Source organism: Manacus candei, unplaced genomic scaffold (assembly GCF_025592945.1).
Source record: "Manacus candei isolate 608988 ecotype Guabito, Panama unplaced genomic scaffold, ASM2559294v1 h1tg000008l, whole genome shotgun sequence".
Lineage (NCBI taxonomy): Eukaryota > Metazoa > Chordata > Aves > Passeriformes > Pipridae > Manacus > Manacus candei.
Genome location: NW_026138056.1, coordinates 15,975,976 through 16,227,364, shown reverse-complemented (window position 1 = coordinate 16,227,364; position 251,389 = coordinate 15,975,976). Strand labels below are relative to the sequence as shown.

Sequence of the window (251,389 nt, the reverse complement as noted above, 5' to 3'; positions counted from 1 at the left end):
CAACTTGAATCAGCAGAATATAATGAAAAAGGTCTGTTCAAGGGAAGACAGGAAGCTCTGTCATCATTGAACCTGCTCATTGCTTCCTCTCTTCAGTCTGAGAAGTTCAGACAGCCTGGATGAGTCACGTAGAACTTAAAGATGACTTCTGTGGTATTCAGCCAAATAAATCCCAAATTTCAAGCCTAACCATCTGTATGAGCATCTCTTCAATGAGCCTGTTCCTCTAACTTCAGAATGAATGTTCCAAGGCTCCTTCATATGTATGGACAGCCTAATCTGCAGGATCAAGTGTTTTGGAATTCCCATTTGACTTCAGAAAGTCTGGCGAGTTCTAACATATGTGAAAAGCACCCTTTTCCCAAACCAAACATTTCCAAGTCTATGGTATATTTTTTGCACAGGTATTCTCACTCATAGCCTATTGTCACCCTGAAAGCAACACACATGTCCATGCTGGCAGAAAATAATTATCAGAGATCTCAGCTCATCTGCCATTACAGTTGCTTGCAGTGTTGTTCTGGAGATCCTCTTTTTGTAGTTTTATGGTTCTCAGACATAACCTTGGACAGCATAATGCATCCTGTCAAAACTAATATCACTAAGTCTCTTAGAGATGGGACACTAATGGATAGGAGATGCATAGAAGAACTGAGTGGATCCATAGTGATCCAATGAACTCAATGCTCCTGCCTAATCTACTTGAGCTCTGCAGGAGGATAACATCCAGCACACTCTTGCAGGTTATTTAAAGGCCTACTAAGAGAATGAAAACATATAGCTGAGAAGGATTCAGTCAAAAAAACGGGAAAGTCAAGGAAAGATAAAAGTGTTCAGAACCTCTTGCATCTAGGACATTGGTTAAGACATGGGATAATCCAAGTTATTCCCATCTGACAGCTGTTCGGTAGCCTACACAAAACGATGCAGTGGTTTCAGTCAGTTGGCAGACAGATGTTTACAGTGTAGCTGGAAAGCTCAGCAGAGAAGCCAAGCAGTTTTGCTAGGTTAACACACCAGCGATAATGGAAGAAAGCATCCAAGTCTGATACTGCTCACCCCGACTTGCCGTTCACGAGGTCAGTCCAGGTCGCAGCCAAGAAGCTGTGCAGGAAGTGCTTATGCTTCTGCTATCTGCTCTGATTGCAAATACAGGAGTCCAGACAATACAGCATTCCACACAGATGCTAAATTAGCAATCGTAAGCAATTTTTAAGTAATACAAGCCTCTCATAAAAGAAGCTCCAACAACTACACGTGACAGTTGTTTATATTCCTTTAGGCCCTAAACAATTTTGTCTTGCAAACTGACTCTGAAACATGAATAATCCCAAAAATCTCAGTGGTCTTGGCCTCCTTGAGAGCCAGTCTTGAAGTGTGGACTAGCTGCCCTCAAATTTTTCCCCAATGAATGCACACAGTCAGCTGGCTGACACGGCACAGGGCTGTGTTCCTCAAACTGTTTTTCTCCCCAAAATCATGCATGTAGTCAATGCATCCATTCTTTTGAGGAGAATGCTCAGGGAGGGAAAACTGAAACACACAGGGTTCAAAAGGGCAACACAGGCAATTGCTACTGAAATTCAACATTCAAATTACTTTCCTATTCCATTCAAGGGCAGCTTGTTTTTGCTTTGTCTTTAAGAAATATCATTTGAAAATGCCTGTAATGAACAGAGCGCTCGGTTTCAGTCACTGGCACCTATCCTTCTGTCACCACAAGATGACCCTTGTGCTGGTCGCTCTGCATTCCCTGAAGAAGACTGATGAATCCCAGCCAGTGCCAGGGCCCTGAGTGCTCGAATTTAGTGGCCTCACCCAGCCTCACCAGAGGCCACCCCTGACCCTGCCCATGGCCCAGGAGGCCCATTTCACCCAAACCCACTCCCCCATCATCACAAAGATGATGAGGGGTCTGGAGCATCTCTTATGAGGAGAGACTGCAAGAGCTGGGCCTGTTCTGTGTACAGAGCAGAAGACTAAGAGGGAATCTCACCAGTGCCTATAAATATATCAAAGGCCTAGAGGATGGTGCCAGACTCTTTTCAGTGGTGCCCAGTGACAGGAGAAGGAGCAATGGACATAAACTAAAACATAAGAAGTTTCATCTCAACATAAGGAACAACTTCTTTCCATTGAGGGTTGCAGAACACTGGAAGCGGCTGCCCAGGGAGGTCATGGAGCCTCCCTCGCTGGAGACATTCAAAGCCCACCTGGACGCGTTCCTGTGTAACCTGCTCGAGGAGATCCTGCCTTGGCAGGGGGGTTGGACTGGATGATCTCCAGGGGTGCCTTCCAACTTACAGTTCTGTGAGCGGAGCCGGAAGGCGGCTCGGCCCCAGCCGGGGGCAGAGGCGGCGGGGAGGCCGCTCCGCCGAGCGCGGCGGCCCCGCCAAGGCGTTGGGCAGGGCGGCATCTGGCGGCCGCTGCCGGCGCTGCCGCTCCGGTCGGGCCCCGCCGCGTCCAAATTCGCCACGAAGCGTAACCTCGTCCTGTCCATTAACAGCGGAGAATTAAGAGGTGGGAGCGCGGCGCGCGTTCCGGCTCAGGTGCCTTTTCCAAGCTGTGATCTGACCGGCGGGCTCGGGTTTGCTGCTGCCTGCCTGCCCAGTCAACAGAACCACAGAATCGGTCAGGCTGAAAGGGACCACAGAGGGTCATCTGGACCAACCTCCCTGCTCAGGCAGGGTCATCCTGGAGCACATTGCACAGGATTGCATCCAGATGGTTCTTGAATATCTCCAGTGAGGGAGACTCCACAGTCTATTCCAGTGCTCGGTCACTCACACAATAAAGTTCTTCCTCATATTCAGGTGGAACTTCCTGTGCACCAGTTTCTGCCCATTGCCTCTTGACCTGTTACTTGGCACCACAGAGGAAAGCCTGGGTCCATCTTCTTGGAGCATGCCCTTTAGATACTTATATTCATTGATGAGTTAAGTCGCCCCACATACCCTCATGGTGAGTCCCCCTGCAATCACCAAATACTACCATTGGCCCCCTAACAGATAGCTCTTCTGCTCCTGGTGAGCTGATCAAGTGTTAGAGAGAATAATTTGCTTGTTATGGGAAATTACAGCTGTTTAGCAGCCACACAAGACACCTCTGGGTCACCAGCCATGCAGCGGCTTCAACAAGAAACGAGGCAGGTGCATAACAGTGCTCACAGGATGGAGAGCCGGGTCAGGAGGGAGGCATGGAGGATCCGCCACTGCGGAGAGGGACAGCTACAGAGCACCGGCAGCCACCCACACTAGGGATCAGAGTAGATGCAGGATCTGAAATCCATGCTCTCAAGGAGTAACAGCACGTAATGTTTAACAACATCAAATGGTCACGACACAAGTTTGAAACCTCTTCTGAAGGAACAACATCTCTACTAATCCAATTCCCATTCTGAACACACCAGGGCAGTAGTTCAAGGATGACTCGGAGGGAAGGCTGCCATTTCCTGACTCACCATTCCCATTTCCTGTAGCCCGGCCTTTCAAGTCTCCATCCCATCACCAGCTCCTGAAGTAAACCCTCTTATCATGTGAAGTGCAATGAAGTCACAGGCCCCCCCAGACTCTGTCTATCCATACTCTCCCTCCTCCATATTTTTGTCTGGAAATTTGTTGCTCATACTGTTAACAAGAACATTTTTCTTACTAAGATCCAAGTAAAATTATTCATAAAAGGAATCAGGCTTGCCAGTAACTGCATGGATTGTGAGAGTTGATTAAATTATTTTGGACCTATGGATGGTCTCATGCTGTGAAAAGGCTTCCTATTAAGCTTTATTCATAAAAAAAAAGTTGATAAGTCACCTGATAGCACTCCTCCTGTCAAAAATGCAAGTAGAATGAACACAGAGGTATTCAGTAAAGAAAACTCCCATTAACAACAGCAGATTTGAGGTAGGGATGATACTCCCAAAAGTATTCCTCACTATCTCAGTGATACAGTGCATGCTTTATCTGCCTCCTCCAAAAAAGAATGGAAGAACAGACCTGAACAAGAACATACACCAAGACATTTCACAGTGATAACGGTCACAGTCTCATAGTTATAATCTTAACCAATTAGCTGTGTCTGTTTTGGTCTGTTCAGGCAAACCTAATTAACAACTTCAAACAGCATTTTGCAAAATACCAGCTCTAATCTTAAACTATATAAATCACCAGGGAAAACTGCACTTTGCCTCTGATCTGCTATGTTTATTTCTGCAGAGACCTTTTACACTGAACTTCATTCAAGTGTACAAAAGTCTAATAAAATAGATGAAATTCACTTAGGTACATCTCACCCCCAGGAGGCTGTGAGCTTGCCTTGGGTGGGCTTAAGGAGACGTATTCTAAGTCCACTTTGGCTGGATCTGTGTAGTAATTACAAGTAGAATACACAGGGGAGGCAACTATTCTGACTACACACCTGCAGTGCCAGGCAATGGAAATTCAGGTCCCTCTGTTCTAAAAGGAAAAACAGAAGCACTCAAAGCTTTGCAGAAGTCTGGAAAAATTACTTTGTAACAAGGAAAAACAAGAAGAGATCAAAAGTGATTCATTTTCTATGCTAATATCCTGGCTCTGAAAGTAAAGTAAGCAGAATTTCCTGAGTTTCTGCAAACAAAACAATTGTCAAGCAAAACAGTCAGTAGCAAGGGTGAAGAAATAATGCCCAACAGGGGAGGGCAGGGGAGGAGAGGGGAGAGGAGAAGATGGGAGGGGAGGGGACAGCAATACAACCGCTTTGCAGCTAATGCACGACTAATAGGAACTAAAAAGGTGCTGCATGAGAGAGAAACAGCAAATGCTTACAATACCAAAGAGAGAGCCACAAAGGAGCTATGAGTTGATGAGATAATAAGGCATCTGGCCTACAGTACCTAAGAATAGTTTTAGCAACCTTCTCTATGCACCTATCTGAAAATATCTCAACTCCATGAGATGGTATGTGAGCACCAACCCTACACAATCATTTGGACTCAGGAAGAAAAGGCAGACAGAGAGGCCAAAATGGCCCTGCAGAGCTCTTTGACCTGACCTTCATCTATGCTAGTATCTTGCTTTTCAGAGAAAGGGCTTTACGGTATTCAGATGGAGCCATAGGTCTTCTTCCTCTTGAGGTGCTCTCTAAACTCTTCTTCTGGTTTGCAAAGCTGTGGTCACCCCACTGGAGATCTCCCAAAGGGTGCTTGCAACCTTATTTTCCATCCCACACACTGGATGGACCCCATTTTCAACATTCATTGTGGATCTCTTCTTTATTTTCTTTGGTCTTCCATCTCTGTTGCCACTAACATGCAAACAATTTAAGAAGAATTCTTTCTGGCTGAGGGAAGCAACATAACAAAGCAGGGAATAATAGATACAAAATGAGCTTCTCCGGCTGAGAAGGGTTCCGTGTTGGGCAGACATAAAAACAGCAGCAAACAATTACAGAATCAATTAACCCGTACCAGAAAAATTACCAGGGAGTAAATGAGAAACAAGATTCAGAGGTACAAAGCTCAGTTTGTCCTAAGAAAGCCAGTGAGGCTGTTGACAAGTAAGTTTATCATTCTGTGTCCCGCCAACCTCCTATTACAGCATCCAGCAACCATCAGCCCACCCAAGTCCTACTGTCAAAAGAGCTGTATGTTCTCACTGACAAATGTAAAGAGTTCTGGAAAAACATGTCCAAACCCCAAAGCCTCACACACAGCACCTTACAGTTTTTAACTGTTATAAAACCACCCTGAGTAATTTCCAAAATCACGGCCAGACCCTAATGAATTACTTTTCATAACAATGTTGTGGATGTTTCTGTTAACATGTTGAGCATATAAATTTTAATTTCTTCATTTGGAGTTACTCTGTGCATAGACTTTATGTTCTTTTCAGGAGACAGCAGACAACAATGCGGCTGCACTCAGTCAGGGGGCATCTTCTGGATGGAGAAGGAAATTGTGCTTTTCCAAGAGCAGTTGAGCAACTTTTCAGGGAAAAGGTTTCTGGAGTGCAGAACAAGTCTGACAGAGTGGTGAAATGCACAAGAAGTAGAAGAGCAGAAAGATGTAGAAAAAAGAGCTCTTAGAGAGGCAGAGGAGACACACAACCAAGAGCCCAAGCTGATATAAATACCCCTCTCAGGATGCTGAGAGGGGGTTGTGAAGACTTCCTTACAGTGCAGGAAGCCACTGAAAATTGTGGGCTGAGAAAAAGACCAGAACATAAGGACACATCGCTTAATAGCAGGAAAGGCAGAAATGGGTTAAAAGTCTTAAATTTCCACTGTTTCCAAATATCTTCCTTTAAAAAAGTTAATGGTTCTGGCTTATCCTCTAATGAAATCATGTTCTTGTTGGTAGCATAATGCTAAAATTTGAATGATACAGAGAAGATCAGCGTGACTCTGCACAAGGTGGTTTGGGGATAGCAAGAAGGCTCCACAGTACAGTAAAAATATTGACATACTGGAGCAAGTCCAGCAAAAGGCCACCAGACTGGTCAGGGGGCTGGAGCACAGGCATGTGAGGAGGTGCTGAGAGAGAGAAGTTCATTCAGCTTGGAGAAGAGGAGGCTCAGAAGAGACCGGACTGCTGAAACTACCTATCCTTAGGCTACAGATAAGACAGAGCCAGATTACTCTTGTGTGTGCCCAATAATGGGCAGTGGATGTAAGGTGGAGCATGGGAAGTTCTAATTAGGTATAATAAAAATGTTTTACCATAAAGGTGGTCAAATACTGGAGCAGGGGATGTGGACTTTCATCTTTGAAGGTGTACAGGGTTTGACTGGGCATGGCCCTGAGCAATGTGTTTAGCTAGACCTCCTCTGAGGAGGGGGCTGGACTAGATGACCTCCAGAGGACCCATCTAATGTAAATTCTTCTGTGATTCTGTGAAACTTGGCTTTCTAGGTTCAAAGACCTGTTGGTTTTAGTTGTTCTTCACCTTAAAGACAAAGTGCAAGAAAGTTCACTGTCAGACATACAACCCACCCAGGCTGATTAAAAAATGTCATGTAACTTCTGTGAACAATGTTTATATTTTATACTCTTGTTGGCATATCAGATAAATAATACTTCTTATTTGTATGTTCTACAAGACTCTGCTATCTTGGGCACTTGATTCTATCTGTTTTACCTCTGCGCCTTGCTCTCAACCCCTACCTTGCATCAACACTAATCCCTATCCTATTGCTTACCACCTAAGGATTAAAAGGTTTCTATAGGTAGTAGTCTGTATGACTATAGGGTAATGAAGCTCAAGATAGACATAGTTTGATTCCTCCCCCTTTTTATTTTCCTAAGAGGAAATGTGTGTCCTCATCCAGTGCTTAGCCTGTCTTTTAAATTGCAAGTGATAGTTAAAAAAGGATTAGGTTCCTTACCTATATATACACACATACACACGTCCACGTCTATACATACACACCCATACCAGAGATACCAAGTCTTGTTTATTTATTTTTTTACATCTCATGCTTTCAGAGAGCCATACCTTCTGCATGTGCAGTACAGTGACTGAGCAGTGGTCCTATCCTTTGCTGTGCTGACCAGCTGTACCCAGTCTATCTCAGGGAGGCTTCCAGGTTGCATTCTCATTGAGAGAGAGCACTTACACAGTGCCTCCTCCACAGGTGCAGTCTTCACAGTCCTTCCTGTAGCATGGGTGGCTTTACTCTGTATTCCACGGACAGCCCTATCACACTAGAAAAACTTCTCTCCTGTATAGCAAAGCTGATAAAATGCAGGAGGACACAACTTGCCATGCCTTCCCTTACTGCTAGCTTTTGAGTTTACTTTACAAGAGATTAATATTGAGAAGAAAAGAAGTCAAGAGTCTGAAGTTCTTTTAGATCAGCCATTTAGATCACTTAGATCACTTTCCAGTCCTCAGTAGGCTACTCCATATCCACATCTTGGCTCCACCATAGATACGAAGGGCAACACCATAGCAGAAGCTGTGGGACTTCACATCTACAGAGCTCTTTGCAAATATAAACTGCACAAAAATATAAATTCTTTTCTGTAACCGCTTCAAAAGAAAATATGCAGAAGCTGGTAATTCCTTACAGTTTCTCTGCTGGCATGGAGTAAGGAGTAGCATCAGTGGCAGAATGTTGAGTCTTTACATAGAATCTATGATCTCAGGCAAGCAAAATTTGTCAGTTTAATGAGATACTGCAAGTTAGTCAACCGTTTCATTGCTTTGGCCCCTCAGAAGTGTGTTAGGCATTGATTACAATCACATAGTGTAAATTATTCTAGTTTGTTCAGTACCTCAAGTAAGCAGCAGTAACTCCTCATATGTTTGAACTCTGATGCTGGCATTCCCATGCCATACCTTGTTAGACATTCAGACAACTGTGCTGATCACATATTTCCTCTTACTTTAATAGGCCTTTCAGGAATGAACAAGCAATCCCTTGTATAATACTATGGTTCCCATCACTTGATGGTCACACTTAATTAAGCACTAGTTTAGTAGAGAGCTGGTTACACTTCATTTCATTTAGTGATTTCATGATCACCAGAGGTACACTGACAGCTCTGTTAGCTGAAGCTATGTGAAAAGGGGCAGCAGAGACAACAGTAACATTTTGCAGCACTTCCTCACCAGTGATTTTCCAGGCACTACTCTTGCAGAGCACATCAAGTTACATTTCCATTAGCATTTAGCTTTTTGGCTCAAAGCTATCTCAGACTTGAGGTATGATAGCCCGTATCATATTACTGCTACCTTTAGCAATGTTGGTCACCAAATCCTTAAAGTCATCATTTTTATATAAAGTAGATACTAAGAATTTCTTTATCTCTCTTCCCTCCTTTAGGTATTTCCGTTCATGATCAGCAAATAAATGTGATTAAAGGACAACATCTCATTTTAAAAATGTAAGCAAGAATCAATTGTGAAACAAGAAAATGTTGAAAGGTTCTCCAGTATGATAAACCAGGCAGTTTAAAAACACTGGGCAATTAACTCTAAAGTATATAAGTATCACATGACAGGAAAAACACAAGCAATGTTACATAATGGACATTGCAGGATATATGTAAAACCACATATTAAAGCTGTATGCAACAAAAAACTTCTCACAACAGTTTATGTTCATTCATAGGGATATGTAATGCACAGATGCTTTAATGTTTCTAATGTGAAAGCATTTTTCCTAATTGAACAAGGGGGGATTTTGCATGACTGTACTTCAAACCTAGATCTAAAGTTCAATCTGCCCGTGTTTTAAGACATATTTCTGTTTAAGAGGGAAAGAAGTATTAGGAAAACACCATCATAAGGGAGAACGAGATGAAAGAGGTACAGATGCATAGCAAAAACCAAAAAAAACGCCAAATACTTGATTTTTGTTGTGAAGCCCTTTGTCACAGAGATTTGCATTCAAAAACTGTGAAAATTGATAAAGGTTATCTCAATAAAAATAGCATCTTTGTTCTATCTGGCCTTTAGTTCAAATTATGTGAAGACATAGCAGAACATTTATGATACACTATAAGCAGACGAAGAAAAATAATAATACTTTGTGCTGAAGAACCAAATGATATGACTACTTGTTACTGTCATTCCTGATCTATATGAGCCATGAGACTGACATACTAATGAAAAGCTTCCTACATATTTCATCTGTTTTCACTTTCCTATACGAATTACGCTATTATCGTTTGTGATGAGATGGGTTTGTCACGGGAGTCCAGAATATAAGGGAGTCACTTCATTCCTAGGTGGAATTCTGTTTTGTGTGTCTTCACAAACACACATACATCACATAAAAACAAATTAAAAACCAAACAAAAAAACCCCTCATCTAGCAATTAAACCACATAACGATGTATGGAAAAATGCACCATGCCATCCCCCACAGTTTACAACACAGTTATGAGAGGTTTCATGTAAATTGTGTGAACTTTTGCTTAGAAATTACACTTATACTAACATGGGGGAAAAAAAACCCCAAACCTGCACTGATTTTTATGACTGGACTGCACAAACTATTGTTCTAAATAGTATATATTCTTATAACATCTTTCACACATGTAGACTTCACAGTAACTATATCCTTGTTCCAAATTTCAAGGCAGAGTAAATGATATGCCAAGCATTTTAGTGACCTGTTTGAAGTTGTTTAATGAGTTAGAGTTATCCTGGCTGTCTCAAGCTCTCATACTACGTAAAGCACACCCCAACTACAGTTTGTACTGAGTCATTTAGCCACAGATACTGTAAGCAAAAAGAACTTACATTACTTAAGTCTTAGAAAGGTGATATTTTGTACACTCAATAAATCAAGGAAAAGGAAATCAGCAATGGGCTTTGAACCAAAAATGCAAATTCATGGCAAGGTTACTCAGATTTGGTTATCAAGAAAAGATATTCTCACTGTTTTAAGAGGAAATCTCTAGATTAGATCTCTAGATTAGATCTCTTCTGCTAGATCAGATCTCTTCTGCTAGCATACAAAACCTAATTCCTTCAAGAAAAACTTTGCATTTTTCAGGTAGGTGAAGCATAGCTCAGTAATAACAATGACTTTACTAATGTACTAGTGAACAAAAGATTACTAACTGTAACATAATCTAAATAAACACCCACCTCCATATCTCTTGAATGGATGACTTGCAGAGCATTTCTCACCCTGCACATCACATATTTTAACCCTACCATTTAACGAGCCTGTCTCATGTACCTTCATATGTTACTTGGCTGCCAGTTATATGCATTGACTGGACACCTCAGTTTTAAAGTGCTGTGCATTCTCTGTGGTACTACAAAAGCAACATTATTGATAACAAAGACAAGTTCCAAAAGGGAAAACAGAAGAACATCCAACAATAAATCTTTGATTTATAGGAGACTCAAAGCTGCATGATTCAAATACCAGAAATTCACTTTCAGGAATTTTGGCAAGTTCGTATAACCAATAAATTGTTACTAGTTTTCCTTGGTATTTGTTATAACATTAATAGTAGTGGATTTCTTCATACATGTTTGATTTTAATATCCAGATCTGTGTGAATCCCTCTGCTATTTAACAGAACAAAATTAAACATCAATTATGAAGTCATGGAAGGAAATCTAAAACATTTTCCTTTTTATTAGGCAGATGCTCAGAGGTTGAAGATTTAGTCTTCACTGAAAGGCTTTGCCAGCATAACTGCCGTTAATGGTTATGACATTTTTTCTTTGAGTGGCATAGGCAGAGCACGACAAAAGCATTCTTGACATCCATCTTTCACATCTGATTTTATGTATATCTTCCACAAACTTGATATCTTGTCTCGCAAGCATTTAAATTAATGAATTTTGTAATCACCGAGTAGCTGAAGATACACAAACCTGGGCTACAATGCCACATGTTTAGATACTACAGCTTTTAAGCGCCTCTTCTTCAGAAAGGATCTGGAGAAGCAAAAGCTCTGATTATTTTTTTCCTGAATATGAGCATGGGCTCAAAAAGAAGTGACAAAGCCTAAGAATACATGCGTGGCCTTGAATCTGGGGGCAGTTCATCAGCATCGGGGCTCTGTGGCACCAGCTGGAGCCTCAGCCTCTCCTCCAGTGGGAAAGACATCAGGTCCTTCCTGGTGATCACCCTAGCCACTCGGTTCTGCAGGTCAACAGTGAGGTGGCACAGCCCCAGGGTGTGAAAGATGACATAGCTGCACTGCAGCGAGAAATGAGCTCGGACTGACATTGAATATTTGTTTATGTGTGACTTCTGTAAGGCAAAGAGAGAAGACAAAAGTACAAGCACTCCCACTGCCACAAGGGTGAGAAGGAGAGGCGGAGGAAGGAGGCCAGGAAGACAGGTAGCAGGTTTGAGGGACAGGAGCCAATAAGAACATGGATTCTTCTCTACCCGCTCCCCATCCCAAATTATGCCTAAAACATCAGGAAATACCATAGTAAAAAAGCACTTTCTTTTTTTGGTAAACCACCAGGTTCACTCTAAATAAACTATTACATCTGGAATGTACCCAAATTTCACAGCCTAGAAAAGTTGAGGTCCATTGATATGGTCTGAGTTTTTACTTGGAAACAGTCAGTGACCCCAAGGTTTATTAAGTCTCAAGATTTTTTTTATAGCTGCTATCCCATTACACAGCCATTTATGATATCCTATAATATTTCGCAGTGAATGCTTATAAAAAATCAATTCACATAGAAACAGGCTGCAAGGAAGAGGGCAAAGAGAACAATCACATGGCTCTGAGAAGAAGAGGTACTAAACTCTGGTCACTGAAAACCATGAGGGCTATAATGGTTTCTTGATAGGAACAAAGCTAAAGACCATTTTATTGTTAGCTAAGCTGGTCTGTATAGAGTATATAGTGGTTCAGTAAGTTTTTACTTTTTCCATAATTCCACAGTATCCTTCTTATGACTTGACCAGTTCTATCAAAGAAGGTGTATTATGCTTCCCAAGTGTATGCTTCCCTAGACAGAGTAAAACTGAAACAAAGACTTGACAAAATAATATAAATAAATGCAGAGAGTAGAAGGACACATCTCTTCTCCGTCTTTCATTTACAGGACAGACAAGACATTCAAAGACATAAGAAGGAAAACAAAAGTAAAAAGATTTTCTCTTTCCATACTGCATATAATTTTGCTGTGGAACTTACTGACACAGGAAATCATTACATCCAAGAACTTCACAATGGACATTTATGTGGATATCAGAAACAGAGCTTTCATGAGTGATATTAACAAGCTGTTGAAAGGGACACTTAACTTTGTGCTTCAGGAATCACATCAGATACTAGAAAGTTAGGTATCAATATGAAACCTCACTGGGTTCCATAAGTTTCTCATAATAAAAAGTTGTGTGGCCCAATGGCACAAGCACTGGACTGGGCCTCAGCTGAGCTGGCATCTACTCCCATGTATGACCTCCTCCTGAACTTCGGAAAATCATGTGTCCTCTCTCCACCTCAGTTTTCCCATCTATTAAAAGGAAACTCTTAATCCAAACTAGATAATGGATATTAGGAGGATTATTGGGTTTTGTAACTTTTCTCTCCTTCTAGCTATTCTCAAAGCAAGAGATTTAGACCAGATGGATCTTGAACTCAGTCCTATCTTATTTACACATAAGTAAACAGGAGCAGATTTTATATCTTTTTAAATAAAACCCATCTGAATTAGGCTTCCTGGCCTGGATTTCTCAGTGTCCCCCCACCTCAGCTTCAGTGACTGGAAATTCACTGAGGCAGAAACTACATTTATTTTGTTTATAACATATTTATTTTAGGCCTTATTTAGTATACTAAAATATTATTGCTTTTGGACCCAGTATTTTAGTAGTGTATTTAGGAAATAAATGTGGCAATGTCATAGCAGGGATTTAAAAAAAAAAAAAAAGAAAAAGGAAAGGGGAAAGAAATTTAGTTTTATTTATAATTTGATGTATAGGCACTGCACTGTAATGGAGTCTAAATCTCAAAAGTGTTGCTTTATATTTGCTTTATAGGACTATAAGAGCCAAATAATGACATTTAAATGATCTATTCCATTAACATTGTATCATTTTGTCAATCTGGAATGTATTTTAATCAAAAGCCCCCTTGAAATGGTCTCCTTTGTTGTATTTTCTTTTTGGCTCATTTTATCAACATCTGTTATGTTTATACAATATGAATTAAAACTTTGGAATGCTGTTTGTACTCAGCTACTTTTGCTGAGAATGTAACGTCGGAGGATTGGCAGTGTTTATGTAAATCAGTGTAGCTGACACAGCCATCATAAACAAATGAGAAAATATAACAAACACATTGTTCATGGAGGAAATGTTTGTTTTTAGAGTTGGCTTCGGTCTTACCAGATTGATGAAGAGTTGCTGATACCGGGGATCTGTAGTGAAGCGATTCAGCAGCATGGTTAGGCACGACAGATTGGGCAGCTTCTCCACTGTTATCTGGAACAGGCAAGAACTCATTTCTCTTTCCTTCTGTGCAGCATATTAGAACCCAGGGTTCAAAAGCTTCCCAGTTTGAGTCCTAACAAAAAGATTTCTAGCAGAGCTACACTGGCAGAGCTTGTCCAAACTTTATAAATTCTTTTGCCAATAAGGCTTAAATTAGCAATTTAAATTATAACACTCTTTAGTTACAAAAATATTTTTTCCCTTACTGTAATTGTATCTCTATTAAGACATTGTAAGCTGTATTGGCTTAGGGGTGAGGTTTTTCATGCTGTTAAAATTCACACACCAAGTGGTAATTATATGATAGCATAGGACAGGAAAATGCAGCAAAACTCGTATCAGCCATCAGCTGAGCTTCAACCATTTTCCATAGGAATACCTATTAGTGTCCTGGCACCTCATCGTACATAATTGCCATGCTCCTTCTTAACATTAATATGCCAGCCACATTCCCATGTGCAGACCAAGTTTCAGTAATACATGATGACTTTCCAGTCTGTATAAATTGCTCAAAACTACATTGCTAGTCTTGCCTTAGTAACACATGATTTTCTTCCACCACGCTTAATGTTTACTATTCCTAAAAGTCCTTTGGTCATGTATCAAAGAGAAGAATGCTACATGCTTTTCAAGTTTGAAAGCTTTTATAAACACTCATCATTCAGAGAGGTGCTATCCCATAGTGAATTAAATATTATAACAATTCTGCTATCTGTAGAGAAGTTGTGAAAGAGAAGATTGGAACAGCCTATCTGAGCAAGGTAATTCTTTGCCAGCAGTCTTGCACAACTTCCAGTCTCTGAGTGGCATTACAGTTTATGAGAGCTGTCCCTGAAAGGTCTCTGGTCATCCTTAAATTTAAATTGTACCCATAAATTTAAATTTAAATGTAAATTTAAATTTAAATTGTAAATTTAAATTGATCACTTCTTTATCTCAACCACATATATTACATAATTTCTTCATTCATGGAGTACTCATCCTAAATTATCCAAACATGCATGCTTATTAGACAAGGAAAAAACAGAAAGAAAACAGATTACCTTCTCATTGGAGAGAGGATGAGAGGAGGAGAAGGACTCTCACCTTCTAAGATGTGCTCATTCTCCAGCAGCATGCACAGCTCTAACCTAAGGTTAGAGAAGATGACCATGTTCATTATAATGGATGAATTTTAAAAAGAAAGTCCACAATGCTTTAGCATCAGAGATATGATGGTACCACAAGTACTGTGTGTGATTTGGGGCTCCTGATATTAGAAGGACATCAAACTATTAGTGTGTGTCCAGGGGAGTGCAACCAATGTAGTAAAAGGACAAGATATAGGAGGAGTGGCTGAGGCCGCTTGGTTAGTTCAGCTTGGAAAAGAGACAGCTGAGGGGTGACCCCATCACAGTTTACAACTTCCCCAAGGTGTGTAGCAGAGAGGGAGGTGCTGATCTCCTCTGATGACCAGTGATAGGACATGAGGAAAAGGAATGAAGCTGCATCAGAAGTTCAGGTTGGACATTAGGAAAAGGTTCTTCACTGAGAGGATGGTTGGCCACTGGAACAGGCTTCCAAGGGAAGTCATGATGGCTCTTAGCCATATGGTTTAGTTTTAGGTAGTCCTGTGAGGTACAAGGAGTTGGACCTGATAATCCTTATGGGTCCCTTACAACTTGACATATTCTCTTATTCTAAAGTATTAGTGGGATGACCACATATTTGACTTCCCTAAACTTCTATCAGCAAGAGCAGCCTCACACAGATGTTTTCGGATTTAGGTTCGGCTAATTAGATTAAAACACATCACCTATCCTACATGTTCTTCCTGACCTTGATCAACCTGCTTGGCAGGACCAGCTCATACACTCTCTAGTTTGCACCCAACGAGACAATACCAGTAGTAAGCAAACACAATTATCTGGATAAAGGTAGATAGACTGTTGTTCCTTCCCTCATCCTTCTTCAGGAAAATCTACATTAAAACAAGACTGCAAAAAAATAATGTCGTATTTTAAATTATCCGTGAAACTTTCTCTCACAATACTGCACTCTACAGTTCACTATGACATTTAATGTTATTACTGTCATGTGAAAATTGATATCTTTATCAATTATTATATCATTTCAAACCTTTCTTTAAAGTTCCAGCCTTCTGCATTGCACATATAAAGACCTGACAAACAATATACTTTAAATTACCATTTATATCTTAGTGTTTCCTTGCTACACTCACACACATACCCACACACTCCATCCTTATGATCCACTTCCAGACTCTCAACTTATATTTTGATAACAAACACCTTGGGGATCACCACAAATCTTTTTGGTTTGTAACATACTTAACATCATGTTAGCCCTATTCTGTTATTACAACTAGGACCTCCTACAGTAGTACAGAGCTGTGCAACGCACTGAGGAATGATATGCCTGAGGAACCCAGAGGAGAGCAGATACATAATCTTTTTAGGGCATCAGAAAAATATAACTGACATAAAAAGTGGGTTTTGTGACTGGAACAGCAAGTATAACCTGCGAATTTTTCAAAAAAATATTTCTGTATCCAAAAATATTGATTTGTTTAAACCAAAACTTGTTATAGGAATTTACTAGTTTTAACATAAATGTCCCCTAGGAAAGGTTAGTCTGCTTCAGGATGCTATTAGCACTCCACAGCAGAGGACTTCCACTAAGGTCTTTTCCAACTTTAATGATTCTATGATTCTAAGACAACATGTCTGCCTGATCCAAAAGATCAAGGACAGGATACAGAAGAGCTAGGTTCAAGTCCCTTATTATGAAATGCCATTGAGCTCTCACACATGAAGAGGTAACATTAAACTAGTTTCCAATTACATTACTGCATTATTACCTTAAACTGCAGTTTCATGTTTTGTGTCTGTTATATAGTCCACCTTTTCTCCAGCTTAAAAACAAGATATTCTACGAGAATCTTCCTCTGCATTTTAGTACAGATCTGGAACACACATATCTGAAGGGAACTATCCTATCACTTCTACCTCCTGTGATTTAGCATTGTAGACAGTCCTCTTTCTCCTGAAATAGTCCGCTGTTGCACTATGTAGTCTCAAAATCTGCATTTTGTCAATGCAAACTTGGCTTTGGTCTGTCATCTAAGGTTTTCATTGGGATTTTTATAAATAAGTATGCCTGTGGCTGGGATATAGGTATCATCATTTTACAAGTGAAGACCTGAGTGTGAGCATAACTTGTGGAAAAACATCAGTTCTTAAGGAAATTAGTGGCACAGTCAGAAATACTAGGAGTCTGTCACCTGCTCCTACCTTTAAAGCACATCCCGTTCATGGGACAAAGAAGGAATTCAGTATCTTTCCTAAATATTGAAGCTTTATTTGTCTCAATTTAATATCTGACTGGCTTTGGTTTTCACTAAATCTCTTTCAGATTACTAATGTGAGTGCAACACTGTAGCAGAGCTACCTGCTGAGAAAACTCCACTGAGGAAATACTTTGCCCTCGGCTCACATCTCCCCTCCAGGGAAAGTCACCGACTTGCCCTGAGCCTCTTGCCATGTGCATGCCAACACATGGGCATGTTGCTAAACAATTAATGGACTTGAGTTTGAGGACAATGATGAGAATAAACTAAAAGGAATAGTTATAGGCATGCTACAACAGGCAAGATCTATTCCCTTCAGGATATATTTGGAAGAGGAAAGGGAAGAAAACACAATATACTCATAATATATTCACTACAGCAGAGGATATAGAGAAGAAATTAATCCAGTCATGCCTTATGAATTATCTTTTGTGCATTACACACTTTGTTCTGCAGGACTCTCTAAAGGTTCACATTTTATGGTCTTTCACAAAAAGGCCTGTAATCATTCTAAGTGAGATACAAATACACAGATGTAAATTCTGCCCCCAGATCACCATGCACAGCTCCAAGAAGTCTATTTCAAGAATGATCGCTGGGCCAGGAATACTCTCAAGACTTTAATCCTAACATGAATAAATAGACGGCAAGTGTGAAAGTTATGATCCACCCTGACCCTCAGACAGACTCTATTCTCAAGTCCAAAACACTGTTCAGGTCTGTCTGTTGTCCAGACTTCACCATTTTCCACTTGAATATGATATTGGAATTATGAAAACAGTAACATTCACCATGAGCTGAAAGAGCTCATCACCAGTGGTTTGTTGGCTGGTTTTGGCAGCTTGCAATTTGCTTGGCACTGCTCTTAACTTAACCCAGCAGGGAGTCACTTAACAGGACTTGGGGAAGTGTGAGAGAAATTTGGCTAGTCAAAGGACACGCAAACACAATGAAGGAAATCATTGGAACATTTCTGATAAGAATCCAAGCCTATTAAAAACTGCCATATTCGGGAGAAAAATGAACATACATTATTTCACTTGGACTTCCAGAAGTCATGCTTCAGAGGTATAACAATATCATTCTTTGATGTTACATACAACATCCTTCCTATCACATCATCAAGCCTTAGAAAGCAGACCAAACATGTTTCTTGCACTATTTTGTGAGGTTTAACAGGAAGTGCTAGGATTCAGACTTGGACTCTGCAATTGTTCGTTTACTCTTTATTTATTTAAGAAGGAAGAAAACTCTTAAGTAGGGAATCTCATTTCAAAGATACCCTGGCAAGGCATTGCAGTAGTTTCATAGGCTCTATCTGTTAGAAAGCATGTATCACGAAGATACACCTAATTAAGATAACACATTATTATCCCAATATCCACATGTCAGTTTTGGCATGGAAGTCAGGAATGAAAAGTATCTGACAGCTGATTGTGTCACTCTTCTTGTCAAGATGGCCAGCTATCTGAGGAAACTATAAATTCCAAATATTGGGTGAGTGACATAAAAGGAACTGCAACTCCAAAGTAGCTGCAAATGAACAGAAGGGAGATTAAAAGGTGGTGTGACTGGCAAAAGCATTCGGGGCAGGACTGTCCTAAATTGAATGGACAAAATAACTACACAATAGGACAAGGGATGGAGGGAGGATTAAAGAACCTGAAGCATCATTTTTAGCTTACTTTAGAAAGCTGTAGGCTTATTTCTCCTGTATTAATCCACCAAAGGTACTCGCATTGTTTTTATTTTTGAGCTGATTATGTCTGATATTTTGGCCAATATCCAACTTAGTTATTTCCCTGGCCTCAAATAGTATCATGCCTTTTTTTAACTTGTAAAAAAGAGTATTCTGCATATGGCGAGCTAGAGAGTAGATAAGGACTAGATCATCACATATCAGGAACTGTTTTAAATCAACCAAGTCTTCATCTTATACAATAAAATGTCAGGGTTACAGGGTTGTTTCAGGTTAGGCATCCTAAATCATTACTGTTTACTTAATATTTTGTTCCTCAGATGAAGAGGGAGCATTACATGAATTTTTGGCGTTTTACCTAGAGGATGATATAAAGGTCATTATCAAGTACTAGACTGAGGTTTTCCAGAGCAAAGATCAAACCCCGTCCATGCCACAGTCTTTCAAAGGATGCTGAATAAACACTTAATCTCTGTACCTCAGTTTTCAAATCTACAAAACAGGGATTTCTTTCACCTCACAGCTATGTTTTGAGGTTACTATTCATTACTTAAGTTGCCAGCTGTCTGGTTTTATGGGCAATATCATTAGTGTGAGTGAGCAGACAGTAAGTCCGCAGCCTTAACATGAAAATGCAAAGGCAGCTGTTAATAAATTGCAAATGCAAACTTAGTTTTCAAATCTACAGAAAGGCTAGACTTTAGAAAAGAATGAAGACTTAAAATCAGATTTGTATTTCCCTATAATCTGACTTGCAACTAGGCAGACTTTCAATTTCAGAGGAGCCTACCGCACATTTAAGCGACAGGACAAGTATGTGATCAGTCTTTCCATTCACACACCAGTTTTCCCCATGACTATATTTGATTTCGACATTTAACAACACTCTGCACTTGCCTAAAAGCCACCCACATGCTGCAGCATGGCTGCATACGTTTTTAATTTGGCTTTTTGTGTTAGCACACAGCCTCTGCAGCACTCCAGTTTTCCCTCCAAAGGGCTCCATCACGAAGTCCTACAGCACCTGCACAATTATTTGTAAGGCCAAACAGGTCTACTTATTTTAAAAGTATCATATAATGTTGTTTTTTGGAATAAACTTTTCGCACTTCAGATATGAAATAAAACCACTGCCACAGACTCTATAAACCTTCCTCCATCTGTGTTATTCATGAACTGCAGTGCCTCAGGATCCTGACAATACATGGGAGGATCATAACGTCAAGGGTTTTTGTTGAAAGTGCTGGATTCCATTTATTTTAATAGGCAAGATTACTGTACAGTGTATCATTGAAATTAACTAGATCAGCTTTTCAAAAGCAGGAGTCCAGACAGTAAAAGCAAACAATGTGCTGACAGGCTCTACCCTTTAATATGAAAATCAAGTAATCACAAAGGCACTTCGATATTGTCATCAGATATTGCCGTCAGCTCCCTAGTCTGCACACCTAAAAACAGTTTTCAAGTCCCCAGCATGCTTCCCCTCCCCTTTTTTCTCCTTTGCTGGCTGAGTTCAGATGAAGCCATCAAACCACTGCCAAAGGTATTTCTAGCTTTGATCAGACCTGGTTGAATCACCATTGCCCAGAACTTACAACAAAGGCACGGGGAGGAGGAAGGGGGAAAGCTGACCATGATCCTCTAGTAAGAAACAAAAGCTCGTTTTTATCTCCATTTATTGCATGAACTTTGCAGACTTCTGTGTTTGATTGAGTAACTTTGCATTCCTGTGATCTAAACTTAGCAATCTCTCCACGACAGTGCCAGAAGGAAAAGGCTCTCCAAAAATCTTTCAAATTCGTATCAGTTATTTTGAGAGTGCCAACAGCGAGGTTGTCACAATATTAAGGTAGATATCACTAAGCTCAGTAATTAATTTATGAATTAAATGTTTCAGGTCTCCATTCATCTTTAGCTTTCCTTTCCCTAAGCTGTTGCACTGTATCACTACTGAAGGCAAGTACCTCTCCTCTTGCTAAGGAAAATAAAAGTATTACCTTATTAAAGCAGTGTGTGAGAACTCTCTGCACACATGTGCACACACACGCCTTGAGAGTAGTGTTTCATTAGTCCCAACTGGGAGTGCAGATTAAAGAAAAATGCCAGAAACCATACCTACAGTCTGACATATCTATGATATGTTGCAATGCTTGATATGTGCTGTGGGAAAGGAGATCTATATGCTATGCTCGGTTTCACTGAAGTGCTTGGCAGAAAGCACTCTTCACTGGACTGACCAGAGGCGAGTCATACCTAATAAACTGCCATAAAATACACATACACACACCACTTTGAATCATTGATTTTGCTGCTAAAGGATGTTACTGTGTATTACAGCTTTAAGTTTTCAACTTTGTCATATTTTCTAAACTCTGATCTCTTCAATTTACTTTCAGTTATGTGACATTCCCCCTTAGTAGAGTGAAAGCATGCATTAGCTAAACAATGTGGTTTGGATTTAGCGTTCCCATGCATCATTGTGAAAATGTTTGTCTCAGCAATAGTGTCATTATTGTTACTGGGAACAGCTGCTCTACCATGTCTTCTGAAAGCAGAGTATCTCCCTTCCCATACCAATTTACAAGCAGGGAAATTAAAGCAGGACCATCGAGTAGAAAGAAGGTTCATGAGCACACTCTGTTCTGTACCTGGCTTCCTCCTACCACAAAGGAAACAGAAAGTGCAGCAGCGCAGCAAGAACAGCAGCAAAATAAATATTGCAAACAGAAATGTAGTTTGGCTCCCTCCTCTGGCAGTTCTTCTGGATCCAGACCAGAGACTAACCTGAGGCAGAAATTCTCCTCTCTCAGGTGCAGCTCTCTGGCAGTTCGGCTCCATTAGACATGACATCCTTGGAGCAAGAATTGGATCAGGGAGTTAGCTGCTGATCAAGCGGATGTTTAATATCTCCCTTGAGTTTCTGAAGTGGAAAGATGTAACCCTCAGCGTTCTTGCCAGTGCTCCCAGCCTAACTGAAGTCAGTTTCCACATCCAGCTCTACGTGAGCAATGGGGTCCCACTGGGGTAGCTGGGAGCATCCCAGCAGCAATGCTGTGCTCTGCGGGCCCGTGCAGCTTGGCTCAGGCCAGCTGGACATTTTTAATGAAAACTGACAAAACACATTTGTGTGATTACACAGAGGAGCAGTCTTTAACTTACCTTTCAGAACAAGATCTTCAGAAGTAATTAGGTTTTATTTTAAGATGGATAAAATCTGTTTTCCAGGGTATTAAACCTTTTGAAATGTCTTTGGATGGGAAGCCATGTTTTCAGTCAGTAGGCGTTTTTGCAAGTCCAACCTTTAGGAACATTTTAGCTACATGAAGACCACAGCTTTTGGATATATTCTGTTTCTTGAAAGGATCTTATATTCCCAACTATGTTCTGAAAATGCAAATTAAGCACTGTGAACACTTCATTTGTATCAAACATACTTAATTTGAGTAAGGCAATTACATAGTCAATACAGTCTCACGTAGCATATCAGTAATCTGCAATCATAGAATCATAGAATGGTACGGACATCTTCCATAGACCAAATTGCTCAAAGCCCCATCCAGCCTGGCCTTGAACGCTTCCAGGGATGGGGCATCCACAGCTTTTTTGGACAACCTGTTCCAAGCCTAGTAAAACAGTTCAAACAAACATGGTAAACTACAAGGATTTTTGACAACTTTACCTACAATATTTTTATTAAAATTTCTTTTTGGCCCCAAAGTAACAATTTTGATCAACCCCAAATGCTGAAGTTTCAGTAAACTTGATGGGTGGGAAGAGATGGGGTTTCCTAGGTGACAAAATACACACAAAAATGCAGGCACAATGCCAAAAATGTCACATCCCATACACAACTAGCATAAAACCAAGTTTTACCCATTTCTGCTTAGACAGCTATAGTGTCTACAGTCTGCTTACCATCAGAGATATTGCGGTTTCTGCATAATTACTTTATCCCAATCAAATTAAATCAAGAAAAAAAAATTCCTTCAGCTAAAAGATAGACAAACAGAATGCAGAGTAATGGCTAACAGCTGTGTAGGTAAGAGCGCAGAGGCAAACACAGGGAACCCAGCCCTCAGCCTTACAACAGGAGAGCTAAGTAGGGTACAGATCTGAGAACTCCAGGTGTGAACAAAATGGCTTATTTCTTATGGTAAAATTCCCAAACAGGCTACTCAGTTGTATTTGTCAACCTAGTAGTTTCTCCGGGAAAATTGTCTCACAGCTGTGTTCAAGGCAGAAATTAAGGTTTCTGTGCAGCACTCCAGCTTCTGACTCTCTGCACTATTTCTCCTCAAAGGACACGGAGGGGACAGATCCTAGTCTAACAAGACATCAACATCCACCTGCTTTTGTTCAATGAATACCAGGAGGATTTAACCACAATACAGAAAAGCTGCTCTTTAATTTTCCTTGACAAAACGGAAGTAAAGGCAAAAAAAGCGACCAACACCAGTAGAGTCCCTGGGAAGGACATGGTATTCGTCAGTCACAAATATGCAGGAAACCTACATAAAATAAGGGACAAAGAGCATCTCAGAAAAAAAGCACTTATGTAGAGAGCATGATGTCATCCATTATACACACATGTGGAGGGAAGGGATCATGGATGGGAGGATGCACATCATGGCAGCAAAGGCATTGCTGCTGACCATGGAGTACCATGGTTCCGTTATATCCCAAACATGTCCACAGCCAGGGAAAAGAAATTCATTACCTACAGACTCTCTCCTCAAATCCTCCATGTCTTCTGGTTTTATTGTGGTTTACATTATAAAGTAACCTCTGGCAAAGAAGTTGGAGCAGCAAAACACAAGAGATGTCTAATCTCTTCATCAGGTCAAAGAACCACTTCATTGCCCCACAATGGCCCTATACCAACACATTTTAACATATGTGGAAATGAAAATAAAAATAGTTCTTTTTTCGATTTTGGTCTCACAGAAATTAGGCAGAAGCATAGCTCTATCTTTTCCCTCTGGAGGAGGATCTGGAGTTGCAGACTAGGGCAGTCAAGACAGAAGAGAGCCAAGGGACCTCCCAACAACTCCTCAATACACATTTACAGTCTCATGCAGTTTCTCTGGCAGAAAAATACTGGGAAGGAAGGCAGTGGTCCTATCCTCAGGTCACTCTGAAGAATGAATTCCACCTAGCCAGGAGGGCATGCCATTTAGGGCATGACATTTATAGCTCTCAGTGGGTTCCAGGCTAACACATTCATAAAAGCCCTGCTCCCTTCCTGCCGTCACTGGGGGGCAACAGGGGAGGCATTTCAGCTGCAGTGAAAAAGAATAGCCTGGTTTATTCTGATGTGCAAGTATCATCACTACTGTGGGAGAAATGAAGGGGGTCAGCCAGTCCCTCAACCCTCTGTGCTGCACACAGTAAAGTCAATCATCCCCATCAATGCCAAGCATCAAGTTCACCAGCCACACGTTCCTCATATTGAGGTCTGTGAGGGTTTCTCAGACATGCACAGAACTCTGCCTATGGCAAAGTGTCAAATGTATTACTCTAAGGAGATTTTTGTTTTGGAAACTTGTTTCTCAACTACAGTTTGCTTCCTCTTTAACAGTTTTAAAGCCAAGGAGTTTTCTTTCGTAGTTGCTTTTGTTTTTAGTTTCTACTGCTTGCTCAGCTGAGGAAGATAACAGCTTCAGATTTAGGTCACCCATAGAAAAACATGTCTGGTGATCTCATCTTGATCCCCAGTGGGTAGCCATCCAGATCACAAAGAGCAGGAGAAAAATTTGGCCCCACTAAGCAGATCTGGAAGATTGGGGCGGGGGGGCAGGTGTTTGTGTTTTCTTTAATAAAGTTGGAATATCTGGGTGTTTGCTACAGGCCAACACTAAGGTGCATTTGTAGGCTTGTGCAAGTTCCAGCCAACATTGCTTGGCCACAGTCCTTGCTTTTGTAAGAACTGACATTGACCTTTTCTCTTCAAAGGGTCAGAATCATTCATTCGTATGTGTTACAAAACATAACAGCACTTTGTCCTTGTACAGCAACTCTCATCACTACAGTTTCCAAGTGTGGGCAGGTACTGAATAACTTTTACATTTGGACCAAATTTACAGTGTTTCATCCATGCTTATTTCATGACAAAAAAATGGTATAGGAAAACACATAAATGAGAAACAGTATCAAAAAATTATGAGCTGCTGCTGCCTTCATGCAAGCTTGGCAGATTGTTTGCTTCTTTCCCTTCATTAGCTGGTTGCCCCATTCTTTCTAACCTAATAACAACATTTTTGCAGTAGAGGAAAAAGAAGGGGAAAAAAAGGAAAAAAAAACCAAACGAAACCAAACAAAAAAACCCACACAAAACAAAACAAAACAAAACAAAACAAAAACACACACACACTTGAGAATCAATAATTACGTCCAAGGCAACTCTCAAGAAAAAATCATGGCAATTATTTTTTGCATCTTCCCCAAGCTACCTTTTTAAAATACACCAGTCAAGCCACATATCCTTCACTTTAACATTATTGATGTACAAGATGGAAAAATAACTTATCGTTGTTCTACCTGCAGTCATGTCACCTCCATATCGGATTTCATTGGATCCCATAGGGTAAGAGGTTGAACAGCACCCTTCTCCTTTAAGGACTTCACAGCATTTGTCATCTTGGTCTTAAGAGTTACATGCTGCAAGATCTGCAATTTTATGAGTAAGACAAAAAACCCAAACCCTAACTGCTTATGGTTATGAATACATTAATTCCATGACACATTACATTTCGGGAGGTTTGTTTCACAAGACAGCTACAGAACATTCCCTTCCTAGTGTTGGTGAGAACAGCAGAACAGCAAAGTCACCTGTGGTCCCCTGCCAGGGAGAAGGCACTCAGAACTCATCATGCAAGTACTCAAGCCACTGAGCACACACTGGGGCAAGAAGAGGCATTGTCAGAGCACCCAGAGCACAATGCTTGCTCCCAGACAACTGTTCTGTATGGGTTTCACTGGAGTCAGCAACCGACCAGCCAAAAAAGCCATTTGCTGTTTCTTTGTAAACCATTTAAAATATTATCTTGGTTTTATTCAAAGCAATCTAACAACAACTCATTTATGCTGAAAGTGTTAGGGAAACAAACTCCTTCCTTCATCTCTTTTAAAAGGCTCTAACAGAATGTATCATAAAAGACCTCTGAGGATTAAGCAAACTACAAGCCTGTCAGAATTGTCAGGGAGCATCAACTTTTCTCTGAAGGCACCTCTCTTTTGGATGTCCTAGTGATCAGCCTTCTGTTTCCCCTTTTTGCTTCCTTCCACAACAGTTTGCTCTGCATTACAAAGCACAGCAGCATTTTACATGAGCTCAGCACGCTCAGCAGCAGCCTGGGACACTCACTGCAAGGGGATTTGGTGAATTAATAAGGCAATTATGAGACTGTAAATGGAATTTAAAAGAAACTTTGGCTGTATCAGTTGTTAGTGTGCTTTCTAGTTTTATTGCCATGGACGGCTGAGAACTAAAAAAGCACACTAGTTTATGTTCTATAATATCTTCAGATTGGTACACACTGCAGACTATCGCTCAGAAATTTGGGGTTGAGTGCCTTAGCACATTTTGTATTAATTATGTTTATGATAGCATTACTGTGTAAGGGAATAAGTATACAATACTGCACTTATTGATGTCATTACCCCTGCAGGCCACTGCAACCCAAAAAATTCCCACTGTACAATTCTCATTTGTCTTCCTAAAAGGTTTATACAAACTGCTTCACTTGTCACTGAAGCAAGTGCACTATTTTTATTAAATATTCACTCTTATTCACTATCTTCCCATCTCCACGGTCCAAAAGAGCAGCTGACCACATTGTTAACAGGTAAGTTAGTGTGAACCAGTTGCCAGTAGTTCATGCTTGGAAATTTTTTATAAAGTAGGCAAGCAGACAAGTCCTAACCAAATTTGCACTGATGATGCACAGATAGTTTTTTACACCACCCAGATCAATAGAAGAAAATACTTTTATCCTTGTTTGCTCGCAGGTAGGTCCCAAATGACATGTAGTTAAGACATTAAAACAGAAGTGGATAAAAAACAAATTGTGTACAAGAAAAGGTGTAAAGTACCAGCCATTCAGGATAAAAAACACTATGAAAATTATGGAAAATTATTATATTACAAAACAAAACCAGCCATGTGTTTTTATTACACATGGCCAGTTTTATTGTTATTGGAAGCATAATTCATTGGGCTTTTGCTGTGTGAACTGCAATGCAGTAGGAGTTACATATGCATCTTCTCCTTTCCTCCAGGATGCTCAAGGTGGAAATGAAGTCACTGCCTCTCCCACTCATGACCCTCCACTCAAAAGAACAGTCTTAATATACCTTCCTGAAAGGACGAATTCACTCTTGTAGTCGTATGAAATACAGTACCATAAATACTTCATTTATCAGGAGATTTTATATGCCTTTTGAGAGTGCCCCATATGGCAAAAATTCCTTTAGTCTAATTCTTGTTTACCCTAGCATGTTACTTCCAGTGACTTTGTTGCTTATCTTGTCTGTGATATGATTTATGTTAACTCATTTCCTGTAAAAGCATACACTAATAAAATGAAAAAAAGTGAAGAAAGAGCAGGCCAGCTTTGAATTGGCATGGGAAATTGTCATAAGTAACTGCATTCAAATCCTTTTAAATTACTGTTTCAGTGAACCTTTAAGGCTCTAAAGGGCATTTTTCCCTTTTTGTACAGTTCCCAGAAGATCATTTCATTGGTGCTGTTTCAATAAACCCCTGATGCACTAGGCAACCTTGTACTAGAAAGGACCTTGGTCCTTTCTTTAAAGGACACCTGCTGTTCATGCTAAAGAAGGTAGGAACAAGTTTCATATACCTCCCAAATAATCTTCACAAATAGATGCTTAAAGAAAAAAACTCTGCCAGAAACATCATGTGACATCAATTTGATAAAGTTTTTGCCTTTTAATAGTACCTTGGAACACCTCTGCGTGTTCTGGCCTGGGACTGCAAACCTCTGGGGATCCGCCATGGCTTGTACTTGCATGAAGTCAAGCCAAGAAGGCAATGTTCTCCTTCAGGTGAAGGACTCTGACACCAGTCTCCATGACATCCCTGGCGGAGAACAATTCCAGGTTCAACCTGAAAGACACAAAGCAGACAGCCAGAAGATTATTTAGTAAACAGGAAATGAGGCGTACCATACCATGTTAGTGTTTGATGAGTTTATAATGTGTTGGTAAATTACTTCAAGATGGAAATCAATCTGCTTTATTTCCAAATGTAAAAAAAAAAAAATGTAATTACCCAATAAAACTGCTTATCAAGCATTGCCTTGCTTTGTGTGAGATATGTGATAAACTCTTATCCTGTGCATGACTTGGTCATCCTAGACAGGATATCATAAGACTCATTTATCAATTTACATGACTTTTCACATTAAAAAAAGATTTTTAATCTGAGCTGAAATCCTCTGGAATTCTGGATGATATCAAATAGTTTAAAGTTAAGTACTTTGGAGAAATTCAGGCTTATGCATATCATTGCAATAGGGGGTTTTTTTGCAGCATTAGCAGCTAGAAAGACAGCCTTTTCAAAGATAGTTCACAAATCACATACGGATTTTTCCAGTATTTTCTAACACTTTTCAGGTTCTAGGCAAAGTTTCAGGAAATGTATATGTATAAAATTGAAAAACATGTACCCACTATTTCTGACACTGGGTGAAATGAAAAATAAAGATACTTTCTGCAAAATTCAAGAATAATTTTATGGAACTCCAGTAGGCCAGAATCTTACAATTGAAATCAATGGACTGCTGTAGTTACAAGCTTGTTTTATAGTTTCTATTTTCAAAAAAACCCCCGAACATTAATTATTCTGACTATGACCTGGACACACCATAAGCCAGAGTCTCCTGGTCAGACACAGGCTTACACAAACCACAGAGACAACTGGAGCATACATTTGCCCACATCCTGTTTTACCAATGTACCTTTCATCTCTGTGGTAAAAGTAACTCTTTCCATATGTTGTTAATTTTTGTCCTCCCTCCTGACATACAAAAGATTGTTTTTTCAAGCGAGTTACTCTGCTGGTTTTGTGATGTGACCACCTGACTAAGCGTAACTGAGCTGAGAAGACAGTGCACTTCATACATGGCACCTACACTGCTGTGAGACAAGTTTCTTCTTCTAAACTGGGATGGATTTAAATGAATCCCTAAAAAGAATAGTCATATGTGCACCAAAACACATCATACCCATCCCCAGTTATATGAAACAGACTACAGGCAATGAAAATTTGGAACACCATCTTATTACAGATCCACATTTCAGGGGACCAGAACACCAATTTATAGAAAAATTAGCCTCTCTGAACCGCTCTTTCCTTCTGAGTTGAAATGAGCAGTAATTTATCTTACAAATCAAAGTGGCTGAGTGCAGAATTTAGTATCGACTAGTGAAAAAAAAACCTAAAAATCCCAGAGAGATGGATTTTTTCATTCTTAATCTCACTGAGTGCTACCACTTAATGAAGTACAAGCAATGGAACTCAGAGGGAACCACAGATCCTGCTTAGGACAAGCTGCTGTCAGAACTGTGCTGTTTGTTACGTAAAACACTCCACCAGAGGAATTTTATTCTTTCTAAATGAGTAGATTCCTTTTCATCTCTGCCTCTTTTCCATCTTCATACACCAGATAAAAATCTGTATTTGCCTGCTTTAAGCTTTGTCTAGAAATACTACACACTGCACTACTATGAAAAATACTGTACCTAGCAGAGTGGACCCAATGTGAAATTCATTTCACATGAATAATGATAATAGCTACTTCCTGAATTACATTAAATATGTGCAGACACCAAATAATTTTTGAATAAGGGCAATGTGAATACTGTTGCATTCCGACAGATCCTCGAGTATATATAGCAGTACATAGGTTTTCAGTTTTTACAACTTCACAGTTTTGCTCTGTTGCATAGAAAGCAAATGTTCTACATTATTGTAGAAGCCTATGAAGTATCCTTATGTTGTGTCAAATCAGCCATTTGTAAAAATGCAAGGCATAGCTCATTATATGCTTCTGTGATCTTGGTTTTGTCTGGGATAATTAAGTGTGTGCATTGTCTACATCCACTATATACCTTACATTATTATCAGTGACCTTCTTCACATGTAAGAACACACTAAAGGCTGCCCTGATTCCCTGCTCATCATCAGTGACATTTCTTTCAATGAGTCTTTTGTCTGTTGCTGTAAAGAATAACCTTGCTTTTGGGAGGTGGAGGAGACAGGCAAAAAAGTTGTTTTATGAAAGACTGTTACAAGGCCAAGGCATCTTTAAATAGAATTGGCTAAAGAAAGCCTTTATCAACATATTGCTTCTCAGGAAAACACCAAAACTCCAGCCAAACTGGAGTTGTATCTATGAGATCATAAGAATCGAGGATTGTTCAAGTCAGAAGGGATCTCAGCAGTTGTCTGGACCAGCCTCCTGCCGTGAGCTCAAACCACATGCTTGGGCATATCTCGAGTCAAGTCTTAAAAACCTCCAGGAATCAAGGCTGTGCAAACCCTCTGGACAGCCTGTGCCACTATCCCATTCTCCTCATGGTGAAAAGGTATTTCCTCATATTCAGTACGAATTCCCTTGTTTCAGCCTGTGCCAGTTGTTTCTTGTCCACCATGCACAGTTGTGAAGACCATGGCTCCATCTTCTCAGTGATCTCCAGTAGTTATGGGGGGCAGGGAGGAAGGGGCACACTGTTAGGTGCCTCCAAAGTCATCTCATCTCCAGGATAAACAAGTCCCAGTTGTGCAGCCTCAAGCATGAGTGGTGATCATTCCAGTTTGTCAACATCTGCAATTCTGTTGAAAGTACATCCCATTGTGTCCTCCTGTCATTTATGGAAATGTTAAACAGGCTAGTTCTAGGGATACACCCTGCAGTGCTCTCCTTTTTAAGCCTCCACCCTCCAAGGCCAACCACCCAAAGAGTTATTTTACCATCTTTTGTTCAGCCTCTAAACTGTACCATCTTATTTTAGATACAAGAACAAGATGAAAGACAGTGTCAAAAGCCTTGCTAGAGTCAAGGAAAATAGCATCCACTGCTCCCTCCTTAACCACAAACCCACGCATTTCTGCATAGAAGGCAATCAGATCAGTCAGGCACAGTTTACCTCCAGTAAATATGTTGCATAGAAATATAACCACTTTTTCCTTCATGTGCCCAGAAATCTGTTCCAAGAGGACTCACTTCATGATTTTCCCAGTAACTGAAGTGAGGCTGATTGACCTGCAGCTCTATAAACTAAACTTTTGGTTTATCTTGAACATAGCTAAAATACTGGTAATTCTGACATCATGCGGGCATCATCCCCAAATCTTCACAGCCTTTCAAAGATGAAAGACAGCAGCCTTGCAAAGACATTGGCCAGCTCTCTCAGCATTCTGAGACGCAGCCTATCTGGTTTCATAGACTTCTATGGCTCAAGTTTTCAGAAGTAATCCCTCACTCAGTCCTTGGCTATTGCTGGTGGTTCCCCTTGAATCTTTACACTAAATTTGGAGATCTAGGAGTCCTTGTTTGTAGACAGTGAAGCAAACAAAGCATTTAATGTCTTACCTATGGCTGCTGTCACCAAATCTTGTGTCCTCCTCCACCTGCCTTCAGACCCCTAAACCTATTCTGCAGTTGCAGACCTGAGAGTGGAGGAGGAGAAATTGTTTTCTTACTGCCAGGACTCACAGGTCCCCAGCCTTCCCCATCACAGTCCCCTAGCACCCCTCCTCCTGTGTAGCTGGGGGCTCAAGCTGTTGTTAAAGGCATGTTTAACATAACTTTGTCAGGATCAGCCTTCCCAGAAGCATCCAAGATCCAAAGTTGGCACAGGAAACCTGCAGAAGAGCCAGAAGGAGAGTGCAAATGGTGAACAGGAGCCTGTAAACCATCCCAGGCACCTACATGTGCACTAGCCCACCAGCAGCCCTGCCAGCTGCCCAAGCAGTGCTCACAGCTCTCCAGGTTGTAGTGTTGCCCTTGGGGCAATTAGACAGCAAATGTACACCATGCCCAGGCACCAGCCCCTGCAGGCACATCCCCAACATTGGTGGGTCCTCCACTCCTGCACAACCATGAGCCTCCCCAAATGCCTCACAAAGACACTTTGTTCAGCTGGTGACTGCGACTGCTGCTGAATACTTGCGTTTGTGCAACAAAGCCCTCGGTTTCAAAATGCAATTTCAAGCAAGGACATTCATTTACCATCTTGAAAATGCCTTTTAGTATGGAATAACACAGGTTGCTTACATTTGGATTTTATCAAGTAGATCTTTCTTACACTAATAGATTTACCTCAAGGAGAGACACAGAGCTGTAGCCACACTACAGAAATAGATCTAGTATAAATTTTTCTTTTATAGGGCATGTGAGAACATTTTCTCCCAAAACATAATTCATTATAGTAACATAATATGTTAAAATATTAAGGCTGTTTCACCAAAGTTATGATATCCAAGTTTCAGGTTCCTTTCAAGACCACATCCATGAGACTAGATATAACATGGAACAAATACAATCTGCCTTATGATCTAAATAAGACAGTCATTTGGTAAAAAGCCAATATCCCTGAATGGTAATCTGTCTTGAAATGATTCATGGAAATGTAGTTCAGGCCTTGTTGCTATTAAATCCAGTGGAAGTTTTCCCACTGAAATAAATTGTTAAGGATCTAACCATAACAGATCTAATCATAACGCAGAGGTTTTCATAGACAACACAGTACAAGAGAGCTTTTCTTCAAATAGTTTTACTCTGTATTTTATGTAAGTTTCAAATGATTGAAAGGACTTAAAGGCGGGTAGGAGAGAAGCATAGTCCTAATTCAAACACGCATGAGGGACCAAGGTGCATGAAAACACAGACAATGTTGCTTGCTTGGATTTATTCACAGATTTGCCCTCTTCTGGTTTAGGTTGTTGCTCCCATCTTTCCCTCTGTGCACTGAGAATGTTTACCCATCGACTCGCCACAGGCCATCTTGCTTGGGACAGCCCTAGGTTTTATTTGGGCTTCTTGTAAACCACTGTTTTACTACCCTGACTGACCACTGCATCTTGTATAAATAGTTCTCAGGAGGATGTTTTGGGGGTTGCTTAATGCTTGTGGTGTGTTTTTGTCTGAGCATAGTCAGGACTGAACAACTGGGAGGACAGGCTGGTTCGTTCACTGAGGGGAACATTAGAACATTGGAGGTCATTAAAATTACTTACCTGTGTTATAAACATTGGCAAGTATTAGAGCTATTCAGTTCTAGTCTCTACTATTTATTCATTTACTGAGACTAAAGCATTCTTTTTTTTTCTGTACATTTCATTTAGCCAGAAAAATTGAACATATTTATTTTATAATATCCATTCTATTCCCAAATGAGCTGCACTGCTATGAAGAAATGTAGATGTTACTACATTATAAATACAGTTGATTTATATTAGCTTTTTTACTCTCTATCATTGTTAAAGTTACCTCATCGTGATCAAACTCACAACATTGCAGGAAAGTGTTTACATTTAAATACAAATTTTTTTTTTTTTGGTCTTAGAAAGTCAAAAAAGATTTCTGCATACTTGTCATGGGCCCACCAATTTTCTTTTCAACAAGACATTTGGTAAAAAAAAACATGAAAAAGCGTATCCACAAGTTACATGCCAATATTGATCCCACTATAGAACAGTACATATGTACTGCAGAAATGTTAATCATGTGCAGATGACTGAATTCAGTAGTTTTGCAAGTGAATTTTGAAGGGAAAAAAGTGTGTCTTTTAGTATATTCATAGAATACCACTGAGATCAATAAAGGGAAACAGGAAGGTCTATAAGACCTTCTTACACCGGAAAAGGACACCACTTAAATGAAATTAATTTTAAAATTGATTTGTTCCACTCAATACTAACTCCTGAAATAGACACATTTAAACTGATTTAAAGTTAAATTAAACCTATAAAATCACTGTGAATTTGATGTAAGTGCATCCATGCTAGTGGTGTGCTTTTGTTCAATTAGCTCTATTGAAAATCACTCTTCAGTGGAACTTTGCATGGCAGACCAGGCCTATGACTCCTTGCTGTCTCTATTAGTTGTACACTAAACTGAGTAAGAAACCCTTATGGTTAAATCAGGAGCCAAAATTTTGCAGGGTTCAGACTCCCTTCAGTATATCTACAAATATTTACATTGACCGTAAGACAACAAGCTTCCCAGCATTCCCTGGTCCTGGCTCCCTCAATATCCTTAAATGAGAGGACATTTAGCTATTCAGTCTAAAGGCCTTTTGATAGTACAGAACTTACTGGGAAATACGTTGCTTGGGTTAGTTGAATGTTAGCTCTGTTGCTTATTTCCCAGAGAGGATTTGAAAGTTATATATGTTTAGCAACTACTGTACACAAAAGAAAAATGGATTTCCATGAGGTCTCATAATCTGCTGGGAAACTGTCTCTAATGCTTGAAAAATTGCAGAACAAAAAAGAAACAAAGAAAACAGATAAGAAAACCTTTGTGTTTTGGAAAAGAGATGGATTGGGGCAAGGAGGGCAAGGAGAAACAGGGAACATGTGGAATGTTTGGAGGGTTTCTGCCAAGAGTTCACTTCTCCGTTCCTTCACCTTTCTGTTCCTTCATTCTTATTAAGTTTTTCCCACCATCATCATCAGTATAAAATACTATTAAGTTAGAAAAACAGCAGCTTCTACCCAGTTTATATAGATGCAGTTGTTTATTCAAGGGCATTTAGCTACAAATAAATGAATTAGGTTGTGCATGAGACCTTGGGGTAAACAGGTAAAGGATTGTGGAAGTGGATCTACATGCTTGAATTATACAAACAGTAATATAAACACCACACAGCCTCAACTCACCACATGCAAAACCTGCTCTCAGCCCTTACACATATATCAACAGCACTTCAAGTCCAACACGAGGTGCTGCACCTTGAAGATTGGTATCCGGAGGACATGACCTCTGAAAGACTACATATGGTGGAAACATGAAAGATCCAAAATGGCTTCCCACCTCAGTCACGGGGATTCTGAACCTTCATCTAGGATCTTTAGCATCCCCTCCCTTTAGCATCCAGGGGGCCAGGAGCAAACGCCCTCCTGCCGAGGCTGTTCAGTTGAATGGTCAGGAGAGGAGGACCCCTGCAAGCAATGCCTAGCCAGCTCTAGAGAGAACATATATGAATGTGTATAAATGTACACAGAGAGAAAGAGCCAACAACAGATTAGCTCTCTTGGTATCTAACAGGCTAACCCTGGAACATACTACTAATTATTACTGTATTAAGAATGGCAATGATTCAGCTATCCTTGTATTTTCCAAATTATTATCTAAGCCTGTATTAATCTTTTGCAAAAACAAGCGTGTTACATCTGCCCTGGCATTATAACAAACCAGAGGCAAAGAAGTAATTTCTCAAAATTACACCAGCACAAGCTATCTAAATTCAAGGAAACGTTTCAAACAAACTTCCACAGGACTGGAGAAAAGAGAAGTGAGAAAAGGAAGTAAATTGAGCACTAAAATAAATGTCTTGTGATCTTGCTTATAACCAAGCAGGAAAATGCATCTTCTCTGGATAGAGCATTGCAGAGCAATTTCCAAGGTAAATTCACAAACTCTTGCCATTTGAATGCAATGACATAATGAGTTTCTCCTAAATCGATGCCAAAAAATTTAATCCAAACTGGAAAAAAAAAAGGAGAGGAAACCTCCTATGAGACAGCTTTTATAAAAGCTTCATTCAGGGCTCCACCCTTATGTACTGTACCAGCCACCTTAGCTTTTCCACTCTCTCTGGTCCAAGAAAGCACTGACTAGTACATTAAAAATGTTTGGGAATGGACAGTGACAGCAGTATACGTTTTAATAATCAGGTACGGATTATCAGATGACCTTTAAGTCAAAATGGGGTACAGAAATTTAGGTCTAATAGATTGCAAACCAAGTAAACTAAAGTAATACAGATGGAAAAAAAATATGAAAAATATTTCAGATTTCTCAGTCCCTCCAAGAAGCAGGCACTTTCTAATGGAAAAGTGTAGTTGGGTTATTAAAACATGACATTAGTTACTTGGAGATAGATATTATAACCTGTTCCCAGTCCAGTAAATAGAAGCATTTGACACTTTTAACCAGGATTTCAAGCAGAAGCACTTCTCCTTCCAGCTGTACAATCAACTTCATTTGGAAAGGCATTTAATCCCTCAAACTTCAGTATTCCCCTTTCTATAACAAATCTATCCCTCTTCTTACAGGCCCAGGAATATCTTCTCACAGGCACATTTGGAACCATAATTAATTTTTCATAAAAATAATGTAAGCTACAAATTTCTACAAACATTCATAATTTTAAAAAAAAATTCTTTAACTAAGCCCCTTGCTTTCTACATACCATTCATGTGCAGCACATGTTTTTTCCTCAGTTATGACTTATGGCAAGGACCCTCCACTACAAGTGCAGCATGTGTTAAAAATGAGACCATGAATGCTGGTATTACTTTCTGCTCTTCCAGGCAATAAGTTGCTGTCTCTCTGCACCTGACGGTGTATTTATAGTGAAATGCAGTCAATATATACACCCACAGCTCGGAATGAATTTTAGGGGGGGTGTGACTTGCTCTTTCTTTCTCCTTTCTTCTTTCTCCCCAACACCAGGACTCAGCTTCCTCTGTTTTTTTGTGTCTAATGTCACTTTCATCTCCCATTCACCTACTGTCACAACTCCACATATTGAGTGGCACCAGCTAATAAAACTATGCTTGTTGCTTTATGGCTTTTTGGGTAACTACTCCACTGTAGCCTTTTTCTTTTTTTTTTGCCTTACTTCCACTGTGGCTCTGCATACACAGTGTACTGAAGAAAAAAATCTCCCTTGTGATTGTGTGAAATAACATTTAACAGCTTCTGTTAAATGATACTATTCTGTTAAAACTGATACTATTTCTAAAAAGGGATTTTCATTTCTCAAACATGCTGAAATTCATTGAAGTATTTGGTGCCATCTGTTTCTTCCTTTAAATAAATGTTTCCATCATGGCAACCACTATGACAAGCTACCAATATTTATGAGGATGTAGCAACACTCACAGGAACAGAAAAAGTGACAGATATGTGAACAGCAAAGAGAATCCACTTCAGATTAAGGTGAACTTGGAAGGAATACCTAGTGCCAGAATGAGGATGATATCCTTACATGTAACTCAGGAACACTGAGGTATAACTATTACATCAATGGATGTCTGTATTCCCACATCCAGCAAAGACTGAAATCAGGGGATTTCAGCCTGCTTAGAGTCAGACCCACCATTTCTTGAATGAGTTCAAACAGTTGTTCAATGACATCTTCATGAGATCAGCCGCACAGCTGGCTTTCTGGTGAGGTTGGCTGGCTTTAAGTGGAAACTGTCAGTATCTGCCAAATGGTGGCCAGACACCAGAACAGACTTTCTAATTAGTGGAATACCCCATCTGATGGCTGGATGTGATTTGTCTGTGTATGTATGTGCATGCTCCACCTGTGTGCTACCACATCTGAGGGCTGCGGTGATACCCATACAGGCAGCTTGTCGTCCCAGGTGAACGAGAAGGGAGTCAGTCAGTCTCCTTCTCATTGGGCCAGCAGAAGCCATTTCAAGTTTCTCACAGCTGAAAATCACTGTGTGCAGGTTTTACGTAAGGGCCTGTTGGAGCCGGAGCGGCTCGTTTGCTGCCCACCAGTGAGCTGTGAAACACAGGTTATTAGTTCCAGATGCTGCTTCGGTGCCTTTCCTTCTGCAGAAAGTGTGCAGAAGTCACTTCTTTTGGTTTCACAGGACACCCCAGAAATGGAAAACACCACCAAAAGTCACTGCGGATTTATTATTCCTCCCTCAACATCAGGCAGAAAGTCTTGTCCGTGAGCTGAAGGGATCTCTGTTACACTCACTATGGACCTTACAGTTGATTCATGATGGACCTCACAGCAAGAACCAGAACCACATATTAAGTACCAATCCATTGTCACTGCACGTCCAATACATGTAACAGGTGTGCCAATCCCATGACAGTCCCATTCACATTCTAACAGGGACCTTGCTTTGGACAGGAAAGAGAAGTGCCTTGTGACAGAAACCAGAGGAACACAACAGCTGCTTCAAAACTCACTATATTTGATCTACCTGTTCATGTCTCCAAACTTTCACCCTAAGGTTTTGACCAACTGCACCAAACCTTTCAAACTTCTCATAAGTTTTTTTTCTCTTAAAAATATCACTACAGGAAAGTAACTTTTCTTGCCGCTTCTGAATTATAATAAAAGCAAATCCTGTAGCTGCATCTATCTGACATTTATGGTACAATACTCACTTGTAAATTCAAACCATTTTCTTCTTACCACACTGCAATTACAATCAGTACATAATCTTGGTAGAACTCACCATTTTCATTTTGCATATTTGGGGGCAGGGACAATCCAGCTTTAATTGTTCATGAAACAAATGGGGCAACAGAGAAGCTGAGACTGCAGTTTTCAGACATATCAGAAAATATAATTTCCTAGAGCCTGAACATTCCAGTGTAAAACGTTTTGAGCTCATGGAAAGGTAATTGTGAAAATATACAGGCCCTGTGTAAACATAAAGTATTTACGAGGTCCTTCAAGGATTTCTATCCGACAGATTTTTGGCTTGTCTTCACTATCCTAGTATTCATCCTTCTATTGTATATACTGGTAATGAGGACTGCAGTAACTACCAATACACTTCCAAGTGCAGTAGGTCAGCAGCGAGCTATTACTCAGCCTCCAGCCTTTTCTATCAAAGGAGAGTGGTGCTGGCCAGGTCTCCATGATCCCTCATCTTGGCCAGCTCCACACTTGCTCCTCATCCTGCAACTCCAAACCTGGAGAGCACAGCACCAGCTCCAGTTGTCATCCTGGATATTTTAGGAAAGGGACTGGCTAAGTTCGGGAAAGGTTTATTTTAGGTTAGAGGAAAGGTTATATCTGGTGGTATTTACTGTAGCATGGGAAAAGCAATTTATTTGTTCAGAATCTGATCTAAAAATAAACAGTAATGCAACCAGAATCTTGGTCTTCTTTGTATGGTTTCACCAATCTAAATAAGTAAAGTCATTTTGATTCATGTAGTACCTTTAAGTAGTAGCTTCATTAAATAGGTAAAATTAGAGCAGGTAAAAAATTGTCTTCTAGGCTTCTCAAAAAATTTTGCATTTATATAAGGCATTTTGTTTAAGACATTGACAAGAAAGAGAAAGAGACTGAAAGCCACTTGAAGTATATAGGCACTTTTTTCTCTCCTGTAACTGAGAAGATTGAAAAATGAATTGGTCTGGCCAAAGCAACACAAGGAAATGGGGCAGATCTAAAAACAGAACTCCTCCTGCTTCCCTCCATATAGTCTTCCTCTTCCTGTCTCATCTGAATATTCATAATAATAAAGATTTGCATATGATTTTTTTCCTAAGAGAAATTATTCAGATTTGGACACTGAAATCACTTCATACTAAATTTGAAATTTTGGATTGAAATTTAACAGTAGAAAAGTCTGAGAAAATAGTGTCTCTGATCTCTGAGGATTAAGGCTGAAAAGGTCCATTAGTTCATCTTTGTAGATCATTCAGTGTCACTGAGTCTTGCTTTTCCCCAAAATCATATAAAGAGAGAGAATCAGGTCTCCTGAAAACTACAAAGCAAGTTGGCATCAGCCTCCTGCTAGGTTGAGATCGTGAAGGGAGACAGGCTGGACTGTCCCAGAGAGAGTTGTGGGAGCTGCTGCAGGGACAGGAGGGAGCAACGAGTCTTTTCACCCATCCCGCACAGGCACCACCAACACCACATTGAAAACAAGGCAAGGCTGTGCCACTGGTCTTCCATGTACATAAAGTGGCACCTGGCTCTGCCGTAGTATTTTTGTCAGTGATCGTTTCCACTGTTTATGGTTCCCACAGTTGCTTCTCAGCTAAAACTCAAAATCCAGCACAGGAGAATAGGCAAAAAAAAGGGACTAAAAATGGTTCTTTGCCATGTTTTCTTAAACCTGACATAGAGACAACTTAAAGCCCAAACGTGATTTTAATAAATCTAACGCACATCTCAACACCTTCCCTCCATCTTTTCTGTGGTAGCCAGGGTTTTCCCCATACAAAGCATGGCCTTGTTACAGCCCCTTTTTCCTTTGTGCAGGCAGAACAGGATCCAGCTTCCACCACAAGCACTCTACAAAAGATGGGCTGGATGCCCTCTGATGCAAGCATATTGCCAAGTCCACCCTCTAATGATGTCTCTCGGGATGAAAGCGCCAAGCAGCCATGAAACACACTGGCTTCTCAACGAGGCAAGACAGGATGTACCACATGGTGAGTTGTCTTTGAATGATCACTTGTGTCAGCAAGATGAGAAAGGAATCTTTTAGCATAGTAGTTGCTAGCCTAGGCCCAAACCAAAAGTACCATCCCCAAAGTCTGGTGATTTTCAAAATCCAAAGCCTCATCTAAAAAAAAATCACTAATTACCCCCAAATTTAATTACAGGCCAAACCAGGACCTTGGAACCCAAATAACCCTCAAACTTGGGTTGGCTCAAATTCTGGATCCAATATCTGCGGTGTGAGCTAAGGCAAAGCTAAAAGGGAGAAAGAAAAAAAAATTAGCCATGCTCCATGGATCTTTAATACAGGGCCACCTCTGATGCACTTTAGAAAAATATAATGAGACCACTATAATATATATTCCAGCCAAAATTCTTGGCTCCCAAAACCAGCTTTATATGGTATGCAATAGAGAAACACCCAGGAGACACTATAAGAACTTTGACAAGGCTAATATTAAGCTAGAACAAAACAGAACTACTGGCACCAACTCCACTCAGCTCTTAAGTAAACTTGTCCCATTAAAAAGTAGCCTCTAAGATATTTTCTCTCTGAAGTGTATAGTAGCTTATAAAAAGCAGGAAGGGTTGCCAAGTCATAGATGTGTTCAAGTACTCCTTACCCTCATTAAAGAACATTCCCTGGCAGCCAGCAGCTTTGAGTGTTCCAGAGAACCAGATTTTATAAGGGGGGTGTTTACAGTGGTGTGCAGTGTAGCTGGAAATCACAGTCCACTGTAGCAGCCCTGTACTAGATACAGCTGTGTTTGGAGCCTTATCACCCAGAGCACAGAATAAAACAGGCAGGGTGATCAATGAGGTTCCAAAAACATAATGAGTATTAAGAAAATAAATCTCAAGCCTTCCTGCTCCATAGGAAGCAGAGCATCCAGAGATGCCAGTGCTTATATATAAATTAGGCAGTGAAATACCACTGAGGACCCAGGTCTCACTTCCACCAATTTCGTATATAACACTATTTACAGAGATGGTTTCAGAGTCAGCATGTACATAATGTAGCTTCTTAATGTACCCATTGACTTCTACAGCAGTTAGGAGTTAAATTCCTTTGTGGAGCTGGTCCTTAATGCTGCCCCCACCTTGTTCATCTAACATCTATTTTCACTTCTCCATTCAGTGTCTAACACATCTTATGCCTGGGGATGTTATCCAGTCATTTAACAGGAATCAACAAAATTATATACAGAAGGTCTTTCTATTCTTAACATCAATGAAGAACTGGGAAAGGGAAGATCCACACTTTCTCTCTAACAGTATAAGTGCTGAGGACATAAAAATATGTGTTCTCTTAAGTCTCTCCTTTTTCCTCTCTCATTTTTCCTCTCTGCACTGTTTTCCAAAGACTTCTCAGTTTCAGTTGAAGAAGGATCCCAATTTATGTGGCATTTCTATGGCATTTAAGCAAGCTGTTTGTTATCTGAATCTTTCATTCTGCATACACAAATAAAATTTATCACCTGTTTATAAATATATGCTAGCTACCAGTTCCCACACAGCTGACCCCTGTCCCTGTTATGATTTGGGGAATCCAGCAATGCACAGTTTATACATTTTGTGATCTTTCAGAATAATACTGAACAAAGGGGATGAAAAACCCAGCACAAAGATAACTGTGTCACCTAATGCTTTCCCAGAGCAAACTCTCAACCAAGTTGACACAACAGAAAGAGGACAGTCTCTGCAAAATGATGTCTGGGTATAGGCATTTGAAGATAAAAATACTCCCAAAGTGTAGCAAATAAGCGTAACATAAAAACAGCAGAGCCTTATATACACTCTGAGATAAAAGAAAGACTAAAGAAGCAAACAGGTAGGCTCCCATAGCATCTTATTAGCTGCAGGATCAGAGAGGAAAAAAAAAAAAGAAATCTTGGTTTGCAGGAAAAACACATGGAAAGAAAAGTCATTGCCAGGCACCTTTCTGTAGAATTTCTGCTGAAGAACTTCTGTTCAAGTTTCGAGGATGCTCAGAAAAGTGATGAGGAAACAAAGGTAAGGAAACATGTAAAGAGACTAATTTTTTTTAACTGCCTTGTTTAATCTGTGTATTTCTCATGCTAGGTAAAGCAATAAGATCTTGGTTTGGGAATTCTTATAAAGACTGCATGTTAGGCTTCATAATTAATTTCAATTATGACAGTTTTTACTTTAAGAGGCAGACTATAAATCCAGAGTTCCCATGAGTCAATATTCAGGGTTTGGGATGCCCAATCTATAAGAGATCAAGGGATCAGTCCAAATCCCAGAAGTCTAAGATGGCTGAATGGTGACGCTTCATTTGTTTAACAAATGAAGGATTAACAAGGTAACAGAGTATCCAAGAAGTGTGTTGAAGAGACCAGTGTCATAGAATCATAGAATCACAGAAGTTTTGGGCCGGAAGGAACCTTAAAGATCATCTAGTTTCAACCCTTCTGCCATGGGCAGGGACACCTTTCACAAGACCAGGTTGCTCAAAGCCCCATCTGACCTGGCTCGGTTATGTCCAACCTAACCTATCATCTTTTAGTTTAAAACTGTTCCCGGTTATCATATCACTACAGGTTCTGATATAAAGTCTTTCTCCATCTTTCCCATAAGCCCCTTTAAGTGTTGAAAAGCTGTAATAAGGTCTCCCTAGAGTCTTTTTTTCCAGGTTGAACAACAACAACTCTTTCAGCATTTCTTCACAGGAGAGGTGTTCCAGCCATCTGATCATTTTTTTAGACCTCCTCTGACCCGCTCCAATAGATCCATGTCTTTCTTGTACTGAGGACCCCAGAGCTGGATACGGTGTGCCAGGTGGGGTCTCTCAGGGGCAGAGTAAAGGGAGAGAACCACTTTCCTCAACCTGTTGGTCACACTTTTTTTCATGCAGCCCTGGATACACTTGGTTTTCTGGGCTGCAATTATATGTTGCCAGCTCATATCTAATTTTTTTTGTCTACCAATATCCCCAGTTCTGGAGGGCTGCTCTTAGTCCATTCATTACCTTGTCTCTAGAGATCCCGGTGACTGCCCCAGCGCAGGGACAGGACCTTGTGGAGTTTCATGAGGTTCAAAATGGCCCACCCCTCCAGCCTGTCAAGGTCCCTGTGGATGGCCTCCTTTCCCTCAAGCATGTCAATGGCACTACTCAGCTTTGTGCCATCCGCAAACTTGCTGAGGGTACAATCTCACTGTCTATGTCATTAATAAGGATATGGAACAGTCCCAGTCCCAGTATGGACTCCTGAGAGTTACCACTTGTTACTAATCTCCATTTGGACATTGGGCCGTTGTCTGCAACTCTTTGGATGCAGTCAAACAGCTAATTCCTTATCCATCAAACATTCCATCCAACAAATCCCTACCTCTCCAAATTGGTTAAAAGTCCCTTCAATACAGGATTGTATTGAAGACCTTGCAGAAGTCAGTGGATGATACCCATAGCTCTTCCCTTGTCCAGTAATGCAGTCACTCTATCGTAGAAGGCCACTAGATGAGTCAGGTATAATTTGCCCTTTGTGAAGCCATATTGGGTGTCTCAAATCACTTCCCTATCTTCCAAATGCCTTGACACAGCTTCCAACAGGACCTGTTCCATGATCTTACTGGGCACAAAGGTGAGGTTGGGTGGTTGGTAGTTGCTGGGGTCTGCCATTTTATCCTTTTTAAAAAATGGGTGTAAAGTTTCCCTTTTTCCAGTCACTGAAGACTTCACCTGACTGTCATGACTTTTTAAATATAATGAAGAGCAGCTTAGCAACTACATCTGCTACTTCATATAAGTATCAGCCTATTCAGACTATGTCTAAGCGGATTTAGACTAAACCTTGGCAGTCTGTAAAGTATCTTTACCAAGTTGTGATACTACATTTTGCTTTAGAGTATTGGTATAGTCTGACCAAGTTATCCAGAAACTTTCTTTAATGCGTTTGGAGAGAAAAAATAAAGGAGTGGGAGGAAAACAAAATTATATATATATATATATATATATATATATATATATATATATGCCATATATATATATATATATATATATTTGTAACAAACGTGGGTAGAGCCCTTCCCAAATCTTCGTTTGCGAAGCCTAGCCATGATGATAGATAGATAGATAGATATGTCATTCAAGTGAATAGGACCTCACTCTGAACTAGGAAAGCAGTTATAATTCTTTCCATGGGCTTGTCATCTAATTGGAATTCCATGGGAAACTTTATGGTTTCTTCCCCTCTGTTTTATCTGCCATGGTACATATAGAAATCACCCATAATGTCACAGATTGTTCTTATTTCCTCCTACCACATCCTGGCAATTTTTCCTCTCATTATAAATACAGTTAGATTATACCTACCATTCAATGGGCCTGTTAAAAGCTTTCAGATACGGCTACATTTAGAAGAAAGTGTGGACAGTCACCAATATTTTGTTCTTCTAAAGGGTCATTTGAATCTAAGAGATTGTCAGTAGACCTCAATACTGGGAGAAAAGACAGCTGAAGTGTTCTGCTTTGGCTGTGGATATATACTATTCAAATATAAATTTGAAGAGAAAGGGAGTCTCTTTTGTTCTACTTTTACAGCATATCACACCATGAGGAAGTTGTTCAGGATCCTTTTAGTCCTTTTCCCTCTAAGCTCCAGGTTTCAGAGAGCCCATACAGCCTCTGTGAAGAATAGGAGAGAGAAAATTTGAGGATCAACAACATGAGAGACCTCACCATTTGACTCTGTAATGAGCAAAAGATACCACATCCAAGTAGGGAATGCATTTCAGCTTCAGGAGGGAACTGTACAGGGATATGTTGAACAAGTCACTAACCACCTTGGCCACCGTGACAGCCAGCATTTTCAGTAGCAAGGACTGGACATCATTTGTGATCTCTACCTAAGGAGAAAACAGAACAAAGGACTTTCCCTTTTTATTCTCACACCTGCAGATGAAGGCAACGGTTGCGCAGGATTGTATTCTTTCACAAGGGAATGGGAAGCAATTCAGTCCACTAAAAGGGGAAGAGTATTCTCCCTCCATCCTAGGGATAGGTAATCAGTCAACACTTCCACTAGAGAGTCTTGGCTGACGCAGTAACAGCTCCCCCTCCCACCCCTATCATCTTGAAGTGCAACATTTACATTAAAACTCACATCTGATTCCCATATTTCAGGTGGCTTGTGATAATTTTGATGTATCAGAGAAGGGTAAGTAGAGATGGAGTAGCCAGATTGCTTAAAATAGCTTGGCATTGTGACAAACACTAAAAAATGCAAACAAATCCAAATACTTTTTCTTTTTTGCTGAGGTCAGGAGATATAATATTGTTTTCCCATACTTCTGCTTCCTGACAGAACAAGCTCCTTGTACAAACACTGTCTTGAAGGATGCCAGAAAAGGGATGAAGCAGCTTTCAACAGAAGTCCAGCTCAGGAGATAAAGCAGCAGGAACATCAGTTACCATGCAGGGCAATGTTTGGCAGTACAAGGCATGGTGCAGGCATCCCTGTCCCTATGATCACAAATCCATGAACTGGCACTGGAGCACTAGTTGTGGAAAATAATAGGCACAAATGATGGTATCTCACCTAAAACATCTTTCCTGAGTATACTTGTCCTTTCTCCCTGTGTAGTGAGGGTATAGTCAGATGAGTGGAAAAGTATGTAGCATGTTTTAGTACTTTATTCTCCTTGAGCTAATTGTTTTACCTCTGTGGTTGGCTACAACCACCATAACTAAGCGTAAAGGTAGACCAAGTTCACCTGACCTACTACTGCAAATATCTAACAGGTGTGGTAGCAGTGACTTAACAAAGTACACCAGTACAATTGCCTTTGAATAAAGGATTCAGAGTGGATTCTCCTACAAAAAACTGCAATGTGAATGCAGTTAATGTTGTTTATGCCCAACTCTCAATAAAGTCAAACATTTTTCAGGGTGAAAATGACTGCACAAAAATATTCCCTTTACGATACCTTACTAAGACTTTTTAGTAAAAACTGATGTCTCTTTTCACATCCCACTATTTCCTCTATCGTTGCATCCTATTAAAAAGCTACATTCTTTAGCAATTACCCTGGGACTAAATGAAAATTTTCCTCATAAGACTAAGAGGTTTTTGAATAGAATTTTTTCTCCAATTCAGACAAAGTGAATCACAGCACATGGCCATTTAATAGACCTCATTAGTTTGAGATTGTTAAGTACTCCAAGTATCTACATTCAAAGAATGCCAATAAACACATTTCTTCATGATAAGCTGCAGTAAATGTATCCAGACTTACATTTTAACCCTCGTTCTGTCTCTGTTCTGGGTTGGGAAAGATAACATTCAGGATGATTTACAGCATATCCCAACAAGGGACTCATGGCATAGCTAGCCATGTACGACAGGGTCATGCAACTGTCCTTTCTGCTTAGACATAGCCAGGGATTTCTAATAACACGACAGCATTCTTTGAATGTCTCTTTAAACCTAGCATTCAACTGTTTTATTTAAAACAGGAACATGTCAGTTAAAAGAAAAACAGCAACTGTGGGATTTTAAGAATTACTTCATCATATCTGCTGCAACTCATTCACACAGATGGATACTCCTTTATTATGGATTCCTTCTAAGGTTTTTTAAAGTATCTTGCTACAGGGAACTCTTCCACAATAAAACCAATATTAGAAGTTAATATAAAAACACTCTAAAAAGCTATAAAAGCACTCTGAAACTTTAAATATAAAAAATTTTGAAACTTAAAAAACATTCTCTAAAACACACTCTGTCTAAAAAACACTCTCAAGTGATTGTTTTAACTATACAGAATATCTTCAGAACAGCAAAAACCAGCAAGAACCAGTCTTGCTTTCCAGTCACCTCTTCTTGGTTTTCATCCTATTTTATCCCTTCCTCCTACCCTCCTATCCTCTAGGAGGAACAGTAAAGCTGACCTGGCCCAGATCGTCATTATTGTTGGAAACATTCAGCAGCATTTTACACCTGCAACTGAGAAACCTTCAGGCTTGTGCTGATTTTCCTCAGCCCTGCAGCCTTCCTGAGTGCTGGCATCTGGGGGCAGGATGGCTCCTCTTTACAACAGCTCACTGAATGCTCAGAGCAAGCGCCTCTGGGTTCAGCACTGGACTTCACTTCCTCCAAGAGTTAATGCCTGTTGAGCAGAAATGCTGTTTATCTTTGGCAGGCTAGTATGGCTGAGGTCATTTTTAAAAAGACAGGTTAAAAGCATTTTGAGCAATATCTTTTGTGTGTAAGTAAATTTAAACTTGGGCCAAAATAGAGCTGGTGGAGCTGGGCTGAACTCTCACTACAGATGGAAACTGGAGAGGCAACTTCTGTGAAATAGGAACTTCTATTGGAAATAGGCAATACTGGAGTGAAAACATAAAGCAAATCTGCAGATGACGTAGAAATCAATGAAAAAGAGATAAAATCATTTATAAAATTCCAAGAAAACTTTCCATGAAAATTTAACCCATTATGTGATCTTAAAGTGAAGTTGTACACTAATTATAGATCAAGTTATTTATGAAGCCAAGCCTAACGAAAAAGTCTTATTTAAAAATTAACTTGATTTCACATCTAGGTACTTAGAGAGCTAGAGAAAATCTTATTTCCTTCTTACTGGGGGTTCTCAAGTTGTGAGGGAACATTTATTAGGCATAAAAGCATATCAAAAACTAGAATTAACTCGAGAGATCAAATAAGAAATGCTGGGGAAGGGAATTGCAACAAAGAAAGATTCAGACACAAAAGATGCCGTCACTCATATATTGAAAAGAAAAAGTATGCTGCTCTTAGTGCTGAAGAAGAAGAAAGAATTCATCAAAACCTGCAGCTAAAACCTCAGTCTATTAATGACAAGGATGGTGGCAATTCAGCAGCAAAGTTCTCCTTAGGGTATCTTGACAAAAATCAAGAAAGAACAATTTAATGCAAGAACTGTGATCGATTCAAGTCATCTTATATAAACATATGGACAGGCATGAACCTACACACACATATATGTGCTCTTCAGAGGGCTTTATTAGTATTCCATGGTTAGAGAAGGGCCATCTGCTCCCTGCTGGGAGAGACAAAGTGCAGAGCCTCGGGGACTCGGCTGCATGAGGAAGTTCATGCTTCATGAGCTTGGGTGTGAATTTACTGCATATTAGCTACTCTGCACTAACTGCCCATTTGGGTACCCTTGGTGCCTGGAAAGTGAAAAACAGCATACTTCACCTTCAAAAAGGAGCCCACCTAACTCACACAAAAGTACTCTTAAAGCTAACCTGCACAAAAGCACTCTTAGTAAGTACTAGAATCATTCACCCAGGGAATTAATGCCAAGTAACTAGCAGGCTGTAAATTTACACTGAAGCTCCCTGCATGCTAATTCTCCCAGCAGACAGGTCCTTGTGAGCCCAGAACAGCAGCCAAGCAAGCTCAGCCACAGTCCAGCACCATCAGGAGCCCATGTGGTCCAGGGCTGCAAGCTTATGCAGCCTCTCCTTTAAAAATACCTATGTGTTCAAACCAGTTCCTAAAGAATCTCAGAAAGGAACAAGCTATACAGAGTATTACAGAGGGAAAGACAAAATATGGGTGGCAAAAGCAGAGAAAGAAGAGGGGGAAGTTAGGGGCAGCCATCAAATGCCTACAACTCTTCAGCCATTAAACGTGATGTTTCATTTATCGATACTCGTTCCAAGACTGAATTGTAGGGGCTGCTCTTTAGAATGCAGTTTACTCTCTGTGCATATTGCCAGATTTTTTTTCAGTTTCTTTTGGTCCTGTGGGTGAGGCAGGTTGTGCCAAAAATGTCTTTGCCCAGGGCACCTGCCTATGCAAAGCCAGCAGCACTAACAGGCACTGCAAGCACTCAGCACTGACACTTCATACATCAGCAGCCTAGTAACTGTACCTATTTTTTTCAATATTCTCTCTATATACAAAATCTAGAAAAATGTCATTTACATACAGAGAGACTACAATTTATTTATCAGCACAGTTATTCAAACCTCTTTAAACATCTTCTTTGTCACCAGAGGCACTTTTCAACAACCCCCATGGTCCTTAGTTTCTCAGGCCTCCACATCATTATAATCTATTAGGCACCTTCATGTTAGCTCTGTTTTATTATATAACACATAATTATGCATTTCATTAACAGCATCACCAGGCACAGAACATCAAAGGGAGAAAGGCAGCTGCCCAGGAAATTTAAAAAGATGTAGTTTACCCAAAGCTCACTGTTAAAAAACCTCCCCCACTTTCAGTTAAATTTCAACACATTCCAAAGATTTTACTCCAGCTCAGAGAACAGTGTCCAAACAACCTCATTAGATACAAGGCTGCCAATACAGTGAATATTCCGTGAACCCTTGATATTTCCAATAATGTAAAAGAAAAAATCATCAATCAGCTACATAGTGCAAAACAATTTTTTTTCTTCTACTGCAGCCTACAGTGACAAATGCAGAAGTGTTTATCAAAAATAGAAAAAAATACATTTATTTTGTAATGTAATTAATTTCTCAAGATTTGTTCAAATAGAAGAGCTGTCTGAACAAAGAAAAAACCAAAATCTTCTTCCATCACATGGTATAAAACCCATCACCCTTGGAAGAAGCGAACTCCCCAGAAGAATTAATTTTGTCATTCTTCACAAGGTTATGCACACTAAACTGAAAGGCCTGGAATTAGGAAAAAAATTGGGAAAAAAATGAAGTAGCTGCTGGACAAAGGTACAAGGCAGTACGTTTGAGAGTGAGTTTAAAAAGGAGGTGGATGGGGAGTGAAATCTTGGTATTAACAGTCAGATCAAATAGTTTTGGAGTTGAGGCTGCAGCTGTCACAATACACCAGCTCTGAGTACAGTTTCTCAGTCTCCACGCCACCAGATTTTGTGGAAGAGTACACATGGCCCCAGGAACGCACCTTGCATTTCTCTCACATGCAACTAGAACTTCCCTCAGTTGAAATTTTTGCTACTATTGATTAAAGACACCAAGAAAAGATTGTTCACAGTCAACAGAACATTTCCAAAGAGTGGAGGGCAGAAAACTTTTCATCATTCTTTTCCTGGAGCAAATGTGCACAGGGTTGCAAGCTAATTACTTCATGTAAAGAATGGAAGGAGACAACAATTCCCTACTCACAGAAGTAAAAGAACTGTTCATGCAGCTTTCTTGAAAACAGGAGTTTATGAAAGTAATGTCTCCCAGAATTAAGTTACATATATTGTCACAGCCATTTCATAACAATGCAGATCTGCATTTCAATGTCTTTAATCTCTGGATTGTCATCTGCTAGCCCTCAGTGACTTAAGTCACTTTAATTGCCACTTAATAATGTCCTGACAAACTATGAATTGAAATGCCTTTATCATGGTCCACTATTTCCATCTGGAATTATGCCAAAAGAGGCACCTTCTTCACATATCGATCCAGCTGAATACTCCCTTCCTGAACTTGCATTAATCTCTCCCTTTAAAACTAAGTGAAAAATACTCTTTTCCTGTGCACTTCACCTTTAAACAAATTCTTTATAGTCCCAGAACTACATTCATTAACTCAACTCACTTTACTGTGTCTCCTTATCACTCACCACCATCACCGCTGGAAATTTTTGGAAAAGTGGGATGCTGCAATACATGAAACATAAATCTCCTAAAAAGGCACGATTGTCATGCTAGCCCCAAAAAGTTATGCACTCAAGTTCCCTCACCCTGCTGAAAATGATTATTTCTTTCAGCCTGAGGCACATGAAGCTGTGCATCACACTCTACAAAGGGCGGCACACCCAGCATAGGTTCACTGTGAGGACATGCGTCCTGCCAAACCCCAGTACCAGGAGAGTTGCACAATTAGTGGGATTCTTCCTCTTCCAGAGCTCTACCCCGTTAACTATTCCATGCCTTCACAAGGAGTAGGCAGCCTCTAGTACCCTAGAGCTTAATTGCTGCCAAGACAGAGCATGAAAAAATCTTAGCACACGGCACATACTCTTTAAGCAAAGTAGCTCCAATTAATCTCACTGGTGCACTACTTCTTAATTTACCTTAATTCCTCATATTAAGTGAGCTTTTGTCACGGTTTTCTCTGATGTGAATTTAAATATTTTTCTGAATTTTTCTGAAGCCAACCTGTGAGTTTTTCTGAAGCATTATGTTGATGATTTCCTTGGTGGAAGAGAGAAGATTTTTTTCTAGTTCCAAGACCTACTACAGCAGGACATTGATTACTATAGAGAACATAGAAATACCCAGCACAGCCAAGTAATCCCTGGAAACGTATCAAATTCCTTTGAGCCTCAGTCCTTGGGAACTTGATGGAAAATGCTATGTAAGTGTTTGATCTCTTGTTTTAGTCCCCCAAGGCCTATAAATACACCTGTTTTGACAGATCGCTGCAATGGATGAAAGTGATATCGGAAACAGTATTGGTGATACCAGTGACTCTTGCCAAGATCCCCTGGAAAGATATCTATCAGTGACTTTTTCTGTAATCTGGTTCTTCATCTTACATATACAGCAGACATGAAACCCTGAAAGGAGGTTTCAAAGCTGTCTAAATCAGTGTCGGGAAGGTAACACTGGTGCATGTTGTGTCAAGTGAACCTTCTATTAACAAAAAAAGCAGCATTGGGTATGTGTGTTGCTGAATATGCCCAAACATTCAGCAGGCTCACATATTACATCTTTTCAAAACAAGCACTGTACTGTATAATAACCCAGCCAAGCAACCTTGTACTTTTTTAACGCACAGTATTGCAGAATGCTTTAAATTATGATTCATGACCATTTTTTAAAAGTAAGATAGACAACGGCAGTGAATCTGTCATATTAAGTAATGCTAAAACCAACACCTCCAGAGTGACACAATTCTCGTGGTCCCAGCTCCTGAGGTCTATAAAAGGCTGGAGAAGAAAGAGCCACTTGAATACAGACAGTTGCAGACTGAAGCTATTTGATAAACACTATGCCACAAGCTGAGAACTTCATTTCAGGTCTAACTTCAGTAGGAGATTATACCTTGAATAACAGAACAGAAACCTTACAAAATCTTGCTGTTATCGAAACGAACATAGGTATTCATTCACTGAGCCACCAGTTTCTTAAAGAAGTGCATTACAAAATCTGAGGTTCTGAAACTGTTCCCTATCCCCTTCTCCATGAGAATAGTTTCCCTTATTTCATTTTCCAGACAAGCTACTGCCAAAAAACACACAGTGCTCTTCCCCTAGTTGGAGTAAATTCAACAGAAAATAGTAGGATCTAATGTATTTAACGGTTTGCTGATTATGCATTTTTACTCCAATTATTTTGGGATTAATTTGAATATAACTAGAATTAGTACAACACTACTCTGTATCTCTGCTTATTTGTAAAAAGGTTGCAATCAGGTTCTGAAATAATGTTAAACGTACAATTTGAACACATTAGCTCCTTCTGACAGGCAGTGGAAGCAGAGCGAACACTTACCCTGTTAAGTTAGCTTGAAGATTTTGAAAAACTGTTTTGACTAGGGTTTAAACGCTTCATTAGAAAAAAAAATGAGGCAGCTTAGTAACAGAAAGTTAGGCCCTGTCAAAACAACTTCTGTGAACCATCTCAGGTGTAATAAAAAACGGTAAGTGAGTCCTAAACTATTTAAGTGTGACGGGCTGATGCATTAAACAGCCTAGCACTGGGAAGAACCTGCCAAATTAATTTCCAAATAATTATGCACTTCCTCTGCCTGCTTTGAAGGAAACATGCTGCGAAAAATCTTGAATACTATACATTTTCCCCAGCTTCTGCAAAAGATTTTCCTTTCCCCACCAAAATCAGATAGAAAAGCAGCCATGTGGCATTCTCTCCTGGGGAGTTAAAATGAAAACTGTGGCCATGGGGAGAATCCAAAGGGTAAATTCAGTATTGAGTAATCCTGCTGGAATAACAGTACTTAAAGCATCTAATTTTAAACTATTTTTAAGCATCTAAGGAGAGAAGAATTTGAACTTGGCTGTTGGGTGGGCACATATGCCTTCCCTGCCCTTTTGGTAAGGACTCCATAACACATGCCTTAATTACCATCAGAGCAAAAAAAACGCTCCCTGATCCAGACCATGTACATGTGTACTCATTCTAAAGCAAGGGTCAAAATCTTCTCTCATCTATGCCAACGTATCACAAGAGATGCTGACATGATCTATCGTGCATTTTCTGTACTGCATTTTCACACAGCAGTGGTTCTCTTGGCAGAGAGAATGCTGCTTATCATTTTCTCTCCATGTTTGCCCCAGGAACCCAATGTCCCTTTCACGCCCTTCCATCTTGAGCAAGTCAGAGGAAGGCACAATCAGTAATCTCTCAAGGTCTGCATTGCCAAAGTGTGCTGTGAGGATGTATTCATTTTTTACAGCCAGTTCTCTCCCTTGTCTTCGTCTGTTCCCTCCCAAGTATTGCATACACTCTGCTAAACAAGTGGGAGAAAGGGAAAAGTATGACTCAAGTCTTCCAAATAAATTCTCTTTACTTTGACAAAGGGTCAGGCTGAGGAACAGGGTGAAATGGGAGCAGTATAACCAGAGTAATCTGAGGTCAACCTTCATGCTCGTATGATCTGAAGTGCCAGACAACTCCACTCCAACTATTTGCACAGTCTATGCAATTTCATCCTTTCTAAAGTCAGACACTGCTGTTTCACAAGTTGCACCAGCAACTGCAGAAATCACATGCTGCTGCATAACTCACCAACGAACAACAGCCTGGGTGGCCACTGCCAGTTTGGGGTGTTGGTGGGGTACTCCTTTAGAGATGCAAGAAAGCAGCTCAGGTCTGACTCTGCAAGCTTGCCTGAGGCGCAGCCAATAAGGCACTGAAGAGTTTTTCTGTCATCACTCTCTCACATTTCAAAATGAGAGAAGAGCCATCATTATGACAGGTTCCACTGGGTACCATTTTTGCTCCACTTTTCTGCAATGCTTCTACTTCTTCATGTGCTTTCATTGCTTCCCCTTGGTGCCTTCCTCTGTTCAGTCTTGTTCATGAGAGCAGCACACCTTTCACCAGTGTTCACCGTCACCACCATGTATGTTCTGGATCCAGTCTTATTCCTCTTCCAAAAAAAAACCAGAGGACATGTTGAAACTGAAGCAACAAAACATGTCATTCTACCCATGTTAAGCAGAGGGCGGGCCATGGTCTTCCTTCGGGATTGACCTCTCTCAGGAGAGAGGTAAACCTACAGTAGGAGCCTCCTTCCCACCAACAGACCATGTCCAGCCCAGCAGCTGCTGGGTTGTGTAACCACTTGCTCCTGTTTCAGCAGGGTCCAATAATTAAATGGGGATCTCTGGCCCCAAGCCCCCATTCATTAGAACATCCGGTTACATGGGGTTTTAATTCAAAATGATTATAAAACCCTCAGACTGGGGGAGAAAAAAAAAAATAGAGAGATAGGCTTATTGTGGTAGCTTTCATCCCAGAGATAAATCATTTTCTCAAAATTTGGAAAAAAACCACTATTGGCAGCATTAGGAAGGTTTTAAAGTTAAAAATATAACAAGAATTAATGGTTTTCATGACAATGTAACTGAAAAATGTCTTTAATTTAGAAACAAATTAAATTTGGCAAAGAATTAGTACATAAGACAGCCCTATTGCATTTTGTACTTTAAAAAATTGAAAACAGATAAGATACTGTGAATTAAAAATAACTTCTGCAAATTAAATTCCCATGAACTTTCACTAAGGTTTGTGTTACATGTCCCAAATGTACAGTTGTATGTTGGAATACACTAGATCCCTTTATTTATAAAATACCTTTAAAGCTACTGAAAGCTAGAGCCAGAAAAATGACTATATAAAAATGCTATCTTCTCAGATTACAACTTAATTTCCAATGTGTGTATTTAAAACAGAGATGCAGTCTCAGTTTCAATATTTCAGATGCATAACTGAACTTTCTAAAAGTTCAATGCCAATTGAATCCATGTTGAATTCAGTCGTGTCCGTTTATTTTACTGATAAAACCTGCTACCAAAGCTGACACAGCTATATTACAGATAGAGCTGGATTCTCTTCTAATTTAGGAATTACCTACAGGCTAACCAACCATCCCACAGTTGTAGTTCTTCTTTAGAGATGATGAATACAGGAATCAGAGGGGACTTGTTCTGACTTTCTTGGGTTGGGTTCACAAGGCTACTATCCAGAAAGAAAAAAAGGGGTTTCTTTGGCTTTTCCCTACAAGCATACATTTCTTACGGAATGTTCCATTGACCTGACAAATTGCTTATCATCCCTACAGAGCAGTATCTTTTAGGTTAGAACCCAAGAAGCTTTCATTTGGAATGCTATATTGTCATCTCTTGCAAATTTTAAATTTGGATTTGCCTTGGCCTCTCAGATTAAACTACACCTCCCACGATGCACCTCCCCCTCCTTCCTTGAACATACCAAGAAAGTTTCTTTACTGTTTCATGGGAAACATTTCATTCCTTAAAGGAAAATGATAACATGAAACAACCAAGTTTTATAGCAAGACATTTTAAATATTTTTTCTTTATTTCTGTTTTTCAGATGTTCAGTTTTTTGATGAAATGTTCAAGGTTTTTGTAAAAACAAATCTGAAGGCCTCATTTTCAGACAAAAATAGAGGAGAAGTAAACTTTTTGAAATCATTCTAGCCAGGGTGGTGGTGAGAAAACGAGCTCTTGCAGACTACCATGTTTATAGTCACTCCAACTACAAAGGTATTTTATTGTATTTGACCATAGAATCATATTAATCTTATTTGACCATAAGATCTTTCCTAAGAACAAGAAATTCATGTATTTCAAATCGGCCTGTTCGGCCTGTTCTATGCCAAAAGCATACTCAGCACTCAGAGAAATATTCTCCTTACGCCACAGCAAACCATGATCCTTATCAAGGAAAGGATCGCACTTTGGATGGCACTATGAGTTTGGAAGGAAACTCCCTTCTCTTCAAGTAGCCAGATCTAACACCATGTTTTATGGCCCGAAAACAAGACTGGTTTCTTTTAAGGCCAGAAGGACCAATTAAATAATTTAATTTGACATCTTGCAAAATATCCTGCTTCCTGTAATCACTCATGCCATAAGACCTGCCCTGAAAAGCTGTCACGGACCAAGATCCAATAGTCTCCATATTCTGAAGCTCACAGTACAACTATGCAGCAGCTTGAGCCCTGTCACTTTGGGGTCAGCTTCTACTCTATTTGGAGAGAACATCAGGTACACAAGCCCAGCTTTGCGCTAGCACTCACTTTTTTCACTTAATAATTTACCCAAAAAAAGTATGACAAACTAGGTGGAAACTATGAATTACAGAAAGACACCTACAGTCTAGTTGGTGTTTTAAAGTCAGATATTTAAGGGGTATTTTTATTGCTTCCTTTATGGAATCACAGAATGGTTTCTGTTGGAAGGGACCTTAAAGATCACCTAGTTCCAACCCCCCCACCGTGGGCAGGAAGACCTTCCACTAGACAGGATTGCTCAAATCCCCATCCAGCCTGGCCTTGGCCCTTCTCTTACCAGAGCAAGATCTAAGAAGACAGCAAGCACATGAATAAGTGTCACGTAAGGCATAGTTTGCACTGAAAACCTTTTGCACCTCTAAGTCCTGCCAGCTCTGCCAGGGCACCTCCTGGAGTAACATCCAGCTCCCTTTGCAGGCTCTCTTCATTGCCTACATAACAATCACAGGCATTTATATACCAGAGGGGGACAAACCATTTCATACTGTGAGCTGCTTTAATCCTTAGTTTCCATCTCAAGGAGAAGAGGGAAAAGCAGAAGGTCGAGGCAGCAGAAACAGCCACCACCCAAATGGTAGTGGAGGCTGCTTGAGGCAAAAGGGCACTATGTGTCACATAGTGAGGAATAATGAGGTCTACCTTCTCAGGGAGACCTTCCCCTGCTAGCAGCCAAGTATAACAGCGAGAGGTAATGGGGGCAGCAGGCAGCTGGAACCGAGAACTGAAGACACATCATTCCTGTTCTGACAGAAATGCAAAATATCACAGGAAAAGCAGTTCACTGGGCAACCCAGCATTTCTACTAAAACAGTCTCTATTTCTAAAACAACCAAGACTCAAACATAGCAGCTGCCAATCCAGTCCATGGCTCTCCACCACTACAGAAGAGGAACCTGAAGTGAAAAACAACACTACACTCAGCATGCTGAAAGGCACAGCTACACAGACTTCTGCTGGCATCCCACTAGTCAAGAAGAAATCATAGAATTTACACCCATTAACATTTACATTTAATCCAAGAGTGATACATATCACAATTTTGTTGCCCAGTTAATGTACAAGTTATCCATCTTCACCTGCAGATTAGAGTTATCATCAATTAGATCAGGTCTCACTGAAAAGAAATTTGATTTAAATCAATGAGAATTCCTGCACGCCTTGCTCTTTAGCAGGAACAGAGAAAAGCAATGCCATGAGCAGCCAGGATTGTTTTCACTGTTAGGTCTTCAATCACCAAGGAAAATTCAGAATTCATATTTGTGTCAGCATTTTCAAAAACATCCTTTGTGCTTGCATCATCCTTTCTGCAAATGGTTTCAAATGCAGCATCTTGCATCCTACAACCACTGAGGAACACAGCTCTCTTGTGAAAAACCTGTGCTGGTACCAGGCAGATTTGACATCTATTTAAGAAGTCTTGTGCTATTTTTCTAACATCTTGTATCACCATTCTGCTTTTCTTATAACTTCTCTCTAGTTATCTGGATTGGGTGGTTGTCTATGCTGTATTCTCACATCACATCTGTAAAACAACGTGTGTCTGTCACATCTACAGTCCCCATCTAAGGGCCCACAGCCAATGCTCTACTGAAATTTCCTGTGAAAGGACTTAAGCTTCTTGAGAGTCAGTTTCTCAGAGAAAATGAGAAGGGTAACCCCAGAATTTGCAACAATACATCCTGCCTATAATTTCAGGTAAGTACATTTCACCTAAAATAGAAGTACTGAAGGAATACACAGACAGAGAAGAGGTTAGGATTTAGTTGTTACTACCTGCTGATACAGCTATTTTATTGCACTTATTCAAGATGACCTGTAATACTGCTGTGAAGCATGTTAGAAGTATACATTACAAAATATTTGCAGATGACACTAAGCTGGGGGGAGTGTCGATCACCTGGAAGGCAGGAGGGCTCTGCAGAGGGACCTGGACAGGCTGGAGAGTTGGGCTGATTCCAACAGGATGAGGTTCAACCAGGCCAAGTGCCAGGTCCTGCACTTAGGCCACAACAACCCCCTGCAGTGCTACAGGCTGGGCACAGAGTGGCTGGAGAGCAGCCAGACAGAAAGGGACCTGGGAGTTTGGACTGACAGGAAGCTGAACATGAGCCAGCAGTGTGCCCAGGTGGCCAAGAAGGCCAATGGCATCCTGGCCTGTATCAGGAACAGTGTGGCCAGCAGGACCAGGGAAGTGATTCTCCCCCTGTACTCAGTGCTGGTGAGGCCACACCTGGAGTGCTGTGTCCAGTTCTGGGCCCCTCAGTTCAGGAAGGATATTGAGGTGCTGGAGCAGGTCCAGAGAAGAGCAACAAGGCTGGTGAAGGGACTCAAGGACAAGTCCTATGAGGAGAAGCTGAGGGAGCTGGGGCTGTTCAGCCTGGAGAAGAGGAGGCTCAAGGGAGACATCATCACTCTCTACAACTCCCTGAAAGAAGGTTGTAGCCAGGTGGGGGTTGGTCTCTTTTCCCAGGCAACTATCAGCAAGACAAGAGGGCATGGTCTCAAGCTGTGCCAGGGGAGGTTTAGGTTAGATATTAGAAATAATTTCTTTACAGAGAGGGTGGTCAGACATTGGAATGGGCTGCCCAGGGAAGTAGTTCTCCGTCCCTGGAGATTTTTAAAAAGAGACTGGATGTGGCACTTAGTGCCATGGCCTAGTAACCACAGTGGTAGTGGATCAAGGGTTGGATTTGATGATCTCGGAGGTCCCTTCCAACCCACCTGATTCTATGATTCTATGATTCTAAATGAGGTATTCAAATTATGGAAAAAAAAATGTTCATTTTTGTTTCTTTATGGAATGTGTATAACAAATACACTAGATTTCCTAACTATAGGACAGTGGTCACTTACAGCAGTGTAGTTTATTATATACAATGCTCTGCCAGCATACCTGTCTTGACATAGGCATTAAAGAACAGAAAGCACAAACAAACCTCATGTCTGAGTCTTCAATGCCATCTTAAGAACCAGACAATTTTCCATACAGCTTGTTATTTCTGCCATATTGCAGACTCAGAAAGACATCAACAAGCAACTTTTCATTATGTTCTGAACCCCCATCAGATGGTCATATTAATTCAGGACCAACATCATGCCCATTAGCACAACCCATTCATTCACAGCAGCCACACCCACCATTAGCAAGAGACTCTGGGACAGACCTTGGGTGATTCAATCCCCTAAGATGATTTCCCTTTGGTTTATGTAATGACATTGCATTTCCCTTTCCAAATCCTAAGGAAAACTCTATTTTCTCCTTCAGTCTACATCTGTCAAAAGGCTGGTATTACAGTGTTTCACACTCAAAGGAGTGTGGTGAGTTTAAACCTTTTCAGAATTAATTGCATTCCTCATGTCCGTCAGAAGAGATTTCTTGAAGAAATAATTTAGGCCAATAAACTGATATTCTGCTTTAATTCTGTTTGAACAGAACGGGCAAGAAAGGAGGTGAGAGTCAGGGTTATTTTCTGTCATGTGTAATAGAAAGAAAGACAATTATGGGACAAAGGATCCAAATTGGTGCAAATCAAGCTTCTTTCAACTTGCACACAAGGGCATCAACAGTACTGTACAAGAACACTAATATATATATATTATATATATATATTTTTATATAGAACACTAATATTGAGCCAGCTTTCCTCTTTAACACTTGTGAGGCACTGTTATTGAGAATCAAAAATAAAAGAATGATAAAAATACAGAATTACCCAGAGAGCAAACACACTGTAGGAAAATGCTATTCCTCTTCCACATCTAGAGCACCCCTAGCCCTGCAAGCTCAGGATACATGACACTTAAAAGACGTGGGAGACAGAAAGCTGTGGGAAGGCAAGTCATAAGGCTATTCCTTGTACTTGCCAAAGAAAATGTCACCACATCTACTGTTTGCCACAAAGAGCTGAGGATGAGGGTCAAATGTCAGCATGGGGGGTAGAAACTGGCAGCCAAGAAAGAAGAGGTGGGCAGATGCCTGTGGGGTCTGCCATGAGAAAAAAAAAAGCATCTTACAAACCTGTTCACTACAAGTCCCACATTCATAACTGTTTCCAAATGGAAGGCTGTGAAAAGCCAAAGCAAACATTCTCAATTCTTTTTGAACCCATCACACAATATAGGAAAAATATGTGCATTTTATGGTTTGAGGGCACAACCTTTTAATTATGTGTTTGCATTGTCATGTCCAAGACCTTTTTTCTCCCCAAAAATTAATATTTCCTCAAGCAATGCAGCTATTTATCTTGGATGAACATGAATTGAAACAGAATCTGCCTCTGCAGAGAGAGGGACAGAAGAGTTAGAACGTGACACCTAGGGGAATTCAGAACACACTGCAACACAATCCTCATAATTTTTCCAGTGCCTTTTCAACTCAATTTCCTCCAGTTCTCTTAAGAATTTCCAGCTATTGTTTTGCTTATGCTGTATGTGCACGACCACAGAGGCACTTTGAAAACAGAGTATAAGTGCAGGTAATGGGGCAGGTAGGGAGAAACTGAAGCAAATAAAATGCAGGAATTTTCTCTGTACTAGAGCTGAATGAAAATCAGTTCTGTCATCCAAGACCAGCAAGTGTTCTGGCACATAACCACCTCTCACTTCTCTGTGATAAAGCTCAGCCTCACGATCTAAGGAAGATGTCAATCAACTGCTTTTGCCACTAACAACTTATAGGTGCAGAAAGACCGCAAAGTAATGGTTTACAAATGATATTTAAATTAAAATATATTGAGCCATTGCAAGAAAATTCAGGCCTACTTTGGAAAAGACACTACATTTAGTCATAATTGAGGCTCTCAAAAAACTTACATCTAGTGTTCAAGCATCAACTTTTCCCCCCTTCAAGTCTTAAAGACTTGAAGGCCAACAATTGGCCAACAATTCATACAGTAACTTCCAAAAGATGCATAACACCAAGGACAGAAGCAGAAATACCAGAGTCCATTTTTTCTTATGGATAAGTAAGTGCTAAAGCACCAAGAAGATACTGAAGGAGGACTGTTTCCATAACCAATCTAATTATTATTTCACAATAGAGAAGTTTTTATGAACATACAACACCTTTCAAGATAGAATGTAAAATAAAAAAAGAACCACACAACCAAAAAAACCAAACCACCACCAACAACAACAACAAACAAAACCAAAAAACAACTTCCTAAGCAATTTACACAACCTACCACTAACATGGACCCAACTTGGCGTGAGTGCCAATAAACAGCTACTTAATCAAACACTGTGCAACAGTGTACTAGGAGGGAAAATCCAGGCTTAGTCACTCTGTGTGAATTCTGACATCTGCAAAGATTTTAATGAGATTCTTTTGGGCAAAGCCAGGTGGGTAGCCAAGTCTGGGTTTAGTCATGGGTGAAATTTCCACACACACTAATACTCACAGGCCTTGAATGTCCTGCCGTGGAAGAATGAAAACTTCCCCCTTGTGACCTCAACTTCACTTCTCTGTTGACTAAGCTGAATTGCAGCTGTGCCTTACAACTCACCATCCCCAGGTGTTGCAATCAAGGAGAGCAAAGAACATCCTCTCTAAGTATAAGAGTATCATGTGCAAATACTTTAGCTTCCAGAAGTTTGCCTGGAAAGTATTGTAGTGCAGACTCAAGATGCTCTGTTACAAGAGGAGGGGACCAGGAAACAGAAATATTAAATGTGTTCCAAATGAATTTCAAAATTTTGAAATCTATGAGGCATAACTTGACCAGAGAGACCTGTGAGGCTTTCCATTAGATCACTTGCATATACTACTGTAAGTCCTTCACTTACTCCATCCAGAAACCCATATTCAACCCCAGCATTAATAGGTACATTGTACAAGGCCCTCATACCTCATGGAAGTCAATTCACAAGGCAAGCAGAGTGATCTACTATTGTTTTCTAATCCAGAAGAAACATCCTTTTTCTTGTTTGTAAACCACTGATGGCATTATCATTTCTGTAACCTCAAAAAAATGAAAAATAGAAGAAAGAATTTCTCAGTCAAAGTGTTATTTTCAAACTTACATTTCACAGGTAAAAGTTCCAAAAAAACCCCAAAACAAAACAAAAAAACTTTTTCAGGCAAGCTTGAAACAGACAGGCCAATAATTTATTTCTCTCTGGTTCAATGTGCATGGGACAGTGGTGGTTTATTTAGCTGCAGCAGCAAATGCTCAACTCAACCTTGGCTACAAAAATACCTGAAAACTCAACATACTTACCATTATCACAGTGATGGAGATGGTAAGTCTTGACACTCCACTGAAAAAGGAGGCAGCTCCAATGGCAGTAAAGAAACCTGGATCAATCCACACTCCATGTTCATTGGTTTGAACACCAAAAATGGAAACAAGGATCAATCCCATTATCCTGCCATACAAAGCTCCTGTATACCTGTACACATGAAGAAGAGCAATCCTCTTGGCAGTTTCCTAGAAATGCTTCTAATATTCTGCTGATCCCAGATTAATTTTGTCAACTTCTGTAGAGACTCCGTCCCCACAACCTTCCTTAGTATGGGCATTTACTTAGCACCAATCAGCTATCACAAAGCTGCCAGATTTACCATACCTTGAAGGAAAAAAGACTAACGGTATGTCTGTCTTAATGTCCTTCAAAGCCAAATGAGGATTGACCTTATAGCAATAGTCAAAACTATAGGTCACTGATATACACACTGGGCTATTTCAGTTTATAAGGCCACACTTCTAGAGCTCCAGCCTCATATAATTTCTTAAAATTAAGTCTATCTGCACTCCATAAACCTGGTAAGTAAAATATTACAGCCATGTAACAAATGGGCAAAAAGAAGTAATAGGTATTAATGATCTGCCCAAAACTAACCAGGAATGAAGCTGTGAAGAGAACTCAGGAGTCCTCAAACCAACCAACACCGCAGAGCTAAACCAAAATGTAGCACAGTTGAGCAGGTAATTGCTGATGTAATACATAAAATTTCATTCCATATGCAAGGAATTAAATATACATATTCAAGTGTCAGACAAGAAACCAGACTTGTACATTCACTTTCCAGAAATGGTGAATTACTATTATTTATACAATAGCCATATACATGATATATATTATCTGATTATTTTTTTTTTGATTGTGCATGGGGGAATTACCTCAAATGGTAGAGTGCTCGCTTAGCATGCAAAAGGTAGCGGGATCTACGCCCGCATTCTCCAGTGTCATGTTTTGATGTATGTACTGGGGAATGAGAGGCTGGAAAGCAGTGCCATGGAAAGGGACCTGGGGATCCTGGTTAATGGCAAGTTGAATATGAGTCAGCAGCCAGGAGGGCCAACCATGTCTGGGGGGCATCAGGCAAAGCGTCGCCAGCCGGTCGAGGGAGGGGATTGTCCTGCTCTGCTCTGCACTGGTGAGGCCTCACCTTGAATATTGTGTGCAGTTTGGGGCACCACAAGATAAGAAGGATATTAAGCCATTATAGTGTATCTGAAGGAGCGCAACAAAGATGATGAAGGGCCTTGAGGGGAAGCTGTATGAGGAGCAGCTTAGGTCACTTGGTCTGTTCAGCCTGGAGAAGAGGAGACTGAGGGGAGACCTCACTGCAGTTACAACTTCCTTGTGAGGGGAAGAGGAGGGGAAGGCACTGATCTTTTCTCTGTGGTGACCAGTTACAGGACCTGAGGGAATGGCCTGAAGCTGTGTCAGGGGAATTTTAGGTCAGATAGTAGAAAAGGGCTTTCAGCCAGCAGGTGGTTGGACCCTGGAACAGGCTCACTAGGAAAGTGGTCATGGCACCAAACTTGTCAGAGTTCAAGAAGCATCTGGACAATGCTCTCAGGCACATGGTGTGATTGTTGGTGTGATGCAGGGCCAGGAGGTGGACTTTGATGATCTTAGTGGATCCCTTTCAGTTCAGGATATTCTGTGACTCTATGATTTGAGGAGGATCATCTTGCACCATTACACAACTTTTTCCAATTTATTCATACAATGGACCTATTTGATTGATTGATGCAGTTCTGGAATTGTTTTTAAAACTATATACAGTTCTACAATGGTTACAAAAATTAGGTTATCAGTTAAGAAACATGGGTGCTGGTAGATAGACTTGACCATATCTATTCAGCCAAGAATCCCATGTTTCAACAAACACTACATATTAAAAATTGACTTGGACAACATTTTGGGGAGGGCAGGAAGTGAATACACAGGTATAGGGCAATGGCAGAAAGCTGTGCACACAACTAATTCTTTTTAGACTTTTTTTCAGTATTTGAATTGCATTATGCACTCTTCAGCCATGACTCCTTGCTTGCTGAACATTAAGCCTCTCAGCATTACTGTAAGAACCTTGCTCTACTCTACAACAGCTTTCTAAAAACTACAACAAAAGACCCAGTTGTAGTTTTCTCCAAAGTCTAGGGTGTTGATTTTCAAGATTAAGGTTCAGGCTATTACGTGCATAAGAAACAGATGAAGAGTCTGGATCTGAACCCGTATTTTTACAGTTACAGAGATGGAGCCAGAAACTGAGGCTCCTTCTGGGTCCCCAAAGGATTCAAATGCTCTATACTTGGAAAGTCCACAGTTCTGGCTATGGTCCTTGCACAGCTATTGTCAGACTATATTTCTTCATTCTTTTGCACAATTTTAGCATCTCTTTCCAAGCAAACCATCCCATTCTACCTATACAGCCTCCTCCAAGCACTCATAGCTTTGCTATTGCCAAGCTTTCAACCTCCAATTCAGATTGTTACTAGTCAACACAGGCCTTTTGTAGAGGAAGTGCAAACCAGGATGGGTGGAGCTTACAGCACAGAATAATCAGGCCACTGGCAACTGCAGAACCTGCCATTCAACAGCTAAGGATGAAATAAAATGCCAAAGCAGTGCACAGGGATATGTATCCAAATTTTTCACGAGTCCCATGTTCAAAAAGATATGGGATCCCTTACTTCCCATTTTCAACTGGAAGTGCAGCAGCTGCAACACAGACGAAGACATGTGCAGAGATAGAAAATATTAAAAGGTTCCTTTACAAAATTGCAGTTTGTAGTAGTTCTCATTTGCCTAAACTTTATTAAAAAAGTAGACTTTTCATGACAGCTTCAGCATCTGGGGCACTTCCAGGAAAATAAGGAATATACGTTCTCTCCAGTCTGGTTCTCTGTGATGTTAATCTTGATCTAAATAAAGAGAAACTACAGCCATTTAAGCCAAAGAAAAGCAACAGTACTACTTCAGCAGGGCTCTTTCCCCATTCCTTTCAGAGGCAGTAACTCAGCATCTTCCCAGCACATTTGGCTCAAATATGGAACTTAGTTCTGATATGTCAGAAGGGAGCACTGCATTACTTTAAAGAAAACCTGTGTTATGAGCAAATATACCTTGATATCGCCTCAAGTTATTTCACTTTCTTCCCAGGTATCAATCACTTAGCTCCCCTTACCTTGACTGAAGGTTTGATTAGAATATCTGACTTCATCTGGACCAATCCATGTGCTTGAGGAACAGCTATATTCTGAACTTTCCCTCTTGAGCTGATTTATGCTTAAATATTAAAAACAAACAAAAGAATTATTATGGATGAATATAACTTACCTTACTGCCTGTCCAGAATGTAGCTACTAGAAATACATCTTACACAAGAAGCCACCTTTCCCTTATATTTCCCAATTAAGTTGTTTTGTTAACTAATAAATCTAGTTTACTAGATCAGTTTATTAATTATTCTACTAATCTATCTGGTTTATTACATAAACTTCCTCATGCCAAAACTCAAAATTCCCCAAACAAGGAATCACTTTACGCTGCCTAAACCCAGAAAACAAGGGAAAAAAATTATTAAAATGCACAACCTGGCCTTGATCTCTTTGTCCACACAACATTGTAACTCTATAAAACAGGATTATCCGACCAAAAATGAAGCATTGCTGACAGCAAACACTTTGGTGGGTAAGCTCAGCATCCCAAGCTGATAGAAGCATTTGCAGTTAGAAAGCTTTGCACTGGAGAGCGCCATGGAGAGCTGGAAGGACTTAGAGGTCTCCTCTTCCACAGCAGCACAGGCTATACTCAAACCACACCTAAAAGATGTTTGTCCAACATGTTCTTAAAGCTCTCCTCTGGTAAATACTGGCACCAGTTATTTCAACATTTTGCAACATAGACTGCCGGTTATCATGCTGACCACAACCAGCATTTCTGCACAGCACTACTATTCCTGGACACTTTCTCAATCTCTGTCATCTGGAACAATTGAACTCTCCAAGCAGGTATGACTTCCTTCTTCCAGTTTGGAAAGCCTCCAGCATGTTTCGGACATCACCACAACCTAAACAGTAAAAATATAAACTCTGTTCCTGGAACAAAGAGCAGGAGATCTCTGTTATTTGACCCACCTGATCCCCACTCAGAACTACAAGGAAAACTTAAAATGCAGCCAACATCTAGTGCTTAAAAATTTCTTCCAGACCCAAGATTGGCAACAAAAGGGACATAAGATACTTCCCAATCCTGTATTAGCTTTTTACATTATTCCAACCACTCAAACAAGAATATATTCCAAATTCATAATAGTCAATAAAAAACCAAAAACCTGATTACTCTGTCCTGCTTTAGAAGTCATATGACTGTGTAACTCACTTATATCAAAGACTCAAGTTCTATACATGTCTTTGCTACCAGTAAAGGATTGCATACACAAAAAACAGCACAACTGAGAAGCAATTTGAAGCTTGCAGCAATGCCAAAATAACAGAGAGAGAAACAACAGAAGAAAGGTTGTTTTACAATTAAAGTACAAATGGTTGAGCAAGAAGAACAAAGCACAGACAACGGAGGTGTAGGACTTTAGTTTACACATGGGGTTTTGTACCACTAACTCTTTCTGTTCGAAATCAGTATATTTAGTAGAGACAGATTTCTCCCTGGTGGAGGACTGCACTGCCACACTGCAGGAATACATGTGCAGTACTGAGACTTGCTGATGGAAGAAGCCCACTGCTTCTCTACCTCCTTCTCTTGCCTTCCCATGACCTCTTAGTCCTCCTTCTCCAAGGAATCCAAGTGCTTCTCCAAGTCCTACAAAACACTACTGAAAGAACTGTTCAGTATAAATGTATGAGGATAAGCTATGATAGAAGTGCTGTCATATTGGCATAGCCAAATACAGACCCATCTGGAGCTGCAGGTCTTTTACTATCACAGTTTAAGAGCAAAACCGTACACTTGACTGAGTTGGATCACTACAAAAGACAAAATTCAGTATCTTACAATTATTTTTTTTGTTATATAATTCTTATTGGATCTCTTAAAGTAGCAAGGGTGCTTATTACTAATCTGCTGGATCCAAAGAGGGTAATGATATTTATCTGCTTCTGGAGCACTGACTATCTCACATCATGCTGAGATGAGCCAAATCTAAATGATCCTAACCAAACTCTTACAACTGCAATCATAATTCCCTTTTTCAATTCCTAAGAACAGGAGAATAGTGAACAAGCTTCTTTTCCACATTTAGTCTTACTACAAACTTATTAGAGACATTGTCACTACTTTCAGCATTTGCATGGTCTTACAAAACCCAGAACAATTTGGTGCTTAATTCCTTTTCAGATCTATCCATTTTCAACAGGATATACTCCTTATAACTTGTAGTCACACCAAATAATAAATTGGCACTGAGACCATTCAGCCTCTAGGCTGCATCAGCATGACTATTTTTGATTCAGAAACAGAAAAAAAAAAAAAGCCATGAAATTATCGTGGTTTCAGATGTTTTTCCTTCAGAGCAAAAATAGTTTTGTTTTGAAAAATAACATTTTGCTAGCATTTAGTCCTTAAAATAAAAAAGGATGTCAGGGTGAGGAAAAAGGTTCTTCCCACAACAATCCAAATAGGCATAGACACCAAGTCCTGGTACCAAGTGACAAAGTTTGCTTTTATAAAGAATATGCAAATACATAATCTAGCAAACAATACTGAATCAGGTATTGCAAGTCAAATAACAGGCTAGAATTGGTGGCAAGCATGGAAAAGCATGTCTGCTTTCTATAAACTTAAATAAGCTGTTAAGAGTCCAATCACCAATGGCAAGTTATTCAGTATTTAAAGTTTGTTTTAAGCAACATAGAAATGATGCTGTCCCCTTGGAAGGAGGAGTTCATAAATTTTCCAGATTTATGAATTTGTAAAACTACAAGTTGGTAGTGACAACTGTGAAATCAAGCTGTCATTTAACCTCAATCTGAGCAATTCTTTTTCTACTTCCTCTGGATTCCTCACACATATTTTTCAAGAAAGATATTTGTACTGCAAAACCTGTATCAGATTCAAGGATCTCTTCAACAACATAACCTACAAAATCCTTAGCCATTCAGTCATATATTCCCTACCTGTTTATTAACACAGTATTTGCCATTTTAAGTCCCGGGATTACAGTTTCTGCTGTAGCCCCTGATGGGTTGCCTATTCATGTTCCTACAGAGAGGACTGATCACTTATGTCCCTCAGCCAATAGCAGTCAACAGGAGCTCAGAATAACAAAGGTTTTTCACCAGCTTCCAGTTCCAGTTTTCCAGTTCAAGCACAGCCTGTCTCCTATAGGCTAATATACCTATCTAAAAGGCCTAAAAACCTTTAAAAGCAAAATCAGGATTCTAAATTGAAAAAGTGCTCATGTGATACATACAGCCATTTTTCAGGCTCTTTTCATTTTTTTAGCTCCCTTTTGTTTGTTTCTTTCTTTCTCTTTTTTTTTTTCTTTAATTTGACATGATAGCAAATGCCTCTCACTGGAGAAGTTTAAGTGTGATTAAATTTCAATGATTAAAAGATAAGTATGACTTTTGTCTTTACGTGAATTCATTTTAAACACTCAGCTATGACACACCTTTGGCTATTTTCCATCCCAAATCCTTGTAACAGCTAATTGGAAGAAACAGTTATTAACTGTATTCACATATATATGCTCATAGTGAGCCCCCCTACTTACATTTCTGAGTTGTTTCTCACCTGGTAGCTTCTCACAACAGGAATGAAAGAAAAGAAATATAGTAAATACACTGCAACAGTTGTCATACATACCTGCAGGCATTGTGAGATGTAACTATTCTGAGATGTAAAAACGGACAAAAAAAAAAAGTGAATTGTCTAAACTGACTAATGCCAGCAGTTACCACAAGGACTCTGTCCTTTTGTCTTGCCCATGTATCCGAAAAGATCACCATTTGCTCATAAGCAATGAGTAAGATTCATTCAGTCTAACTTCAGGGACTCAGTTGTTGCAACTGGATAATCGGTCTCCGACTCTGTGGCCATCAGAGACCACCGCTACCTCCAGAAGGACTTGAAGCATGTGGAATCCTCTACAAATGGACAGCCTCCCCACCATGCCCCACAGCAGGCAGTGGAAACACAGCCAGACAGAGTTCCTTGCAGGCTGCTGGCCCCTGACTGCAACTTGAGCACAGCAAGGGCTCAGGATCTGTGTCTTTCATTAAGGACCTGTTTTTCTGGTTGGTGCTTAAAATTATGCTGTGTGTCAGAAACGGTCCACTGTTTCAATTTAAATTCCTCCCTACTTATGCAGATTTGAAGTCCCTGGTCAGTATGAACAGCTAAATACTTGTTTCTTACTTGCCAACTTATTACTTCCCTTCTCTCATAGGGAAGATGTTATGAAAGGACTAATATTTAGTTAATCAATGGAAATAAGTTCCTAGACATCATAGCAATACTAGACAGCTATAAAGCCTAATGTTGATTAGATGCTACACAGTAGAGACACAGACATTGCAATCCAAATGGATGAAGACACTTTATCAGGTCCTTCTAGTTTTCCACATATCCATTTTGAAGGAAGCATGAATGAAACCAAAAACATTTGAAATAGAGCACAGTAGAAGGTGTTTTCAATGGCCACTTTGCATTCACCAAAAGCAAAGGGAATTTTTTCATGAGATGACTACATTTCAGTGATGCTTATTTTTCAGTGCAACATAGTTCAATATAACACAGTTATATTTCATTAAAAACTCATGTTCATTTTTTTATCTTAATTGAGGTTAATTTACATTTCTGTATAAATGAAGATATGCCCAAAGTTAAAAAAAAAAATAAATTAGAATATATTTAAGAAGACATCTGGAGAAAAAGTACTGGAACACACAACCGTAGTAGTAATATATTTTCCAAGCACAAAGTTTCATGCACTCTGTGGATCACTATAAAACAGTTCAGATAGCACATTTATAGAAACCTTCAAGCTGAGATTCAGCTCTGTGCAGCTGTGATGAATTGTCAGACAATTCTACCTCAAGTCTTTGTTTTCCTGTATCTCAAAGATTATAAGCTTATGGGCAGAACACATCTACATCAGAGAGATGTAACTGGGAGTAGTTCAGCCTTCACAAAGCTCAGGTCAGGTTTTATTTCTGAAAACTTGACTCTGGGACAGTTCAAACCCAGGTCAATTTTTTGCCAAAGCTTCGAAGTCCAAAGGGAGCTAGGAGGACAGATAGCCTGGAGCCAGTGGTTACATATTTAAAGCAGTAGCCTATCTTCACAGCTTGGTAGAAAAGAAAATAATCCTCTCAAGTATCCTTTTAAAGTTTTGACAGCTTATATATTAAGTATATATGCATATATTCTTAAATTGTCCACCCTGCCCATGGAAACACTGAGCTTTTGGAACAGAAGCATTAGTCAACGTGAATAAAAAAAATAGAGAAGAAAGATAGCTCTGCCAGATTCTTGGCAAAACATTATCTACATCGTGATTTCCTCACAGAGAGAAAGGTGATGAACTGAGGAGAAGCAAATAAAGGCCAAGGAGCAGAAGGGCACTTAGGAAGACAGCTTTGTCTAATCTATGGGCTGAAGATTAGATATTCAATTCCAGTCAAAGGAATGGTACTCCGGGTTATGTTGTGGGTGTGGAAGATACCATGATGGGTTCTTTCCAAGTTTAAATGCAAACTGGTTTAAACAAGATTATTTTTGGTTAAAGTCACTGTGACATAGTTTCTTTCAGTTGCTTGATTATGTGAGTTTATTTTTTTAAAAAAAAGTATGGTTCTCTCAGATCAAACAGTTTCTTTCCTGCCTTTTTCTGCCAAGTTATAATAAAATAAGGACTGTGACCTGAGTAGGATCTTCTAGAGCTAAGAAAAAAGGAAAAACAGTCTGAATAAGAGTTCATGCTACAAAGTTAAGGTAAAAAAACAGTATTAAAAAAAATACAGGATTAAGGTAAAAATATATAAACAGAAGAGCTCTTGTAAGCACTACAACCCTACAAAACACATGCTGTTCTCCCAGTTTCAGGTATGATCTGGCAAGGTGCTAATGGCCCCATGAACTTTTGGAGTCAGTAAGACACCACTCTTAAACAACATAAAATAACTCTTAGGAGGTGCTTTCTTTATATGTGACACTAAATCTTTGCTAGCTGATCTTACATTTAATCCTATAGTGTCTTCTAACATACTGGCTCTTACTGGCTTCTGTTGATGCATGTTTTGGTTTTCATTCCAAAGAGTAATGAGTGTTTTTTACATGCTTAACCAGTTTAGCAACGTCTTTGTAATGTATGATGAGAAAGCCAAAGCTTTCCCAATAGTAGGGGAAACAGCTGTCAAACACAGCACTCCGGCTCCAAACTGTTAAAATAAAAATTGTTACAAAGCTGACCTCTTGCAAATAGAGGTACTTTGGAAACTATGGCTTTTCTACAGGACTAATGGGAGTCACACGTGGGACTCTGCTCCTCGTCCTGCTGGTTTGAAAACTGGATTTGGGTTAGGATGTCTCTTTGCAGTGCTCAACAGCACAAAGCCACAAACTCTTTGCAAGACCTGAGATTAAAGCTGTAGCACAATGCGAGAAGGCTGGTCAGGGGAAAGGTTCTCCCTGGAGCCGAGAAATCCAATTTTTCCTACAGTCCTTACTCACTCTTTCAAACATGGAAACAAAAAGCTTGAAGTTAGCTTCCTTGGGCTGTCTTGCCTCAGGAGATGCTGAGCCAACACAGCTGCCAACATCCTGCCGCTAAGAGGAGCTGAAATTCAGCTGTCATCGCCAGCACAGGCATGCTCCAGCACAGTCCTCTCACCAGGATCCCTCTTTCCTCTTTTCTTCCTACCTGAGGTCCGATTTCACCTCTGATGTGCCAACAGAGAACCCAACAAGTAAGGTTGCTGTTCTGAGCAAGGAGCAGGACTAGGCAGAGGAGGAGGCAGACTGCCAGAGCACATACAGAACTCTTCCGACCTTATGTATGGAGAGGCAAACCAATGGGAAACAGTCTGTGGAGAGCTTACAGAGACTTAGCCATGCACCTCGACCTATGGTTATTTACGCTTTTAGCTCCAACAGTTTCCACTCCCATATTTAAAATACTAATTGTTTTCTTCCCAGTATCATCCATGTTGTTAATGCAAGTCAAGATGATTGCCTTTCCCTGAAACTTACATCTTTTTGCTGGCTTGGAGTAGAAGCTGCTGAAGGAATGCCTGGGGCTGACAAGAGGAGAGCATCTACATGGCCAACTCACTGGTTTACAATCAAGCAGCCCTCTCTCCAGGAGAGAGGGAAGAGAAAGTACACAACAGTATTTACAGAAAACATATGTGAATACATAATACACACTGGCAAGTCTGCCTAAAAGAGGGCAGAAGAAAGGGGCTTCAGTGTGCATCAGTTTCGCTAAAGATATGTCATCTCAACACTTCAAAGGAACAGAAAACTCCTCAGAAGCACTTCATCGAAAATACTGGAAATAAAGGAAACTTATGACAACCAGGTATTCATTGGAAAAACTTGCAGAGAAGCTCAAATTCACACAGTTTACTAAAAGTGCAGTACAAAAGTTCTGAAGGTTTCCTTCCTTCAAATTTAATCAGGATAGTTTGCACTGAAAGGGACCTTCAAGGTCATCTAATTCCAATACCTCTGCCATGGGCAGGGACATCTTCCACTAAACAAGGTTGTTCAAAGCCCCATCCAACTTGGCCTTGAACACTTCCAGGGATGGGGAGTCCACAATTTCTCTGGGCAACCTGGCCCTACAACCTTCACAGTAAAGAATTTCTTCTCAATATCTAATCTAAACCTACTCTCTTTCAGTTTGAAGCCACTGTCACTTGTTCTATTACTAAATGCTCTTGTAAAAGTCCCTCTCCAGGCTTCCTGCAGGTCCTCTTTAGGTACTGGAAAGTTACAAGTTCTCCTCAGAGCCTTCTCGTTCTCCAGGCTCAACATTCCCAACTCTCTCAGCCTGTCTTTAAAGGACTATTAAGTTCATAATGTTCTTCATAACAAAATACTTAAGTTATAACCAAAGCATAAAATTGAAAAGTATGAAAATGATAAAAATATGGGAACCTTCTGTGTAAGATAAAACATAGGCAGGTATTCTTCCCAAGAATGCCAAGGCAGTGGAAGGATTAAAAAAAAGGTTTATTTCAGATGCGAGGACCATTTCTCAAGGATGCTATGCAGCTGGCCTCCAGAGAAAAAAGGCAATACTCTGCCTTCTCCAAGCCTTTTGTATCTTCTTTCTCTCCTCCCCCCACCCTCTCTGGCCCAAGGAGGCCTTAAACATGTCTGCAAACATGTTATCTCTGTGCATACCCAGGAGAGAGAGAGCTTGCTCACAGCTTCTCCCTGGGACTTTCTCTGAAATGCAGAAGGAAGGAAAAAAAAAAAATCTAACCCATCTGAGAACGCATTTTGCAGTCTTCCTAAGTGAAACCAGTTCTAGGTTTGCGTTAGAAATTCTTCCTAAATTCCACCTTTCCCTTATATTTTGCCTATACCCTTCTTCTTCCAACGGCATGACCCTCCCCAAAGCCATACAACACTAAACAGAAACTCCAAAGCCTAGATGTAAAGTGGCCCCATCATGTTTTATCAGGACATTTGAGCCTTCCATAGACTGCAAATAAATGGAAAAGCACACCAACACAACTGCTGCATATCACTAAGCTGATGTAGTATCATCAGAGTGAAACAGCAGTGAGGTAAAATAATTCAAGCATGAAAACCAAACTAAAACAAACAAACAAAAAATATCTTCTCCATTCTCATATAACCACCAACATTAAATACACATATGTATTTTGGAAATCTATATGTTTGCTGTACTTTGTTGCAATTATCAAGTACCAGCAGGTGAGATTCATTTTTCAAACCAGCAATTAATGACCTACATTAGCCACTGTAAATATTGTAGAATCAAGAGAAACATATTATTTACTTACTAGGATAAGCACAGCCTCCAACAGCTTGCTTGTTTTTCTAGGGGATAATTTTGGAATTGAATTAAAGAACTGCATACGTAGTTTATTAACCTTTATATTTAGGGAAACAAAGAAAGCTCCTAGAAGACCTCCAAACACACCAAGGAGGATGGTCAGAATGAAGGCCAAGATGTTCATGTCCAGTAAGTTCTTAACCTGAGTCAAAGAAAGGAGAAAAATGTCCTGAGCATCCTGCCAGTGACATGAACTATTGCACCCTCTCTCACAAAACCCGATACTTCAAAGTAATTTCTGTACAGGAAATAAATCTCTCCTTGTGGTTTAGGTAATTCAGCTAATTAATTTGAAGCTGATCTCTTCTTGCACACCTCCCAGGAGTGGAAACAAGCAGGTGTGCACTGGTGCTGGCAGACATAGCAGAAACCTCTGTGATGTACTTCACTTACCACTAGCACTCAGCACTCAAGTTACATCCAAATAACATGACATGATGGCCTTAATGAGCACTTCAAAAGACTGATGAACCCGAGCTTTGCTGAATGTTCACTTATTAAGTGTCAACTTGCATCCATGTGCATTGAGATAATTTATAAGTAAATTTATATAAGTAAAACTGTGGAAATTGATGCCGAGCTAGAACAACTTGCAGAACAACAAATCACAAGCACAGAACATAATCTGGCAGCTGTAATAGTAATTGAATTTTCTGCTTGACTCCTCAACAAGCAGCAAGGATGAAAGCAATATCATGTTTTAATTTTATCTTCCAGTCAACAAAAAGGGGTCAACAGGTTGGTGGCAATCTATTAAAAGCTGTGATGATATTATTTCCCTAGCCCAAGCTTAGGGTTACACAGCTTTTTGTTATGATTGGGATCTGGACAAAGTAAGAGATCACAAAATGCATAAAAATCTACACGGCAAGAAGCAGGAAGGGCACATGTCAAGGGTTGCCTGCAATAAAACCCCCTAAACTGGTATAATCTTGGGGGTAGGGGACAGGAGAAACTGTCAGGTGTCAGTCTGCCTTGAATTGCTTCACCTTGAGCTCCTCTTACTGTTCAAACTCTTTTTTCTTCTTCCTTCTCTTCTTCTTGAACTTTAATCTTATTCTTGGTCTTGCTACAGCTAGCCTAGAGTTTAACAAATTCACCAGGTGTCTGTACTAAACACGGGTGGTATTTCCTGAGAGGAGAAATGCCAGGGTCAAAACCCACCCAGGCTTCAAGGGGTGGTTCACAGGGTGCTGCAGAAACTGGGTCTGGAAGAGAATGCCTAGTCATTCCTAGGCACCAGAAGATCGACACCCGCAAGCCTACACTTGCAGGGACTACAACAGGACTACAACAATCATATATGTAGGTACTCTGTGTACTAAGAAAAACATTAATAATGCTATTTTTAACAATAGCTGTAACAATATCCATGTTTTTCCAAAGAATTTAAAGGGATCTAATGTTTAAGGCATTGAAATTCCAAGAGAAGTAGCCTAATTTGAAGTAGAAAAACATCTGTTTTATTTACTGCAGGATCGAAATATCTTGCATTATATTCTTTCTAATTCCAATCCTTCACTAAAACTAAAAATAGACAGCGTGATTTTATTATTTTTTCTCCCTACCTCCATTTTTCCAAAGGAAAAGATATACTGAGGTATTTGCTTTAAGGTAATATATGCACATTTCACTGCATGTGTGTGGCAATAAAAGTAAAGTCAAGACAGCCAGCATGTTCTACATGCTGGGAATGAAAGGTGGCACAGTATACTGTTTGTTTTTGTTGTAATATCAACCATGAGCTTTGGCCAGTCATCAAGAAAAAAATGGTATCTACAGAGCAAATTTCACCTTTAGAATTAATCCAATGGTCTAAGTAAAAATAAAGTGAAGTTTCCTGAAAATCTCATGCTCTGGAGTACAATAAAATCCCCTTGTAACATTATCCTAGGTAGAATGAAACTAAAAAAAAATAATAAAACAAAATCATCATTTTCTTGAGAAACATAACCCACAAGCTTTAAACTCAGAGTTTATCTACTGTAAACTGTGTTTGCTTAATGCCACAAAATATACAAGAAGCAAAATTTCCCCTGAGCCCCATGCCCAAATATTTCTGGTTATCTGTACCACATTGAGAGCCAAAAACTACTGAACCCTGCCAGAAGTTATGTTGTTAATAATTTTAGCTAACTTTTCCCTCTAAGATAGAAGGAAAGAAAATCCACTGCTCTTTCCAGAAAACATCCTGAACTGAGTGTTAAAAGAGCAATGCTTATTGTAAAATAGCAACTGAAGTGAATCCACTTTCCCCTGGGTGTGCAGCTGTTAATTACAAAACACTTTGGCTTCAGCAATGAATCTGGCTTCAGAATGCCTGACCTCTTTCCTGCTCACATAGTCTCACCTTTCTGCCACAAACTTTTATCTTCTTGGTGTGTAACTGCAGCTATTTGGGGGCTACACTATGAGTTGGTCCACAAAAAGGATTTGGGCCGAAAACCCATGTCTTCTCTATTTTCCCCTGCAAAACTAGTGGTAAAGCAAATATTTCAGGGAGCATGCACACAAAAAATATTGCCCATTTTCCCAACCAAGGTATAGCTACAGTGAGAAATGCCATAATCTTTTTAGTGTCTGCATTGCTAGAGATATACAAGCCAGAAGAAATTCAGAGATAATTGAAAGTGCTCAGGCAATTGCCATAAGAAAAATTTATATAGTAGCAAAAAATGAATTAGGATTCAGAATACCAGAGTTTATTTCTAGCTCTCTAATTGATCTCCAAGTCAAATACAAAGAAGAATATTTAGGCAACAAGAAGGGAAGATCATGATACTTGCACATCACTATTGAATATTGCTATCTTGCAATAAAAATGAGTGAAAGACATGATAATAAAAGCAACTACTTTCAGGTGGACATAAGGTAAAATCCAAAGATAAGGTTGTGTCATGCTGGAAGGAATAAAGCAAAGGTAGGTGAGGCTGAAGGTCACCTCTGTTTTGCAACCAGGAACAAACAGTGATTACAGTTTTTCAAATGTTTAATCTGGAAGCACCAAGGAACAGGGGCACAGTACAGCACTGTCTGCAGCAACAGCTGAGAGCTTGATCCAGCCACAGGAGAGGACAGCCTATTTAAGAGCTTCTCTGCCTTTTCCTTTACTTCGAAATATCCCTCCTCTATCCAGCACCAACACAGAAAGTTATCTTAATAACCAATATGATTGGTTAATAAGCAAACAGTAGATGCTTTGTCTACTTGCTCGCTATAATTTAGAACAAAACAAATCTCTCTTGTATTTAAGTGGTCGCCAGATGTAAAGTGTAAAGACATCCATATCCACTGATCTGATAATTGTACATATCCCAGCCTTTCCCCTTCTCAGTCCCCCTTTCCTGCTTCTCCCCCAACAATAATGCTGAAGGAGACAAGTCTAAACTCCTGCATCTATTTTCCCCCACATCCACACAATATGTACCCAAAATAGAATTCTTTTCTCTGCCTCAAAAAATTCAAAATGGCCCCTGTAAACAAACCCATAGAGTTAAGAGGACACTACACCCGTGGTGAAGGTGGCCATCAAGCAGCAGAATAAGCCTTGCCAGACCAGCCTTATGTCCCCGAACGAAGCCATCCTTCTCAAGCAAACAAGAGCCCACCAATGGGGGCATGAAATACCAAAGTTATGCCTGTTTCTGCAGCAGCCATAGTGAAACTGCATCTGCAACAGGTAGAAGAGTCAAAATTTGGGTAACAGAGGTAAAAAAGAGAAAAAAAAAATAACCATTATTTCCTGTCAAAGCTGGGTTTACGTGGCTGAATTTAAACACACGATGGTTTATTATAGGGTCATTAAAGTGCCTTGCATCTCTACAACATGAGTTCAGACGTGTCTTGACCTCTGACTGACAAAATCTCAACCCTGTAACATCATTTGGAGACCACTGTGCCATGACAGTGAGCTGCTGAACTAGCACCAACCATACTAAGGCCAGGAAGATGTTCCACTTCAAATCCTGCAACAGTGCAGTCACAGGAGTGAAACACTGCAGTGAAAAGAAAGGTAAGAAAGCTTACAATTCACTAGAGAATAAGAGTACATCCCTGGAGCCTGCAGGCTCAACATGCTGCCTCAATTTATAAATGTCTGATAAATCCACAGGGAACACTATACCTTGTCTCCCTCCCCGCAAAGATATGGAGCCCACATATGTCCCAACTTCTGTTGCTGTAAGCAGCACAAGGAGTTCAAATGCTGGAGATCTGCACTATGAGCCACTGCCAGTAAAGAAAAAAAGGAGGAAAAAGAAGGAGGAAAAAGAAGGAGAAAAAAGAGGGGGATAATAATTACACTATAAAAAGGCACAAGAACAATCTTCCTTTATATATCTATATTATATATTTTCCCATACACAACATAATTTGCTTTCCAAAATACCTATTTCATTCTATTAAAACAACATCCTGAATCAGACAAATGTTACATTTTTAATGGAGGACACAGTGTACAAAACAGAGAGAGGGATTTAGAAAGAGGAAATAAAATTATGCTTGAATTCTGTCTTAGAAAAATAGAATCAAGACCAGCCATTGCAGGAGTTACTGCAGTAATGCTGATACATCTAATGCACTAATCAATAGTGCTCACAAGCTTATAAAACTTGTATCCTCTGGATGTGCTACCTGAGACCTCAGGGGTAATTTACAGACATGCTGAGCACTCAGTACTAACTGAAGTCAACAAGTGTACAGAACACTTGAACCTACTTTAACACCAAAAGACACTAGGGGAGTGGGAGTATGTCATCCTGGTCTTTGTGAAGAAGTGAGGTCTCAGACTGAAATTTGTCTCTGCTGCTCACCAACAACCCTCTCCATGAAGGGGACATCCATACAACCTGTCTCTCCCAGGATGGTTCCTGACTGTAAGCTAATGCTTCTTTCTAATTATACTGTAACTGGATTCTGCACAGAAAAACAAACATTTTTTATACTTTTCTGACTGCAATTGCTGATTTCTTCCATGAGTAACATTTTGTTTAATCATCACATCGCAGATTTATTTAAATGACTGATCTTAAAAGCCTAAAGGCAACGGAGATCCCACATCATCCCTTTGGTGCTTTTTGATTTACTTTTAAGCTACAGATAGTTCACAAGTGACTGTTTATTTGAAATCTTTCTATTTCTTTAGAAAATTAATACTCAGGAGTCTTTATCTTTACTTTAAAAAAATAAACAACATTGTCTAGAGTTTTATATGTCAACATGACAAAAATACCATCCAGATGACATAAACTGGTTGCAGTTTCTTTTTCTGGAAACTAATCTCATTAATTTCAGTAGAATTGTTCACATGAGAGAGTTTACCAGCATTATCTCACAGACATGCATGAGCAGAGAAGAGCCAGACTAAAAAAGTGTCACAAAAAATTTACTTTTTCAAAACTTGAAAAATAAAGCAAGGCCCACCCATGCACATTGTGCAATTCCCATCATCTCTTTTTTCCTGGGACAGCATCATTAATTTAAGGGTAGAGTCCATGTGTAAAAATCTTTCATTTTTCTCCCTCCTTATATAACCCAGAAGGCAATGGGAAAAAAAGTCTTCTGTATTAATGTATTAAGCAACCTGTGAACTTTGTTTTAATTAAAGAACTCTTGTTTAATTAATCAACTTTCTTTTGATTAGAGTGGGTGGCTTTTTCCCTATTCCAAAATGACAAAGAGCAGAAAGATTTAAAGATTGCAAGTGCAGCATCTCTGTTTCCCTTCCAGATGCAATGGGCTCACTGATGACTCACCAGACACTCTGGGGCACTGAAGACATGTGGCAGGGCAGCCCTTGCAAACCAGGAGAGCACTAAAAGTGATGTCATACAATTGAAGGCACTCTTTGGTAAATCAGATGCAGCTAAAGGCAGAGGAGGACAGAGCCTTAGCCTTCGTGCAGCAGCAGAGCTAGATTGGTTTCAACAGATTTAAACATGGAATATGCTGAGTATGTCCTTTAAATATGCAAAGTACTGTTGACATAAAGGAGGAAGCTACTAAAGACTTTCAGATTCCTGACTCAGAGACTTAAATGTCTCTTCTGCAAGGGGTATTATGATGATAGTCCCTGAAATGCCTTTGAATGTTAATGTCTGCCCAAGTGTGGTGACATATCGAACTACAGCTTATCACTTCAATCATCTGTTCCCAGGTTAATGACCATAGCAGCCAGAACAGCCCTACTGCTAACAAAAGATGTGTAATGATTTAAATATTACAGTGTGTTCCCAGGCAGCACTTCAAACTGCATTTAAATGGGGTAAAAAAAATCCAAACCCTTAGTGAAATGAAAAATCTATTCATTGTATAATCTTGGAAGACTTTTCTACAAGACTTAAATTTGGAGCCTTTACAAATCTCTCAGAGGCTTTTAGCAACTTATGTGTGTTTATGTTTAATAAAAATGGTGGAGGGTTCCAACTAAATTAAATTAAACTAGCTCTTAATTCCTATGTTTTGAAAAGGCATCACGTTGATACTGTGATGACTTTATTCACGGAAAAATGATTCAGCTCTTTGGCTCATGCATCATTGTTACCAACCCAGCACAAAGGAAAAAAAGAAATCACAGCTGCAGTCTCTGAGCTCCCGGAGACAAATGTCTGAAAGCAAAGAAAACAAAAGAAACCAAAAGGGAGAGATAAACCTTGTTAAGCATTGTCTAGAAGGTTTGTGGCCACTGCTGACTAACCATGCACTCCTATTTTTGAACATCTGAGTCATCCTCTACAGCGCTACACCTCTGTGCAAATAAATAAATAAATAAATATAAACCCACTGAGCAACAGAAAATGTGAATGGATGGTCAGGAGAATAGCTTTGGTCAGGGTGGTGAAGAGGGAGAGAACAAACCTCAAGGATGAATACTTTCCAAAACCAAAACGGATCAGAAATAAAACAGTAAAACAGCCAACAAACAGTCTACATCCTATTAGCAGAGATCAATTTTACCATCTCTACTCAAGATATGGTTCCAAATAGGTAATAAAGTAGAGCAGGATTCTCCTCTAAATGATGAATAAAGGAAATTACGTCACTTTCCAAAACAAAAAGCCCAAAATCTGGCTTGCAGTTTCCAAGTTTGGTTATACTGCAACATAGTAAACTTTAAGATCTGCTCTGACCTAAAGAGCTGGAATGGGCAACCCTCCTCTGCCCCCTCACAAGGCTCAGACCACAACAGGGTGATGGGATTCTCTTCCTTTGTACATAAAAAGGCATAAAAACATGATCCTTCAAAAAGGCTATGAAGTCTACTTTTCCCCATGTAGAAACCTAGTATTACATTACTGCATGAACAACAAGCAGCTTCAACCCAACTTGCAATCTGCCACCTGCAGAGCAGCGTCTGGTTCCTGTGGTTGCCCTCAGCTGGCATTGGTGTCTGCTGTGTTTGCAAGCTGGAAATACAGACCCCAGAGGCCTGGCTGTCCATCACTGCATGCCTTGCACAGCCACTTACAGCACTTCTGCAGGTGTATGCAAAACTATTGCTGCTGTTGTGTGCAGCCACTTGAGACTGGCTACAAACTTTGCACAGTTAAAAGCAGTCACACGAGATGTAAAGCAACCAGCAGGCCATAGCTGTGGGACAGATGGCTTTTCAGAAACAAAACTGACTGCAGGTGTCCAGATAACTGCTTGCTGAGCATCACGGGGAACTGTGCTTAAAAAGATTGTGTTAAACAGATGTTGAATAGAAGTGCCATTCAAACACCAATAATTTCTGACAAGCCAGATGATGAACATGCGGAGCAAAAGGACTGCAAAGGAAAAAAAAAAAATAAAAAAAAGAAGACAGAAATAGAATCAACAATTATTAGATGTTGATGTGTTAGATGCATCTACGGACAGTTTTGCAGTCTGGCCCTCACCTTGCTCTGTTCACAAAAAAACTTCCCAGAATTAACAGAAAACATAGGTACACATATAACTTCTGGCTATGCACAAAAATTCAAGCTCCCCAGTGTTGCTACACACATATTGAGGGTAATGAGAGAGGAAAACAACTGACAAGGGCCTCTCTCCCAGACCCAGAACCCTGCCAGCCCTCCATGATGCCTGAAGCCAACTAGACTCTTATCTTGGCACAAACTAAGAGGCAGGGTGTACATGTGAACTTGTGTGATCTGTTCAGTCAGTTCAGACTTTGGAAAGCTTAAACCTGGTTAGTTATTGTATGTAAACCAGCAAACTCTGTTTTCCTGTTGCTGAATTTCAGGGTAAGTCCAGTAAAACATTCACTTTTTCTCTCACTATGCTGTTAATTGCCTGTCTATAATTAAATTGAACACAGTAGGATAGTAAATGACAGAACAGCTCAATGTTTTAGCCTTGCTGCCTCATAAAAGTACTAAACTGAGCTACATGCAATATCCACATAGTACAGCTAAATGAACAATCTAAAACCAACAGGAACTTTTATATGGACTGATGGTCTTTGGCTTAGGCCCCTTCCAAACACTTGAGTTTTCATGAGTTACACCAGCTGCCACTTATATTTATTTTATAAACACCACATGCTAAGTGTAAATTGCATCGCCACCACCGCTGATTTCACCCCAGACACCTTTATACAAGTTACGGGTGGTGGAATCCAGCTTTAGGCTGAAGTCCAAGAAAGACCTTTCCAATGGGGTTGTATAACTGACGGGGGAGGGAGTGGAGGGGTGTGTTAAATAAAATACTGAATCAACCAGTATATGGAAGAGCAGAAGATTCAGTTTATCACCGTGTTATTGATTTGTTGCATAGGAGATCTAACGCTCACCAGCACTGAGCCTGAAGAGAGAACCACCAAGGCCAGCCCTGACCAAAGCACACACAGCCAGGTCATGTGGGTGGACAAATAGATTACTACATCAGCACTCACAGACCAGGTCCTGCTTTTCAATCATCTTTTGTTCCACAAATTTCTGCGGGAAGAAGGTGTATGATAGGGAAAAAATCAAAACAAGCAGCACAGGCTCTTTAGAAGGATGGGAGTGAGTAAGGGTGAGGTGAATGATGACTTTCAGAGTCAAGTAATTTTTTTTTTCCAGGATTTCTTGCCCATCTCTAAAACATTATAAAGGATACGTTGTTACTCATCCAGACCTTTTTCAGGTCAAAAGCAGAGTTCAAGGACTTTAAGAACACACACAAGAAAACAGAACGAATTTTGCCTGAATAGAGGCTTCAAAGTCTTACATCAGTAATAATCTTCATGAATTTGCAGCTATATTCTGTAGACAGAATATACCTGAGCAAGCTCTTTCCTGCTTTATTTTAGCCAAAAGGATATCTCTCATACTGGGCATTCCAACTTTCAAAAAACATGTCCTGGTCATCCTGGGTTTTCGGTTGTTTTGTTTGTTTGTGTTTGGGCTGACCGCAGCAGTGCTGTCTCCAGAACTCCTCAACTCCCACGTACTTCACTGTGATACATTGCGGGTGCAGTTCAAGCACACCCCTTGCATTTCTGAGGTCACCGTGTCATACCCAGACAGTGCAGCCTTCCCAGCAGCATCTGCCATCAGGTGTTTTGTAAATGCATTGTGCAGCACAGCCAAACAGCAAAGTAAAGTGCACGAAAAAGAGGTTTGCTCATCCGCAGCTGAAGGCAGTATTTAGATGGGAATATGTTCCAGAGCAGGAATTACATTTTGTAGTTACGTCAGAGCTCAGCTCCTGTCCCTCTGTATTAGCATAATACAATAGGACAAATTTTATAATACAATAGGACCAATGGTGTGTGTGTAACAGTGGTTCTGATGCCCTGGAGTCAAACTGTGGCTTCTTTCTATATATTCTTTATTTATACTTTGGTGGGTATATATACATACATACATGTATATACATACAAATGCATATATACACATTTGCATGTGTATTTATTCCACTGTTTATATATTTTATAAACATACACATAGTTTGTATAGAAAAAAAATCAGGGAAATAATATTCCAAAAGCATTATATATGCTTTCCCCATGTAAAACCCAAACTTGTTCATTTCTCTAATATTCCTGCTGATATATTCAGCTTCCATCTGCTGCACAGAATAACCCTTCCCTTGCATTTCTGTGAAGTGATTGAGATCTGTCCTTCAGCAGTTACCAGCAGTATTCCATTTTCTTGATTCCACAGAATACTGGAGGACACATCCACATATCCACTGCACTGGAGAGCCCAAAACCGGACCCAGTACTTCAGATGTGACCTCACCGGTGCTGAAGAGAGGGGAAGAATCACTTCCCTCAACCTGCTGGCAATACTCCTAATGCAGCCCAGGATGCTGTTGGTACCACAGCCTTGTGGTCTATCAAGCACTGCTTCCTTCCAGTTTTGCTTTTGCCCACAAGTTTGCTGAGGGTGCACCACAACATTGTCCCATCATCCAGGTCATTAGTGAAAATATCCAACAGTATTTGGCCCCAGTACTGACCTCTGGGGCACATCCATGATGACCAGCCTCCAGATGGACTTTGTGCCACTGATCATAATGCTTTGAGCCTAGGAGTTCTGCCAGCTAAATCCATCTCACTGTCCACTTATCTAACCCTTACACCATTAGTTTGTCTATGACAGTATTATGGGAGACACTGATGAAAGCCTTGCTAAAGCTGAAATGAAAACATCCACTGTTCCAGTCATCACATTGTAGAAGGTTGCTTTCCACTGTAAATCCATGCCAACTACTTCTTGTCCTTCATACAACTCCCGCTCCTAACTATGGTATGTTCTCCCTAAAGACCCTCTATCCAGCTACTGCAGTGCTACAGAAGTGTCAGCTATCCCACCACATCTGTGCAGACAAGGAGCTCATCTGCCATGCTCCAGACTCAGTGAGAGACCCCAAGCACTGCCCAGAGCCACAGATCTGCAGACCTACACTCTCTCTCAGCAGCTTGCTCTGGGCTGTAGCCTTTGCTGAGTCAGGGGCAATTTCTCTGCTGGCTGCTGGGGACCCCCAGCAGCTCCCTGCCACTGCTGCTGAGCAGAAAAGCACTGTCAGCCCAGACTCTGGCCTCCTTCTGCACAAATTGCTGGCTGCATTCTGTGCTTGATGGTTATACAGGGCTCCCCCAGCACCCACTGATGGGATTCCTGACCCTCCCTGGTTAGGATTCAGCTGGAAAAAAAGCTCAAAGCCCCTTTCTCATAAGAAGCATTTTGGTATTTATACCATCTACCATAGATATCACAAGCTAAGTGAAAATTTTACCACCTGCTTCTCTCTACAGGTGAGAAAAGCAAGCAGTCAGAGTCAGTGATGCCTTAACATGTACATCTGGTTTACCCATTCAGTGATTTTTTACTATCACCATTCTAATTATCACAGAGACAATGGTATCCATCAAGGACAAATTAATAATTCCACAATATTCTATTACTGAAAATACAGCTTCCCCAGACACAGAAAGAAATAACATATCTGATACCAGGTCCACAGTCACTAAGTACCTTTATGAATCTTAATCCATTCCCTTGGATATCAACCATACCTAAAGCAGCACGTGCCTCTTGCGTACAAGCAGAAAGAGGAAGGCCACAGTATTTTAAAGTCTACTTTTATCAATCTCATAACAGGAACACCATCAGACATTACACTGTACTGGAGGCCAAGTTGTAGCAAAGGACACCAACGTGTGTGTACACAAAGGACTGCAGGGTATCTGATCTCCGCAGTCACCTAGATTGGCAGCACCTTTGTGTAGTTGCAACTTTACACTGTTGATTTTCTAATAAACAAACACAGAAAACGCCTCTCTGACTTTTTCTTGCTCACCTGCAGGTAATTTTCCACCAGGTTCCATTTCGATTTGATGAGTAAGTCAATTACCTGATGAATCAAAAACCCCGGCACCCCCACTGCTGTTCCAATTAGCCCCATCAGCAGCCATCGATCCCACTCTGTTCTAGAAACAGGAAAACACAGTTATCTCTCAGATCATAGCACAGGACTATTTGCAATGCTACCTCTCACAAACACACAAGCTCCATTTTTAGAGCACTTTGATTATTAACTGTGACTGCCTGATCAAGAGGCTGTTCATGCCAATCTCTCTTTTAAAAGTGTACACTCAACAAAGTTCTACCTTCAGGTGAAAGCCATTTTCATTTGGGTAAGGAACATTGTTCGATTTCTTGGGTTTGGATTTGGTTTTTTTAATATACATGTAGCAGTGCAATCTGCTTTCAGATGCTGTTTGATGTCATGTCAAAATCTTTACATGACTCAGTAATTAAGCATTCTGTAGAGCACTCCGAATACGTTTCAAAGTAATCCCTGTTTTCAACTGCAAGTAATACACTGAGCACCTATCATGTAAATGTGCAAACCTTTACTTCCAGTTTCTATCTTTCCTAAACTTCCACTTCTAATAAAAATCATGCACCAATAATGACTGATTTATTTCTAGTATCATCTAGAACTAGAGCAGGCCTACTGAGATTCAAACACTATGGTTCTTCCGATTATACTAAATTTTTTTTTTTACAAACTCCATTAAAATTAAAATAATAATTACTTTTTAATTTTAGTTTAAAAATGAATTGTATTTTTACCATTAATTGCAATTAACTTCAAGAAAAGTCTCAGTAAGAAAACGTTCTCGCAAAGCTCTGCAAAGTCTCTTCCTCTTAAGCTGTATACATTGAGAAGTTAATGATTTAATTTTTTTTTTTGCATATTCAATAATCTGTGAAGAGCAAAGACATAAGCACTTACAAAAATGCTTTAAATTTCTTGGGCCCCTTCTACATTCAAAATATTTTCTTGTGTACAGAAACAATAAATAACATTTTCTTAATTCCTTCTGCTATTAGGCATCTCCCTGGAATGTCCAAATTACACATAACTTTAGAGGCAACTTAACAGTACTTAAGTTTACCTGTATTTTTTTTTGTTGTAACCACTTTTTATTAAGTTTACTGTGTGAAGGCAAATAATCCAAACTCCCGTGGGCTATCAGGTGTTCTCTCTTGTCCTCCTTGCAGTGATAATATGCTAACCTGCTTCTGCTGATGCTGCATTGACTCCTAAAATCCTGAGAATTAATCAAATCAGGCCCATGACCTTTCGCTATTAACACCTCCTCGCCACCACTTCCCATGTGTGCCCTATGGGAAAAAAGTGATGATATTACGGTGGCCTCCAAGAATCTTTGGGATGCCAACAAGAATTATGTGAGCCCAAGATCAGTCTCCTTGAGACTGAGAGAGGGAGGAACAGGAAATCACATGAAGATGGAGTAGTTGTGGTGCAGTGATTGGCTGCTTTGTGTTTGGCGTTGCCTTGCTGTGGCTGTGCATGAACACAGCACTGTCAAAGCAATGAAAACCTGCCCGAGCCGGTGCTCTCTGGTGAAGAAGTCATTCTAAGTACAGACCAACCACTGCAGCAACATTATTGCACCAGCTTCTTGCTGACTGTTCAAAGGACAGGGACATTTAAGCCATAGGGGCTTTGTCTGTTTCAAAGAGATGGTTACTTGCTGTGCTTTGGGCTGTCCACAGCTTTTGATCCACTAATCTAATCACACAATTAAATAAAACAAAATCTAGACTGCAGTGACATTCAGTTAAACCCTGGATTTTCAGTTTGTTGCATAGGCAATCTAGAAAAGTTTATTCTCTAACACAGTTACCTTTGAATTTACATGTCAAATTTCTTTTTAGATAGACAAACCCAATCTGCTAGACTACCAAATGTACTACAGCTTGGATACTTTACTCCGGTACTTTGTAAATTGGCAGTTCAATCAGAGCAGAAAAAGACTTGATGAATGTCAAGTATTTACTGCAAAGAAAAATCAGTAACATGCTGTGTGTTTGCCACCTCCAAGGCGTGGCTTTCGTTACCAAAGACAGAATAAAAAGGATTTCTGCTGCTCTCCACTAACTGGCATTTGGACCAATTTGAAAAGGTCTCATCTCAAATAATCATAGAATCGCAGGACCATAGAATGGTTTTGGTTGGAAGGGATCTTAAAGATCATCTAGTCCTACCCCCTGTGCCATGGGCAGGGACACCTTCCACTAGACCAGGTTGCTCAGAGCTCCATTCAACCTGGCCTTGAATACTGCTATGAACAGGGCATCCACAACTTCTCCGGGCAACCTGTTCCAGTGCCTCACCACCCTCACAGGGAAGAATTTTTTCCTAATATCTGATCTAACCCCACTCTCTTTCAGTTTGAAGCCATTTCCCCTTGTCCTGTCACTCCAGGCCCTTGTAAATAGTCTCTCTCCATCCTTCTTGTAGGCTCCCTTCAGGTACTGGAAGGCCACAATTAGGTCTCCCCAAAGCCATCTCTTCTTCAGGCAATGAGGGAACATAAGTAACTCCTGATTGTCATTTCTGTGAGTACTAAATGAAAAGAGGGAAGAAAAATCTTTACAGAAGCCACATGCAAATTACCCAAAACCAAGTCTTTTGGACCTATGGTTTTGCAATGCTGAAAATTTCCTTGTGGCCCACTACTCACACTTCTCAAATGTAAGAAAACACGCCATGAAGGCAACACTGCCCAGGGCAGGGAAGCACCTCCATGTCAGGATATAGCAATGGCCTAAATCCAATTTCTTATACCATGACTGGTGGATTTTTGCCAGCTCAATCAGGCATTTCATTCTAGAGATTTCAAAAATACTATGCAAACTGCAGACCTGGTAAAAATCAGTTTCAGAAAAAAGAGAAAGAGTTAAGAAAAAAAATTGGTCTAGGTGGAAACCAAAGACTTCAGAAAAAAATTGTTGCTGGAAACTGTGTGAATGGCTATGAGCGACAGTAAATGCCTTAGAAAAGTTAATGTTACTTTCCTCAGATATAGGGAAATAAATGTATCTTTGCGACCTGTACACCATAGTGACCTTATCTGACAACAAATACACATTGTGTCATCAGTTAAATCCCTCCAGTCAAAGGTGAATTGAGGAGTACTAGCAGGATTCTGACCGATTATGTACATTTGTTATGCAAAAAGTGATAACTGCTTCACAAACTGCTTCACATAGAAGCTCAAGTTTTGGGTTATACAAAAGCTGGGTTTAACTAGTCCTATTCCAAGTTTAAAATGGAGCAAAAAAAAGCAGAGCCCAAACAAGAAAAGCAGGCAACTGAGCAGAGCTCCTGGCTGGCACCCCACCACTGCTTCATTCAGGGATGCCCAGACTGGCTACCCTCAGGTCTCCATTTAGCCCACTTCTTTATTTCTGGAACATGAGATTTGTATGATGTTATTTTCTAGTTGTGTTAGATCAAACTGTTATATGTGAATAGATCTGGGTATTACAAAAATTGCAGCATAAACAGAAATACAAAATCCACTGAACAATACAGATGGAGGTAGGGGAGAAACCTTGAAACTAAAGCTACATTTCTAGGGGAAACAGATGAGGCCAAGTCACACTGCTCACAGACAACACTCATTCCATGTCATGGTGATCTCTTATGTAAGCAGGATGGCTGTTTTCCCTCAAACACGAATACCATTCCCATCCATAACAACATAAATGAGCATTTGCCTTTGCTGTCCCTCACTGCCAGAAAACCGAAGCTAACTCCTCTTCCACCAGACAGGAATCCAACTCAGTCTCTGCAGCAGCAGCTCAGCTGTACTGCAAATTCTCACAATCACCCACTCATGCATTGAAATTTTAAAAACAAAAATGGAGTAAGAATGTGTTTTCAAAGTTTGACCCCTGATTTTTTCCCCATGGACTCCTCTATAGTTCACTTAAACCCACCAGTACAGTCACTTATCTGAAATATATTTCACAAACCTCTGAGAAGCAGTGCACAAATGGTCAGGCTCCAAAAGCTAGATGGTAAAAAACAAGGAAAGATTTGAGATGCAGGTTGAGACAACTCTACAGAGGACAGACAAGGCCTTAGAAATTACATATACAAACAGGGCTTCGTTCATTATCTTACAATGAAACCTGAAGACATTATCAGAATACTTAGATGAAGAAGGCAAATGCAGACTGGGGTTGTAAAAGAATTCTGTACCACAAATTCTTCTGCTTAATTGTCCTGTCAGAATATAACCCAAAACCTATGCATTTTGGCTGTCACTGTTAAATACACTCCTCCAAAGACACGCACCAGCACCTCCCAGTGCAGAACATGAGTTTTCATCTTTCTTTTGTACAGTATTTTCAGTGGTGTATTATCACTTCTGTAAAGTCTGCATAAGGATTGTCCTGAATTCTGAAATGTTTTTATCTTCAAACATCACACAAAGATCTTTCTGCTTATTCAAGAGCTTCTGCAACTCAAGTTTTGCCACAGATAAAGACAATCAGAGGCAATGATGAAAAAATATCTTCAGTACTGAAAGATAAAATGCCCCCACCGATACAAGGAGAGCAGAGTCCAGACTATGACCAGTTCCCAGGTTTTCCATTAACTTCTGACTTCTGCAAGGCTTACTACCTTACTTGAGTGTTCTTACCTCACCACAGCCTATCTGGGCACAGCTGCCTTGGGGACAAGGAGGGAAAGGAGTAATATGCGTTCATCACCACAAAAAGCTAGTAGTACACACTTCTTTGTGTTAAATGCTTAAAGGAGTCAGGTTATAAATTGAATTTTACTTAGCTGAGAGTTATGAAATACTAATATGGGGGGAAAAATCATGCTTTCAAGCTGCAAGACCCCATTTGGGAAGCCACAGAGCGCCTTGCTCAACTCCCAAGCAGCTGCCATGCAGACCATGGAACTCCTCGCAGAACGGCAAGGGCAGAATAAGGAGGGTGGCCAGATACCAGCACAGCTCTCTCCTCCTCGGTAAGCCTAAGCAGGCTGAGCTAGACTGCCTCCAGTTAGGACCTGGAAAGCAGCTCCCTTGAAACTAGAAAGATCAAGGATTGGATCACTGTTACTTGCTGACCTGGATTACAGGCAAGGTGTGTTGTACAGCAGAAATGCAGCTACCACATGATTATCTGTAGCTGGCCATTCCAACATAAAGCTTTGGGCCAGCCCAACTAACTCACAAATAACCAGGAAGAAGGAACAAAACAATTTTATTTGCCTAAATGCTTTGTAAGGGTATGTGCATGCATGCACACACGTGTTCTTTATCCCTCAGAAGACCAGGGTGGAATAACCCCTACCAATACTACGAAAATATAAAATAAGAGTTGCTAAGTTACAAGCCAGAGCAAGTAAGAACTACCTACCAAACAGCAGTAGAGGTACAGCATGAATTTAATACCAAAACATTTGCCACTTTTCTTGAAATAGTACAGACATCAGATTTCAGCTATTACACATAAAAGCACCTACAACAGAACTCTAATTCTTGCTATGGTTGCACTACCTGAGCACAAATTACTGGTCACCCCTGTATCTAGCTAGCTACATAATGTAATTTCAGCTGTTTAGTGGCAAGCATGTAAAAACAGGCAAATACTTAGCTGGCATCTCAGTTTTAAGTAGACAGAAAACGATGTATTTTTTGAATGGTGTCAGCAGTTGTACATACTTAAATTACATTAATTCCTTCCCTCTCCACTGCCCTCCTGTCTTCAGCTACAGGCTTGTTAGTGCAGCACATGTGATCGGTCCATCTGTCAAGTAAAACAATGCACCGTTTTTGTTGGCTTCTGTTTTAATACTCGAATTAGACAGATATTACAGGATCATACAATCACAAAAATACAATAAAGCATTAGAGACTGAGAATTAATGTTGTTAACACTGCATGAATAACACATCGATTCCATACAAATCTGAAGGTCAACGTGAAGAGTATTTGAAATGCCAGAAGAAACAGTTTCTACTCTAAGGAACATGAGCAGTTCAGAATATATTATTCAACAGACTGAGAACAGGGTGGTAAAATGAAGAGCTTCCAAAGCAGTACTCTGTTCACAGCACCCCACTCTGAAGATCAAAACCATTTCACTACTAACTGAGGTGGCACTCAAAGAGTTCAAATAATGAGTGTTTAATGCATAATCTGAATGACAACTCAAGGAAGCAAATAATTATCATAGTCATTGAACAAAGATATAAAGATATCACTAACTAGAAATGTCATGGCTATAAACTTTCATATTAGTTCAGTATTTCAAAGTTACAGCATTTAAGCAGTGAAAGTATAGTACTAACTTAGTGTGAGAATTTTGCTACAAATGCACTGACTCATACATGTGATGCTGACTGTTTTCTGATAAGGCTGTAACAAATCTAATATATTGACAGGTTGGTAATATCATACAATACAGTAGATGTATTCTGCAAATCTTCAGAGAGAAAAAAAATGTACACATAAGAGGAAATGGTTTCAGAAAACACAAACCAAGATGACTATGACCATCTCCGTGAATCCTCAAACTGTGATGTCGTGGCAAGGAGTTATTTTAGATTTCTCAGAATCAGATGGTCCCAGAGCTCGAAACGCAACACATCACTCAGAGATGAGAAATAATGTTCTCTCACAAAACTGCAATTGAGCAAACAACAAACACTGGAGGAATCTGTCAGCCAGAAAAGGCAGGGGTCAGGGTTGCTGGCAATTCGCCTGATACTGTTACAAAAGCAGAGCTTTCAGTATAGACTTTTCTCATTAATAGTATTGACTCTATTAACTACACACATACATGTAAATCCAAAACTGCTGATCACCAAACACTTAGATTAATGTGGGAACTAAAGAGCCAGCCATCAGCATCACACACTTCCACGCTTTTGGTTTACACAGCTCCTCATGGGGGCAAGTTTTGCCAAAACCTAAGAGAAACAAAGTCATCTCAACCTGCTGTACTTCACCACAATGTTTAACAATTGTAAACGCAGGAATATTCCACCTTAAAAAAGTGAGAGACAAACAGAATTGGGTTATGTCCTGTCAGGCTGACTTAAAAGAGTTTCAAATGCTACATCATTTCCCAAAGTCATTCTGTGAAGCTCAACTCTCTCTCCCATATTAAACCAATTTTCACAACGCTGGAAAGATCTGCTAGAAACAGTCTCTTCTGTATCTTCATGACAACTTCACAGCTCTACTATTTAAGCTGCTCTCACCCTAATTGAAACAGCTTTTATTTCTGTGACAATTGGAAAAATACAGCACTTTTTTCACGATCTATTCTCAAGTCAGTGAGACGTGTTTACCAAGTTTCTTCTCTTGATAATTTTTTATCAGTAGAAACCTCAGAGGGAAATCAAACCCCTCCCCCCCTTCCCATTCCTGCATGCTTAAAAATATTAATAGGATATAATAATAGTAATTAAAACAGCCAATGTGTTAAATCAGCATAACTACACATCTATAACAATCAACAGGGAGCAGAATAGGAACAAGCACAAATCAGCTTAAAAAAACCTTCTTTGTAGTATGTCTGCACAGCCATTTGTTCAGTACTTCTGATTTAACAAATACAGAGTTTGGGGTTTTTTTAACCCAGACTCTATAGTTTATACATTATAAAACCATGTTTACATTTTAGCCATACTGTAGATATTAAAAGCAGAAGGTTGGGATGCTGCTGTTAAGAAATGGTGAAAAGTCATAAATTAGTACAGAAAACATGAATTATATCAAGAGATCCAAAGCATTCTTCCATTAAGTTATCCATTTATACAGTTTGGCACTAGTATAAATAATAAGAGGTTTTTTTATATTTATCACTATTTTAAAATGGTAAAGACTGAAAAACTTCATGGAACTGTTTGAATATGGAAGTGCTACTTGAGAGTCCGCATATGATGTGTATTTTATACAATGGAATTCACTGTACATTCACTTAACAACTTTTCACAAATTGAGCTGAAGGTATACATTCATTTAGTAAAAAAAAGCCAACAACAAAGTTACAAACCACAATAACTCTAAGGTAATGTAAAAACTTGGTATTTTAGCCACTGAATGGAGAAATCATACCTATGGAAGTTGAGAACAGCTAGTGAAAGTTCTTTTGTGTTTTTTTCTTTGAAAGCAGCATGTTATTTTCATATTGCCAGCATTACAGGCAATATACCCTTCATACTTTAACCCACAATCAGTTGGGTCTGCAACAGAAAAGGTATAGCACATTGTTTCAGGGAATAAGGCCATCACCAGAACAGGGAACAGAGAAAGCCATCTACCACACTTGTTTTAATAGAGAAAGTTAACACAGATGGATTAACAAGTTTTAAAGCTTTCTTTTTAATTTATTATTAAATAAAAACTACAGACATTCATCATGTTCCTCCAATACCTCCCCATCTCAGAAATCTTTCAAGGCTTCACAAAAGAGTTCTGAACATATTATTTAAAACATTTATGAAAAATGTGCTTTGTCTCACTGCTTCAGATCTATCTGGAATTTTACTCACATAAAAGACCAACAGTAGTTTTAAGTCACCTTTTTCTGCTACAGTAACACATATTCAGACTTGCTTAGTACCAATTTACTCCTCCTCTAGCAGTAGAGACTAGCCACACCGGGGCAATCTGGCTGAGTTTTCAAAAACAAGAGGTCAGTATAAAAACAAGTAGTAGTCAGACATCCTGCCTCTGTCTACTGAATGAGCCCTCTGCATCAAAAGACAGCATAAGAGAAGTGTAATCAATATTTTTAGGCCTTGAATTATTGTCCCAAAAGCTAATAAATAGGAAATATATCTCCACAAACTCACCATATAAGTAACCACGTAAAACACAAATACTTGTCCAAATTATACAGTTGTTATTATTATAGTTGATCAACTGCCATAAGATGCACTAAAATTTTCCTTTAGGTAATGCCCTATACAATAAAAAACATTTAGGAGGAATGTGCATTATGCATTTATTTCATAATAGCTGAGGGATTCATTCCTGGCTCTGTCTTGCTGGGTGACAAGTATTCTCAGCTTGCTTTCAGGAAGAGGAGCGTAATCAAGGCTGTTGGTACATTCACACCTTGCAACATTTTCTGTACTTTATTATCCATGAGTAAGGCACATTATTTGTAATGTGGCTATTTCCATAAGCTTGCTCATTGTATCTTAATGTTTAACAAAGCATGAATCATACCGTCTTTGGTTTTTTTCTTTGCTTCATAGCAAACATATCCCTCCCTCAAACAACCAAAACATAAGAACTTTGGCAATGCTCCAGAGCACAAAGCTAGCTTAAATCTCAGTCAGTGACCACCAACATGAAAAGAATTATATATTTAGAGCTTTTGCATTTTGTCCTTCACACAACTGTATTCAAATGGTGCTCTGCTTTGCAAGTTATACAATTATGGGTTTGAGAAGAAAAAAAAAAAATATACATTTAGTAACAATAGTAAATTCAAATCTTTTCAAAAGAATGTAACATAATTTAAATAGTCATGAGAGGAAAACTAAAATTCTGACATCTCAGTGGGTTACCTAAGAGAAACCACAAGAACATGAGAAAGCAAATTACTAAGTAAAGGTTGATCAGACATGGATACCTGCAAAACAATGTAACCTGTCTGAAGGAGAGTAAGCAGCAGTGCTTCAAAATCATCTTCAGGTAGTGTAAGAGTTTCGAGGATGCTCTCAACTTTATGCAGTAGTTGAAGACATTTTAAAATTTCATAATTAATTACACTTAGACTTGTTCCAAGTGTGAGCAAAATGGAAAACCAACACACCTAAAATCACTGCAGGAATATTTTTATAGTAATCCTTGTATTACATACTCCAGTGTCAGACATCAGGTCAACTCCATCCACGACTGGTTTTTCTTTCTGCAAAATGTATCTGCTTGCAGCTGGATATGCAGATTTTCACCAATACAAATGGTTAGACTGTTACAGGATCAATTTGCACCACACACAACCAAGCCAACAACGAGCCCTTTTTGACGTTCTGCGAATAGGTCAGTCTCTTTAATTATGTTACCAACCATATAATAACCTATGAGTATTTCTCATTCTCTCAGTAGTTTATGTTCCCAAAAATTCACATCTCAGAACTGTACTGTTCCATTATTTTAATTGATTAAATATAGATTAGCAGTGTTAGTGTAAGCAAAAAGATTTAATGGCATCAATATCATTCAAATTAAATCAAGAAAGAAAATGTTGCAATGTATGTCAGCCAAATGGTCACAACTGATATGTTATATAAATACAGACATGAGGTAGCTGGCAGGTCTAAATCCACCAATCCTGGAAATGCCCAATTTGTCTAAAAAGCATAAACAAATATTAAATAAACCTTTCAAAATAAAAAGGACCACCTAGTTTATTGCTTTTAAAGGTTCACTGTTTACATCAGAAATAGGCAAAGGCTTATCAAAGAAAGTTAGCTGGCTGTTGATGGCTTTTGATTATATCAATTTTTTCAAAAGAACCACAAAATAAAACTGCAAACTGATGCAAACTGATGACTCACTCCCAATGATACATATTCTCATCAAAATGAACAAAGGCTTGCATTCTCCAAGTTGGGGGGACAGAGAAAGAAGGCATAATATCCAAAAGAACAGCATTAACTACTTGCTTATGAGAAATCAGTAACAGAACTAAAACCAGTGCTCCCACCAGACAGAATACATTGAAAACAACTGCAGGAGAGGCAGAAAGCATTCTAGCTGTGAAAACAGTGGCATCACGGCATATGAATCATGGAATGCACATGAAAATATGATGATCTGTACCACAGGTGTAGTTTTTTTTTAGTAAAGCTTCCTGAAGTTTCTTTCTTGTGTGTTTCAGAAAAGGCAAAAGTGGAACAGACAAGAATAAAAGGCAAGAAACATAAAAGAGGAAAAGATGCAAGAAAGCAAGACAAAGGACCTAGAACAGACTTCAGCAATGTGGTCTGAAAACTGCTTAGAGGTTAAGGAAGCAGAGTGAAAGTTATGCTCATTTCTCAAAAGAATATGGAGGGGAACTAAAGGGGACGTGCGTAGGCAAGGGGTTTTTCCTTGTTTTTATTTTTAGTTTGGTTTGGGTGGTTTTTTTTGAAATAACATATATACACACACACACATAGAGTGCAAGTTTGTCTAAAGAAGTGCTACTACAGATGACAGAACTTACTCCCCTGCAGCAAATGGAATTTCTTGACCTCTCAAGCAAACTAAACATACAAAAGTGATAAGGACAAAAGGTGCATGTAACACCAGCAGCAATATGTTTGGCTTTCTACTACTTCTGCAAGTTACTGTACATATATTACATCACTATTATAGAAATGGCACAGCCTCAGACACTTTCCACATTTTATTTACATTTTAAGACTAACTTTAATCTCAATCACATATCCATACATTTCCTTTGTTTCACTAAAACTTAAATGCATGGTTTATTAGAACAAAGACTGTAAACAAATATTTGTCATGTCCGATACATGTAACACAGGAGCTGCTTAACAGAAATTAATCCCCCCACTTTATAAATACAGGTATCAAAACAATCCTGAACATACTTTGTGACACTACTAGTAGTCGGCACCCACACCCTTGCAAAATTAAAACAAGATGAGCAACGGTATTCACTGTACCTGCTACCTTAAAACAAATTTAATTGCAGCTCTTTTACTAAGCAAGATGGATAAAGCATGCCATTTATATTTTGCCTTCTCCAGAGATTATTTTCAGTAACATATATTATTCCACAGCAATCTGACACTTTCTGTCATGCTTTCATCTTGTAAAACCTGAATTCCAATTTTAGGCTATTTCAGGCTTATGCTTAAATGACAGTGCCTCGATAAGAGAAAAAAAATAATTGTGCTGCCTTTTTCTCCCATAGTGCCTGAAAACATATTGGGCATACATATATTATATATTCTTACAAATGTCCAGGTCATGTATACCAGCTGAAATTCATTAATGTGTGGGTGTTTGCATTGTGAGATTTAATCAAGACATTAACATGAGTAGAAGGTTGTTGTTTTAAGACAGAAGTTTGAGAATCAGCTAAAATTAATTATTGTAAGTTTGTCCCTCTGGAGGTTGTGGAAGCTTCATATTTTCTTTGGACATCATTAGACGTCTTAGCTCTTGAAGTACAACTTTAATGCTATATGAATTTTGCCATTTTGCTAACACTGGTATGCTCCGCGCATCCACCTGGGAAAAGAAGAAAGAAATCTAAGTTATGATGGAACATAAAATCTCTACATAAATAACTGTTGTTGACCTAATTGCTCTAAGAAACCTTCTAAGCATTCCCTGACACTTTCTCTGTGGCATAAAGTCCCTGTGTTCATACAATATTTTAAGGAAAACAATCACGTACTTACACACAAATACAGATTCTGTAATGAAATCCATGCAGGTGGACCCTTCCATCTGTGCTGCTACTAATATTAGTGAGAAGGAAAGTAGGGAGGGAGGAGGGCATCAGCAACCGGTTCACTGCAAAACTGGAGTTGCTATTTAGTATAAGTTATAGGGTTTTTTTTCGAATTACCCCCAAAAAAGAAACAAGTAATCACCTTCACTATGCTAATACAAGCACCTGGGTATTCCTCAGTTCTTTAAAAGAACCTGCCACGCAAGAGTCCGTAGAATACTTTTGTAAAGGTACGTTTCCCTTGGTTTTTCCTCGCTACAAGTATTGTTAGTGATTTATTTCACATCGCTATTACATGGTGCTTCTGACACATCTAGAGTCACTACACATACTAAGAAATGTCTTGAAATGCTGAAATAACTGATCCATAACGTTTGGACATTCCTTAGTTCTTTGCATCCTTCTTACAGTAAGTCATCTTACGGAGCCGTGAAGATTACTGTACATCACTTACCAATTTGAATATGAACTGAAAGGAAAGGACATGGGACTTCTCCTATGCGTTTATAAAACCTGTGAGACAATTTACACAATTATATTATAACAGGGAGGTTTCCATAGGAAAGTCAGCAATTGAAAGTCATCCTGGGAATTGTTTTGGCAGCACGTTAAGTCCCAGCCTCTGCACAGAGGAACTTAACAACACAGAGGGGTCTACAGTGGTGCAATTGCAAAGCAGGCCCATGGGCAGGAATAGGGCTACTGAATTCCACTGGCAGAGTAGAATGGGCAGCCCACATGGCTATAAAAGTAAGGGAAACCACTGTTTTGTGATTTAGACAGCATAAAACATCAAGAAGTTTCTTATTCCATCTTAAGTGCAAGCTGAAAGAAAAAACACTTGTAATCAGAAATAAGAATGTTAATACAGATGTCTTATTTCTAGATTATTCGAAGTGAGGTTATTTTCAGAACACCGGATGAGACTAAACCTTTTTGTAGGAAGAAGCTGGGTCCAAGGTTTAACAATGTTCTGGCCTGGGCAGCAATACTAACCCAAGAAACTTCTGCTCCCTCTCACTAGTCACTTTTCATTTAACTGTGCTACTTCCTATCAGCTCAGGTGAACCATTCAATGTACAAGGAGCTACTTTCTGAACTGAACTGATGGAACCAATCCAGCTTAAAAAAACCACCTTGGAAAGAAGTCCCTAAGTAGGATCCTTGATCTTGTTCACAGCTCAGTACTAAAAAGCATTTATTTTCACACAAATAATGTTCTGCTCAGAATCTGGAACCCCTTACAGTCAGTAGAGTTGCCTAAGACAGCATATCATCAAACTAGAGTATGAAAGGCAGACAGATTACCTAATAATTATTGCAAACATTTAATAAATTAGGAAGAAAAACAGCATCAAAAGAAAAGCACTATTTTGGAGAAGCATCATGCCATTTTAAAATACACAGGTGTATGAGCTAATACAGAAAGGTTTTGAAAGTTAACACTAGTGAAACCATCACTGTAATTCCTGTACTATTACTACTTTTTTTAAGGAGTATTTTGTTTAGTGTAGTAGATAAGAGTCAAAATGGCTGGAAAGGTAGTTGTTCTGGGACTACAGAAATGAACATCAATCTTCAATCTGGTCATTCTGTTTTAACACCATCTACCTTCTCCTTGCTTCTCTTCAACTTTGCCTTTGTAGGCTCCCTCAAATCTGTATATCTGCCTCAATTACTGCACATAGCAGTCAGTCACTACTGCTATTCAATCAATACAATACTACATAGACTGGAACATGAGAGCTGACCACTTATAAATTCCTCCTGCTTTTCTTTCTTGACTGGGAATTTGTAACAACAAACTCACAGACTGCAAATTCTGCTTTAACTTTGTGATGGTTGTTTTCTGACTAAAGACTGCTGCAACATGACATTTTCGTTGCTATTTATCTCAAGTCTCTTTTCTGCAAGTCACCAACTTCTCTTATAACATCTTGCAGCAGTGAAGATTTTGGCTCAGGTTCTGTTTTCTCTGTTGCGGAATTGATTTCCAAGCTGATTCACAATAAACTCACTTTATGAAGAACAATGATAAGACATTTAAAAGAGTGACACAAACTGTGTTCAAATCGCACAAAAGCATTAGGTAATATTCAAATACATGCCCTGGGACACAGTGGGAGACATTTCAAAGTTACATAAAAGCTGATAAAGCTGCAAACTGCAATCTGAAGACTACTTTATTCTGGGGGTAGACCACTGTGAAACCTTAAACAATAGCAGGAGAAGCAATATGTATAATGCATCATTCTTTTCTAAACAGTTGAAAATAAAACAAACTATTTTACAAAATGATGCAAAGTATTCAGTGTTTATAATGTTCCAAATAACTTCAACAAGTAGCAAATGGTAACAAATGTCTACAATAAACATACTCAAAGCAGTAACTGGACAGCAGCTTACAGAGTTGTAGCTGACAGTGTCCCAAGTGATTTTAAAGGAAACAAGTATTTCCAGCTGTAAATGGTATCTAAATGAACAGAAGTGATTGCAAGTCCTGCAAGACAGACTGCTGAAGAGCGCTCTCAAAGATGGAAAAATCAGGCAACCTCAAAAGACAATGGAAAATAAACAGCACATCAGAATGCAATCTGTGTTTTATCAGTATGGGACACGTAAGTCTTCAAGAGAAAAGACCCTACAGCATTACGAATGATAACTTAGTTTTACAACAGTAATGCCATTTATACATAAAGGCATTTTGTCCAGCTCTACACAAGTACTTGGATTAGCTTTTCTGACCTTAGTAATATAATTCTGAACACAAATGCAGCAGCTCCATAAGCAAACTGAAAAGAAAACCACAAAAAACTTGCAGATAAAAAAGATAATTTAACAGGGTGCCTTAGAACACCTAAGTTAAGTCTTTTGAGATAAAATACTCCTGAACTAGTCCTCTCCTTTCCTGCACTAAATTTATCAAACAGCGATCGCTGAAGATATGCTGCTGACAGAAAAGTTACTTACAAGCAAAACTCCTCTCTCAGAGAATAATCAATCAAAAAGTCAATAAAGTTGGACCTGTCAGTATTAATAAATTCATTACACACACATACTTTTCATGCAAAGTGTAAAAGGGATTTGTGAGTCAAGAAGGTTGAGAACCACTGCCAACAAGGCAGTATGAGACTACTTTCCTTAGAGCCCCAGTGACTAGCATTTATCCACCTTTCCCCTCCACCACTCACACTCTAACTCAACAGAAATTATCACCCTCTAAACTCACAGGGGGGGCCCTACTTTTCCTCAGGTGTTAATTGGTACACATCTGTAAAGCCTACCTTAACAACATTACAAATGTTTTGAGCATGATCTGCTAAGACACACAATTACAGCTGCCATTTCTCTCAGGTCTCTTTTCTGCAAGTCACCAACTTCTTAGTGACATCTATAAGCAATGTGACCAAAAGCTGGCCACATGTCAAAAACCAGGGTGCATGCAGAAGCACGGATAGTAGAACATGTCTGAAGATGAAAGCCTGCCATTCATTCAAAGAATGCAGCAAACGACTTGTGATCTAATAAATGAAAGATGACCAGAAAGTGGGAGAACAGTTTGAAAGAAACAAGAAGAAACTATCAGGAAGCAGCAACATGAACTGTTCCTGGATGCTGAACCCCGTTTACCTCACAGTTTCTCTAATGAGCACAAAGGCAAAATAAGATAAAATGCAAGACACTGGGACAATTGGCACATTAAGGATTAGGTAATATATGTGTTTTAGATTCATTACTTATGAAAACTTTTCATTAAAAATATTATTTAGTCCTATTTAAATTCATTTTTTAAAAAAAGTTATGCATTTGCATAGCAAATCCTTCATATGATACACAAGTTTATAGAACTGTTGAGGGGAAAAAAATGAATGAAGGTCTTGTATAAGGTTTGAACTTATTAAAATCAAATCTTCCTGTAGCGATGACTCAATTTTTACAGTGCTTTCACAATGACCAGGCGGATCTCCTGTCACAGTATTCACCCTCAGCAAGCTGAGCAGTGTAGACTTCTCCAAACAAAAGCTCAAGTCAACTGGCTCGGTAAACATGGGCCTTCAGGCTCTAAAAGTCTGAGATCCTGCTTCCAAAAACCAACACCTACACTCTGAGGCAGGCAGAGATGAAGAGAGAAGGGCATGTTTCTCTACCAATTCAGAGTAATCCATCTTACTAGGAAGAGGTACAAAACCCACATATTCTAAACACACCAAAAGCTCTGCTGCATTCCAAATCGGCAGTTTCTGCTAATGACAGCGCAATAAATACATAAACTTAGGTAACAAGCCACAGCTGTGATGAAAGGTATCCATTGACAGATAGCAATTTTGATAAGATCTTCAGGTAGAGTAACATTGCTGGCTACATAAAAGTATTTTCAAAGTAATTTCAGATTATTTCTGAAGTGTTAGTGCACTGGCTTTGGATGACCAACCAGAACACTACCATAGCTCAAAAGAACCCTTGAGAACCTCTCCCTCCACTACAGTCATTTAGAAACTTAAAGTTTCACATTTCAGTACTATTAATTACAGCAATCAAAGTCTACCTTTCTTTTAGATTTTGCAAATTATTTAAAATCCAAAGATGGTCTTTGACTCATCTCTAATGTAACCTTAACCCAGTTACTTTGCATCCACTAAAGACAAATGTACACACAGACAAGTGTGATATATTATTGCGTTTCCTGCTGATATATGTATATACCACTGTAAAGGCAAGACAGCTCACACCTCCTTTCATTGAGGAATGGGGTACCTCAGGCTTACTCACAGGATTAAAGTACTTAGTGAATAGCTGAGTAACAAACTTATTTGAGCTGTTGCCATTGTTCATGTACATGAACTCCTCCCATCCTAAGTGCAGGATCAGTGTAACTAACTTATTGCAAACTGATCTTTAAAATGGAAGTGATTACCATCTATACCAAAAGATCTTAAGACTGAAGCTCAGAATCACCTTGGATCTGAATTAAGTCAGTATAAAGAAAACAAGTATATAAATACACCAGTTCATTAAAGGTGAGTTAATACATCGGGATTGAGTCTCATCAGAAACAACTTCCATTTTTAATTAATGGAAAAATCTGAAAAAGTTTGTAATATTCCTGTTATAAATCCCCTTTTGTAAGAGTATTACAAGGGAAACATCTACACATAGCTTAAACACTAATTGTTTTCCCATTCAACAGTAAAACTTTCATCTTCATTTAAAAGAAAAAACTGTCTCAGTACTATAAATAATGCTTGTCTCATTGATAAGCCACTAAGAGCCACAAAGACTTGAAGTAGTAGGCCACAAAAATTCAATTTAAAACAGTACTTATATTATAAAAATTAAATATGAAAACTCTGTCCAACATGCATATTCCTCACCTGAGTTTTTCAAAGAAATACTTTATAATATAAATTAAGAACATGGTTGATCTTACCATTTCAACTTACCATTCCATTGGAATTATTTATTCCATTCATATTAATTTTAGTTACAAATCTAACTGTAGGAGGTGCTTCTGGATATTTAGGTCCACACTCTACTTTCAGACTGTATATTCTGTTTTCATAGTTTGTCTAGAAGGCAAAAAAACAGACTAATGCACTTTACTGAACGCTAAATATTACTGATTTTTTAAAAAGCAGAGTAAAGGCGAGAAGAATAAAGCTCAAGAAATATGAAATAAATATAAATTTGTTAATACTGTGTACAAACTGAAGGTCTTGGATTACTGACTGATACTCCACTGTTTTGGTTATATTGATTACTTCAGGATTATGTGTAAATTATACTACCTATTGACTATTCCATACACAAGTTTTAACACAATACAATTCTTTCTTTAAATCACATTTGCTCTCATCCTTTCTACCCACCTGCATTCTCAAAACAACATTGGAATAGCACAGGGCTGAGAGAAATCAATAATCTTTAGGAAAACTACCACTTTCTCCTGTAATGAAATATCTAACACTGCAAAAAAACTGGAGATGGAGAAAGATGGATAACTCAAGTTAAGATATAACCAAGAACAAGATAAAAAAAGGATCTGCAAAAGAAACATATTCTGCAAGTAATTAACACTATGGAAAATATATAAGATGCTTGGTTTACTGGAGGATTTATGAACTTTGGACAATAAAGTGTCTGCTAGCTTGCAGATGTCATTCCCAAGTGACTAGAGAGCAGATAATTCTAAATGCAAGTATATTTTGAGAAAGTCACATTAAAATTAGGTATGGTTCTATCTTTTTTAATCTTTTCAAGTAGACCATGCCAAGGATCAGTGGCTTTGCTGGTCACTGATGTACACACCTCTGTGCTCTAAAAGGAAGATAAAGCCACTTTCTACACCTGTCTTTCTATTGGCACAACAGATACAGCCAACATGAACCAAAAGCAGTAACATGCCTCTGAACTTCCCAAAAGCAGCATCTTTCAGCTGTTCTGCATCAGCCAGCTGTCACTCCAAGTAGAAGTATCAACCACGAAGCCAAGTTACCAAACGACAGTCCACTCTGTGGTCAATTAAAAGGCAGAATGGAAACAGGACTACTAAAGCACCCTAACTAAAGCACCCTAACTGTGTACCATAATTTTGAGAAGGCATAGAAACTGAGCAGCAAGTGAGTCAGAAAGAAACAAGGCAATACAAAAGGTTTTCTATGATTCTTTCCCATTACTGGGAGGGTGGTGAGACACTGGAACAGGTTACCCAGGGAGGCTGTGGATGTCTCAACCCTGGCAGTGTTCAAGGCCAGGCTGGATAAGGCCTTGGCAGGACTGGGGGGGCAGAGGGGGCGCTGGGACTAGATGATTTTTAAGGTTCCTTCCAACCCTTAACATTCTCATTTTATGATTAAAAGCTAAAGGTCCAATACAAGTCATCTTGTCCTGCTACAGGTAACATAGCTGGTAGTACAGCAAGAAAATATTAACAAAAATTCTCATTATTCACTCAGCTAAAACAATTTACTTTCCCATAGAGGAATAGTGGAAACAGGCCAAAATGTATATATACTGCTCAAAACTCTGAAAAATTCCAAGAACAGCACTCATTCTCATTCCCTTATTCATATCCAGGTGGCTTCTCAATTTTGCTGAGTTTATCAAGTCATTGTTTTACTGCGAGCCAAGCATCCCTTGCCAGCTTCCCAAAAAGCCTAAAGCCCCATTTTCTGGGGGTCAGAAAAATGTTTCCTTCAATCCAAAACAAATCTTACCCTCCTCCATCCATGCCGGTCACCTTTCAAACGAAGGAAGAAAAAAACCCTGATAAGCAATTTTTGCACAGCTCTAGAGAAGCCACCTATGAGAAGTTCATGCTGTGGACAGTATTAATAACTTTCTCTGTGTTTTACCTTACTGCACCATCTATATAACTCAGCCAATTCAAAAACCCACCTATCTTTTACAAACACTGAAAGCAGATATGCAATTCCTCTCAAGATGCCACCACTGGCTTGGGAACTGGTGGCTTCCACTTTCTACAATCACTGTGTACTGCCAGTCATTCTATCAGCAAGTTTGCAAGTCCCTGATATGGCACAAGATATTATCTGCATGCATTCTTTCTCATAAAAAAATAAAATGACAGAAATACAAACTGACCAGAATTAACAGCGCATACCAGGTTCGGTTGAGTTCATTATTTTTTTAAAACAAATGGGATGCTCTATAATAATCACTCCCTTCAAAGATATGGAGTAGTCTACCTTAGGTCGAATAAGAAACCAGTCACAGGCAGTTCTGGAGGCTTTTTGGAGAGGAGAAACTACTTCAGCTAGCTCAAATTTTAGAGTTCTTATCCAAATCCATAACACTACAAAGTTTCTTCAAAATGTACTCAAACACTGATTCCACAGAAGTTAGCATCCAAAGCATACAATCATTATGCTTATATTTTAAATTTGTCCTCTCCCAAATGCACTCAAATCTTAGGAGCTCACAACAATTATTCAAGTGTTCATTACAGTCTGCTGCAAGTTGGAACTGACTTCCAAAAGGAGCTTGAATTACACTGAATCTAACTCTGGAACTCTGTTACTCTGCAAGACACTGTCTTCACTGAGGCCAAGTTCTGATCCCGGTTCTTGTCCTGGACAGTTGTTTCAACAAGCATCCACAGATAGTAACGTTGTGCTAGCAGTGAAAAGACATATGCTACTTAGTCATTTAAAAGTCTCATTTACACATTGAACTTTTGTGTCATATTGTAACTCATGAGAAAGTGCGCACATAAGTAAAGGTGTCTCCACTTGCATCTCATGAGGCAGATACTCAGATACAAGAGATGATTACTTCTCTTGCAGGTTTTATCAATCTAAATGACATTCTACAGAACTCCAAAGGTCAGAAGGATTTGAGCTTTGTGTATATACTTTAACTATCAGAGGTAATTAAAAGCCGCTTAGTCTTTAGGCATGATTCAACTGAAACACTGACACTGCTACACTGAAAGACTATTTGATAAAACTTGTAAAGTTGAAAATATATTGCCAGTTTAGTATAAAATTGAAACTACCAGGCACATATGACAAACTATGGAAAGACAGCTATCTGTTTATTGTATTATTGCTGTACACTTCTGTGCAGTAATAGTAGAAATACAGAATGAATATATTCCTAACAGTAAAATAAGTCTCAAATCACAAGTGGCTTTTACAGCCAGCTGCAGAAACAGGGAAGGCTAGACTGAAAACACTAACATGCCTGAAAGTGAAGAATTCTAACAGGAATATATAGCATTTCTACAATTTCATACATTGAATTTCAACTAATTCCTTTATGGTGTAGAAAAGTAACATTTTTTTGCAGTTTGTATTGCCTACAAACTTATTAATTCATCACACTTACCCTTGGTGGCCCAATAATCATTCCTGTCCATCTGGTGAGTGTCATATCTTCATCATCTTCAAGGCCCCAGCTTACTGTACCATCACCCACTCCCTTCTGCCCTTCTTCAAGTTCTTCCAACAAGCGAAAATTACGAGGTACTTTAACTGGAGAAAAGGGGAAAACGTAATTCTCCTCACATTAAGGAAAAAGGAAACAATTTCATTGCTTTTATATATTACACACTGGCAACTGCTGAATACACTTTCAAAGTCAAACAAATACTGCCTGCATGAGTTCATTTAGCACTCAGATTGCTTTGAAGCAACTAACTGCTTCACTGGAAGGTAGTTACTACCAATATAAGCCATAAAAGAGAAAATAAGAGAGCTTTCTTTAGTTTGAGATGGCTTAATTCAGATCTTCTTTCCCAAGCACAGTACCATTTAGAAACAGTACATTTCAAAATCAATTCACTGTCTGTCAAGTTCTAATCAACTAGAATCCACATAAAATTGATATGGCAATTCTACTCAAAAAATAATTACAGAATGCAACATTTAACACAGATTATCTTAATAAATGTAAACTGTAAGAGAAAGATTGAAACATTTTCACTGGAGCTATTTTTTAAAAACCCAACAAAACACTCTAATATCTGCAAACAAACTGAAAATCAAGCCTTTTTTAATCTAGTGATTAATATTGTCACTTACCAGAGGAAAAAAAATAAGCACAGAAACACTGATTAAGTTGTTAGAGAGAGATAATGACACATTCACAAAAGAATATGAAGATGTACTGCCTTAAAAGAGAGAAAACTAATATACTCACCAAACTATAGTTACTGGATTTTTATTATTATACATGAAAACAGGCAGATACTAATCGGTGTTAAACAACTGGATGCTTAATTGCTTTACATCACAGAAGCTAAAATGGTACTTCAGCACTGATGTAGGGAAAAAAGCTAATTAACATTTGTGCATGCAATCATGGAATGCTTTCACTTTCAAATAAAATACGCACAATGAGGTAGTAGCCATATTATAATACCATAAGACTTCCATTTTCTCATAGTTGCTTATAGCTCTGTAATCTTTCTTACAGCTACTTACAGCTGAAGTTCTTTCCATGGTTTTTACTAGAGATCTTTTCTAGTACTGGAAGAATCCAGGTGCTCTATAAAACTAAAACTTAAGCCTGGGTACACGCAATGTTGTTAGCAAGTTTGAAAAAGATGGAGGTCAAAGAAGACTGTTTTTCATATCCATTATTCAATCACTGGGATTTCAGGTTCTACATTACCTAGTTTGTATTCCAAGCAGTCTCTATGAAAAAAAAACTAAGAGCAAGAGTATACATTATTTAGTCAATATGCAGCATATGGACCAGGACAGATACACATACCTTTCAGCAACTATTCAGATAGCTTATCTTGCTTAACTACGATTTCTCTTCTATTATGTTTAAAACTTTTTTTTTCTTTTAGTAACACAGACTAGGGAGATGCTCCTAAAAATTTCTGAAACTATTGTGTCCAAGTTCTCCAAATTCCCATCAGAAAGCATTAAGAGTATATTGTCAGGACAGTGCAAGGAAATTAAGTCATTCATGTATGGCCTCACCTTCCTGCTTTGGTATTGCCACTCATTTGAGCCCATAATGAGCTACTTCTGCTTGCTAACTGAGCAGAAAATTATACATTGTGGTTAGTTTTCTAACAGCTTAACAAATCAGCCCTGCTCACGGAGAGATCTGTCAAGTACTGGCATTAAAGTGCAGTCATGGTAGCAAAAACTCAGACAACCTCAATGTAAAAATACATAGAAGCTTATTTTTACAGATAACAGCTCACGTTCTACTACCTGTACATCAAGGAGCAGATCACTTCTCAATACTTTGACACAGATTCTTTTAAAAAGCTTCATTTAAATTCATTTGCCCATTCCTCTGGTCCCATCCTGACTTCTGATTAACATTATGTCTGTACACTTACGTATCTAATTCAGATCAGAGATGAGAACTGAGAATCATGCTTCTATCACACTATAAAGCACAAAGTTTTTACTTCTGCTCCAGATTCATACATTCTCTAGAGTTGAGTCTGCCAGCATGATAAAATTCTACTAAACTTCTTGTTTTGCATCACATGACTGAACAGCTCCTGATTGGTATGTGGAGCCTCAAAAAACACCCACAACAACCCCTGCCCCCAAACCCCATGTACTTTAGCATCCAATCATTACCTTAAACTTCTCCAGTGGCTGCTCAGAATGCAGAACCTCTGATTTACAGTTTAGCTCTTTAAAAACCACATAAAAGATGGTACCAAACGATTTCTTTCTGATCACCTGTTATCACCTTTCAGTACAGCTGAGAGGACCCAACTGCTCATTGCCTGGAGGTTCCATGCCTTCTCTCAGAACTCTGTTGTTCTTGCACTAACCAGACTCCTCTATTAGCCAAATTGTCACACTAATTTAGCAAAAAGCTGTTTTTCCTTCAGGCAAAAATCAAATCCAGCCAGTTAATCAATGGAATTGACTCAGGAAGAAAGATCAACAAATACCAGAGCTGACTGCTGTGCCCCCTCAGTGCCATCCTTTGCAACACCATGGGTGTGGGGATGAAGAAGCTTTTTGTGACAAAAAGCCACTCGACTGAGTCAGTTGTTCCATAAAATTGTACTCAACATACCAAACTGTAGGAGATGACACTTACAAGAAAATAAGAACCCCTTATGGCTAACTGACCTGTGTTAATCACATTTTTTCCACTACACTATCTGTGCTCACTAGTTCCCCTAATTGCCCAAGGGGAGAAGGGAAGGACTTCGGAAATCTCCAGAGCATCTCCAGAAAATAATTTAGATCTAACTGAAAAGAGACAAACATCTTAGAGCAAGTGCCAGGCTCCTCACACTAACATTCTTATCAGTGCTTAAACTAGGTAGTAAAACACTGTTCTGAAGTTAAAAATAAGAGTAAAACCACCTAGTGTTAAAAAAATACACCAAAAAAAGCCCCATCAACAATAACAAAACATATCACCCTAATGAGATTCCAACTCACTAAAAAACTCCCAGAAAAAAGAATCTTAGTTCTCAACTATAACTGGACCAAAGATATGTTCAAAAAGGTTCTCTTTCAGAAAGTTACACATTTGAGCAACTACTACATTTGAGTCAACGGTGCATACACAATTTGCAGTTTTGTCTCTAATCCAGCACTGCTTCCAGCACAGCTATTTGCAATGACAGACTAAAGCTCTCCATTTGAAAATACAGATGGGCTCATCCAGATGCGGAAACAAAAAAAAAGCAACACACCTCTAGCCTTCCTTCCCTTTATCTGCAAAGTTCACCTCACTGTGGATTTTACTGACAAATAACCTCCTGACTCACCTGCCCTCAAATTGTCTCAGGAACTGTCAAACAACTTTTACCAAATTTTCATAAACAGTTGAAGTAAACATATTTCACTTACACAAACAAAACAAACAATATTCACTCACGCTTACCTATACCAATGGTTTTTAATTTAAACATTTAATCATGAAACTGGACTATAGAAACTGGTACCCATTAGAACTCCATGAAATTATCAGTTAATTTAATATTTTGGAGCAGTAAGAAGATAATAAAAGCAATAAAGGTAAATAAAGACCTTAATTTAAGTATGAGGGCCTATTTTCATACATATGGAGCTACTTCAGATATTACATTGTAAACTACCAAATTAATAGAAGCAGGAAATACATTATCACAAAGCACAAGTCAGAACAGAAGTTAGAGCTCTGCTTTTATCCAGAATCTGTATAACCGGGGAAAAAAAAAATCAGGACAAAAAAAAAAGGAATCTTTAGTATCCATTAGCAGGACCAAGAACTTTCACTGGAGCAATAAAGGTGAATTGCCTGAATGGACCTGATCTTGCTAGTATGCCAGGCCACAGTTCCACAGTTGGTAATGTCACATCACCCATTAGTACAGAGACTTAATCAGCATCAACACAGAACACACAATCGCACTTATGTCAAATCTGACAGAACACATCAGATATACTAATCACATTTTTAAACAATTTTCACATGGACACACTCCTTCAAACACAGTTGAGAGTCCGAGCTCCCCACACATCAAATGATTCCTTGCTGTGTAACAGGCAGGAGTGGGATAAACTACACTCTTCTCCCAGCAGCTTATAAGAGGGAACAATAACCCTCATTATTCATAGACTGGGTCACAGCCTAAAGTGCGAGGTCTTCTGTTACAACCAAATCTATTTTTTTAGAAAAACTGTCTATTACAATATCCATACCAACATTCAGTTTATCTTAAAATCTCCCTTAGCTCTTGTCTTCAATCACTCCTGAAAATTACATCAGTACCAGGACGCTTTTACCATAGTTAAATCAGCATACTCCATACTACCAACACTCCCCAAGACAGCTATAAAAACAAACCCTAATACAGATGCAAGAGCAAGCTATATCAGGAAATTATATGTTAACACAGCTAGGATACTGTCAGGGATGCTATTCTTCCTGATTGAGATAGCTATGTCAGGAAAAGTCTGTAGTGTGAACAGTTTTGAATATGAGTTAGCTCTTGCCCACTGTCTTCCAGCTAACAGAAACTGAAAATGTATATCTAGCTTGGTAACAAAGAGAAAAACTCTCAAACCCCATTTATCAGCTTCAGGCTGGCAAGAAGTATTTCTTAAGGGTAGGGAAACGGGGGAAGGATGTCAGCATTGCAAATCCTAAGCCATAATATTTTATCTCCTGGGGCAGGGGGAGGAAGAAAAAAATCACAAAGAGAAACAGAGAGAATAACAGGTTCCTTTCAGCCTCTGAACAATTCATCTTGCTCTGGACAAAATAAAGCAAGAAAATGAAATATTGTACTAACAACAGCACCACACCACACACCCACAAAAAGAACATAAAATCAAAGCCTTAAACAGGTCCTGAAATGAGCAATACACAAAGAGAGGAAAGAGGGCCCGGGCATGTAACATACTAACATATTCTATTATGGTTGCAAAAGATATTTCTGTGAAAATAAATTTTTGAAAGACATCCTTCTCTAGGAAAAAAAAAAAACAACCTTTATAAAAAACTTGATCTATATTTTTATTTCATCAGTTACATCACATACTCTTTTGCCTATACACTAAAAAAAGCTTCTTACTATCAGGAATGTCCTATCAAGAAGTAGTACCAGGTGTAGTGTAATGACATTGCAATTTATCTGAGGTTGATCACAGTAATCAGACTCCAAAACCCTGAAATATTTCTAGTAACTTGCCTATTAACCAAGCTGCACATGGGAGTTTAGTCTTCAAAAGAACTCCACTGCTGGCATTAGTAGCAGAATGCAGCAATTCAATAGTGAACTTTGTTGTTGTCACTGCTGTAGTTTTAAATCAAGTATGTTACTACACACATAGTAAAGCACTGTTTCCAATAACCAAGACAACAACATGATTCTTGTTCAAGGTAAATATACATTTCCAATTAAAAGCAATACATTTTTTCCATTAACTACAAAAACATCCATTCAAAACATTGCTGCTGCACCTGGAATCAACCCAACCATGCACTACCAAATATACAGTGAACTTGCACTGAAAAAGCTGTCGTCATTATATGAGTTTGATACATCTTGATATTTCTGATAATTGAAACTTCTGCTTTCTCAGAATTACAGGCACAACCCTCTTCCTTGAACTGCTTTCCAAGAAAGTTTCAATATATTTCAGTAAAATTCAAAGTCATAATCCTGTATATCGGTCTTATTCATAAAGCTGCGTTTACTGTACGCTATTTTTCTCTACTTTCCTTCAGCAAATGTGTCCCAAAGCAATGAAATTCAAGCAACAGAATATTCTGCATTAACAGTTTTGAGTTTAAATTGGGGAAATCCTATACTATGTTATCTTAAATATCTTTGGTAAAATGAAGGTATTTAGCAGCAACACGTGGTCCACGCACATCAATCAGGATCGTGAATAAGATACTAATCAATTCTAGCATGTATGGATGAAATATCCCTATAATGCAAGTATAATTTTTTCCAAAGAACATTCAGATATCATTGATTTTGACACATAAAACCAAATAGATGCATTTCTACCAACGAAAACAGAAGGACTTGAAGCCACTCTGTACTGACAGATGATATAAAAAGAAAAGAGATTACAGAGACCCCTTTGTGCTACCAAAACTGATCCTGGGCAATCCTTCAAAACCAACAATGATCTTGGATGCTTTCTTCTCCATTTTGCTAGTGTCTGAAGTATGCACTATATCAGATCAATTGAACAGTGTCATTACTGTCTGCAACTGGCAAAGCTGTAAGCAACACCAGTTCAGATCTGCAGAATCATGAAGACCAACCTAACTATGCTTACTTGTGGAAGTCTCCTAGGAATAGAAGCTCAAGAAGAAAAACAACTCTGACATAATCAGATAAAAATTCGTTTCCATGTAAAAAGAAATTATTCATCCTAAGAAGAAGGAACAAACGAGACAGCTAATGTGAAGAATTAATAGGAGATGAGTAGCAGGTAAGTTTTCACAGCTCAAGTAAACAGATGTACATCAGTGAACACCATAGAGCACACAGGCATTTATTCAATGAGTTCAATGTTCATTGTAATTTAGAGCCAGTTTTGCTGCAACACTGAACATAAGAAAACTGCCACCTTGCAAGAATTAAAGAAATCACCTGTACTCAACAGGACTGGTAAGAACTGAATGGGCTATTGCACTTCTTTGCAGGACTAAAACATATACATACATATATAAAAAACATGACTATGTAGCAGCCCTGTAACTGGTTAACTTCTTTTTCCTTTTATAATATTTGAAATTAAATAAACTGAAAGCACCCAGGCCGAAAGAACTTCAAGGAAGATGTGAGAATCTAGGAACTACCTTGAATTTTAAGTATGCATTTCATCAGTTTTTGGGTTCTGTTTTTTTCATACGAAGATATGTTACTTCCTAAGAAACATTTCCCAGCATGAGCCAAGAAAGAGCCAGAGCAGTGTGAAGGCCTTCATCTTAAAACCTAATTTTTGGTTAAAGCTAGCCAAAGTATTAATCATTTTTAGAATCACACTGGTGATAATTTCTCTTTATTTCACTTAAGTGAAATCTTACATTTGTTAGTATCTTTCTTAACAGACACAGTCCAGAAATAGTTAGGCAGCATGAAAATAACTTTCATAGGAATTTCCTTTATATTTGAGTCTAGCCACAGCCAGAAACATTCTTATGCCTTATATTAAGAAGGCAGCTAATGAGAAACTATGTTAATACAGCAGAAGTCTCAGTCATTTACTGCAAACCTGCATTCATGTTTTGGTGGAGGGGAAAAGGGCTGAAGGGATATAGGGATATTTATTTCTTTAGGGTAAGGCAAAAACACTAGTGTTAAAAAAAACAAACAAAGAGTAAAGACAAAACAGATTTACAGAATCAGATTTTTTTCACCTTGCTTTCCATTTCAAATGCACATTCATAATACTGAGACACTATTACTTATCCACTAGCAATAATAATTGAAAATTATAAATTCTAAACAGAATATTTGCATGTTTCAGTAGTAGTTTTAGTGGCACTGTGTTAAAATTTGCACTTAATGCAACCTAAGATGCTCCACCTCACACTTTGAGCTGAGCTGCCAAATATAGAACAGGTCTTCAAAGAAAAACAGAACTTACTTTATACTTGCACGGTTAGGGGAAGGCAGAATATCAACTCTGAATGAAAAGTCTGTAAGCACACATATGGTCCACTACCTGTCAGCTCCCACTTTCATGACTGAGCTCACCTCAAAAGCAACTTGTGGTATTGATATGGTTTGAAGCTGGCTCCCTGCCAAGTCTCCAAACCTTACCACAAGAAGTCGTGTGTCCCCCCCAAACCTCAGGGAGAAGAGGGAGAAAAATAAGGAAGAAAACCAAAAATGAGAGAGAGAGAGCTAAAGCAATATATATATAAATATATTTACACTTATGTTACAGTTATATACAATTGAAATATATATACAATTTCACAAGGGAAATGGAAGGGGGAAGGGAAAAGGAACAAAACCAAAATAAAATATATATATATATATCCCGATTAGTAGCCCAATATCTAGCAACTAAAAGAATTGGCAAAAAACTATCTTACTACTCTCCTTGGGACAACAGAAAGTCACACTGGAACGATCACTGGCAACCTCCGTCTCCCAAGGTCAACAAGGCCTAACCGGGCCTCGTTCCCCAACACGGCAGACTCAACAGCAGGGAACCTGCACCTCCAAAGCCGCTGGAAGGAAAGAGAGCGAAGGCCTCTCCTCCTTTCTTCTTATGGTCTGGCTTACGTAAAAATCGTAGGGAATACTGGGTAAATCTGGGCACTTCCTTGGTTACAAACTGGTCACCAAGGAAGGCCTAGACCAAACTACCACAGTATCCAGTTATCTCATTTACCTTTCACATACATCTTATCAGCTGCACTCACAAAATAAAAAACATAGTATAAAATGATGGAGGACCTTACAAGAATGGAGAGATGGTAACAGTAATTTGCTTTACAAATTTAATTCTTAATTAAAAATTACATTTTTAATTTAATGCTTACATTTAATTAAAAAGAAAAGAAGTGTATTTAGGCAACAGAAAATCATAATAAAGCTTTCAATATATGATCAGCATTAAAATTTATTTAGTCTGGGGGGTGGGAAGGGAAGAAATTAATTTCTACAGATCTAGCCATTAGTAGCTGGGTTGTCATAAACATGAACCCAATTTACAAACACACGTTAAAATGGCTTAAACCACAAATCTTGATGCTGGGGTAAGACATCTCAGCACATCAAAACCATAAAAGCAACATCAGTTTATTCAGTGTGTTTCGGTTGCTGTTGGTTTCGCACTAAGATTGACGAGACCTCAAACTACACTTCTCCAGCAGAGTGAGCGTTCCAAATGTGCAACATTTTAGGAAAAATTTTGTGCAGGTTTAGGTTTTATTAATTATGTTTTTAAGTGTGAGAAACTATTAGCAAAACAAATAGCTCCATTATCAAGGCATCTTCACCTAACTCCTCTCGTCTTTTATCTTGCCTGAGTAACTAGAAGGAAGTGAGCAAAGTTCTCCTAGTAACTTTGAGTTCTACCAATTCTGTCCCATAATTCATCAGATTATTTACTGACAGCAGCCTTGTAACAGCATTCTTCCTGAGATGGTCACTATGCCCCAGGAAAACACATCGTATCTGTTTATTTTTCATTCACTTCAAACCATGCTCCTGGCCACTCCTCTCTCCCCTCCTTCCCCGCTCCCCCACTATCACCCCTTTTCCCTTACCTTTCTGAAAAAAGCAGCAGATGGAGAAGCAGCTGCCATTAACTACCTGATCAGAGCTGCACCACTTTCTGGCCAGCAACCATGGAGGAGCCAATCTCCCAAAAACTCCAGCAAGATCATCCCATTCCCATTTTCCCATCTCTCCTTACCAAGACTTGTATCTCACTGAAAACCTCTAATCCCCAACTTCTGCAGTCCAACTTTCACATGCCTTCTTCACCCTCCTGGCTTTTTTATGTAACAATACCCTACACATCCTAAAGTTGCACAAGGTACATCAGCAAATAAGCATAAGAGTCATCATTTGTACACCAGTGAGCAGATGCACAGAGCACTTAAGGCTGGATATGTGCACACACAGAATATAGTCCAGATCTGAGAGAAACCCTGACTGAACTCAGCTTTGTTAGCAAGGATGCAACAACTGCTGCTGGCATGGAACGACTAACGGAGCTCATAAAAATTACACTAATGAAGAAGCTCGCTCCACTACAGATACGGATGTTGTAAGACTACAAAAGAGAAGGCATGAGCAAACTCTTAGCAAAAAAAAAGAGGGGAAAAAAAACCAAAACCAAACAACCTTCGGAAGTTCCCACACAATGTGTTCTAAGTAATTAAAATACATCATCCAAAAAAACTATTAAAAAAAGGTACCACACCAACAGAAAACTATAGTATAAAACCCACTAAACGGGATTGTAGTCCCCAAAGATAATTGGTATAAATTGCTTAAAAGTAATTTTAAATAACTGCACTAATATTAGTGGCATTCATTCTATGTGGCATCAGTCTATATTACATCTAAGTGCAAGTTTATTGCTATAAATAAGACTATTGTTATAAATAAGACCACTCACACACTGCATTCCAGTGGTGTCTAACTATAAGAAAAACCACACAGGTATTAAACAGTTAAAGTCACTAAATAACTCATGAATTGACATCAAGGCTGTTTTGGTGAAGGGTGGAAAAGCACAGGCTAAACTCCAAACTTGTTTAATACAAATTACCCCACTATTAAAAGCACAAAGCCATCTAATGGCAAAAAAAGGCTAAAGGAAATGTAAAACAGCAAATAGGCTCAATTTTTGAAAGTTTCATCTTAAACCCGACACTGTGTTGGCAGAGAGAAAAAGGGATTTAAAATACAGATTTTTCTAAGCTATCTTTTAAAGTATGATGTCAAAAAAACTTTTTTTTTTTCAGATAAAGGGGCAGAAGGAGTGGGAGACTAGAGGAACCCAGCAGAGGCCAATATCTCATGAAACGGCTTTCCCAGGGTCTGCTTTAATAGTTAAGAATATAATGTGTGACCCAGATAACATGAGTAGCATCAGGGATTTAGTTTAGCAAAGCTGTAAAGCTGTCTAAAACAGGTTACAAGTCATTGACCAGCAAATAGTTGTTCTAAGACTTGCATGAAGGTCCTCTCCAACATGACTCAGCACCTACTCACAGTCCGAAATATAAAGATCTTTTATCTACGTAAAACTAATAATATGATCCATTGTTATTCTTTCAGGTATACACATAAGCATACACTTATGTATATAATCAGCAAATGTACCAATCACCACATATTTAGTACAAAGAACTGCCATTATTTTCCTACATTACTTTTGTGAGTCATATTTCAGCCTGCTATTTTCTATATGCCGTGGTACTCAAAAGCTCAAATTATTTAGTGTTTACATGATCACACGTTCCACTTCAGGGAGAAAAAAGAAAACTTGTAATTCCTTCTTTGGAAAAGTTATTAGTTATATGAATAAAACTGGACATTTTAGTAAGACTATACTGGTATCATAAATAAAGGACACTACTTTTACATGTATTGGGCAAACTGTTTCTGATTTACTCAAGCAAACTGCAAATTCACTTAACTATCCAGTTTATGAATAGTTACAAATGCAGTGAAAGGAGGTGATTTTTTCTTTGTGCTGTTTCAGTGTCTAATACAACAATTTTTAAAAAGGGAATACCAAGTCTATCTAGACATTTGACAATTTTTTTAATCTAGTTGAAGCGTCTCATCCTTCTGAAATGAAGGATTTAAAACTATGAAGTTCTAAGTGTTGAAGGTTTCACTCATTCCAAAATGCTAACTATAAATAGTTTAAAATCGCACACTTAAATCATCACACATTCTTGAAAAGGCTGTAAAACAGAAGCTCATGTTATTCAGAACCAGTCTGACAGCTTCACAGTCAGTAATTCAAAATATTGTTTGAATTATATCTCGTTAGTGTATTCCAAATGAAAAATACAAAGAAAAACATTCTTTTGGACAGAATACCATACAGCAAAACCCTTCCAAGTACAGCTTCAATCAAGACTACTTTGAATGCTTTCTGCATAGCACATTCTTGTCTTTCCATGATCTGAGGATTCCCATAGGATAGCTGAGACAGCAAAGCAACAAAACCTTGCTGTAGTAGCTAAAGCTGATGCAGTACTTGACATTAAGTTTCAGTAACGATGAAGTACAAGCTATAGTAAAGAGATAATAGTCTAGAGAAATAAAAAATAATAGATAGAAGAGATAATAGTGGAGATAAAAAGAGTAGGGGGAGAGAGAGGAGGAAGGGTCTGTCAACAAAATGAGGCTGAACAGTTTCACAGCATGTATTTAACACTGCCTTTGGAAAGATCTTCCATAAGGCAAAACACAAACACTAGCAAATATTTATGTAATTCAATTCTACCAGCTACTCACAAGACTTGGAAATCTAATTCTTACATGAGAAGCCTTCTCATGCGTGCTTAAATTTATAGCACTGGACCATCTGCCTCCAGTCGCTGAAAGGCATATCTTCCTGAAACTCTGTGTGTTGTACCTTTATCCAGGCTAAAATTTTACAGGGTTGTACAGAAGAGTTTAGATAATGGGCTTCAATACTGTGTCTGATAGCATCCTTGAATTTCAAACAAGCTCTTAAACAAATAGAAGATTACAAAGTAGGCCACTTTTTTATCACAGGAGTAAGGTGCTTTGCCTGTTCAGCAGACTCTTACGTAGCTATTGTGGCAAAAAGACATAAGTGGGTTTGTATTTAAAGACGGAGTTATGAAACACCAGGAACAAACACAGGAAAATGATACAGGCAAAGCTCTGAGAAGAAACAAGAGTACCTTGCCTATATATGCCCCAAAGTTGGAAAGAACTGATGGTCTATACATAGTTTAAAAGTCATTTGCAACATAGACTGTTCTCAACCCAGTCGAAGCACATCAAAACTATTTGTGGCTTGTCAAGATGTTTTTAAGCAGCAAAATAATCACAGTTTCAATTCCTTGTGCATAGGACAGGACGGAAAAATGCTCCACACAGAGTGCTTGCTGCCTCAGAGAACACAGTATTTTACTTCTTTTGTTTTGTCTGATTACTTACAGCTTCAAGAAGTCTGTGCTTACAGAGCTCACATTGAAAAATTCACAGAACAAACTTTGAGGACTGTAAAATTCTAAAAAGCTCTTAAACTGACTTCTTGGACAGGTTCTGGGTAAATGAACAATGTGGTGGAGGCATAAAAGACAAAAGGGAAGGGAGTAATAGATCCTTGAAGGTAAAACATACTAGAGAGAAAATAGACAACTATTTCCTCCGTAAGAAAAAAAAGAGGGAGGAAACAAACATTGAACAGGTCAGAGGAAAAGAGAAAACCACCTGTGCAGAGTTCAACACACAAGTTTTCTGCATACAAAGCTTAAATTATACCACATCTCCTCCATGGAAAAAATAGTCTTCAAAACATTGCTTCTACATCCCACTTACGTATCATCATGGCCAGTCTTCGTGAACGAAGATTTGGGAAAGGTCATTACCCTTCGAGCCTGCGCAGTGGATTTTTTAGGTGAGACACAGTGTGCGCTGAACTGAGCCCACCCACCCTTTAATCCTAAGGTTCATCTGCCGGGGCTGAGTGAGCTCGGATGGTGGCAGCGAGGTCCTCAGGATGTAGGTTTGTTTAGAGTGACCTTCTCTTGGATGGATGGCCTTACAGGGCTGACGAGCTCCATCTGCCCAGAGGAGTTCCCTGACCGGGAATCAAACCCAGGCCAAGGTGGTGAGAGTGCCACATCCTGACCACTAGACCACCAGGGGGCCCCCACTTACGTATACATCCCTTTATTACTCCTCTGAATGGCTCTTTAATATGTAGGTGTCTCCAAACAGGGTATGGTGTTCCATCAATCTATTCTGCCAAGCACAGAACAGGCAGACATCAGCTTGATTTGGAATGGAGAAGAGTTTCAAAGGATTTAAGAAAAAGTATTGCAAAACCCTATCTCATATTATGGAATATTTTTCAATAGAGGATTTCAGGGAGGAGGGGGAGGAAAGCTTTCAAAACAAAACAAAACCAACAACAACCACAAACCCCTCAATCATCAGGAAAGATACACTCAGTCCTTGCCTCACAATTCAGGGAATTAGATTGAATGCACTCAAGACCACTTCCAGCCCTTCAGTTTTAAGCTCACTTTTGCTGTAGTCATGCACACTTAGAACTCCTTCCACCACCATTACATGTTTGCAAACAGAAGTAAAAAACAAAATAAGGCACTGATATTGTGCATTGTGCCATATCTACTCAGAGAATCAATCATCTATAAATTCAAAAGGAAATATATTTTTGCATGGGCAACATAAGTTACACAAAGAAACTGATTCATCTTTAACGACTAGAATAACTGGAAATGAGAAGTATGGATTTTACAGAAAAAATACTTCATTGGGATCTAGCCGTACACCTTCAAAGACATTAAGCACACTTTCAAAAAAAATTGTTTGTGACTACATACTAGAAGTAAATCAGGAATCTGACATGTAATTGTCACCGTAGATCAGTCAATTTTTTCTTCCCCGAGTACACAGTTTCAGCAAACCAAGGAGAATTTTCATTAACTCAGCCCTATTCCCCCTCCCCCACGCTAGTGAAGCTCTTGGTTGAAGGGAAAGGAGACAAAAGCTATAGCAGCCGATAGTTACAGCACAGTATTTGACACTGCTACCTTAATTCTCATCTTTTCACACCCAAGTTCTAACCACTTAGTGGCACAATTACTGCTTTTAGGAAACATTCACATTTCAGATACATATATACACACATATCCTATACACATAAGGTAATATTAAGTGAAACCCAAATTATGGAAATGATGAAATTAACTCTTGAATTAACTCCTTTTAATTATGTTTTTTTATCTGTTTCTTTTTCTCAAGAGACACAAGAGATGTTTAAATGGTATGCTTTAGTGAATTACGGAACTTGAACCTAGTTCAATCTCTTTGTATTTTCAAAGAGATTAACAGAATGTATCTCCAGCTAACTGATATGAAACTGGCTGATTATATCAACAATAGCTGCTCTTTTCTTTAATAAATTGACTTGTTTTAGCAGACCTCCAGCAGTACCCGCACAAACAACCTAGATCCAGCTTCACACAGAAGGCGTTGCAATAACAGAAGATCAAACTACAGCTTATAAATATCCATTTCTAGTACGTGCAGTATCTATGTGTAAATTTACTCATTGTAAGTGATTTTAGAAAGCAGGTAAGATACTTATTTGATGGCAACATAACATTGATATATAAAGTTTCTTTACCACACATTAAAGAACAGCTATTTTCAAACTAATTTATCTGCTGTTAAAGGCACATAACTTTTTAATTTTTACTGTTCAAAGAACTAGCGAGCCCAGGAAAGGAATTTCTGGGATAAAACTAAGACAGTTGATCTTACTAAAAGTTTTGCTGTTGACTTCCTTGGGGCTAGAATTTCATTCCTGGACTTCATGCAATCAAAACAGTCTTTTTTTTTTTCTGAAATAAAGAAGGATGAAGTTGAACTTTATAGCAAGAGCAGATTAAAGTCACAGAGAACCTAGAGTAAAATTTTAAGTCTACACCAAAGTTAAGTCTATGGCAAATCATTCCCTTCCCTCCTCCACAGCTTCCTGGCAAGAGCAGTTCTGGGTGAAGTCTTAAAAATCTGAATTTTTGCATACTGTGTGGAAAGAACAAAACAAACATCCCTCCCACCTCTCATCTATGAGTATACCAATAAACAGTCACAGTATTTTCTCCACTAGAACAAGTACTTTGTTTTAGAAGCCCTGACTAATTTTCCTAGGAGTTTCGTTGATAATTTGGTCTGCCCACTTCATTTTACCAAAATGGGTTAGTTTAATTTAATTTCTTGAACAATGAGTACATGCAGTACTAGCTCTTTATTGTTTGGAGTAGACACATGTATAAAGAGTTTCCTACATCTCCCACTTTGTGTAAACTTTGAGTGTGGCTAATTCAAAACCAACCCCAGTAAGTGTATACAGATTTTAAAATAACACTTGTAAGACTGTGAAGAGCATTTAGAGCAATAAAACTATCAAAGTTCAGTTAAAAAATATTTATTCTTATAGAGCTGAAGTATGACAAAACCAGCTTCTTTCACTATACAAATTTTTAGTGACTTATATTTTACACCAGCCAGATTGAACGGATGCCAAATACCAGTAATCAATACACATGACCTAAACCAATTTTGCTTCCTGGTGTATTACAGGAAATTTCAGGCCAAACCTATACACTAGCTGAAGTTTTTCAGTGTTGCTCCATAATAGAACTAGTAATAAAATGCTTTTAAACTTAAGACACCAGGAAAAAAGTAAAAAAAAAAATTAATAAAATGCAGTAATTCACAGATGAGCAAATCCTTAAGTTTCTGTAATATATCCCTTCTGGCTCAGTTTATCATAGGCAATATCTATGACTTTGGACTGCTCATTCACAGAGTTGCAAAAGCTACTCCATGCCCCAAAGTGATGCCCCAAACCTTAACAAATACCACTCTGGAAATCTCACATCCCCAAAGTCTTATTACCAAGTGGAGAAAACACTCCTAGCCCTAAAAACAAAAATAATCTGCCCAAGCTTTCTTTGCAGAACCAACAGTAAGCTACCAAGACCAGTTGAACCATACAGATGTTTCTTCTATATTTTCTTATAGTCCCAATCCCTCAGTGATCCAGTGGACCAGCAGAAATAAATTAGGGGCCAACATTCACCCCAGACTGACTGCTGAGGTCAATTCATTCCTCTGTCCTGAGCTCTGTCAATCCTACTTATAAAGTCTCAGGGGTGACAGCAGAGAAAATGAGGCCCTGAAGGCTTCAGGTTTTAGCACTGGGGGAAAGGCATTGTTGTATTTCAAGGTTCTCATGAAATGAAACTGACACAGTACAATTGTGCTTGAAGTAATATTCTTGTCCCTTTCTTTGCCATCACCTCCCACAATATTCCGCCACACAAATGCTCAGCACATGTTATCCTGGTTACTGGTATGGGCTTCCTGGGATGACTTTCAGCTCTTTGCCCTTACACTTGCCTACGAGAGACCCTTTGGCTCCAATGTCCCTCCAGGGGAAGAGAGCAAGGTGCTCCACTCCTCCTTCCCACCGTGCTGCAGTAGCCACCAAAGTGAAGTATCTTTGCCCCAAAACACCGGACAGGCCTGACCCCTTTTCTCTTGCACCAAGAGGGGAAAGAGACGATGCTTTATTTTAGACACTGTTATACCACAGCTTCTATATTCACCCAATGGTACACCGGGACAAACCTTTCATACAAATCTTTCTTTCCTACAGCATTTTTACCAAGCTACCGACACCTCCTCCGTTCCCCATGCGCACAGGCGTTCCGTCCATTCCTGCCTCTCGGCAGGTAAAGTCTTCCCTCCCCCGACACCTCACGGCGTTCATTACACAGCCCGGAGCCCTTTCTCCCATCTCTCGTCCCCCTTGCCGGGCTCTCACAAGGATGTCCCCGCCCTAACGACGGGAGGGATCGGGCCCAGGGCATAACTGAATTAGAAGGAATTTCTTCACAGATTAGACACTGGAATGGTCTGTCCAGGGAGGTGGTGGAGTCACCGTCCCTGGAGGTGTTTAAGGAAAGGCTGGACGTGGCACTGAGTGCCATGGTCTAGTTGACACGGAGGTGCTCGGTCACAGGTTGGACTCGATGATCTCAGAGGTCTTTTCCAACCTAACTGATCCTGTGATTCTGTGATAACCTGGCCCGGCGCCCCTGCAGCTTTCCTTTTCCCCCTGTCAGAAGAAAACTCCTCCCCACTCGGGTCTCTCCCGTCGGAGGCAGCTTTCCCCCCCCCCCCCTCCATCCCGGAGAAAGGAGACCCCCCACGGGCCCTTGCGGGGGCGCCTCCCAAGCGCGATCCCAGAGCGGCGCTCTGCCGGGCCCGCCGACCCCCCCTCTCACAGACCTGTGGATCCGGCCATCTTGTCCGAGCCCCCCCCAACACCGCTCCGGGCCCGCACGCCACGCGCGTCACTTCCTCCCGGAGCGGCCCCGTCACTTCCCGCCAGGAAGGACGAGCCGCATCCCCGGGGCACGGGAGCGCGCGGAGGGGGCGGGGCGCAGGGAAGGTGCCGGTCCCCACTGCGCGCCCCCGGCCCGGGACCCGTCCGGGATCTGGGTGCCCCCGGGAGGCCGCAGCCAGGACCTTTCCAGGGTTCCTCTCTCGTTTGTATCCCGCTCGCCAGACCCTGTCTATACATGTCTCTCTCTGCTACATGTCTCTCTTCCCTTGCAGACTATTACACCTGTGGAAGCAAACCCCTGTGGCTGCATCTCCACCCAGCCACCCACACTTCTCCCCCTCAGCCCAAATTCCAGGCTCCAGTAATAAGAAATTCAGTACACAGCAGTGAAGCTTCACTCCCAACTTCGTTCTTCAGCTTGCTCCTAATAAGGCACTTACATTCAGAAGAGTCTTTGGAGCCAAAAAAAAAAAAAAAAAAAAAAGGCAGAAAAGGAAAGAATACATGGCAAAATTAAAAAGCCACAGAAATACTAAGAGAAATATATTAAAGAGGTGACAATTAGATCTAGTTCCTCAGAATAATGTGACAGTTTCAAAGGCAAAAATACTCAACATAAGAACTAGTGGAAAATTAATTCCAATAATGTCTAGCCATGAAGCCAAATGTTTCTTCACCTGTAGAAGTCAACTACAAGAAAAAGTTCCAAGGGCACCACAGAAGCCAGTGCCGACTTCTGCTGCCAGTAGCATCCTACCTGGGAACCACAACCTGGCTCTGTGTTTGAGTCCAGAATGCTAGAAAGGAGCAGCAGGCTTGGGAAGGGCAGCATCTGAGAGGGCCCTGCCAGCGTTCACACGGACGGGAGGGAAAGGCTCACCAAAGCTACATGCAGGCAAACGCATCTGAAACAGGACACATCCCAAAACCTGTGCCAGAGGTCACCAGAGAGGTCACTGTGGTGAGGAACTTCCAGGAGGACTCACAGCCTGAGCAGAGGGCTTCTGCCAGCAGCGTTTCTTGCAAAAAAAGCCTGTCCCTTGCACACCTCGCTAACCAGTGACAGCACCCACATGCTGTTCTTGGCACCCTATTTTATAAATACACGTAGCTCTTTCTTTTACAGCTTATAAAGAGAGAGTCTTAAACTCATTTACAGATTCTTCTGGTAGAGATCAAAAAACAAGGATGCAAAACGTTTTTTCTCCAGCTAACCTGAAACCTCTTCACCAGCAAGGACTTGCTACTATCCTTACACATACAGTGCTCTGCTTCCCTTCATTTTTCCTTTGTTCATCTTAGCCCAAACACTGTGGTTGCTATCTGTGCATACATAAAAATTATAAATCTACAGCAGCTTTTAGTTCTTCCATTGATTTCTATTTCCTTTCATCAAGTTACTAGTTTTGACCAGTTTTTTGTAACAGGAATAAGCAGGAGTTTCAATATTTACAACAAAAGAATTATAATTAAGCTTTTCCAGTACACTGAAACTGTTCCTAAAGCTGCATTTCAGTGATCTGTGGAGCCTTCCGTTGTCACAACAAGCTGATTGTAGGGATTCTCTTGTGTAGCCTATTTCAATATTTTTGTGGAAACAGCAAGGATACTGAAAAAAGTCACAATATTTTTTAAAAAAATTCTTCTCTATTATAACATCATTGTAGAAAATATTGTGGCCTTGAACAGAAAAAAGGTGCCACAAGTTATCCTCCTTCTATTCTTTGGAATCAAGAGAAGGTGCAGTAGGGCTGCTGGAGACCACTATACATGCCTTGCCCACCGTGGTCATCCTGAATGTAACCAGCCTGTGTTCCTGCTTGCATTAAATAAAACTTGTCCAAGGTCAGAAAGAAGCACAATGGCCACCCCATGCCTGTCTGCTTATTTTTTCAGGGTTAATACTTCTTTTTTAGGCAATCCTATGCCAGTGGTGAACAGCACACCTGTGTCTTCTGACAAAAGGACACAATCTTGCTCCCAGGTGCAAAAGAGCTATAGAATAGTCTAGCACACTCTTTCTAATAAGCAGCCTACACAACCAAAATAGAACAAAAGTAATGAGTCTTACAGCATGAATACAAAATTTTGTTCAGTATGCACTAAACTATAATATCAAATTTAAAGTTAAGTAATGAATGAAATCATTAACCAAAGACTTGCATACCAGTCAAAAAATGTCTCCTTTACTTTTCTCAATAATTTGTTGATGTCATTTATTATTACATTAAAATGTCAGTAAGTTTTGTTATTTCATGCAAAGATTGTATTTCTTCTCCCTGTAGGCAAGAGAACAAACATAGAATTTTGAAATGAAAAAATGAAATACTTAAAACAATGTTAACTTTTTTCTACATTACGGTTCTTTCATGTGTCTTTACACCACTATACAAGAAAAATATTTTGAAATGCTGCTACCTAGTTTACAAGGAAATCAATACTGAAAACACTGGAGAATGCGGGCATCGATCCCGCTACCTCTCGCATGCTAAGCGAGCGCTCTACCATTTGAGCTAATTCCCCATCTGAAAAAAAAATCTTTGGGACTTGGAGACACACACTCTAAACTTACCAAAAACCACAACACAACTACATTTGATTATAAATTTGTTGTTTCTTACTTAGTCATTCTTTCCACTTACCAAAAACTGACTGCAGCTCACAGCTGGAGTCATAGGACACATCTTTCAGCAATTACACTACCAGAATACTCTTATTCATCCTTTTATAACACAAGTCTTTGTTATTTCTTTGTTTTCATACAAGAAGCTCTCCAAAACACTGAGTTACTTAAAAGAAACCAAATGTGTCATTGAAAAAAAAGCCTAACTTTTATTGAACAACTGTTCCGAATTCAACAATGAAACCCATGTTTTTTCCAATTTTCAGGGCATGCACATGTAAAGCCAGGTTCGGGAAACATTTAATGAATAGAAAAAATATATGCTTGGTTGAAACAGAGTTTTACAGTCAAAGCTTTTACATATGTGCGTGTGCATATATATACATATACACACACATGTTTTATGAAAGAGTACATATAAATATGCACACACACATCTTTTGGAAGGTGTCTGGCTTCTCTGGGGTGGGAGAGTCAAGTGAAAACAAAACACATGTGTATTTTCCTTATTTATTACGTTATTTTTCTTAGTTATTACCTCACCAAATGCACTTCCCTGTAATTAATACATTACTTGTAACAGCCTTAAAACACTGACTTTTTGAAAAAGGAACACACCCGTGTTCCCATGACTTGACACAGAGCATAAAGCCTATATCGTAGGCAGGGAACATGACGATGAACGGCTCCCCACGAAACTGCACCCACAGCCCGGCCTCCCCCTCCAGGGAGCCGTGGTGCCTAGGCTGAAGGGGCCGCTCCTCGCCCCCAGGGCTTCTGTCGTCACCCTTGCAGCTCACCTCATGAACCACCCCCAGGGCTTCTTCTCCTTGCATCTGCTTCCCTGGTTCCTCGGGACAGCCCTCTCTCCTTCCACAAAGTCTTTCCCTTCTCATTCTGCAATCCCCCGTCACCTGCTCCGTTCTCTTCCTTCCCCCAGCCTTCTTGCTGCTGCTGAATAGAATCACACAGAATCAATTAGGCTGGAAAAGACCTCTGAGATCATCGAGTCCAACCTATGACCGAACACCACCATGTCAATTAGACCACAACACAAGGTGCCATGTCTAGTCATTTCTTAAACACCCCCAGGGATAATGACTTCCCTGAGCTGTTCATTCTAATGTTTAACAGCCTTTTCCAGGAAGAAATTCCTCCTGATGTCCAACCTGAACCTCCTCTGGCACAGCAAGAGGCTATGTTGTCTCATTATGTCACTAGTTGTATGGGAGAAGAGACCAACCCCCACCTGGCTATAACCTCCTTTTCTCCAAGCTTAAACAACTCCAGCTCCCTCAGCCACTCCTCACATGACTTATCCTCTAGACCCTTCACCAGCTCCGTTGCCTTTCTCTGGACATACTCCAGCACCTCAATGTCCTTCTTGTAGTGAGGGGCCCAAAACTGGACACAGCCCTCAAGGTACAGCCTCACCAGTGCCAAGTAGAGGGGGGACAATTACTTTCTTAGTCCTGCTGGCCACAGCTATTACTGATTTTAAAATTATGTGAAAGCACTTGTAACAACTTCTACATACATGTTGGTCAACCCAGGTGTTTTGAGCTCAACCAAACCGAGGCTGAGCTCCGCTTTACATCTTCCCCCCTACTTATTTTAACAACAGAAGTCTTTCAGGTATCTCTTTGAAACACAAAGGGATGTACCAAGCAAGAGAGCTGGTTCTGGCTCTGGTTCTCTGAAGGTGAAAAGAGTTTGCAAACTCCACTGGATATGTCATGGCAGTGCGCCTTTCTGCTCTTTTCCGTAAGCTCTATGTGTTCTTGAACATACAGCCAAATTATACAGCCCATAATCTACCACATGGTGACTTTCTCACTGTTGGTCGAACATCTTTATTTACAGAGTAGATTGTTCCTGTGCTGTGTTGGCACACAGACAATGGCTCTGTGCAAAATTAAGCTGCATTTCTCACTCCACAGCACAATGGGAGAAGTTACTCATCCATCAAGTTTTAAGTCAGGCTAAGGGGAAATCAAATTAGAGTATGAGTGCAGGTAAGATCACCACCGGATTGTTTTCTAACTAGCCTGGCTTGTTTTTACATCATCTTACTGGCTTCTGGTGATGCTGAATCATATTACGTACATTAGCCCTGACATGTGATGGATGGCTTGGAGCTACTGGACATGCCCATCCAGTTGTTCCTGGAGGTGGATTCTTTGACAGGTGGCAACACAGAGTAGGAATAACTGAAAGTAACCTACTATCTCATCTCTATCTGGCAGTGTTCACTTGGTGCTTGACAAGCTTCAGCACTGATTTGCTGACAGTGCCAACCACAAAGAAATAGGAAGGGGAAGAAGGAATAATGATATTCAGAAAAAATATAGTTTTCAGTTCTAAATGCTAGTGAGAGTAATAATCAGATATAAAACTGCTGTGGATTTATTGCCAGCTGTAAGTTTAAGCTATACTAGATTTTGTTGTTTGGGGTTTTTTTTCTTTTTTTTTAAATATTAAAGCTAGTCTTGTCTGAGATTTTATTTTTTTTTTGGCGGCAGGGGTATGTAATTGATTGTGTATAGTTTTTCAATGTTTGTAGCATGTTTTAAAGACTAAACCCAGCATGATAATGATGTAGTTGTAACACTTGGGTAGTAAGGAGTGATCTTTGCCATGTAAATGGCAAATTCAATTTTCTATAGCAGCTACTTGAACATACTCAGGCACTTCAGCAGGTTTTCTGTTGAAAACACTAGGTGGAAAACTGTGATACAAAATCCAACTGAAGTAAAGCACTTTTTTTTTCACGTGATCTTATTTATGCAGTATCAACCACCTGATGTGGATGCTCATCAGGACCTAAAAGCACCTGCATACTTGATCATCTCTAGGACTTTAAAGCTAGTTAGCTAATCAACACTCATTATTCCACGGTAAACATCAGTCATTTTTAGCAGTGATGACAAGGAATCTATTTAGACCAGGCACTCCTGAGTAACTTCCTGGTTGAGTACAGGGATTTTTTAAAAAACCCCTCACCTTGTTTTTGTCTTTACCTTCAGAGAACATAAAGCTTTCCTTGTGGGAAGGTGTTAAGAGATGGCTACTATCAACTCAAATACTGCTATAATCCTAAATAACTGGTAAGCAACTCAGAGTCTGCATTGGATTTTGTTTTAGGTTGTCTAACACCATTAACGTTTTTCCGTAACTTTTTATTCATTTGAGAAGTATTGAGGTAGCTGTAATTTTATTAACAACTTTTAGCAAGAGAAGCATTCATAAGCTACATAAAAGTAGCTCAGCTAATGCTAAAAGAAATCTATGAATTCCTGGGGTTTCCTTGTTTTACTTTTTCAGGAAAAATATGTAGCAATATGCAAAAATAACAAAAATAACAAGGTTACAAATGCATAGGAGATGTGTTATTTCCAAAACTTCAGAGACTGCAAGGAGCTAAGGAAGAAGGGCGTAAGCTGGAGCATCTTAGTCTACTCAGTTTCACCAAGCCTGCTGGCTGGGTAAAGCAAAGGTGGGCTTTCCCATCCACTAATAAAACTACTTTGTCTTCCTAGTAGTTAACCTGATGTTTGCTGTCAAAGGTTCAGAGGCCAAGATTTTTTTTTAAAGACAGAAATAGCTTCTACGTTTGCAAACAACCCTTATGTTTTATAATCTCCTTAAGAAAAAAAGGAAAGTGACAAAGAAAGATATTACATATAAAAATTATTTAGAAGTCATGCTCTCAAGTGTTAGAAACTACCAGGAATGTGGTTGGAAGATAAGAATTAAATTCATATTGATATACATTTTTTTCAATTATGTTTTCCAGCCTCCACCCTCAAAGCAATGCCTAGGAAAATCCATGAGCACAAACCAAATTATGAATTTACATTATGAAAAAAACATTTAGGTTCATGTAAAGGCATACACACTTGGCTGTTATTCCTGCAACTTACCACCAGCACATTGGGAAGAATTAGGATAAAAATACACTCTTTCCAAAGTTACCTTCTCCCACAGGTTGGTGGCTTTTCTTTTGAAGACTTACCTGCCATCCCCACAACTGCCTCAAGCATTAGGAGGAGACGCAGCTACAGCATTTCCCTATTCACACGATGACAAACCTCCCAGCACAACCTGTTCGCCATACCATCTGTAAAGAAAAAAAAAAAAAAGAGGGCAGCAGCTGCCCAGGGGGAGTCAGTTGCCATTGGAGTGGGTGGAAGCATGTGCATCTATAGAAAGTTCTGGAACAGGAGAGGGTGTGCTTGGTGCCTGGGAAGGGCGGAGCAAAGGCTGGGTCCTGAGGGAGTGGGAATGTGGAAACAGGCAGGATGTCTCTGTTGGGGTTCTTGTGACCCTGAGTAAGTCCAGGCTGAGACCATCGAAAGACAGAGCAGGCAGAGGAGGTTTGTGCGCAGTCTTTTTACCCGGGGGCTTTCTGGTCGTGATGGTTAAGTGGGTCTCATGAAATCTAGTTTTGCAGTCATGGGGGGGTGCTTGTTTGAAGGAGGAGGTGCAGTAGGCAGTGCTGCTTCTCAGCAGAGGGGGTGGTTTTGTGGGTTCTTGTGGGGTTCTTACCGCTCCTGTGCTGCGCTGCCATGACTCAGGCTCCAGCTCTTCTCCAGTGGCTCTCAACAGCTGCAACCACGCTAGTCCTACATTGCATTAGTAAAAATTAAATAGCTGTTGTTTTCTTTCTCTTCTGCTACTGCTCATCCAGAGTTTTCTCAGAGTATAACACTGAGCCTAAGTGAGAAGTGGAAGAATCAAATCAGACGGTAATATGGATTGAAGAACTTGTTTAAGTGGGTGTTGTCTTAAACGTGGTTGTGATGTTTTTGTGCTATACTTGTGTTTTGAGTACGTTGTAAGCATGTATCCTTATCAGTGAATGCAGCTCTTCTACTGACAGGTCTCGTTTCCCTGTTCTAGTTCTAAAATGGCTGTATGGTGGTGTATAAGATCTTGTAATTGTTTTACAACATAGGTGTTTTTAAGCCTTAGGTTCGTTTTGTTCAGAAGGAATACTAAGAAAAATTTAGGAAAAAAAAATGACCAAGCACAAATTAAGAACTTGAGGATTATAGTTGTTTGGGTTTGATGGTTTTGTTGGGTTTGTTTGTTTGTGGTATTTTTTTTCAACTGCTTTGAAACAATTATAGCAAAGAGGTACATATTCCTAATGGAGAAAAGTAGTGATTTTTGTCTGCGAGTGATTTTAGAGTACTTAGTTTTGTCAGTCATACTGAGAGCAGAAAGTATTATGGCTAAAACAAGGTAAAATATTGAGTGGAATTTTTAGGTATCAAGTCAACTCATTTACAGCTACAGCTGTTAGTGTACTGAAATGTATAGTGCCAGACCATGGCATAACTCTGAGTCACTTCTGAAAGTGGGATTTAGTTATGATGAAAACATTCCAGAGCACCATAGTGTCTTTAAGTGCTGTGTTTCTAGTTACTGTATGACTAAGCAAAGGAACTGCTGAATATTTTGGAGCCCTAGGCACAAAATCCTATTGGGCGTGTGAGACATCCTAGAGTAGAAGTAGCAGTGAGCTTGCTTACTTTGCCAGATGTACTGACTTATGGGGATTTGGGTCAGCCATTTCTTTAAATGTCAGTGGTATCTGTAGAACAATGCCAGCTGTAAGAACTATTTCCTGTAAATTAATTTCAGATGCTTCTTTCCACATTAATTAGGTTTTAATAGGAGAGTGAGAAACATTTTTTTCCCAAAGCCAGCTCTTTCAATCAGAGTGAGGGAGCAGATAGCGAGATACTGGAGTTTTGTTAATGCAGGAGTCACTACAGGACTTTAGGTCCAGTGCTTTAGGGTTAGACCAAAGTCTGAAATTTGGTCGTTGTGCTGTCTGAAATCACTAAATCATTGGAGAGGAAAGACTTGAAAAATTTTATATGCTAGTGTGATTCACATGTCTTAAAGGATCTTGGGCAAACCAAGAGTTGTTTCTGTAACTTAATTTCAGGTACTCATTTTTTCCAGAAAGGCCAATTATTTAATTTTGTAAGTGTAGTAAAATGTCACAACTTTGTCTTGCTTTTTTGCTGAAATCAAAACATTGCACAGAGTTTTCACTGCTCTTTCATTATAGTAATGCTTTATTATTTTTACATTTTAATTGCATATTCTTGATTTTTATATGTATGTGTGCATGTCTATCTGGTGATAAAGTCACAATGTAAAAATTTCTAAGAGATGTAAATAAATAATGTGAACTATTTCTTTGTTTCCCAGGGATCTATTTGCCTGGATGCTTTTTTTTTTTTTTTTACCTCCTTTTTATAATATGAGCCCAGACTCTATTGCCAGAAGAGAAAGAACTGGAAGAACTCTCTACCTATTCTGCAATACATATATAATATTGTAAAATGTGGAGATGGGTAAAATCACTTAGCTGATTGTCTTCCACCTCAGAAAAATCTGTTTTGAAAATACGCTATTTAAATATATCCAGATTTCTCTTAGCAGCAGTTGTTGTTTGGTGTGAACGTAAGTCTGCAATTGCCTGGAAACACAGACTGTATGTTATCCAGATGCAGCTCACATGCTGTAACTTCAAGGAGTGCAGATTTCACGTTAGCCGAAATTCCCATTAAGGCTGTCAAAAGCAGTGCGCTTTAAGGGAGCCTTAATTGTTTCTGCGTTTCACTGGAAGGTTGGGTTCTGTTATTGCCTACCAGGAACTTCAGTAGGGGATTAGAGGGGGCTCTGACTGCCCAGCTACTGTGATTTTGGGGGGAAGGTTTTCTTTGTGCTTGAGACAGCGGTTCAAATGCCGGAATGTTTTGTAGTGGTAGCCCGTCAGCGGGAAAGTGAAAGTAGGAATTGTCAGTAAAAAGTCCCGGTAGTCACCCGGGGAATTAGCTCAAATGGTAGAGCGCTCGCTTAGCATGCGAGAGGTAGCGGGATCGATGCCCGCATTCTCCAGTTTTTCGTCTCTCCCGTCTTGCTTTTCATCGGTACTGCGAGCATTTCTCCACTTACCAGTCGGTATTTTCTTTTCTGCTTCGGAAAAGAGAGGCTTGTAAACTTCTATTTCATCGCAAATTAGAGTATCTTCTAGCACAAAAAAAGAAATAAATGCCTGTTAGTGCGTTTAAAAAATGAAACAGAAATATGCTGACGTAGGACTGTTCCTTATGATTTTTGGTGATAACATTCACCGTTTATACCACCTTATATTGTGAGGCTATTTTAAATTTAAATGTATTTTCCTTTAGCGGTTTTGTAAGGATTAGAATGAATCAATTTTAAGAAGCATAAGCACAGTATGAAATAAATAAATAAATTTGTTTACGCTGATCAGAGTTAAGCTTTTCTTTTTTTTTTTTTTTTTTTAAGTGCAAATTAGTTTCTTATCATGGCTTGGGGAAGAAATTGAGTGAGACTGACTGTCCCTTGGAACTGCGGTTAGGAACAAGTGTGCCCTGCCCATCGTAGCTGCAGAGGGTGGTGCAAGGTTGCTGCAGAGAGAGTAATTCTATGGCGAGCTGATGATTGTAGAGGTGATTATAGACATTGCATCTTCTCAGGGACAATTCCACTAACTTTTCGTGTTATTAAAAAAATATTACTAATAAAAAAAGTTCACATTAAAACTCAATGTAATCATAGGGGACAGACGTTATTGAGGTTCTGTGCTGTACTGCAGAAGAACAACTTCAGTATTAGATACTTCCGTGAAGGAATTGTTTTTCAGGGAGCACGCGAGTGTAATCCGTTTGTTAATTGAAATTTCTTCTCCAGTTTTTTTTTATTTGCCTCATGAAATGGTCTGGTTTTTACCACCAGCTATGGATTTTCTTTCACGAAGAGTTCGTGCAAGAAAACCTTCGACTCCCATTAATCTGCAGTCGGTCAAAACACTGGAGAATGCGGGCATCGATCCCGCTACCTCTCGCATGCTAAGCGAGCGCTCTACCATTTGAGCTAATTCCCCTCCTTCTGGCGCTGCCAGGCGGGTTCGCTTCTGCTGATTCATGGCTTGTCTGCCTCAGTCAGAACTACCTTCTTGAGTCAATTTGTTAATAACACTGAATAGTCACTGTATTTATGTGGAAGGCCTGATAGCTGAAAAGTCAGAATATTCACCTGACATATGAGAAGCGTTTTCTGCTACGTTGCTTTGATAAAACAACTTATTTTCCTAAACAATTCCTCCTTAGTGTTTATTCAGGAAGGAGAGATAACTAATTTTTTTTACATCTCTTACAAGTCTTTTTGTATTTGCACTGTAAATATAGAAAGTCTGCAATTAAAAGTCACTGAAGCATAGTAAGACTTTTCTTCTCCTTGTTTTTCAAGTCTTTAGTTGCTTTTCCAGCTTTATTCTCTACCTAGCTGTACATAAACGATAAATACAATGGTGTAAAAGTTCATGTTTGTCACAGTTTACGGAGAGAAAGAATTAATATATATATTCCTATGCTACATTCTAGATATTTCTACCTTTAGGTATTGACTTTGATGATTCTGATAAAATAGTATTGCATCTTAAATGCATGGGGTTACTAAGAACATTTCAGAAATATAAAAATTAATGTCTAGTCATACTAACTGATTTTTCAGTAAGAAGCATGTTGGTAAAGCTCTATTCCCAGGTTATTAAATCAAAGAATGCTTTCTGGATTTAAAGAACAAAAATGTAGTTTACAGTGAGAGTGGATACACTGATATACTCTGTTTAAATGCAGAGGAGTAAGTTCTGCTAGTAAACTAAAGTCTGTGCAGTAATCCCACAATACATGTGCTTGTGGTTTTCTCTAATGGATTTAACTTACTGGATGACAGCATCCAGTAAGAAGAAAATAAATTATGAAACTGAGCATCAGCTACTTACAACTTCTCTGAAGTAAGGTAGTAATTCAAATCTGTCACAATTTAGATTCAGGCCAAGAGGTGCAACTAAAACTAATCAGTATTGCTGCAAACATTCTCCTGGAAGTTAAATATTCTCCTGCCTTACTTCAGTCTTTGCACAACAAAAAATAAAAACTTGCTTTTAATATTTCTTGCAGTGTATTGTTACTGACTTTATCTACCTTACTTGAGTAAACTTGAGGGGGAAAGCAAATAATGCAAAAGCAGTTTCAGTCCTTCTCACAGGCATGTACATATCTTAGGCTCATTGATGGCCCACTGCATGCCTGTGGCTGGGATCTCTCCCATGTCATGTTTCACAAGGTTGAGCTCTCTGTGTGAAGTTTTCTTTATCTGCCCTGTGCAGTTTGAGTCATTATGAAAATGGCAGATTGCATCTCCCTGTTTTTCACCACCACATGTCACTCTGCTGCCACTGAAAAGGCCTAAAGCTTCACCCATTCAGCTCAAAGAAAAACAGTTTATTTAATGCCAAAATCAGATCAAGGTGAGGAAAGACCTCTGCAATAGTACTATTTTCAGTGATTAGAATGTGCATTTCATGTAATTCACAGCCAAGATCACGGTGTGATCTTGAATTTGTTGTGATTACTCCTAAGTTTTTATGTAAAATGGTGAGTAAAACATTCTGATTTCTTAACTTCCTTACCTACTATGTCTGAAAATAACCTGATTTTCTTAATTCTATTTTAAAAATTTTCTTAGGGTATTTCAGCTGTGAAGGCTTTGTGTCCCATGTGCTTTCATTTAACACAGATCACTTCAGTGCATCTCTTTCTCAATACTAATGTAAACTGATACAAGCTAATTTAATCAGGTTTGAGTTTTGCTTTCTAGATGGTCTTAGGGGATATCAGGGCAAATGCAAGTTGTGTGTTATCTTCAAGCTGCTCCACTGCATTGTCTGTGATGTGACTTCCCTCAATGTGGAAGGATAAATCTAGTGCGAGTTGGGTGGCACTGAAAGGCTGCAGGGCATGAGTTTGTCGTGCAAGTTAGCATGAAGTGCCTCGTCGCGTTACTCTGCCTTATCAAATTGCTTTTTCTGTCATCTTGGGCAAAAACATAGGTAAGCTCAAGGTAGAGTGGTGGTTAGGTGCTCTGAATGGCTGCCCCGGGTTTACTACTCCTCGTAAAGAAGCAGCAGTGAAGGGAGGGCAGTTTGTAGCCATTAAAGTCTATAGTTGCAAGGTCTAAGGGGTTGCGGCGGGGGGAATTAGCTCAAATGGTAGAGCGCTCGCTTAGCATGCGAGAGGTAGCGGGATCGATGCCCGCATTCTCCACTCGTAGTTTTTGTTTGCAGAGGGCGTAAAACCGCTTCACCTACGAATATTAAAAAAAAAAAAACCAAACACACTTTTATAGCGAGAAAACCAAATGTCAGAACGTACTATCTTTCATAAATGGCAAGTAAGCCCTCCTTTTTTTTTTAATATATACACACCTGGAAACATGTCTTTCGTGCTTTGCCTTGGTTTCTTACTAGTGGGTTTGGAAATGCTAAATGAATCATTGCAAACTTATTATTTGACACTTGTTTTGGAATCGCCGTTGAATGTGTTTTCGTTTGTGAATAGAGAGGCCAGAGCGAGAGAGAAAACTGCGTTGTACCCCTGGAACAGCAGTTTCAGATTCCGGCTGAAGATCAGGGCCCTGTGGTCCCAATTTCCCCCACGGGGCGGGGAATTAGCTCAAATGGTAGAGCGCTCGCTTAGCATGCGAGAGGTAGCGGGATCGATGCCCGCATTCTCCAGTGTTTTATTAACCTGGAATTGTTGCACCCAGACGTAGAAATTACCAAACAAAATGTGTACCCAGCTCGGCGAAACGACAATTTTGTTTCTAAACGGAGTAAAATTCACATCTTTCCTCCTTCCTTCCTTTCCTCTGCGTGCTTTGCTACCAAAATCAGGCTTGTAAAACTGTGTGTGTCAATTCTGTCGTGACTGTTGACTCTTCCGGGAGATTATAAGTCAAATTTAGCAGGAAGAGAATTCTGCAGTATAACATTTTCACAGGCTTTATGAAAAACAATGTGTCGTGGTTTAACCCTAGCCAGCCACCAAGCCCCACGCAGCTGCTCGCTCACTCCACCAGGGGGCTTGGGGAGAGAATCGGAAGGGTAAAAGCCAGAAAACTCGTGGGTTGAGATAAAGACAGCTTGATAGAGAAAGCAAAAGCCTTGCCCACAAGCAAAGCAAAACAAGGAATTAATTCACTGCTTCTCGTGGGCGGGCAGGTGTTCAGCCATCTCCAGGAGAGCAGAGCGCTATCATGTATAATGTTTCCTTGGGAAGATGGATGCCATCACTGCAAACGTTCCCCCTTTCCTCCTTCTTCCCACTTTATATACTGAGCATGATGTCATATGGTATGGAATATCCATTTGGTCGGTTTGGGTCCCCTGCCCCAGCTGTGTCTCCTCCCAGCCTCCCATGCACCCCCAACTTCCTTGCCAGTGTGGCAGTACAAAAGCAGAAAAGGCCTTGGTGTGAGCACCACTCAACAAAAACAAAAACGTCTATGTTGTCAACCCTGTGATTTCTTATCAACTGTTGTAAGAAGTGTGGACAAAGGTCATTTAGACATCTGTCTCAGGATAATCTAATGATGAGTCTTTTCAGAGGTAAAAAAAGATTCACCATCTTTTTACAATGGCCACTGGGTATATTCCAAGATCACTTCAAATAAGTGAATAGAGTAATTATTTTTTTTCCTCTTCATGAAGTGAAGGCAGGGTACAGTTTGGAATGTTTCTCAGTAACATCCACCTTCAAGTTTTGCTGAAACAGTTATGCAAGGATTCTAACCTGCTCGTTGCACTTGAAATAGACCATATAAAGCTGCTTTGTACAGCTGAGGAAGGTCAACATAGCATTGTACTTTTCTATTAAAAAATCACCAATACCACGCACTTGGGAATATTATCCCAGGGGAAATAGCTTACCTATTGGGGTTATTCTCATATATGCAGTTTAAACAGTGTTGAGCTTGCTTAGCTTTCTGATCAGCTTGGAGCTTCTCTTTTCAGTTTTTGAGAGGACATAAAGAACAATAAGGAGGTATTTAGGTGGATTTCTACAGCTAGCCCCTGTATTGCTGAAAAGCTGGATCATGCCCAGAACAAAGTTTACTTCGTATTCATTTGTTTATATTGATTTCGGTTTGGATGGAGTGTTTATGTGTCATATAGATTTCGTGAGACTCTTCTAACAAGGGTCTCTGAGGCAAATACTTTTTTAAAATGGCAGAAACTATGTGATGCTGGTATTTAGGTCTTATACAGTGGTGGAACTTGAGTGGAACTGTCAACCAAGCAGATGTTGACAGGACTATTTACAAAGATACTGTAAGGAGATGCCCAGAAAGGGAAAAAAAATCTGTCTATATAATGTTCTTTGAGCTTTATTGTTACCAAGTACAAGCTTAAGAGCTTGTTCTCTGCATTCCAAAAGATAGACTAAGAACTAGCTGGATGATGGGGGCGCCTCCCATTTCTTCATTTTCCCACCCACACATACATGTACAGAAAAGCAAAGATCACATACTATGTGACTAAAAGTGAGACAAGGACATAAATACCAATGCAGGTAGCCAGCCTAACCTTACTATATTATTGGAGCTCAGCTCACTTGATGGACATTTTGTACATGGATATGTAGGCTCAATTCTCTCTTAATTCTCTCTGGCTTTAAATAATGGATGTAGTAACATGCAGTTATATTCTGGAATGGTATTTGCATTCTCCTGGTTCAAGTCAGGATCTGGTGCTGCTGGAAAAGACTGGTGACTGGAAAAAAATGGCTAAGAACTAGAACCAGGAAGAAAATATTCCCTGGCTTCCAATTCAGTAAGCTTGTGCCAACCATTTCTTCATTGGTGAGTGGTCTGTTGTGGTTACGACTTTGGGGATTGGGGGAAGAAATTACATTTGAGTACTACAGCATTGGGCACTATGAAAGACTATTAGAAGGAAAAACAGCTTTTTAGTATCTCTAAGAATCGGACAGCTGAAGTCAGAAAACAACGTGCACCGGAACTGTACTAAAGTCAACTTCTTAAAATGGAGAGAGGGTAAAAGCTCCTCTACTTCTAACATTTCTTTTAGGGGCCATTAGATATACTCTCTGATCTATCTTCCACATAAGAAAGTTTAGTAGCTTTCATACACCAAGTTATTTGTATTTTTAAGAGTTTAGATACTATTTGACCTAGTTATCTTCAATAAACAAGGCTACCAAAGACTGCATCACTTTTGCTTCAGAGCTAGGAAAGGTTTTAATTATTAGAGGAAACCTCTAATATCAAGCGTTTGATACTCGGTCAACAGTGACAAAGAGGTCTTAGGTAGATGCATAGAAAATCTGATACAAATTGGTCAGTAAGTTGCACCAATTAAAAGCCTGCTTCACACTAGAAAGAAGTTTGTATGATAATAGTTAAGAAATAGTTGCACCACAAAACCCAATCAAAAATATGGGGGGTTTTTAATCGTGTTTATAAAAGAAACAATTTAACCTGAAGATGTAGCAAGACTACCAAAACAGATTATACAGGCGTTACAGTAGTTCCCCGGTGTGATTTGCGCTCACGAAATATGGTAAATGGAACTCTCTGCTTCATTAGAAAAGAGCCTCACATTCAGGAAAAGCAGTCCAAACCTAATCCTACCCTATCGAGTTGAAATGTGGGGCATGATCAGGAATCACTGAACAAACCAAGTGAGTATTTTCTCTGCAATCAAAATATAGGACACAGAAAGTTTTAGGGTTCTGCAGAATAATTACACAGCAATTACATAAATATAATTAGTAGGTCTTCTGCTCAGATTTCATGAATTACTATTTTTCATTGTAGCAAATACAATGCTCTTATTTTCCTTATTGGAAATTTGGAGTCCAAAGATGCCAGTCACAAGGGGATTCTGGGAGTGCTTATTGCATAGACAAACTGCATTCTCAAAGCCTTACAACCCACAAGTAACTAAGTTTTTTGGTTTTGAGAATTAAATAGTTCAAGCTGGTGTCAGGCTGCCTATAAACAGTGTCGTAACATGGCCATGCAAACCTGAGAATTAGGTGACAGCTTCCATATTGACTGTCAGTTTACCTCACAGATGATGAATTGCATGCTTTTAAAGTAAATTATAAATGTATTTTTACAAGACTACATGTGATCTTGCTGAGCCAGAAAAAAAATGCAAAATGCTTATTTTCTTCAGTCCATATTGCTGTATCCAGACAGCAAGTTACAAAGCAGCTCTAGTTATAAAATTAGATAAATACAGTGCAAAAGTGGGATAGAATCACTTCCCTGACCAGCTATTTGACATGCAGTCTTCAGTGCACTTTCCTGAGATTCCTGAGATTTTCTTCTCCTGAGATTCCTGAAGTCCTAGGTAGCCTTCTAGGAAGATAATACTGCAATTCCAAAGTGGCTACCAAAAATAAGACTGAAGTTTGATGAGGCTGAACATGGTCTTATGGATTACACTATCTCAGTTACGATGTGCATGTGATAACCTTATCAGGTGTTTATCACTTAGATGATATCTGTTCCTGAAGTGCCTAACAAAACTAGGGATGACTAGCATTGAGTCACTTTCCAGTCAAATCTGTGCTTGCAGAGAAATGAAATACCAGCTTTGAAACCAGTAACAGTGGTAGCAAATGACATTCTTCAGTTTTATCTTGTACTGGTCACTTCAACTGGTTCTTTTGGAGCCAGTCCAGTTTAATATGTTTATCCATGACCTGGATGAGGGGATCAAGTGCATGCTCGGTCAGTTCGCAGACAACACCAAATTGGGCAGGAGTGTGGATCTGCTGGAGAGCAGAAAGGCTGTGCAGAGGGATCTTGATAGGCTGGATCAATGGGCCGAGGCCAATGGTATGAGGTTCAACCAGGTCAAGTGCCACGTCCTTGCACTTGAGTCACAACAAGCCCAGGCAGCACTATGGGCTGGGGAAAGAGCGGCTGGAAAGCTGCCTATCAGAAAAGGACCTCTGGGTTCTGTCTGACAGCCATCTGAACATGAGCCAGCAGTGTGCCCAGGTGGCCAAGAAGGCCAATGGCATCCTGGCCTGCATCAGCAATAGTGTGGCCAGCAGGACCAGGGCAGTGATTGTTTCCCTATACTGGGTACTGGTGAGGCTGCACCTCATTTCAGTTCTGGGCCCCTCACTATAAGAGGGACATTGAGGTGCTGGAGCATGTCCAGAGAAGGGCAGTGGAGCTGGAGAAGAGTCTGGAGCATAAATCCTACGAGGAGCAGCTGAGGGAGCTGGGGTTGTTTAGCCTGGAGAAAAGAGGGGAGACCATATTGCCCTCTACCAATTACCTGAAAGGAGGTTGTAGTAAGGTGAGGATCAGCCTCTTCTCCCAGGCAAATAGCAATAGGACAAGAGGAAATGGCCTCAACTTGCAACAGAGGAGGTTCAAGTTGGATATTAGGAAAAATTTCTACACTGAAAGAGTGGTTAAGCATTGGAACAGGCTCTAGGGAACTGGTGGGAGTCACCATCCGTGGAATTGTTCAAACAAACTTTACAATATGGTTTAGTGGGCAGGGTGGAATTAGGTCAAAGGTTAGGTGTTATGGTCTTGGAGGTCTTTTCCAACCTTTGTGGCTCTATGATTCTCAAAGTGACTTACTACAAATAACTTCTGCCAGAAGGCTTATAACTTTTTTTAATACCTTTTGTAGAATGTGTAAGACTTTAATGCCTTTCTTATATGTTGTTTCTGGTGTTAAGAATATCAAGTTTCTGGCAGGAGTGCTTTCCCCTGGTTGCATATTCCAGTCTTTAAATGACTTGAGTTTTTTAAATAAGCTTAATTATAACTACTAAAAGTATAGGGTAAATACAGCAGTAAATTATGATACAGAGTTTAACACTATTGCATAAAGTAAGGACACTCAGCTTAAGTAAATTTCATCTTCCTTTTGCTTTGTGTACATTTCAAATTAGGATATGGATGTTTAAGATCTTGTAATTGTTTTTTTTTCAAGAAAAGACTGTTTACAAACATTTCCATTCTATCTACCTAATTACAGAGTGACACTTGAAGTCCTTGATTAGTAAAAAAACCCAACTAAACAAAAACCCAGTACAGACAAAATAAATCAACTCTAGCAACTACTATACACAGGCTTTAAGAGCCATCTAGTGGGATTATTCTGCAAGTAACCCTGTAAACACTGAATAGAGCAATTCCTAATGAGCATTTTCCTTAAAAAATAAGAGGCAACCAAAAAACCAATCAAATTATTAGAATATGGTGAATTAAGAGTCACGTTAACTCAAAAGGGAGCTGAAATTTGTTTTACACACAACACTTCTTTCCATTTCCCATAACACTTGATTGTGGCTACACAATTCAATATGCATTAAAAATTTGCAAGCAGATGAACAACCAATTTGTGTCTTAACAGTAATAGTTTCCATATTGACAGACAATTTTAAGGAATGTTGCTGATGTAGTCAGATGCATTATATTTATTTTTTTTAAACACCATATCAACTTTCTTCAGCTCAAAAACATGTTTCTTTGTTGGTGCTGTTTTGTCTGACAAGAGAAGAGAAGGTACCAAGGTAGTTTAGAAGGACAGTCTTATAGCTTATGAGAGTAGAAAAACAGGGGAAAGGTTTATGAACCGAGGTAGTACTTTAGGGACCAGTGTCAATGAAAAAAGTATGCAAGTGATGTTTTCAAAAAGTAAAAAGCTTAGAACTGTATCAGTCTCACCTAAAAGGGAGATAGTAACTGTGAACTAAAGATTTGGTACAATGGGGAAGGAAGGAAGACATCATTAGACTGCTGTATTCTAAGCAAAATACATAAATAACATAGCAGAGAGGAAAATAAGATCTCACAAGGCAAGTGCCACTAGAGTATTTATGATCCTGGAATTTAAGGGAGTTTGGAATTTTATTTCACAGACGTCTTTTGAAGAGAAGTGTCAAGCTCCTGGGATCTAAGCTTACTTGTAGCAAACTTTTAAGACTTGAGTCAGGGAACCTAGACTTCCTCTACAGAAAAGCACAAGAACTACATCCTTCCAGTCCCTAAAACCCAGGAAGATGAGGTGATAGTGACTTGCATACTAATAAACAAGACGGGGGAGAGATGGCTGTGGATTAACTTGATCATTCCAACATATGCTGTATTTTTACTGTAGGTTAGACTGTTTCTTTCTTCTACTAAAAAGCAAATCAGTGAAAATTCAACTAAAGGTAAACAGTATCTTGATCAAATAATGAGCCAGCAGTAAGAAAAAATTGGTTTTAAGGGCCCCTCCTTTTTTGGGGAAAATTGCTTCCATTCTGTTAGAAGCAGTAGCACAGAACACAGGAATAACAGAGCTAAGTGAGCTGGTGAGCTGAGCCTGGTGTTGACTGTACCAAAGTGAATTTGGGAACTCTTGCTAATGCATTTGTGAAAATAGCAGCTACTGATGTGCAATAGCTGAGAGAATCTACCCTGGATACGGCGTGGCAAGATTTTCCAGTCATGCTACTGGACCTTGTTCTTTCAGAACTGATCATATACCATTACACCAAATTTATCCAGTCATACTTCAAATTGAAGCAAGGAAATGTGGTTTCAGGTAGAATCTGCCTTTTTTACATTGAGGATACTTCCACAGTACACTCAAGTCAAACAAAGCAAACAAAAAACCAAACAAAACCACAAACAAACAAAAAAGGAAAAAAGCAAAGCTCCTTTTATGCTGTCACAAAGAACTTCTGAAAAATTTGCGAATTCCAGACTGAAAAGTGCTCAGCACAGGATATGGTAATTTTTACTTGAAATGAATGCTAAAGAGCCCTTTTAAGTCAAATAATTTTATTTCAGATTACAGCAATACTAATAGTCAAACTATTTACTAAAAAGTCACTTAGAGGAATTTTTACAATTCAATTGGAAATACACGCAACATGGTTATAGCACATTCTAAAAAACCTCATAAAAACACATAGCACTTGACATATTAGTAATTACATTTAGCTAAAATGTAAATAGCATTATTCAGATGAGGATTTTTTAGGTCCTCAGGTCCTCTGTCATCTTGAAATGACAGAAGTGCCACTTAATTGTCACTACACTTGTCATAGCAAATGATAGCCCTAATCTTGAAAATTTTGCAGACTGGCAGTATAGTAAGGCAAAGTAAAGCCATGACAGTTGGCTGGCAAGGAAAGGCTATGCCTGTCATAGCAAATGATAGTCCCAATCTCAAAGATCTTGCAGACTGACACTATCTTAAGTAAGGCGAAGTAGAAGTCGTGACAGCAGCCTTCCACAGATAGGTTAACTCACAGCAGTCTCACAGTCTTTCCAGTCACAGTCAAGAAATCATCATCAGCCAAGGCACGAAGTGCTTCTTCAAACATTTCCTTCGTGACAGCCTTGAAGAAAAGAAGTAAATCAAATCAAATAAAGATGGGGTAATATTTCAAAGACAGTAAAAATTCCTTACTTTCTACCAATTTTCTTTTATTTTCTTTTCTTAAATTTTTATTTGTTCTTTTTGCAATTGGAAACCTGACCTGGAACCCTGAAGCTGAGTTTGCTAATTCAGAAGCCAGAATAAACTTAAGATAAATATTTGAGTTGAATTTGCTGTATCTGTAGAAGAACTGGCTTTCTAGTCACGCGGACAGAAAAAGTTCATGTTTCCCTTTCCCTCCATAATGTGATTTGAGGACAAGAATGTTCACTTGGAAAAACATGCTTTTAAAAATTAATGAAAAGGTAAAAACAAAGCAGGAAACTTACTGTATCAGACTGGGCTCGGAGATCATCGAAAAGCTGTTGGTACTTCAAAGACGGTGATTTACCCTTGGACTGGATAAGCTTCCTTAAGGCTTGAGCCAATTCCTCTTTCCGCTTACGAGCTGTTGCACTCATTCCTTATAAAAGGAAAGAAAATGCCTTTTAGTAATCAACTGAGGACAGGTTAAGTTACATTCTAAAAATTACAAAAGCCCAGTAACAGCCCACTGTGAAAACACAAACCTGTAGTGAGAATGGATATGTCCACAATTCCAGTCCTTGGATCAGTAGCAGACTGTTTCAGTGCTTCCCGATGGAGGCGTCTTGCTTCTTCTACATCAATTGTTTCAACTTTCTCTGAAAAGCGCACCTTGGCGTGCGCCTCTGCCAGCCGGATCAGGGACTCAAGCTGTCGAGGATATGCAGAAACCATTCCCCTGCCACTACCAATCTTCCTCATGTCCACGTATGCCTGAAAAGGAGACAGTTGTTAAATACTTCAGTAAATCTTGTTATATTCAGTCTTTTTCAGAGTCCACTTCATCTCACACCTCTTATTTCAGAACATGAACAATTCTGGTAACCCATTCCAAGTCCTGCATTTCTGCTCATGCACCTTCACAATTCTTCTGTAGTGACAGATAACCACATCACGTTACTTCTTTCTGTTAGAAAGCAATTAGGCCATGGTAACAAATCAAGTTTTGAATCACTTTTAAGAATGTAGGACTAGTCTTACATAGCAGTACTTCTGTCTGTAATGACACATTTATTTTTTTTTTCAGTAGAATTTAATGTGTTTTATGTGATGGAACCAAACCCAACACCTCTGAAAGCTAAACATGAGAGTGCAGAATGAGTTCTAATCTGATCCCTTTTTCCTTTTAAATGCTGTTGGATTTCAAAAACTTTTCAGGATCTTACAGAAAAGTTGTATGTAGATAAGAGTATACACGCTACAGAATTTCACTTCTGACCAGTCAGGAAAGACTCTGAACATTCTATTAGCAACTCCTTTACCTCAATAAGGGCTTGGCTTGCTTCTTCACTTAACCTGGGATTTACATAACTACGAGCATATGCGATGTAATCCCTCAATATTGCCATATCCATGTATTCCTCCTCCATCTTCTCTTCACTTTGGTAGTACAGTGAAACCAAATGGCGAGCAAGACGTCTGTCATAAGCTTCATCACGTGGATCCAACATCAAAAAGATCAAGTCAAATCTGAATGGGATAAGTAACCAGCATTAGTGTGCAGACCTTTTTGTCATTTAGGTAACTTGGTTTTTACAGGGGTTGACTTAACAAATACAGGTAGGAGTTACCAGATTCCTAATTCCTTCTCTAAATAAAAGCTGTTCTATTAAACTGAAAAGAAAATTTTCCATGAATTCTCAAAGTATAGAACAGCACAATGGATTTGCTTTCATCTTATGGACTTGAAATTTTTAAAGTGAGGTACATTCCGAAAAATTCAGATTCCATGTTCAAGGCTGACAGTTTTATTTTCTTAAAAACAAACCCACACACCAAAAAAGTACCCCTGCCACAAGCAAAAAATCCCCCCACATAACAAATGCACGGAACGAACTGCTACTAAAGAAACTGTCCTGAAAGGCAGCAGCAAAGATGGCACGTACCTAATTATTTTATGCATATAAAACCCCCTAAGTAAATAAATAATGTATAAATAAAAAAGCACTTGTAGTTTAGTCCTGAAGAAAATGGTTTATAATTCTGCAAACAATATATTCAACTAGCCTCAACTATAAGCAGACATGAATAATGTATTTTTAGCCAGCCAATCATTTATTTTTGTAAGATTAAATCCAGTAAGAGGTGGAATTGAGATGCTGCTCAAGCCTAGTTTCATCCAGTACATCTGCACTAAGGTACCATCTGTTGTTAAGTGGTTAAATTAAATAGCTCTTAATTGAAATCTAAGCCGTGTGTACTCGGGATATCCCGTATACTATCAGTGTACTTCAAATTTGCAGTCAGTGTGGGAATTCCTAACAAGATAAAATTGCAGAACATAGTTAAAGTTTCTGTCAGCAGACACTAAATATGGCTCCAGCAGCTATGCCCAAATGACTAGCTAGCATTGCCACTTCCCCAGCTAAGTTTACAGAGCAGTATGAAGCAGGCACAGATCTTCAGATTCTACCACCTCTGCTGCAACTTCCCTGATCATCAGTGTTTCACTTTAAAAGCTTTATGAAGCTAAGAAAAGCATCCTGAGTTTTTGTGGAAGTTATCAATACCTTAAGATTCAGAACAGCTCTTTTCTAGGAGATGATTATGAAACAATATAGAATTAAAGAGAGAGATCCTACAGATCTTCTCACCCCTGATGTTCAAAGTCAGCATGCAAAGACCAAAAAGCAGTTCCCTGGTCATACAGAAGCTGTAAGAATAGCATTTAAAATAGGTGTTACAAAAGTTTTCCACTATGCTGCAAGCAACAGAGTTGTTCTGTTCTACTATATTTAACCATTTTCACAAGAGGAAGTAAAACATCTCCTAAAAATGAGACATGCAAGGCAGGAGTTCAGTACCTTGACAACAGTGTATGAGGAAGCTGAATGTTTTCAATAGTAGTCTTTTTTGGATTCCACTGTGATTCTATAGGGTTAGCTGCTGCCAGGATAGACGTACGGGCGTTCAGTTGGCAAATAATTCCAGCCTGTCAAAATGAAAAAACACTTCTGAAACCAGCTGCATCTATGTGCCACCAAAACCTTTTTCCCCCCAACTTCATGAGATCACCAATGTTCTTAGATGGGTTCTGCAGTAAAAAACTGCACTGCAAAAACCTTTGAGTAAAGCAAGAGCAAAAGCCTCTAAGGATACTTCAGTCTGCTCTGAAAGATTTAAACAAATATTTACCTTTGCAATGGAGAGTGTCTGTTGTTCCATTACTTCATGTAGAACTGATCTTGTGCTTTCACTCATTTTGTCAAACTCATCGATGCAGCAAATGCCATTGTCACTAAGGACTAGAGCACCTGTCTGAAGAACCAGTTGCCGTGTTTCTGGATCCTTCATCACATATGCAGTAAGACCAACTGCACTTGAGCCTTTGCCAGAAGTATACTGGCCTCGAGGAACCAAGTTATACACATACTGGAGTAGCTGTGATTTGCTAGTACCAGGATCACCACAGAGAAGAATGTTGATCTCTGCACGAAAATTGCCTCTTCCTGTGTGAGTAAAATCCTTTCTTGATCCCCCAAAAAGCTGAAGCAGGATACCCTATAAAAATCAAAACATCATGTCTTGGATTTGCTCTGTTAGCTATTCAACTGTTCAACTGAAACATCTAATAAACCAAAATAGTACTAAAATTAGCACAACTCAGACATGAAACAAAACACTTGAAACTGGTTTTAGATATCTTTTAAAAGGGTTCATTCTTTATAGACATCCTCAATTCCAGTTCATTGCAAACATATAGTTAAACTGCTAGGTCCTACAAACTCAGCTTCTAATTGAAGTCTGAAATTAGATTAGTTCCAAAACTTAGGTAATCAAAAAATCTGACAAGAAATTCTGCTGACAATACAAAAGGAAGAATAGACTATTGTTTTCCCAAAGGCTATGTTTAATCTAGGACCAAAGTACTATTTCAAATCATTAGAAAAGTTCCATTTATCATTTTCTTTCCAGGCAAACTGCTTTACTGCATTCACAACATTAGAGTTCTTTTCTTGCTCATAAAGGTGTAGTCTAAGGTCTCTTATTTCATTGGACTTTACCAACACTTCCTCCTTTATATTTCCTAAAGTAAGCTTATACTTCCAGTGTTAGTAAAGAAATTAAAGTAACTACCTTCCAGTATTTTGAAAGTACTGGAATTATTAGTATAAATACATGTTTGTAATTTTATTAGCCAGAATTATCAAGAAGGATTTTTTTCCTTTTCAACTTTACTAGATTAAAATTTCATAATTTCCCAGTATTCTTTCTGCATTTTTTTTCCTCTAGCAGGATATATATGCTAGAAAGTCAATGAAATGAAGTGCTAATCAGTGACAATGATGACTGGAAACAGCAAGGAAAACTATACACTATTTCATTTAAAGCCTCTGCACAACTTCTTACAGCAGAGAAACCTTGTGGAGGCATGGAGTGAGCATTAGTTCTGTTCTCATTCACTTAAAGCAACTTGAAGCAGTCAGTAAAACATGATCAGTAATTATAAAGAACCTTCAGGTTGCAACCTAAAGAACAACCCTTGATGAAGGGTCCTCAGCTTTCCTCAACTCCACCAGTCACTAGACTTGATGTGCCTTATTAGTGTGTCAAGAAGGTATCAACAAATGGAATAATCATTACTGTATTTCCATTCCAGCAGAAAATTATAGTATGGTTTCGAATTCAACTTTCAGAAACCTGTGAACTATGATAATGTATAAATCTATAAAAAAATCCCAAAGAAATATACTTGAAAAGGATTGTTTGATGCCTGATAATGCCTTGAGACCTGCTACTAATTGCAGTTTTTGCAATGATGTTGTAGTACCTCAGTTGAACACTTTATTAAAACAGTCCATTCTTGGATACATCTAAGTAAATGTTTTGATACCCCATAATTCAATCAAATGTTATTTTAAAGCTAGTGTTCTCTTGTGAGCAAGCACTTACTATGTTACAGCTACTTATTTTTCTTTGATCATCAGTAATCTGAACATTTATGAAATGTCCAAGATGCATCCTGCAGTTAAGTTTTCCCCATTCTGTTGCCTTCCTACCTTTTCGATACCTTTCCTCTAATTAGCACTCCTTAATACCATGGAAAGAATTAAAATACACTTAGAATCAACCTCTAATCCTGACAAGACCATAATGTTTTAAGACTGCTCAAGATAACAGTTTTTTGAATTTTTAAGCTTCAGGGTATTTTTAGAACAAACAATAATTACAAATATACTCACATACAAAATACTGACATACAAATGCATGTCCTACAAGAGAAAAATAAATTCTTTTACCTTTTTGATATCTTCATGCTCATAGATACTTGGAGCCAATGCTAAAGAAAGTCTCTCGTATATGTCTGCTTTTTTAGAAAGCTCTTTGAGAATTTTCACACGTTCCTCTGTAAACATTTTTTGCTCCGTTTCCTCGTCGACACCATGCAGGCGTTTTGAATCTGTCTTGCGATAGTGTATGACATCAATGTGGGTCTTATACACGGACTGTACACTGCTGACACGTGGATTAACTCGAATTGGGACTGCCCGGTAGATACCTAAAACAATTTTTAATCGCAGCATTAGATATGGAGAAATGTGATAATCCTGACCCCAACAAATTTTATAAGTTCCCTTGAAGAGTACAGGTTTTCAAAACAGCCTAAATACTTTGGTCAGTTTATTTCTCAGTATAAGTCATACAGAAGGCAGTGGAACATATTTAAGTCATCTAGACCCTGTATTTGCGGGTACATGTATGTGTTTAACATCCGTATCAAAAGCGTTCTCAACAATAAAAACACTTAAGCATTTTTTGAAAGAAAATTAAGGCTTGATGCATTCAAAATTCCTGTTCCAGTGTCTAGTCAGCCTTTTCCCCGTTTTGAAGGGTTTTTTAGCAGCTTTCTAATACATCTCGAGCAGCTAGCAGTACAGCAGTTCTTTTAAAGCAAAGTGGTTTATAAAATGTGGTTGCAGTATCACAAGACCTACTCTACATTATCACTCTCCTGACTGCAGACACTGTTTAAGATACTGCCTCTTCTTCACCTACAGTTTCAGAATGACTGAATCATCAAGGTCAGACAAGCTGGAGACTGTCTAATACAACCATGGACTCAAACTGGAGTCAGCTGGAACAGGTGCCAAAGGCTGTGTCCAGTCAGATTTTCGGTACCTTTAAGGATGGAGACTCCACACAGCCTCTCTAGGCAATGCGTGCCACGGCGTGACCACCCAAACAGTAAAAAAGTTCTTATTTTTAACTTTTTTAACTGGAATTTCCTGTATTTCACCTTGTGCCCTCTGCATGCCATGGGGCATCGCTAATAAGAGTGTGGCTTTGCCTTCTTGACACTACTACCCCCCCACCCACACCAATTAGGTACTTAAAAACACACTGCTAAAATCCCTGAGCCTTCTGTTCTCCACGCTGAGCAGTCCCAGCTTTCTCAGCCTTTCCGTGTATGACAGAGGTTCCTGTCATGATCACAGCCCTTTGCGAATTCACTCCTGTATGTTCATGTCTCCCTTGCACTAGGAGACCCTACAGCTGGACCCAGTACTCCCCCAACCTGCTGACAATACTCCTAATGCAGCCCAGGAGGCTCTTGGGACCACAGCCATGTGGTCTATCCAGCACTGCTTCCTTCCAGTTTTGCTTCTGTCTACAAGTTTGCTGACGGTGCACCACAACACTGTCCCAGTTAGAAAAAGTTTCCAGGATTATTACTCTATCACCTTCCCCAGAGGTCAAGATGAGGCTGACTGACTTGCAGTTCCCCCGGTCTCCTCTTTACTCTAGGGAGTGACACTGGCTTTTTTCCAGGATCTCAGCCAGTCATCATGACTTTTCAAAGATTGAGTGGCCTTACAAAGAAAGTCTCCAGCTCCCAGCTCTTGCAGGTACATCCCATCAGGTCCCTTTAGAGATAATTATGATCAGTGAAAAAGAAAGATGCAAATACTCAAACCAAATTTTACCTGTGACATTAACTCTGTCACCTGGCTGCACTTTATCAACAAGGTCATTGTGAGCAAACAGCACAACTGTATGCGGGGTCTGCCCAGCTGGCATATCTTCAGGAGACTCCTGCAGTTTGATCTAGCAAAAGAAAAAGAAAAACCACTTAAGTTTCAGTTTCAAAAACCCGAAGCTTTTCCACAGAGCAGACCAAAGATTTTTGTATTAGCACAGTCTTCAGCATCATTTGAATGAGGAACATTGCTGAAGACCAACATATCCCCACCCAAACCGCAAAACTGATTACTGATTAAAAGACATGATGAAAATGAGAATTCTGCTGATTGCTGGTGTGGCTAAAATGCTGTTACATACAAGGCTCATCTAGTCTAGATAAAAAGGGACATATTATATATAAAGGGGCTTCCATGTACAAACATTAAGAAGTGTACATACTTCTTTTCATCCTTTTAATGCATTTCTTCTCCAAAGCAGATTTACCATTTTACTAAGTTTTTTCACCCACTTTCATGTTCCAAAACACTTTCGCTTTCCAAAACATTCAGTCACAAGATACATAATTAATACTACTGATGATTTTAGGAGAGTGGAGGAGGAAAAAAAAAAAAACCAGTTTCATTTAGCCACTACTAAGCCAACATACCATCTGTTTGTCAGAGAACATGGATCGATTGTGAATCAATGCCATACTGTGCGTTGTGTTACAGTTCTTGCACACTGATGGTTCAGCGATCCTGCCACGATCGATTTCTACTCTGGTGGTGAAAGCGCAAACCTGGCATTTAAAGAATGCTTCCTGCATCTCAGGAATTAACTGAGAGCTTCTGATGACCATGCCACTGATGGTGATGAGTTGATCAATGTCTACAAAATTATAGAGACTCTTGTCATGACTTCGTACTCCTAAAATTTAAATAACCTTCAAAATTTCATGTTAGATTAGTTTTTAGACAGGAGGTAGACATTCAGTTAGCTACTTGTATTTTGTTTCAGAAAAAGCAAAAAGAATCATAAATGCATAGTACAAATATACAGGAGTATTTACACAAAAGAAAGAATTCTTTGCAGTGGCAGAACTAAGAACTTGAGTAGCTGATGATAGGAAAGATTCCCTTTATGAATAGATCATTCTGCATATGGGCTCTAAAGTATTTGTTTCTGAAACAGACATATAAACAGAAGACACTGGTCTGCATGGACCACAAGTAGTTTTATATGGTGTTAATGTAATTCTAGGCTAGCATTCATTAAGAATATATAAATCTTTTAAGATCCTTTTCTGACATGGTAAGCAAAGAGTTTACCTTCAGGGTTTAGACTTCTCATATTCCTAGTCTTCAATGCATTATATGGCCTTACTTGAATTTGATGTTCTAGTATTGAATCAGGGTAACGATCAAAAAATATCTCATTGGCAGCCATGTCAAATGTTGGGATAACTTCCTGTATAAAATTGTTAAAAACAGTTAAGCTTACAAATTAAAAAAAAATAACCACAGAGTGAAGTAATTTTGCATAAAGCATTTAATGTGCTGCTGATCAGCCACAAATTACTAAAAAGTTACGCCATCTGAGCATTTTCCTATGTAACAGAAAACTTGCTGTTCAGATTTATTCATTTACTTCAGTATTGCAAGGGGAAGGAGGGAAGCACAAGACTAGATATTGCAGATCACTGGTTAACTTTGCATGCATGAGGCACCCACTGTATCCATGATCAACTACTATGATACGAGACATTCTATATTAAGTAAAATAAAGAAGCCACTGAGATGGCACCGAACATACAAAGTACACATTGCATTTTAACAAACATATTAAGTCCCAAAAATATGAAAGGGCCACTTGAAAGCCAGAAAACAAGTGCACTACTTCACCTGAGGGTAGCAGATCAGTTGCCTGTAGAGATTTTCATCAAATGATCTTAGATGATCACAGTTTACGTTCAGGAATGGTTCCCCAACAATATTAATCTACAAGGGAGTTTAGAAATCTTTAGCTCAATGGCATGCAAGACTGAAAAAGAAAAGTTAGATTTCAGTGCCTTACAAGTACCTCTTGAAGTCGCTGCATATAGCGTGGCTCATTAAGATCCAAGCCAATGTCTTCATCCTCTTTATCTAGTGGATCGATAAAGCGCTGAAGAAATCTCTAAATGTTAGGGGTAACAGGGAGACAGATAGGAAAGATAAGCAGAATAAGTAGTACAAACGCTTACTTTGTATCAGATTCAACTAATGTTTAAGTCAAACTAGCTTCTTATTTAAAAAAAAAGAAAAGCAGGTCGTTAACCTACCTGGAATTTTTCTTTGCATGAGGCTACATTAACATCGGTTCCCCAAATAACAAGCCTTTGTCCAAGAGATTGCTTGGTTGCCACTATATCCTCAGCCAGCTGCATGGAAACAAATTGAGCATACGCAAATATGGGTAAATCTTTAAAAAGAAGTTGTCAGATACAAGATCTGAGACATATACCTACCCCGTCCGAGTGTAAATCAACTTGTCTGGCTTTACGGGCAGACCCAAGATCTGGCCTCTGCCTAACGGGAGTTCCTCGGACACCGCTTCGTGGAGTACCCTCTACCCTGGAGCTGGGTGTGCCGTAAGTCAAAGGGGAACTGATATCGAAGTCAAGAGGAATAGCTATAAAGGGAAGTGTTTTGTAATGATTATCAAGACATATTACACTGAGACAAGACTAAAATTCAGCCTCTGCATTTGTCTCATAGTTCTTTTAAGTCTACTGTCATAAAGTGAGTGGCATCAATTCCGGTGTTTTGTCAAAACAATAAAGGTGTTGCAAGTCTATCTAGAACTTCTCTTTGCATTAACATCTCAAAGATCCCAAGTGCTAGTAAAGCTTCACTAGAAAACTTTTGAGCAGTACTGCAATTTAAAACTACATTGGTGTTCAAGCACAAAAACATACAGTATTTTAGATGAAACACATTTTTCAGTATTTTGGAGGCTGTAAAGCAAGTGACACAATTAAAAGCTACTGGAATTGAAAACGATCCTATATATAAAAGCAAGTAAAGCTTTTTATGCCTAGCAACCTACTTCTTTCTGCAGTAATAACTTTATTACTTCTAGAAATACATGAGAGAAAAAAATTAAGGTATAATCGCCGATACATACTCCCATGATAACTGGAAGCTACAATAGCGATCTGCACCCCTGACGCTGACTGAGCTTCTGTAGTGTCTAATACGCTAAAGTCAAATGAGAAACTTCAGACAACACTAATTTTCTCCTCAAGTATTTTCCAGCCAGGTCCATTCTGTGTACCAGCTCGCCACAGAGCAGCGCAGGCAGCTCCCAGGCTGCATCACGGCGGCCAGCCCAGCCCCGGAGCGGCCCCAGCACAGCCCCGGAGCGGCCCCAGCACAGCCCCGGAGCGGCCCCAGCCCGGCCCCAGCCCAGCGTACCGGAGTGGCGGAACTGAGGGGGGCTGGAGAACAGCGCGTCGGCGGCGCCGGGGCTCTGCACGTCGGCGGCCGGCGACGTGGGCAGGGGCTGCAGGTCCCCGGTGGAGGTGGAGTCGTCCGCCCGACGCTTCTGGGAAGGAGGAGAGCGAACATCTTGCGCTGCAAGACACAAGCGGACCCGGGGCCGGCATTACAATGGCCGGGCCGCCGGACCAGGGGGACCGAAGCGGAGGCGCCGGGAAAACACTCCCGGGGCGCGGCGGGCAGCCCGCTCCCCGCGGCCCCCGCCCCGCCAGCCCCTTCCCACCGCTTACGAGTCGGGGGGTTGCTGCCCCGGCCGCGCTTGCCGCGGCGGCGGCTGGGGGTGGAGGCCGGAGACGACATGGCGCTGCTGCGGCTCCCGCGGCGGTCCTACCTGCGGGGAGTCGGTGAGAAGGATGAGCGCGGCGGGCGCCCCGCCACCCGCGGAGCCCCGATCCCAGACCGACGGGTTTCCCTCCCTGTCCCTCCCTCGCCGGCAGCGCCCCCCGCCCAGCGCCCCCTCACACCTCAGCGGGCACAGAGACACCGAGACCCTCCGCGACGAAGCCTGCGGCGCGCGCGGCTCTCGCGGGCTTTCTGGCCAATGGCGAGGCGCGATCGCAACAGGAGCACCCAACGGAGGCAGAAAGGGGGGATGCGGACGGGAGAAGGAAAGGAGGAAGGAGATAAACCCTCCGAACCCGCGAGGTGAGGGCCGCGCCTTGCTTGACCTGCCACAGTAGAGAGAGAAGTATAAGGCAGGATACTATTTGTGCTACGATATGGAGGCTGCCCTCAGGACTGCCACATCGCCCACCCCCCTCAGTCCAGAGTGGAACTGCCCGCACCGGGCCGAATTTCGCGGCAAAACTTGCGCTGCAGGGAGGCGTGGGGAGGTCGGAGCGGCCCATTTTGAGCAGAGGGGGAACCACCACTGTATCCGATATTACCCTATCCCGTTCTGGGCTCCTCAGTACGAGGGACAGGGAGCTCCTGGAGCGGATCCAGCGGAGGGCGACTGAGATACTTAAGGGACTGTACTATCTCTCTTACGAGGAAAGGCTGAGGGAGCTGGGCCTGTTCAGCCTTGAGAAGAAATGACTTGAGAGGTGTCAAGAGGGTGGAGCCAGGCCATTCTCGGTGGTGCCAAGCAGTAGGATAAGGCAACGGGCAGAAACTGATGCACATGAAGTTCCACCTGGATATGAGGAGGAACTTGTTTATTGTGTGAGATACTGTGCACTGCAACAGACTGCCCAGAGAGGTTGTGGAGTTTCCCTCCCTGGAGATCCTCAACAACTGTCTAGACACAATCCTATGCTTTGGGATAACCCTGCTTGAGCAGAGGGGTTGGACCAGATGACCCACTGTGGTCTCTCCCAGCCTTACCCATTCTGTGGTGTTAAATGTGCGTGTCCTGAGTCCATCCTGCGACGAGATACACAAAGATGCCCCGAAACGCCCTTCCCTGCCACCACCCCTCATTCCTCCCTCCCGGAATGCTCTAGCTGAGGATTCTCAGCAGTCCGTGTCCCCCCTCTTGGCTGCGTTGGATGCTCCCGGGGGCGGGTCCCTCCCGCCCGCTTCCGCGCCGCGCTCCGGGAGCTGCGGGGTCGGCATGGCCGGGGTGCGGCAGTGCCTGCTCCAGCTGCACCGCTGCCTGCAGCCCGGCGATGCCCTGCACGGGTACAGCCTGCTCCGCAGCCTGGCCGAGACCTGCCTCACCAGCCTGGACAGCGGCGAGCAGGGTGCGCCCGCGGGCCCGACCCCTCGGGGGGTGGTGGCGAGGGGGTTTGAGTGGGGCTTGGGTCCGCGCTGGAGTCGGACAGCGAGTGCTCGGCTTGGGGGGCTCGGTGGTGCCGGGGACACACGCACCGGGGCGGCGGAACTGCGGGGCGGCCACGGCGCTTCACTCCACACTTCGTGTTACTGCTGTGGCAAAAAAGGTGTATTCCGAGGGAGGGACGGTGTCTTGCCCCAGATAACTATTTACCCGAGTAAAAGCACTTCATGCGCGCCCCTCTCTGAGCTGCCCCCAGGTCGGCTTCCCCTCGGCCCCTAGCAGGGGCAGGCTCAAGTGCGAGGGCGCTGGCACAAGCCCTGGACCCGAGGCCATGGGGAGGTCGGTGACACTCACACTGTGTTGCGGTTTTTTTGGTGACAACCATCAGTCGTGCCCGAGGCGTTAAGGCACCTGCAGCCCCCGGGGATGGGCGGGGTGTTGTGCAGCCCTCCCTGCCCCAGCAAGGAAACCAGCCACTTGATGCTTCCTTTGTTCTGTAGCGCTGCACCTGTCCCTGGTGTTCTCCCAAGAGCATGGCTTACTCGTCTTTATCCACAGATCCCTCAGCATCGAGGAGGTGAGTTGGTAAACTTTAATTGTTAAAGCAGTGTTGAGATAGTGCTAAGTGAATATTATATGCTTTAATTTTTTTGTTTTGTTTTAAACTGTCAGTTTCGAGATTGCAGGGAAGAAGCGTTGAAGTTTCTTTGCGTCTTTATGGAAAAAGCTGGTGACAAAGTTCATCCCTATGCCTGTAATATTAAGGTAGGTAAAGGAAAGTTGTTTCATAAAGGCCTTTGCCAGGTGGTTGAAACAATTCAGGTGGGGCTCATACCATAAGAGATTCCTAGCTATCTTACCCACTTCCCATCTCTACTGTTCTTGTTAGACCTGAAATAACTTGGTTGACATGAAGTGTAATTCATACCACAGAAAAGTGTGGAATTGTTTCTTTAGTTATACACTTAATTTTATTAACTTTTTTTAATAGAACTTAATAGGTGTTGAGTCTGAAAATTACTTATTGACATTGAAAGTAATAGTTACAACTTTTAATTTATACAAACTAAGCTTGTTTCTAGAGATGGTGGTTAATTTTAAATATCAATTTTTAAAAATTTCTCCTGCAAAGTTGTTATGCAGAAATTAGTGGTAATTACAATAACTCTAAAAATGAGGTTCATTGAGTCTGGAGTGCTGAAGAGCTCTGCATTGCTTCGCACAGAAATGCTTGACCGCACCTCTGAAGTTTCTGATCTCAAATTAATAGCTACTTACTGTAAGAAATGACAGTACATTAGAGGGGGAGAATGTACTACGTTTGCCTTTTACTTCAGAAACTGCAATTTCTTTGCTGGAGTTGGGATTTGTTATTATGTCAGACAGTGCTGCAATGTTGTCAGTCAGGCCACTTTGGGGACTAGATACTGTTTTAGTCTTTTTTAAAGAACCACGAACTTGTGAGGAGCAGATACTTTAGAGAGGTAGATGAATATGCGTTATCTTCGAATTTCCTTCTTTACTTAGAAGTAATTTAATCTCCATTTTCTTTCCTATGTAGCAAACTTGTCTTAGTGTCTATACAAAAGAGAGAACAGCAAAATGTAAAGTCGCAGCACTGGAACTTCTGATGAAGGTAAAATGCATTTTTTAAACCTCTCTTGTTTCTAGAAAACAGTAGAAAATCTGTTGTATTGCTACAGTTATCCTATATCATGCAGAAAATCCGTAATCTGCAGTAGCAAGAGAATAGCGATAGTGTAATATTTAGATGTTAGAAAGAGATATGCCTTAACAGCGGATTGTCTTCAGTATTCTCCAGTAGGTTGCTTAGGATGTAAGCGCATCATTCCTTCATCTGCTAGAGCAAGACACAGTTGTTTTGAGGGGAGTTGCAGATCTCTCAGTTAATTACAGTTATTTAAGGAGAAATTTTGCAGTTCAATTGTATTCTTACTTTAAAATATGTATTATATGTAATATTTTAATATATTAGAGTACGTGAAAGGTGTGGAGAAGACAGACTTTTTTTTTAGAAGTTTAGTTACTGCGTAATTTTACAATGTGCTTCCTTGGAATGCATTAGACCCTTGTTTTGCAAATGCTTTTGCTCTTACTTAGTTTTGTTTATGAGAAAAAACCCATCCCTTCTGAGTTATTCGGAGTCAGTTCTGTGAATTTGATTGGCTTTATACCAGCGGGGAGATAAATACAGTATGATAAAAGATATTGCAGACTTGCTAAGCCTGTGCTCTTGTGGGGTGCATGTGTGTATATATATATATATATATATATATATATATAAAAATAAAAATAAATTATATTTTAAAGTTAAAAATTTTGTGTTTATGCATATTTAGGAAGGTAGTTTATTGTTAAAGTAGATTTCGTACTGTTAATCTTACCTGGCTCGATCACCTTAAATCTCTTTCATTGACTAGCATACTTGCATACTTAAGCTGAAGGAACGTGTATGAACTGTATTTTTATTTAGACCAAGTAGTATTGTGTTAGTGATATTAATGCTTCTCCTGAATTTTCTTTTTTTCCTTTTTTTTTCTATCTTAGTTGCTCCAAAGTTTACGATGTTCCTGTCTGATGGAAGAAATGAAGGTTGGGGAGATATTTAATAAATTTTATGGGGAGCTTGGTACAAAAAGTAAAATTCCTGATACAGGTAGGCTTTAGTTTTTCTGTCAGTTTTCTGAGTTTTATTTACATTCAGTTTTTGTTGGATTATACCCCATGGAAATGTATAGTTGTTATTCCCATGGCAAGTGTGTTTAAAAATGTAAAAAGGTAGTAGTGAAATTTGTTCAGGTCTTCTGATCATGGCCAAGGAGTTAGCTGCTTCTTAGCAGACCTGTATATATGTATGACCTAACATTAGTAAGAAATCACATAGTTGCATTCAGTGGTGGCAGTTCATACTGAATTTAAGCATAGTTTGGGGTTAGGATTCCCAGCAAAAACTATTTTCATGTCTTTCCTATTATAATTAGATCCTGAATGCCTAAATCCTGAAAGTAATTCCAGCTTTCTTGTCAGTAACCAACTTAGCTTAGTTAGATTCTTAGATTTAATTTTTTTCCCGGGTTCAGTGCTAACCTGGTGTAGCTGAACCTTTGAAGTTACTCTTGTGCCTGGTTTATAAGTATACACACAGACACATACCCTTATAACTTTGAGCCTTAAGAGTAGTGCTGGTTCCTCCAGTGGGTGCTCTTAGCAAAAGCAGAGACTGCCCGTTCCTGTAGAAGTTCATGTCAACTCCAGCTCAGTTGCTCAGGGTGCTGGACAGCCAGCTGAGGGAACTGGGGTTGTTTAGCCTGAAGAAAAGGAAGCTCAGGGAGGACCTTATCACTCTACAACTATCTGAATGGAGGTTGTAGGAAGGTAGGGGTCGGTCTCTTCTTCCAGGCAACTAACGGGAGGACAAGAGGAAATGGCCGTGAGTTGCACCACAGGAGGTTTAGATTGGATATTGGGAAAAATTAATTCACAGAAGGGGTGGTCAGGCATTGGAACAGGCTGCCCAGGGAAGTGGTGGAGTCACCATCCCTGGAGATGTTTGAAAGATATGGAGATGTGGTGTTTAGGGACACGGTTTAGTGGTAGGTTTGGCAGTGCTGGGTTAATGGTTGGACTTCATGATCTTAGAGGGACATTGCCACCTAAATGTTTGTATGACTCTAAAACTCTTTGTAACCATGTTCTAACCCTGGCCTGCCTTGTCCTCGAAGCTGCAGTTTTAGTGTGATAGTTCCTGCATTGGTCACCCCTAATGTGAACTCATGATTTCCCGCCTTGCCTAATTATGTTATTTATGATCTTGGGCAGACTACTATGAGCTCTAGTTTGATTGTCTTGGCTAGTTACAGCTGAAATCTTGACACAAAACTTGCTGTGCCTATGTAGAATCCTTCAGTCTGATTTCAAGCCTAGAAACTTCTGCTTGCTATTGGCCTTAACCCCATGGTACTTAAAAGTCACAGTAAAACTTCAAGGCCAGCAGCAGACTTGGATTAGTAGCAAATGCTTCCTCGGTGGATATGGCCTTTATTAATCAGTTTTCTGAGCTATGTTTAAAAATAGTAGATGTGTTTAACTTATTGATGGGAGAGGAGGATACATCTCACAGTGTAGTGTGTATATATAGGTATGTATATGTATGTATGTATGTTGTAATGACCTGTCTTTACCGCACAAAAATCTTCAATTAAACCATCAGGGATGGTTTCCTCATAGTTGCAAGTTACGTAGGAATTTTGAGGGAAATGTCAGAGTAATTATTTTAGTAATTAATAATTATAAATTACTTTCTAGTACTGGAGAAGATTTATGAACTTTTGGGAGTTTTGGGAGAAGTCCAGCCTAGTGACATGATTAACAACTCTGATAAACTGTTCCGAGCTTATTTGGGAGAGCTTAAAACACAGGTATGACTGGATTTTCTTTTCAGACTCTTGCATTGCTTTGGGTTTTTTTCCTGTACGTTGGAATACTGTTGTAATATATGATATACTGTCGTACGCTAGTACAATTTGTGGGGATTTTACTGGACAGTCAAACATGCTTTCTCAAGGACTGTTAAAGTTTGTAGTTTCTGGTTCTGAGGAGCTTTCAAAGTAAAATTTCAAGGCCATCAGTGACAACAAGTTAACCAGTTTACTGTGAGAAAAGATGGCACGTGGTGATCATTCCCAAAGAAATGTTATATTGCCATGCATTGATAGTTTCTGATTTGTTCTCTACTAACTACAAAGTCCTTGCACATGAGGTAAATTTCACAGTTTTGCTGAACTTTACTTTCTACTATTGTGGAGTTTTTAGTACTTTTAAGACATTAGTGCGTGTTATCTACGTTTTGCTATGGTTGGTCTTGGTGGAACATATTACATGCTTTTCAAAGGATTTCTTATGCTTCCTTCCAAATGATATGAAACTTCTGGGTAGGAGATGTTTCTGTGGTGTTGTGTTTGTAGAGTTGGGTGCTCATAAAGTTATTTTATCTGTACTTCTTGGTGTAAATTAATATTAGCTTGAGGATATTTTTTTTTATTTTGTTTTCAGATGACGTCTGCTACAAGGGGACCCAAGCTACCTGTTGTAGCAGGATGTCTGAGGGGACTGGTTGCACTCATGTGCAACTTCACCAAATCTGTGGACGAAGGTATGTTCTTTTTCTGTAAGAAAGACAGTTACACGTTTTGTTACAGTTGTACAGACAGTTATACTTTTAATTGCTATACAGCCAAAAAGTAACACCATTTCTCAGTGTAAATACCAAGTGAAAATTTTCCTGCTGGTAGATGTTTTATGCACAATACGGGGTCCCTGTTGTTGTAGGAAGTGGAATTCTATACATTAAATGTTTGCAGTGCTATTTTCTGACCAGATATTGGGCAGCCTTGAGAGGCACACTGAAGCTGGAATGCAGTTTTTACATAAAGATGTGTTTCTGTTACAAGAGACATGTCTGTTATAATATGGGTATTCAAAAAATTAATTAATAGAGATGCACAATTTTTTATCAAATTTAAGGAGCGTTTCAGGAATGTCTCTTAAAATGAGTTATGTAAGGCTTTCCAATATTGCTTCTTCATACCAAGCTTTGGATAAAAATATCTTTGTCTTCACTCTACTTCTTGTATGTCAATAGTGCAATACTCACTATTGGATTGTTTCACAGATCCTCAGACTGCAAAGGAGATTTTTGATTTTGCAATGAAAGCAATCAACCCACAGGTAAATCTGCCATGTGCTAATTGTTCAGCATAAATGAATTAGCCCTGATGAAGAGTAAATCATATATGACAAACCTTTTCTGATATTACAGGTTGATCAGAGGCGATACGCAGTACCTCTAGGTAAGACTGTAAATTATTTCAATTTGTGCTGAGGTGGATACATGCAATGGTGTCTTCTGTCTGGAATTGTTTATTCCTTACTGGCTCTGTTCAGGTGGCTCTAGTATTCAATCTCCTAAGCTGGTCGCAGAGGAACACCAGAGTACTTTAAGTTGAAATTTGAAGAGTTTAACAAGAGGTTAAACTAGGCAAGGTCTCATCAGCTTATAAATAGCACCATTGCACTTGGTGCCATTTGCCCCTCTGGAGTAATACAAAACTGTGATATGAGAAAGGAATCACGGTAGGAGTAGAAATAAGAGGAGTATGGGTAATTAGAAGAAAAGAAGAGACAGGGGATTGGGTTAAAACTAAAAATAGGAAGAAAAATTTCACTGGAAGAAGGAGAAAAAGAGTGGGGAAAAAAATTTGGAAGAAGATTAGAAATTGGCCTGTGAAATGTGAGTGACTTATGCAGAAATTGCAAAAGCGTAAGGTTTGAGTACTAGGCCCATGGTAACTGTGAATAGTAAAACTCCCTTTAAAGATAGTCTGCCCCCCAATTAATTCATTAAGGATCTTGAAATTTCATTTATGCTTGTATTTGGGGTAGTGAAATTACCTGTAATCTGAATTCCTTATTTATCTGCATCACAGTTTGGCAGAGGAGCGGACTTGTGCAGATGTCCTTACAACAGAAACCACATCCTTCTGAATTGTGCAATCAAGTATTATTATTTATAACCAATAAAATCCCTTTATTGTCACTGTTAATGTAAATTACTTCAGAACACAGCTGTACTTTGCATAATGGTGTAGAGGATTTTGGAGAGTTGTTTTTATGCTTAAATTCTTAATGTTTGGATACTGATACTGTAGTGGCTAGAGGAATACGTTTTATATCCTCCAGCCATTTTGGTTGTAGCTACCTGAAATCCTATCATGGACTTTATAGCCTGTGCTGGTTTTGTAAAGGAGAATGTAAGTCTGGTTTTTAATGAGAATTGTTTTTAAATTGCAGCTGGTTTACAGCTGTTCAGCTGGCATGCTGCTCAGTTTGGTGCCTTGCTCCTGGACAACTATGTCTCCCTCTATGAAGTGATGTGTAAATGGTGTGGCCACACGCATCAGGAACTGAAGAAAGCCAGTCATTCTGCACTGGATTCGTTCCTCAATCAGGTGTTGTAACTTCACTGGGATCTCTGAGTCTAAAGCAAACTCAAATTTGTTTAAGTAGTGGGAATATTTGGTGCTCGAAAGTTCAACAATCTGTCTAATAAATAATTATTTTGTTTGAAGTGCTTTGTGCTACAAGATCTTGTAAGACTTACTGTACATTTTTGTGAGTTTTTGTAATATTTCTGGAAGTGCTGAAATGTTTGTATCTGCTTTACAGATTTCTTTAATGGTAGCTAAAGATGCAGAGCTACACAAGGACAAATTGCAGTTCTTCATGGAGCAGTTCTACGGAATCATCAGAAGAATGGATTCGAGCAGCAAAGAATTGTCCATTGCCATTCGTGGATATGGGCTTTTTGCAGCAGTATGTGCAGAAAAGTTATTCTGATGAAGGAGCTTACTGAATGTACTTGAAGTTAGGATTCACAGACATTCTTTCACGATTTTACACAGCTCATTTAGTAGGGAATGCTGCTGTTTCTGGACAAAGTGTTGAGCTTAGTTAACGACATTTTAAAATACTTTGTGGTTGAAAGTTACTGGGACACATACTGAATTTAGTGGGAGCACTTAGCAGTGAGGGTTATAGTTACTTCTTGTGCACAATTTCTGAAGTGGAAAAACAGGAGCTTCCTGTACAGCTGTCACAAAACTTAAGGATGTGCTTAATTGCTTAGGTACAGACAATACTTCTTTATCTCTATCTGCTTTTAAATGATAGAATCCAGGCCAGCTTTGCTCTGAAAGTAGTTCAGATGTTTCCTACAGAGCAGGAATCAGTCAAATAGCCAAACTGCGCTGCTGGCTGCAGGACACTAGGAGGCAGTTTGTGAAACACCCATAAATTAAAAAAAAAAACCCAACAAAACACAAACCCAATCGAAGAACAACAAACAAAACCACGCTTACATACATATGTAGAGGGCAGGTATGTTTGTCAGAGAGCACCATTAGGAACCAACTTCCAATTTTTGTCAATAGTCAGTTGAAATGGGAATATAACGATGAAGTCAGAATTCGATAAAGGAAGGGTGGTATTCATGTACCTGCGACCTCTGTACTTGATGGTGGTACCCCAACTTTCATATAACATTTTTCTGGACACTTTTTTTTTCTCTCTCAAAGCAAAAATTATGTTAAATAATCTCAAGTATTATTTAGAGAAGGTTAGGAAATATGATGAAATGACTGGTTACTGGCTGAATCCTTTCTATTTTACTACCTTTTGAGCAGAATACGTTTGTTTTGTAGAATTTTTCATGTGCTTTGTTCAAACCTAGTCTTCCTCTTCTGTGATATGAGATAGAAAGGAATTGAGTTCAAGGTATTGTTTCCAGAAAAAATGAAGAAGTTCAAATGGCTGAGTTGACAGAACCCTATTCAAAAAACCTATTACTGAACTAAAGAATTTAAAATTGCATAATGTAAAAACAATCATAGAATAATACTGCAATTTTTAACAAATTTAATACTCCAATACCTATAAATCTTTAATATGTTAAGACTCACTAATAGTTGCTAGCGTGTTTAGGTTAAGTCTTGGCCAAGCATCGGATACTAGGTTGTGAGGAAGCAGAGTCTTGGTGCTACTGCAAACAGTGACTGTGTCACTAAACTTGTGTTCAAGCTTGATTCAGTTTCAAGGCAGAATATTTCTTTTATTGTCTAATTGCTAAAATAATCTTGAAGTTCTACAAGTGATAAATGGATAGCCTTAACTTTGTCAGCATGTTTTTAGACAGACTAGATTCAACCTTTAAGCTAACTCACATATTTGGCTGTTACCTAAATCAGTCCATTCTTTTTCCATGGTAAATTCCCTAGCACAGTTCTTGCTTGTAACCTGGTTCCTTTCCACAAAGGCTGCTTTTTGAGCTAGCTCATGCTGTGATTTACAAATCATTCTATAGAAATGTGTAAGCTTTATTACATACCTTCTAATATTGTTTGGGATGCTTTCGACTTATCCATTAGTTAGGAGTTGTCTTTAGCCTCTGTAGAAACCCTATAACAATGAAAGTTCAGAATTTTGACTGCTGGGTTAAATGTTAAATAGTAGTAGCCCATCAATGATAATTGGTTAAGCCACATTAAGGTAAGCCACTTACTACTTAAGTGCATCTAGTTCAAAATATAAGTAAGTATTAGCATCCATAATGCTGTATTTAAGGTATTTACAGCCAAGCTTCAGGTATTTCATGCTGAATTTGAAATTCTAGTCACTGGACGTTCAAATACTTTTACGGTAAATTGCACTGCATTAGTGAACTATTATTTTAGTTCTTTGCAAGTACAGTGTTGCTCATATGTGTAGCAAGTAGAATAAAGTTAATTTATTCAGATGTGTTGAGTTCCTGGAAAAATTTAAAATATTGTTCTTACTGTGGTTCAGGAAAGACTTGACTGGGTTTTTTGGTGCTACAGCATATATTTGCTGAATCAATATTTTATTTCCTCTCTATAAGCCCTGTAAAGCTATACATTCTAAGGATGTGGACAACATGTATGTGGAGCTCCTTCAGCGTTGTAAGCAAATGTACCTCACTGAAGCAGAAACAGTAGATGACCATCTGTATCAGCTACCAAGTTTCCTCCAATCCATTGCAAGTGTGATATTCCATATAGATACAGTAAGTGGAGTGTTTAAAGTACTTGTCAATTCCTTTATGCAATTACAGTTCTATAAGGAGATAGTAGCTGTGAGCTTACCTACAGTAAAAGGTGTTTCTTTATCTGAAATGCAGTGACTTTTATCCCCTAGAGTATGGGAAGAATATCAGGAGAATACTTTATTGGATTTTATTTGAATAAAGAAAATGCACCAAATATACTAAATAAAATGCGACAGTGCATTGTAATGAAAAACATGATAACCAAATATGAATACGTTTTTTTTATTTTAGGCTATTTATTTGAACATAGCCATACCCTTTATGTGTTTATTCCACTCTGTTGCTACTTTGTCTTTTGGTGCTGATACTCTGTTCTCTGAGGTTGATACTTTGGTTCTTCTATGATGTTGTGCTATCTGTTCAAATGAGGGCTTTCTGGATCCTACTGGAGCTGGGGAGTAAGGTTGGGTCACACATTCTGTATTCAGAGGGTTAAGGATGAAGAGATTATACTGCTGATATTGTTTAATTAAATTGATACTTTTATAATAAGCTAAAGACTCGTTTCACTGAAGCACTAATCTACTGAGCAGCTACTTTCCATAAGATGTTCCCAGAAACTTTCTTATTCTGTTTGTTTAGTTATATTTTGGGGGGATCTTTTTGTTGTTTTTTGTTTGTTTCTTTGTCTGGGGTTTTCTGTCTAAGATTAATTCACTTGCCAAGTCTCTCTTGTTTTAAGAGCAGATCATGAGACAAATTCCTGTAACAAAGTATCTTGCTGAAATATTTTAGCATAATTCTTCGTGTTCATAATGACTAATAGCCATTGTCTTTGCGTGATGGGTGTTGTGTTTTTATTTATTCTAGGTTCCTGAGGTATACACTCCAGTTCTTGAACATCTAGTTGTGCTGCAGATCAACAGCTTTCCACAGTACAGTGAAAAAATGCAGCACATGTGTTGCAGATCTATCATAAAGGTGTTTTTAGCCCTCTCAGGAAAAGGTCCAGTTCTCTGGAGCTTTATTAGCACTGTGGGTGAGTCTATGATACTAACTTGGTTGGAGTTTTGGGGGGATTGTGGGTTTTTTGATTTGGATTTTTTTTCCTAAATCGATTAACCAATTCTAAGAGAGATATATGGAATAGCCATTTAGAATCAAAAATGAAGCCTTTCCTATTCTCTAAGGATGGAGGTTTAGCATTCTTATCATGTTATTTTTCAATATCTGTTGTTAAATCACTTCAGGAATGCATTTAACAACTGTTTTAGATAACAGGGTGGTTACGATTAAGGGCAGGAGAATGTATTTTTGTGATAAGACTTCCATTCCTGCTCTGGGGATTTTGAGAATAAAGGAATTTTGTAGAAAAATGTGCAGAAACCTATTCAATACTCTCTCAATTAACCCTACAAAATATTACAAAAAGTAGGGTATGTCATCTCTATTAGAAATGCACTCTTTTCATGCTCTGGAACTTCTACATAGTAAAAGTAAAATTCCAAATGTTAGTCAGGTACAGTCCTGTGAACGTAATATTGAATTGTGTCAGCATTGGTAACTGACAGTTCTAGTAGCCTCCAGCATGCTGATGTTTCTTTTTAATTATACGTAGAAAATATTTTTAATTTCTTTCAATTATTTATAATGTATTTTCTCTATTGCTCTGGCATTTCTGTTGTTTCCCATGGTCTTGATTTGGGAAGTGGTGCACCCAAGCACCATGCCTGTGGGAGTCATTAGGAATTGTTGCCTTTTCAAAAAGGGCATTATGGGCAATGCTTTGGGCATCACTGCATTCAGAGACAGGAAAAAGTCAAAGCAGTATTAAGAAAAAGTAGTCACAAGTAAGTTCAAAACTGGTTCCCTGTGAAACATCCTATAGTTAAGGCTTTGGTTTGGGCTATTTCATCCTTAAAGAAAAAATCTGTGTTCCTTTGTCTCTCCCTTATCCTGATAGAATATAAAAAATAGAAAACTGATTTATTTCATTGTTAATGTAATGAGTGATATGGATGCTGTGCCTTTTTAAGTCAGTTCAGGCAATTTGGTTTTTTGTTTGTTTCAGTGCATCAGGGATTAATCAGAATTTTCTCCAAGCCGATCACATTTTCAAAGGTAAAGTAACTGTTTAAACATATTTCTTTCATCTAGATTCCTGGATTATACATTCCAGTTCTTGACAATCTAACCCAGTAAACAGGAGAAGGCCAAAAAATGCAAAAATAGTACTATCTATTTTGTTATTAGTCCATTATTACTATTACTTATTGGCTCAGTTTTTACTATTCTCTCATCTCCACATCTGCTCAGCATAATATGGATGTGCCTCTCGTACTGAATGGGAAAATGACAGGAAATAGACTTTTGGCTGGTTGTGTTGTCTTTGTAAAGTCATCCGGCTTTCTTCCAGGTTAACAAATGTTGGACATTTTACAAGTTTTATTGAATCCTTTTGTTAAGGGAGGATTTTAAAGCTTTTTAATTCTGTGCAGCAGGATAACTGTAGATTCTGTCAAATACGGAGCACTAGGAGAAGAGCTTTAGAGATTTTTTTGGAAGGAGATTGTTGTTTTGTGTTCTTTTCAGATGGGTTAGGTGAGAAAGCTAACGTTTCTACCTGCAACAGTAATTTTAAATTGTGTCTTAGCGTGGGTCAGGTAGTTACATATGCAGTTGTGTTGGCATTTGACTGAGACAGAGTTAATTTTTCCCACAGCAGCCCTCATAGTGCTGTGCTTGTATTTGCAGCTGGAAATATGTTGATAACACACCAGCGTTTTGGGGACTGCTGAGCAGTGTTATCACAGCATCAGCACTGTCTCCCAACATTCCCCCCCTCACCAGTAGGCTGGGGGGATTTAGCCAGGATAGCAGACCCAAACAGACCAAAGGGATATTCCATACCATATGGCATCTGCTCAGCAGTGAAAGCTAGGAGAAAGGGGGAGGTGGGGGTCATTCATTATTAAGACATTTGTCTTTTGGAGCATCTGCTACATCACCAAAGGCCTATTTCGCAGGAAGTGGCTGGATATTCTCTGCTGAAAGGACATAGAGAATAAATCTATTCTCATCCTTTGCTTCTGCATATGACCTTTGCATTATTACTCTTCTTTATCTTGACCTACAAGTTAATCCATCTTATTTCCCCCCTCCCCATCCTGGCGAAGAGGGGAGGATAGAGTGGCTTGGTGGGCACCTGCCATCCAACCAAGCTTAAACCACCACAGCAGTGTATCTGAAAAACATTGTGTCCCTTTAGGATTTTTTTGGAAAAGAAACTTCTGGATCGACAGAACCCTCTGAAGCTGGAGAGGTTGGGACAGGGAGATGGAAAGTACCGACTTATAAGGACTATCTGTATCTCTTTAGAAGTCTACTGAACTGTGACACAATGAAGGTAAAAGCACAGTTAACATGGAAATACAAAAGAAAGCACAATCCTGAGTCTTATTGCTGCTTTTCAACCTTAGACTTTCTCTAAATGTCATAGTGTAGAAGGACTGTTTCTTGATTTTAGTTGGATTTTATATTGATAAATGAATTAAACGGGTTAATTTGTGCTTTCACAGTTGAGAAACATCTAAAACTGCATTCTCTGGATCATTCAAATGTTAGTTTATAAGGTAAAGAATTAATTTTCATTTGTGTTTTGAAATGCAAACTTTTTTCCTCCTACAAAGGAATGTGTTTTTGAAGATGCAAACTTTCTTACTGAAAATTCACCACTGCAATCTCTGAATCGTTTGCTGTATGATGAACTTATAAAATCTGTTTTGAAGATTATTGAGAAATTGGACCTGACTGTTCAGAAGCTGGATGTTAATGAACAGGTGAGAGCTGAGGACTTGTCCATTAATTGCTGCTGTTGTAGGGGAACCAAAATCACATCCCCTGTTTTGTTTTTGTTATGCTTAGATAGCACCTAACAATAGCAATAACATTCATACTGGGCAAGATGTTTTACTTCATATTTCTGAATATTGCATGGCAGTGTTAGGGGATGGAAATATCAGATTCAGTAGAAGTTCACAGAATCTGTTATTTTGGACTTTCTGCTTTGGCATCTACTGGTTTTGATTTTTCTTCTCAGAAACAAGCATCCCTTACTACTCCTTTAAATTGTTGATGTATCAATTAAGAGTCCTTTGTGTCAGACTAGCTATTAGCAGCCTGAAAAAGAGACCGTTTATCTGGCAAAAAACAGTGTAAATGCTTTCTATGTTGTCAGATCTGGTGTTCTTGCTTCAATATTTGTTTTCAGGATGAAAATGAAAGTGACAGGGCTTTGGTTGGACCTACTTCTGACCCTGTTTCAAATCTTCAGCCAACGAAGCCAACAGACTTTATTGCCTTTCTAAATCTAGTGGAATTCTGCAGGTATTGATATGTTTTTATGTAATTTGGAAGTTACAAAGTGGTTGGAAGAAGTTTGAGGTCAGATTTATTTAAGATGCATGTTTCTGAGTTAGTTTTATAGATTATATTTCAAAATGCACAAGATTATTAGCAGGGAGACAGTAAGGGGTTTTCAGTTGTCTGGATCATAGGTAAAAACATACTCGCTCATCAGCTCAGGTGTTTTTGAAGAGTACAGGAGAGGAGACAAGTCATTCACTTTCATTATTCGGGTGTAATTGTCTTTCCGTATATGATGTAACTTTTAGTATTATACTGAGCATATATCCTAAATACTTCAGAGACCAGAAATACAGTCTTCATAGAGTAGTAAGGGGCATTAAGTGAAAGGTACAGCATTAGTTGCCTGTGGAGGTCTAGTTGATTTTCCCTAAGGATACTATGGTCTCAGTAATGAAATGTGATATATGAGGATACAAATTCAGTAACAAGGAAGAAGTAACTTTGTACTCTAAAGCAAAATAAAAATCTTCCTGTGCTTGCCTCAGAAGGCAGCATGCAATTATTCCCTCACTGTCTTTGGAGCTGCTCTGTTTTAGCAATATTTCCATTCTTTTGCTGAGATGAAAGTTTAAAAAACCATATTTTATTTAGTTTCTTTTTTTTTCTTTTCCCCTCCACCCCTATGTTTTCTTTACCTCTATTTTAGAGAGATACTTCCAGAGAAACATGTGGAATACTTTAACCCTTGGATGTATTCATTTGGTTATGAGCTTATTATGCATTCAACAAGACTACCTCTTATTAGTGGATTCTACAAGCTGCTTTCTGTTACAATGAAAATTGCCAAGAGGATAAAATACTTTGAGGTGAGAGGAGGGGTAACTTTGCATTAGCGATTGTGCAGTTCTTTATGTATAGTATTTTATGCACTGTGGAAAATAGTTCATTGAAACTGTTACTTGTTTGTTTCAAATATTTATAGCCTCCTATGCCTCTAGTTACAAGCACATAGAAAGTCAAAATTTAGACTAGGAACCCACTTTGTGAAGAGACACCAGTCATGCATAATGTTCTTTCCAAAATCCTGAGCTGGGTGAATGGAGATAGGAAGTACTCTTGCAGTGCAGGCAGTACAAAAGATAGCTTGGACGTCAGAAGCAATCTAACCAGAACAGCAGAGACATGTATGGGTTAATTTTTCATCTTCTGGAGTATTCTTCTACTCCACTCATTGATTTCCACAGGAAATAAGATGCTCTGGTGGTGGATGCACTATTTGTGGCATGGAAACTATGTTAAAGTGATGGGGTGTGTGCCTGCTGTGTGTAGCCCATCACAGAGCCCACAGCCGTTCCTGCCACTGCTGCTGATGGCACCAGTTGAAGAAAATTTGGGAACTCGTTGTAGATGCTCGTACTGTGGATGCTGTTGTAAATTGCAGTTTTCTTATTCCATCATCATTCTTGCCACCTGGATATCTGCTGTTAGGGAAATTTGGGGTTCTTGTTGTTTGTTAGACGGGCTGACAAGGAGGAAATTAAGCCATGGAAAAGTTACTTTTCAATCATGTCTCTTGCTTATTGGCATTAAGTGTGTTCAAAAAAGTCGCCCCTCGGTGCACTCTGTTAATGTTAGCTTCTAACCTTTGGAAGATCAAAGGTACATTTCAAGTTCTCACTGATGCCAGTTTTGTATTGAACAATGATGTATGTATTCTGAGTTGATCTTGTGTTTCATATTTGTACTGTGTCATCATCATGACCAGGCTTCACGAACGAAGATTTGGGAAGGGCTCTGCCCACGTTTGTTGCAAGCGCGTTCGTGGCTAAAAAGGCCAACTGTGTACTACATGTGTTTTAATACTGTTCATGTGTGGTTTCTGTTTTGTAGGGTGTCAGTCCGATGAGTCTCAGAAAATGTCCTGAAGACCCAGAAAAGAGGTCTTGCTTTGCCCTGTTTGTAAAGTTTGGAAAAGAGGTAAGTAATGTTGCTCGCTAAGTTTCTTAGTCTGAATATTGAATTGAATATACATGATTCAATCAAAATTGTATCTTCTGAGAAATCTTACATGTATGATAGAAGTATTCCTGCTCTTTGGGCTATGCAACTTAGAGGCTTTTTAAGATCTTTTTCTGCCTGTTTTTTACTTAATGTCAGAAGAGATGTATTGTTCACCTATTCATATAAAATTGAGAAATAACTGTATACTTGTGTATTAATTACTTTCTGGTAACTGTCTGCAAGTGAATGAGATTCCAGTGTTGGTTTTGACTTGTTTATTTTACATGGATATTGATACAGCTAAGTTAAGATTTTAAAAGGTTTATGATTGTTCTTGACCTATTTATCTGAATTTTAGGTTTCAGCAAAAATGAAACAGTATAAGGATGAGTTATTGGCATCCTGTCTTATTTTTTTGCTCTCTTTACCACATGACATCATCATGCTTGATATCAAAGCTTATATTCCTGCACTGCAGGTGGGTCAAAGTGATGTACAACTAGCACTTTTTTTTTTTTTTACTAAAATACATGCAAACATTCTGGAGGAAAGTTAGTATCTGCTAAGCTATTAAGATAACTATTAAGCTTTATACTGTCTTCAGTGAGATATATTATACAAATGACTTGACTTTTTGGATAAACAAATTATTGGAATTGGCTTTTGACCTAAGCTGACCCTCTTAGTGCCCGTGTTGCAATATAATATGTATCTCCTGTGCTGATCTTGAGTGAGATGTTAAGCAGGCAAAAGTTATTACAAAAGGATATGTATTGTATGCTAAATGCTTTCAAACTTGGGCTTTTTTTATCTTTAAATAATAGTAATCAATAAAAATGAAAGGCTGATAGTTTTATATTTGACACACAGACTGCATTTAAGCTGGGCCTTAGCTGTATCCCAATGGCCGATCTGGGACTGGATGCTTTGGAAGACTGGTCAGCTCACATCCCCAGACATATGATGCAACCTTACTACAAGGACATTCTACCTCTTCTTGATGGTTATTTGAAAAGCTCTACATCTATAGGTACATACATGCAAAAAATTGGTAGTCTTAAGGGAGCGGAAAATAATTTTTTGTAGTTAATGCCTAAAGAAGTGGATGTGACATACCTTTTGTCTATATTTCATACTTCCTCTGGTTGGAAAAATACAGCTTCCCTTACACCCCAAAATTTACCTCTTTTTTTAAATTAGTATTTACTTGCTTCTGCTAACCAATCATTAATTATAGCCATTTTATATGTCACTTCTCTGTGGTATGTCCTTTGTATGCATAAATTAGTTTTCACTAATAGAGACTTATTAAAATATTATGTTTTCCTTAATAAAGCTTTTAAATGAAAGAATAATTGTCACATCTTAAAAATAAAAATGGACAAAACCAGAGTGTTGTGTCTTTTAATGAAATTATGGGTAGGTGCATGAGTTGCTGTTACAATAAACTGATTGATATGCTCTTTTTTTGTTCATCAGTTGAATCCCAGAATAACTGGGAAGTAAGGAAACTTTCTCGAGCAGCCCAGAAGGGATATAATAAAGTTGTGATACAGCGTATAAGAAAAACAAAGACATTTTCAGTGGTAAGAATCCTCTGTCTTTTTAGAGTTAAATGTTAATTGCTTCCCACTGTTTCTCTTCCTTTCTTGTATGCCTACATGTTTGATTTGGGTTTTTTTGGTGAGGGTTATTTCTACCTTAGATGAGTTTAATAAATCCCATTCTATAGAGTAGTTCAAAAAACTGTAACACCAGCGTGTCTGGAAAGATTCCTGTTCTAGGGTGAGAATGGGAATGAAGCAAGGAAAGGGAACTGAAGAAATCCTGTAAGTCAGTATCACTTCCAGACTGATATATTATGGCAACAAAAATTTAGCTCCAACACCCAAAATTAGGTACCAGCTTAGCAGTGGTGCACTATGCACATAGAATTTTGTGAATGTGTAAGTTTTTGGCTTTTTTTTTAATTATCTTGTGTGGATAGGTTTATTGTCTTTAGAGGCCAGCATATGCATCGCTTTGACCAGTGACCAGTAGTTCAAAATTAGTGTAGCTTAATTTGTATATTCCAGTGCACAAGCTAACTTGAAATAAACTTCTTCTTAGGCATGAAACTATTATTTAGTCCTATATATAGAATTCTTTCCAACCTAGTGGTGTTTAAACATAGAGCTCCTGGAGCAAGTCCAGTGGAGAGCTGCAAAGATGATGAGGGGACTGGAGCATCTCTTATGAGGAAAGGCTGAGGGAGCTGGGCCTGTTTAACCTGGAGAAATGAAGACTGAGAGGGGACCTCATCAATATCTATAAGTATCTGAAGGGAAGATGTCAGGAGGATGGAACCAGGCTCTTCTTGATGGTGCTGAGCAATAGGACAAGAGGCAATGGGCAGAAACTGATGCACAGGAAGTTCCACCTGAACATGAGGAAGAACTTCTTTACTGTGCGGGTGACCAAGCACCAGAACAGATTGCCCAGAGAGGTTGTGGGGTGATCTTCTCTGAAGATATTCAAAAGTCATCTGGACACAGTCTTGTACCATATGCTCTAGGGACCCTGCTTAAGCAGGAAGGTTTGACTACTATATGACGTGCAGTGGTCCCTTCCAACCTTAATCATTCTGTGATTCTGTGAAGCAAAATGGGTACATTTTATATCCCATACAGGCTGCTTATAAAAATAAGTTGGCTTTGTTTACCCTGGAGAAAAGGAGTCTCTGGGGGACATTCTTTTTTTATAACTCCCTGAAAAGAGGTTGTAGCAAGGTGAGGGTTGGTCTTCCAGGAAACAAGTGACAGGACAAGAGGAAATGGCCTCAAATTGCACAAGAAGAGGTTTAGATGAGATATTTGGAAAAGGTTGCCAAGCATTGGAACAGGCTGACCAGGGAAGTGGCAGAAGCACCATCCCTGGAAGCATTCAAAAAGCAAAGCATGGATGTGGCTCTTGTGGACATGGTTTAGTGGTGAACGTGGCAGTGCTGGGTTAATGGTTGGTGTCTATGACCTTTACTAACCTAAATGATTCTGTAATTCTATATAGATACAGTATCTAAATTTTGTGTTCTGGAATTAAAGCAAATGAAAAGAGTAATTTTTGCTTCAATTTGTTTCTACTTTTTAGATTGTTATGTCATTCTGTAGGTATATGTTATCTGTGGTAATAAAATTTTACTAAAATTTCAACGTTTATTTGAAAAGTTGCAATTGAATGCTCACAAAATGTGATGAGAATGCTTTCCAGTCTTGCCCTCTTTTGCTTATTAAACCAAAACTGTTCTCTTGTTTGATGCAGTTCTTCTCCCCTTGGGTTCTTCATTTTACTTTCTAATCTTTATGCTAACAAGAGCCATAAAACCTTCATTTACTCTGTAAACTGAATTACTTCTGTACAGAAGTAACTTTTCTTTCAATAATATTAATCAGTTGAATATTTTAGGAAGACAGTCCCTCCTTGGAAGCAGTAAGGACTAGAGTGGCACGCCTTCTTGGATCTTTGGGAGGGCAGATTAACCACAACTTAATTACAGGTGAGTACACTATCAATGTAAATAAAAATATTTATATGCCTCTGCTGTCTCTCTTGAAAGAAGATTTCAATAAGGTCTCAGCATCACTTTATGGGATTGCATGAGCTTTTCAAGGATACCTATATTTTGTTTCTCTTGTTTAAACAAAATTGCTTTTATTCAGTTCTGGGGTTTAGTAGAGCAAAGTATTCACCAACTTACTATGGAATGCAGAAAGTATGTAGAAAACTACAATTAAAGGCAAAAGATTATATATGCATCTGAGTATATGGTTTTATTTATTCCCCCCTTTCACCCTCTGGCTGCAAAGCCATTTTAAAACTTTGCCTCAGTTTGTAACTCCTAAGTACCTGTTTCACCTTTTAACTACAGTTCTCACTTTAGTCAGTGCAAAATTTAGTCTAGAAACTAATGTAGTTATATAGAAATTTTATTCCTTTCTTTATATGTTTACATTTGTTTTTTCTGCCTTTACAATCAAATTTCTTTCTGCCACGTACTTCTCTATTACTTACTCATAAATACTGTTGGAAAGTAGCCTTATTCCCTGGAAATTAAATACAAAGTGTGGTCAGCTTTGTTAACCAAATTAGCAAATATGAAAATATAGGGAGAGAAGGGAGTAAGTATGCCAGTTTTCCTTGGAAGAGATGGCCAGGGATGTAGTCATGTTCTGTGCAATTGCAGGAGTCTGTATGTTGGATCTTGTCTGATTGACCTTCAGGAATTTTCTATAACATTAGAAGACAAAAGTTGCATGTCTTAAGAAGTATTTTAAATCAAGTGTGATTCAATGTCTGCTGGATTTATAATTGTCTCCAAACTTAATCTGTATTGAAACTGGAGACTTCTGGAGCTCTCTCCTGAAATGCTGGCTACAGTTTTTACAGTACTTTATAAAGAATTAACATTACATGGCAATCTAACTGAAGTTGAAAGGTTACAGATTGTTTTGACTGAGCTATGTAAATACTCACTCTATGTGTATGATATAAAGCTTGTTTTGATCTTTTTTCAAATGCATTAGCTACCTCTGCAGAAGAGATGATGAAGAAATGTGTATCCTGGGACACTGAAAAGCGTCTGAGCTTTGCTGTACCATTTGCAGATATGAAACCTGTCATCTATTTGGATTTATTTTTGCCTCGTGTGACTGAACTGGCTCTTTCTGCAAGTGACAGACAAACAAAAGTATTGATGTTTTCTCTACATTTTGTTTTGTGCTAGCTGATAAATATTGCATAAAATAATGCCTTCCTTGTGACTAAAAACCTATTTTAATTAATTCACAGGTAGCAATGTACTTCTTTGCTCTTTCATGATGATGTTATTCTGAGTGTTTAAAAGCTGAAGAGCAGAGGTTGCACTAAGCTCTGTCAGACAGCATTGTGCTTTAAGAGTTAGACTTAACATAAAAATGAATATTTTAAACTAGTGGATCTTCATTGTTGTTTGGCCTTCTTCTCATGCCTAGCCTATGAACTTACGGGCCTAATCCAGCAGAGCACTTAAGCAAATATTTTCTTACTGTCCTGGATTGGGATGGTGATATCCAAAGAGGGTCAAGAATGGAAGTATCCTTGAAAACATAATGATGGGTGACTTTTCTAATGATTAATTTTCTCCAGCTGAAATGTGACTACCCATGACAGAGACTAAAACATTAGGAAAAAGACCAGTATGTGCGTAAATTAATTCCATGGTCACAGTCTGTTCCTGAAACAATGATTTAGTATAGATTGGAGTGATTTCTCAAGTACACTATTTCTTGTGACTTACTCTCTTCTGGCCACAGTTTTGTCTTCTCTGTGAAAGTAATGGATGCATAACCAAAGGGATTTTTAAATTTCAGGTTGCAGCGTGTGAGCTCCTACACAGCATAGTCACATATATGTTGGGGAAAGCGACTCAGATGCCAGAAGGGCATCAGGGTCCCCCACCTATGTATCATTTACATAAGCGAGTATTTCCAGTGTTGCTTCGTCTTGCTTGTGACATAGACCAGGTAAGTAGATTTATTTATAAGCATTTTAATACCTTTAAATGTGGGAATTAATTAGTAATTTTATTTAGAAGTTTTCCTGTCAGAAGTTTTCCTAACATGTTGCCTTTTTTTTTTCCTCAAATGTAATGTATTTTTAAGCTGAAATTCTGTTTTAGTTTGGGAATGGGGTGGAGGCCTTTTCGAAGACTTCTATAATGCAGTGTAGTTCAGAGTAACTCAGAGAAATGCACAAGAGAGATTCAAGTTTCAAGGTTCATTCAGCGAGTTTGTGGCAATAGCACTCTTTAGCACCATATTTAATTTCTATAGTTGTTTTTCAAGAAATTAATTTGAGGTGACGTTGATTGTTTCAATACTGAATGAGTGCAAAGCTGCAATCACAGAAAAACCATTTGGGAGAGAATTTGTAACTGCCTCTTTGACATCTCAGGATGATATATTTAATTCAAACATCTGAACTTGGTATTTCTCCTTTGTTGCACAAAACAGAACAGACACATAGGTTCAGCTTTGCTGAAATTACAAGTCTTGTGGCTTTTGAGACTGCTGTTTGGACCCTGGCATCCAGATCTATTTTTAGACCAAAGGGACTTCATGTTCTGTGTTACCAGTTTAGGTGAAACCTCTTCTTCCGGCATGTGGCTCAATGTAAACCATAGGAAAATAATGTCTGGATTGGTCCAAACTGATGCATACACACTGCATTATAATCATGTATACATGCATATATAAGCATATTTAGTGTTTTTCCCTTCATGTTTCAGTAAAACAGTATTCAGTCAGATTGATTTACAGGTAAAATCGTTGAAGTCCAGGAAGTCAGAATAATGTATGTGGTAAAGACCGATTTTTAGATGTAAATACAGATTAAGAAACAAACTTCCCTGTTTACCTGACTGTGTCTTGGCATATCAATCTGTGGCATGCAATGTGCTTTGTCTCAGAGAATCTTACTGAAAGTAAGTTTGGAGGTCATTGAAACCAATGGAATAGAAAACAGGTAACCAGTTTTAACTATCTGGGTTTTTTAATCCCTGATACAGGAATGTAATACGAAGCTCTTTTTTAATTTTATAGACCCTTTTTCAAAGTACTGGGTTTTATTCTTACATATTTTGAATAGCAAAATAGCACAGAAATGTATTAATCCTAGAAATGTAGTTGATGTTTACTCTTTTCAGGTAACGAGACAGTTATATGAGCCTTTAGTCATGCAACTCATTCACTGGTTTACCAACAACAAAAAGTTTGAGAGTCAAGATACAGTGGCATTCCTGGAAGCTATCTTGGTAGGTCGTAAGTCTTTCCTCACTTTTTTCTGTGCCATTTTTAACTAGCATCATTTTACTACTGAAGGAACTAGGAACACATGAACAGATATAATGGCCCCTTAATTGTCTGAAAGAAAGAAAGTGTTTTTTAATGACCATTTAATGCTTCTTAACTGAGATTTTGATGATGGATTTCTCTTTCTTTGGCATTCTCAAAATACAGCTATATGATCTTTAGAATCGTTATAGGATTAATGAAACACTCTTTATCCTCAGTGTATACTAGGAACTCCTGAAGTACATTTAGCACTCATCCCCCTGAATGGACGTTGCTTTTGTTGTGTGCTTAATTTTTCTCCAAGTATCTAATGCTTTCACCAGGTGCAAAAGCTTTAAATTTCAAACTAGCTTTTACACTGAACTTAAAGTGGTTGGAGGCAAAGTAGGTCAAGAGGTCTTGCAGTGCTCTTTTTAAATGTAATTTCAGAGTGGCATAGTGGATCCAGTTGACAGCACTTTGAGAGATTTCTGTGGTCAGTGCATACGAGAATTTTTGAAATGGTCTATTAAGCAGACAACACCGAGACAGCAGGAGAAAAGCCCAGCGAACACAAAGTCTCTCTTTAAAAGGTTGTATAGTCTTGCTCTTCACCCCAGCGCTTTCAAGAGACTGGGCGCAGCACTCGCTTTTAACAGTATCTACAGAGAATTTAGGTGAGTAAACAGAACTTGAAACAGTAACTGGCTTGGACTAAAGGTTCAGTGAGCTAAAAAGAATTGTAGAGCTCAGTCATCCACTGTCACTCATTCTGTTAATGCATACAGTAGCTGTAAAATTGAGTTACTTAGCCTAATAATTTTTATTATAATTTAATTATAATTTTGTCGTTTCTACCGGTGGGGAACATATAAATCTAAGTTTTTTATCACAAATTTATTGGAAATTATTTATGCCTTTTCAGGATGGTCAGCAAATGTCGCTGCTAGTTTTTAAGCTGGTTTAGACATACTTTTTTGTGAAAACATCTTGTGCGGTTTATGTCTACAGTATTTAATTTGGTGATTTTTAGTTAGAATTTCACACTTAGTTCTTCTTCTACTCATGTTTCTTGTTAAATTTTTTCCTGATTTTTAAAGGGAAGAAAATTCTCTGGTGGAACAGTTTGTGTTTGAAGCCCTGGTTGTTTTTCTGGAAAGTCTGGCCTTAGCCCATACAGATGAGAAATCATTAGGTGAGCTATAGTTAATGAACTATGGAATGAAGAAAAAAGTCATCCTGTTGAATCTTGGGTTAAAAAAGAAAAACTGTAACTGTAAGAAAAGTAAATGTGCTTCCTTTTGCAACAAAGAAAGAATTATTTTTCATTACTGGTAGAGAGGTCATTTGATATCTAGTTAGGAACTCTTTGAATCAACTCCTTGCAATGTATAAAGGTGGAATATTTTGAACTCAGGAGAAAGAACCTTATCATATTTATTATGATTTACAATTTTGTAATAACACTAAAAATGCTACTAGTCCTTCAGATTTGAGTCCTGGTTTCGCACTTACACAATGTAAAATGTAGCTTGATGAGAATCTTAGTCTACTCTTTTATAACAAACAAAATACTCCAAAAATTGACATTTCTTTGTATTTTGTGAAAGATTTTCCCCATTTTGTAATACTCTTTCGTGGTTGCCTTGTCATTACTCTGTTTAACAGTATGGAGATGTGTGAAGAATCTATGACCTCTTACACAGTACTAGCAATTCTTCAATAAATCTACTCTTCTTTCTTTTTTTTTTAATGCTCTAACTTTCATCAGTTAACAGTAATTAGAACATAAACCCAAGAACTGGTGTAACAACACTTTATGTCTTTCAGAGGAATAGTTCAGGCTGTGATAGAAGTGACCCTAAAAGAAATTCTCATATGGGAAATTTTTAGTTTCTCTAAGCACAATCACGGAAAGTAGAATACATATTTATACTGGAGGCTCCAGGGCTGGCTAAGGCCATGCTGGCCTGTCTGCTATTTCATCATTTTGCTCTGCACCCTTGAAAAATTTACTGTAGAAGCACAGAGTAGTGGAGCTGATAGACATTATCCTCTGTGTAAGTCTCTTGCACTGCGTCTATAGTTCTAATATCTCAATTCATTTAACCAGATTGCTGGAATTTACTTATAGATGGCAATTCTCTCTTTCTAACAGGTACTGCACAACAATGTTGTGATGCTATTAATCACCTGAAGCGCATCATCAAGCATAAAGCCCCTTCTCTGAACAAGGAAGGAAAACGACGAGTACCACGGTCAGCAATTTACCTCTTTCTTTTTTTAATATTACATTTTAATGAATTATGTCAGTAGTTCCATTAAATGCTTGGGATTCTGAATGAGGAATTCGTCCTATGGCAGTTGCTGATACAGATGTCCCAGTATATCTGTTGAACCACTGGTGGGAAAATGCTGGACATAATATGAGAGGATCATGATGGTCATTCTTTATTGCAGCATGGTGAACTTGCTGTAGTTTAGCAAGGACAGGCAGAAAAGAAAAGCATGTTTCCCTCACAGCAGTGTTTATAATAACATTAGCAATGGTGCTACAAAGCAGCACTTGCAGGAAACTCCTCCAAAGCCTTTCTTACTGCTGTTAAGTGTTAGCAGAAGCAGAACAAGCTGCAACAGGATGATCAGCAATTAAAGAGCAGTAACAAAAAAGGTGGAAGAAGAAAAAATGGATCCGGTATCAGGCTGGATGAAGTTCTGAGTCGCCTGGTCTGATCACATAGCTGACCCTGCTTTGAGTAAGAGGTTGGACTAGAGATCTCCCGAGGTCCCTTTTTACCCAAATTATTGTGTGATCTTAAAAAATTGGCGAGTTGAGTCTAGATGTGGGTCACTGATGTTGTCTTTGATAAGTTAAGAGACTGGATAATTAGGGGAATGGAGAAATACTGTGCAGGCTTATTTAAACTTTAATCTCCATTTTTGCATCTCTGAGTTACAAAGAGAAGCGAAGATACTTGATTCTGTATTGTAAATTGTTTTGTAAATTGTTTCTACAAGGACTATGCTCTGGGGATCCAAAGTAGAGTCTGGGGATCCAGAGCAGAGTGAGGAAAGAGAAAGATGTGCTTGTAGAAGAGCTCTTCCTTGTAGTGCAAATGGGTTGTGGTTAGACAGATAAAATGCCGTGGTGCTCATGGAACATTTTGATCTCTTTCAACTGGAAGACTGTGGCTTCTTGGTAGATGTCAAGAGGATTGTTAATCCCTAATACTTCTTTGCAGAGGATTTCCAGCTACTAAGTCAGTGTGTCTTCTGGACGTTGTCATGTGGCTCTTAGTGCAGTGTGGACGACCTCAGACAGAGTGCCGGCATAAAGCCATGGAGCTCTTCTATGAATTCGTTCCTTTATTACCAGGTATTTTAAGTCACAGTGCACTATTATCTTTACTTTTTAAATACTGTGCATACCTTTCCTTCGTGTTTTCCATGCAAGGTATTAATTACAAGAAAAATTATTTTTGAAGTAAATATCTCTTCATTCAGTGTTGTTAAATAAAAAGTGAGTAGTTGCTTATAGTGCAAGTCAGGTATTGTGGGAACCTCAGGGTTTGTGGGCATAGAAGAGGGTTTTGTGGTGGACTTCCTCCCAGGCAGGACAGAGAACTTCCAAGCCCAGAACTGCTGTAGTATCCAACTAAAAAGGCAGAATTTGCTGATGGGGGACCAGTGGAAACGTCTTACAAATTGGCCTCTTCCTTATGGGTAATTTTAACAGTATGACCAAGGCTAAAGCAGAGCTAATACCTTTTCTGCTAGAAGACCCACTTTAAAACACAAAGTTTGTGTGTGTTAGTCTGTTTGCCTCTAATTCCTTGCTATTGAAATGCATTTTTCCTAGAGAATTTATATTTCTGTTTCTATCAGGAAACAAGTCTCCGTCTTCTTGGCTGGCTGATATTCTAAAAGCCAGAGATGTTTCTTTCCTCATTAATAAATTTGAAGGAGGTGGCACTAATGCCAGAAATCCATCTGGGATCCTCTCTCAGCCAACTCTCCATGGTATGCAGCAACCCTTCAGTTTACAGGCTGTCATGCAGTGGATGGATATGTTCTTAGCAGCACTGGATTGCTACAATACATTCTTTGACCTGCGAATGATCAAACCTTGTGAAATACTGGGTGAGTGATTATCTATTGCATGAGGTTCATTCATGTGTGTTACACAGAGTCCATCCAAGATGAGTACTTAACTTGGACTTGAAGGTTTTTTTGTAAATGTGGGAAGTTTTCAATGACAGTTTTAGTGGGATGTTTTTTTATGAAGTACTTTGTATCTTAAAAATGTTTCTTTTTAGTCCTAGAAATATGTCTTTGAGTTTCTATCTCTGAGACATCTACTTACCAGCAACTTCTTTTACTCTATCCCATCTTTGAAAATTATTTTCTGGAGCTAATTTCCCACTGCTGGGAAGAGCAATAGATCTTTTTTTTTTTTTTTTTAAATCCTTCCGAAGCTTTTTACCTGCTCCTTAATAATGTCTGGAGACAGCTATCAGAAAACAATGAAAGAAGTCACCTTTTCACTTCAAGCCCTGTGCATGTTACTTTTCTTCAGTTCCTGATGCATCAACAGCATCAGGTCCAAAAGCCTTGTATTTGAATTTTGATCAGGAACCTAATAATACCTTGTGTAGCCATTGAGTCTCCCAAAAGGTTTTTCTTTTAATTATTCTTGCAGGTCAGTCTAAACAAAATAGTTTTGATCGCTGATAGTACAGTTGCATAGTTACTTTATATGTGAAGTCTTGTACAAGTTTCAGGTGGTCTGTCAGTGTCATCTCTGTCTTGGTTTAAAACAGTACTGTAAGATCATTGTTGGATGCAGGTAGCATAGGGCTAAGTCATTCAAAACGAGGGATTTAAAATTTTTACCCATTTTTTTACATTTACCTAAGTCATCATCTTTAATAAGTGCTTGTAATGGTCAGTGTTTGTAGTGATCATTAAGTAGAACACTGCCCTTTATTGCCTATAATATTGCCTATAATATTAATATAATATTAATATTTAGAACCGATATAGGACTTTCAGAAAACACTGGTGTGAGATGCAATGCCTTTCTGTTTGTTACCTCAGTCTGACTGTTTTCTTCCAAGCACAAAACAATATATTTAGAAGTTCAGAGCGGCTGTATCATTTCAACTTAGTGTGATTCTTCTTAGGTGTAAATGAAACTTCCTCATTCTTGGAAGCTGTGCAGTTCTTCCTTGAAACTATTGCTTTGCACGATATCCACGCAGCAGAGCAGTGCTTTGATTGCAGTTCGAAAGGCAGCATGTTCAGTCCACAGGAGAGAGACGTGTACAATTACAGCAAGTGCACCATTATAGTCCGAATCATGGAGTTTGTCACCACGATCCTGGAACTGTGCCAGCAGGATTTCTGGAAGGTAGGCACTGAAATCTGTAGTGAATGCAAGATACAAATTTTACATGTAGCTAAATATGCGTGTTCTATAGATGGAGTACTTGCAATGGATATTTCCTGTGTGATTCCTGATGGCATTAAATGTGTGGAGGTGGTAGCTGCTTGAAAGGCAGATTGGCCTATTCTTCCTTTAATTGCTTAGCTTTGATGCAGTATAAACCATATTTAACTATATAAAATATAGCAATTATGATTCTCTTAGGAAATTTACACTGCAAAGTTTAGTTCTGAGACTGTGATTGTTTCTTGTTTGCAGTAAATCTCTAAGAGTGTGCACAGAGGTGTACATCAGGATTTACAGGTGTATATTCAAGACAGAAACAGGCCTATGTTGACTTAAAAGATCTTACATGCATTTTGATGAGATAGCATATATCCTATGTCTATTTTTATAAATACCGAATTTCTGTGCATTCCCATAATTGATTGAAAGTCAGACATTTCAAAAGAGAAAGTCAGTGAGAATAGTTACTGTTTCATGCTTGGTTTCATTTTAGATAGATGGATTAATGATAAGATATGAAGAATAAAACAGGGAAATCAATGAATTTTTAAAGGTTTATTTAATGTTGGGTTTTTTTTCCTTTTAGCTACTTGAGAAGGAACTGCTTAATGCAACCTTCACAGAGCTTGTGGTGATGACTGTGTGTGATCCATCACACATAGGCTTTAACACAGCTGATGTGCAAGTCATGAAAAATCTCCCAGATGTCTCAGTAAGACTCTTGAAAGCTTTTATGAAAACTCCCTATAAGGAATCTTTGAAACTGTGCATAAAAAAAAGAATCACACCTCAGAGGTAAGTAGGTACTTTCTGGTAGGCATGAATCCGGAAAAAATGCCACTGGCCATGAAAAATGGGGAAGTAAACATTGTTGTCTACGGATGCACATGGATCTCCCAACCAATGTAATGTTACTGCTTCTCTTTTCTCTTTAGCCTTGAGGACCTTTGTTCTGTTGATCTGTTTAATTCAGATGCACGTTTTGATGAAGTTAGGTTTAGTGCTGTCCTTTCTGCCTGCAAGCAACTCCAGAAATCTGGCCTGCTTCATTCTGTTCTTCATAGTCAGGTAATTATTTATCCAGAAAATAATGTTGAATATTTGTATACAGGGAAGAGCTTTTCCTGTGTAAAAGGCCAGGATGAAAACAGAGAACAGATCAGATGAAGTTGTTTAAAGTGAGATTAACAGCGAAGAGCTGGTATTGAATGGGATCAGAAATAAATGTGTTATGGTTATTCCACAAATCTGAGTAGCAGAATACTAAGGTTTGAACAGTCTTCATAACAGTTGTTCTTTTTCTGGTTGGCTCCAGATGCTGGAAATCAGAATGTAGATTCTAAAACTTACTTTTAGTGAGTTTCACAGGACTGAAAACTCAAAAACTCAGGATTAACTATCCTACAAAGGAGGCATTTTTTCAACAACTTTTAAACAGAGACCATTCAAAATTATAAGGGAAATTAGAAAAGGAGTATTTTCTGACAATAATAAAGAAGCAGTGTAGTGGGTCTGAATTACAGGAAAACAGGATAGAGAGCAGCTGAGGGGTGGAGCTGTAGGCTATATTATTCACATTCCTTCTGCTAAGTTTCTCATTGTAGTAAATCTCTATTTTACTTTGGGTTGAAGGGAATCAGGTTATGCAACAGCCACAAAGGCTGAGAATTTGTGAGCAAGGCTGTATTTAACAATTATTTAATTTCTGTCAGGTGTTGCCATCCATCTTCTATGTCTTAGCAGAATCTAGACTTGTGATTGTAGTATAGTGATAATCAAGGAGCTGCTTGGTTTACCACTTGTGTACCACCCATTTTGACTAAGCTGTTCATTTTACTTCTGTAATCTAGTAAACCTGAAAAAGTGGAGGAGGATCAAAATATTTTGAAGATTTCCAAATTACTGTTAGTTTGTTCTGAACTTTGTATACAATAGGTTTGTCTCATTTCAAATCTTGGTTCTCGTTTAGAAAGGTGTCTTGTCATGGTATGTTTGCATTGCTTTATAAGAAAATTATCTGGAGTTCCTGTGTTTTCATCAGCTATACAGATGGATTGGAAGGCCTTATGGTATTTTTTTCAGTTTATATTAATTGTCGTTTGTTTGTTTGTTTGTTTCCATAGGATGAAAGGCCTCCTTTCTCGGTTGGCTCCAAGCTTCTTTCAGTTGTTTATAAAGGCATTGCACGTGGGGGTGAAAGGATATCTCTTCCATCATTAGACATTAACAGTAAGCGATTAGCTGATAAACTCCTGCAGCTGGCCTTTGCTGTTGATGACCAGGTAGGATATGGTTCTCCAGTTTTAATACTCAACGTAATTTAATACTCATCGATAGTCTTCTCTCCATATTTTTAGTAGGTGTTTCATTCATACTCCTACAGAGGAGCTGTAACAATTCACCGGCTTAATTGAGGGACGGTTGTGGATAACAAGCATTTCAGCATTCTGTTAGTGCTTTATGTTGTGCTTTCTAATAAAATAAAGAAGTTTGGAATGGAAGCTTAAAAAAAGCCATGCTTTTCTAGGAAGTTTCCAAATGAAATGTAATTTCCTTGAGATAACTCTGTCTCTGTGCCTTGATTTTCACAGTGTGAGGAGCTAGTAAGTCTGCTGTTGAACACAGTAGCGTTATCTGTGCCGCTATCAGGAGCATCCCAGAACCACCTGATCAGTTTCTCTCATGGGCAGTATTTCTACAGCCTCTTCTCAGAAACCATCAATCAACAACTGCTGAAAAACCTGGATGTGGTCATAATCCAGCTTATGGAGTCATGTGTCAGCAATCCCCAAATGGTACTGGACTTCTTTAAAAGGACAAAATCAAAAGGCAATGTTAGAAGTAACGCTTTTATTATTGTTGTTGTTAGAAGTGGATGTAACTGAGTGTGTAGTGGGGGAAGAAGTGCCTTGGGTTGAATTTCAGACAGCAAATGGATTGATAGGTTTTATTTGGGGTTGGGTTTCTTTGGTTGGTTGCGGGGGTTGGGTGTTTGTTGGTTGGTTTTTTTGTTTGTTTTGTCTTGTCTTACTGGTGCTATCTTCATGATCTCTGGCAACCTGACATTATTTAGGCACTCTGTCATCTCAAATCAAACTGAGTGGAAAGCGCTTACCTATTACCTCTCCTGAATCTATGAATCAGGATGTCTTTGCATAGTACTTCAAATCATGAATGTCCTTTCAAAGTAGGGACCCATTTACTGTGCTTAGATTTTCATTGCAGAGTGGTCCCAGAGCATGTGGACTGGATTTGTTCTGGATAAAACTAAACTGGAAAACGAACTCCAACCACTAGTGGGCATTTAGTCCACAGGACAGGAGTAGAGATAGATGAGAGTATTAAAAAGAGAGAGACACACGCACAACCCTCCTGACCTGAAACAAATATGGGGTAGTTGTCATGTACTCAGTGTCAGCTCCACTTGTTCTGCTGAACAGATTTTCTCCTGTTGGTTGGCAGTACTTACTGATGTAGAGCTCACTTTCAGGTCCGGGAAGGAAACATGTTATAGTTGAGAAGCTCTTCCTTCGGTGCTTCTGATAAAGTGTCAAAAAGACCAAAAGTCCGCTTTCCTTTTTGCTTAAAAAGATTCTCAGGGAAGTAGAATAGGAAAGTAGAATCACCTTTTTAAAAATAATGGGATCTTTTTTAATCCGAAGTATTATGCTTAAAGGTTTTATTTGAAAGTAACAGTTTAAAACACTTGGAGCATAATTTTTGATGCTACCAAAAATTGTTTAATTAGATTGTAGGGAGATGCGTATGTTTTAAAAGGCTGTTTCTTATGATGACTTTGTAGTGTTTCCTGTACAGAGCATGCCATTAACTTTTTTAAGTGTCTCTGATAAATGATACGCTACTAATTTCCACTGGCTACATGTGACAATAGTGTGAAAAGTCCCCGTTAGCTTAACTGAGGTAAATAGCCAAATTGGGTCAAACATTTTATTGTCGTCTGCTGGTTTTGACTACTTTTTTAAAAAAAATGTATTATGGATTACATTTGATATCTCTTCTTTAGTTTTATGCATTTGTGACATAAGGAAGAAGAAAATAATTTGTTTTACTCTGCCATCCACATCTGGTGAAATTACAAGGTTGATAATATTAATCCAGTTTATAAGTGGTTGCCAGCTATTCAAGAGGAGAGAGAATGCAGCATTCAGATTTGGAAGTCACTAACCATTATTTTCGGAAGAAAAGAGATTTCAAACATATTTAGTTCATATTTGCTATGCCAGGGTTTTGGGTTTTTTTCCAAAATGAACGCAAATAAGTTAGCATATGTGCTGTTTCTCAGTTTCATACTAAAATTTTCAAGTACTGATCTTTAGAGGTATTCTGGATTATCATTTGTTCCTCCATATTCTCACAAAAGGTATGGGAAGGAGTTGCTGCATTGTACTCTGATTGAAACAGGAGTAAATTAGACAGAAATCTCTTTTTTTAAGAAGAATATTCTTTTAATTTATTGCAGAGAGCTTCTCCTCTATCCTTTTGAGATTTAAATCTAGCATTGCTTTTGATGTTTTTCTTTTTTAATGATTGCCCATACCAATGAAGTGATCTTATCATCTTTTAATTTGGGATGCAAGAATCTACCTGTTGTTTTTTCCTTCCAGGTTGGTAGCATTTTGAATGGCATGTTAGATCAGAGTTTTAGGGAGCGTGCTGTACGCAAGCAGCAAGGAGCAAAACTGGTGACAGCTGTACTAAGAAACTGGGAGAAACTGGACAGCTGGTGGGCCAAAGGTTCAGCTCCTGAGAGCAAAATGGCAGTCTTGACCCTGCTGGCAAAAGTTCTGCAGGTATGCATTGCTTTATAAAATCCAGGTAACCTTTCTAATTCTATAGGAATTGTATCTTTCTTTCAAGAAATGCTGTTTCATTCTAATGCTTTGTGTTTGGGAAAAAAAAAAGTAGTTGGAGAATATCAGAACCTGGTTTTTTTATCAAGGTAGTACAAAATATATTTGGACAGGCAGAAATTACTAGATTTTGCTCTTCTCCCTCTCTTTTTTGTTTTTTAAATTGTTCTCATGTTTTAGCTGCCTCTTTTGGAGAATTGGTGTGAGTGCAGAGAGTGAACTTTGAAACTGAGCAGCCTCTGATAACATTCTTTGTCATGTTGGTATTCCAAAAGTCACAATGTAGGAGTGCTACCCATATCAACAGAATGCAGAAAGATCTTTATTTTAAAAATCCTTAATTTCCCATTACATTGGGATTTTGGTCTCAGTTTTTTTCTTTCTCTATTCTGAAAACATAATTATCTGCATATCCTATTGGGGTTTTTCAGGAACTTGTTCAAGTAGCTGTACACAAATATATGAGAATTATTTTTCTTTTTGATAATTAGTTATTTTAAACTTGAATTGGTTTAAAGGTATATGTTAGGATACAGAATGCGAACTGTGTTGCTGTGTTATCTGGCAGTGAAGTGACTAGTAAGAAATTTGGCTTTGAGAGGGAACTTAATGTTTTTTTAACTGAAAAATATCCAACATTATGATTTTATTTGTACTGTGTATGAGTTTTCAGAATCCTTATTGAGTGTCCTTTTAAAACCAAAATCAGTCTTTATGTGCTTTCTGTTAATTCAGTATATTTTTGGAAATAAACAGTGTTATAGCTCATGGGCTTTTTATTGTTCATTAATACAAATCTCTTTGATTAGTTAAAAAAAAATAAATATTTTTATTTCTTTTGTCTTTCCAGATAGACTCTTCGGTTTCTTTCAATACCAATCATGAAGCATTTACAGCTGTTTTTAATACCTATACCAGTCTACTCACTGATCAGAGTTTAGGCTTAAATCTTAAGGTAAATTACTCACTTCAATGGCTTCCCTACCCTCCCCAGATTAGAATGATAATTGTTCATGGAATTCCCTGTTCTTTGGCTTAAATTACAGCACAGACATCACTTCTGTTTTTTATTCTTCTGTTCAACATACTAAAACTTGTACATCATACTTTTTGTCCTTCAGACAGTATTACAGTAGGACAGTATCTCAGATACCATGTTTTGGTTTAAAGTGGGCTTTTTTTTTTCCCTTGCTCAGATGAAAGGCCTGTAATTTTTAGGAAAAAAATGACTGTCAGCGAATTGTTTAGAACTCCGAAGTGTTCATTTGAGAAATGATGGTTAATCAGACTTTTAGTAAGGAGTGGCATTTCCTGCAGGTCAAATTATGAACATCTGTCATTACTTAATGTTCATGTCTGCTAGTATGAGACCAGTACTAATGGATTAGCTGCTATATGTGGCTTGGTCGGGAGAGGGAGATAAAGTACTGCATACTGAAAGCGGAAGTTATAAAAGATGCTGGAACATAAGGGTTGGAGTAGAATATTAAAAAGTTTTGCACTTTATGAAACAGCTTTGCATAGTTGCTTCTCAGCCGGCCTACCTTTAATTAGACAGAGTTTTGTGCTTTCCCATGCATTTGAAATAAATAAAGTTTGGGATCTTGCTTCGGCTGTGAGGTGGTGCATTGAATCCGCAACTTGTGTGAGAATGAGTGCTTGCTTAAAAGAACAATGGGATATTATTCCTAGCCATTTCAGCTGTGAGATATTAATTAGCTTTTAACTCCCACTCAACAGTGACCAAAGCTGTTTTCTATACAGCTGGAAAGATGAGCAGCTACATAACATATTTTTATCAGTACACCAAGCCACTGAATTAGTAAACACAGCCACTGGTGCTGTTTTGGGGTCCTGTTCAGCTGACTTCATAGTTAGGGATTAACTTTTTTTTGAAGTGTGAAACAGTTGTTTGATTTTGGTTTGTTTTTTCCCCTTCAGGGCCAAGCAGTGATAATTCTCCCGTTCTTCACTAATTTGACAGGAGAAAAACTTAATGACCTTAAGAATGCTCTTGATCAACTTGTAGCTTTCAATTTTCCCATGAGGTCTGATGAATTTCCCAAAGGAACTTTGAAGCACAATAACTATGTAGACTGCATTAAGAAGGTCAGTATTTTTAACGAATACATAATTAGAAGCCAAAGTGAACTACATCTAGAAACAGCGTTTCACAGGATCTGAAATTAAAGAGAGAGATTCTCAGTTCACATAAGGAAATCAGCTTTTTGGTTTCTTTGGTTTTCTGCTTCTGGTCAGTATTAAAAAATAATTACTTCATTAGATTGATTTGATTTTATCCAGTGTGACTCTCTAAGTTGTACATTATTTCTTTTTCAGTTGTTAGATGCATTAGAATTGTCTCAGAGTCCAATGTTGTTGCAACTGATGACAGAAATCCTCTGTAGGGACCACAGACATTTCATGGAGGACTTATTTCAAGCTAGCTTCAAAAAAATTTCGAGAAGGTGAGTTTAGTCTATTGGATTTTGCTCTTGTTCTCATTGAATTTTTGCTGAAGCAAATGTGCTTCCTGCATTTTATTGTCCTTGTAATAGTGATGATTTACGCTATTATTTACATAATAGTTTTAATTCAGACTTTGATTTTGTCTTCACATTTTTGAAGTATTTCTGAAGTATGAAAAAGTGACAGCAATTCCCAGATTACACTTCCAGTGCCTGTGCAAATTTGAAAAGCCTTCTGTAAGTTAGGTGATTCACAATTCAATTGACTGTAGCAATTGTGTGTTACATATTTACTATCCCTGTATAACCATATGATCACTTAAGTTGATAGCACTTAATGATGACAGTGAATTACTTTGTTCAGCCTCTTTGGAAATACAACAGCACATTTAATTGAATGTTTCCAGGCTGCCAAATCATAGACACAAACATGCTCTGTCTGCAGAAGAGCTCTTCAGTCTGTTCTAAACCAAACATTTCTGTTCCTGATTGGCTGTTAAGTAATGACTGTATATTTTCCTGGACCTTATGCCCAAATCCAATTTTTCAAATTTTAGCCCTAGTAAAATTTTTCAGAACAACAGTTCATCTAGTAGTGGAACACTCGAATAGGCCACTGGACAACCTTAATAACAGCAAAGTCTCCTCCTTTTTTCCTTCTTGTTTGCCTACATTCGTCACGTATACCAGATAAATTATTTGTTTATGTTGTTTGGTAAAAAAGAGCTGAGAAAGCTGATGTTTGCTTTGGGATTAAATTATTATAGATGCACAAAGTTTACCATCTGTTGCAGACTAAGAAGCTGAGGGCTGTGGCTTTTTTGGTTTTTTTGAGATCTCCACAATAAGTGGTGATTCAGCCTGATCTTGCATGTCTTGTAAGATAATCCAAGAGGGGTATGAATGCAGATAGTAAAAAATTTAAATGTTGCAAGGATTTGAGACATAAATGAAGTCTGGTGAAAGAGTTTTCATTTTGAGATTTCCATCTTGTTTAGGAGCACCACTGCCCAACAAGTGATACTGTTGGACACCATTCACAAAATGTTCCAAAGTGAAGAACTTCTTTCAAATACTACTCGTCAAGCATTTATGGATCGCTCCCTCCTTACTCTCTTGTGGCACTGCAGCTTGGATGCACTGAGAGAATTCTTTGGCAAAATTATAGTACAGGCTATGGATACACTTAATTCCAGGTTTACAAAGGTATGAATTAGTTTTTTTTTTTTAGGATTAGGGAAGATCTAATAAAATGCAGGTGTTGATACGTATGTCTTGCTTTTGAATGAAACACTAATGGAAACCACTTGTTTTCCGGTTTTCTGTATCTTGAAATGGAACTTTGTGCCAGTTACATAGTTTGATTGTTATTGAGAAACTTTTCCTTATTCCCCAACACACTACACTGTTCCATTGAAGTTAGTGCAGGTTTGCATATCTACTGTGTATAAAAACTGAAGTTAGAATGTTATCTGTATATATCTAAAGGGATCTGAAATTCTGTCAAAAGCAAAAACACATTCTAACTTTGAAATATAAAAACTGTATAAAATTGTAGCCTGTTATTACATTGTAGGATAGAGATATTCAAGCTCCGTAATGAAAGCTCTGAAATTAGGTACATTACTTCTAGAGAAATAAATACATCTCTAGTAATTGCAAAGATTCTTCAGCAAGGGATTAGGATCAGGTATCTTCCTGTCTCTATTTACAGCCTGTCTTCCAATTTAACAGTACATGCAAAGATTTTGTTGCCAGTGAAGGTTTCTGCTCTTGCTTTAGTTCTTCCCTCTCATGGTTTTGCTGGTACACCTGTTTAAAGGCAACAGGACAAACAAGATGCTGAAATGATCCAAGTTGAGTAACAGTTAAAGCCAAGACATCTGTAAAGTCATCTCTACCATGTTTCCATGGCTGTAAATGCTGGCACCAGTGAGGTGCATAAAGAAACTCATGAATAGTACCCAGTATGGTGCTTATTTTCCTCCACTATCCTTATAATAATTTAGGCCAATTGTAGGTAAGACAACTCACCTAATAAACACAGGTCAACACAGTTTTAATAACTGTACTACACAGAAGCTCAGAATTTGTCAGTCTTTTATTATCATCAGTTCTTTTCTGTGTTTTGGAAGGTAGAAGTAAGCTAAAGGCTGTCTAATAGAAACCTGAAGTAACTGTGGAGCTACTTAAAAAGGACAGGATCCAGGAAATCTCTTTCTGAGGTTTTACTTGTTTGTTTCTAGTCCAATGAATATAATTTTGATACACAAGTCACCAAGAAAATGGGGTATTACAAGCTGCTAGAAGTGATGTATGTGCGTCTTTCAAAAGAAGATGTTTACTCCAAGGACTCTAAAATTAACCAAGCTTACCGTGGCTCCATGAGTGTAGAAGGAAATGAGCTTACCAAGACACTTATAAAGTAAGACTATTATTTATTTTATTTACTTGTAACTTTCTAATTAGGTTTTGGCCAGACACACTTTTTTAAGTAGACCATGTGAAACAAAAGATGGATTTGTTCAAGGGAAAATGTAATCTGTGATGTAGCTCTTGATTTTAAATTAAATACACAATATTGAATTTGCATTGATAGAATGATCTCTAGCATATGTCAGGATAACTTTTACCTCCTATTTTTGTCCTTTTTTTTCCTATTTGTTAATCTTGTGCACTTATTTTACCTTTTCAGTACGATTCTTGGCCTTTAATTTGTGTTTTCACAATTTTAGTTTCGGTATACTTACAATTCTATGTGGAGTATGGTTCTGTGTTGCAAAATTGGTATTTATATGATTGATGAGAAGATGGATTGTCCATTACATTTCATAATGCAGCAGCACACTCAGTAGGTGTAATTTGACTTAATCACCACTGCAGAGGGGGACAAAAGAGAAATACTGAATATGTATGCTAATTAGTATTATTTAATTGGTTTACTATTTGGAGAAATATATAAGATATCTGAATTGCTTTTTGCATTGATTTTATTTTACAACACTGTGTCTTATGAGGACTTCAAATAATTTCTTGGCCATGATTTGCAGAGCTGTAAATGTCTTTGGGCCAAAGACCAATAAAAATCACATCTAAACTAGTTTTTATCCTGCTGATGTGTAGCATAGTTTAACATGCACATCCATTCACAGTTTTGTGGTGAGGGACCGTAAGAGAAATTTATGTAGGCATCAAAACACATCTCCATCTTATCTGAACATTATCTATCATCACATTCCTGATAACAGTTGTGTAAATACTTGGGGAAGGTGTCTTTGTCATTGATGAATGGTTCCATTTTAGGGCAGTATACTTGTGAAGAATTTGAACAAGTCTAAGGTGGCTTAATCTGATACTGCTGTCTTGAAACTCTGTTGATTCACTGGTCTCTGGTTCGGACCCTTCCCATGTTTCTTAAAAGACTTATGATGGTGTTTTCTTGCCTGTTTGTATTTTAAGGTCATGCTATGATGCATTTACAGAAAACATGGCAGGAGAGAGTCAGCTGTTGGAGAAGAGGAGACAGTATCACTGTGCAGCATATAATTGTGCTATTGCTGTCATCAGTTGTGTCTTCACTGAAAGTAAATTTTATCAAGGCTTTCTTTTTACAGAAAAATCAGAAAAGGTAAGGAGCAGTCGTTGCTGTTAGAAGGCTTCCAGAGCATGAAACACAAAGTGATGTTGCCTGATAGCAATAAATCAGAGAATGAAACCTGAATGATGTGAAATTATACTAACAAACTACCCAGTGAGGCAATAGAAGGAGTGCTAGCTGACTGTCTTGCATCCTTGCTGCAGTTTGAATTGCTGATGAAAGTTTTACCATCCGTTTGCATGGGTGAAGTAGTGATACTTGCCCTGTTTTCCTTCCACTCTCAATCAGTTTTCTAAAATGTGAGGTTAAAAACCCTGTTGTCCAAGTTTTCCAGTACTTGGAATATACTTGAATAAGAGACACTCTTTTTACAGAACACATTCTGTGCTGTGAATTCTTGAGGAGTTGAATAGCAAAATTTTCTTTGAAGTATTGATCTAGAGGAGAAAACATGCCGTATTTTCTACATTCTACATTTTTTAAGAAGAAATAAAATCCGTTCAAAGCAATTGTTATTGTGCGCAGCATTGTAATTTTACTATTTCCTTACATACTTTGGTTTGCAGAACTTGCTGATCTTTGAAAACTTGATAGACTTGAAGCGTCAGTATACATTTCCTGTAGAAATTGAGGTGAGTGAAATTTCTGGCCTTTAGTGGTCCTAATTAAAAAAGGGTTATGACTTTAACAGTGAAGACCAGGTCAATTCTCACATATGGAGAAAAAGGATAAAAGAATGGACTATTCCTCTAATGTTTTAAAATACGCTTTTGTGAGAGAAAGCCATACTTGAAATTTAGAACATAGCCACCATACACATAACTTTAACATACTTTTTAGCATACTTACTCTGGTAATGAACAGCTGTAGGAATAAGTAATTTAGCTGTTGTTCTGCATTAATTATGATAATTTACAACATGGGATTTTGTTCATGTTAAATGGTTTTGATAATGTTTTGGCAGTTCTATAAATCAATAATCTGTAACTTTTAAAAAAAATTAATTTAAAGAATTAATTAAGTAATTTCAACTTTATTTCTTGCTGTTTAGGTGCCTCTGGAAAGGAAGAAGCGGTACATTGCTATAAGAAAGGAGGCCAGGGATGCAGGGAATAGCAGTCAGGGTATGAGAGTCATTTATGACTATGAAAAAAAATGCTTTCTTAGCTTTCATACAGTGTTTGTTGTTGTGTTGCTAATTGGCTTCTACACTAGCAGAAACAAATAAAAGCAATCAATGTATTTCATCTAACGATCAATTCACAGCCACCCTCAAGTTTTAGTGGCCAAAAAAGACTTGTTTCATGTAATTATGTTGATTAATGGTCTTCTGTTTTTTCCTATCTAGATGAACCCAAGTATTTAGCTTCTTCGTCATACATGATGGATAGCAGTTTGAGTGAGGAAATGAGTCAATTTGATTTTTCAACTGGAGTCCAAGGTTTTTCTTATAGCTCCCAAGATGCTACAGCTAGCAGCACTCATTTCAGGAGAAAGGTAATTTAGTGACTGTGAGTGCTGTGAGGAAGAAAAGTTTTATGCTTTCTTGTAATTGCATGTACTTACTGGTGTTGAGAAAAAGAAGTCTCTAGTCTCCTGTATTTGTTCTATCTGACTGAAAATGGGTTCCTTCAGAAGATGAGGGAGGGGACTTGCACTATTTTCTGTCAGTCACTTTTCTTTTTGCCTCTCTCCACTGTCTACAGCTAGAAAAAAACAATGCCTTACCTTGAGTTTCTAAAGCTGAGTAGTGTGAGTGAAGTCCAGCCTGAGTTGTAAAAAGGTGTCTCGTGACTACTCTCAGGCATAGCTGCTGATGGTTGCATGCATTTGATAATAATAATAATAATAATAATCAAATGCTTCATTATTTTTATTGTGGCACCTTGTATTTAACTGTTGATCTTGGGAGATATTAAATGCTGTTCCTCCCAGACTTGAAGTTGTGTTTCTTCTGCAATCAAAACATGTGTCATCAACAGTGATACTGATATAGGATAGATGTTTGATATGAAACATAAAGCTTGTAAAAGTATCATAGACACTGAAGATTTAATCTGTCAAAATAACTGTTAACATTGATAAACATAAACTCTTCCCATGTTTTGGAACGAGGAGGTGTTTTAGCTGCAGAAAAGTTAAGCAGATAGAAAGTACTGTTTTGTGTAGTAGTGTTGTAATTTCTAACTAAACAATTTTCTTTTGTGATTTACTCTGTGTGGCAAAAGAAGGCTGCTGTGGATGCTAGTCAGTGTGAAAAAACACATCCATAAGAATAAGGCTTTTCCCTCTTTGGAATGTATTCTTTGAGCTATGAAATGAAATAATTTCTGTGAGGTTCAGCTTAACTCTTCCTCCTTTCAGCATTTGCCACACCTATTCTGGCAGGTAGTAAAGTCGGAGTAACATAAAGTTAACATCTGTTGTCAAAGATGTGCAGATGTGCAGATCCGGTACGAATATTTGGGAGGTGTCGGTTTGAGCAACCCATTTGATGTATTATTCCCTGTTGTGCACACTGAGAGTATAGTCAAATCAGTAAACACAGATAAGATCAGAATGACTTATGGCAGGATTATCATTTAAAAGGAAATACAGTGTTGTTATTATTCATAGTAACATTTTTTTTTTCAGGAGCCCACAGAATACATGGTTTTAAATGATGAGATGGAATTGGAAATGGACGAATTCAACCAGCATGAATGTATGGCTTCTATGACCACTCTGATTAAACATATGCAGAGGAACCAGATCACGCCCAAAGTGGAAGAGGCCAGTATTAACCAAAAAGCTGGCATTTTTCCACTAATGATACCAGGAAAAGGGAGTCATGATTGAATCTCTTAATTTATTAATTTTCTTGGCTGTATTATAGTGCAGTCTGTGTGGTTTGAGCTGGGGGCTTTTTGGCTTGATATACCTGTTTGGTGTAAAAAGTTATTTGATTTTTGCTCATCTCTCTTAAATATCAGGGGACAGTTCCAGTAGATCTTCCTCTTTGGATGAAATTTCTGCATGGCAAATTAGGAAACCCATCAGTACCATTAAATATTCGCCTCTTCATAGCAAAACTTATTGTTAATACTGAGGATGTGAGTAATCTTTTGGTAATTTTTTTTCTGTTAACATAAGAGTTTGTATTATAATATCAACTGTGTAACTCTTGCAGAGTAAAATACTTCATCAGCTGAGACCTTTAGGGCATTCAAATTAAGCACTTTGTTCTGATAAAAGGGAGCACGTTTATAGGCCAAAATTCAAGATAGTGCCAGTATTTTGAATGTAATATTAATACTTCTTCTCCTAAACTCTACTTCTATAAGTAGAGGGTGTCCACAATGCATGTCTTCTGTAAACTACAAGTAATTTTTTCATTGATACAGGCAAGAAGTATTGGCTGACTGTACTTGCAATGGTCACAGATGAGTCTTATGGAAACACTTTGAGCTAAATGATATTCTTGTTGCAGAAAGATAATAAGATAGCATAATATGTTTTCTAACTCTCATTCTTGGGTAAAACATTCTCAATCTATTTCATACAGTGATAACCTCTTTCATACAGTGATTTTAAAGTATAATATTTCTGTCTGAAATATTCCAAACCCAAAAATGCTGAATTTCAGAGTTAACTCAAGAAACTTTATACCAATTTAATGCTAGTTTAAAGCTGTCTGAAATGTCATTCTCTCTCAAGTCCTTTAGAGACAGAGTTTTTGGTGTGCGAGCCATAATGTCTGGGCCCTAGTGAAATAATTAACTTTCTGTGAATAATTGGTTAAAGGTTTCTAAGCAAAAGTGAGAAATGTAGTTATGGATATTTTTTATTCAAAAGTTTTTGTGGTTGTTGCTTTGTAGGTTAATCAAAGTGCTAAGAAGTTGGTTTAGCAGTCTTACCTGCAGTGTTTACTGAATAAGAGATTACTGTTTTCCATAGGTATTCCGACCTTATGCGAAGCAGTGGCTTGGTCCATTGCTGCAGCTTGTTGTTTCTGGAAATAATGGAGGTGAAGGGATTCATTACATGGTGGTGGAAATAGTGGTTACAATCCTTTCCTGGACAAGTGTAGCCACCCCCAAAGTAAGGAAATGTGAAATTCATTTTTATTATTATTGTGACCATTTGGTAATGAAAGAGTGAGTTTGTTACTATGCGCTTACAATCATTTTATACATCAGTCCACTGTTTCTTTTATGTATTAACTTCAAACATAACTTGTTTACTTGCTTGCTTTCACAAAACAATAAAGGTCCTTGTGTTGGAGTCCCTATGTTTATTTTTGGTGCTGTTCTTTGTAGGGGAATATTAAGGATGAGATTTTAGCTAACAGATTGCTTGAATTCTTGATGAAGAATGCCTTTCACCAGAAAAGAGCTGTGTTCAGACACAATCTGGAAATCATAAAGACAGTTATAGAGTGTTGGAAGAACTGTCTCTCCATACCCTACAGGTAAGCGTTTGGACAATTGCTTTCTTTTGTCAATATTTAAAAAATAAAAATTAATATTATCAGAGGAGATGAAAATGTAAATTCAGCTGCAATAGTTAACTTTTTGTCCCTAGAGTTGACATTAGAACTTCAGAACCAAACTTTCCAAAGATTGTAAATTAATTTGAAAAACAACAAGGAGAGAGACAGGGAAAACATACAAAGGATGACAAAAGCAGCAACAAAAGCAGGAATAATCTCTACAAAGATGTTTTATTTGACATTTTGGGTATTATCGCTGAATACTGGTGCACTCTTAGTAAGATTTTTGCTGTCTGCCATGCTCCTGAACTTGTTGAGCATTTGTGTGGGTTTACAATCTCTTTTTGGTTGTTGTGGGATGGGGATGGAGGATTTTTTTTTTTAGAGGGGCTGAGTTTTATTTGCAAAGACTTCTTCATTGAAGCTACGTATTTACTACTTTCTACCGGTTTTGTTTTTATCCAACAGTTTATTATTTGAGAAGTTTTCTAGTGGAGACCCTGATACCAAGGACAATTCAGTGGGAATTCAGCTGCTGGGAATTGTTCTTGCTAACAATTTGCCACCCTTTGACCCAAAGTGTGAAATAGATCGTGTCAGGTGAGAAATGCAAGTTTTTTTGAATGATTTTGAAAAAAACTTAAGCCAAAGGAAGCAAGTCTAATTTGTCAGCGTGAAGTGTGGGATCTGGATTGCTTATCATCCTTTTGCTGTTGTCTATCAGAGGTAATGCTTTTCTAGCTGCAAATTGCAGACTACATTTATTTTGGAAAATATCTAGAAGTATGTAAAGTTTTTTTATAGTGAGCCCCAGGATTGCAATTTCATGGGAATTAACAAAGTCAGGAATTGCCAAAGCAGGGATTTGAGACATTGCAAGTGGAAAATCCATCTTGTGCTGTATTCAGCTCTTCTAAGAGCGATCACTATTCCCCCAGGCAGCTCAGGTGAGTTTTTTGTTTCAATTTGCGGTAGTAGTAATGGCTTACAGCAGGTCTGCCTTTTGTGTTAGGTATTTTCAAGCCTTGACCAGCAACATGGGCTTACTAAAGTATAAAGAAGTTTATGCAGCTGCAGCAGAAGTGTTGGGACTTGCTCTTCAATACGTTGCTGAGAGAGAAAATGTAAGTGAACTGTGCTGTGTGTTTGACCATTCCTATCTTAATTTTATGTTCATCTTTTATATGACTACTCATTTCAGCTCCAAAAATGAATGCATTTAAAACTCAACAGTCTTTGTCCAACAGATTGAGCTAAAGGTTTAAACTGCTAACTGAAGAGTAAAAGAATATGGGAGTGGACTAAGTGCAAAGTTTTTGACTTGCTCTGTTGTAACTGACAGTGATTGATCTCTTTCTGAGACTTTTGCCAACCAGGAACACTAACATGGTCCGTTTTAAAGTTGGGGTTTCTTTAAGAGAAAAAAAAAGGCAAGTTTGAAGTTTGGAATTACGTTTTGAGTATCTGTGTCTGGGGATGTTTAATAACTTGCAAGTTTTGATATAAAATTTAAAGGTTAAACTGTATTTAATTTTTAATCCAGTTATTTTATCGGTAGTGGATAAGGTGAATGCAAAACTGTTACTCATCAAATCCTACAGTACTAGAATTTGTGGATAGTTCTTGATGATCACAAAAATCAGTTTGAGACATATGCTAGAAATATTTCTTCACACAACAGTTCATGAACTTCTGGAATTTGTTGCCAGAAGAGGTTCTAGGGGTAAGTAGCATCAGCAGGTTCAAAGAGAAATCAGGCAAACTGATGCACAAAAAAGTATCATGAACAGGTTCTAAAAGCAACAGACAGCAATGTAAGCTCCAAGATCCCTAATCTAAGGACAAATGCATGTTGGGTTGTATGAGTGAAAAGGAGGACAAAATGCAGCCAGGATCATCACTTCTCTCCCCGCTATTCTTATTTCTTTCCCTACCTAATTCCATTCTGTTCTTTCACAGTTTGTAGAGCATATTTCATTAATATTCATAAGTCTTCTCTTTCACAGTCTTCCAAGTTCCCTTATAAGCAGTATTTTGAATAAATGAGCAAAGATGGTGCAAATTTTATCCTTATCCACAGATATCCTTATTTCTTTGGCCTTGATTAAAGGTTGTTGGTTACTTTTCACCTTTTCACTAAAAGTCTATTTTTTGTGTTCATTAATTGGACATCTTCTATACTGAATGAGAAACTGTTTAATATTTATATAGGCACATTAAGCAACTTGTATTTCAAAATTAAGGCATGGGTTCCAAACCAATTGAAGGAAGCTTACAAACTATTATTTAAGCAGCAGTCGTATGTTTCAGTCAGGCAGAGCTGTACAGGAACCATTAAGCACCATAAATGTTATGATGAGTCAGACGGATGTTGCCTAGCAAAATGCAGTAGAATCAAACAGTACAGCAGAAGAATTGTGTGTCACTAAGGTGGTTATGAGTTTCATGGGTATCCTTGATTTACTGCCTTTCTCATTTTCAGGTACTTGAAGATCCAGTTTATGATTGTGTCATAAGACAATTAAAACAACATCAGAACACCCAACATGATAAGTTTATTCAATGCTTGAATAAAGTTGTTAAGAATTTTCCACCTCTTGCCGACAGGTATGTCATGATTTACGTGGTATGTTGATTATAGATCTAGAGGAATAATAGAAAATTACTTGCTCTTCTTTGTGGGCTTCTGTTTTTGTTAAGGTTTATGAATGCAGTATTCTTTTTGATACCCAAACTTCATGGTGTGATGAAAACCTATTGTCTTGAAGTAATAATGTGCCGGGCTGAAGAAGTTCCTGATCTCCACTTGCAGTTAAAGAGTAAAGACTTTATCCAGATCATGAATCATAGGTAAGTGGTCATGTGATTACAATGCATGGTCCAAATTTCTTGATAATATTTTCTGTGCTGACCACAACATTTTTACATTCAGAAGCATTTATAATTCACATTCACTTTTGGGTCACTGCTCTCTAATTTGAGCTAATGTAATCTGGGAGTTAAGTATTAAGATGGTTAGCTCACTGTGAAAAACCAACAAAAGCTCCTAAATAGCATTGTGGTGAAACACCACTGGGATGTAAATTTCTGTAGTATGTATTTGTTTAGTTCTGTTGTTACTCTCAGGTTGAACTCAAAAGTATTTACCTAAAGCCCTTTATGCAAAACCAAATATCACTGCTAAATGTAAGCTGATCTTCTGGTTCTGTGTGTGGCATTGAAGAGAAAAGCAATGTACCTATTCTTTTTTCCCTCTCCTTTTAGGGATGATGAAAGACAAAGGGTTTGTTTGGATATAGTGTACAAGATGCTGGCTAAACTAAAACCACTAGAACTTAAAGAACTTCTCCCTGGAGTAACAGGATTCATTTCTCACCCTTCTGTAATATGTCGCCAGCGCATGTATGATATTCTGATGTGGATTTATGATAATTATAGGTGTGTATTCACTGCAGATGTTGTCTTTCAATGGTTCATCACAGGCAGAGTGAAAGTGTTTGTAACGGTCTTCCAACTTCATGTCAGTGCAGGATATTTTTCTTAAAATAGAGCCTTGGATTTGCCTAAGTGGCTTTGGCCTTTGGTGGCAATTTTGTCACTTCCACTAAGGGATAAATACTTGGACCTGAACTTTAACCCAGGACTAGGAGGTTGTATCACCACAGCATGATGGCATAAGAGATCTTAGCTTTGATGCCCCCACTTTTTTTCTTGTCGCCAGAATTTGTAACCAATAAAAATTATACACTAAAGAAATTTACTTGTAGGTAGAAAATGTATTGAGGTACTTTGGCGTGATCTCAATCCCTTCAATCTAGTAGTGTAAAGATGGTCCTTCTGTTTTACCCCTTAGAATAGGGAACAGGCATGTTCTCAGTTTGACAAGCAGCTTGCTGTTGAATCAGCTGACTTAGTTGGGTTTTATTATGTGCTTTTTCCCAAGATAACTATTTGAATGGACAGTTACAGTGAAGGAAAAGTACAGGCAGTTTTTACTCCATCATAACTTCAAAAAAGCAAATTCTCTGCCTTTTTTTCAGTTTCAACCTTGCAAACTCAGAATTACTTCTGTTTGGCCTTCATAATAAATACCCAACATATTACTTAGCTTTCTGATTATTTCTTTTGTAAGTAGTGGAGATACAAGGAATTTAAGGCAATGAAGACCTCGTGCTATGAAAAAAATGCAGTGTTGTCATGCCAAGTTGAGATTTTTATGAGAAGGGCATATTCCTCCTTTTTTCCACACCATCATCATTCTCTTATTTTGCTATGGATTATTTAAGAGAAGTCGCTAAGAGATATTTTTCTCCTACCATCAGTGATCCAGAAAGTCAAGCAGATGATGATTCTAAGGAAATACTCAAAGTGGCAAAAGAAATGCTGCTTCAAGGACTAATTGATGAGAACACTGAACTGCAGTGAGTAAAATGTTGTGTTAACTGTCTGAAATAAAAAATACCTACCTTGGTCTTACTTTGTTTAAGCAAAAGAGTTGATCCTCAGAGTTTTTTTAAGTATTTCAGTATTAAAGAGTAACAGTGAGATAACACTATTTCCATTTCTTCCAATAAGTTAATTTATAAAATATTATCCCATAGTGTTATACCAAATAAGTGAAGCACAGAGCATTTGAACAAATTTCTAAGCCATGGGGAAGTTGTTTCACTATGTCAAACCTAATTCTGCATTAATGTTCTAGAGTTTTTGACAAGGAGGACCTTGCTAAACACAAACACACAACAGTAGATTAAATGTTGGAGGATGCTGGATTTTTAAAATTTCTTTTGGTGAAACAAAAGACAGGGTATCTGTGTGCTTATCCACCCATAGCACTTCTCAAGAGGAAAACAATTTGACAGAAATAATTTTTTCAGAGTAAACCTTTAATATCAGGCATGGAGCGTGGTAGATAAAAGAGGAATTTGGTGTAATTCAATGAAAGATCCATGGTATGAAAGTGTTAGTTGAAGGCTTTAAAATCCTATTATGTTGGGGTTTGTGTTTGGTTGTTGTTGTTGTTGTTGTTTTTAACTTGGCTTTTTTAGAAGTGTTGCTTTTTTTCTGTTTGCAGATAACCAAGAATAGCTTTATTCCTTGCCTTTACAGATTAATTGTTAGGAATTTCTGGAGTGAGGAGACAAGGTTACCGACAAATACTCTTGATCGCATGCTGTCATTGTTAAATTCTTTATATTCCACCAAGATTGAAACACAGTACTTGAGTCTAATCACAAATTTTCTGCTTGAAATGACTAGCAAGAGCCCAGATTATTCCAGAAAAATATTTGAGCATCCGCTGTCTGAATGCAAATTTCAGGTGAGTTGTAATGTTTTGTCCTGTGTGCAACCATGTGACAAATTCTGTTCTTCAATGTAGTTACCACTTGGATGAGAATGGCATAATGGAGATTTTTGAAAGTGTTTTATTCTCCCTAGTTAACAGCTGCAACAGTCATGAGTTATGCGCAGTATCAGAAGTCTGATGATTTTGTTGGGGAAATAATTTTCCTTTCAAAAAAGAAATATTTAATTAAAATAATTATATATACCAAGTATAGCTGATGAGTACTGAAATAGCTAAAAAAGAGGGTGGTGGAGAGAAGCAGCATCAGCTGGAGAAATATTGTGAAGAAACAGGAATACTAGCACAAGAGCTGCAAATCAGTCCTCAGCTGACAAGTCCAAATTAGTCAACTTTTTTGCTGAGCTATGGAGAACTTCTGTGTGTCTGCAGTTTTTATTTTTATTGTCAAATTCTGCTCCTGTACCTGGGATGATGTTTTAAATTCTGTGCTGTCATTTCTGCTCTCCTGACTCAGTGAACGAATGCCAAAAGCCTCCATCTTTACCGTGCTCCTTTTCTTTGTTTGTAGGACTTTGTGATTGATTCCAGCTGGCGCTACCGAAGTACTGTGCTCACACCTATGTTTGTGGGGACTCAAGCTTCTCAGAGCATCCACAAGAATTTATCACAAGAAAGATCCCCTTCTGCTTCTGGGTCAGTCGGTGGTCCAGTGAGGGCTACCCAACGGCAATATGAATTTACACCTACACAGCATGTCAGTAAGTCCAGACCAGTGTCTTCTGAAATTTTCTTGTTTGCTATAGGAATGATTTAATTTATGTTGCATATGGATTTTTAATGTAAAAGTGTAAATGCATTTAATATTGTGTTTTCAAGGACTTCTTCTGTGTGTTATGAGAAAAAAATCACATTTTTTTGTGTCTCATACATATTTATATTCTACCTAATGTAAAAGAAAATTTGTTTCTTACCTAACAGTTTGAAATCTGTTCTACCCAAAAACACTGGGAATTATATTTTGGGGAGAGAAAAATTACCTGCTTCAGAGATGTTTTCACTGTATATGTGAGTATGTTACAGCTTTTTTGCAATTTTTTTCTTGTAGGTGGTAGAAGTTCTTTTAATTGGCTAACTGGAAGTAGCATTGACACATTGGCAGAGTATGCAGTTCCTTCATCCTCTGAATCCTTATCTTCATCCATGCTGTTGGTTAGCAAACGGAGTGAAAAATTTAAACAAGCAACCTTTAAACCAGTGGGGCCGGATTTTGGGAAAAAAAAGTTGAATTTGCCTGGAGTTGAGGTGGACAGCAAAACTAAAGGTCTGTAAGCCTTATCTAAGTGCAATTTCTATATAACTAGTGCATCTCTATAAACCATCTTTGTCAGTTGTTTGGCTGACAGTCTATTATCTTTGAGACATTCTCATGGAGGTTCATGTTGAGAGATTTTGTTTCCAAATATAGTCTATTGCAAAAAGCTAGGATTGTGCTAGGAATTGTAAAATTGTATGTTGCTAATGAAAGAACTGAGAGGATATGAAACTTGTCAGTGTGATCTCTGCATTCCTATCTCTCCCTAAGATGATCATGGCATGGATGTCAGACAATTCTGTCCCTTCTGTTTTAAATTTAACTGCATATCTCTTTCAAGATGACATCTCTTTAAACATATTTTTCCAAACCATTTCAGATGCATGCAAACATGATCTACAACATACTGCAATCTGTCATTAGAATTACTTGGTTTTTTTCTGAGAATGCTCCTTTATCCGCCCAGCCAATAACTGAAAATTTTCAGTGCTGTTTTGAAGTGGCTTAGGCTCTTTCTTCCTGTTGAACCTTTCAGTACTTTGTCATTAAAATTTTGACCGAAAGGATGGGATTAGGAGTTCAGGCAAAGATCTATAAAGATCAACCTTTTCAATACCTGAGAGGTGTTTCCGGGCAGTTCGGAACGGACCATGCTGAACTACAGAAATAGAGAGATCAGTCTACCTTCCAGTCAGTTCCTGGTCTTCTACCAGGAAAATACTAGTTCTAGTGGTATATTTTTGTTTGCTTATTCTGCTTTACTAGGAAATGGACTGAAGTGAACAGTCTTTTAAGTGACCTTTCTCCATGACTGTCCTGAGCAGGGGTTGATCCAGTATCAGTTCTATAATCATAACTTAAAAAATATTGTCTGATGTTATTATTACCCAATCTTTGAATATATTTAGCACCTCTTTTATGTAGGGAGGTACATACTTTATGGAATATAGTGCAAATGCCATACTTGCTTTTGAGAGCTTAAAATAAATCTCTTGTATGGGGCATATTTGTTCATGAGTTTTAGTGCCTTTCTCAGTGCAATAGTTTGACCTTTATATTTCACCTATGTGCTTGAAGTTTCTATTACCTCTTCTCCTCAGAGCAACTTAATTTGTTTTCATTTGCTATCTTTGTGAAAGGCCTTACATAGAATTGTTGGATAGGAAACTTAGGAGACTAGTTGGTAAGCTAACAAATGTTGTTATATGGTGCTCTTGCCTTAAATCAGAAGTTTGCTTGAGAAAGGACATGATCATATGTTCTCTAGGTATAGAAGAACGAGCTGAAATTCTAAGACTGCGGAGACGTTTCTTGAAGGACCAAGACAAACTCAGTCTGATTTATGCTAGAAAAAGTCTGGCTGAACAGAAAAGAGAAAAGGTTTGTCAATCCAAATAAGTTTAAAACTTTAGGTCTCAATGCCGTCTGCAGTCTTTTACTTCATCTCTAGTGGTAACTTTGTGAAGAAAGGATAGATGTAAGGTGCTGGTTGCTGTTTTAAGAGCTTTAAAAGGTTTAATTTGGAAATCATGCTACATACGTGCTTAAAGCTAAATGATGTTACTTAGCATGAGTGAGAAAAGAGGTGAATGGTAACACTTCCAGTCTACTCCTTAACGTGCATGAAGTGATTTTACGTGATGGAGTCCCTAACAGCTGTGGGAAGCCCTTTACAGTTGTCAGTCTGGAAACTGGGGATCTTGAAGCTACAATACGCTGCAGAAATAGTTGGGGAACATTATCCAGAGTCTGAACACGAACTCAAAAATGTGGTACAGCTGATGGACTGACCGGAACTGTTTTGAACTTTTAACCTAAAGGAATGTCAGTAATAATCATTTGCTGTGGGTTTATGAAGGCCAGAAACTTACTACTTTGTGAGTTTCCTGGTTGTGCTATGTACTTACAATAAATCTAAGTATTTTTAAGCTCTGTAACAGTTTTTCAGAGGTTCCTGTTACTAAAAATAACATACATTATCGTCCAAAAATGATAGCAGTTAGACCAAAAGCAAAGGAACCCAGGATAGGAAGCTACCAGTTTGAGACACTCTTGTAATTCTTTGCAGATGCAGACAACTGTGTAAACAGAACTTATGTCTGGAAGAACCACACAAACACCTATTTTAGCCAATTTGTGTTTACTTGCAGGCTAAAGCTACAGTTTCCTCCCACCATGCAATAGAGGACCTGTAAATGCATTCTGTATGGCAGTCCAAAATACAGCCAACAAAACCATCTGTGATATTCCATAGTAAAAGACCAGAGGAGACTATGAATGCTTTCAGGATCCCTTAAACTTTTCAAGAGACTTGTACATAAACACACATGGAACTCTATGGTTTGCATTAATAGTGTATAGGACAAGCCAGGAAAAATTAGATCCTGAGCAAGAGAGGATTTGGAAATAGCTTTAGCAAAGTTTTAATTTCTCTAACATATTTCTCTTGAAAGGTTTCTGAAAATCATCCCTTTAAAGTTCTGTAGCAGAAAAATTACTTCAAACAGCAAAATTATGAGGAGTTTACAGAAGAGAAAAAAAAACTTTCAAATTTCCTTCTGTTTCTGTCTTCCATTTTACCAATGTTTATATCCACCCATTGCCTACTGATTTAGTTGGTAATGGCAGTAGTTAAAAATAAAAACCCAGCCTCTGAACTTACTGATTATTTCCTTATAATGTGCTATGAAAAAGAAGAAAAGCAGAGGAAGAAATGGGTTTTGTTTGTATTTGGTAGTAGCTCTTGTTCAATTTAAAAATTATTCCTTTAAGCCCTAGCAAAAGGCAGGACAGCTATTTAAGAACTGCAGTTTGCAACAGTTTTGTTACAGTTTGGTTTAGGTTTTACTAGAATCATAGAATTATTAAGGTTCGAAAAGACCTCTAGGATCATCGAGTCCAACCATTAACCCAGCACCACCATGTTTGCCAATAAACCATGTCACCAAGTGCTACATGCATGTCTTTTAAACACTTCCAATGGTGGTGTTTCTACCACTTCCTTGGACAGCTTGTTCCAATGCCTGACCACCCTTTCAGTGAAAAATTTTTCCATCATATCTAGTACCTCTTCTGGGACAGCTTGTCCTGTTTATTGTTACTTGGGAAAAGACACCGACTGCCACCTCGCTACAACCTCCCCTCAGGTAGTTGTAGAGGATGATAAGGTCTCTCCTGAACCTTCTTTTCTCCAGTCTAAACAATCCCAGCTTCCTCAGCTGTTCCTCACGAAACTTGTGCTCCAGTCTCTTCACCAGCTCTGTTGTTCTTCTTTGGACACGCTCCAGCACCTCAATGTCTTTCTTGGAGTGCAGAGCCCAAAACTGAACAAAGGATTCAAGGTGCTACCTCACCAGTGCTCATCACAGGGGAACAATCACTTCCCTAGTCCTGCTGGCTACACAATTTCTGATATAAGCCAGGATGCCATTGGCCTTCTTGGCACAACCTGGGCACACTGTTGGCTCATGTTCGGCCGGCTGTTGACCAGCACCCTCAGGTCTCTTTCTGCTGGGCAGCTTCTCAGGGGCACTCTTCCCCCAACCTGTAGGGCTGCATGGGGTTGTTGTGACCTAAAGGAATCCACTTTGTTCATTCTTCTTCCCCGCCCCATCCCACTGTATAAAACAAAACACACAAGCTTTAGGAACCTCATTTTACTTTGCCCCTGGACCAGGCTGAGAATCATCATATTATGTATACTACTGTGGCTCAGCTAACAGGCAGTAACTTCCTAAACCATAGCAGCTCACTAGCTGTCAGTCATAATCATTCTCTTTGAAACTAGCTTAAGTACTACCTGTATGGAAGCAGAATCTACAAGGCATTAATATTAAAAGTTAATGGCTGAAGGAAGTCTATGAACAAGTGTTGTGGTTTGACATTTTTAATTGACTAAGATAATTTTGAGTTTATTACAGCTTTATAGAAAATGTATTTGTCTATTAAGCATGGCAAAAGTTTATAAAACGCTTCAGAAATGCTCTTGCTTATTTTGTCTTATCTTGATACTGCTCTTTCTAAGTAATATGATTATTATTTTTTAACATGAGAAATGCATTTCAGGAGATGAAATCTGAGCTGAAGATGAAGTATGATGCACAGGTTACTTTGTACAGAAGTTACCGAGTAGGAGACCTTCCCGACATCCAGATTGAATACCGCAGTCTCATTGCGCCTCTGCAGGGCCTTGCCCAGGTCTGTCTGCTGTTCAGAGGTCATTTGTGAAGTTTTCTGTTCCTGTAGGGAAAATGGCATATACTTGGGCAACTGCTTCTAAAATTGATTTGTTGTTTTGTAGTCAACCAGTAAGATACACATTTCAAGAGTCTGTTTTGAGGGAGCGTTTCTCCTACCCCTGTGCTGGTTCAGTGATGACAGAAGAGGCCTTCTAACTTGCCACAGCTGAGTCGAACACTGAGGACCTGATACATCAGGTCTTGTCCATTGCCCCTGGGTTCCTCTACTTGAGAAACGGTTGGTGGTGGTCTTTACAGGCATTATTGCAAAGGGCATCTCACTGTACAGTAACATAACAGCCATTTCTCTTCTATTATATGGCTGTAACAGACTTGTAAAAATACAAATGAACTTACTGTGACTAAGACTGGACTCAGACTACTCAGTAAAGCTGATCCAATATTCCTTTTCTTGCCTGAGAGCAGTAGAAACTGTAGACTGAACTGAGCAGTAGACTGAATCCCATTTTGCAGTTGTTGGGAAGTCACAGTCTTCCTGGTTACCTTTGTATTTCATTTCTTTTGATGTCCCTTTATCACTGTGTAAAGGGAGGAAGTAGCACACTCATGAGTTATCTGAATAGCACTAGATAAAGAGTTAGACCAAATTCCAGGCCCATGGTAGACCAGGATGCATAGGATTATATTACACACACGAATGTGGTTCTAGGTGGAAAAAATGCCTTTAAATCTCAGATGGAACTGTCTGCCTGTACTGGCAATCTGTTAGCTGCCTCAATGTTAGGTCCAGGTCTCCTTACACATCAATGTCTTCTGTTATTTCCTGAAACCCTCTTGACAGACTGTGGTGTCTGTATCATGATATTGATTGTCTGGTTCCTGTAATGGGAATTGTGAGTATGTGAAAATTGTAAATTCCACCCTCTCCACCATTGACCTGAAACCTATATAGTCTTGGAGTTTCTTTATGTAAAAGAATTAAGATGTGATTTTAATGGGTAGTACAGTAATTGTCAGCATAGGTGAGATGCATGCCAGACTAACTAGTCTACACCTAAAGAGTATCCATATAGGGATTAGGTATGGGGTGGTTCATATCTTTTATGTCTCTTGTGTCACAGCAAAATTCAGTGACCTTTCTGCTTTTGTTGTAATTTACAGAAAGATCCAACATTTGCCAAGCAGCTTTTCAGCAGTTTGTTTAGTGGAATTTTTCATGAGGTAGAAAAATCTAAAAATTCTTCTGAGAAAAACGCCATTGTCCAGAAGCTGCTGAATGACTTCAATAATTTCCTCAGTACAAGCCTGTCATACTTTCCACCATTCATTGCATGCATCCAGGTAAACCATGCTGTATGGCATGAAAGTAACTGAATGTAATGTCTTTGTCTGTGTGTGTGATAAACCCAGTGGTAGCAAAGGTCAAATACTGTCACTGAAGTTTAGACGGAGATGGGAAGAGAATTGTTAACCAGATGGGTATTTCAAGTGACACTTGTTAAGGTAATTTGTGCCTCTGGACTGATTTTTCAAGTATCTGTAGCGTTTGAGTCACCTTTTAATGTTTTAATTGCATCAGTAACAAGAAGAGATCTGATTTTAAATGAAAGCCATTTCAATTGAAATGAGAATTGAGAACAATTGAAAGGGCTATGTGGGTGTCACATGCTTATCTTCCTGTTTCTGGGAAGTGCTTACTGAGGAATTCTTTGATGTCTTGAGGATGTCAGTAGCTGTCTGGACTGTTTGTTGTTAGCCTCTCTTGCATATTTTTTACAATTAGTGCCCTGAAGTAATTGCCTGGGTATTTTCAGTAAAGAGGGAAGGACTCACTCCCACCAAAGGGTGAGTGGGTGCACCAGGGTTATTTCACTGGAAAAGAAACACAAGCCCTTCTGCTATGAGAATATACTGACCTGGAATAGGCTGTGAATTTTAACCCAGTTTTCAGGGAGGTAAAAGAACTTGTCCAAGCACCTGTTACATACTCATTGTCACTGTATTTAATGGTTCTTGTCAACTGTGTTGATCTTAGTCTGAGTCCTAACTCTCAAAAGACTCTTTTTTGGTGGGGCAGCTAATGGCTTCTTTTTTGTTATGGAAATTTAAATACTCTGTGACCGTAGATGTCGTTTGTAATACAGGAGAAACTAGTTTAGAGTAGCTTAGTGAACAGTGACAAACTTTGCTTCTTAGTACTTGTGTTTACACATCTGAAAAAAATGTAATTTCGTGTTTACTTTTTTTTCTGTGCAGCTGCATAAAAGGTCAAATGCTATGGGGATTTTTCTGGGCTGTCTTGGTATGTTTCGAGCCAGCGTCTCACAATAGCAGTCTGTTAATATTCCCTCTTGACATTGCGTTTGTTGGTTCTCTGTCTTGATGATCTTATTTGTGTTGAATTATGCTGTCTATTAGACCCTATTAATAACACTGTTGCATTAGGCTAGTTTTTTTTCTGAAAAGTCATAGAATGAAGACTCAAAAATAGGTGAGTTCAAAAATTCATCAAAAATATGAGCAATAAGAGCATCTCATTGCCGTCCTCATCAATAACAAAAGAAGAACAGCATGAAGGCAAGCCTCAGCCTGTGAATTTGAGTGTCCTGCATAACAGTGAGAGGGAGTCTTTTCCTCAGTAAGGAATAGAATTCATATTGATCAAGAGAGCGAGCTGCAAGAATGTGAGCAAGAGCACAAGTGTGTCAAGGCTATCATTTGGCCCACAAAGAAAGACTGTCCTAGTGGCTTGGACATTTGAAAATACAAATATATACTGTTTCCTGTATGCCAACAGTGTAATGAATACTGGCTGGTTTCAGAAAGGCTTCTACTTCACTGCTTTTTCCTTCTGGCTGTTCGACTTTTTAGTCTTCTCCAGGTTCACATTCCATCAGGAGAATAACTTGGTGGTAAAAAGAGCTGGGTTTGTCTACACATATGATCTTAAAATTGATTTTGAAGCTCTGGAATTCACTTTCAGGACAGATTAAGAACCAGCTGAAATACTAAAAGAGTTTAACTCCATGACAAATGTTTATGTAGCCTTTATAGAGATACTTGGCCTCTGAAGATCATATAATTGCCTTGTAAATATTTTAGCTGTCAGGCCAACTTCGATGCCATTCACCCTGATCTTTGAACATGTGGTGCAAGGAAAGACAAAGCATGTTGCATATGGAGCAGAGAGTATTCCCTCTGCTTTAAGATAAGTGATCAGATAGTCACCAAAGTGCAGTAAATAGAAAGATAACTCCTTTGATGTGGGACAATGTCTATAAATTTTGAGTTTGGGAGGGTATTTATTCTTTGGACATACCGTTATATTTGCATGGTTCTTACACTTTTTCCTATGCTAAGAGAAAGGGCTTAGCAAAGTTGGTTTTAAGTTTTCAGATTGTGCAGTTGACACTGTGTTCTTGACATAGCCCCTAAATTCTGGCAGTCAGGGAATGTGTGCCTCTACACAGGAGTGTCGTGGGCTTGTGTGCAGCTAATTGAAATTGCCTGAATCGTAGGTGAAATATATATGCTAACTCCTCTTTGGGATCTGTGCAGCTAATTGAAATTGCCTGAATAGTAGATGAAATATATATGCTAACTCCTCTTTGGGATCTGCCTGGACTGTAACTCAGGAAGTCACAAGAAACTGTGGTTTTTTCTTTTTTTTTATTGAGTACAAATTTGTTCGTGTGAGAGTCTCAACTATACAAATTGTGTCAAGAATCTACTTATGCCAGGTGCCTATTCTGTAGGTTTTGTGGTTGTCATTTATCAAAGAAGTGTAGCCTAGTTATTCTCAGTCTCCTGAGAATGTTGCAATTTCCAAATATTGTTTTCCTTTCACATAGTATTCTTGAACGTGCTATGTTGCAAGAATCAAACTTTAATTTTTGTTCTAAAACTTGGTTCTATTTCTTGTAATGAAAGTTATACTCCCTCTCTTCCGTGTTGTGGATTTTTTTCTTCCTGTTTGTTTAAGATATTATTGCAACTTTACATTATTAAGTGGAGAAAAAAAAAAGAAAAAGCCCAACTCTGGCTTTAATAACACACTACTTTCTCGATATTTTATGTGTATTTAGAATAGTGATTTAAGTATTTTAAAAAAACTTCAAGTAAACAAAAATGTTTATCTCTGAAAATGAGGTTAGTCTGTAGTTGGACTAATGTTAAATACAATAAAGATGTGCTAGAAATATTGTCACGCCTTTAAATCAGGCGGGAGTAAATGAGTACAGTACTCTATGAGTCTAACAGGAAGCTGTGATATGCTAAAACTGGCTAAGTGTGTGGATAGAAAGCCTCCAGCTCAGAGAAGACAGTGTGGTTAATTGTGCCTTTGGCTTATGGCAGGAATGCACCACTGAGTATGTTAAGTGAAACACAGCTGCTGTGTAGCAGGCACAGTCCTGCCAACAAATAGAGGGAAAAATTCAGGCTGTCAATGTGTCCATCTACCTCTCCCCCGCTTTCCTTGTGATTCTGTCCAGAGAGTTTCAGAATCACAGAATATTCTGAGTTGGAAGAGACCCAAAGGGATCGTCTAGTCCAACTCTTAAGTGAATGGCCTGTAGTTGTCCCATGTCCTGGAGGTAAAGTATATGGGGTTATTCTGTCCTGTTCTCTGTCCAAAGAGCAACAGCACAGAAGGGAAAGATTTTCCAGAGTTGGGAACTTCTGGAGATCTAATGGCTTATTTCTAAAGCTTGCACTATAAGAAAAGGGATACCAAATAAGTGATCTGTAAAAGGTCACAATCAGTATAGTTTTACACCAAATAGACACCTGTTGTTTTGTTTTATTTTACAGGAAATGAGTTACCAGCACAGAGCACTACTAGAACTGGATTCAGCTAATGTGAGCACAAGCTGCCTTGCAAGTTTGCAGCAGCCTGTGGGCATCCTCCTTCTGGAGCGTGCCCTGACGGCTCTGTCCGCTGCGGAGGAGCCCCCATCCAAACGGATGCGCGGAAGGACAGAGCTTCCCCCAGATGTGATCAGATGGATTGAACTTGCTAAGTAAATTCTTGTTTGAGACAAGTTATTCCCATTCAGATTTGCCTTTTGAAGAACTCTGCCTTTATGGCTTATGTGATTTCTTTTTTAGTCTCAGTAGCCCAACTTTTTTAGAATTAGATATGCTTTTAATTTCTTTTCAGTTAATTACTATTTTTCAGTGAGAGCAGTTACACTTAACAGCTGTGCACTCTGATGATTCTATCAGACTGCTGAAAAACATCTTGTTCATAGCTTTTCAGCTGCAGGAGTTTCCACAGTTCAGATATTAACCTACAAGGTGAAGTTTATGTAGTTAAGTATATATTTCAGATCTTATATAACAAATTATCTTTTTAAAATTTTCTTTCACCACCTAGTAGTATTACAGCTTATTAAATTATTATTTTTTCAAATAGCTTCTGTTTGCATTGTTACACATCTGTTCAGCTAATTAAAAGATTTCTCTCTTCAATTTTACTAGGCTCTACCGATCTCTTGGGGATTATGATGTCCTTCGTGGCATTTTCAGTGGTAAGATTGGGACTAAGGAAATAACACAGAAAGCATTGTTGGCAGAAGCAAGGAGTGATTATGCTGAAGCAGCTCGATGTTACGATGAGGTAAAATGACAGCAAGATTCTTTTGTTTCATGAATCTCTCATGACTTAAAACTAATAAACCACAATTAAACATTTTGAGAAGCAACATATATTGTTTAAAATGTCCTTGTGCTTTATTTGATTAGTGGTTCAGTCTGTAAAGATATTGGGAACAGATGAGCAGTCACAACAGAGCAGTACACATGATGCTTTTCTAAGTGTTTGTTACAAAGCTGCACATGTGCAATTATCTAGGCAGACAAGTAAAACACCATGGGCAAACTACAACCCCAAGAGAGCAAATTGCATGTGTTCATGGCATGAGTTATAGTGGGTAAAAAGGAAGGAGCGTCTCTAACCTTCTTTTAAAGTGTTCACTCTTTAAAAAAAGCAGGTTTACTAAAGACATCTACCTGAAAATGATTTATTTATGAATATTGACAATCTTGAATTTTCTTCATCTAATGCTGGTGTCGCACTCAGGTAAATGGATAGATATTTTTGAGACAATGAATTACAGTTAAGTTCCTGGTGACTTAGAATTGAAACAAGTGCCAGAATCCTGTTAAGAACCCTTTTTCCCTACAAATTCATTCCCTAGGCACTCTCTAAAGAAGACTGGCAAGATGGAGAGCCAGCAGAAGCGGAGAAGGACTTCTGGGAACTTGCATCTCTGGAATGCTATGACCACTTAACAGATTGGAAGGCTCTGGAGTATTGTGCTACTGTTAATATCGACAGTGGAAAACCTCCAGACCTAAGCAAAACATGGAATGATCCATTTTTCCAGGTTTTTATAAGTCACTTCATTGATACTGCACCATTTTTTATCTCTGCAGGAATGTCTGACGGAACTGAGATTGCGGGTGAAAATCAACTGCATTATATGGGTTACTCTAGTATGGAAATTAGCAGAGAGTCTGATACATGAAAATAATTGAAGCAGTTACTTTTAATTTTATCTCGAGTCTGTGGCTGATTATGTACGACCAGCTTTATAATCACCTTTTTGTTTTGGCAGTCTTTTTGTTGCATTTTTTGCTTTTATTTGTTTCCTTTTTTAAGAGTTACCAAACACTGATTTTGAAACTAGTAGAAACTAGTTGTTTGCTAACAACTTCTTGAGCTATCAGAAAAGGCTGCTGTGATTTGTTAGCAGATGGAAATTTATCTAAAGAAAAAACATTTAAGAAAACCATTCAAAATATTTTTGTATTTATTTGATCTGCCACTGATAACATAAAAATTGATCATTTAATGTTCCATTCCTGGAAATAAGGACTGTATTTTCACCTTGTAGGAGACATATCTACCCTATATAATACGCAGTAAGTTGAAGTTACTGCTCAGTGGGGAAAATGACCAGACTTTGCTAACATTTATTGATGAGGCAATGAAGACGGAACAGAAGAAAGCCATTCTAGAAATGCATCACAGCCAAGAACTTAGTCTCCTTTACATCCTGCAAGATGATTTTGACAGAGCCAAATATTATATTAGCAATGGAATGCAGATCTTCATGCAGGTAGCAGTCTCTTCTATCTCTGGTATGATTTTTCTGTGTAAACTCCTGGAACAATTAAAGTGTTGTTGCTGTTGCTGCTGCTAGATTATACTCTCAAGAGAAACAGTTGCTCAAGTAGAATGACATCTAGGTGCCTTCCATGTCATATGACAGAACTTCTTTTGAATTCATGACAGATTAGTGAGCCAGTGGAGTGTGTCTTACCATTTTAATTTGTTTTGTTTTGCTGATTTCATCTTTTAGACTTTTTCAGAATAATTGTTTGTGCAGATAATAAACATTTTATTTCATTCATCTTTTCAGAAGACTCCTGTCCCCAGAACAAACTTGCAAAGAGAGTACTGCAATCAAAAGTTACAAGTTTTGTTCATTACCAAGTTTTAATTAGACTGTAGAGCTTTGATAAAACCTAGGATAGGAATTGCAGCTAGAATATGCCTCTACACTTGTGTAAAGCAGAGTTGCTCTCTGATTACAGGCTATTAAATTACTTCTAAGAGGTTGGGTTCTAAAGCATAATATATAGCAGCATCAGATCAATAGTTTGTAGAGCCTGAATAGAACCATGTTGTAAATTCTGTCTATGAAGTCTTTCATTATCTCCCTCTCTTTGCAGAGCTATTCCAGTATTGATTCTCTGTTATATCAAAGTCGAATGACCAAACTGCAGTCTGTACAAGCTTTGACAGAAATACAGGATTTCATCAATTTTATGACTAAGAGAAGTAAAGATTGTTTTTTTCTCAAGCGATTTTCCTTTCATTGTGTTAAATAGTCACGATTTTCTGAACTTTGAATGTCTGAACTCCTGTTTGAAAAAGGATAAGTCTGGAATTACTTCTTATTGTCTTCTTGACAGTAAGAACTGTGCAGTTCTGTAAGATAGGCTTGAAGATAATTCTGTATTCTATTGCATAGTTTTATTAGCATAGCTCTTGTGATAAGAGTAATTTTAAACTAAATTTTTTTTTGTTGGAGTAACTTTTAGCAGAGATAAAAGATGGATGTGGTAAATAAGTTATAGCTACTGAGGTAGGCATGAAGTACAAATTTATGCACATAAACCAAATTATATATTAAATTTAGTTAACAGTTCCACTACATTCCAGCATGTTCCTTTGTGGAAAGGAACCTACCCAGTGGTAATTCCCAATGACAGTTGACAGTGTTATCCTTATTGTATCTCCTGTGCTCCAGCAATAAACAAAAGCAATATGATCACTAAGTAGTGTATTTAGTGCAAGCCCAGAAATGCAAGTGGATTGTTTAATTGCAGTTTTCTGGTTTGGATGTTAGACTATGTTTTGTTTAGCCCTTTTTCATGCTGTTTGGCTTTAGATGCATCTGAAGTGTTCTGAATTGATTTCTAGGTAACTTAACTTCAGAGGCTTCCCTTAAGAGACTTCTCCGAATTTGGACAAGCAGATATCCAGATGCTAAAATGGATCCTATGAACATCTGGGATGATATCATTACGAATCGGTAAAACTGCATTCTTGGGTTAGCTTAAGTTCTGTCTGCCTGCTGAGTTCCGAGAAGTACTTTTTCTAATGCTGCTTGTTTTCATAGTAGAGCGAGGGGGTTGGTCCAGTATATTACTCTTTTTTTCCAAGCATTTTAATACCTTTATCAGTATAACTGGGGGGGTTCTGTGACTGACTTGTAGTGAGGAGCAAAAGGAGGTTGAGAAATGGCCAGGGAATAAACCATGTTTTTATAGGGAAAGACAGACGTTAGTTTAGGCATTTTCTTGCATTGGTGACAACATGCACTGTGCAAGCTAACCCACTTCAGCAGCCCTTAAACATACCCATTTGTAATTGAGTAGATTAGCAGCATTTAGCTCAATGAAACACTACGCAAAAGGCCAGTCTGTTATCAATAAAAATACTTGCCTATTCTATTTTGCAACTAAAAAATAGTTGCCAAATGAGGGAGCATACAAAATAAACCCTGTCACTGTCAGTACTTCACCTGTGCTCTATCTGGAGACTTCTGCTGTGCAACTGTTGCTTGAAAGAAAAGAGACTCTCTGGAGGCTCCTTTGGATTAGCTCCAAAGAAGCTGGAATGCTTTTTCAAATTTGAAAGTTTTCTGTCCTTACTGTGGTGTCTGTCTTCATCTTAATTCATTCTTCCAGTGCAAATCTAGATTAATTCTTCTTTCCTGGGCAACAACTTCTTCCACACCTCTGATACATACTGTGCTCTGTAGTTTATTTTATTATCTCTTGGTATCAGGAAAGCGTGGCTACAGAAGAGCTTCTTGCAGTTCAGTATTAGACAGAACACATGACATAACTTACTTCTTCACTAAGTCTCAAACGTTTATGGCGTGAAGGACTGTCAGGGTCTTAAACATTTTATATGCTTTTAGAAAACCTTTATCTCATCTTGAATTAGTAACAAAGAATGTGCCAAGTGCCGCTTCAGACTGTAGTGCTGTCCTCTGCTTCGAGTAACAGTCTACATAATGAGATGTGCTATTAAATTAGATAGGACTAGTTGTGGAATGAAGAGGATTCAGCATTCATTCATGGCAACTCACTTTCAAAAGCTGAATATGGTTGCTGGTCTTTTCTACAACACAGATTTCAGTGGTGGCATGTTTGTGATATACATTTGAATAGCAGGTAGACATAAAATACAGCCTGACACGTTCACTGAATAATTGAGACTCCTTTTTGTTTGCACCTCTGTCAAGTTGGAATGTGAGTTATGGCTTGGTGAACTTAGGGATTGTAGCTATGATTTTAAAGGAAGTAACTAACAAAAAATCCCACTTCGTTGTGGACATTTTCTAATATTAATCTTGTCAGTTCTGTCCCTGGTTACAAGTCTCCAGACTCTGAGGACTGTGTTTAGCACTTGCCAAAGGTGATCACTATAGCTTGCCATTTTTCCTTAGCTTTGTTTATTGCTAGGCAGATCAACACTTTTGAACATTCATTTCCCTGAATGTACACCAGAGTGACTTGTACCCCTGTTGTCGTTGTGCAGGTGTTTCTTTCTGGACAAGCTGCAGGAGAAACTTCCCTCTTATCAGGCCAATGATAGTATGGAGGTGGATGAAGAATACAGTGCTGGTGACCAAATGGAAGTGGATCAACAGGGTGAAGATATTTACTCAATGATTAAAAGCTGCAAATTTAATATGAAAATGAAGATGATAGAAAGTGCCAGGAAACAGGTGACTGTACTGTCTGTTAGCTTTCAGTTTGGTGAGAAAATATACAGAAACTACAGCTAGAAAAGCCTTTTAGGTGGTCTTGGGCACCCTTTTGCCAGACAGACTATCTGTTTTTTTGACCCTACTGTCCAGGACATTTTGAAAGCTTAAGAAATTCACTTCCATAGTGAAAGAAAACAAATGGATAAATGTTAATTACAAAACTGATGATAATTTATCATTACTGGAGATGTGCCTGAAGGCCCCTTTGATCCACAGATGGTTTCTGGCACTCTGAAGGGCAGATAAATAAAGTATCTGAAATACTTCAGTCTTTAATGTAAGGGATGCTTGCAACCAAACATTAGGCTTTCTCATTTACGAATAATCTCTTCTGTACAAGAAAACAAATTAAGTTCTGATTGAATCAGTATAATTTACTTCAATCAGCAATGCTGAAGTTCTTTTTTTTTCACAGTTTTCATTAATGCTGTTAGTTAACACTTAGATAAAGTAAAGCTAAGTGACTTTGAAATTTTGATTTGGATCTGACTGTTGAAATGACTGCAACATAGCATCTTTGATGATGGGCCCATGGTGTTTCAAGCTTGAGATAAGATGAATAATATTTGAGTTGAGGTCTCTCCTCTTCTGAGTTGCTGCAGAAATCTGCAGTCATTGACAAGAGTTTATTTTAAGCAATGTGATAAGCAAATATAATATAGCACTGTTGTGTTGACTCTACACTCTTGAAGGAGTAAGTGAAAAATAATACTTCCTTTAATGTTACTTACATGAAACTTTTCATCAAACACAAACATAAGTGATCTTTTTCATGGTGTTATAAACCAAGTTACATTTCCCATATGTGTTTGTACTGCAGAGCAATTAATGCCTGTTTAGTCATGCAGCTGAAATTATTTTTTCAGTTTGTTAAAACTCTGTTCTTCTCTTTTCAAATTTATCCACACAAATATGTTTTTGAATATGAGACTTGTCAAGCAGTGGACATCTCTTTGTCTTACTATAACTTTACTTAAATCTCGTCATCCCTTAGTTGGGTTGCAGACCGGTTTTAGTTCCTCTGCAGATATTTTGTCTGAAAATTCTGTCTTATTCTGAATACAGAACAGCTTTGCAGTTGCCACGAAGCTTCTGAAAGACCTACGCAAGGAAGCCAAAACGAGGGAAGACTGGCTGGTGAGGTGGAATTACGCTTATTGCCGCTTTATGCATAGTAGCAGCCGGAACCTGAGCTCTCCAGAACGCGTGCTCTCAGTGTTAAAGACCATCTCCCTGCTTGGTAACAGCCTTCTCTTTGCTTCACGCTGCTTATTATACAAAGCTGCTTTGTTGTCCAGTTACCAACTTTGTTTTTGAATTCCAACAGAAGATACCAAATCTGACTATCTTAGCAAGAACATAAGGGCCTTACGAAACCAGAATCTTCTTCTGGGCACTACTTATCACATCATGGCCAATGCTCTTATTCAGAATCCAAGATGTCTTGAGCAAATTGAGGAAGAAAAGGCTGAGAAGATATCACTAATATCTGGAGAAAGTCTTGAGAATCCTGAAAAGGTAAATGAGAGGAGAAAATCTTTCCGTTTTTTCAGTATCGTAATTACTACTTCAAATTACTGCTTCAGTAGGTAGTGATGGGTATGGGTAGATAAAGAGCATGTGAAACCTGTCTGCTATTAGCAGAGGTTTGTCCAGCAACACCAACTAAAGAAAAAAGAAAAATAAAAAAGCTGTGGTTGCTAGGTTTTTCCTGGTTTTTGCTCTCCTCAAGTTGCACCAGGGGAGGTTCAGGTTGGACATTAGAAAGTTTTTTTTTTTACTGATGAAAAAGTGGTTAGGCCTTGGAATAAGTTGCCCAGGGAGGTAGTGGAGTCACTGTCTCTGGAAGCATCCAAGAGGCATCTGGATGGGGATATGGTTTAGGGGTTGATTATGTTGGTGCTGGGTTCACAGTTGAACAGATCATCTTGAAGGTATCTTCCAACCTTGATTCTGTAAAGAATCTTGTCAATTCCCAAGATTGCATAAGCTACATTAGAAATGTATCAGTATTACTGTGTTTATAACAGGGAAAAAGACATGAGATTCATAATAGTTTGATGCATTCTTTTTTAACACAAATTCCAAGTGTAGCTGTTATGCAGATGTTGCAGATATGTCTTAATAGGAAAAAAACCCCAAAGTTTTATTTTGTTTTCTGTTAACTGTTTCCAAAAACTCCAGTAACATTAATTTTTTTTCAGTTATAAAAATTCCACTTAACATGTCCAAAGACTAATTCAAATTAAAAGTGTGGTTTGTTTATTTCCATTGAAAATTGTGGACTTTAAAGTTCTGTAAATTACTGCTAGAAATAACACCCTTATTTTTTCCCCTTTTATCAGCTGCTTAAAACATCTTAGAACAGTTAAAGTGTTATCTACTGAAGACTTACAATGAGGCTCCAGTTTCAGAGAGAGAGTTGTTCAGCGCTACTTGTTAATGTGTGTTTTTTTGCTCTTGTGATTGAATTTCAGGTATTGGCAGGTCTGAACAAGAAGGCTTTTCAGTGTTTCAGCTATGCTGTGAGGAAGTCTGAAGAGGAGTTGCAGTCCCACTCCGTGGAACACGTAGATGTGGTGGGAGTTATCGATGCATATATGACACTGATCGGTTTCTGTGACCAGTATCTGCGTAGGGAAGAAGAAGGCTCGCTTGGTTAGTCAGGGTTTTTACTAAGCTTGTGAGGTGTATTTATCTGTGATACCGGAGCTTTGGTGATACCCAGAAGTTCTACCTAGGCAACACAGCTTGAATTTAGATGGAACAGTTTGTCCTCCAATCCAGCAGTATTTATATTCCTTTTTTCACCTCCGCTACTGCTGCTACCTTTGGTACTAGTGAATCACTTGTAGTCTCCCTCTCACTTGTGAGAAATGTATCATATCCAGCAGATGCTTCCCGTGTTCCTTCCCAGACCACAGCAGCCTTGTATTTAAAGCAGGCGAGATACCAGCAGTGATGCATCTTCCTGATAAAGCTAATCCTTTCAGTCCCCAAGTACATGTGTTGCAGATGTGTGCAGTTCAAACAGATGGGAAGGAGAACAAAGTAAAAATACAAAATACACTTAAAAAAGAAACTCGAACTGCAAAGATGAATGTTTCAGATGATCAAACACATGGAACAAGTGATGGTGTTTCTGATAATTCTTGTTTAATGTCTCTTGGCAGAAAGTAACACTGTGGATCTGCAGCAATTCCCAGCTATTATGGTGGAGAAAATGATAAAAGCTTTAAAACTGAATTCCAGAGAAGCCAGGCTGAGATTTCCTAGACTGCTACAAATAATTGAAAGATATCCAGCAGAGACATTGGGTCTAGTGACACGAGAGGTTAGTTGCTTCCATTTTTCTGGCAGCAAATGTTGCTATAAATCAAATTTAAAAGGTGGGGGTGGAGTTTGGATGGATAGAGAGGTTAGACTGGTAAGTTTTGCTTCAGGTAAATCAGATAAAATTTATCCCGTCATTGTTCCTTGTCTTTTCTCTAACTTCCTGAGTCTGATTCATATGGAGAGAAACTTTTTTCTTAAAAGTTAAACTTTTTATCATTATCCTGATTCCAAATGTTAATTTGAGAGTTGCTGGAGAAAAACTATGGTGTGTTTTGCCTTTTTTTTTCCTTTGGAAGAATCTAAATGGGCTGACAAAGGTGGTTAGAGTTAGGGTGAGGAATGTGTCTAATTCCTGAGTTTCTTGCATGCAGAAAGCCAGCAGCATTTCCAGACTCCTTCCATGTCTGCCACCTTTCTTCATCCTTCACTTCAAAGGTTACTACAGCTTTGCCATCCTTTGTATTTTCCACTTCCTTTGTTCCTTCCTTCCTCCTACAACCTGTCCCTCCATTGCCATTCCATGGCAGGATATCATGAGCCTTCCCTTCTGTCATGGGACAGATAAGCTGAGACCTTCTCCCTTCTCTGTGACTCATGCCTGTTCCTGCCTTGACCTGCCTGCCTTTTCAAGCCTGTGTCATTGTGCTCACAGAGCAGCAGGGCCTGTCAGAGGAAGAACTCGAGTGAGACAGAAACAGGAATTAGTTATCCCAAGGAACTGAGAAAGTAGCAGAAGTGGGTGAGGTGTACAAGGTGTGGCTACAGTTAAACAGTGGTGGTTCAAACAGCACCTGACAACTGATCCAGTTGAAAAATCTCACCCAGAAAGGGAGTTCACCAGGCATTTATTTATCCTATCGCCTGTCTTTCTGTGATATAAATACTGGCAATCTGATCTTAAATTCTATTAGAGATTTTTAAAGTTTAATGAAGGACAAAACTGTGGTAGGAGCTGCAGTGTTTCCCTTCCTGGCGTTTTTTACTCAAATCAAGACTTCAGTCCAATGGTGTTTGAGCTGAATTCCTTCAGATTTTTGAGTTGCTTGTATGGGATAATCAAAAATTATTATATTACATCCAGACAGAAAAGCCACAAGTTTGAGTGTAAAACCTTATACTTATCAAACAAGCTGCAAATCTTTATAACGGAAAACCTATTAAGCAGCAGTGGTGGTGCTAGTAGTAGTAGCAGTAATAATAATGATTAAATTTGTGCTTTGTTGGGGAATGTTTTGAGCAACCTGATTGACATTCGCTGTTACCTTTCCATGCGTTTTCCCTGTCAGGCTGTGGCATGAAGCAGTTTTGCTTGCTATGTTTGGTATTTTCAAGGAGGACCAAAGTTGAAAGCAGCGTGTCTGTGTTTTTGCAGCTTTCTTCAGTTCCCTGTTGGCAGTTCATTGGTTGGATTAGCCAGATGATGGCACTACTTGACAAGGATGAAGCAGTAGCCGTACAACATACTGTTGAGGAGATTGCAAACACCTATCCCCAGGCAATCGTCTACCCTTTCATGATCAGCAGTGAAAGTTACTGCTTCAAAGATACTGCAACTGGTTGTAAGAACAAGGAGTTTGTAGAAAGGTGAATTTGCATTTGGAGTAGCTCTTTTGTATGTTTTTTATTCAGGAGTGTACACCTAAGCAAACTCTTTTCTTTAGCGAGCATAAGGGTAGTCCTATGCACACTAAGTTTTCATTTAAAGGCACAGAGAAATGCAGTACATCAGTTCTATCAGTGTTAGACATACTCAGCTTGGGGGCCTGCATACTTTATGAAGTGTTGGGTCCCCCCCAGTCTGTGGGAAGTTAGAATTTTTCCAAAGGTGTCTTTTTGCCTATTTTTTTTTCAAATCTGAAATTCTTTTACTTAAAATAGAAGATAAAGTCTTGTGCTTCACAGACAGTATCACCCTTCAATAATTGTCACAACAGGATGTGTAGTCTGGTTAGTGCCTGTTTCTGTTTCAAGCATGCTTTCCACTTACCCACCAAAATCCTATTTTCATAGTGGGACACTTAATTAAAAAATAGGGAGTTGTGTGGCATGTTCACTCAACACATAAACAGTCATGCAGCCAAAGAGAGAATTCTGAGAGCGTTGTACCTACCTACACATAAATTATTGTACCAGATTCTTGTGTATAGCAGACAGTCTAGATCATTGCTTATCTGCAAGCTAGGTGATGATGGTAGTTCCTGTTGTGTTGTAATGCATTTTTTTCTTCTTTTAAAGGATTAAGAATAAGTTGGATAGAGGAGGAGTCGTTCAAGATTTTGTTCGCTCGCTGGAGCAGCTCTCTAATCCTGTAATGCTTTTTAAGGTAAAGTGTATTTTTTTTATTTCTCCCCTTCCCCTTCATTCCTCACCCTCTTTAGAAGGGTTTAGAAGAGCTAGTGCTGAGCAGAGCCTGACACAGTTCAGTTGACACCACAGCCACAGGAAGTGGTTCAACCCAGAATCAACTCATCATGATGATGTTGGGGTGCTGTCAGCAGCTTTCACTGGCAATGGTCTCCCTCCCTTGTGCCAACTGGCTGTTCTGCACTACCCTTTTTCAGCTTTCTCCTTTGGGGTCTATGCCCTGTCCCACAATCAGTCTTCCTTAATTGTTCTGAAACCATTACAGAAATATGATTTGTGGCCATCTCTATAATTTTGGACTACTTGTGTTTGACCACTTGTGTTCTTATGCCCTTTTCCTACTCCCTGCTGGGCATTCTTGTTTATGTTCTGACCCTTTATCCAAAGGATTCTTGTCTTGTGTTTGGTAGTCCTGGCCCCCTAGAGGCCTTCTTAGTTTGTGGTAGAGACTATGGTAGTAAACATAATTATCCTAATAAAATAAAAGCATTTTATCAAGACAAAGAATGCAAGGGAAATATTTCCATAGTCTTTGGATTGCTCTTTTGGTTCTCAAAAGAAAGACACATAATAATGATGGACTTATTAGTAAGTACAGTAACCCCAGTGCAATCTGAGTGGCTTGCTGAAGACCAAGGGTCACTAAAACTCTTCTCAGTACTCATCTTTTTCCTTCTGTTTGCAGGATTGGGTTGAGGATGTCAAAAATGAGTTGGCAAAAGCTCAGAGAAACAAAAAGAAGCTTAAGGAAATGTATGAAGGAATGTACAAGAATTTGGGAAATTTGGAGGCTCCTGGCCTTGGATTGCTGAGGAAAAGGTTTATTCAGGTTTGTGTGATTGCTGAGTAGTGTTGGCATCATGTACTTTTTTAGAAGACGTTAGAAGATCAAAAGAGGGAACCAGATCACAGATTTTACAGGTGCTGCAGGACTTGATGAGACTTGATCAAGTCAGGAGTACAGGACTGGGATTTCTTTGCTAGAAGCCATGGACTTAACATAGTTCAGTTTCCACTTCTGACTGCCCTGCAGGGCTAAATGTTCCCTCTTACTCAGCTTCTGCCTCTTCTGTCCTACATGCTGCCAGGTTCATAGGACCTGAGCCTCTCTGATCATCCGTGGGAATCTGGCCTTGTTTTTTATTCCCTGCTGCCAAAAATTTATGAGCACCTTAGGGAGTTTTGCTATATTATGCTACTCAAATTTGCTGCTGATACTAAGTTACTTAGGGTAAGTAATACAGAAGAGTTACAACTATGAAGAATTACAGAAAGGACTTTACAAAATTGTCTGACTTCTAAAATAGTGAAAATTAGTGTAGAAAATGAAGTGATACATGTGGCAAAAAGCCATAATTACCCTAGTTTCATATATAAATTCTTCAGGTTTGAGCTGACTATTGCAATTCAAGAACAAAATCTTGGTTTGTGATAGTTCTTTAAAAACATCAGATGTGCATACTCAAGGGCAGTCAAGAAAGAAAAGTGACTGTCATTATTAAGAATAGAGAATTAAACATGGATTTATACATTGGCATAGCAATGACTGACTCTTGCTTCTTGAACACTGTAGTCCTCATCTGCATTTCTTAACACAGATACAATAAAATTGGATGAGGTTCAGAGTGGCAAGAATAATCAGAGGTACAGAGTAACCTCTGTACAAGCCACTTTAGCATTCCTCCAATTGCAAAAGACACAATGATTCCAGATGCAATAAAGCTCTTAACATCATTCCCAACACCAGTGGTGCTAGGTTGACTGAGGGTTGGACTTGATGAACTGAAAGGTCTTTTCCAACCTTAACAATTCCATGATTCTATCAGGAGTGCCAAGCATGAAGTAAATATTCTATGGAAGTGGCAGGTTCAAAACAGTGAGAGGTGTTTCCTCATTCATTACACACTTGAGTGCTGAACTCTTGCTGCAGGGTGTTATGGATGCTTTCATGGGTTCAAATAGCAAGTAGGCAACAGCACAGGAGGGGGAAAATGCTTTGGGAGCTTTTACATACAAATGCACACTTGTGGGTCCAGAAATCCCTGAGCTGCAAATTGCTGGAGGCCAGGAGAGTGATACTCCTGTAGAAAGAGCACCCCAACTGTATGCTTGTACTGTATGTGCGTAGCCCTGTGGCCAGGGCTGGGTGGATCCAGCTCTCTCCCATGTGGCCATTCTTATGTCACATTAGCATTAGATAAACTAACCTGGGTGTCTCTAGGGAGATTCCTTCCCCATGAGCAGGGAAAGGTGGAGGATGAGAGTGAGGTGGAGTTGGGAGGAGGTGAGGTGATACAGCAGTAGAAAGAGCAATTGGGAGTTTAGGGGCACACTAGCCCTTTGAATCTGTTGCTGTGAGATAAGCTGGGTCTTTGATGATAATGACTTTAAACTTAAGAATAGGGGAAAAGAATGTGCAGGATGTGCTGCTGTCAGGGGTGGGGATAGAGAGAGGGCAGCAGCTCTATGTTGAGCTATCTCTACAGGGTACAAGCACAGCAAAAGGGGCCTAGCAGGCATGAGCACAAAGGCTGACTTAAACCAAAACAGTCTCTGGCTCTTTAAAAAGCTGAAATGTACGGTATTAGAGGATGCTGCAAGCAGTGGTGTGCTGTGGGAGAGAAGTGCAAGGGAGGTGCTGGAGAAGGGTAGCAGAGTTGTTCCCCTCTGTTAAAGGGAAGAGAGAGCAGCATTCCCACAGACAGCAACCGCAGAAGAGGGTCAGGGTGATGGTGCGCAGACTCTGAATTCATTGCTCTCGTGATGCATTATTATGAAGAAACAAAGTGTACTACGAGAATAACTGTATCATTTTTAACATCCTTGCTGGGGGAAAAACAAGTTTCCTCTTGACTGACACATAAAATTACTCTGCTGTGTGGAGTACTTCAGGCTCGTAATCTTCATGTCTATGATTTATGTATAATTTCAGTGGTAACTAAACAATAACAACCTTGGTTTTTTTAATATGAAATTCCAGTCATGCATAAATTAAACACTGATGATGGATTGTATTAATTAAAATACAGTGTTAAGGCCATGGACTATTTGCTGCCTTGGATTTTAAAAGAAGTCAAAGAACAGAACAGAGAAAGCAATCAGGTGTTCATGTGGAAATAGATTTAGTAATAAAGATGTTGTTGACTGTAGTAGTCTCTTCAGAAGGATGATGGGTTTTGTATTTTCATTTACTTCAGTGAAAGAACTGTGTCCTTCATAGTTTGGGAGAAAAATGATCAGGTATTTTAAAAAACAAGTGAGCTTACATATCTTTCCAAGCCATTAATGCCAGGTCTAAGAGGGAACATCTGGTTTTTCTAAACCTTCAGTGTGAACACAAGGATTCAGTTAACTACTTGTAGATAATACTTTGTTTATTAAATGGCTCAGTGTGAAATGTCTTTGCACTTTATCAAGATATTTAAAATACTTTAAAATATGGTTCTATGCATTTTATGTCCAAATTATTGCAAAGCAGATCATTAATAATAAATCTGATAGTAAATAAAACATTCAAACATTTCATAGAATGGTTTGGGTTGGAAGGGACCTTAAAGATCATCTAATTCCATGCCCCCTGCCTGCCATTCACTAGACCAGGTTGCTCAGAGCCCCATCCAGCCTGGCCTTGCTCACTTCTAGGGATGGGGCATTCACAACTTCTCCGAACAAACCTGTTCCAGTGTCTCACCACCCTCACAGTGAAGAGTTTCCTCCTAATATCTAATCTAAACCTTCCCTCTTTCAGTTTAAAGCCATTGCCCCTTATCCTGTCATTGCATGCCCTTGTAAAAACTCCCTCTCCAGTTTTCTTGTGGGTCCTCTTTAGGTATTTTATATTAATGTTCACTAGTTGATCCTAAATTTTTGTAGGCAGTTGAGGTACATGTATTAAGTTTAATGAGCAGCATTATTAGTATGGTCCATCAGAATCCAACTGCAGCTAGAAGAGGTAAAAAGCGATAAGCTTCTAGTTTTGACATGATGTTACTGAGTTGATAAAATATAGATATTTCTGTTGATGGTAGTTGGTGGGTCTACCAAACAGGCAGTGAAAAGGTTCTGTCAAACTAGAAATAACAGAGAAAAAAAGAACTGGAGTGGGAGGACTACTGATATATTTCAGAACCTCAGATGAAGCTGTGTGTTTGATAGGAAGGTACTCTTTTGATGTTCTCATGTAGTGTCTAGCACTGTGTAAACTTCCTATAAATGATTCATAGGCTTTTGGGAAGGACTTCGACCATCATTTTGGCAGAGGGGGTTCACAACTGTTGGATATGAAGACTAGTGACTTTGATGCGATTGCAACTTCTCTCCTCTCAAAAATGTACAAAACCCATAAAGAACCTGGAAACCTGAAAGAATGTTCACCGTGGATGAGTGACTTCAAAGCTGAGTTCTTGAGGAATGAATTAGAGGTTCCTGGTACGTTCCCCTTCAGTGTCGATGGTGAACTGTCCCTCACAAGAAAGTTGCGACTCTTGAGCTCTACTCCTTATGTTGACTATAAGGCCCTTCTTTCTGGCCTTATGCCTTATCTGGCCTTATCTGAAATAGCTCAGTTCACTCTCTTAAATCTGTTCTTAAGCCGTAGTCCTGATTTTTAAAATTGTATCTAAAATTGTATCTCTTACCTAAGAACTTAGTATTTTTCTAAAGGCCTAACTCGAGAAGATCTGATATATGAATCTAATATATGTTTAAATCTAGTTCAGAAAAGGTTGTGCCCTCTAAAACTATTAAGAGCTGCAATTCTAACAGCTAAATGAGGAAAAAATTTAAGTTATTCACAGATTAAATCATACTATGTATATGTTGGATTTTTATGTGTATTTAAATATTTATAGTTATCATATGAATTTGACAAAATATCTGCGTGTTCTGTTCTTATACACACTTTAAAATAGAAATAAAAAACAGTTTATGTAATTTTACTCTAACATTTTTTCTCCACTACCACTGCAGGTCAATACGACGGAAAAGGGAAACCACTACCAGAGTACCATGCAAAAATCTCCGGATTTGATGAACGGGTGTGTTTTTAAGACTGAGTCAAAATCCTGTGTGGTATAAATCTGTGTTCATATTCCACTTAGAGAATGTGACAGTAGCGAGGTCCCTGCTTGTGATGCATCTTGCAGCACATAAAGGAAGGTCTATAAGTGGGTAACGTTTTTCTAGTAGTAGTTGAGTAACTTCATTATGTCATCTAGGAATGACCGATATGCTTGATTTCAGTGATGGTTCTGTAAAACCAATTCTTCTATCACAAATATTTTGCTTTTTCCTGTCTTTTTCCAAGATAAGTGTAATGGAATCCTTGAGGAAGCCAAAACGTATAACAATCCGAGGCAGCGATGAGCAGGACTATCCTTTTCTTGTCAAAGGCGGTGAAGACCTGCGGCAAGACCAACGTATCGAGCAGCTGTTTGATGTAATGAACATTATCCTTTCCCAAGATGCTGCATGTAGCCAAAGAAATATGCAGTTAAAAACTTACCAGGTCATCCCCATGACAACAAGGTAGGCCTTTTTGTTGAAGGGACAGAAATCCTTATGTTAACTTATATTACTGTTGGGATGTTTGAAAGTGAGATTTCTGTTTGCCAGATTCAGGTTCAGAGTGTTTTCTGTCTTGGATTAATTTATTTTTTTTTCCTTTTCCTTTTAAACAACATTGAAATTGCTTTGTCTGGAAACTGTTTTTCAGAGTATATTTAAATTGGTAGCTTTTAACCTTCTTTTAGCAGGTGCTAGAACATGGTGTTCTTCTAAAGTTCATCTTTGAGCTGTTTGTTCACATCTCTGACTTGTTTTGTTCTAGACTGGGACTCATCAAGTGGCTGGAAAATACTTGTACCTTAAAAGAATTCCTGAAAAATAGCATGTCTGAAGAGGAAGATATCAGTTATAACAGGTGATGCTTGGTTTAGCTGTCTTCTCTAATAGAGACGACTACTAATGGGTTTTTGGATAACTGACAGTCTTTGTGGCAGCATTTTCTTTTTTTTTTTTTTAATTAAATAATGAAATAAAAGCACCTATGAGCGAGGAGGCAGTTTGTACTTCCTGACCCAAATTAGTAATTGGCAACTGCTTGTTTAATGAGTGCCATTGTACCTGGAATATCCTCCACCCAACTTGTTTAAACAAGAAGCTTATAATTATAATCATGTGTGACGTCATTATCATCACCATTTCCTTATCAGCAGATTGATTTTACAAGCCAAGGATTTTGAGCTCTTGATTTGATCAGGCAGGAAATGGACTTAGGTCAGTGGGGGGCAGGGGAAGGGAGCAGAGACAGAGCAATTCAGAACCTGGGTTCAGCAGTGAGTCAGTGGTGTGGGGGGGTGCAAATTGGCAGCAAATGTACAAAACACAACTGTAAAAGAATACTCTCTCTGACTTTATACAAATGCTGGGTTTGAATAAATTATGTTGCTTTCTTATGATTGTAATTGGAGGTTGAATATTTGTAAAATTGATTTAATTCTAGCATTTCAGCCTGTTTCTGTCCTGGAATTTAGAAATGTGGTTTAACTTACAAACGTTGTTCTCAGTTGCATAATCTCTGAGTTTGTCGAAGTGTTGTTGTCACCGTTTATTTTTACTACTTAACGTTTATGGGGCAGGCTGGAGGAACTTCCAGCGTGGAGGTTGGACTCCAAAGAGTCTTTATTTCTACAGTTATTTGATTTGTGAGCAGTTTAGTTTCTTCGTTGCTGCTGCCGGGTTCACTTTTGTGAACAGCAGTGGTGTTATGTTGATCTCAGTTCACCGACTGGGAAAGTGGAGAGGACTCACATGGGACCATCTCATGAAGGGAGGACATTTCTAATATGGAAGATCAGTGTCTTTCTAAAAATAGGTCATGATTTATAAAAACAAAAAAAGATTTATTGTTGTATGAAGTCTTTAAATATTTTCCCATGTATTATTCAGTCAAGAGAAATAAGACATTTTATGTTGAGCTATGTTTAAATGAGAGCACTCGCAAAGGAAAATCCTGATGCATTTTCTGGCAATATTTTGGTTGAGGTAGGGGGAACAACTTTCTGAAGTTTTGAAGTCCTTTTCTTTGTCCCCAAGTGTTGGGCTATGCAGTCTATAAATGACAAATGCTTCTTAAATGGAAAGAATTTCTCTATCTCAAAACATACTTTGGAAGGAAGAGAGAAGACGGGTGCTCTGCTAAGTTGCTGCCTCTCTGGAATAGAAGTTTAATGTCTGATGTACTTAGTTAAGATGGGAGAAAGTTATTCTATAAGCAGTGCAACTAATGAATACTGGCTTCTTATGGATTAATACCCTAAGTTCAAGCCCCCATTCCTCCCTCTTGTACACAGTGAGGAGATAAACTGCCTTCCTGCATTTCGTACCATTTTGAATGGACAAGCAGTAGCGTGTACATAACGCCTCTCAAGTGGCTATGAGACTGTTAAAAATATCTTTTCCTCCCTGGAGGAATCATTTTGGGTCTTTCTTCTCAAGGCAGCATCTAATTTTCACGGTCCTTATTGACAAATTAGCAGCTTTGAGGTGTCTGATCTTCCATCAGATATGACTGAAGTCTGTTCAAAGCTGGGGGAAAGGAGATGGATGCATATTCACTGACTGCTTAAGCTTAATTTCTGGAGCAAGGTTAAAATTAATGTAGACTGTAGCTTCCCGACTCTTCCTTTGCATAAAAATCTCATGGGTCAGAGCAGCACACAGCCTGCAGATATTCCAGTACAGAGTGGTAAGATCATCAAGGAATCATCAGTGCTTTTTTTCTTTTTTTGTTCCTAGCAAAAAAGGACCTCGTGCTACCTATTCTGAGTGGCTGTCCAAGATGGGTGGGAAAGCACAAGGCATCTCTCGATACCATGCTATGTACAGGTAGGATTTAAAAGAGGACTGCATGTAAAATAACAGAAGCTAGAGTGTGCACACACACAGAGTTGTAGAAATTCCGGGAAAAAACATTGTCTGTGTTATAATATGATGGCTAGATTTGATTTTTGCTCATTTTACTGCTCTGTCTTACTGGAGATGCTCTGCAGGAGGAGGTTAGAACTGCCAAAAATCCCACCAGAGTACAGGAATGCTTCCAGAAGCTTGCTCACTTCCTTAAGAAGGTGTCTTGAAGCAGATGCTGCTCTTCAACTTTATTTTCTAGGTGTCTTGTTCCTAATTATGCAGTGAGGTAGGCTGCCTCAGAGCCCAAGCATCTGCTCAAGTTGGACAGAGAAAATCCCTATGATTCACCAGAAACAGAAGAATATTTGATTATTTCGGTCCCGACTTAACATTTCACATGCAGTGGGCTGTTATTTCTGTGGCTAACATTATTCCTTCATTTATTTGCAGTAATGCAAGCCGTAGAGAAGCAGTTATGTCTTTCAAAAGCAGGGAAAGCAGTGTTCCAGAAGACCTGCTGCGGTAGGTGCACTGTCAGTGACTGCACGGTTTGAAACGAATGTTTGGTGTTTATCTGTGTTCAACAAGCGAGTTCTGTTTCATTCAGGCGAGCCTTTGTGAAAATGAGCACATCTCCTGAAGCCTTCCTGTCCCTGCGGTCCCATTTTGCCAGCTCCCATGCACTGATGTGCATCAGCCACTGGATACTTGGTATTGGAGACAGACATCTGTCCAACTTCATGATTAACAAGGAGACAGGTGGCATGGTGGGAATAGACTTTGGATATGCATTTGGTGCGGCCACACAGGTATTTGTTTTCTAATTAATTTGTTACAGCTCTTGCATTTATTCTGTGCATTTGTACGTGTATTCTCAGTACTAAATTTGATGCCTTTCAGTTGCCATCATTCTGGTGCAAAATGGTGCAATCTTTACAAGTTATTTCTAGTTGATCGAATAAAATCTGTGTCAGATATTCTCAGACAAGCCCGAAGGTGTAGAGTTTCACAGCTGATATGGTGGTGTTTTGCATAGTTCAACCATGCTTTCAACCGCTATCACTAAATATTCGTGACTAGAGTTTGGTGTCACAACTTGGTCCGGTTCTACTGTATTGCACCGTATTTTCAGTTAAGTGACAAAGAGGGTTCCAAAGCTTAAAAAGAACAAAATACTCCTTTCTAATCCTTCTGTTCCAAGGCTTCTTATTTCTTGTTTTGTTTTGACTGCCCTTCCCCTTTGCTAGTTTTTGGGTGTGCCAGAGTTGATGCCTTTTCGACTGACTCGACAGTTTGTTAATCTGATGATGCCAGTGAAAGAGTGGGGACTCATTTACAGTGTGATGGTGCATGCCCTAAGGGCTTATCGTTCAGATCCAGATCTCCTCATCAGCACAATGGATGTATTTGTAAAGGAGCCTTCTTTGGACTGGAAGGTGGGGTTTTTCCTCTTTTTTCGTGTGAATATTCTTAAACTGTACTAAGAATAAAACTGATCAAAAAGGAAGTATTTCTAGATGTACACTCACAGTGCTCCTTTTATCTTTCTTTAGTTTTTTAAGTTCTCAGAGAAACTGAACGTAAAGTATTTAAAATGACAATTCTATATTGATGCACAAAGAATAGTAGCATATGGCAGCAGCATAAATATTTTCAACTGTTTGCATTGAGCCTCTTAAATTTACATCAGCACTGTATATATCAAATTAATAATTACAGAGAAAACTGAAGGTAGTTGCACTTCAATAACTTCAGTTGTAAATTAAATTTAAGTCATAGACAAGCTAAATATTATCTCACTACTTTGTCCTCCACTGCATATACAGTTAAGAGTTACTGGTTTGACTTGCTGTGATCTGGCAGCTTAAAAGTCTTTTTTAAGTGTATGATTTATGACAAATAGGGCAAATTTGTTTTCTCTTTAGAACTTTGAAGAAAGACAGCTGAAAAAAGGAGGCACGTGGATTAAGGAAATAAACACATCTGAAGTAAACTGGTACCCTTTGCAAAAAGTCAACTATGTCAGAAGAAAGCTTACAGGTGCCAATCCAGCAATAATCACTTGGTAAGATGCTCTCCTTTTGCTTTAAACTGCTTTACTAAGAGCTTTGGCAGGCTCCTGTGTCAGATTTTGTTCTCTTTGGGTAGAATAGTGGCTAGGAAAAAAAAAGAGACAGGACAAAATTTCAACAAACCTTCTGTCAGAATCATTTTGGTCTGTATACAAGCTCTCTGAATCACCTTGCCAGCCAAAACACCAGATATCTCCCCACAAGTTTTCTTCCTCCAGCTCAGGCCTCTGAGCAGTTTTACTGCTCCTGGCAAGAAACATCTCCCCACCCTGTCAGCCTGCTTAATCTCACACTGCTCAGCCTACTTTTCCTCATTTTTGTCTCCATGACTTTTAGACTAGGGGTAAGATTTAAATCAACAGGGGTAAGATTTAAATCAGTATATGCTTCTGCTGAAGGATTACTTGAAATGGAACCTGAACCAGCTGTAGGGGAGGCATGGAGGTAAGCTGCTTCCCAAAAACATCACATTCAAATCTGATGGCATTTTCAGGTTATTTATGTCAGTCTAGTCAAGTCTGGCTCAAGCGAGAATGTCTTTAAAGTTCAGTTAAAAGTACAATTAATCCCTTCTATCCTCTTTTAAAAAGACATTTTGGATTAATCAAGGGAAAGACAAAAAAGCAAAGAAAGCAAGCCTGTTTTAAAACCATACAAATACTGAAAAGTGCAGGACTTGGGAGGAGTCCCCTTTGCGGTCAAGGCTGAACTGGAAGAGGCAGCAAAATACTTGTTACAGGCACAAATCAGAAGGGGAGGTAAGGAGATCAACAGCTTGGATGTGAACTTCTGCATCCCTCTTTCACCTAGAGACCTCTGACAAGATTGACATATTCATGGTAAATACCCACTAGTAAACGACACCTGAAATCACCGGTCTTTGCTGGCCAAGCCTTCTGCAGCTCTTGCACAGTCTCCACATCTTAAATCTCAATTCAGGCAGCTTTATTTTTCAAGTGCTGTTTTGTATTTAAAAATCCATCTCAGATTTTTTGCTTGTTTCCTTTAGTAGGAGTTTATTTTTGTGTTCTCAATTTCAGTGATGAACTACGCCTGGGCCATGAGAAGTTACCTTGTTATAAAGATTTTGCAGCTGTGGCTCGTGGTAATGCCAGTCATGATATCAGAGCCAAAGAGCCAGAGGATGGACTTTCAGAGGAGACCCAAGTGAGGTGCCTCATCGATCAAGCGACAGACCCCAATATTCTTGGCAGAGTCTGGGAAGGATGGGAGCCCTGGATGTGAGGACCTCCTCTCTAAAGCCCAATCTGCCAAGGGACCTGTATCCTAATACGTAGCTGCAACTAGATCAGAATTTTAAGGCAAAAAAGGAAAAAACCTCTTAACTGCTTTTATCATCAGTTAACTTGACTAATAGAGAGTATAAATTTTTTTGTATTAAAGCTGTATTCAAACAGTGAATTTTTTTCTTAATTATTTTTCTTGTATGTAGTTCTGTAACAAAGCAGCTTTATTGCGTTCATGTTAAAATCAGTGTAGAAAGAACTGGAGAGGCTATAGAACTTAAAGATTTATTTGAAAGGCACTGACACCCCTCAGCAGAAAGCACAAATTCATACCCTGCAAGCTTGTGGGCATCCATGTAGTGATGTAGTGAAAGTCTGTACTTTTCTTTTACAGAGACCTTGATGACAATCAACTAAAATCGTTCTGCAGGCACATATTACTTGTAATTAAAACTAGAAGATTTTTGTATTAGTAGTGTCAGTGAAACACATGGGGAAATTAAACAGAAAATGCCTTTAAACTCTAAATAACACTTAAATTATCTGAACAGCTGTTTCATTACGGGATAATGTATAGATGAGACTGTTCCAGCAGGTATTTTTTTTTTGCAATTAGAGGTTTGTACTCTGTTATCTTTGTCCTTTGGAAGTATGCACTTGTCATGTATTAATTCCAAATTATTTGTTTGACCAAAGCCAAAAATAGTCAATGCCACTACAGTAGAGTGCTGGAAGCTTCTTGCCATAACTGCAGCACAGCACAGGCATGGCTACTGCACTTGGAATTTGCTTATGCCAAAGTGTGGAGGTTGTGCCAGGTGTAGCTCTTTCTCTTTGACAGCCATTTCTTCGATATGCTGGGTTTGGCTGGGATTGAGTTAGTTTCCTTCAGAGTAGCTAGACTGAGGCTGTGGTTTGGCTTTATGCTGGAAACCGTTGATAACACAGGGATACTTTATTGTTGCTGAGCAGGGCTTGCACAGAGACAAGGCCTCTTCTGCCTCTCACACCCTGAGGAGTGCCATGGAGTTGGGAGGCGCACAGCCAGAGTATATGACTCCAGCTGACCCAAGGGATATCACATACCATGCGGTGTCTTGCTCAGCATATAGAGCTGGGGGAAGAAGGAGAAGGGGAGAGATGTTCAGAGTGATGGTGTTTGTCTTCCCAAGTCACTGTTAGCCTGGCTTTCCTGGGGATGGCTTAACACCTGCCTGCCCATGGGAAGTGGTGAATGAGTTGCTTTGCTTGTGTGTACAGCTTTTGCACAGCTTACCTGGTAAGCTGTCTTTATCTCAAACCATGAGTTTTCTCACTTTTCCAGTTCTCACTGCAGGGGAGTGAGGAGCGGCTGTGTGGGGCTGAGTTGCCAGACAGGGTTAAACCGTGGTATCAGGTAACCTTGGGGGCAAGTGCAGCACAGATAGCAAGAGAGAGAGTTCTCTCAAATACTACATTGTATTTTACCCAGAATCCACTGTAGGATATAGATTCCATTGAGGCTTTTAATAATTATCATAAAAGGTGTAATAAAAATGAGTCTTTGCCCTTTCACTGCCTAGAAGCTTTCCCTCCTGCCTCCATGGTGGTGGAGCAGTTCTGGTTTTGCTGAGGGCCATGTCTCCTGCTGGCACCAGTCTCAAATGAATCTTGTCAGCTGGAGAGCAGAGCCTCTTGGATACAGTTCCATGAGAAAGTCAGAATGGGGAAGATTGCTGAGGACTACTGGACAGGGAGAGGATTTTTCCATTTCAAATACTTTCCAGCAACAACTGCTATTTGTCCTGCTTCTGTCTTAATAAATATACTCAATTGTTTGTGTCAATAGTGTTATAAATCGAGAAATTCAGAATATTTTTATCAGACTTTATTAACAAAAAATATTGTTTAGGTGTATTTTTGTAGAGGAAATATATTTAGAAATAAAAATAAACTTTCAGCTGTATACCTCATTTCAAAAGTTAATTTAGCGCACTTCAATTGCAGAAAGCTTCCATGTTTATCCATTTGCAGACATGATAATTGGTGGACAGTAATGTGGGGCTTTTTTTCATAAAAGTGTTTGATGTAATCTATTTTTATATACACTTCAGTAAGATGTCTTGGTGTATTTTATTCTTTTAATCTCTGCTATCAATTAAGACAGCAGCCTTATGACTAAGGCTTAGTCAGGTGAGGTGCTCTAGCTTTCATGCTGTCACTCTAAAATATAAGAAAGTTTAAAGCACAATAAAATAACAACATGAAAAGGCAAGGGGACATTTAGAAATCAAGTGGTTGATCCTAAGAGGTGTTAAATGGCACTTTTGGCACATACCTTAGATATTTACTGGGTACTTTGACCTGTACTGCAGAGGACAAAGTTTAGGTTTATAGTTTAACGAGGTTCTTCTTGTAGGACTTTTGATATCCTCAGCACCAATAGATGTTTGTGCACAGCAGGCCTTCTTCCTTGGTCTTGTGGAAGGGGCTGGGGCTGAAGTGTGGGGAGGGGCACTGCTGAGTGCCTTCTGCTCCCTTAAGTCCATAGCAAAAGGCCCTGCCCCTGTGAGACGGGCAAAAGTGACCCTGACAGTGCAAATGGGCTTAGAATGTGTCTATGACAATTTAAATAGTTAAAAGCTCTATCTTGGCCCTAAAATAAGTGCAACAGTTGAAAGCCTCAGCTACACGAGTCCTTAATGATGTATGTCAAGCTCATGTGTCAGCTGAGTAGCAAAGCACGAAGCTGCTGTGTTTTTATGAGCAGAGATCTATCCTATGCAAAGCAAGTGGAGTTTCCCTAACAGAGCTCTCCCCATGGAGCTGAATGAGCCTGGAAATAACTTCCAATATATGTAAATGGCAGCTGCCATCCCCAATCCTGACTGAAGAGTGCTGCTCTCAATAAAATGCAGCAGCTAAATGGAAAGGCTGGAGCCAGCCAGTGAAGCAGCAAGGAAAGTACTGACGCAACACAAACCTCAAGTCACTGGGCTCAGTGCTTTATGGGGCGGGTTTATTTGGCTTCCAGAAAAGAACAAGATGATGTCAAGCTCAGAGTCAGAGACTGCATCAGGTCTCATGCAAAACAAAACTTGGGAACTATTCACAAGTACTGGAGAATATTTCCTTCTCAGATTAAATAACCAGATGGATGGGCACTATATCTGGAAATCCATTAGTTGCACCTAAAAAGTTATATAAAACATTAGCATATATTCTCACTACATTTTTCTAAGGGCATAGAATGATATTCATATTTAAGCTAATCCTTACCATACCTGCCAATCTTAAAATTTCCCTCTAGCTAAGAATAACAGTACTGCTGAACCCAGAGGAAAGCTCTGCAGCTGCAGCCTGGAGTCTCTTTTCCCAGCTGATAAAGAGTTTCCTGCATGCTGCTTCTCATGTTCAGGATTTTCCCTTAGTCCCCGCCACTGTTGCCCAGTTTAAATGTTGTCTTGAGGTGTCAGTGACTGAGATGTGATACAGTGCCACCACATCTTTGGGCATGGGAAGGAGCCTACGAGCTTTCCACAAAAACAATGAATTGGGCTTGTATTCAGCTATGGAGTAAGGAATTTCCTATGGCTCTTCTGGCCTCACACTTAAGGGTTTGGCCAGCTGCTTCCCAAAGTAAACATCTATATATGTCTCTATCTATATATAGAGTCACTTCTCCCCAAACTTCTTGTTTTTGCAAAATCAAGGAATTAAAGTAAGGATTTATTACCGCTGCTTTAAAACCCTTTTTTCCCCTCACAAGTGCAGAGGATGAGGGTCTGCTGCATCATTTTATTAACACTGTGCCTCATTTGGAAATAAAATGGGCTTCAAAAATTTAATTTTTAAGCTACGCTGCCTTTAAGAAATGGCACCTATGCAGAAAGGTTGCACCTTGGCAGCCACCCACAGCAGTGAATGGTGTCAATGGTCTTGTAGCAAAGCTTCCAAAGAGCTACTCCTTACGTCACACTAACAAGTGTCCAGAATACAGTGTTTAGAGGGGTTTTTTGTTGCAAAAATGTTTGGGAAGTTTTTAGGGCCACAAAGATGATCAGAGGGCCAGAGCACCTTTTCTGTGAAGTCAGGCTGAGAGAGCTGGGATTGTTTAGCCTGAGGAAGAGTGGGCTCCAGGGAGACCCTATTGTGGCCTTTCAGTGCCTAAAGGGATCTTATAGGAAAGGTGGAGAGGCACTTTTCAGCAGGACCTGTAGTGACAGCGCAAGGAGGAATGGATTCAAACTGAGAGTGGGTAGGTTTAGATTGAAAATGAGGAGGTGAAACATTGGAACAGGTTTCCCAGAGAAGTTGTGGGTGCCCCATCCCTGGAAGTGTTCAAGGCCAGGTTGGATGGAGCTCTGAGCAACCTGGTCTAGTGAAAGGTGTCCATGGCAGGGTCTTGGAACTAGATGATCTTTAAAGTCCCTTCCAACCCAAACCATTCTGATTCTATGAAGGAGTGGCTATAAGGGCTGGGAGAGATTTGGTTACAGTTTCCACATATTTGCAGGATGGGGTTTTTTGCTTTTTTGATGGGACAGGAGAGGGCTACATTGAGCCTACTTGTCCATTTCACTCACAATAAATTATAGCACACAAGATTTAATTTGATTAGGCAGAAAATGCAGCTGTGAATCTGATCACATGAATTTTGTCTCTGATCGAAATTCATGCAAAACCTGTATCAGGAAAAGGTTCAGAGCATCCACCAAAGAGTGTGAGAAAACAAGGAGCACAGGGTCTGAGGCATTTAGCTGCATTGGCACTTGACCTTTTGGGAGCCCAGGTATATGGACAGTGTAATTCAGCAGCTCAGCAGCCACAGGTGCAGCTGAACAAACCCAGCCCAGGTTGATACCACCAGAGTTTAAACACCTGCAGGGAGTTGAAACACAGAGCTCCAGTTAAAAGAGCTAAAAAGAAAATTCCTTTCATTTATCATCAAATTGTTCAGCTGCTAAGAGTAGTGTGGCCGCAGGCTGGATCTGTGCAATGATGTACAAGTACAGTACAAGTGACAAGCAAAATACTGCTACAGTGATTCAGGACAAGGGAGAGGCACAAGCCCCAGCAGAAGTGGGATGAGCAGACAGGGAGGGTCTACCCAGCAGTTACTGCACTGGCTGAGGAGAGCCAACACCAACCTCAAGTAGGTACTGCCCCTACCTAGGAGCGTGCTCACAGGTTTTTTGACTCTCCCCAAACAACTTGCACCTCCTCATTTGCATGTCCCATTCCCTGGTCAGCCCCCAAGTACCATTCCTGGCTTCTAGCTGATGCATGAAATGATCCTTGCACTCCTGCTGCTTCTTAGAGGGGGGAGAGAAACACAGCTTGACTCTTTGCCCATGAATCCCCCAGGAGCTGGTGTCCTGCTGGTGCTGCCTCATCCTCATAACCTCAAAAGCAGAGAAGGGCTCTGTAGGCTCCCCAGGACCAGCCTTATTGTGCCATGCTTCTAGCCCCATTGTCCCAAAAAGTCCTGCACATCTGGCTGGGTTGCCAGAGGTGATCATGGTGGGAGGAGTTCAGGGAGGATTAAAGCTAGGCTGAGGCATTGCACTGTTTACTTACCTTCCATTAGTGGCCTGTCCCCTATTTATGAGGAAAAACTAGTCAGAAATACAGTGTGATTTAATTGCTGTCCCTGAAGGGCTCAGGGTCCTGGTGCTTCTCTGAGATTTACAGCCAGCACTCCAGACCAAATTAAAGCTTTGTCTTTTCTCTGCTTCTTAGAGAAAGTTTTCTTGTCCTCTCTCACCAGGTTTAAATGCTTTGCTTGATTTGGAGCAGGAACCCCAAGCAAGTTTTAAAAAATTTACTCTGAAATTCAGATGCTCAAATGCTTCTTACTGCTGTTTAGAATTTCTGGATCCCAGAGACAAGCCATGATTCAGGGGGTCAGGTACTCAGCAGGACGGATGAGGGAATTAAGATCTTGTCTGTACTTCACTGCTCATGAAATTACTTATGCAGATGGGAACAGATTCAGCTGCTGAAATGGCAGACAAATCTACCCCAGGAAAGAGTAGAACATGGATATCATCCTTTCTTCAGCCTAGTGCTTTGGTAAATGACAAGTATCACTTGCTCACATGCTTCTGGATTCTTCACTGCAGGTGTAGCACCCCACCCAGGACATCGCACCCTGCATGGCACAAGGGGTGCTCCTGAAATCACACATCTCAGACTCAGCAACAAACACAACCAACTTATCTTCCAGGGAATGGCTGTTGCCACTTGGTTTTGGGGGACAAGCACTGACGGGTCTGACCACAAGCTCTGAACACAATTCCAAGTCCCCCATAGGCAAAGCTGTACCCTCCATGGTGGGGCTTAGGTGTGATACAGGTGGCTTATATTGAGGTTTACAGAGGGGTTCCACACCCAGATGTTGCATTTTACTGAGGGATTTTGAGAATCTAATTGCCATGTGGCAAAGATGCCCAGCAGAGACCAGGTGACCTGGCTGGGAATTGCATCTGTTTTTTGGAGTAACACATGATGGCTATTAAATGAGACTGTTCAGGCTGGCACAGTGGCATGCCAACACTGGCTGATAACCAGCAGCCCTTTGGGGTAAGGACTTCAGTGAGCTGAAAGCATAACAGTTCCACACGTGCAAACAGTTAAATTAGGCGCTTTCCAAGGCAAATCATAATTTCAAGACTAAAGTGAGTGACATGTATCCCTTTCCAGCAATCAATGGACCCTGACACAGAGCAAGAGGAGAGACAGCAGATATCAGACTGCCTCACACTTCTGAACTACCTTCCTAAGCCTCATGCACTCAACCCTTTATAGTTCATGCAGAGAAAAAGGGTTCAGGAGCATCACATGATGGTCCTAGTTCCCTGCTGGACAGCCAGGCCAGGCCAGGCCAGGGGCAGGTTCTGCAGAGTCATTGCAACACGAATAGACCCCAGCACTAGAGGGCAGAAAATAATATGTAAATGGGTTTGGGGCATATTATTTTTTGACAATATGAAAAAAAACACCGACCACTTTTTGCGTCGCTGTCAAGTTCAGTGGTTAACGCCTGTGTGATCAATTCTCTGGTGAGAAAGGAAATCAAGTTTATTTAAACTTAACATCTCTGTGGAGTAAATGGCAGCACTAGAGTTAAAAGGAAGGCCTCTCAAAGTGAAATCTTACCTGCCAGATGCAAAAGCTCACCTGCTAGACACAGCACACTTACCCTGATCCCACAAGCCTTCCCACGAGGAGTTTACATCCGAGGGGAGAGCATGTACCCATCCTGTTCCCAACTACTTATGCTAAAATACACACCCCTGTGATAAACAGCTGCGGTACTGCAACAGCTGCGGTAGCGGCAGATGGAGCTCTGCCCGGAGAGAGGCAGCAGGCCCGGCATGACCGGCACGTACCCACGATCCCCAGAAAGCCACCTTGGGATGAGTGGCACCGTACTCTGCAGGGCACAGCTTTATGCCAGCAGCATCAGATGAGCGCCTGGGATAGTCCTATCATAAATCTAGAGGGGTCTTCTGGGAAAATAAATAAATATTTTAAAAATTATTTTTTAAGGGTGTTTTATTACGTGTTTCTTTTATAACTCAGTCAGTGGAGCATTTGGGGGTGAAGCCAGGCTTCTAGAAACTGTTAGGAACTAGAAAATTTGTGCATTTTACATCTTTTAAATTAAAGTATTTCCATTTCTCTGATGCTTGCCAATTTAATAGTAATAGTTTATGGGATGCAAGGAGGAGAGGACGACATGTGTAATTACTTAATGCAAGTTTTTAAAAAGAGGTATAACTTCACGCAGACAGCATGAAGTAGCTAAAGATGCCTCAGACATCCCTTTCCCACCGGAGCGTCCTGCAAGAAGTCCAAGCGGCCACCCTCTCACCGAAGGGGGTGGATTTACATCCTTCTCGGGTGAAGCTTCCCGTGCTACAGAGGGGGTAGCGGAGCCTCGGGAGGGCGCTCGGGTGATACACAGAGACACGCGTGGGGCAGGCAGCATCTTTCCCGTATCGCTTCATCCAAGGCGCCGCTGGGGAACTGCGTGGGGGGATGAAGCGTCGTGGTGGTAGAGGGGTAAAAAGAGCCTTTCCAGCCAGCTTTCCCGCTGGCCCGGGTGGAAAAGGGAAAACTAACGCTCAGCCGTGGCAACGGGGGTCCGGTACCGGCAGCACTCCCCGGGGACGGGACGGTGCAGGGAGGGCGGCAGGAGCCCGAGAGGCGCCCGCACCGTCCCGTCCCCGTGGCGGGGGCCGTCCCCGACGGCGGCCACCCTCGGCCGGGAGGTGGCAGCTCTCCGCGGCGGGAGCCCTGCCTCCGCGGCCGCGCACCCCACCCGCTCCCGCCCCCGGGTCCCCGGGGGTGCCGGGAATAACTCGTTCCCCGTCAGGGGCAGGAGGCGGGGCCCGCGCCGTATAAGAAGGGACCGAGCGGGCGTTTCGCTCCCAGGTCCTGAGACGCCTTGTCCCATCCCCGCCTCCTACCGCTGCTCACGGCGTGACTCGAGCCCGGATCGGCCCCTCGGGGAGGCGACGGCGGGGCTGCAGCGGGAGCACCAGTGGCACCGAGGAGCAGCAGGACCAGCGGTACCAGCAGCGGCGGCAGCAGCAGCAGCAGCCCCGCTCCCACCTGCCCGTGGCAGAGGCTGGAGCTGCGACCGTCGCGGAGCGGCGTTTGGTGCCCGCGGTCCGGAGTCCCCGCGCCGCGGCCGTGCGGCGCCGCGTCCCGCTCGCCGATGAGCGCCGCCGCTCTCTACAGCCTGGACTCCCCGGCATGTTATAAGAGCTGGTGCCTGGAGCCCGCCAACTTCTACGACGCCAAGGTGGGCAGCGGCGGCGGGCCGGGTCCCGCCTGCAAGCCGGGGGCCCGTGGCGGCTGCGGGATGAGCGGCGAGGAAGCGGGGGGCGGCCTGGGGGGCAGCGGCACCAACCTGGCGGAGCTGAGCGCCGCCGCCCCGGCCATGTACGAGGACGAGAGCGCCATCGACTTCAGCTCTTACATTGACTCTATGTCGGCCGTGCCCAACCTGGAGCTCTGCAACGACGAGCTCTTCGCCGACCTCTTCAACAGCAACCACAAGCCCGAGCGGGGCGGGGACTACGGCGAGTATTTGCCGCCGGGCGGCGGCGCCGGCCGCGACCCCGCCAAGGACCTCGGCGCTGCCATGACCACCCTGCTGGGCGCCGAGCCCCGCACCGCCTCCTCCTCCTCCTCCTCCTCTTCTTCCTCCTCCTCCTCCCGCGGCGCTCTGAAGCAGGAGCCGGACTGGAGCGACAGCGACCTCTCCTCTTCGCTGCTGCCCTCGCAAATCGCCACCTGCGCCCAGACCATCATGAACCTGAGCGGGCAGCCCACGCCACCCACCTCCCCCGAGCCGCCGGGCAGCAGTTCCCCCTCCAGCTGCAGCACCCGCTCCCCGGGCCCCGCCGCCGCCGCCGCCGCCGTGCCCAGGCCGGCGCAGGGCGTCCCGCCGCCGGCCGCCGCCGGGGGCAAGGAGCGGGGAGGCAAGAAGTGCGTGGACAGGTTTAGCCCCGAGTACCGGCAGCGCCGGGAGCGCAACAACATCGCCGTGCGCAAGAGCCGCGACAAGGCGAAGCGGCGCAACCAGGAGATGCAGCAGAAGCTGCTGGAGCTCTCGGCCGAGAATGAGAAGCTGCACAAGAAGATCGAGCAGCTCACCCGGGACTTGACCAGCCTCCGGCACTTCTTCAAGCAGCTGCCTAGCGCCTCCTTCCTCCAGCCCGGCTCGGGCACCGACTGCCGGTAACCGGGGGGGAGCGGGACGGAGAGACGGACTCCGGGAGACGGTGGATAAATACCTCAGAGGGCCGTGCCGGGCCATGCCGCGGCGTCCCGGGCCGGGCCGCGCACGGGAGGAGGCGCGGAGCCGCGGCGGGACGTGCCGGCTCCGCGGCCGCGCTCGGAATGTGGCAGCGACGTGGGGCGATGCCTGGGTCTTTCACCACGAAACTTGCGAAAAAGGGAAAAAAAGCTAAATATATTTTTTTCTTTTCTCCCCTTAAATTATTTTTGTAATGATAGTTTTCGTCTTTTCTACATTTTACTCATACCGATGCAGCTATGGTACATCTGTTAAAATGATTCAAAATCCCATGTATTTTAGACAGTAGGATGGATAAAAAAAAGACTGAGCATGCTCGACCTTTTATATCGATTTTTACAGCATTTCTAAGAATAAAGAAAAGCATTTTAAATCAACCCTGCTCTCGTTTGCTCTGTGTCGTGACAGCAGCCGGCCGGCGGCGGGGGAAGCTGCGCTTCCCGGGAGGGAGCTGAACACGGGGTGAGGGGACAAGGCGGGACGGGTCCCAGCAGCTGAAACGGGGAGGTGAGGGAAAGCTGGGGGCGAGGGGCGCCGCGTTATGTCCCAAAGCATCCAGAGAGTGATGCAGGGGTGCGAACAATCGTGAGACTCCTCGGCCGTGGGGGTTGCGAAGTCTGCTTCCCCCGGAGCGTCATCGCTGGGCCGGAATGCTGAGTCAGGGATTGCCGCGGCGCTGACTGGGACTGAGCAGCTGCACAGTAAGAGGGGCTGCTCTGTGACCAGGACTCTGCCAGAAACACAGGATTTTATGAAAAAAAGTACACGTGACCACAGGAACACCACTGGTTAAAATTTATGCTGAAAAACCTCCAAGGGGTTTCCATTCCAGATAATGCAAAGCTGCACCTACACTCAGGTGTTCTGGAGTTTTGGA

General features: G+C 39.4%; 4 protein-coding genes, 5 non-coding genes and 1 pseudogene across 14 annotated transcripts; 5 read left to right on the top strand and 5 right to left on the bottom strand.

Moving 5' to 3' along the window:
- Nucleotides 1-11,450: 11,450 nt before the first annotated feature.
- On the bottom strand, nucleotides 11,451-88,254 carry LOC127465450 (chloride channel protein D-like; annotated as a pseudogene).
- A 9,796-nt stretch (nucleotides 88,255-98,050) lies between these two features.
- UBE2V2 (ubiquitin conjugating enzyme E2 V2) lies at nucleotides 98,051-132,507 on the bottom strand. 5 transcript variants are annotated; one of them, XM_051770123.1, is made up of 4 exons: nucleotides 132,325-132,507; nucleotides 107,988-108,133; nucleotides 104,582-104,707; nucleotides 98,051-98,914 (listed from the first exon to the last, which is right to left on the bottom strand). In XM_051770123.1, the coding sequence occupies exons 1-4, from the start codon at nucleotides 132,350-132,352 to the stop codon at nucleotides 98,768-98,770; spliced, it is 447 nt and encodes a 148-aa protein (XP_051626083.1). In that variant the 5' UTR covers nucleotides 132,353-132,507; the 3' UTR covers nucleotides 98,051-98,767. The 5 variants fall into 5 exon arrangements, with proteins under 5 accessions (XP_051626083.1, XP_051626090.1, XP_051626072.1 ...); XM_051770130.1 differs by lacking the exon at nucleotides 132,325-132,507 and adding an exon at nucleotides 126,444-126,543; XM_051770112.1 differs by lacking the exon at nucleotides 132,325-132,507 and adding an exon at nucleotides 125,629-125,786.
- On the bottom strand, nucleotides 128,137-128,209 carry TRNAA-AGC (transfer RNA alanine (anticodon AGC)). The gene has a single exon. It is a non-coding gene; the product is annotated as a tRNA-Ala (tRNA).
- A 2,650-nt stretch (nucleotides 132,508-135,157) lies between the features above and the next one.
- On the top strand, nucleotides 135,158-135,230 carry TRNAA-AGC (transfer RNA alanine (anticodon AGC)). Its single transcript has one exon. It is a non-coding gene; the product is annotated as a tRNA-Ala (tRNA).
- Nucleotides 135,231-136,169: 939 nt separating this feature from the next.
- Nucleotides 136,170-136,242, bottom strand: TRNAA-AGC (transfer RNA alanine (anticodon AGC)). Its single transcript has one exon. It is a non-coding gene; the product is annotated as a tRNA-Ala (tRNA).
- A 2,151-nt stretch (nucleotides 136,243-138,393) lies between these two features.
- Nucleotides 138,394-138,466, top strand: TRNAA-AGC (transfer RNA alanine (anticodon AGC)). The gene has a single exon. It is a non-coding gene; the product is annotated as a tRNA-Ala (tRNA).
- A 397-nt stretch (nucleotides 138,467-138,863) lies between these two features.
- TRNAA-AGC (transfer RNA alanine (anticodon AGC)) lies at nucleotides 138,864-138,936 on the top strand. The gene has a single exon. It is a non-coding gene; the product is annotated as a tRNA-Ala (tRNA).
- A 7,080-nt stretch (nucleotides 138,937-146,016) lies between these two features.
- MCM4 (minichromosome maintenance complex component 4) lies at nucleotides 146,017-157,810 on the bottom strand. Its single transcript, XM_051769697.1, has 17 exons — nucleotides 157,628-157,810; nucleotides 157,394-157,494; nucleotides 157,080-157,238; nucleotides 156,131-156,294; nucleotides 155,945-156,043; nucleotides 155,704-155,799; nucleotides 155,526-155,621; nucleotides 154,953-155,091; nucleotides 154,292-154,512; nucleotides 153,648-153,768; nucleotides 151,962-152,221; nucleotides 149,857-150,222; nucleotides 149,526-149,653; nucleotides 147,984-148,191; nucleotides 147,207-147,435; nucleotides 146,967-147,100; nucleotides 146,017-146,596 (listed from the first exon to the last, which is right to left on the bottom strand). Exons 2-17 carry the CDS (start codon nucleotides 157,461-157,463, stop codon nucleotides 146,504-146,506), a joined length of 2,583 nt encoding a protein of 860 aa, XP_051625657.1. The 5' UTR covers nucleotides 157,464-157,494; nucleotides 157,628-157,810; the 3' UTR covers nucleotides 146,017-146,503.
- A 380-nt stretch (nucleotides 157,811-158,190) lies between these two features.
- On the top strand, nucleotides 158,191-242,737 carry PRKDC (protein kinase, DNA-activated, catalytic subunit). Of its 2 annotated transcripts, XM_051769611.1 has the most exons (86): nucleotides 158,192-158,848; nucleotides 159,384-159,460; nucleotides 159,556-159,648; nucleotides 160,445-160,519; nucleotides 161,452-161,560; nucleotides 163,210-163,322; nucleotides 163,957-164,056; nucleotides 164,576-164,631; nucleotides 164,723-164,753; nucleotides 165,754-165,911; nucleotides 166,129-166,275; nucleotides 168,377-168,541; nucleotides 169,394-169,562; nucleotides 170,595-170,644; nucleotides 171,792-171,929; nucleotides 172,213-172,362; nucleotides 172,794-172,909; nucleotides 173,598-173,757; nucleotides 174,782-174,868; nucleotides 175,251-175,370; nucleotides 175,763-175,922; nucleotides 176,372-176,478; nucleotides 178,334-178,424; nucleotides 179,452-179,615; nucleotides 180,277-180,429; nucleotides 181,611-181,718; nucleotides 182,188-182,414; nucleotides 182,838-182,932; nucleotides 183,896-183,995; nucleotides 184,980-185,113; nucleotides 185,623-185,877; nucleotides 186,921-187,147; nucleotides 187,776-187,984; nucleotides 188,125-188,257; nucleotides 189,313-189,471; nucleotides 189,781-189,984; nucleotides 191,815-192,000; nucleotides 192,911-193,015; nucleotides 194,002-194,169; nucleotides 194,401-194,528; nucleotides 195,527-195,734; nucleotides 196,775-196,953; nucleotides 197,988-198,156; nucleotides 198,693-198,758; nucleotides 199,178-199,250; nucleotides 199,475-199,623; nucleotides 200,761-200,898; nucleotides 201,099-201,218; nucleotides 202,063-202,206; nucleotides 202,425-202,576; nucleotides 203,066-203,197; nucleotides 203,610-203,721; nucleotides 205,080-205,204; nucleotides 205,298-205,447; nucleotides 205,862-206,035; nucleotides 206,920-207,018; nucleotides 207,707-207,917; nucleotides 208,474-208,663; nucleotides 209,011-209,226; nucleotides 210,485-210,597; nucleotides 213,283-213,414; nucleotides 214,578-214,757; nucleotides 218,229-218,437; nucleotides 218,898-219,036; nucleotides 219,617-219,805; nucleotides 220,316-220,540; nucleotides 221,157-221,265; nucleotides 221,911-222,022; nucleotides 223,540-223,729; nucleotides 224,837-225,011; nucleotides 225,099-225,289; nucleotides 226,249-226,429; nucleotides 226,945-227,105; nucleotides 228,480-228,691; nucleotides 229,343-229,430; nucleotides 230,157-230,300; nucleotides 233,695-233,899; nucleotides 234,440-234,507; nucleotides 234,777-234,997; nucleotides 235,299-235,391; nucleotides 237,269-237,358; nucleotides 237,830-237,901; nucleotides 237,987-238,188; nucleotides 238,627-238,815; nucleotides 239,305-239,444; nucleotides 240,492-242,737. In XM_051769611.1, the coding sequence occupies exons 1-86, from the start codon at nucleotides 158,719-158,721 to the stop codon at nucleotides 240,694-240,696; spliced, it is 12,399 nt and encodes a 4,132-aa protein (XP_051625571.1). In that variant the 5' UTR covers nucleotides 158,192-158,718; the 3' UTR covers nucleotides 240,697-242,737. The 2 variants fall into 2 exon arrangements, with proteins under 2 accessions (XP_051625579.1, XP_051625571.1); XM_051769619.1 differs by lacking the exon at nucleotides 200,761-200,898 and having other exon boundaries at nucleotides 158,191-158,848.
- A 6,376-nt stretch (nucleotides 242,738-249,113) lies between these two features.
- Nucleotides 249,114-250,889, top strand: CEBPD (CCAAT enhancer binding protein delta). The gene has a single exon (XM_051770043.1). The coding sequence runs from the start codon at nucleotides 249,406-249,408 to the stop codon at nucleotides 250,435-250,437; it is 1,032 nt and encodes a 343-aa protein (XP_051626003.1). The 5' UTR covers nucleotides 249,114-249,405; the 3' UTR covers nucleotides 250,438-250,889.
- The last annotated feature ends 500 nt before the right edge of the window (nucleotides 250,890-251,389 follow it).

Bases quoted from the DNA above. Each gene is read 5' to 3' on its own strand.
- MCM4 (XM_051769697.1), bottom strand. From the start codon at position 157,463: ATGTCGTCTCCGGCCTCCACCCCCAGCCGCCGCCGCGGCAAGCGCGGC. The intron at 155,092-155,525 runs GTGAAGTAGTGC...AATTTTATACAG, and splicing joins AACTGATCTGCTACCCTCAG to GAAGTTATCCCAACATTTGA. The intron at 154,513-154,952 runs GTAAACTCTTTG...ATAATTTTGTAG, and splicing joins GAGAAGTCTAAACCCTGAAG to ACATTGATCAACTCATCACC.
- PRKDC (XM_051769611.1), top strand. From the start codon at position 158,719: ATGGCCGGGGTGCGGCAGTGCCTGCTCCAGCTGCACCGCTGCCTGCAG. The intron at 173,758-174,781 runs GTGAGAGGAGGG...TCTGTTTTGTAG, and splicing joins AGAGGATAAAATACTTTGAG to GGTGTCAGTCCGATGAGTCT. The intron at 174,869-175,250 runs GTAAGTAATGTT...TCTGAATTTTAG, and splicing joins TTGTAAAGTTTGGAAAAGAG to GTTTCAGCAAAAATGAAACA.
- UBE2V2 (XM_051770123.1), bottom strand. From the start codon at position 132,352: ATGCTTGAGGCAGTTGTGGGGATGGCAG. The intron at 108,134-132,324 runs GTAAGTCTTCAA...CCTTTTCTCCAG, and splicing joins GGCAGTTGTGGGGATGGCAG to TTAAAGTACCTCGTAATTTT. The intron at 104,708-107,987 runs GTAAGTGTGATG...TTTGCCTTCTAG, and splicing joins TGATTATTGGGCCACCAAGG to ACAAACTATGAAAACAGAAT.
- CEBPD (XM_051770043.1), top strand. From the start codon at position 249,406: ATGAGCGCCGCCGCTCTCTACAGCCTGGACTCCCCGGCATGTTATAAG.